Source organism: Melanotaenia boesemani, chromosome 9, assembly GCF_017639745.1.
Source record: "Melanotaenia boesemani isolate fMelBoe1 chromosome 9, fMelBoe1.pri, whole genome shotgun sequence".
NCBI classification, from domain to species: Eukaryota; Metazoa; Chordata; class Actinopteri; order Atheriniformes; family Melanotaeniidae; genus Melanotaenia; species Melanotaenia boesemani.
This window is the reverse complement of record NC_055690.1, coordinates 12976361-13239746: the sequence shown is the minus strand read 5'-3', so window position 1 is coordinate 13239746 and position 263386 is coordinate 12976361. Positions and strand designations below refer to the sequence as shown.

At 37.9% G+C, this 263386-nt stretch overlaps 11 protein-coding genes across 19 annotated transcripts; 8 read left to right on the top strand and 3 right to left on the bottom strand.

The window, feature by feature from the left end:
• Positions 1-16577: 16577 nt before the first annotated feature.
• LOC121645406 (protocadherin-16-like) lies at positions 16578-92222 on the bottom strand. Its single transcript, XM_041993831.1, has 21 exons — positions 91877-92222; positions 85195-87015; positions 34431-34619; positions 33476-33707; positions 33098-33334; positions 31856-32884; positions 30865-31052; positions 30671-30767; positions 30016-30173; positions 27900-28746; positions 25260-25499; positions 24622-24747; positions 24310-24519; positions 23315-24181; positions 23103-23216; positions 22818-23029; positions 22343-22494; positions 21875-22005; positions 21291-21577; positions 21058-21199; positions 16578-20642 (listed from the first exon to the last, which is right to left on the bottom strand). The coding sequence occupies exons 2-21, from the start codon at positions 86992-86994 to the stop codon at positions 18058-18060; spliced, it is 9843 nt and encodes a 3280-aa protein (XP_041849765.1). The 5' UTR covers positions 86995-87015; positions 91877-92222; the 3' UTR covers positions 16578-18057.
• Positions 92223-114761: 22539 nt separating this feature from the next.
• urb1 (URB1 ribosome biogenesis homolog) lies at positions 114762-127596 on the top strand. Its single transcript, XM_041994744.1, has 39 exons — positions 114762-115001; positions 115125-115264; positions 115347-115498; positions 115583-115709; positions 115807-115903; positions 115980-116065; positions 116143-116268; positions 116366-116496; positions 116578-116773; positions 116849-116986; positions 117101-117274; positions 117355-117487; positions 117587-117709; positions 117800-117912; positions 118026-118148; positions 118549-118665; positions 118769-118907; positions 118995-119153; positions 119345-119544; positions 119643-119861; positions 119939-120124; positions 120237-121074; positions 121194-121398; positions 121486-121672; positions 121747-121805; positions 121917-122104; positions 122217-122327; positions 122402-122465; positions 122582-122750; positions 123031-123133; positions 123224-123384; positions 123477-123588; positions 123780-123886; positions 124116-124259; positions 124419-124528; positions 124635-124838; positions 124959-125200; positions 125692-126270; positions 126959-127596. The coding sequence occupies exons 1-39, from the start codon at positions 114875-114877 to the stop codon at positions 127147-127149; spliced, it is 6780 nt and encodes a 2259-aa protein (XP_041850678.1). The 5' UTR covers positions 114762-114874; the 3' UTR covers positions 127150-127596.
• Positions 127597-129012: 1416 nt separating this feature from the next.
• Positions 129013-155980, top strand: LOC121646009 (SR-related and CTD-associated factor 4-like). 3 transcript variants are annotated; one of them, XM_041994856.1, is made up of 18 exons: positions 129013-129258; positions 130367-130450; positions 133464-133508; positions 133627-133788; positions 133871-133988; positions 134139-134272; positions 134352-134501; positions 134596-134669; positions 135228-135321; positions 135673-135756; positions 135977-136056; positions 138642-138823; positions 139962-140062; positions 140158-140271; positions 140363-140519; positions 140612-140703; positions 154573-154705; positions 154960-155980. In XM_041994856.1, the coding sequence occupies exons 1-18, from the start codon at positions 129229-129231 to the stop codon at positions 155391-155393; spliced, it is 2268 nt and encodes a 755-aa protein (XP_041850790.1). In that variant the 5' UTR covers positions 129013-129228; the 3' UTR covers positions 155394-155980. The 3 variants fall into 3 exon arrangements, with proteins under 3 accessions (XP_041850790.1, XP_041850789.1, XP_041850791.1); XM_041994855.1 differs by having other exon boundaries at positions 154957-155980; XM_041994857.1 differs by lacking the exons at positions 154573-154705; positions 154960-155980 and adding an exon at positions 141061-142907 and having other exon boundaries at positions 140612-140901.
• A 553-nt stretch (positions 155981-156533) lies between these two features.
• On the top strand, positions 156534-203071 carry LOC121646424 (T-lymphoma invasion and metastasis-inducing protein 1-like). 3 transcript variants are annotated; one of them, XM_041995373.1, is made up of 28 exons: positions 156534-156807; positions 166755-166799; positions 176914-177000; positions 177107-178025; positions 178990-179446; positions 179792-179964; positions 180886-181110; positions 182261-182446; positions 183640-183786; positions 183921-183995; positions 184380-184550; positions 184796-184900; positions 185373-185454; positions 185653-185739; positions 186354-186566; positions 186958-187058; positions 196081-196266; positions 197285-197353; positions 197595-197720; positions 197821-197929; positions 198574-198753; positions 198878-198996; positions 199083-199191; positions 199478-199536; positions 199686-199791; positions 199913-200000; positions 200102-200274; positions 201385-203071. In XM_041995373.1, the coding sequence occupies exons 4-28, from the start codon at positions 177117-177119 to the stop codon at positions 201930-201932; spliced, it is 4803 nt and encodes a 1600-aa protein (XP_041851307.1). In that variant the 5' UTR covers positions 156534-156807; positions 166755-166799; positions 176914-177000; positions 177107-177116; the 3' UTR covers positions 201933-203071. The 3 variants fall into 3 exon arrangements, with proteins under 3 accessions (XP_041851307.1, XP_041851306.1, XP_041851308.1); XM_041995372.1 differs by lacking the exon at positions 166755-166799; XM_041995374.1 differs by lacking the exons at positions 156534-156807; positions 166755-166799; positions 176914-177000; ... (11 more) ...; positions 186354-186566; positions 186958-187058 and adding an exon at positions 189251-189615.
• Positions 203072-207903: 4832 nt separating this feature from the next.
• On the top strand, positions 207904-209325 carry cldn8.2 (claudin 8.2). The gene has a single exon (XM_041994001.1). The coding sequence runs from the start codon at positions 207988-207990 to the stop codon at positions 208855-208857; it is 870 nt and encodes a 289-aa protein (XP_041849935.1). The 5' UTR covers positions 207904-207987; the 3' UTR covers positions 208858-209325.
• Positions 209326-209730: 405 nt separating this feature from the next.
• On the top strand, positions 209731-212241 carry cldn8.1 (claudin 8.1). The gene has a single exon (XM_041994974.1). The coding sequence runs from the start codon at positions 210088-210090 to the stop codon at positions 210850-210852; it is 765 nt and encodes a 254-aa protein (XP_041850908.1). The 5' UTR covers positions 209731-210087; the 3' UTR covers positions 210853-212241.
• Positions 212242-212982: 741 nt separating this feature from the next.
• On the top strand, positions 212983-215038 carry LOC121646173 (claudin-8-like). 2 transcript variants are annotated; one of them, XM_041995051.1, is made up of 2 exons: positions 212983-213037; positions 213157-215038. In XM_041995051.1, exon 2 carries the CDS (start codon positions 213176-213178, stop codon positions 214262-214264), a length of 1089 nt encoding a protein of 362 aa, XP_041850985.1. In that variant the 5' UTR covers positions 212983-213037; positions 213157-213175; the 3' UTR covers positions 214265-215038. The 2 variants fall into 2 exon arrangements, with proteins under 2 accessions (XP_041850985.1, XP_041850984.1); XM_041995050.1 differs by having other exon boundaries at positions 213004-213077.
• A 1476-nt stretch (positions 215039-216514) lies between these two features.
• On the top strand, positions 216515-241036 carry LOC121646505 (glutamate receptor ionotropic, kainate 1). Its single transcript, XM_041995530.1, has 15 exons — positions 216515-216923; positions 223770-223937; positions 224019-224276; positions 229733-229914; positions 230480-230533; positions 230996-231169; positions 231642-231785; positions 234938-235045; positions 235989-236102; positions 236206-236409; positions 236495-236718; positions 236980-237098; positions 239053-239270; positions 239695-239920; positions 240001-241036. Exons 1-15 carry the CDS (start codon positions 216839-216841, stop codon positions 240288-240290), a joined length of 2568 nt encoding a protein of 855 aa, XP_041851464.1. The 5' UTR covers positions 216515-216838; the 3' UTR covers positions 240291-241036.
• A 5530-nt stretch (positions 241037-246566) lies between these two features.
• On the bottom strand, positions 246567-253180 carry LOC121646201 (transcription regulator protein BACH1-like). Its single transcript, XM_041995090.1, has 5 exons — positions 253072-253180; positions 251589-251846; positions 250193-251356; positions 249903-250109; positions 246567-247828 (listed from the first exon to the last, which is right to left on the bottom strand). Exons 2-5 carry the CDS (start codon positions 251826-251828, stop codon positions 247460-247462), a joined length of 1980 nt encoding a protein of 659 aa, XP_041851024.1. The 5' UTR covers positions 251829-251846; positions 253072-253180; the 3' UTR covers positions 246567-247459.
• A 120-nt stretch (positions 253181-253300) lies between these two features.
• usp16 (ubiquitin specific peptidase 16) lies at positions 253301-258735 on the bottom strand. 4 transcript variants are annotated; one of them, XM_041994909.1, is made up of 18 exons: positions 258509-258735; positions 258273-258336; positions 257966-258159; positions 257777-257880; positions 257564-257676; positions 257254-257486; positions 257078-257173; positions 256866-256996; positions 256675-256762; positions 255897-255978; positions 255678-255769; positions 255543-255596; positions 255290-255454; positions 254521-255184; positions 254300-254394; positions 254044-254130; positions 253813-253957; positions 253301-253743 (listed from the first exon to the last, which is right to left on the bottom strand). In XM_041994909.1, exons 2-18 carry the CDS (start codon positions 258331-258333, stop codon positions 253604-253606), a joined length of 2544 nt encoding a protein of 847 aa, XP_041850843.1. In that variant the 5' UTR covers positions 258334-258336; positions 258509-258735; the 3' UTR covers positions 253301-253603. The 4 variants fall into 4 exon arrangements, with proteins under 4 accessions (XP_041850843.1, XP_041850841.1, XP_041850844.1 ...); XM_041994907.1 differs by having other exon boundaries at positions 258273-258339; positions 258512-258735; XM_041994910.1 differs by having other exon boundaries at positions 253301-253725; positions 258273-258339; positions 258512-258735.
• A 107-nt stretch (positions 258736-258842) lies between these two features.
• Positions 258843-262747, top strand: rwdd2b (RWD domain containing 2B). Its single transcript, XM_041994911.1, has 4 exons — positions 258843-259315; positions 259401-259468; positions 260682-261050; positions 261162-262747. The coding sequence occupies exons 1-4, from the start codon at positions 259103-259105 to the stop codon at positions 261412-261414; spliced, it is 903 nt and encodes a 300-aa protein (XP_041850845.1). The 5' UTR covers positions 258843-259102; the 3' UTR covers positions 261415-262747.
• The last annotated feature ends 639 nt before the right edge of the window (positions 262748-263386 follow it).

Below are 263386 nucleotides of genomic sequence, written 5' to 3'. Positions count from 1 at the left end.
TCTTATTTCCACCCTAATCAGGAAATTAACATGCCAAAGTAGCATTATGTAGGTTTGCTACCATATGATGCATGACAAATAGTGCAAGCACCCTGCTTTGTTCAGCTGCCATGAAACTACTGAGGGGAGGAGTGCACTTCTACGGAAACCGACAGCGGTCGTACTCTCATGTTTTGTTTTTAACACTGTTTTCTCGAGATAACAGTTAAAAAAAGAATAATATTCAAGCATGTCCCCTCTCGGCTTCCGTACGTGTCATTGGTCATTTTGTTACAACATAATTTTAAACTTGGAAATGTTGGGTTTTGATATTCAAGGTCACTTTAACCTTGTTGGTAACAAGCAATCTCCTCACACAACAAAACTAATCTAGATTCATACATTCTACAAACTACATTCCTACATTGCCCCACATGTAGTCATGAAACAGGATATTGTGTCCCCATACTTGTGTGAGTCATTAATAAGTTCCAAAAAAGTTATAACAAATTTTAAAAAGGCATTCAATCAAGTATTTTACTTCAGTTTTCATTAGTGTGGTAACAATCTCACCTTGATATGAAACATTAAAATAAACAACATAATTTTCTCCAGGCAGTTTTTCTACTGGCCAACTTAATGTATTCACTTGGTCAAAGTTGAAGAGATGTGAACTCAGACCAGAGCCAGCCTCACAGAACAGAAAACACATGTTTAAATTCATACTTTCTTCTGCTTCACTTTACATGCATTTTATGGAATTGTATTTGTATGACAATGGCATACATAAACCTAAATAGATGATTAATTCATTAATGTCATATTGTTGCTGTCAGGCAAAAACCTCCTATGTCCAAAATTCATGATTTTTGTTTTCCTTCATAAATCAGTACTATTGGTCACCCTTTATATATATATTTATACTTTTGCACATTAATGTCAATCAGTACTAGATTCTCACAGGAGGCAGGAATTGAAATAGAAAAAAACTGTTATTGTTGTCACAAAGCATGAAGTTTCAGTGGTTATTTACTTATTTATTTATTTGCTGAATGAATAACTGAAAGGGTATGTTTTAACTTACCATTTAAAGAATGATGACTCACCATCCTTCAGTGCAGGTTCCTACTGCTGTTGTTGTGATTTGAATTTTAAAACCAGTTGTTTTGCTTTTTGAAGTCAGTGTTAAGGAAATTATGCAGTGATAAAATACTCACATTGCACAAGATTGCTAGTTGGGAAAGTTGTAATTAAGGTTCATTAAGGCAAAGTAGAGTCACAAATTCTCTCACGATTCACTAAGTTGATGTGACAAACATCACACATTCTAACAAGTCAGTGGTTGGGGGTGTATACCATTTGTCTGACTCTTTTTGCTCTTACCATTAAAAAGAAACTGCAAGACACCAAATTCTCACGCAGGAGAATGTAAATTTAGTGTCGCCTATAAATTTAGAACAAGGCCAAATTAAATTTTAAAGGTCTCAGGCGGGGTCTCCACTGAGACTGTGCTGCTTGTCACAAAGGCAGCGTATGCTTGTGAGGGGAGCGTGAGACCTAAACCACAGTGTACCCCTCCCCCTGTCATTTTAGAGAATAGTTCATCTTGTTTTTTAATGATCATTAAGCATGCTTCCAGATGTTGGGAGGAAACTTCATCCTCACACAGTCCCCTGTGCTCTGCAGCAGAAAACAAGCGTCAGGAATGAGTTGAGAAAAACAACACAACACATTGCTGCTTGCATCAGCACTCCACTGGAATTACCAACATTGCTCAATTTTTACATGAGAGCATGTGGAAGCATTTTTTATGGTGTCTTTAATGTGCAATTTCAAACAGTCAATCAATCTCTTTTTAAACTGGTGGTTCAATCAATAGAAACAGCAATTCATCATCTTGATAGGTCTTTGGATTTAGTTAATGTCAGAATCTTTAAAAAGATGACACATTATCAAGAACAATAAATATTTGTATGCTTGCACTTTGTTGAATATTGCTCTCATAAAAAATTCATGCCAGAAAAGGGCATCAGTTACAAAGAAAGTCTGTGTCTGTGTGAACTGAACGTATGGTTCAGACGCATACATCCACTTTCTAAAGACAAGAAATTATTTTTGACTGACATATGTTTTCATATAAATTACCAGTGAGACAGAGACTCTTTGTTTCATTTTTCTTTTACACTCATCTCTTTGAAGGTGCTAATTTCAGGACAAACACACAGCTGTCAAGAGCATTTCTCTAAATATTATTTATGTAAGCTAAGTACCAAACAACTATGGAAAGTAATATCTTAAACACAAAAAAGAAAAACAAATAAAAATGCTATTGAATTATTTAGTGTGACAACTAGAATGTTTTTCAAGTCAATTTTCAGGACAAATTTTCTCACCTTCACAAGGCACTACTCTGGCATTAAGCAAAATAATCCCAAGTTCATGGCGTGAGAGCGCTGGCCCCCACGAAACACAGGCTTTACTGTGACTCTGATGTTTCCAATTAAATTCACCTGCATAATCAGAGGGACAACCAGCCACAGGCCGCAAATAAACTGAAAGGGCAATTAAAGAATTGCAAATCCCACAAGGGATTGTTGGCATTTTCAGTGAAGTGTTAAAGTAGCAGTTTGTTGTTTTCAGGAACGCCACCTTTGGTTGGAGCACAGAGGCTGTGGCAAGGATATGCACGGAAGGCCACATTTACTCTATTTAAACTGTTTACTGACTTTCTCATGCAATTTTTATGGAAGCTTCAAGTTTTGTAAGGCCATTAATTTGTCTTGTTTGCTTTTTCTTTTATTTCTACTAACAATGAATGAAGAATTATAGAAAAGGTTTGAAATTTCATTGCATGTATAAAATATATAATGCATATATGGATATACATTCCACAATATGGTTCATCTTTTTTCCCCTGAAGGACTAAGAAGGTGCTTCTGAGTAAACTTTCTGAGCAGCATTTCCTGGGTCATGCTCAGTTCCACTTATTTTGCTGTTGTAGTTCAAAATGAAGTGTTCCATTGTCCTGATAAGCAGAGATCTTCCACTTCAGACAAATGTCAGCATATTCATCATGGCTCCTTTATATAACGCAGTTACATGAAATACAGATTGAATTTAGCTTAGTAAATCCCCACTTCAGAAGAATAAAGTCAAGTGTTGTAATTCCAGAGTATGGAAAGATTGTCTCAATCTTTACACAGAAGCTTCTCCCCTACAAGGCCTGCAGGTTTCAGAGTACCTTAGTGAATGTTTCCTAGTTTTTCCTAAAGGATGTTTTATGTTCATACAGAAACATGTGAACATAGAACATCTGAGTGATACTTAACGCTTGTCTTTAGAAAGGTCAGGGGACAAATACTCTTTTACATGGATACACGCTGACAAGAGATTTATACCACTGAATAATGTCCAGAGCACCCAATAATCAAGGTGAAGGGAAAGCATAGAGCCAGATTGTGTAAGTAATGGCTCTGTTCTTTGTAAGCTGTAACAGCGAGAAAAAACACACAATACATGGATTCTTAACTATGTGATCTAAATGGAATATAAGTATCAATACTTTTCCTGCTATGACAAGTCAAAATTTCTGCTTTATGAAAGGTGTATTGTTTAGAAAACAGTTCTAATTGTTTCTGATTCACCAAAATATCTTCTCTGCTAATTGGAATGTCTGCTCCTTTTTAAAGGTTTCTACATCATTTATGAGGAACAGTACATCATGATGATTGATTAAATGATAAGTAAAACTTGAAATAGGAATCTGCCTGGTTATTTAAGAGTGACTCTAATGCAGAGAAAATGTATGCAATCCAAAAGAAAAAAAATGCAATGGGCTCATTTTCATGTGCATGAAGAGACTGTTATTCTGTTCTGTAATGTAAATGCATGTCTAACAAAACAAATAAAGCCAGTTGTTATTTATCTTTATTTATTCACTATTTATCTGAATAATTAAAAGTAACCTTTAAAACCCATGCTGATTGGCTATTTATTATGTGAAGTGTTTGATCCAAGTATACTGAATGAATGAATGAATGCACGTTTATTTCGGTCCATCAAATTAAAATAATAATAACAGTTTCAATCAAATTACTTATGTTGTCTCTTACATTGCATTTAAGACCGAAAGGGTTTAGGCTGAAGATAAACTTATTTTGCCTAACCCTGTACAATATAACCATCACAAAGTTTCTGCATTAAATTAAACTAGTAAGTATTATAATTAAGAAAAAAAAAGAAAAAAAAATATAAAGAAAAATACAAGAAAGAGGGAGAAAAAAAGCGAACACATTAGAAACACAAGAGGGGGAAAAAAAAAGAAATAACAAAAATACAAAATACAGTAGAGAATTACAAGGATGCCCCACATCATTTGGGTCAAAGCCCTTCCTAAGCACAATGAATTGACACAAAAATGAATTTCACAGAAAAGTATACAATTCAGTCAGAGCTAGGTTTAGAATAACTAGATCAGGTGCAAGCACCAAAACTTGGCCTTAATCTGAATGAAAAAATTAATAAATCACTCAAGAGAAATTGTATTATTGCAGAATAACTCACTGAAGAATGATGACATGCAGACACGGCTATGAACATGGTGGGGTGTTGTGTTTATAGATTAGCAAATATTAAGCAGATGGCATCACTTGCAGTGTCAGCAGGTAACACAGGTAAACTCTGTAGACAATGAAAACCTCAATCACCTGCACCAACATGGACTTTCGTGTTTGGTTGGTAACTCTTTAGAGCAGATGTAAAAACAAAAAAAAACATTCCACAAGCACAGCAATCAAGCCGGTTTAAAGAAGTATATATTTATACTGTAAATCTGTTTAAAAATTATCACATGTTGAGCTTCTACTAAGCCTCGGACTACTGGGCACCATTTGTGCATGCAATGCTTGCAAAATTGACCTAATAACATAATGTTCACTTTGAGGTAATTAAGTTGCAATAGTTAGATTAATTTGAACTGAATAACAGTGGAAAATATTGAAGACTTGCTTGGGTAAAATATTATCTTTCTATTAATATTAACTTATATTTAGGTGGAATCTAATGATGAACCGAAGGCAGAAACAGTACCATGGTTTAAACTAAACTTCTGACAAGATGTTGCTGATTCATTTTAGCTGATGAAGTTGTGGATATTGAGCAAATTGTGTGCAAGATTAAAATGAACTATTGTGTATTTTTCTTCTGGAAACTTGATATTTCTATGACTTAGTCTCTCTGGGTCTCAGATACATACTCGTCTGTGCTCATCATTTTAAACTTAATAGTTTTCTATAAGCAGTAAAAAGTTTTGCAATTATGAGCCATAACTTTCATGAGATGCTGAGTGTGCTCTTCTAACATCCAAGCAGATGGTGTTCATTGAATTATTTATAATAACGAGAGGAAAATCTCCTTAACATCAATGCTTTTGAAGTGAATAACGGTGAGTCATTGTTGCATAGTATTTACGATCATGGGGAATCAAAAAGATACAGATGGGAATGAATTGTAGAATTCTTTCCTCTTGGCCACACTTGTTAAGACCACACTTAGCTGATGTTATTCTAGCAGAAGCCAGAGAAGTGATGTTCAAACTACATAGATTCAATCATCTTCATCACACAATCATTTGGTGAGTTATAAAAAAAGTGTCTTCTGAGTTGGATGACCCCAAAGAAGAGATAAAGACAGGCATCCTAAGAATCAAGAGCCAGCAGGGTGTCTGCTAATAGTGTTGTATATTTTTAATGTTAAAATTTAAAGTAATAAAAAACGTTTAACAATAAGGACATGGAACATGGTGAAGAATAATACATCTACGAAGATCCTCATACTCAGTCTGTCTTGCTAGGTTTATTAAAATTATTTAACTGGTTTAATTTTTTTTTTTTTACATGTCCTGTCCAGCATCATAGCAAGCAAAATGATAATCTGGTTGCTGTATCGTGCTGAACAAATTTGCTCTGACAAGGCGAGGCCTATGGGTAAGGCTCCTCTTGATAATCTGATTAATTTATTTATTTATATACTTTGAATCACGGAATCTACGTAATCTTGCTGTACCTGACCGGAGTGGACAGAAAAAAATGGAAATTAGCAAAAAGAAGCAAAAGGAAAAGAAGAAAGAAGACAAAAAAACATCACAGACAGAAGGAAACGACCCTTCAATCTGCACCATGTTCAGACAACAAACTGTTACACCTGTACATGAACACACCAGAAAATTTCCTACAACTTTTACAAAAAAACAGAGCTGCTAGTCATTAAGAGTTTTTAAATAATAACCAAATCAAAAAGACACATCATGAAAGTAGCACAACAGCGACCAGATACTAACTCAGGAAAAAAAAAAAGAAAAAAAAAAGAAAAAGAATCCCGTGGTATATAAACCCACTGGACAACTCAGTGACTGTGTCAGAGCATGAGGAATAAGGAGTGATCAGTGATGAAGAGTGGTGAGTGAGATCGTGCAAATGTGACCACACCTCTACGGAGGTCAGAGGCAGACCAGGGCAGCCCAGAGACCCGGGCCCTCAGCAGCAGCCCCGAAGCACTGACCCAAGCTACCTGAGCAAAGGGCCCAGGGCCCCAGGAGCCCAGAGGCGGCCTCCCCACCCCCCAAAGGCAGAGGGCCAGCACCATGCCCAAGAGAACCAGGCCCCCCCAGACAACCACCCGGTGTGGGCTAGCACACACCCCAATGTTCCAGCCACACACCCCGGGAACCAGGGCCCCATCGACCCCCTGCCCCCACCCTCCACCTACTCAGTCAATTTAATAACATAGGTTAAATAACAAAGCGTTTCCCTTAATTGTTAAAACACAGTGTGTGTGTATAATATTAGCCAAGAACATACAGGTCACCATTTCTGATAGCTATCAAAATGTGTGACTTTACTGTACTTGCATCACAATGAACTCAGACCTAATAACAAGTGTTTTCAAGACTTTTCTTGTCTACCAAGATGTTCTTGCAGAAATATTTACACTATCGCCCCCCTGTGGTCACAGATTTTGATTAGTTCCAGATTTTGGTGTAACACTAGCTGTCAGAGATGAGCTAATCGGCTTTCTGTCACTAGTAGTGTCTCTCTTTTGCGTTGGTTTATCGTTCAGCTGAGAAAGGGGAAACTAGCGGTTCGTGGTTCACACTGGCACATATTGACCGTAAAGTATTGTTTTCAGACACACCAGCAAAAGGAAGCTAAATTTGTCAGTCTCATGTTAATCAGACCCATGTTACTATCACATGAAGCTAAAGAATGAAAAATGTTGATAACAGTATTTCAGTTAGATATTGCTTGTTTTTCATTTATATTACTTTTCAGTATTAATTAGGTTTACTAGTGAAACAGCTGTAAAATAGGTCAGGTTCAGATATCTTTTGAGACTGAAACAGCAAAAGGAAGCAAGGGCATGTCTTCTCTAAATCATTGGTGCTGTGCAGATGTTGGAGACACAGAGCTGATCATTTAGGAGCCATGAATGTGATGAAAGAAATTATGAACAGGGTCTGAGAGAAGCAAACCAGAGCAGGACCCTTCTCTAACAAAGTAGCTGACAGGTGGTAGAACTTCAGCTATGCAGAGGTGGGTCTAGGAAAGTTTTGATAGGGGGCTAGACGGGGCACTGACCAGGAAAAGGCTGGGACAAATTAGATATATTTTTTTGATTTTATGTAATATTGAACTGATTATCACAACTAAAAGATTTATCTAATGTAAAAAAGCAAATAAAAACTTAAGTGAGCATTAGCTTGGTCTTTCTGTTGATAAAATACATTAAAAACAGGCATATTTTGGGCATAGGTGATTAATCATGAATCATCATGATTAATTCATTTGTAAGCTGTTATTAATCTGATTAAAAATGGTATATATATATATTATATATATATGAAAAAAAAAAGATCTGCAGATTATGTAAAATGAATAAACCTTGAAGTGTGTGTGTGTGTGTGTGTGTGTGTGTGTGTGTGTGTGTGTGTGTGTGTGTGTGTGTGTGTGTGTAAATAGGTGAGTGTTGACTTTAATGTAAAAGCAGTTTGAGTAGTAAACAGCACTACAAAAGCACTGTGTACATGCTTTATTTTTTGCCTTGCGGTCGACTGCAATCATTAAACTTGAATGTATTCATTTCAGAGTGTGGACTTCAGCCTCTAGATCTAAAGAAAACTATTTCTATTAGCAGCACTGAATAACGTTTAGCCTGCAAAAAAATAGAGGGACATATCTTTGATATATATTTTACAAATAAGAAAATAAGTTGACAAAGTAAAAGTGCAGAAATGTGAGAGTACTTTTTAATTGGCCAATAAACAGCTGTTTTAGACGTTATTTGTGTTATTTAAAGCAAAGTTTAGCCCAAAATTAGCCTCCATAAATTATCCAAAACTTTCATCTTCACAATCCAAACCAGAAGAACCTCTCTCCCATTTATCCCTACAGCTGATCCAGTTAACACATCATCCAGAATCTAATTGTTTCTTCTTTCATTTCCACAAACTCTCATTAAAATTATCTTGTTAGTTTTGAGATTATTTGATAAAAATAAATAAATAAATAAAACTTATTACCCCTCCTGTAAAGCAATGAGATTTCTCTAAGGTTGGAACATGACGATGCATAGCAAATATTGTTTATGACTTAGCACCTTAAGCCTCAGGCTATTTTGAAATTTCCCTGAAAACATCCTCAGATTAACTCTATAACAGCTTCATAGTTTTCAGTAAAAATTCAGCAACAGTGGGCTCCATGGAAAAGCTAGCCTTGGGGAAATTATGAAAATCCACTTATCCTCATCACCAGGTCGGAGTAAGATTTTAAAATATGCAGCAAAAGCTTGCATTTATACTCTATCCTAATTAAAGCTGTTAACTAACAGCTTAACTTTATGAAAACAATTCAGTGATGCTAATGTTATTGAACCAGCTCTCATGAACCCTCGGGAACAATCATTGCACGTTTTTGTGTTTTGGAGGCATGGCTTCGGTGGGATGTCTGAAGAAAGGGTTTTGAATTGTGTATTTTCAAAATGTAGGCTAATTTTTCCAGGATCTCCTACCCTACCATTAACAGGTTTGGATGCGGTAAACCTGATGAACAATAAAATGTTTAGCCATGTTTTCTGGTGATGTCTAGAATACTGCAATAGTTCAAAAAAAGGAAAAGAGACTAAAGTTTTGGCAGAATGTGTTGAAGGTGCAGTGGTTTTCCAAAGTTTCTTTAAGAAACTTTAGAATCTACAGATTTGATGTGTAATACTATATTATTGTGATGGCAGTACAGTGCAGCGAATCATGACTCTGCAGCCACTATATTTTCATTAAAGCCTTTATATTTTTTGCCCATCAGACAAATTGCAGCACCTTTAGAGCTAAAATTGCATATTTATAGCTATTGTCCTTATAAGCTGAAAGTAATTGTGAAAACCCTATGTAAATTTCTTTTAACAATAACTTAACGGGACATTGTTTAACATTTTCTGTTGTTTACTGGCCAAAATCAATGTCTGCATGTATGTGTTATCATTGGTGTATTATGACCTCTGCTAAAGAGCTGACACATTCTCGTAAGTTAAGAATTTTAGATTTGTTCATACATAAGACGGGTACGCCGGTTGGGAAGCACCATGATGGTCTGCCATCTTGAAACTATAGCCACCGGCAAGGGACAAATGGCACCAACTACGCATTTTCCCTGCAAGCCAGTGTACAGTGATTGAGAGATGGGAGGAGAAGATAAATGAGAGAGGAAAGTTGAAAGAATTTGTTAAATTGTTATTAAAAAAAATGCAGGACCAAGCAAAAAAGGGGACTTAAAAGGCAGTGTGACCAGACGATATAGAAAGATCAACATCGCGCTAGCCTTCCCCAGGTGGAAGGAGCTCAAAAAGGAAAAGACTTCAACAGGGTTGCTGAAGTTGCCAGATTCGACAAGTAAGTCAATGGTGTGGCCTAAACAAGCCTAAAGCTAACTTTTTAAATTTGGTTTTGTTAGTGGGCTAACAAGAGTGATCCTGCTAAAATACACCGGCCTTGTTTGTACTGAAATGTGGGCTATGTTTATGTGGGTATAATTGTTTTTATAGTCACAGTAAACACCGGCTTTTAAGCACAGTGAAGCTGGACTAAAAGCAGTTGGGAAGGCTTTATAAGCTGGCTTTTACTGTGACAAAAAGCCAGTCCTGTGTCAAGGTCAGTTTCCCCATCAAGATATGTTCCCTGTTTGAGAACCATTCTTTCTTCTAAACACAGAGGAACAATATCTGGCAATTTGATGGGATGCAGTTTGAAATATTAAATCATAAACCTCTTCACCTGAACACTCCATGAGCTATCGGAGGACCTACTTTTACTGGTGTTGTCGAGGCTTTTTGAGAAATACCTGCTACCATTGCAATACATGTTTAAGAAAGTGAGGTGCTAGAACATGCATTATACATTAGATCGCGATACAAGATTCAATGTTAGATGGAAATAATTCTTACACAATGTCCCTTTAATTTATAAGGCACTTTAGAAACAACACAGTTGGCCAAATTGCCAATGCATTACAGTATTTTTCTGTTATTTTCAGCCTCTTTTGAGCAGAATTATATAAAAATCCTGATAGTCAGGACATTCGAAATTTAAAGAAATATTACCTCTGATACTGTGAAACACATTTAGGAGTTGATTTCTAACAGGGATTTTTTTGCATCATTGTCATCAATGTTTTGTAGTCACAACAATTGCTTCAAAGAAATGTTAGTATTTCAAACCTCTGATTTCAGTTAAATGCACATTATTTAGAGCTGTTATAAATCAATATTGTAAACATGTGTCTTTGTGCTGTTTTGACTTGTTTGCAGACTATTTTCAAATGTGTTGACCAATAAACACGTCATGCATAATTTCTTGCATTCCTATCTCATCATCTCTCTTCCCCAAATCTCAGTACAAACGAAATGGGGAAAAAAAAACAAAACAAAAAAACATGAGGAATGACTATAATTGAACTATGGTGTGTGTTGCAGCACATCCTTCTGCAGAGGATCTGCTAAACAATGCTTAATGAAAATGAATTAACATGAGAGATGAGTTTAAATGCAGTAATTTAAACATGATGAATTTAAGACAAGTTAAAGAGTTAAAAGAAATCAAAACAAAGTGAAGCTGGAAACACAAGCAGATGGCTTTGTAATGGGAAGCAGGTTGGTTTTGTTGCTAAGTGACAAAGGCTAAGATGAGGGTCCATAGTTTTGGCTGTGGTTTTACAGGAAAAACACTTCTCCTCCCTTGTCTGAGCCACCCTCTTTCCCCAGTGCTGTGGTTCTGACGCTGGTGGGGCAGGACAGAAGGCAGGCCTGGCCAAATGAGAAACAGACCCCCTTCACCCCACTATTGCCTATTTCTCCCTGTGGCTTTTTTGTTTTTTAAAGAAAAAAAAGCTATCCAAAAATAGATTTGAGGCTCGCGTGCCAATGGGTTTTGAAACCTTTTTTTTCCACTCCCTCTAGTCACGCAAGTAGCCTGGCAAGACCTTGACGAGAAAACAGGGGGAAAAAAAAAACTGAACTCATGGGAGACAAGAGGATCTAAGAAGGGAAAAAAAGTCTCTTTGTAGAGTTTGGAGTGAGGATCATGGTAAGCTGTGGATGGAGCATGCCTGGACCCTAGCCCTCAGTTAAAGAAGAAGAGACTTCCGTGCAAGCTCCAGGTATGAGGGGTTTATTGGTAATCCAAGAATGAGCAAAGACCTTGCTCTGGTCTGGCCTCGTTTTTAACTGGATGGGAGCCTAGGCTTTTCCAAAGAAGAGTCTGATCCTTACCAAAGGGGCTACAGACAAGTACCTCATGCTCAAAAGCAAAAATTCCCATTCCCCCACTTCACATTGAACTGATCCCTGCAGTTGGTATTCATATTTTTTACTTGTCACATCATATAATGCAATACGTCATCAAAATGAGATCACTAGTTAGAAAAGGAGACATTATTAAGTCTTGGATTACTACCTTTGAAAGTATGCCTATTTTGGTAGATTCATTATAGAAAATGCATTTGAACATCTGACAGTGAGAAGGAATCACAAGCTTTTCTGCAGAACCAATGTAAAAACCATTAAATCCTCCAGTCATTATAGTCATCATTCCGCCAAGGCTATTTAAGCCTGCAAAAGAGCATGGATGTTCCTTAGAAGATCTGAGTTAGGGTTTTCCTTTTTTTTTTCTTTTCTTTTTATTTTGAGTACCTGATAAGCATCATCCAAAATACACCATAAATAACTTGTGACACTTTTAGAACTGTGAAATACGTAAGAGGCACAATAGTCAATCAGTGTCACAATCCATGGTTGTAAACCATGCAAAGGCAAGTATACCTCCAGGGTATCATCTTCTGTTGGGCAGAATGTGACATAATGAAAAGCACAATCCAGGAATAATGAAATGTGAAATGTTTAAGCCTTAACCAGGTATAAATATATATTTAAACCCTATCCATGTACTTTGTGTCGTTAAAATTTAATCATGTATTTTATTCAAACATTAACCATTCATGTTTTTTTTAATGCAATCTTACTTATTTGTGAGTAGGTGGAAAGTATAAAAGTGAAATAACCACAAAAGACAGGCGCTGAACTCATAGTACTTTATACCTTCCACCATCCCCTTTTTTATCTTCACAAGCATTTTTGGCCAAGTGAGATGTGTCAATAATGCACATAACATGTAGTGAGAAAGTGGATAAAAAAAAAAAAAATTAAGGATTCATTTAAACCATTTAAACCATCAACAAGACAGCTGAAACAGACACAGGGGTGATCCAATCAGATTTTGGCTCCAAATACTTGAAAACAGGCTGTAGAATGAGTAGAGTACATTTTTTTAAAAATTGCCATTTTAAAGTCTCAGCATCAACCCTTTCAAAACAAGGCTATCCATGCCTTCGTGAGCTCCAAACATGACTACTGCAATGCTTTATACGTTGGTATCAATCAATCAATCTTGCATCTCCCATTTACAGCTTGAACGAAATTCTGCTGCTCATCTCTTAACCAGCACTAATAAGCATCAACATATCACTCCTATCCTGTTAGCTCTGCACTGGCTTCCAGTTCAGTTCAGGATACAGTATAAATTGTTGCTGTCTGTTTTTAAAGCACTAAATGGTTTCGCACCTCCTTATTTATCAGAATTGTTGAAAATCCACCAGCTCAGAAGAGCTGTACATTCTGCTGGTCAAAATCTGTTGGAGGTGCCTCGGCCCAGGTGGCTTGGTCATTTTCAATGGCAGGTCCAACATTTTGTAATACTCTTCCCCACGAGCTACGCACCCACACTGATCTGCCTATGTTCAAGGACAAACTTAAGACCTATTTATTTAAAAAAGGCCTTTAGCTTGTAGTATTTTGTTTTAATGTGTTTTATACTTTTAGTACTTTCCGTGTTATCTATTAGTTTTAATTGGTTTTGCCTTTCTGTTATATTCCTGTTATGTTCCTTTATTTTATTGTATTTGTATTTATGTTTTATGATGTTAAGCACCTTGGTCAGCTTGAGTGCTGTTGTAAGGTGCTATAGAAATAAACTCTGATTGATTAATAAAAATAAAAAGAGAAATGAAAAAGATGTCTCCATGTCAGTAAATTGAGCACGACTACATTAAAAAGAGTAATTAAAATTTTAAGTAGAATTCTGTTAGAAGCTTGATAAACATAAACAGCATTAGGTAAGAGGTGAAACTTGATGAAGGATATTCAATCAATTATAATCCAAACCAACTTTATTTATAGAGCACTTCAAAACAACATAGTTGACCAAAGTGCTGTACACAGCCTTGAACTTAGATACTAAATACAAGTTTGCCCAGCATTAATTTCTTTAAAGAATAAGCAGCACTTTTTTCTGTCAAAAATTATATTTAATCATCCTGCCCTAACTGAAAAGCCATTCTGATCAGTATTCTGAGTATTCTGATCAATTGCCTTTTATAATGCAAGATATTTTATAATCCTGTCATTTCAGACCAATAAGAATATAGTGGTTGCTAAACGCTTTCCATGTTTCAACTTAATTTAGACATCTGATCCCTTGTACTTCTGGTGACCAATTATTAAGTGTCTCATGACTAAATGTCTTATGCAACATAGCACAGTGAGCTTTTGTCTAATCATAAAGACGATTTTGCATTCATCGCGTCAAGCTCAGATATCTAAAGAAAATGCTACTTTGATGTCATAAATAAAGATGCATAGATAAAGGATTTTTTTTGAGTAAAGTATGTACACATTTTGGATAGAGTAGATGGATGGTTTGAAAGATGTGTCTAAGAAGTAATCTGTGTAAAACTGGAAAGATTACACAAATAAAAAAAACTCTCAGGTGACAATGACTGAACAACATAATGATCAGATAAGGCTGTACAAATGTGTCCTTAACAACCCTTAATGTGTGAGGGAGCCTCTTGGATTAGACAGGAAATGTCTACAAGAACCAAGAAAAAGAAGGCCAGATGTTTATATATATATATATATTAAAGTATATATAGCAATACTAAATTCTTCACAGAAATGACCAAATACTTTGATTCCACCAGAACCATAACATCCTCTTTTTGTACTGACACAACAAATAAGAATTTGCATCCGTTCAGAAGGGTTCAATACAGGTAGCAAAAGGAAATCATTCAACAATGCATGAAATGAGGTGATTAGCATATTCTTTGATGAAAGTGTGTGGCTGATCAATATGAATAATGACACTATTGTTCTCCAGCAGGTTTAAAGATTTCAAAGGATGGATGCTTTCTTTGTGCAAAAACAGCTTTAAGCTTGAACACCATGAACACATAACTTAATAAACACACTCTAGGAGAACAAAGAATGCTTGATAAAATCTTATTTGTCTGTTGAGGCATTTTTCTTATACACCTACATCTTATAATTGTATCATTGACTCTCACCCATGTGGTTAATCATGGCAAAATGAAGAGTTTGAAAAAGAGTTTATGTAGCAAACTGCAAAACAGGTTAGATCCTGTTTCTAGTTTACTTGCTGTTGGAGGTACATGTTGCATTCATGCTGCTTTATTTGCTGCCTTATTTACTTTATTTACATTAGAGTGAGTCTGAGGTTTATTTCTGGCTTATTTCTTACAAACTAAATTCAGCAGAATAATAAGCCAATAAGAGAATGGGCTGCTAAATGAACCAAATAACTTCATTTTATAGTTGTTGCATTTCAGTTCAGTTATTGCTTTTCAAGAGATGACCCTGGTGAACTTACGTAAATACTGAAAGCAATAAATGAAGTAAGTAATTGAATAAGTCTCCAAAAATCATGGGGTAAAGATTTCAATATGATTAACATGGAAGAAATGACAACTCTAAGAAGCAGAGGTTAAGGCAGTATGTCAGTAGGGGGAAAAGGACAGAATAGTAACCTCCTGTGTATTCATGTTGTGTTGAAGGGAAAATTATAGATTTCATTTGGTTTACACAAAGCCTTTAATCAAAGCCTGAGTAATGACTTAGCTTTTGCCCTCATACTCTTATGATCTAAGTTCTGTTGTGTGTATATACTGGCCACTGATCCAAGGTACTTAGTTTGGGTCACAGCATTTATCTCATAACTTAAGTCTGCTATGACGCTTACTCTTGAATGTATCATCAGTGTGCAGTGCAATTCCACTGGATCCATGTGAATGTTGAGACAAAAACACACAAATTCTCCTCTATGAGTGGGTGTGCCACAAGGTTTACGTTCCAGCTCAATGACCAGTCAGAGGCATTCATTCTAAAACATGAAGGCTTAGAAGTGCATAGGTTTTACATTGTTTTTGATCCAATCAAACTAAAGTTCCTTCTCAGCATGAAAACTGCAGAAGCTATTTGCAGTTTTAGTTGTAATGGGTTAAATGTCAGACAGCTGATTTGTTCAAAAGTCAGTATTAAGTCAAACAACTTATAATAGAGATAATGCACATCTTACAAAACACAAAAGTATTACTAAATCTTGATTATAATGATACAACTCAGTTTATTTGATTGTTTACCAACTGTCATGTCTAATCTTGAGGAATAAAATAAAAAAAGCCAATTACTTGAAACACTTAAGAGAAATAATTAAAAAGAACTGTTGAGACATCATGATAGCTGCTATTAGTAAAAGTGAAGGAATATGTGAAACCATTATTTTAAATAACATGCAATAATATTGTCAGTGTGTTACATTATATATGCCAATCAAGCTCTAAATTACACCTAATGGCTATCATTAAACCAAATATTGTTTAAAAAAGGTTCTCTTGAGATTGGGACAATACTTGGAATAAAATGGACTGTTAGAAGCCCATATGTTTTATTCATTCTTTTGACATTTGAGATAATCGTGAACTTTAAGATGGACAATTATACAAACTTAGTCCTATTTTCATGAGGCCTGACACACATATGAAACATTTGCTTCTGCACAGCATAAAGCATCAAAATAGCAGTGTTAAAAGGAGCCAATTTTTTAAACTTATAGGAATATGACATTTTCTACAAATGAAACTGTTTATATATAGTACATTTATTAAATATTCTAAGCTGACAAATGTTACAGAGGCAACAAGGTTATCAAAAGGACTTTAATCAGGCACTTTTTGCTCTGAATTAATTTTTCTGGACAAGCGCAGAGTAATACCTGTGAACATTTGGGGGATTTCTCTTCTGATTCATCTCCAGTAATGATAAACATGACATGTAAGCAGCAAGTTACATCTCAACAGTTGTTGAATACAAAACAATACAAACATTGGTGCTTTTCATGTTTATTCTTCCAGTCCCTATAAATAATCTTCCAAGTGTCTGTCTTAATGGAATTACTGTAAAATGTTGGGTAATGTTAAAGAGTCTAAAACTGCAGTGAGCAAGAATACTAGGTGGTTATTGTTGAAAACTGACACATTACTTTATTCTATAAAGACAACCAAAAACATATTTATGATTATGAACATCTTATGATGGAGGCATCGGGGTGAAAGCAGTATAACGCGAAACATTCTCTGGTGTTTAACATTCACTTTTTTTTATAACAAATATAACATTTGTTAAACCATCCATATAGTGAATGGAGAAATGTGGTCTAAAACTTCTTTAAATTTGGTCAGTAAATGTATGTGTGATAATTTAGCTTGACAGAAATGAGCTGAGCCTGCTGTACATTTCAGTATTGCAATAACACTAATCTATGACTTATGTTGTTATTGTCTTTTTATGTCACTGCACAACATTGAACAACAGTATATTTGCCACATAGCTGCTTTTTTCACAATGCAACATGAAAAACAGTAAGGCTTGTTGTGAGAAATTACAGCAAATGTGTGTGACAGACAGATCAGAGGATAACAAGGTCCATTTTTCTTCTGCACAGTTTGAAGAAATGCATGTTAAGGACTTAGACAACTTTTCAGCATTTCACATTCATTACTACCTAATGATGATAGATCAAACACTGGATTCTATTCTCTATTCTGACTGATGTTTCATTGTTAAAGATGTCTCTTCTTCTATTAATATTTACATTTTTTATACAAAATTCCCAGTTCATAAAATCTTGATGAGGAGCTTCATTTAAAACTACAAGGCTGTGAATGACCATAAAAACCACAAACATACAGTACATACAAGTATACAGTACAAGCTACAAATATAGAAATATATTGAGGTTTTTACAAACCTTTGACACTTAAATGTATTGTTTCTGTCAGAAACCACATTGAAGTATAAAAATATAGACAATGATTTTGTACGAAATATTGACATCATGTATTAATTTCCATTTCAATGTGCAAATTAACAATATAAAAAATGTTTTTGTCACACATACACAAATACACAGAGAGGCACAGTCTTTTTTGGCCTGTGAATGATGCAGTTTCTATTCAGAAAGCACCACAGCTTCAGCTGTTTAGACTTTTTAGAGTAACACTGTGTGCTTGTTCTCTTGAAAACAGAGCAGAGATTAGCACTCATTTCAAGTTGCAACCTGTGACCATACAGTAGAAAAAGTTTGGGACAGCAGTTATTCAGTTTTTATTCCACCCCATTAAGAGTTTAAATTCTTAGTTCTGCCTCCTCACTGTGCTCCAAATTGTGTTCAGTTGTGCTAATCATGGAGGCAGAGGGGCCCTGTGAGACACTGAAGGGTGTAATTGCAGGAGAACGTGCTGCCAGTGGTGAGAGAGAGGGGGAGAAACTCGGAGACATTGCGACTGAGGAGATAGACCCCTCAGCACTGATGGGAGATCTTCGTAAAGAGGCCAACTGAGGGAATGTTCTTGATACGGCAGGCTTTGGAGGTACAGTTTTGGCCCCTGGGTGAGCCACAGAGGTAATGAGTGGTGGTGGGTCAATTCTTGACTCTCCTTTTGCTTTGTGATGAAATGATCTGCGAGGATGAGAAGGTGCAGATTCATCTTTTAAACGTGCTATTTCAGTAAAAACATTAGCTAACGGTTGGAATTGGGGGCACCAGTTCAGGAGGTAGTCCCAGTTATAGCTGCCCCTCAGCTCTTCATCACTTGCCACAATAGCTGTAAGAGAGCCATCTACAGGGGGCTTTCCATCTTCAGGAAAGGTATAGTCTTTAGGATGGGAGATGCTGAGTCCCCGTCCCACACCAACATACCCACCTCCTTCATCCCTGTAGATTGGCACCTGGCCAGCTAATAAAGTACCATTCAGACTGCCCATTTTCTTCCCTTTGAACCAGTCTAAGGAGGGCTCGCAGGACACATCTGATAACTGATCAGCATCCTGCTGGATTCCAGAGTCTGGACCTCTGGCAGAGATTCGTTCCTGCATGGAGGAGGAGATACTTGACACGCGAGGATATTCATTAATCATTCTGATCTCATCATCCTCTGCTGCCTCTGCTGAGCCACGGCCACTGGAGTGGGAGGGATCCAAGGATCCTCCACGAGTGAATGGACCCCCACCGCTCCCACTCTGATCAGCTGCATATCCAGGAAGTGCCTGGTGGTAAATCATTTCATTGGCTGTTAGTTTTGTTTCATCTAGATTGTGCAGCAGGGTGCCTGACATTGGTGTGCGTTTATGTGCTTTTTGCTCCCTTTTGTGACGTCTTAACTTGACAAAAAATAGAGCCACAGCAATTACTATTAGCATGACTATAGTCCCCAGTGAAACTGCAATGACACTGATAAGTAGTGTATTCATATCTGTGGTAAGACCAAAAGATGTGTGGCTCACATCTATGGTAACTTTGGCCACTGCTGTTCGAGAGGTCTCCAGAGGGCTGTGAGCAGTCACATCCAGTGTAACCAGACGCACCTCTCTTTTAGAACGACTCACATGTCTGCTATCACTGTCCATCTTCAAGGTAATGGCTCCAGTTGATTTATTAACCTCAAAATAAGGCGAATGGTCTGATAATAAGTAAAGGACAACACCATCCACTCCTCCATCCTCATCTCTGGCTTGTACCTTGCCGATGATTTGACCTTTCTTTGCTCTCTCAGGCACTTTAAATGAGAATTCTGAGGAGGTGAAAACTGGATCATATTCATCCTCCCCTGTAACATAAACTTGCAATGTTACAGTAGCAGTATAGTTGCCAGCATCCATGGCAACAGCCTCAAAGCGGAAGAAGTTTACTTTCTCAAAGTCAAACGTAGAACGAGTCCGCACTTCACCTGATGTCTGATTGATGAGGAAGCCCTCTCTTCCCTCTTTAGATGTATCTAACATGTAGTACTTCAGCTTTCCAAAAGCCCCCCTGTCGTGGTCGATTGCATGCAGCTTGGTGACTAAGGCATTCTGGGGTTGATTTTCTCTGATGCTTACTGTTACTAGTTTAAGGGGAAAGAAAGGCTTGTTGTTATTGATGTCCTTCACCTCAATGGTGACTGGGGCCAAAGCATAATGTCCTTGACCATCAGTAGCCTGGACCACAATCATATGGAACAACTGTGTCTCGCTGTCTAAAGGTCTCTGCAGCCTCAAAGCTCCAGTCCAACGATCCACCTGAAAGAGGTGTGTCTCATCCCCTGAGCTTATGAAGTACTGCACCTCTCCATTTGGGGCAGAGTCCAAGTCTGTGGCAGATAAATGTAAGATCTCGGTCCCTGCTGCAGTGCCCTCATTCAATAGAACACTGTATTCTGTTCGGCTGAATGCTGGAGCGTTGTCATTTGCATCTGTAACACTGATAAGGAGAGGTACACTGGAGCTACGCTGAGGGATTCCCCGATCTGATACCACAACTGTCAGGTTATAACTTGGTACAGCTTCGAAGTCCAGCTTCTCCACCAGGATCAGGCTGCCAAATGTCTGGAAGCCCTGCCCCTCAATAAAGCGCACGCTGCTCTCAATCTGGAAAGCATTACCAGAGTTACCACTGGCAATTGCAAAATCAAAACCACAGTTGTCCCTAAACAGGTCTTCATCCACAGCTTCTAACGTCAGAACAGTTGATCCAGGAAGCCTGTCTTCAGGCACAGAGGCTCTGTACTCTGACTGGTGGAAGATGGGAGCATTGTCATTGACATCAGATACTTGTAACTGGACAGTGGCAACGGAAGACAAGGATGGACTACCCTGGTCATGTGCCTCAATTACCACCAAAATGGAGGGGTGATCAAAATCAAACTCTATTTTTTGCCTGATGAAGAGAGTGCCTGTGAAGAAATAAAGAACAGGATGACATAAAAACATTATTTCTATAATGAAACCATCAAATAAATTGCTGAGGTCAAATACACAGGGTGGTTAGCTATTAAATAAGCTATCAGAGGGTAAATTTGAGGTGTACTGATTAACTTGAACACACTAGACAGTTTTAGGCAAAAGCAATCTTCTTTTATAGTACATCTAATCTGACAAGCAGTCTCAAGCAAATTATCAGAGGAAAAAAACATAAAATCTAGTTTTTAATTACCCTTAATAAACAACACGTTTAAACATGATTGAATTGCACGTTGCAAATTTGCCCGAAAACCCAAATAAGCATTCAAAAAGAACCTTAAGAGATTACATCTTTTATGAAGTATAAATGTCTATAAACAGCCCACAATATGCAAATTGTAAACTTACCATTGCTTGGGTCAATGTCAAAAAAACCCTTAGATGATGACATTACTTTATAGGTAATCTTTCCATTCTCCCCTGAGTCACGGTCAGTGGCTGTCACAGTGATGACTGCACTGCCTGCTGGGAGTTGCTCTGATACAGTCACCTGATAAGAAACATAATTACATCTTTATAAAATGGAACTACAAATGTGATGACATGCTGGTGTGATAGGAGGCATTCAAAGATTATTGTACCTGATACAAGTCTTGAGAAAATATTGGGGCATTATCATTCACGTCGTCCACCAACACAGTGAGGTTGGCCTCGCTTTGATGTTTAGAGTCAGAAGAACGGACTGTCAGAGTATACCACGTCCTTTCCTCATAGTCTAGTGGGCCCGTCAAGGACACACCTCCTCCATAATGATGAATCCCAAACATGCCTTGGCTGTTAACATCCAGATGTAGTGTGTAGGAGAGTGGTGGCCCTGAGTCCACATCATTTCCTGTTACCTGAGTGATAACTGTGCCAATAAGAGTATCTATGTATGGGTGACAGTAAACAAAAGAGGGCAGAGAAGAAGAGCAGACATTTAAATTGCAGTTGATATGAAGCAGAGTATCTTAGTAATGGAAAAAAAAATCTGCTCTTCATGAAGAAATATCCTGTTCTTGAAAGCCTTGACCTGACAGACAGGAAATGAACAGAGGAACGTTGGCAATAACAAGTTTCATACAAAGGTCAGATTTTTCTCACTGAGCCCTGAGTGAGCTGCCAGGGAGAGTGATGTGAGGTTTTATGATAATATCATTGAATTAACTTCCGCTGTGTAGCTTACCCTCAGGCACCCGGATCTCCCGAGGCAAAGGAATCATGGGGCTGTTGTCATTGAGGTCGGTGATGATCACAGTCAGTGTGGCAGAGCCTGCCAGCCGTGGAGTTCCCCGGTCTGTTGCCGTAACAACAAGCCTGGTGCCACAAAATGAATTTTAGTATCTGAACTTTTTTTGAACCCAGTTGCATGTTTCATATCCACTCTTATGAAGACCAGACTCTTTGCTTCAGAATGAGAACTTGAAGATATTTTTGAGACAATAACAATAAAAGGGAAAAAAAAAACCTCTCTACTTGCCAAAGGATATTTAAAAAACCAATGAAAAAGGGAAACTGATTATAAACACTTTAAATGTAAAAACCTGTTTGACCATTAAATGCAAGGAAATATATTTAAAAGAGGAAATTGACACTATCACAGTAACAACATAAGCATGTGTAAATAACTTGATGCAGGTGATTACAGACTCACTTTGTTTGGGTCCAGATCTCTCTGTCCATTATGGCAGCAGTAGTGATGCTACCAGTCAATGGGTCTATCTTAAACAAACCACTCATGGATGATGACCTGATAGAGTAGGTCACCTGACCATTTTGACCCTGGTCCAGGTCATCTGCAGCAACCTGAAGAAATTACCACCACATTTTGGAAACAAAAACACAGACATATTTACAACAGCTGTTTTAAAGTAATTGAAACTAGTGAGCAATATTGAACTTCATAAAAAGAGTCCATAAAAAAAGTATATGGACCTCACTTTACAGTCCTCATGAATATAAACTGTATTCAAGTGGGGCACTAAGAATACATATAATTGAATAATAATTTTGCTGCGGTACTGAAAAATATCCAGGTTTTTTTTATCTAAGTGTTTTGTTTTATTTCTTACAACCTCACACCTTAAAAAAATATTCATAATAAACATGTGGATGAGAGGCTACTGCACCTGGATAATGGGAAAATCATAGCCTTGTGCTTCCCTAATGTACGCCACATAATTCTGGAGCTGGAAGCGGGGCAAGTTGTCATTTACGTCCTGCAGAATTATGTTGACAGCCATGTAGGAGCTGGAAGATGCTGTCTCAGCTTTTACCACTAGGCGGAGTTTTGGGGTCTCCTCATAGTCAATTCCTTCAGATTTCTGGACCCATATTTCACCTAATTCACAAAAAAACATCAATGAATCACTTTGCAGGATTAGAAAATATTATCTTGCAGTTTGTGCACTTACCAGTAATTGTGTTTATTCCAAAAGACTGCATTCTGTTTCCACTGAAAATGCTGTAGCTAATCCCAGTTTTAGAGCCATCAGGATACTGGGCCTGTGTCTGTGTTACCACTGTGCCTATAAGGCAAAAAATATTCAATTCAATTTATTATTTACATCATACATTCAAAATAATGTAGTGAAAAGAATAGAAAAAAATGTTATGCCAATCAAACCTTTAGAAGCGTTCTCTTGCAGACTCACATCCCTCGCTGTACGTGAGAAGCGAATGCCCCTGTAACTCTGTTCCCTAATATAAATGATAACAACACCTAGTGAAGACTGAGCTGGGTTTCCTTGGTCCATGGCCTGAACTATCAAAGTCCTCTGGCTTTGGGTCAGAGTCTGCAGCTTCTCTGTGGTCTGGATGTCTCCTGTCAGGGAATTAATTGTAAAGCTCTTCACAGGGTTGGCAAAACGGTAAAAAACTGAGCCATTAGCCCCAAAATCCTTGTCTTCTGCCCTCATGGTTGCCAGCACTTGGCGGCTAGACACTCCACTGGCAGAGATGTTTACAATAAGAGGGTCCTGAATGAAGAAGGGTGCATTATCATTCACATCCTGTATGTAGATAGTCACCTGAGCAGTGGAGTTATGTGGGTCTGCAGGGGAGTAGTCAGTGGCACACACCTCAAAGGTGTAAGAGGCTGTTCTCTCTCTGTCTAGGGGGGCTGCTGTGATAATACGGCCTGTGTTCTGGTCTATAATGAACATGCTTTGGGAGCCATGACTCAGAAAGTACATGACCCGGCTGTTGGGTCCATAGTCCAAATCTATGGCTTTCACCTCAAGAACCAGTGAGCCAATGGGAACATCTTCGGAAATGTCTGCAGTATAGCTGCTGCTCTGAAACTGTGGGCTGTGATCATTGATGTCCAGCACTGTCACCTCTACTGTGGCAGTACTGCTGAGGGGAGAGTGGCCATGGTCCTGAGCAATGACTGTTAGAGTATATCCAGCTCTCTTTTCCCGATCCAGAGGCCGTGAGGTATACAGGACACCTGTCTGCCTGTCCAGGTGAAAGTCTCCCAATGGATCTCCAGCTGCCAGGGGAGCAATAGTAAATGGCTGTTTGAGTAAGAATCATCATCACCTCCACACTATAAAAATGTGAAAGCAGCAGTTCTACTTAAGATTTAGAAAAAAATGGCAAATTAAAAGAAATTCACACCTGCAACTCTATAGTTTATCTCCCCATTGTTTCCTGCATCTGGGTCAGTAGCTCTTAGGGTGAAGAGAGGTAATGCCTCCATGTTTTCAGGCACCTCAATGCTGTAATAGACACGTCCAAAGATAGGGGCATTGTCATTAACATCAAGCACCTTGATCCTTACTGTTGCTTTAGCGTAGTGGGGTGGAAGTCCTCCATCTTTTGCATAAACTGTCAAATTACAAAAGAAAAGAGAATTGATATTATTTTGTAATACAGTACTAAAGAATGATGCTTTATCAGTGATGCTGTAAGACAATAAACGGGTAATACCTGTCACAGAATAGTAGTCCTGAGACTCTCTGTCCAATGTCTTGGTTGTTGTAATAATGCCTGTGAATGGGTTGATACTGAAACTTCCTTTTGAGATGCCACCATATGTTACATGTCCGTTGGTTCCTGCAGAGATAGACATAATTTCAGTCAAACAAAAGGTTGATTCCTATAACCTGCAAATCCAAGATAACAGAACTGAATTCTCTTTTTTGTTTGTTTGTTTGTTTAATGTAAAATTTGCTTTCTAAGTATTTGGCAGTGATAGCCCTTTCTCAGGTGTCTGGATTTCCAGATTGCGTGCTAAAAGCAAACAGTTTGGCAACCTCACCTATTTTCTTCATTAATTGCATTTGAGTAGAAAGTTTATTATCCTCCTGTTTTATGTGCTTCTGACTAACTCCAAGGGAATGCATCTTTTCTGTATGTCTATCCCCTCCCTCCTGTGTAGCCTGTGACCCCTCCTGTGTATAATGGCTGTAGGCAACTTGGATTCCTAAAACATAAAATTTCTAACCAAACTTTACTTTATCTAACAACATTTCTCTTGCAAATGACCAAATAATAAATGTTGATTAAATTATAGCCTTGTTTGTTCAAAACCTAGTATGTATTTTAAAAAATAGCAAATCGCATACCTTGGTCCAGATCAGAGGCAGACACTGTCAAAACAGTAGTTCCTGGAGGCTGATTCTCAGAGACTTGGGTTTCATACTGGCTCTCCTCAAACCAGGGCACTTCATCATTGACATCAATCACATGAATACACAGCATTTGGCTGGATGACAGCTGAGGTATTCCATGATCTTCAGCGATTATTGTGAGGTTAAAGATGTCCTGCTCCTCACGATCCAGAGGTTTAAAAATAGACAGAGAGCCTGTAAAGAGATAAATCAAAGTACAAATGCAACAAAAGATCTCTTATGTGTGTGCATGTACTATATTACAGTTCGCTTCATGGAGTCAGCTGCAAACAAAAACTACACCATGTTATCAAAGGCAGTAAAACTGTACATTCCAGGATTGTGTGTCTTCGGCTCATTTAAAAAGTAAGTGTGCAAGGTTGACGTGTGAGGGCCAAATCAAAGCTAATATCCTCCACACATACATCTTTGCCTACCTGAGTGCTACCACCAAAACTGCTGTAAGAGCCCAAATGGTCTGGCCACAGTTTACGAGATTTTCCACTGGAGAATGCCGCAGCCATCAAGAAAGAAGCAGTAAACACACACTCTAGACACGCAACAGCCAGGCTTGCCGTGCTCTGTAGGAATTAGGGGCACCCTAGCCTTTTCATTATCCTGCCCTAAGAGGGTAGAGCTTGCATTGATTCAGTTTCAATTTCATGCTTTAAAATGAGATGCAACTGTTAAAGACAGAGAGGGTCAAGGCTGCTCTGCTTTTAACTTCTTTGTGTATGTTTTTCACTTTGTGTCTTGCAAGGACTGAGATAACTTGCCCCAAAGCTTTAATCTGGTAAAAGTTAAAGGCTGGAATTTTTTCAACTAAATTCGATTCCTCTGCGATCCTTCCATATCCCCAGTCACTGATAACATATGGGTAGAAAGAAAGAACAGACAGTGGAATACTGGGAAAAGTTTTTGTTTTAGATGCTTTCAATTCCAACATCCTAATCCTGTGTAGGGTTTGCGGCGCCAATTCTTTGGACTGCAGCGTTAGGACTGGCAGATATTGTTTAGACAACAATTATTTTTGTCCTAAATTCTGAAGCTATTTATCAGCATTTGATGTGTTAATCCCAAATGCTGTTATCTTTTGCAGCGAAGCTATTCACCTTATCACTTCCCTTGCTCCAAAATTGAAATTAATGATCTCCCTTCTTAAAATGAGTGATGAAAATGACTTTCTCTCTGTGACTTTACAGATTCCTAATGATGACTTGATACTTTACTCTATTATGGATAACAGTTACACCAAAGAAATGAAAACAGTGTGCAGACTTGGTCACAGGTCTCTAGTAACTGACCCCAAAACAGGAGCCAACCAGGTGCTCAGAGGATTAACTCTGTCATTATTCTAACAAATAATCAGTGTGCATGAAAACACTTCAAGATGAATACACACTGGGCTGAGGAAGAAGTGACATGCATGACAGACCCTGAACGTTTCCATCCCTGAGGTGCTCCAGGGGGCATCCTGGTTGGGACTTGAAGGGGAAGGCGGAGCAAATGTTGACACGTGTCTCAAACACAACAACAAAGCCCACAGGACCAAATAGCCCAAAGTCAGCATTGACTAAGTGACAGAATAACGCAAGCACACAAACACATGAGCATGTGCATGCCTACACACACACACACACACACACATACAAACATGCGTAACTGATCCCGTCTCTAATGGTTCCCAGAAGCGCGAGCAGGAGGTTCTTTGGTCTTTCATGGGAATAGATCCACAATAACAGATGATGGGTTGTTGTGTGTGCACGTGTGCTTGCACATTCTCAAATGAGTGTGTTTAATATTTGGCAGGGTGCTCTGTCTGGCTTTCACCCGAGAGGAATAAGTCATGAAAGGTGGAGCAAGAGTGTTTTGTGAGTAGTAGTAAGAAGAATTTAACAGTTTGTGCCTGAAAGTAATGGTTTGGTGAATACAGTTGGCAGGCAGTGGGAGGTAAGCAAGTAATGCAAACTGAAAATGTGATTATCTTAAAATATTTTAACTCAAGTTAAATTCCTGTGAGGCAGCAGTAGTTTTGTAAAAATAATTCCCTATAATATGCTTCAAATTTACTGCACTTATATATTTTGCAGTGCTAAAAATGCAGATATCTTATGTTAATATGAGATTTATTCATTTCAAATGTAATGACTTGTGTCCCATAGGGAAAATCCTACAGACTGTATGCTAGATAGACTGCCGGTGATTAAAACATGGAAAAGTTAAAGGCTTTCCAGGTAGTAAAGTTACTGTATTTAAATTATCATGGTATTCATGTAAATAGTTCCCTCAGACGTGGGACTTAAGCACTGTCCTAAAAGACTGAGCATGAACTGTGCATAACCCCAAATTATATTTAATGATATAATATTTTAAAATGAGTTACATGAGTGAGTAGTTATGGTAAACAAAATATTGTAGTTGTGGTTATACATGCAGTAGAAAACACAAATTGCCAGGAATGATGACTGGTTTACAATAAGTAAGTCATTTATGCAACAAACATCTTTTTCTTGCCTTCCACAGTCTTATTTTGCGCTTATTTTGAAAGGCATGAAGACCAAATTACTTCCTACATTGTGACTGAGCTAGACTCACCTGTATTAGGATTCAGGTTGAATGTCCCCTCAGTGTTGCCTGACTGGATTCTGTAGGTCACTCTCCCATTTTCCCCTTGGTCTGCATCTCTGGCCATGATGAAAAGCATCACAAAGCCCACCGGCTGGTCCTCCATCACACTAACAGCTGTTGGCGATATGAACACTGGAGGATTGTCATTCTCATCGGTTATATACACCCTTGCTGTGACAGAACTCCAGCGCCTCTGACTGGCATCAAGTGCAGAATCTGTTGCCTTTACAACAAGGATCAGAGTGGAAGTGACCTCATGGTCCAGCTCACGGCCCAAAGAAAGAACACCAGTGATGGGGTTAAGGGTTAAAAGGCCAGGAGTGTTTGGCCACTGGTGGAGAATGGAATATGCCAGCTCGCTGTTGGGCCCACTGCCATCTTTATCTGTGGCTTGGAAAGTATAGACTGATGAGCCTGCCTCCATGCTCTCCGAGATGACAATGGTGATGGGGTCCTCAATAAACTCAGGGCTGTGCTCATTGCTGTCCTCTACGTCAATGTCCAAGTGGACAAGGGTGCTACTAGGAGGGACCTGAAAGAAGTCATCCACCTCAATTTTCAGATTGTACCGTGTGTCTCGTTCATAATCAAGAGGACGAGCCAGGTAGACATCACCAGTTAGACGGTCCACAACAAAGGTTCCATCTCGATCTGTGCCCCCCACTATTGTATAGGTCACCTTGCCTTCCTCTAAAGTTCCTCTGTCATGTAGTCGAACTGAGCCAACAATGGAGCCAGGACTGGTCTCTTCCACAGAGTTAAAAGATAGGAAGTGAGAGCTGGTCTTCGTGGTAGGCCGGCTAATGCTGATAACCTACAAAGAAGAAACATGTGTATTTATAAAGAGTAGATGAAAAAAATGTTTCACTTAGATGCCTCATGGTAGCTCAAGTTTACAATTTTCAATGCAAAGTGAAAGAATTTAATGGATTTTAGGCAGAGCGACAACTCTGGGAGTATATGAAACCAGTTATGAGAGGTTTTTATAGACTTAAATAACAGGGTTACTAACATTAATCACACTTAATCTGATACTCATGCTAGTGCCAGCAAAAATAATGGACGACACAAGTAATACAATCGAAAGAAAATGGTAAAATATTCTCTTTAAGCAGTGAGGCATAAATTAGAGCTTTACACTTCTTTTGATAAGCTGTTTAAGCATCTTCAAAGACTAGAACATTGTATGAAAACAGCACATGACACGCTAATTAATAAAACAGCAGCACAGCACTAAACAGGAATGAGCATGTAAGAGTTTGGTGACTATCTGGTAACATAGTAGATTGATGTGAACACTTAGTATGAATTTCTACAACTCCCTCAATTAGTCAGGAAAAAAAAAAGATTCTTGACAAGCTGTAAATTGGTTCCACATTAGATGGAAAAGGAGTTTTCCAAAAATAAATGACATAGTCACATCATATTACAGACAGATTTAAAAATCAGTCTGAAAAGATGATTATAGGAAATTACATAAATACGTTGGTGGACAAGAACAACACAGCACTGTTTAATCCGATTAACTAATAATTATGACTCTTTTTCTGTTACTGGAAAGGAGGAAAAACTGAACTTGTGCTTACTGCTGCTATTTATATGCCATTTCTATTTTCCTGGAACTTACAAATCAGTGTTCCTTCCAGTTTTCTTCCATTGTGTCCACTTCTCTTCTATATTAAATATTAACTTTAATTACCTTCTAGGTTGCGTTTTACATTCAGTAAAAGCAAAGCCCTGCTACTCTTTGTAAAAAGGGCTACTGTATTAAAAAAGTGTTGAAGTCATTGAGTATGACCTTGATCAGAGCAGTCTACAGCTGGCCCTCATCATAAGCCAGCTGGGAGTATTTGATTCAGACCTACTTTTCCATTTCAGATAGAAATTTCCCTTTTGAAAATTCACAGGGGGAAGAAAAGGGAGGGGATGGGAGGGGACCTTGTCAGAAGTGAGGCTGATATGTCGGCAGCTAGTCTGAGGGGCCTAGACACATGGATCCTCTCAGCCCAAAGACTATTCTTTGATATTAAATAGGTGTGTTATGAGGGTGTTTGCGCTGGCTGGAATCCAATGGGAGTCTGACCTGAATGGTGAGGGAGCAGGAGGCACTGCGAGGGGGCAGTCCTCTGTCAGTAGCTGTCACCGTCAGAGAGTACTCGGCTCGTTCTGAGTGGCTAAGAGGGGATGATGAACGCAGCTCACCAGTGATTGCATTCAAAGAGAAACGCTCAGCCCTAGGACCTTTGGGAGACACAAAGTCCAAGCTTTAAGTGGAGATGAAATGTGAAGGAAGGTCATACACGAACCCAAAATCCTATGCACAACACATGTGACAAATCACAACAACCATGCTGTCCTTTGCTGCATTTAAATATATTCTATTATTAGATTAGCTTGCAAATACCATTTATACAAGTCCAAAAAAGTAATGCAAAATATAGAGTAAAGCAGTAAAAGCAATTCAATGTGAAACAACTTTCTTCAGATGTGCTAACATGTACTGCTCCTTTTATTTATTATCAGGACTTTTAACTAAAAAATATAGCTGTGTAAAATTCTGCATACGTACAAAATTCATTAAGCACTACATGAAGCTCACAATAAAGTATTTAAATAGGCAAAGAAAAAACATTATTTGCATCTCTTGTCCATGTAATATTTTAAAAAGTTAATAATCAATAATAAAAGATAATAATTTTGCCCAGTTTACTTTATTTACAACTTGTGTGTAATTGTACCTGACAGAGTGTAGATTATGGTGCCATTCTCCCCTTCATCTGGGTCCTTGGCTTGCAACGTTCCCAGCATGACTCCTGCAGACTGACCCTCTGTCACCTACAGAAAAATACAAACAAAACACACACACAAAAAAAAGATGTCACTAAGGACATGAACATTTTAATTTTCCTCCTATTTGTGGTCTTGTGGTCACCTGTATGATGATGTTTTTGTCTGACTGACTGTGGCTAAAAGTAGGGGCATTGTCATTGTCATCAAGGACAGTAATGAAGACAGTCCCTGTTGCAGTACGAGGAGGTAAACCACCATCTTGTGCCACAACCACCAGCTGGTAACTTGACTGCTGTTCTCTGTCAAGAGTCATCCTTGTACTGATTTCACCTGAGGAGGAAGAGGAATGGATGAGAGGGAGTCTTGCAGAGATACTAGTCCACTGGAATAATGATGAGAGTCTCAGAAGCCAGCAGGCTTTGATCAATGACATAAGTCATAGACATGCACAGTGTGCAGATTTATGCTTTCATATGCACACACTCACACATAAATAGATGAATTTTGGAGGGTTGGCAGATGCTGTATAGATTCTCAACTCAGCCAGAAACTGATCACAAATCAGAACAGGGGTCCCCACCCACAGGCAAACAAGAGCAACAGGCCAATTAAGAGCTCAGCAAGACACTGAGTGCTGCTGTCACCATTATCTGCCTTATTTATGGCATTGAGGAAGAAGCAGCTTTTAGTCTAGTGCATCATCCTTAAGATACGAGTCAGTGAATTGACTAAATAGTGATTTCCCACATGTAGCTTTTTTTTATTTTTATGAAGACGTCTGATGGGAAATCACAGCTGGTTCTTCATATTTAAGGTATCCAGTTAATTTAAAACATAACTAATCAGTTATTTTGGTTTAGTTTCAGTTTAATCACTAAAACTATTTAATAAATATACTACGAGAGATTATTTTGAACATGTTGCATCAGGATCCTGACAGGATACTTTCTAAAAGGATACTGATGCTACATATTTCACATGGCATAAAGCACATCCAAAATTCAACATTTCTTTTACTTCAACCATAAAAATATTTGAACTGAATCATTATGCATACATGTTTTATTTCCTCTAATCTTATGTCTTGTTTTAACACTAATCTAATTCCCTACTATCCATATATAAAATTTAACCTGTGTGGGTGTTTATCTGGAAGTGGCGGTAAGGATGCAGGAAACGGTAGCTGAGGCGTCCATTGGAGCCGCTGTCTCTGTCCGTGGCCAACACGTGACCAAAGCCTGTTCCTGCAGGCAGGTTCTCTCTCACAGCCATGAAAACCCTCTCCTGTGTGAGCCGAGGAGAGTTGTCATTCTCATCAGTTACAGATATCCGCACAGTAGCGCTACCTGTCTTCTTTAACTGTCCATGGCCTACACTGGCCAGCACTGTTAGCAAATACATGTCCTTTACTTCTCTGTCCAGAGCGCTCTTTACGAACAGCCAGCCACTTTCAGAAGCAATGCCAAACCCTGCAGCATCCCCATCTGGACGCAGGTGATATGTCAGGGGTCCAAATTGACCGGAGCCTGGGATCTCTCTGTTCAGTGCCCTGACTTGCAGGAAGCGTGTATTTATTGGTGTTCCTTCTTTTAGTTCTACCCGGTAGGTGAGTGTATCAAACACAGGTCCCTGGTCATTCTCTGCCTGGACGTGGACCACAAGCATGAGTGTTGCACTTAGCTGGGGTACTCCACTATCCTTTGCAACCACCTGGAGGTCATAACGAGGGGTAGTTTCATAGCACAGGCTGCCAACCAATCGTATTTCTCCACTGCTGCGCTCTATGCTGAAGATCCTCTGGATTCCACTTGGAGAGGAAAGATCAAAGCTGAGTTGTCCATTTACTCCCGAGTCTCTGTCCTCAGCTTGGACCCGATAAACCACTGTGCCCAACTCTGTGTGCTCAGGCAGCAGTAGGGACTCTGATGAAGAGGGCAGAAAAACAGGTGGATTATCGTTGATGTCTGCAATGGTGATATGGACACGGGTCTGGCCAAAGGCCGGAGGATTGCCACTACGGGCCTGCACCTCCACATCAAGAGCTGACTGGGATTCATGATCAAGAGGCAGACTGGTCCTTAGGACTCCAGTGTCAGGATCCACAGTAAAGTAACCTGCAGGGTCACCTGAGCTGATGGTGTAGACAATGTCTGTGGAGGTGCCTGGAAACAGAGGAAAGATGACAAAACAAGGAAACGTCACATAAAGCTCAAGAGTCAGAACTCACACTTTTCAATTTTTATCAAATTTTGAATAAAATTTAAATCAGTTTCACATTTTTACTTGTAAAATGACTCTCCACCAGTCAGATCAGAAAACAGATTGTCTGCCTAATCCGGGAGGAAAAAAATAGCACTTGCCGTCATTTTTCTCACCTGTCTTACTGCTGGCCTGGACAATGCCAACAACTGTCCCCCGCAGGGCATCTTCTGGTACCGTGAAGTAGTATAGGGTGTGTTCAAATAAGGGTGGTGCCACCAACCCTGCCACCACACTTATATTCACCTTAGCATTAACTAAAGCGAACAGACCACCGCCATCTTGAACGGAGATGACCATAGGAATGATGGAGTTGGCCTTCCCATAGACTGACCGAGACAGAGAGATGACTCCTATGAAAGATGGTTGCAAAGGGCAAAAAAAGAGGCTATTTTACATCATACAACTTTATAATTGTCTATTAAATTATAATTACATATGAATGCATTGAACATGCCAGGGTGTGTGCAGGAATAGGGTATATTATTGCAAACCTGTGTCTTTGTTGAGAGTAAAGTATGGAGAGGCCCCTCCAGGTACTATTTTATATGTAAGTTTGCCATTTTCGCCTAAGTCTGGGTCATAGGCCGTCACTCTGACAACAGATGTCCCAGGGGCACTCTGTGTACTCAGACTAACAGCATAGTTGAGTGGGTAAAAAGTCGGTCTGTTATCATTAATGTCGACCAGGTCTACCTTCACATAGGCTACCGAGCTCAGTCCACCCTGCAGAGAAAACAAAAAGCTCTTCTGTTATACCTTCACAAACATTAAATCATGAACAGGAAAAAAAATCATGTGAAAGCATAATTTAGGCCTATTATTGCTGCATGTGCACAACAGTAATCGTGAAAGTAAAAACCAGCAGTAAACCAGGTTAAAATTTCTATGTGCGGCAGAGCCTCTAAAATATAGTCCCAGCAGGTTTGTGCATGAGCGCAGATTGATAGTTTCCCTTGGGAAAGAGCAATATGTCATGACCCATGCAGGGTGAGAGGGCTTGCTGCAACCCAAGTCTATTTCATAGGCTTTTCATTTGCAGAGAATACAGTGCAGGCTTTTCATTTGGACCAGGTGGCAAAAACGAGGAAGGCGGCAGTCCAGCTTGTTAAAATATTACAGCCTGACAGTTGAGGTATTTCTCCATTTGATTACTTTAACATACCTAAAGTAATTTTCTTTCATTTTAACCTTTTATTCTTTAAGCATTTTTTGGCAGCCAGTGAACAGGTTGGTTCAGTAAGTCTACCTACCATGGAGAGCTATTCAAACTTTTTTTTCTACTTTGCTGTTTCAATCAGATTTATTAATTTATTTTTTGGGGGGGGGGAAAGTTGGCTCTGTCTTTGCTTCCCTGTCAGTAGGGAAAGCATGGCGGCTGTGTTTATAGGATTACATTCTGTCTCAATGGATTCATATTAAGCATGATTTCAAAAGGTGCTGGCTTACCCCATCCATGGCAGTAACAGTAAAGTCGAAACTGTCCGGTCCTTGATCCCTGTCTAGGACAGCACTAGTGCAGATCTGGCCAGTCTCCTTGCCAATAGTGAACTGAGAGGGAACAGCACTGTTACTGCCAGAGCCAAGGGAGTAGGTAATGGAGCCAAAGGAACCATCATCAGCATCTGTCGCAGTCACCTACAGACACAAAGACATGGTATTTAATAAACTTTCCAACATTGCACTTACTAAATTCAAGAAAGTCAACGGTTTCCATAGTTGATAAGTGTCAACAAATCAAATTTATATTTAACTGAAGATGCTTGATGACACTCCACAAACTCAAACAAGAGCTCCATACCAGGTGGCTTTGAGAGCATCTTTGGACCTGTTCTTTGTTGTTTATCTGAGCCAGTACATGAGCCAAACAGGCCCTTTGGCAAAAACGGACTTGGAGGGAAAGATAGGGGTGAGCAGGACGAAGGCTGACTTCTATAGTCTCTGGGAGGGCAGCCAACAGGAAATGTTGCCTGTTTCAGGAGTTGTGTGTTTCTGACTAGGACAGTGACAGGGGTGAGAAGTTGGATACCACACACTATGCTTCAGTGCAGCATATTAGATCCAAATGTACAGTCATAAAAATAGTCTGGTTTTAATAATTCTGCACATCCACAGAGCTATAGAACCACTAGAGCTATAAATGCAGCTCACAAGCCATCAGCCAAGGGGCCGACTTAATTACTGTAGGATCTCCCAAGACGATACAAGGCAAACAGACCAATCAGATTGGGCCCCTGGGTACCAACAGTGTAATTGTTAGCAAGTGTGGGCTCTAGATGGTAGATTACAGTAGAGTTGAACCTCACAAGCTGATTAGATTTCTTCTTCCTTCCGTGTTTTATAAATGGATCTTTTTAGCAAAACACTAATTGGAAGAAATGCTCTGGTGCTCCAGCACTCAGCAGCAGGGAGACTCCTCTGCATGAGACGACACAGTCATCAGGAACATTGCCAAGAAAAATAAAGGAAGCCATGCTTATCATCAAATGTCAACTTTTTTAAAAGATGGCAATCGTATGACTGAGTTGCTGGAAATCATTCATTCGATGTGATGAGTTTGGCTGCAGTAATTTAGCCTCCATCTCTTTCCTGAGCAGATGGCAGACGGGGGACTCAGCAGAGAGCATGGCCCACACTCTTGACTGTAACTCCTCACAGAGGGTGAGTGGTGTGTGGGAGTGAGAGAGTTGTAAAGCTGGCAGACATGCAAGCCAAAGAGAAGAATAATAAACTACACAATGAAAGGAGAAACCAAGAGTAATGCAAAAAAAAGTTATTCCATTTTTAAGGTGTGGAGGCTGCAGTTTACTGTAATTTTCTCTTGTTTTGCTGGGGCTGTGTATGTCCTTGTGTGTGTGAACATGCCATGTTATTTATCACAAGCACACAGCTTTATAGTGAAATTTAAATTTGTAGTATAAGTGTCAGCTGAAGTAAAACAAGCATTTTGCCATGAGTACCTGGATCTTAAATAAAAACAAGCTGACAGATAAGTAACAAATTTAATACAAATTTCCTAAAGATCTACAGAAAAAGTATTTCTTCTTTTCTTATGACTCACCAATCCACTGCTGGCAATGAATGAGTTATTTGAGGTGACTGAATGTACTGTAGCTATCCATTTTAGCCACAGTAATCTATAAGAACTGTGTTTTTTAAGATACACCCACAAAGAGTGCATTCTCCCAGAAACCTTCAAATTTATGGTAAGAAAACTTGAAAGATGAAGAAAAAAAATATGACAAAAGCCAGATGACAGAAAGTCTGAATGTTCTTTTACTATATAATTTGCTCAGACGGATCATTCAGTTCATGTTGAATTCAAGATCCTCTTTGAATTTAAAAAGTACCAATGTAAGAGAAGCGGTGTAGCACAGTATGTGCTTTAGATATACTGAGCTTCTGTTCTGTTATGAACAGTTGAGGAGCGACTGTCGGCTGAGCCATGAAATTATGTTACAAGGGGAGGATTCAGTACTCTTGTAGACAAAGTAGTAAGGATTTTTGCAGCCATGTGTAATTTAAAAACCTGAAGATAATATGTTCCATAACATAAGTATATCATTGTATTGGGAAATATACTGCATATGAATAAACCACATAATCACATTTACATAATCTACCAGCAGAATGCCTGAAGCAATCTATGTTTAATCCTCCAAAGACTAAAACTTTAATTCTCATATGTACAGGTTAATAGCAGAATATCAGTATCATTGTGCTAGAAAGTAGAGGATTTACCTATCCAGGAAAATAGTATTTCCAGACTACCCATATGAAATGGCATTTTTAAAAATTAGCCGGGCCACAAACCATCAACCCTTAAGATGAGGACAACCTAACAAAATATGGCATCTGGCATCAAACTTTTTTTAAGTAAAAGTGCACTAAAAAGCTGAGAATGATTCATGACACAGCCAGTTTAAATCTCAGTGGATGAAAAAGGATTTTCAGAAAGTCTTGAACAAAAGGAAAAACTGAATTTAGCATGGGATACTTGATACAAAATGCTTCACTGTAGCAGTTAAGTCATGGCAAAGAGAAATCCAGCATTTATTTTAGAATGTTGATAACAAACAGGTAGATTTCTTTCCTTTCCCTTTCAGATATTCTGTGTTTAACATTCATTCTTTTTTCATTAAGACTTGAGCTCGCAGCACCACTCACTACTTATCCAGCATGACGTGAATATGAGGCTGCTCTATTTTGGTAACTCAGTGATTTTTCTTTTTTTTTTTTTTTTTTTTTTTTTAACCTGTCTTGTCCAGCATCGTTGCAAACAGAATGATTGTCTGGCTGCTGTCTGGTGCTGGGCAATTTTACTCTATCAAGCAGGGATTTATACTACATGTATAAAGTCCCTCTTGATGAAAAACTTTATTAAATCAGACTCTTAATGCTGGACTCGACCGGAGGGGACAGAGAGAGAGAGAGAGAAAAGAAAGTAGAGAGAAGAGGGAGGGGAGAGAGAGGGACAGAAAGGGTGTGGGGAGTGCGGGTGGGGACTTGAAACATCATACAGAAGACCATGTAATCCATACTACTTACAACATATATAGCTACGATCATCCTAGCCAGTAGGTCATTACACAACTAGTTGATAATAGTAACAATAATAATAATAAGAGTAAGAGTAATAATAATAATAAGAACAGAAATAATTAAAAAAAGAAACAAAATATGATAATAGATATAAGTGAAACTGCTGTATTCAAGAACACGCGCAGAGAAACCTGTGTGGATGTGTTGGAGAACTCGGCCACACGGCGACGCAAAGACTGTGTGGAGACGTTCAGGAAGGAGTGACCATGCAGAGTGATCATGCAGATGCCACCTCACTTGAACAGACTCAGTGATTTTTCACTATATCCTCTGAAGTGTATGTGTATTCCACAAACTCTATTTTCACAAGATTAAAAATTCAAAAGAAAGAATAACCTCAGATCACCTGCAGCAACCAGAAGTATTCTCCCCGCACTTAATGAGTGTGTGAGAAGCATGATGGAAGCTGTGTTTTCAGTAGAGATAAGGCAACATTAGTAAGGGTCCTTCGTAAAACAAGTGATTGAAATCCAAAGATAACTGGGGCACTCTGTGGTTCTGCCATCAGATTGCAGGAGCCTTCCAGAGTACACTTTTTAGCTGACTGTCCAATAAAGAGGAGCAGATCTACAGTAGAGAACATGCTGTTGTATGTTTATGTATAATATATCCAAATGGAACAATGATCCCACAGCTTTTGGATGCTCTGAGTGTTCCGGCCCATCTAATGTCTTAACTCTGTGGTCTGAGAAAGAGCCAACTCTCGAAAAGAACAAGTCCAGAATTTGGTTTCTATTTCATATATATAAATTTCCCAAAACCCAAGTTGGGATCACTGCACATGAATGACCTCTGCTGCTTTCAAGTGTTGTACTTAAATTTCCGTAGAGAACCACATACATGCTAGCATGACCTTATTTGCCCAAGCTTCTGCTCCTTTTTTCCACCTTTATTGTGCAGCCATGCAAAAAAGTCCCACTGTGGAGAGAACTAGCAGAAAAAAAAACAGTGAGCAAATGAATGATGCAAAGTTGAAACCACTGAGGCCAACAAGGGGTGAAATGAAGGGGGATGTAGTTTTTAATCATGCTCACCGTATTTTAGAGTGCCCAGTCAAACAAATCCATCTCATGTAGTCTTCATTGAAACCAGCCAATCAGGACTGTGGCACTGCCAATCCAAACAGGCTACAAATGACTGAGCGTGCATGTAAATGTTTGCCAACTGAGTAATTATCACACAGATTTATCAAACTCTGCGTGCACACATCCTATGAGTGCACCTTAGATGCGTAAGCAAAGACGTAAATGCACAAACACTGATGATAAAGTGCTTGCTTGTTGCAGTCTTCAGATGTCTGTGGAACAAAAGATTAAAACCACACTAATTCTGTGGTCTGGGATGTCCAAATCAAAAAATCTTCTGTATTTTCTTTGCGAAGACACCAAGCACTGATGAGTATGCAGCTGAAGCTGCTGTGATTCTGGCTCAAAGAAATCAAAGTGCAACTCTGTGGCATGAAGAGATTTTTATAAAATATTGAATGACATTAAGCTGACATTTGTGACTGCGCTTGTGTTACTTGGAGAGTGTTGCTACTCATAGTTGGGCAGAAAGTTGATGTAGGTTTCATACAGTGGTTACGCAAGAAAAGGCATAGTGGGTGTGAAACAGGAACAAGTTTTCATCCTATACAAGAGTTATTCTAGTTGCTATATACTGTAGAATGGGTAGCTTAGATGAAAAAGATGCTACAACCTGATCAGAGATTTAGACTTTTCACAAAAAGAATAAACTTTCCAGCCATGATGCTATAAAAACAACATCATGGCACAGCTTCTGCATGCACGATCGGAAGCAAAAGATTGATGAGATGACACACAGATCATTAAAAGACAGAGGCAAAGAGGAAAGCGTAGGCTCAAAGAAATCAAACGAGTGGGTGAGCTCTAGAAATCTGGACTGAGCGACGCTTTGAGCTTTCACAGCTGGTATGAAGCCGTGCTTACTGCTCTCTCTATTGTTCTGGCATCACTTCAGAGGAAAGCAGAGATGGGGGAAAACAAGGTGGAGACCTCCTCCATCCCTCTTTCACTACTTGTTAAAGTAGTAGAGGTCAGAGACTTTTTGACTTGTCCACCACCACACAAAAGACCAGACAGAGACCACACTGGCCCAGTGGAAGGAAAAAGCCCACACATTGTTGACAAATCTATCAAAATACAAAACATTTGCCGAACAGACAGTATCATCTGGATTCAGACCAACCATATGTGGAAGATTTAGGTGGTTACTAAGGAGACAAAAACACAGCATAGTTACAACATGAGTAAAGTTTAGGAAACAGTGACGTTGAAGATTATCAGCATTTGCCCTGTGATGTCTGCTTGCTTTGTGCAAACATGATGTGTGTACTGACTGTGTTTGTTTAAGTAAAACCGTAGAGAACAAAACATAAAATATGTTAAAGTATCATCCCAGCTGTCTTCTTGTGTTCCATAGCTATCACGCATACCATGTGTATAAAGAGCAGGTCAACATAATATGAGAAAGCCAGGGCAGAAACCCCAAGGCTCCACTCCAAAACTGAAATATTATGCTTTGCTCAGTGGTATCCTGTACTGTACTGCTGAACATCACAGGAATAAAAGTTTTTTTTTTGGTTTGAGGTAGTAGCTGGCCTTATGTATTCCTCTAGCCTCGGTTATGTTGAGAACATCTTAAAAACAACAGTTCACAGGAAGGCCAGAGGTAATCAAAAACACCAGGGTTTACCCCTGGGGATCATTAATATCCACAGCAAATTTAATAGAGCCAAGAGACAGCCAAAAGTCTCTAAGACACCTTATCATTTGCACGTGTTGTAAAAGACAAAATGTTGACCTAAAACAAAGTGCAGAGGGCCACACATGGGGTACACCACCACACATACACTTCCCTGCTTTAAGGAAATAATCCTTTAGGTCAGAATAAAATCTTTTAGCGAGGTCAGACAAGTAAACACTCAATACAGTTTAACCAGAACTATATTTTGCATTTGGTAAATCATCTTTTTCATAATTTCTGTTGTAAGGAATCTTGCAGTACCACATATTCTTTATAACATCTGTAAAGTTTTATTCACACAGCAATTAAAATGAAAAAAAAACTCCCTTGGTATCATTGCTTGACTTGAACATAGACAATCTATTCCAGATTTGTCAAGTGTTTTGTCTGCCCAGATGTGCATTAAGACACATCTGCTGATTTGGGATATCCTGGTGAAACATAGTATAACTGTCAAGGTCAGTAACCATCTTAATCATGCAGATTTCTCAGAAAAAGAAAGAAAAAACATGTTATGTGCTACTTGCCAAATCATATCATCCATAACTATCTTTCAGTGAGGAAACTGGTTCCAACAGTCACTGAAGGGATAATGATTCGACCAGACGAGAAGCGTTTGAAAAAATATTTCCAAGCTTGAAATTTTTTAAGTAAGAAATTTCAGTCTTGGAAATATTGACTGCCCATTCAAACGCTATACAAAGCAGCATTTACTTATGAGTCCAGTTCATACAGACCTGGCTCCATGAAACTGTATTCTGTCAGCTGTTTTAGTGCAACAAAACTACTTTCTGACACGAGAAGACAAATAAGTATTGATTTCTAAATCAACCAAGGTTTTATGAACTGTAGCTGTTTATCTTTATCAGTGTAAAGCAGTGACATAAATATGGAGAACAAGGCTTAAAGCCAACACTGTATATTGTTAGGTCCACAAATCTGGTAGAGAAACAGAAGGGAGGTCATATAGTAGACAGGGATTAGAGACACTCAGAGCGAGAGTATAAGACTTTTGTCTCTTTGCTCTCATACATCACTCACTGTAAATACAAGACCGCTGGAAAAAAATGATCTAAGACATCATGAGTGTTTTTGCATTTCTGCTTGAGGCAGGATTCAGGTCAGTGTGTCAGTCCATTTTAGGATAGAATTTAAGTGCTCCAGGCAAATTATTTTCAATTAAAACTCAAAGGACAAGAAAGAGAAACACAGCACAATGTAAATACATGTACCACTGTTGATCAGTAATGATCAATAATGTGAAGAATTTCACCTGATAGATGGTTTAAGTTTTTAACTCAAGTCTAAATGGTCTTTCTAAACTCTTGGTTTTTACTCAGTTAGTGAAAACATAATAAAAAAAAAACATATTTTTAGTCATTGTTGTATTGATCCATGAATGCATCCTTTTCTTTAAGTCTTTTAACAACCTTAAATCAGACAACAAAAGCTGGTAAAGATAGGTTTAAGTTGGATACCCATGATCTTTGAACCAATCAAGAAACATTATTTATTTCTAGCTGATGCAACCACAATGGCAAAAGGATTACTGAGCAAAAACTTAGACACAACCTGAAACTTTACTCTGTAAAAACAGAAACCTTATTTTAACTTTGTCCAAACATGGACAGACATCCTCATTAAGAAGTATACATGGTGTACTTCAGACTATTATCAGCAACAAGTCCAAAAGCCAGGCTCTGTGATGTATGAAGCTTTCTAAGCGTCCTTGGAGAAGCTCATTTACACTTCTGTGATGGCCGAATTACTGCAGAAAAGTTTAATGATTGTTTTAGCAACATCCGCCGCCTTCAAGGTGACATCTTTTCTGTGGTCATTCATGCATTTTTTTTAGCAAAGCAAAATCACAATCTTCACACATTACAAAGGCATCTCTGTAAAAGAAGAGGCTATGGATGTACCTACACCTGTAAGTGTCGGTCTCTCATCTGGATCTTGAATCTAAGCAGTTAAGCATCTAACAGGATTCTAAAAAAAAGGCTAAATGAGCAGAGAGGAGAGATATTATTCATCTTAAGGAAAAAAAAGCCAGAGCTAACAGATCTGAATTAAGCAGGAATGTGAGTACACCATGAAAACAATGTTAAAATGTTTTTCAGTCCTCTCTGGTGAGTTTAGACAGTACCTGATATTAGCCACAAAAGAAAGAAAGAAAGAAAGAAAGAAAGAAAGAAAGAAAGAAAGAAAGAAAGAAAGAAAGAAAGAAAGAAAGAAAGAAAGAAAGAAAGAAAGAAAGAAAGAAAGAAAGAAAGAAAGAAAGAATACTGGGGGGAGGGGGTTGTTGAAAAAACACATTTTTATGTTACACTGAAAACCACATGTGTGCAAAGGTTTGCAGAGAATTCTGGGAAAGGTCTTCATGCCAAAAATGTTGCTGATCTAGTTTTAGGCTCACAGCTGAAGCACTGCTGACAAACTCCTTGCACACAATATCAGGGATATTTCTCGTACAAAGTTTTACACTGGCAAGAAAAATAAACATGACAAAAACTCTGCTGGATGTGTTAAGTTTGCTGCTGGTGAGGCATTAACCCCTGACCACCTGCAACGGCCGACGCTCCTGCTCAAGACATTAGGCTATTTGTTTTCTAAAAGTCAAATGGGAGAAACAAATCTGCCACTATGTTTTAAAGTAAGCTAAACACTGGGTAGCTGATGGGAAAAAAGAAAGATGTTTTTTAGATTGATAATTGCACAGAAAAAAAATACAAGATGTTAAATGTGCCTTTTATGCTGCCATGTACCATACTTCTGTATGTTTGCTGACACCTTCATATGTTATAGATTTATTTTTTCTTGTATTATATTTTGACCAACTAAATGCAAAGTCTAAATGAATAAAAAAAAAACTATTGACTTTAAATGTCTTCTTCTACAGAAAACCTGACATGGCATGGTAATTGTGTCTAAATGATGGCTCACTGCAAACTTTTTAAGTAACCTCTTATAATCTCGAGATCCAATCCTGGGAGAAGAACTGATGATAGAAGGTTGCAGTGCATATTCACTCACAAGACTGTAGGAAGCTGACTTTGAATTAGACACCCATGAGGCAGACCAGTCAGGACCTTACTTGGCTCTGTTACAGTCACTCATCCCTTTCACTGGATCCAATAGCAGTGCTAAGCCTTGATCTGGTGAGGCAGACCAGGCAGTGAAACATAGCATCTGGGTAGGTGGGAGGAGAGCTAATATGAACCATGCACAGCAAGGGGGTGCAGGAGTACTGATGTGGGTTAGGCAAGTGCTACAGCTGCCTGCAGTGGGTGGGAGAATGCCCACTGAGCCTGGCATGCACAAACAAAGTGCAGATGCAGTTGCACAGCCAGACTGAACCTGGATGCCATATATCCATGAGCCTTTTTGATGACATGGCTGGAGATTATTCATTGCTGGAGCATTCTCTCTTCAGAGCCAGGCAGCCTCATTCCAGTGATCGAACTGTCTTTGGATAAAAATGTGATCACGACCAGTTACAAAGGAAAAAGTATTCCTCTAAAGAGATGGTAAACACAAGGTTTTGCTTGCCAGTAGAGTCAGTACAAGGAAAAACTGGACAACCACATCTTAATTCTATCTTTCAATGTCCAACATACAGTAAATGAGTGCATATGTTCCCCGTTGATCAGTAACATACATCAGATTATAAGTGTTAGTGCACACTGGCAGCTGATACTTCCAATGTACTCATATAATTTAAAGCAGACTTAAATTTTCCCAAACTCTCCTTTTCAACAGAATCACATTCAGAGCTCACTATGTGACAGATGTGGACACTGATAAACACATGTAGGAAAAATACAGAAGCACCATTCATTTTGTGTACTTTTACAGTACTTTCCCAAAGACTGTGCTGATGTCAGCAGTTATAAGTAAAACTGGGACAGATTGATTGAGTTTCCAAACACAGCAGATGGAGTCTTGACTGAGGACTGGCGCAGGGTCAAATCTTTCAATGCTCAGCATTTCTTTCTGGAGATATTAGTACCTGCAGTTCATTAGCAGGACCACTACACCCCAAACCTTTACTTCTGTGTTTTGGGTCTACTAATGCCCGTACCTGCTCTGATAAGCTGTTAGTTTTCCATGGCTCATTGTCCCTCCCTCTTCGTTAAACTCACATGAACTTGGATGTCAACTGATCTTCAGTGAAGCTTGCACAAACTGCCTTAAGCACAGTTCTATTGTCCTCATATATTCGTCACCATTCTCACTTTCACAATCAGTAAAGGCTGCACATAACTGAGGTTGTGGTCCTTGCTTGTGAACTGTATATTACCAACAAAACTCTGATGAAATGCGAATACCCCATCTCTGATTTCATTGCTTACAATTTTTTGTGCTAGTTTCTCTCTTCTCCTTGTACAGTGCCATGAACTTCCTTTGTGTATGAAATATTTTATATAAATAAACTTGCCAGGTCTTCAGAGGCCAGGAAATGAGAAAAACATTGCACACAAGGCAGCTACCAAAAACACTGCCATTTTTAGGCGTTTGATTTTTAAGTAACGATTTTGTTTGCACAAAGTTTGAAAGATATGTTTACTTGAAGTCATAGTGGCATGGTTATTTCTTGCACCAAAACAATAATTACAACAGACAGTTTGGGAGGCAGAGATAGACTTCTCCATAACACCACATGTATTTGCTTGTGTTTTGAGTCTAGACATGTTGAGTCTCACAAATAAATTATAAACCAGAATATCTGTTACAAACAGTGCTTCTGAACTTTTTATGCTTTAACACCCAATGCCTATCTTGCTGCTATGGAGCTTTAAACAAACTGTTTTTATGGCCTCATTAATGGTAAAGCCAAATGTAAAAAATAAATAAATAAAAATAAAAAAACGTGGCAAATACAGTGTTTCCTAATATAGTAATTCTTGGCTCCACTATACAGAAGACTATCCTCAGTAGCAAGCAGTGACAGTTCCACAAAATGATGAAGATGATGGAGTTCTTTGAGGCAGTTTCAGATAAGTAGTCATCCACATGGCTCCATCACTCCATTTATTGTTTACTGAGTGATGAAACAATCCATCCATCAACCGTCATCCTAATGATGGCTTGATTATTTATCAGTGATCGAAAGAATATTATTCTAAGCAGCTAGGTTTAGCAGGAAATGAAAAGAAACTTATGGCTAGTTGCTCCAGGCAGATATTTCAACTCACTTTAATCATCATTTTAGCTGTCATTGCCATAACAAATATAATATTTAGCTACCAAAAGGAAAATGTTTTCGGTCATTTTGATTAGTCATTTTTTCCATATAAATTTGCAAAGCTTTCAAATAATGTATTTGAATATGAATTCTATCTATCTATCTATCTATCTATCTATCTATCTATCTATCTATCTATCTATCTATCTATCTATCTATCTATCTATCTATCTATCTATCTATCTATCTATCTAAAGACATAAACCTTGTGCATGTGATGCAGTTATGACTATTTGATGAAATGCAATGACAATATGTTTGAAAGAACTCTGAAAACCATGAGTTTGGACATAAAATGATATATTAACAGCACATTTTCTGTCACGATTTCACGTTCTACTATTCAGTTTTAACTGGTTCAGTTCTCTGCTATGTAAAGCAGACACACAATGGGACACATTTCATCTACATTACATGTAATAAACTAACCGTAAACATTTCTTTCTTCTATTTTTCTAAGTTTTCAACAGAGAAAACAAAACTGCATGCCCTGAAGAGTTTTCTGGCATACTGATTAATTTAATCCTCCATGTAAACATTCGAGCATGTTGATTTAAGCCTTCTGATTAAAAAAAAAATAAAAGTGAATAAAACCCAGCTCTGACTGGTAAGAATCTCACAGCCACTGCTTTACAAACGCTACTCTTAGTGACATAATCAGTCCTGAGGGAAGAGAACTGGATCATTCTCCAAACTCTGCAGAGCAAAAAAGAAGGGTGGGAAGTGGAAAAGGGGGGGGGCAATAGGGTCATGAAGGCCTACTGGAACCATATAAACACACTTTGTCACTGACTGATAAACACTGCAAACAAACGGAGACCGCTGAGGCTTGGTTCTGGCGTGAGCGCTGTTTCTTCAGCAAACTGTGTTTAACTGTAAGCCCAGTGCTGAAAGTCATCCCCAGTTCAGATGTGGGTCAGACACATAAAGACAAAATGCTGAGGCAATGGAGATGGTCCAGAAAGACAGTCTGTGTAGATTTCTTTCCTTTGTTTCACCGAGTCACATGACTGCAGTGGACAGAGAATAATGTCCAGATAACCAGATGAGTCCAAACAAACACACACACGCAAGTGTATGTACAATAAGTTCCCAGTTTCCAGTCAACTATAAACAGCAGTTGTTAAACTGGTGGCCTCTCATCATTACAAATTCTATTATAATTTTAATCTTGCCAAAAAAGTGATATTTTCCATGTTTATACTAGCAGATTTTATTCAGAACTCATACGTTCCTCCTAAACTCGTATACTTTCTATATTGTTAAGTCTTTTTCTTACTTTGCATGCTCAATATAATTTCTACATAATACTTGTAACTTTAACATCTGATTCACAAGCATTATATATATATATATATATATATCTTTAGTCTGCAAAGCTATAGGCAGGCTTCATTTCCTCTCGAAGATATTTATTTAGCTTTCAGCAAAATATTTAGGTGATAGAGTGATTATATTTTCTCTTGTATACATGCCCAGTCCCCTCCTTCATGTGATTAATTTCAAACAATCCCATCTGAGTATACATAAGGTAGTCAGTGAGCACTTTAGTTGTTTCTCAGAGGAGAAGGGACTTCCACAGTAAACATGTCCTCCACAAGATTACACTCATGCAAGCTCTTAAAATGAACACACACAAGTCTGAATGAAGCATTTTTCATCGATTTGAAAGATAAAAACCTGTTTGGGTTATAGAGAGCAAAACTCTGGCAAGGACTTACCCTCGCTTTATAAAGTATACTCAAGCACACCTCAAATGCACCTCAGACACTACCAAAGAGCACTTCACAAGCCAAAATCTGCTCAGTGATTACATTTCCTGCTTTCTGCTTTGCAATGAGACTTACATAGGACAGGGTTGTTATCATCAAGTGTCTGGAGATATGCTTCAGTATTAATAACTTTTCCAGCTGTGCAGGGGAATGTCTTCCATGTGCAGTCGGTAGAGAGAGAAGCTATGAAGAACTACGTCGGTAACATTCAAGTTGAGTAAAGAAAATTCTGAGATTTACATGAACTAAATGTTATAAGTGTTATAAGTACAAAGAGATGTGGTTTTCCTGATATGCTTAGATGGTTAAACCATTTATTATTGATTTTTTTTAGCTCAGGATTTTTAGGGAAGGCCCATGATGAACTTGAACACGATAAAAAGACTTATAACAGTGTTTCAGCCTCAGACTAGCAACAAGCCAGCTTATTGTTTTACTTCGATCACTGAAATGCATTTAGCATTAGCATTGTCCAGCTCCAAATATCAAATATTTGCTTGGTGTAGAGTCAACTTAATATTCCCATATTGCAGTTATTAAGGACTGTATAAGCATATTGGAGTTACACACTTGGGAATAATTTTGTGAAGAGCACCTGCTTAAAAGAACCAAAGGTTGAAAAATAAAGTTTCAAGTATATGCTTACTGGATTAATTTGTGCTGAGATAATAGAAAGCTCAGGGCTTTCTGCAACATGTGCTTCAGTATTCACCTACTACTTTTACAGGAGAAGAAGTTTTGCACACTGGTGTGCACAACTGCCCCAACATACACTTGCTAAATTGTCACCAACTAAAACATACCCACCACGACAATGTGGGGAAGTTGCACATTTCAACAATGTTCATAACTTAGTCCACAGCTGAATGACTGACTGACTGACACAGTGATGGTAATTTTTACTAGCTTTAGTGTGTCTTAGTTTACTTCAGTTTAACAGAAATTTGCTCTGTATTGCAGTTCACTGGAGCTGATCTGAGTTTAGTCTTCAGCAGACATGCCTCATAATGTCCTAGAGCAGAGAACTCTCATTTCTTTATACCTTTGAGATCTATTTCTTTTAATCATTTATGAGTAGCTGGATGGTAAATAACACATTTGTCTGAATTTAGAAATAAAAAAATGCCATGCTTTTAAGTTTGCCGACATACCATGTTGTTGCTGGAAGCATCACAAGTTTGTTGAATTACAGTACATATCTGGAATTAGTTTTCTCTAAAAATTGGAAAATGAAATTAAGAGGGGAATGAGGTGACCTTCTAATGTGATCACTGCGTCTCATTAAAATGGGAAGCCAAGACCAGCCAGTCAATAAAGAATAGCTTGAGAAACTAAAGTGAGTAAAAACAGGGTGATGTGGGTGCAAAGAGCAAGACATTATCAAGGCTCCCAACAGCAAACATCTGCCATTTTGTTTTACTAAGTCTCCCCAAAATCATTGAGAATATAAAAAAAGAGTCATATTGAAATACTCCTACAATGTTACAGGTCACTTTGACCCATTTCCACTTTTAAACTGTTTGAAATAGTGATGACTCTTTCCCTTCCTCCCTGAAATTCTTTGATTTGCTTCAATGGGTTAGGTGTAAAATGTGGACACAGTGGTGTAGGATGACATGCCTACAGTGGTTATGTACAGTACCAGTTAAAAGTTAGGATGCATTTTTCCCCATTGCGACTTTTAATGTATTGAACCATTATGTATGCAGGTAAATTTGACACCTATACTATCATAAACTTACAGATTAACACAGACACATCTACAAAAATGCACCCATGAGGTCATTGATTTTTATTCCATTTGCTGGTTTGGCTTGTCATGATAAGAGTAAGCTTTCCCACATTTTACAGCACAAAAAAAAAAAAAAAACATAAAACTTGCAAGGCTTTGGTGGTCAGGGCATCATCAAAGGGAGTGGATGACCTTACACCTGGTAATTTGTTTACTAAATGGACCCGTTTTCTCCACTGATTTGTAGCGTGCATGCCACAGAAAATAAGTTTATTAAAGAAAAATTTCAACAAATGTGTTTTTACATGTTTTTTTCCTCTCTGTTATCCTTTGTTTTGCTGGTGTTACTTACATCCCAGCAAGTTTGATAGAGAAAGACTGGGGCTGCCTCGTCGTGTAGTCCTATCAGATCTCGGGTGTCAACTCCAAAATCTGTGAGAAAATGCATCTGTGGGTGCGATTAAGGTGTTAAATGTGCATCTCAGAGTGTATTGGTGGGGTCCTGAGTGTGGACATTAGAGGGTCTGCCCAAGGCCATCTGTGGAAAAATTTAAACTCACCTACTTTCTGTGACCTTGTAGAATTGAATCACATAGTGCACATCCTGAAGACATTTTTTTGAAGATAACCTCTACTGCACATAAACAGAAATTTGTCCTTTAATCAGATTTTAAGTATCTGCTATAAAAAGAACTGCTATGGGCCTGTAGTACTGCAACTATCCATGTGCATCTAATTGGCCTGTTATGAAGAAAGGGGTACAAAGCGTACCAAATCTAATCCAATGAAGTGGAAAGTTCTGACAAACATGCAAGTTCCTGGGTTACAGGTCGGCCAAACATCCATTCTGACCTTCGGCCTGGCAACCATCTATTCTGTCTTTCATGTGTTGGCCAGCCACCCGCCACTCAATGACGATGACTTGAGGCAGACAAGTGAATTATGGTGCAGGAAAAAGGAAGGGTAATGTAAATCACAGATAAATTGGCATCTAAAATCTCCCTGGAGCCTTTTGTATTCGTCCATGATCCAAAGACATTTGTTTTTACTTTGTAATTAAAGACTCAACTGATGTCCTGAGGTATGGTATTATAGGCCATCTCAGACTAGCAAGTGGCCTTCAAAAAAGCCACAAATAGTAACCCACTTATTAAACAAGAAACTCAAGCAAAAAACTACACTCCATTTAATGGTTTAATATGTTTTGCTGTGGTCCTGCAGCATTTCTACTCTGTCATTTAGATGTTGGGAGTCCAAGCTTCATTAGCTATGTTGAAATCTCATTTCCAGGCATCATTGGCATTTCATTTAATCTCAGTTTGTGGGTAGCAGCTTTATGAGTGATGAAAATGATAAAACGAATCAAACAAACTGCTGAAGTGACCTTAACACAGCAGAGAAACATCGTCATTGTAACAGAATGCATACATTATCCATACTGAGGAGGTGAATGGGTCATCTGTCTTCTTACCTGCAGACAGATTCAGCAAGTTCAATGTCAACATGTGTTGTTTATTTGGTTATGGTATACATTGCTCCAGCACAACATTCTTAGTAGCTCTATGCTTAATATCAAACCTTTCTTGTGTGAACACAGTTAATGAGCAGCCAACACTCTTAATTTCTTTCAAGCTGGAAGGCAAAAAGTTTCTGTCTGTTAATGTCAATATCTCTGTTAGGCCTCTCTTATTTAAATCACAAAGACCTGACATTTTTTCCAACTTCACTAATGCTCATCCACTCAGCTTTAGACATAAGGATATTTTTGTCTAAATGATAAATTCATGTAAATATTGAAGCATGCCAGTTACTGCCCCTAAGCTGATATCATAGTCAAATGTCTAATGACAAACAGTCCAACTATTGTAATTCGAAAAATAAAAATACGAAAGAATACAACTACAATTTGTAACAATAGCTGTCTTAGTGCCAGCAGGGGCGCTTGAGAGGTTTGTGTGTTTTCAGCCCCATAATGCTGTATTAATAATTTTTTTTACCTGAAGTACTGGATCTGCTTTAGAGGTACTTAGTAATGTATACAATGCAAAGCATGAAAAATCAATAAATAACAATAATAATAAATAAACCATTGTATTACCCCCTATAAACAGGAAAATATTTCCACTGTTGCACATATGTGCAAAATTAAAATAAATGAATTCTAATTATATGAGCGTATTTCATGCTTCATTGATGTGCTGCTAAACATTTGTTGAATAACCCAATTAAATGAGGCCCAACCAATGTCAGCAGTTCAGTATGTGAAAGAGAAACTAATTATTCTGTATTAGTTCTAGTGTCTAAAACAGGCCATTGTTCAGTTGACATTATTTACTGTGATGCATATACGTCTTTCAAACCTGCCCATAACAGTTAAACTAATGAGCCCATTAGAGCTGTATTACACAGAAAGTGAATGGGGTAATGTGTTGCATCCTGCTGGGAGACCTTGTGTCCTAACCCCTCTGACTCTGTAATGCAGTTTGACTCTAGACCCCTTGACAATGGCAGAAATAAATCAGGGTTTGAATTCTGAGGAAAGATTTATCCGAGGACTGGAATGTGTCTTATGGTCAGGAGACTGGCCAGCCAAACAGACACAACAACATCTTAAAAGGTCACAGTCTCTCTTCCTTTTCCATGCAACAGGAAAAAAATGAAGATCTTTAGGATGCTACTGTAAAGCCAGTTTTCCTGAAATGATTGCAGAAAAGAAAAAGGAAAAGATAAAAGGAGAATCATACAGTTAAGTCATATAGCAAGTGGTATGTTTTTTTATGCAAAACAAGAAAGAGGTGAAACAGTCCAACTTTTTTTGAATGGAATCAAAGTTTGCTGATTTTTAATGAAACTGTGTAAAATCTCACATTACTTTTTTTCCAGCCACAAATCAGATATTTATTAGGCAGATGTGGGTTTAAATAAAGGGAACATGTCTGTTCTATAAAATGTTTCTTTTGTTTTGTTGTATTTAAACAACTTGAAAATATTTTCCATATCAGTTGGTTTCTTTTTGGTTTCTTTGCAACACACAAAGGAATGAACTTTAATCAAACATGTTTCTCCAAACAGGTACATGTATTTTAAGCATAGAAATACAAGGAAAGTGATGAAACAAAGAGGAAGGGCACAGGCCCTGACCAGATCAAAGAGAGGTTTACTGAGAGGGGCTACTACGCAAGTAGCAGTCCTGTAGCAAGAGCGGTAAATTGCTAGAAAAACACATGCCCCTACATTTCTAATGTCTCTCTAAAACAGGAGAAGAACCAAGACTAACTCAGTGAGGCTGCTGCAGGGTCACTGGTTTGGTGGATAGAGGATGAGATAGTCCGATTGGCAGAGCAGCGTTAAGCCAAGCTGACAAAAGAGTTGAAACATTATTCAAATAAACAACCCAAATAAACAGCAAAGATATTAAGAGAGTTTAAAAAATGTTAAGAGAGTTGTTTATTTAATTGTGACACAAAAAAGATGGTTATTCAGTCATAACTCAAGTATTCTCTTTCATGTGGCATTTCTTATCTCCAGCACTAAATAGTGCACTTAAAGCTGAAATGAGCAGGGCCAACTATGACAGAGGAGCAGAGCTGGTTCAGAGAAGATTAATAGAGAATTTGACCCATCAAAGCCCAGCCATGGCCAGAAAGATGTACAAGGAAAACAGAGAGAGCGCATGGCATCCTTATGTGTATGTCGATTAGTTCTGCGACGTCAAACAATGTCACTAAAACAATGCTTGGGATCATATCCTGAAGAGCAGAGTCAAATGTCAGCTGGGCCTCTACCCTGAGAGGCCTCCATAAAGTTTCAGGGGAGGCTTATACGTGGAAATATTATTAGTTATTAAAACATAACTTAAATGCCAATTGTGTAATCAGTTTAGCCTAATTATTTAACAAACAGCAACATTGGTTTCCTTGGTTCAATGTCTAAGTGTATATGGGATTAAACCAACACATCAATGATCCTATAGGCAGGAATTTAGTAAAAGCAACAAGCAGAGGCGAGTGTGGGGATTTTTTTCCAAACGTCATTTCAGAAAAAGTTTAAAGTCTTACGTGCAAAGAATAAGCAAAATATTAGAAATTTGATATTATTCTACTTTGTCCACTTATGGGCCTAAAATCTCCTCAACATTTAATTCACTAACAATGGTTAAGATGATGTTATTATATAAAAAAATTCTCAGAGATGTAGCCTGAGATCAGTTTTTAAAGCTGAATTGGATTCAAATGTTCGGTCCTGTAGCACTGATTTGTATGTAAAATCTTTGAGAGACAAAAACTTTTGTATTGAAAAGCTACTTACATCTGCCAGTCATACTTGCCTGAATATGTGAAAGAGAGCATTGTACAATGGGGCCAGGAGCAAATTTAGTACCCTCTTGCAAAGAAAGGAAACTGGGAAAGGTTGTGAGGAAAAAAAGTGGGAGAAAAGTAAAGCAAAGTCTGAAAAAACCCCACTTGAACCCCCTGTTCCTAGTTTCCTCTTAAGCTGACCAGGGTCCATTCAGCAACAACTATGCAGTGTTTTTCTTCCCTTTAACAGATTACATCAGCACACTGGAGTCCATTCCCGTTAACTACAAACGGTTGCAGTATCTCACAAAACAGTGGCTGCTGAGAGGGGCCATGGCTTTCATAGATCAGCATGATGCCATGGACACACAAGTGTACATAAAAAATTGCAGAGGTCTTTGCAAAGACCCTCTAAATGCTGCATTTACTACATGTACTACAGTGCACTGCAAATTCTCAGCAGTGAACTTGTTGAATCCATTAATCCAGTAAGACCACATACAAACCTTGCAAACACTTCAATAAATGCCTAAATGTGGGGTAATTAGAGATTAGTTGTGGCTTCCATAAAGAAACCCATATCCATGTGGGCTGTTTCAGAGTTAATGGAAAGCGAGAGAGAGAGAGAGAGAGAGAAGTGGCACAAAGAAAACACATTGTAATCCAAAAAGCCAATGGGATATGGAGGACTGTGGATTATTGGCAAGTCATGGGATCTCTCCTATTTTGCCTCACCAGTATAACTTAAGCTTATTTAACAGGTTTAAGATTCAGATGTCACATGATAGATTCTTTGGAGGGGAAACAAGCTCAGTGTGTAGTGATAGGTTAAGCTGATCAAGCACCACTCAGATTACATCTAATTTTAGAGGTCAACAGCTCAGAAAAATAATCTATAAAACAGAGAATACCAGGCACATGGACAAATTTTCAATGGTTTTCCATTACAGATTTCCATCAAGTCAAAAATCTACATTATGACATAATAGAGTCATACTACACAGAAATAGAAGACACTATGCGAAACTCTGCTGTTCTGTTTTTGCCTAACAGGCAGATTTTCCCCTTTTACAGCACAACAGAATGTGCAGAAAAGAAGTGTTCAGAAAAATGTAATGACAAGACTGAAAAATGCAAGCAGCATATATGTTTTTCTCTAAAGCTTATTCTGAAGTAAGACAATGTAAATGAGAACCCAAAAATTAGTAATCAATAATTAATGCAGAAGGATAACCGCATCTGTTTAAACTATATGCACATGATAATTCAACATGCCAACAAGCTGTTTAAGTCCTCATGGATGATCATTACTGCCTTTTCTGTTAGCCCTATTAAGCAGTTTTGTGGGGAAACAGCAATTTCTTTGCCAAACACTTGCTTTGGAGATCAAAGGCTTAGTTTTAGAGATATTTTCCTTTTTGTTCTGCACACTGTGTGGCCTTTACTTGAAGGTTTAAAACACAATACTGCTGAAAACACACAATTATCAGCTGGCATAAAGCTTTTTTGGCTGACCAGAGAATGGCTTCTTGTAAGCTTTTCATTATTTGGTATTCCACTGCTTTTGGAGATTTCTTTTCAATTTAAAAAATAAAAGATTACTTGTAGACATTTCATGAACCATTTAATGTCAGAAAGAATCTACTTTCTCCTCACGGTACAGCCTGGTACCCGGTGTGCCCAGCAAGAACAACTTTTGATTGAAATTAATGATGAAGTTGACATTTTTTTAAAAAAGACACTGCCAAGCTATTTAAACCTACTTTTCCCAGTTTTAAATACATTCACAGATTTATACCTTTCTTTCAACTTCTTTCATCATTTATGGTCTTTTAGATCACCATCACTGCAGAGACAATGACCGGGCGACTTGAGGGGTGGCTATAAGCTTTGCCAGACTTGACCTCAGCCAAGAACTTTGTGTTAATGAGGTGCTTTTTGAAATGTGATGATGTCACACACCGGCTGTGAAAACATGTTCAGCAGCCTTTCCATTGGTCCTAATGAGAATATTAGCTATGCACATGGGGCAGTGAGAAAATGATCTGAATGTAGAGGCAGTGTGGATCCGAGGGTGTGGCTGCAATTAATACATTACATCACATTATATGAATATGTTATTTAGCTTATTGACATGCCAATGAACTCAACAAAAAGAAATAATTTATTGGGTGAGTGCTTAAGTAAACCTTAAGTAAACCTTAAGTGTAGAGTAACTTTGAGTATCCCTGTATTATTCAGTGACAGAAATCCAGGAAGAAGGTGGAGGTGGCAAAGTGGTGCTGTGGGTAATGGGTCCATTCTCACAATATTAAGATATACATGACACATGAAAACTCCAAATGCCACCCACAAGATAATGTAGATTTCAAACAAAGAATTACATACTAAAAAAAATGATAATTGAATAAACGTATGTAATAGAAACAGCCAACGAAACAATCTAACAGGACACAACTCCAAAGTTTTAGGAGGAAGATACTCTTAACTAAACAAATTCAGCCCTAATATGGAGGTATAATGAGTTTGCACAGAGAGTGATGCAAAAATATGTCCTTGAAAATCTTTTATCTTGCAGGACATTCAGATCTTATAATATATCCGGAGACAAAAAAGGGATGAAAGAAAAGGCTCTTTGAAGTAGCTAAGAATGTGTAGGTGTACCCTTTGTGAAAGTCTTTTAGCCGTCCATGATGTAACAAAGGATCACAAGACATTATCTCAAAATGTATGCTGAATTAAAAGTAAATATATGTTGCTGGATGTCTTGTTTTATTGATTAAATATTTGTTTCTTTGTCTCATTTCTACTTGTGTCTCCTCCTCACCTTCTCTAAAAGGATGGGCAAGGAAGCAAGAATAGAAACCAAAGATGCACCAACTGAACGAAGTAAAAAAAAAAAAAGACAAATGTAAGAAATGGCAATAGTGAGTCAATAACTCAGCTGACGACAAATGATCTAATGGGCTGGAGGTATGACATCACACACACACACACAAAGAAAAAATATCTGTATATTAATTGGTTTTTGTGAGCTCAGTATAACTGATGACCTTTATAATGTGGATTGCTCTAACCCCTGTCACATAATCCCTTAAAAGGTTGCTAAATGTTGTGTAATAATAATATGATAATACTATATATCTTACTACTATATATAGTATCTTCTAAGTACAGTCTAATTTGAGCATATATTAGACACACAGTAGTTACATTTATTTATTCTAAGGTTTTATAAATCACACATCTGCATAAGAATAATGTCAGTGATCACAGGTAGAAAGTTTACATTTAAAAGCAATAATTTGCTCTGCTATTTAGAATCCAGTGAACGGGACACATTGACTGTGGCGACTGTTTACTTTGATCTGCTAACTTCATAGTATGTAGCCTTGAAAGCTGCTCAGATGTAATTACTTTTTTGCAGCAAAGCTGTACATGTCTGTGATTTAATGCTGTAAAAAAAACAGAGTCAATTTACATTTATACATGCAACTCCAACAAAAACAAATCTGGACTTTGGAATTTTACATAAAATGTTCAAGTTAACACAGTCAATCTAAAAATGAATCTAAATCTAGATTCAGATTAAGCTGTATCTTATTTTCTTCATGTTTGTTATATATTTAACACATTAACCTGAGCTTAAAAAATCTCCTCTTAATTTGTCTGAACTTTCTAGGCTAGATCATTGTTGTAATTTTTTAAATACTGTGTTTTACGAGACATATATACAAAACTGACTGAGTGAGCTAATTCCCACTTTCTTAACATATGTCACCCTTAAGGCAGGAAAGCCTGTCTGAGATTTAGCTATAAAACATGTTACTTTGACATGGAAGGACTTTAAGTGGACCTCAGAGAGTGAACACATGCGCCACTAAAAACACAACACCTGCAAACTATTGGTTGCCTCTTATAGCCTACCAGAAATGTCTCTGCAATGCGCTTTGTGTTTGCTTTTAGGGGATGGGGGGGTAGGGGGTGTATGTTAATGTTTCAGCTCATTTTTGTTTGAAAGTGTGATTTTCACACACAGAGTCACACTTGTCAGCTTCACACCTAGGTTATAGTTATTCAAAACACTGCAAAAACATGTCTGTGTTCTTGTCTAATATGGATTAGAAAGGAACAGATTACTCAGTATGATATAGGGATAGGTTAATAGCTACCATACTGTGTTGAACATCTAAGACTGCGAAGCACCTCCACATTCTGGATCCACTTATTTCTAACATGTTTTCTGTTCGAAATCTGTGAAATGATAAATGCTCTTCTTCTAACTGACATTTTTATGATGTACATTTTAAACAGTAGGTCATAGCTACGCTGTGGATGCTTATCCACCACCGAATGCACTCCAATTTTAAAATGACCACCAGGGGAATAAAGCCTATTCACTATGCTCATCTTGACAAGGTTGGACACAGGCTGTAGATTTCCTCTGGTAAAATCCATTTTCACACCATGTCTGGACATCACACTAGACAAGGGTTGAGGTTAAACCATTAAGGATGATTATCCAGTGTCACAGAACAGAGCAAACTGCTCATCAGAGCACTTTGATGCATATATAAAGTGACAGATTATATAAATGATTTTCCTTTGAGAAAAAAAAAAAACATTTTCATAATGTATGTCATTTCCAGAAACTTAAATTCTCAGACTAGAAAAGTATAAAACAAACAAAAAGCATCACTGCAACCTGTAGGCAGATGGAAATGTACCGCTCAACCCACATTCAAGCTGCTTATCATATTACTTCAGATGCCACACCCACTACCCCTTAACCCTAAACAGCTGAACTGGATGTATGTGGTGTTAGATATGGGAAAAGTTGGATCCAGCCATGAGTTGCAGGCAGACATACAGGACTTGGAAAAACCTTTTTTGTGAGAATTGGACATAAATGCACAGTTTCACTACTGACTATATAAAATGTACACAACATTGTATTTTTTATGCAAAATACAATGAATGCAATATAAGACTGCTGCTTTCCCATGATCCATTTAAAACCACCAGGCTTATAACACTATGCTCCAGATCCTTTTGATATTTGAGATCAGGACTTTTCTACAAGTTACAAACAACCAGGCTAATCAAAAACTATACTGAACACCACTCCTCTATAATAATTTGTATTAAAGTCAGATATAGAAGACAAAGTAATAGAAGCTAATGAGTCTTTTGACATAATGTTTGAATCTTCACCGTCTTGCAACTTGTTTTCAGTCAGTGTTACATACTCATACTTAGAACCTCTTGATGCCAGATTCCACCACATTGTGTCCTTGCAGCATGGATTTTTAACATGCAGACATTTTGTGAAAAAGCAGAAAATTTTGGCAAAGCTGTCTTCAATAAAATGTTGTCAGCTAAAGATGCACATGGATACCTGATGAGATGCAGCTGTAAAGCAGTTCATTTTAAATGAAAAAATACTAGCATAAAAGGGCCTTCACTGCAATGAAAACTGATGTAAAGGGCTTCTGACCAAACTAATAAATATGGAATAAGTCCTGCAGCATCCTCTTTTCTGCAATAGTTACTTGTGATTTTCTTCAGTAAGCTGGAATCAGTGTTCACTCTAATGCCTTTATCAATGAAAAATTTAATTCTTTGCACCCACACATCTATACATACATATAAAAATGTTTTTCATCTATCTATTGGTGTCATGTCTTGACTTTGTCACAGTTAAAAAGCATTTGTTTTAAACCTTACCCCAACCTTAACTTTAATATCATTTCCAACCCCAGCTTAAAAGGCATGTTTTGACCCTTAAAGAGCCTTTAAAGCTTGTGAGGTCAAGCATTTTTGTTCCCACAAAGAAGTTGGACCCCATGAGGATAACTGGATCCCACTTTATTTGATATATAAATGCAGGAAAACAAGTTCACAACCAGTCACCAGCATTTGAGAGACAAAAACAAATGTAAACTGATTAGACCAGTCTGCCAGTATCTCAATGCAACTTCTTATCTCACTAAATACTCAGTGGCTAAGTAAAAGCTAAATGCTCCCCCGCTCATCATTTTGATAAAAATGTGTGAAACACCTTGGTGTGCTTTGTGTTTACAGACTTTAGAATATATACTTACTCTTGTGAAACAAAACATCTAACAGGACAACTGCTATATGAAAGGAAGGCAATGGAGGAATCAAGTACTCAGGCATGGGGTCAGGCAGCTGTTGTAAAGTTGCCTTAAGTTCAATTTTTACTATGTTGTCTAGTCAAATAATAACCATTACATTTGTCATTAATTACTTTTGAGTAAAAATGTGAAAAAGGGTAAAATGCTGGAGAGTTCAGAGCTGCCAGCGGGAATCCATGAATATTTGGATTTACAATGAACTTTGTTAGCCACTCAGAGGCAATCACTTACTCACTGTGACCGAGACTGTTAATGAGCCTCTGGCTATAGTCTGTGTCTTATGTTGTTATTAGATGATTTAAGACATCATCTGTAATTTGATAAAGCATGAAAACTTCCTCTTTCTTCTCAGTGGTTCTTGCCTTGTGTTATTCTTTATCCCCCACAAGTACTCATGGTTTCAAATTTCTCCTCCTCTCAAAGACCTGGATATCTGGGAGCTTTTGGCTCCATCTGGAACACTTCACTTCTCGGGGCTCTAAAATAAAGATTTTGTTTAGTCTTAATTCAGTGAACGTGTCATCTCAGTTGGATTTCTGTAGTGCGTTCATGATTAGGACTTGAATAACATTAAATATTGCTGTAGGTACCAATTTAAACAATACAAAAGGGGGAAGTAATACATTAGAGTCTCTTCATAATTTCATTTTGCCCAATGTTTTGGCTTTTAAGTGGCTTTATTTTAAACTAGTGTGGTGTCCCAGATTACTTATAGCTGGACCTCTCTCTTTACAGAGATGAACAACAGCTCAAAGACAAATTATCTACTTTCTCTACAGCACTATGACCAAGGGTTCTGGCCAGCTTTTCCGTACAAGTGCATGTTCTCAGGTCTTTGACTGCTAGAGCAAAACATTTCACAAAAGGTTTGTGTGTAGGTGGAGTGTGGTGTGGGTTGAGCATATAATTAAAACAAAATAGCTTTGTAAAATTATTCAAGACCCAGTGGAGTGATGATTTGCGATTTTTCAGGAGAAAATACCATGTATGTGAATATTCAACATGACTACTAATCAGCTTTTTCTTTTTTCACAAAATACCTTTTTTGATAACTTATTACAAAGCTTTCACCATTTTTACATTTCTTTTGGGTTGACTGTTTCAGTAAAACCATCATTTGGTTGGCAAGTGAGCATGTATGCAGTCTTGTTATTGTAACAGCTTAGCTGGCAGTCACAGAATGGTCTGTTTTGACTGATCCCGCTGAGATAATAAGAAGAAGTCTTTGATTTGAAGTAATTCCAGGTAATAGTTTCCAGAAAGCCATTCAGCACTGAGGAATGCAAAGTAATCTGCAGAACCTCTCAGAAGACCCTGTAGGGTCATCACTCTCATAACAACAGCCCACATTTACATCCTCTACTATAGAAGGTTAAAGGGACAGGGATAAAAGGAGATTGGAAAGACAGAGGCTTGCTCACCATGGCTACTGTTCATTTGTACAATGAATGTGTGTGAGAGGTCCAAAATCTGCAGGTATAAGTTTTTGTCTGGCTTAATGGAACTGAAGGCTTAATTACTGGATAGCATTTTTGCCATAGACTTCAATAGAGACTATGAAAACTGAACAATAATGTTCCACTTCTGTTTGGCCAAGACAAAAACAACCACTTTTATGACCAAGTGGTATTTAGAATTCCATTTCTTTTTCATAATGCGTTTTGGCCGGCGTCTCAAATTTCACTGTGACAATTGAAAGACAACTGTTTAGCTGCCAAGACTGTTCTGTATTGATCTGAGCCAACAAATTAAGAATGCCTGGCATACTTTGTGAAATCCTGTTAAGGATATTGTTGATGGACTAGGACTTTGTGACTGTGCAGACAATGGCCTCACTCTCTTCTCATGGGTCATTTTCATTAATTAGGCAAAGTGGCGCTCAAAAGTTAATCCAATCACACAGTTGTCTTTTCACACGATTTGACGCTTGACTTCTGGGGGGTTCTGGTGGACTTGCTTTTTGAGAGCACAAGCAACACAACAACGTGCACTGCTAAATAGAAGCATAATTGAGGACAGAGGATGGACAGGAGGTAGCAACTTGAAATAAACTATCAGTACATATACCAGCCAAAACAAAGCTTAGCCACATAATTCCATCCAATACGTCCAGATTTTTATTTAATATTTAATTGTGCAAACAGAAACAAAAGAAATACCTCCTTTCATGAGTTTATGTTTTATTAGACAGTGCTGTCAGCAAAGACTAAATGGATTAACAGTTATTGTCTGTTATACTTTAAAGAATTCAAAGGTCGAATCAGTTTTATTGCAGCTCATTGACCTCCTTCTCATCTTTTGTCTCTGGTGTAGTCATTTGGACATCCAGGGATCCCTTTAGGTCAGTGAATCTGTTTGCCATCTTTTCTGTTCAGCCACTTCCTCTGAAGAAAACAAATGTTTTATGTATGGCCGCGCTGGAAGTCACCATGTGGACCCCAAACGCTCTTCCAGCTGAAAATTTTACAACCTATTTTGAAAAATACCAACATATATGAACAGCATTTCATGTCTTACAACATAATTCAACACTGGAATTGATGGTGGAAATATGAGAAGTGGATGAGGGAAGGTGGTTTCTCATATGTTCTTTCAGGATTTTGAGTAATTTGGTGGAACAATGTTATGTTTTGTTGTCATTTTTTGCTGTGTAGATATTAATATTGTCCAGTGTTCCTTACTATATAAGGGAAATTGAAATTTTCCTGTCTATGACCTGCAAATGAAAAAACTAATACCTTTTGCCTTTTTTGAGTCAAAAATAAAAACAATTCAACGTTATGATTATCATTCAGTGCATCTAACAGTCTCTTGATCTTTTAGCAGTTCTTCTTTTGAAGCACATGTTTTAATTCTCTGCATGATGTTATGTGCCAAAAGACCATAGTCTGCTTACAGCTTGACATATTTCTTCAGACAAAGAGTTTCAGGCCTCCTTGGGCTAATGGATCTAACAGATCACACCAAGAGCAGAAAAAAAGATAAAAGTTGAAGTAAGGAAAGCAGCAGAGGTAGAAGACTTGGGGAGAGACAACTCAGTGTTGTATTTCTTCTAGTTCCCATTTGGAAAACCCTGATTTGATTGAGAATCCTGGCGCACAGCTTAAAGAAGCATGTCTTTTATTTATGGGTTCTAGCTCTGGAGAGCTGCTTAGCCTGCTGTTGACCATCCTTTGACCCCTAACCTTTGGCCTTAACTACTCTGATGATCTGCTTCTAGGCCAAAAGAGACCCATGTCTGACCCACATCTTTGCTATTCAAAATATTTCACGCCTTCCTCTTTTTGACATGCATCATGTGTAAACATGTATTTTCCAACTACCTCAATTTAATTCTGTTACACTACAGCATTTTCTCATTTAATACTAAGCATCCACTCCCATAAAAAGGGACAAACAACAATGATTTAAATGGTCAAAATTTGATTTTGAAGAACTTTGGTTGGACAGCCACAATGATGGAAGGTGTTTTAAATCAGTGCAGGATTAAGCAGACTTCCATAGACTGTGAAAATGAAGCAAGATCCATCATCTAGCAGTATTACTTTTACAACTGTCACCTTCACATTAGTGCAGCTGACAGGCAATATGTGGGTACTGATAGAATTTGTGCTTAAGCTAAGAAACTGGGCATGTGTGCAAGTGTGTGCTGCTGCTGTCCATATTCCTGGTTGCTAAAGCCCCATTTCATAATGGCCAAAAGAAAGAAAACATCTGGCTTTTATCTTGCCTTTTTCTGTGGCTTTTTTTTTATGGATGGGACATTTATTCCTGTGAAAAATGACTGCAGTAGAAACAGAAATATCTACATTCTATTTATGGAAAGTTCCACGCAGGTACTGCACAGTCCTCAGCTGAGACAGCTGCCAAAAGAAATTTATATAACCAAACTTAGTTAGCCGTTGGAGGTGTGCAGGTCTGCCCACAAAAGTATCTAATTTTCCTCCTTTGAAAATTGAAACACACACACAGACACACATGTACACAAACTATTAGATTTCATGGGTAATGTGAGGAGGGACCACTGCCTGACAACCCAGAAAATCTCATTGATTAAAGTAAAATCTAAATCTCACGTGAATGTTGGATGTTCTTAATCAGAGAACAAATGAGGTAGACTTTTTTTTTTCAATTAAGCATTGCTTTGTCTCTGGTTAAGGTAAAATATATTTGTTGTTTTTTATTTTTTATGTTTTCCACACCACAAAGTCTGTAACTGCTAATCAACTTAAGAAAGGTAAATGCACTTTGGGACAAAAATGGGGAAACACCTTGTGGTTGTCATACGAGAAACTGCACAAAGCAGAACTGAAATCAATTACAAAATGATTCCACAAAAATTATGTGCTGGAGATAAATTGCTCACAGTAAAAGCACCACCCTTTAGTTAAACTATTCCAACAGCCTGCCTGGTGCATCCTGCAGATAACGATAACACATGCAAACTTCACTGGAGCTCACTGTGTTAAAGGGGTTTAGCGAGACTAACAGGCAAAGCACAGAGAATTTGTAATTATAAAATGTAAAATATGTCCATTTTATCCTTGTGCAATGATGCAGTAAAAAAAAAAAAGATAAAGAAATAGACTATTATGCAGCAAAAAGAGGGAAATGGATGAAGGTTAAATGTGAAGATCTTTTTGTTTTGGCTACTGGAACTTAAGGGCAATCTTGGAAAAATATTTTTCTTCAGTCTAGCCAGATCTCAATACACTGCTGGACTAACTCACTGTGACATCTATTTCTAACACAAAGAAAGTGAAAAGGCCCACCCTCAAAATGCAATCGTTAAGTCCACTTTCTTTCTCAGACAAACTCATACAAGAAATTTAAAGAGCAAGAGAGCAAGCCCACTGTTCACGATGCCACTGGGGACTCTGCAGGAACACAGAGGTGAGGGGGGCTGCAGACCCTGCCTTCTCTGTTATGTCCCATGAGGGGTCCTGTGCTACTTCCATTTCACAAACAACCTAAGGACTGTTGTGCAGGATGCGGAAAGTGGAGGAGCCAGCTTACAAAACAGAGAAACAGACATAAGTCCAAATCTGGCAAGAGGCCAGGTTTATATCTTAGCGAGTGAACTCTGACAGGAGGGAAGGGAGGCAAGCTATCTTAGCAAGCTCAGATAGCTTAAAATGGAGATATCATGTTAAACTTTGGTTCAGCAGTTTTCCAGTAATGATGAACAGTTGCAAAACTGTGTCTTCTGGGTTTCAGTTTGAATATAATTTTAATTTCTTAATAAAGTTTCAGACAAACAAAGGTGGGAAGTGTTTTGGTATACTGCAATTTAACTACAAAACACAACAGGCATTTTCAAGAAATAAAGAATTCATGATTACTTGTTGTTAATAGAAATGTAATGCACAAAAAATTGTATTAACTTAAATATGTTCCCGTCTCTTTGTAGTTATGTTTGCTTAACAAAAGAATAGACGATGCAGTTACACTGAAAATAAGAGCAGCTGCACTCTTAAGTGCTTAAACTTTTGTAGAGCTTTAATAAAACAGGTAATGCTCTGAATTTAGCCTCAAATAGGTCAAGAGATATAAGGAGGTTATGCGATATCCAATCAGGGCAGAGCCATAACACTCATGCTTCCAGAGAAAGATGAGAAGCAGCTGCTTACTCCTGACTACTCACTGATGGGCCTTAACTTTGTCCTGGTAAATCCAATCACAGGAAATCAAAATAAAATGAGGAAAAAAACCACATAGCTCAATAAAACTATAATCATTAAGAGATTTGGACTTATAAGTTTAGCAGTCACTTTTAGCTAAAGAGTAAATGACATCGACATACTTCTCTCAAATAATTACCGCTTGCCATTATCTGACATTTCTTTATGTTTCTACTGACACATGGCTAAAGGTTTCTTAGCAAATATAACCCCAATTTAAAAAAAAGTTAAGACACTGAAAATAAGCAAATCTCCCACATAAGCCTTCTACTCACAACAGAACATTGAAAACTTTGGGGCAGAGAAAGTTAGCTGTGAGAAAATGTCCATTTAGCAGTGAATATTTATCTACAAACTTTAGCAACAAACACTATACAGCTCTTCTAGTTCCAGCCATAGACTGTAAATAAAAGATGGGCGGAGCCTCCATGACGTCACCTGTAGGTTTCTGAACAGAAGTCTATGGGGATTGACTCTGTTTTGGAGCCAGCCCCTAGCGGGATGAGGGGTTAACTGCAATTTTTTGCACTTCCACATAGACTTCACATTTCTCCGCTGAAGGTTGGTTCCAGCAGAGTCCGTGTCTGCTTCACCGCTGCTAAGTAAAGTGAAGGAAGTCAAGCCTAAAGCTAGTTGCAGCTTCTCCCAGGAGTAGTCACCTCTCCTTCACCTCCTGACCTCGGTGTGGAGGAGGAAAGTTCAGCAGCTGCTTCTGTCTGAGTTTTCACCAACAGTGGAGGCAAGATACCAGAGCAGCACAGTTACTAAACCCTCACAGAAATGTTGCCTCAGTAGCAAAAAGACCAGATGGAAAGAAGATGAAAATAACTGGTTTTGTTGTTGCTGAGCTCCAGTGTGGTGTTTAGCTCACTCAGCATAGCAGGCGCCATATAAAGCAACCAACTAAGTTTGATCCCAACATCTGCCTGACCCACGTTCTCATCTAAGTGCTGTACAATAAAAAACACTAGAACAATGTTAAAAATATGTAAAAAAAAAAGTAAATAAAAACATGTTTATGGAACACACACAAATACAAATAACATCTCAAACATGTTTCAAAATTTCCATTTGAATATGAGAGTCATAGTGACGTGATGACTTGTTGACTAATCGATTTTGAAAACCTTGATTAGTTGACTTAAAAAAAATCACCTAAAATACCCTTCCCTAGTTTATTCAGGTTTTAGTGAAGCAGAGCTCCTCAATTTGGTCCTATGATGGCTGCAGTCCTGCAGGTTTTCAATGTATCCCTGCTCCAACACACCTGACTCAAATTAATGAGTCATTGTGCACAACTTCATAGAAAGCTGAATCCATTTAATTTGAATCAGGTGTGTTGGAGCAGTGACAAATTGAAAACCTGCAGGACTGCAGCCCTTGTAGGAGCAAATTTAGTAGCCATGTTGTAGAGCAACATGTGTTCCTAACCGGTTCATTTTTTTTTGTTCAGGGAAAGCCTTGCATATTTTAGTAAGATAATACAAAGCTACATGCGTTGTCTATTACAACAGCATGGCTTCATAGTGGAAGAGGCCAGGAGGTGCTGGACTGGCTGACCTGTTGTCCAGACACTTCATCAACTTCAAACTTTTGGTGGATCATGAAACACAAAAACAAAGACCTAACATGGTTAAAAAGCTAGAATCCTACATCAGACCATAATGGGACAACATTCCTTTCCCCAAAGTCCAGCATCCGGTATCCTCAGGTCCCAGATGTTTATGAACTGTTGTTAAAAGAAGAGGGGTTACTAAACACTGGTAAACATTTTAAATATAGTCACAACTGTTTAGAAATTTTGGTTACACAATGATAGTACAATTCAGAATCCACTGCAATAATAGTGTAATTTCAGTAAATTAGGTATTTAAAACTCTGAGAAATCTTTATGATTTTGAAGGATAAAGATCGTCCATCCTTCCTTTTCCTAAACCTGGTTAGGATGAGCCAGGTCACATGCAGCAATGGTTAATAGCCAATGGGTAGACTGAAACTTGATTTAAACTAAGTTTTCTAGAATAAGAACTTAAGAAAATGAATTAAATAAAATAACTAGTTCTTCAAAGACTTTTAAATAAATAAATATTGCTTAACATCTGTCTTTTAAAAGTACACTTTAAATATATAATCCTCATTCCTCCACAGAAGACATTCAGTAGTAAAACTGGCTTTTTTTTTGCTGTTCATTAGTTGATCTTCTTTCTCTCTCTGTCTCTCCCATCTTCCTTCTATCTATCTATCCCTTTATCCTTTTCTAAGAGTGAGTTCATCTCACCTCATGCCACAAGTGAATGGAGCAAGATGCTTCCTCTTTTTATTTTTTTTGTATGGCTCATTTTAACTGGCTTTCTGTAGACACCTCTCATTTCCTTTTCTCCATCTAGTAAAAGCACACATCCTGCATCCGACAATCCCATGATCATGAAGCCCTCCATTCACCTTTGTGAGGGGATGCGTTGCAGCTTGCCCAATGCTTGGGGCAGAAGTGAGGAGACCACGTGCTCCAAGGCTGCTTTTCATCTCTTCAGACAGACAGTTAATATTACCTTTTATCCCAGGTCTTAGGCTTTAAAATTGAGCAAATATGAGTTGTTTTAAGTGTGGTAGATAGCTGATGGCTGTCCTGTCCTTCTATGACCTGCTGTGCCGTTATCATCTGTCCACAGGCTCAAGATGGTTTGAATTGAAAAGCATGGAGCTGGTTAGCCAGTAGAGGTAAATATCGCTCCAGTGATGATTTTGGGTGGAATTCATAGAAATGAACATTCGGTCTGTCTACTTTCTTGAAGGGATACATGTGGTGCTTATAATCTGGCAACAATCACTTACATTGCATGCACAAAGCACCCCTTTTCTCTGTTTGCATTGGAGTTTATGCAATCTGGTGCTCATTTTCCACATCAAACCCAAAGTGCGGTGACTGTCTCATGAAACATAAAAGAAGAACCAATTAAAACCAGTCTGCTGTATATGTATGAAATAAGCACATTTAACTGTAATCTTGCTGTTGTCTTAGGAATAATGAACAGGCACAAGTTTAAAAAGAGAAAACATGCTTCAGAGAACTCTCAGTTAATGCTGGTGCTAAAACAAATAGAGAGAATTTTGAACCGATTTCCTTATTTTCTTGTCCTCCCAAAAGCAATTATGCACAAATGAAGTTTAAACAGGTATTTTCCATTTTAAAAGTACATTATGCCTTTGTGCGTTTACACTCCCTTTCACATTTCATGGCATGACAGTGGCTGATAGATTGGGCTTTTGGTGACTGAAAGCTCACCAGAAGATTGCTACCAGATGAAAAGGCCACAGAGAGCAGACTGGGCGGTTTTGGATGAAGCTATAACTCTTCACTCGCTGAGTTGTGTTATCAATGACTATACTAAATAAAGAACACCAGTATGACAAAGGTTTAAATAACACTTGGCTCCAAACAGTCTCATGATGAGAATTTTTTTTAACATCCATCCATCCATCCATCCATCCAAGACACAACTAATATAACCCAGATGTCATTTTTTGAATTAAATGGAAAAACCTCCTAATCTGCCTAATATGTAAAATTTAAAACAGTTAAGACAATATTTTTCCAATGAATATCCTCCAGCTGAGAGAGCATGTTGAGATGTCTAGTTTCCTTCTCTTCTTTGTCTGTCAATATTTCTCAGATAACAGCACAGATTTCCTGATCAGAATTGGTTGTTTTCACATGCAGCAAAAAGTCTATTTTACTTACTGTAAAATGAAAATCCAAGGTAGAAACCTGGTATGAAAACTGACAGTTCCTTGCCCATAGAAAACTGAGCCCACTTTCATATTGTATAGATCAGAACTCTGGATTTTCTTTAGATTTTTTTCACTGAAAGTATAATTAATAATATACTGTTATAAATTATAAATCTTCCCATTGCAATGGAGGGCAGAAAGCGGCCACTAGGTCACTGACATCCTGCCAGGTTAAAGTCTTTTACTTCAGACTCCCACCTTGCCTAAACGGGGACAAAGAGCAGCATTCATACTGCCTGAACAGTTCCAACGTCAGTCTTTTGAATCAGTAGCAACCATCTTCTGTTCTGAGTTGCCAACTTTTGTTAAAAAAAAACAAAATCAACCAAGGAGCTATTTAAAAAAAGAAATGGTATGCCAACCTCAACAAAAAAGAGACTACAGCTTAACTGTGAAAACAACTCATGTTAAAGTTGTTTCAGAAAAGCAGTGTTGGTAGAAGTCATACTTCTGTGATCCAGAAAATTTAAAAGAAGCTTTTCAAAGACATAAATTAAAAATAATAAATTAAAATAAATCTACTAACAATTATAACAACATTGTGATTTTTATGTAATTTCACTTTACTGTGTTTTGAAGCCATGTTGGTTTCGTGTATGTAAATCAGAGAAGCCTTATTGGTTATATGATGAGTCCACCATAACCTTCAACTGTGGATATTTGTCTGTATTTATTCCTCAGACTAAACAGATCATGTGCTTTCACCACATACTAAGACTTAATGTGAACACCAGCCTCCACATTGTTACTGTGGTGCCACAATGACATGTACTGTAAAACAGTTTATTTCACATATTATTATTATGATATTTCAAATTTTTATTTCACATATTTTTACAATTTGAGTTGGAACTTTGCCTAAACATGAAACTTAGCTCAATTTAGGGTCAGGTTTTGGTTTAACAATAAAACAGTGTGAACAATTTAAGGAAATTAACATAAATAAATCTAAATAATAATAATAATAATAATAAAACTAATAATGAAAAATAAAGTTGAATAATGTTCCCACCTGTGACTTGTACTTAGTAAAACACTGTTCAGTTAATTGTGTTTCCATTAAACTTTAATTAAAAGATTATCTTTTGCATAAATTTGTAGTGAAATGTTTCAGTCTTTAAAACCTTTGGTGTAATTGACCAAATAAATGGAAATATAAGTTATCACCTGAAGGGTTTAGACACAGCATTCTGTTTTGGCTGATTTACCGTGGGTTGCCATTTGCAGGTAAGTGCTGATCGATCCATTATTTATGGTAAAACATATAATCAGATCTGATCAGATTACATTTCCTGGATTGCAGATTTAAGCTACTTTTCCAGTTTAGTAAATCTGACCACTGAATTTGAGTCTGCCATGTGAAGGTCTCGCGTTTTACCATCTTTACTTGCAAATGTGCATTTATTTAACTTGTAGCGTCACTGCCAGTCACCCTGTTTTGTTGTTAGGTTATGACAACATGTTTAGCAAAAGACTGGAGTCCTGAATTATCACCTGGCTGAGACTTTGCCAGTTTTCCTGCTCTGAGGCACGAGGGGCCACCCTGTCACACAGAAATGGCAGCAGTGCTTTGTTGCCTTTCACAGTCTGAGATGCCTGGCCCCCCCACGACCAGACTGAAAGAGAGAGGCGGCTTAACGCTGGAGTCTTGGCAGTCAGAAGGATCTGTGGTATGGCCCCTCCTTTTCACTGGGCTGGGATAAGGCAGGGAGTGTGGCGCCTCTGAGGTTAGTGGGCTGCCTCATCGAGACACCATCTCCATCATGAGCCTATTTTTATTCCATTTTCTTGCTTTCTCTTTTTATCCCTTTCCCTGTTCAGACAATTCTTGCTCTTTTTTCAGCCATCTCATTTAGCCTTTTCTGTCTATCTCTTTCCCACTGCCTTCTTATTCTACAGTGGTGAGTTGAATGTCAATGTGTATGCCTTATGACAGAAACAAAAAAAATAAAAAATACAAAAATAAACTACATGGCTTGGTTTTTGGTTTGGATCCTCAAGTTCACTTGCCTTTTTCTTTTCTGTCTTGCAGAAGCTTGCCAAGATAGTTAAGAGTTCTCTGTCACTGGTTTGGCAGTATCACTGCACTGTGTGCTGTAAGCCTTCTGCACCGACGGAGGCAATGTAAACCAAAAAAAACATCCAGTGTCTTGTGTTTCCATTCAATTCTAATTCAACAGATGACCTCTTGCATAAATTTGCAGTGAGATGCATAATTAACATGCAGGAAAAGCAAGCCAGGGAAAAGACTGAGCAGTTTTTGTTGGGATCATAATACCCGTAATGTTGAGATTGTACTTTTGATGGAAAAGATTTCTGCATTTAACCAACTAATCCAACACATTGAGTCAATTCACATACAATGTGGTTATGCCAGTGAGTTAGCAGGGGGTCCCACAACTTTAAGGAAAGGAGTTTACCATCATAAAGCAGCTGTCCCACATCAACAGTCCCTGCAGACACAGGCAGTGCTGTGTTTGTGCCATAAGCCACTCTATACAAACACATTGTGGCAACTCCTCTGGCATTTTTAACAGCCTGGCAACAGCAAGATCACAAAGTGTCTAGACCAGTCTTCTCAAGAGACCCTCACTTCACATTAGCACTTGGAGCTAAAAGCAACATTGCAAAAAGGATACTGATGTGCTTGTACATAATCCCTTAATTAGGACTGTTACGAGGCATCTAAGTTGGAACAAGTAGCAACTACAGTCAGTTTTGTAAGTAGTGGGAGAGTGGAAATGGGGTCCCATCAAAACCCCAAATACCACTTTAGGTCTTAAGCTATCAGTATTTCTTTGCTACTTCAGGCAGCGAGATAGCTAAAGAAATTGACAGATTTATTTAGAATGAATCTGTTTTCCATCTCTTGCCTAAAAAAACCATGGTTAAATGAACTCTGCATTAAAAAAGTTGTTTTTTTTCCCCACAAAGTATTCTGTCTCCTGTCTTGGCTGAGTTGAATTCATTTGAATAACTTACTTTGCAGAATAGCATGAATCTGGGGAAATGGTCGATCCATCAATCTAGTCTGACACCAAGCTTTAGAAAAACAGTTTCCTCTCCGTTCTTTGTTTTTTTTTTTATATCTAGTTAGTAAAAAGAAAAGAAAAGTAAAAAGAAAACAGCAAATAAAGGTGGTGAGTTACATAATAAGGTCTTCTTTGGTGAGCCTGAAAGAAATTCAAAAGCTTTGAATTAGTTTGTGCTGTATGAGCGAGCAGTTTCCTCTCAGTCATCCACAGAGGACACCACAGCTCTCATTTCCACTGGTTTCCTTCAATAGCCATATCTGAGGTTTCACAGGCTTAAGCAGAGATATGAAACCAACAGGCTGTCCAGTGTGAAGACAGCTATGTGTTCATATCACGCTGTTCTTTCCAGTCAGAGCACTCTGACGTCACACCATCAACCCATTTCTCTATACCACCCAAGCCTCAGGAAGACTACACCAAATGCTTCACTCTCCCCCTGTGAGCACAATAACAAGTACTCCTGGGACTGCATTAATGAGGCTTATTACACCCAATAAACCTGTAATGAACTTCCCAGAAGGCACAGAACTAAACGCTGCGTCAGAAAACAAAGGTCATAATATTTTATCTGCCCATATTTAAATTAAACACAGTTGTAGTGAACTCACTTAAAGGAAAATACTAGACCACATCAATATTGTTTATAATAAATCAGCACAGGTTTTAAAATGTAATTTCACACACTTGTTTTCTAAATGGAAGAGCTGCTCTTTCATATGACAGGAGGCTCTCAATAGAATAACAAAGTGGTGAAAATGGTTTACAAAGAGCTGTAACAACAAGCCTGTACTCGATAACACAAATGGATAAAACATCCACCCGGAATATATTTTACCTAAAATAGATCATTACCAAGGATGGTGCAACATTGTGGTTTAAGATGTGAGATAACATCAATATATATGTGTATAACATATATGAGACTTTCTTGTGACATTATTGCGTTATTTGATTTTTTTTTTTTTTTTATTTAAATATTTCTCTTTTCTAACTCGGGCACTAAAATTACTTCACTGATGCTCCTTTTTAAATAGTCTCGCACCTACACGTAATGTAATTATGAATACAGCTAAACAACATCTGCAGATTACAGAGTTCAGACTTTGGGCCACTCTGCATTACTGTTAAAGAATGTAATAAAATGTAATACATTTTACTTGTTAAGCATTTGTTTGTTATAATATCATTAGGCCAATTTTATTACTTTAATTCCATCACAAAGACATAGATATAGAGAAGAATTGGGTCAGTTAAGTCAGATTGCTTTCAGCTCCCAGTGGTACCTGTATAATACCGCTGTATAAACCTGTTTTGGCTGAAGCTTTGCCTCTTGTATATCCAGCCAAAAACATTTTCAGCTTATGTGCTTTGGCCTCATTTTGAGGCACCCTTCTCCTTTGGTCTTGGCCAATTCCTGCAGCTTTGTTCCACCTTCACAAACTGGTTGACACAGTGTTGCACATTTTGTCTCTCTCCTCCCCTTAAAACATCATTTTGTAATCTCCAATGTGTAAATGCATTGCTAAAATGCATCTGTAATTTCAGCTAATCTGTGAGAATTTTTTATTACAACCAAGTGTTTTAGCCACTAGATGGAAAAAATTTACATATTCGTGATAAGTTTGAACTTCCTGTCAAGCTCAGTGTGGAGGTCTGAAACTGCTAAACACAAAACCAAATGTGACATAAAGTGGTCTGGTGTAGTTTAATTTTGAATAATTATGGTGATTATATTGGCACGTATACACCAATTATTCCTATGATAGTTTTCCTTGAGAGTTTATATTGTGGCCTGTGTATACTTTATCTGTGCTGAGATAAAACATTTGTTTCTTTCTTTGCAAGATAAAGGCTGAATGATAGCAACAGTCTGGTAACTTCTGGCAACATAAGTAGAGTGTAGGTGTGGGATAAGTCTGTCTCTGATGAAAAGTGTGTTTTAAACTGATAGATCTTTTTTCCCTAAGAAGAAAAACAGGGCAAATTGAATCTAATCATTCTGGCACTTCATTAAGACACCCTCAATCTATTATCAGAACCCAGGAGAGCTGGAGGGAACAAAGTGAATGAAAGTCCCTTTAGTGGGCTTGAGGAGAAGAAAGTGTCCTTCATGACAGATTCAGGGGCCCAGTCACTGACGACATATGGGGTCATGGTTTTAGAGGGGGAACATGCTGAATAAACATTTAAGCCTCTGCCACTCTCATGACATCCCCTCTTAATGAAAACCTCAGTTGATATACATTATAATTCTATGTGATACCTCAGTTTATACCATGTGTTTATAGACCAGAATAAATGTCGTCTCTCTAGCCAAGGGATCATGATGTCTCTATTTCCAAACAAACATCCCACAGACTCTGCTACATCTTCTCCAGACCTCTAGGATGTGTTGATAGTGTCATGTGAAAGCTGAGACAGCAAGCCAGTCAAAAATGAAACAGGGATGAACTTGGGGGGGGGGGAGCAGCTTAACTAGAAGCAGGCCACTAAATTAAAAAAACAAAATATAAATGAAAGTCAAAGAACTGTTTTTTTGTAAAAGCTGGGCATTCCAAGTTTCATGAGTTCACCCCTCTTTAATTCATTTACTGACTAACCAAGCACATAAATACTCCAATGCAATTACAACTGAGAACCACTCACTTTGGCATGATGACTTACCCAAGGAATCGACTTCTTATTTAGGCCACTTTCTACTCTCCCTTGTTTCTCAGTATTGCCATGGTAACAAGCCACCACCACAGCTTTATATACACCACTTTTGCACTCACACTGCATGAGGTAAATAGCCTCCTTTTTCCTCACAGCATCACATTTGTTTTTCACTCTTCTTCCTATCGTGTTCCTCATATATTTCGATCTTTTTCCACTTATTTATCATTTTGTTTATGACTTTTCTGCTTTACAATCGTGTCCTATTAACGATTGTCAGAGCAAAAACATTATGTGTAATAGACACCAGTCATTTGGGAAATTTTCAAAAATGATAAATTTAATTGAGCGTTTTGGAAAATGTTCAAATATTATATTATTTCAAAGCTTTACACCATGAACATTTAAACACAAAAATAATTTTAAACTAGTCTGGCTTAAAAAGTGACCCCATATAAGAGATTTTTCTCCTGCAGGAAAAAACTAAAACCAAAAGAACTTTCTGCAGTGTGTGTCAGAGCTTGGACAAGTCCCTTAACAGCAGTAGAGCCCTTCCCCCAGCTCTTCAGCAAAAACATTCACTATACTTCCATGTGTATGTGTGTCAGTGTAATGAATAAAGAGCGGAAGCAGGGCATAGGGTGACTTCACACTTAAACAGCCTGTTTACAAGTAATTTACAAAGCTGCAAGAGGGGTTGGGGGGGGGGGGGACTCAGAGGAGTTTCCCCAAATAAAGCCCCTCATTCAGAAATTCATAAAAAGAGTAAAACAAGACTGCAGAGAACTTCAAACAGCTTTACTAAATGAACAGTTGCGTCTTTAAAGCAAAATTAAGCCTCCTGCTTAGGAGGATGTATTTCCATGCAGTTTATTTCAAATATAAAAAAAATGAACACATACCAAAGCCTATTAAAACTGCAGAATTAGTATGCTTGAGGTTTAAAACACACACGCACAGAAGGGAAGACTCATAAATAAAAATGGTGCGGCAACAGTGATGACTGGAGTGGTGACAGAGGAAGAGCATTCCTTGAAGCTGGCTTAGATTTAAAGCCAAAAAAGACCAATCCTCCTCTCATTTTCTCTTTGCACTGTCATGATACTTGGTGAATGATTGCTTTTAAAATGTCTTGGTCAAAGCATTTTAGGAACACATTAAACTTCTAGAACTTACCCTTAAAACACTCACAAATAAATAATAATAAGACTTAAAGTTTTGTGCTTTGGGCATAGTTAGAATGCTTAAAATCATATTTCCTGTCATTTGGGCTCACTGGTGTGTGACAGCTTACAGCTAACATACTGAATTTAAGAGATGCACTGACAGCAATGTTAAAAATCCAACATGTGTTGTGGTATTTGAAACATAACCGTGAAGGGTGAATTTCTGAGGATACTTCTTATACTGCAGTACATTAATTAAGAGACTATCAAATGTCTTAGCACAGATTTTGTTTTCTTTCTCACATTTAAAACCTTTAACAGCTGCCTTATGTCACCTTTAAATATCAGTCAATAGTTTCCTATGGGTTCAAAAAGGTTTTAATGACAGCTTTTGTTATTATAGTGTCTTGTATAGCTGGCTTATCTGTCAGGAGACTGCAATCATTACAACCTTTGGGCAGCAGGATTAGTACTGATGCGTGACAGCTGCTTTTTCATTGGGCTGTGAAAATGTGAATTAAAGTGTGACTCATGTAAATCACTCCTCCTTTGATAACTAGGAAAATCTGAGGAACCCTGCTTAGTGGCCAGCAGGAGATTGCTGTGGTTGTTGTGGAAAGCTACAATTGAGGCAGAAGATGGGAATCGACAATTCGGTCTGAGGCTATTTCAGCATGCAATCATGTCACATTCAACTTTCGAGTTAACTCCAAGCATCAAACGAGAAGTTTTCAAATCAAAGTCATAAACATCAGTAGCACCTGGTCTTAAGTCAGATTACATTTGAGTATCAGCAGTCTCTAATGAAAGGTATATTACAATATTCTGGGTTACATGACAGAATTATACTGGGGATTTAGGCTTTTGTAGTAACAATAGGATCTGATAAAAACATATCATTGTATAATGTAGATTTAAATGAAGAATATTTTTCATCCCAGATGTCTAGATGCTTTCAAATCATCCATTAACTAACTGAAATCATCAACAACTTGTCTTTCAGTTGTTCTGGCTACCGGCTGTCTGCACTGAGATCCCTATTGAGCTTACTTTGATGTAGAAGTCACTACAGACAAAACATATTTCTTGTAAAAAATGTTTCATTCATCCACTGAGAGTGATCAGATTCACTTAAAAAGCCTGGAAGAGAGCCTCTGTAGTGTGTTGAGGTCAATTACTGTTAAACACAAATATGTCAGGTCACATTTCAAGGTGCTGCCTCACGGTGAGGGCAGATGCTGGCGATGAGAGGCTGCATGTCTAGCCTTCAGCCTGTACTGGAATGGAGAGGTGGTGCAGAACAGCCAAGTGTATCATTTTAGTTTGACCTTGGCAAGCCAAAATCCTGTCCACCCGATCAGTTTCTTGGCTCCTGAGTGTTGAAGCTTTAAATTCCACAAAAGCATATGTGAAGCAGGTTTGGAGGAAATGATGGCACTGATTAAAGAATTTCTTCCACTTTAAACCTTGTCTACACCATCACATGCACATAAACACATCTAATCCCTGGCTTCTGTTCACCTGCCGTGATATCACAAAATCCTGAGTCTTGCACAACTAGCTCTGCTTGATTACAGCCGAGAATCCCACTGGTCCATATTCTCCAACAGCACCAGGGCATACACAACCACCTAAACAAAGATTTGCACAATGGCTAAAAAAGTGACACAGTACCTTCAAAATAAATTCTATAGCCCCAGACCAAATTAGCTTTATTGATGAGGTGCTTAACCTTGTTATAATTAGTTCATCTGCTAAATCTTTAAATCGCATCCTTGCACTCAGTGGAAGTCACAATGAAGCCAATCAGTTGTATTCTTATTACATTTAATCTATGGGATGAATACCTTACCATAGATGAAAAAAACAGAGAATAATCCCTTCTTTATAAAACAAGCAGCAGAAGATTTGTACATATGCAAACAACGGTGTGAGGGTGGACCACCACGGAGCATCACTGAACACAGCCGGTAAGCCCAGGATGCATTTCTGTCTGAAACCAAGACAGACAAGGCTGGTGAACCATAGAGTAAAAGTGGAGCATCTCTTCCCACAAACCTCTTTTTTTGTGTGGCACATCATTCTCCCTTTTTTCCTCTGGCTTACAAAGTTTAAAAAACCCTGATAAGATTGTAGAACCAGCTTAAGTACAAGGGTGAGACTTTTCTGTTTCTCATTCATCTAATTTGGTCTTTATGGCCATGAGTATCTCAAGCACACTTTTTCCACACTTCTTTTTAATAGGCACAAAAAAAGAATTGTGAGTATCTTAAATGCAGTTAAATGGCCAAACAATTATTTAAACCCACAAACTTAAAAAAAAATCAAAGAATTAGAAGACACAATGCTTGATCACAGTCGAATCAAATAAAAAAATAAGGACTGTAAGCAATAAGCAGTAATTTTGGTGCACAGAGGAATTGTCCTGTACTATCAGAGAATGCAGGTCCCACATTTTTTTATACACACTAACAACTTGAATGTCTATCACTAATTTCTCTACATTCTATTTCTCACTTAGGGAGCCAAATTATTGACCAATTCTAATGTTCAGCAATCCTCAAAGCCTCATTAAACATGGCTGTAAACCAAAAGATTTTCTGAGAGCAAATACATGTGTTGTAACTCAATGCACCACTCCTTCATTGAGTTTGCAAGGCTCAGTAACATTCTTCTCAGTTGCTATTTCAACTGGCAGTTAGTGCAGCAGAAAGGCCTGAGCAAAAGTGGGTTGAGGTTGCTGGCATGCAAAAGCGATGCATTCTTTGTAACAGTTTTGGAGCTCTGGACATGGAGACATTTGCTCAGTGGTTACGATATTTTAAGGCTGTGCAAATATATGCATGCTCTTCTAGGAAGAGGTACTTTTGTCATAAGTGTAAAAATTGAACTGTACCAATGCAAAATGTGTCCATCATCATCATCATGTCAAAATTGATTAACTTCTTTTTGTTTGGATTCTAGTTTCATGGTTACTGATTTTTGTTACCTGGCAAGCTGTCACTCAGCATCTGTTTTCCAGTCTGGTGCTTTCTGATGGACAGCAGGGGCCTGGATGGATGATTTAGCTCAGATTTGCTTTGGAACAGAGAGAATATCATGAACAGATGATGCTTCCTGATGCCCAGCTTGTTCTGTAGTGCCAACTGCCTTGCACATGTGCAGGGGTACCAGTGGGGGTGAGAACAGAAGGCCTGGCAGCCATCACCACAGCCAGTCTCAAGGTCTACCACCCCCCTCCCCATTAATTTGTCTCAAAGGAGCAGGCAAAGTGAATAAATGCCTCTATTTACAAAGGTCAAACAAAGATACTCCTCTTGTGCTTGAATTCAATATTGTAACAAAGCAACTGAAAAGACACATGCACCTGCAGTCTGACTTCACTACGCTGGCAATGTAGACCCTCTCTTTTTTGAATCATCAAACTAGATAAGCCTGGGCCTCATCAGACTGAGACCTAAAAGGCAGTCTGCTCAAATCACTCAGGGGAGGACCAAGCATCCCCAGGCAGGCAGATGTGCTGCTATCACCTGCTCTGATCCACATGTCACCACACTACAGGGAAACAGGGGAAGTGAAGAGGTGTAACAGGATTACAAAGGGAACACAGCAATGTGGGAAAAGGAAGTGGGAAGAGATAAGATGTCTGGTCAAGCAGAGAGACCAAAGACAAACAGACTACGAGACAGGATACCCCAGTGTCAGAGGATACATGTTAGAAGAGGGCTTAACAGCTGGATCTAGCTGTAGAGTCCAAACTTTGTCATTGTTGCCAGAGGCTAAGACCCTCTGTGGACTCTAAAATAATTTTTCTCTGTCTGTCTCTGGCCTTTCACTTTACACTCACAATGTTTCACAGAAACTTGGAATCAATACAAGTAGGTCTGTTTCACCTGCAGCAGGCAGTCTGGGCGACAGACTGTACTGATGAAATTTTCTTCCCCATGAGAGATATATATATAAACCCATCTACCTTCCCTGCCAGATGTGTGCAGGAAACCCCTGCAGCTGACTTTTATTCTTTGCAACTTTACAGGCAGCACTGCATGGATCTACATCACAGCTCTGAAGTCTTGTAAGAACTGCTGGCTGACTGATGGGTAAAAGCAACCAACAAATTCTGACTGCATGATGCTCACTTACTCTGGTTGCATTACACAGCAATAACTTTAAATATTTGAAAGCAGAAAATGGCTTTTGAAATGGCCAAGCACTCACACACTAAAAAGTAAAGATAATACTTATATAACTGATTGGTTAATCATTTTGTTGTCAGTGAATGCTCATGTAATTACAAGGTATGGAAAAACAGAGCTTTTGCAGCATTATTTTGTATTTTAAACAACCATAATCATAAGCAAAGGTTTAATAAATAGTGCAGAAAAGGTTGTCAAGGTTACACTTTTAGTCTATAATCCTAATTCCAGTAAAAATGCAGTGTTTCTTTCATTTTGTTTAACAGTTTGGTGTTAAAACAACTACATATTTGGTTTTACACTAATGAATGGTATTTCCTTCGAGCTTCTGTATTGAGCCATTTGACTCTGACCATTTTTACCACAACCTTCTTCTTTTTCTGTGCTGCAGGAGAGAAAGAGGCAGTGGATTTGCTGATGGATGTCTGAGCACAATAAAATGCGTTCAGCTGACTCAAGCGCAGCAACTTTGACCTGAACACCCACATTCTATCCAGATGTACATCAGTGTTTATGTTCACTTCATTGCCCCTGCTAGACCCAGAAGTAAGTGTTCAAGGAAGTATTACATTCACAAACACATTAAGTAGCACATCCAGTTTCCTGCAATTTTACCATTCCCTGAAAATAGTGTTATACCGCAGAGCCACAATGAAGCTTGGTTGTTGGGAGGAGGAAAAGGAAACAGAAGAAAGACCAAATGCAGAGTCAGCTTGCCTCAAACTAAACCAGTCTCACAGTGAAACAAGCCTGTCTAGTATTAAAACAGACAAGTGAACATTTCATTTGACGTGCATGATCCACAGAAAAATGCCTGGTGAGAATTGATTACATGGTTTGTGTACCAAAATAACAGTCTCAAATTGCCAATTTCCTTCATCCATAATTAGTATCTTATTTTCAGAAAGCAAGAGCCTAATTTGGAAAAGGTTTATTTGAGATACCAAAGTGTGTATATAGAACAGTCAGGTTTTGTTTTCAGCTATCACATCAGTGTGTTCTGAATGGCTGTTCTGCAGAACTTTAGTTTGGGTAAAAAAACTAAAAGTTATAATGAGCAGTTTTGATGTGCCATCCTGAGAAGCTCCAGGAAAGAAAGGGTTGTTATTCATGAGTCAGGGAAGAGAAGCTCTTCATGTGCGGGGTTTTTTAAAACTAAAAATAATAGTAAAAAATTAAAAAAGGAGGTAATTGTTATAATAAATAAAGAGGGGGATTATTTCAATTCTAAATCCCACAGGCCATTCATCAGCCTAATCATGTTTTTTTAATCAGATGACTTATCAAGTCTATTTCAGTTTTATCATAGCATATCAAAGAAGGCACACACACAAAGGAGTAAAAGGCAGAGACTGAGTGGTAGATATTAAAGTGTAATTAAATAATGCAGACTATTCAAATTTTATGGAGGAAGCTTCAACAAAAGCTGCTTCTGCAATAAAACAGTGAATACCTGGATCCTGACTATAATGCATCAAGAGTAATGAATGTTTCTAAATGAAAGTAAGTCTTCTTTTATATTTCCTAAACTAGCACAGGGTTGGGAAAAGCATGGCTTAAGGCACTGGAATCTGTATAAAAACCTGCCTGGTGGACACCAGTGGGTGGTCACTAAAGAACAAAAAAGGCCGCAAAAACTATGAGGGGCTACTGTGAAAGAAACGCATTCTTTCAATCGCTTATACTTTCTCTCCAGGGCAATTATGAGTAGTCGTTTTCCTCAATAGACTGACTGCTTTAATGTTGGCAGGAATGGAGAAGTGAGTCGGAGTGCTACTTTACTGAGGTACCTCTTTCAACTAGGCTGCCTTTAAAAGCATTCAGTGTGAAATAATGAATATGTTCGAGTGTTACTGTATGACCACTAAAAAGGACTTTGTAGCTGTACCGGTCTCATCAAAAAAACTAGCAGGATCATAGTTTTTGCTGCACACAAGGAGTCTAAGTAAAAGAACAACCCTACAGAAATAATACCAATGCTGTTTTAAAAGAAAGAGATGTTCAGGGACAAGCCAGGACATGAAAGAATAAACCGAAGGCGACAGTCTGAGTCACATTTTAAAGAAAGAAAAATGGCTAAATCTTTGCTTCTTTTATCGCAGCAATCAGTGTTTGTCTCATGTTGCTTAAGGGGGTTGCAGCAACGACAAGAAGTCCATTCTGTCATGAACATTGGGGTCGTAGGGCTTAAAAATGAAGTCTAGCTTATCCTCACACCTCACTAATGAAAAATGAAGGGAAATCAGATAAAATGTTGGAGCGGTTCAGGCCAATGGACAGAAAAGGAAGCCCCCCTGCTCGTTTCACCTCCGCCACTCCTGCAAGCACTTGTCAGGGTTCATTTCCCCCACAGCTGCCAAGAGACCCCCTCTCGCTTTTCTACTGGAGCCAGAGCACCCCCATAACAGACAGAGGAACAATTCTTAGCAGAGACCCTCCAAATTAACCTAAAACCGCAATGATATGTGTAAGTTATTCCCCAGTGCATGATTCCCACAAACCAACTGAAAAGCTTCATTACTTCATGAGTAAAATAACACATAGTAGAATAAATGGCAAACTCTCAAAGCCAAGCCAACCATGCTTTGCTTTACTCCATTTAGAAATATTAAAGCTGGCTCATGTGCTTCATTATCCCTCACAACATTTTGCACTGGTCTTTTCCCTCCCATTACAGGATTTAAAAGCCCCTGGACTTAACAAACCTCATAAAAATGACCACAAAGTATTTTTCATCTTATTAATTTCCTATTATTTGGAAAAGTCTTTACACATTAAATGTGGCCAAACACTAAATGTAATAGCTCCTACATGTATGCATATATAGTATAAAACTGATATCTATACTGAACAGTAAGCATAAAACATCATTTGCAACAGCAATTTGGTTTCCTTATGGCATCAGGTCTGCGCTGTAACATACAGATAAGTTGTAAAATTTGACACAGTTGGAAAACTATTAATGGTGAATCAAATTAATAGTACCTCAAGAAAAACATTCCACTACGCAACTCGGGTTTTGTAAAATTTTGTTTCATATTTCATCTCCTCCCTCAAGGATGACCTATTTTCTTTGCAAGAGATCCTACATATTAAATTACAAGACTGACTGCTGTTAATGGGCTTATTTCATTATCCTTATTTTTAGTTATCCCCCTCACCCCCTCACGTCTAATTTTAAGTAATCTTAAAACCAACTGATGTTTAGCAGAAAGTGACTAAATATCACCGGAACAGAACTGTGGAGCCAGACATCACTGGAATAATCATGAACTGCTGCGCTGGTGACCCCGCAGAGTAAAATAAATAGTGAAACTTCAAACTTCTGAATTAATGATCACACTACTCATACTGTAATGGTTTTTTTGGACAGCGCTCTGTATTGAAATGGGGGCATAGTGAATTTTATCTACAAAGAAAAAGGACAGTCATCAGATGTCTTGCGGTGATGTTTGGATGTAGAGCTGGCACCCTGAGTAAGAGCAGTCTGTTCTCACATGGCTCGCCAAACACATGTCTGCAGCATCCAGGCAGGCCAAAGAGAAGTCAGAGAGCAGTGGCTTTTAAGAACTCCTCACTTCCTCCATACTTGGACCCTTAAGGGCCACAGATCAAGCATGTACTACCAGGTTAATTTTCCAACTTACATAATCAGTTTCAGGATCCTTCATTCATCATTCCATTCAAGGACCACTTTTGTGGTCCTTGTTATCAACAATTAGTGGACCTCTTACAAGAAGCCTTCCCAACATGTATAAGTATATTTAAGCCAGGTTTCGCACTACAATCTGCATGTTTTTTTTTTTTCACTCCTCTCTCCTCTACAGCCCTCCTTGAGCTAAGATATCATCTGCTGGGCACCTTATTTGGATAGATGCCGTATCCAGCTCCTTGAACCATGCAATACTACCACAGACACTTGCAAAATAGATTTTATATGAACCTCTATACTTGTAAAAATAAGCAAAAGCCTGCTGAAATAAGAAATTCTTTGCGCTGCTTAACACCGGATTAGCTTCTTTTCCCTTTCTAAGTGCTGTCTTTTTGATCGGTTTACTAAAACTTGAGAAAAAGATGTTTTAAAGAAACAAGACAGCTTTAAAATAGAGCACAGTAATTTGCCTGAACTTTAATTTATCTTGTCAACTGTGACTATTTTTCTCACACTAAACAAGCCTAATTAAAGTGCCTTTTAAGAGTGAAGTGACATATATTTCTTGACATAAAGCCCTGAATTTGTCTCTGCCTGTAAACATGTGAAAAACCTTTTGTGACTGGGTTGACAGAGTACTTTAAACTGCCTCTGCTACCCTGGAAACTTTTCAAGAGGTGAAGGAGAGGAGAGCCAAAGTAGAGATCATCTTGGCCTAAAATTGCAGGTAAATGCTCACTTAGGCCATCCAATTTCAACAGCTTCACCATTAAAAATATAACTTGTCTTAAAGGAATAACAGGACTTAATTAAAAAAAAAAAAAAAAAAAAAAAAAAAAACAGAAAAAGTTTTCTACTATTTATCTAATGAATTTACATTTATTTTGCCTTTCACATTTCCCTTGAGATTAAGTGCTAAATCTTATAAAAGCATGCTTTTTTACTGCAAGAGTGTTGACAGAAATCCATCAATACACTTTTTTTATATGAATCTCCAAGACTAGAAGCACTCAGAGAGTACATAGATGTAACATCTTATTTAAAATCCTTGACCCTGGAAACATACCCTTAGACATCAAGATGAAGCAAATGACTATAACAGTCTTGAGGAAATTCACATTTTCTCTAATGGCAGCAATTTGGGTTTGCCGCAGTCTGGTGTATTTAACATCTACCTTGATATCTTCTTGTCTTTTTTTTTGCCAAAGTTTCTGGGCATTATCACTATCTATGAAGTTATAAAACTATCCTTATCTACCAATAGTAAAGAATAATTTAAAAAAATTCCTGGATCCAACAGTGATCCGGATCACCCCCAAAATGTAATTACTTATTTTTTTTCTCCATTTCTGAAAATTCCTGAAAATTTTTTTGAGTTATGTTACTAACAAACAGACAGACCGACTGACCAACCAACGTCATCAAAAAACATAACCTCCGCCTTGGCGGTGATAAAAATGTCCTACCTCAAGAATGCATGTCTCTGGAGCTGTGTTTTCCTTGATGGACACATTGTAGAAGTTTCTTGCAAAAATAGGTTCATTGTCATTTATATCCTGAAGTACAATGTTTACCACTGCAGTGGAAGAAAGGGGTGGTTTCCCTCCATCTGTGGCCACCACAGTTATACTGGGACTCGGGTTCTTTTCATAATCCAGCTGGGATAAGGTGGTGATAATCCCTGTAACAGAGTCTATACTGAACCAGCTATAGTAAAGACTTTGGTCTTGCAGGATGCTGTAGCTAATGTCCCCATTAGGCCCTTGGTCTTTGTCTCTAGCAGTTACTTGCAACACAAAGCTGCCTGGAAAAACCACTTCAGGTATGACTTGTCTGTAGACAGTCTGGTCAAATAGTGGAGGGTTGTCATTGATATCAGTCACTTGGATGATAAAGGAAGATTCAGCCATGAGGGGAGGCGTGCCAGAGTCTGTCGCCATCACCCTCAGCTCATAAGAATCTCTCTCCTCACGGTCCAGAATCTGATCCACACAGACAAGATAGATGATGCTATCTTTAGTGGTCAAGGCAAATTTTCCATCCCCTCCCTCTAGGGAGACGTTGACGTTGGCATATTCCCCATAGTCTGGATCTGTGACTGAGATCCGGGCAACATATTGGCCTGGTTGTACCCCTTCAGAGATTCTGGGAGACCCATCCTCACTAAGAAAGATGATGGTCATTGTGGGCTGGTTGTCATTGTAATCTCTGACATGGATGGTGACAAAGGCATTGGTCACTTCTGGCTGGGTTGCATTGTCTTGTGCTTGGACCACCAGTTCATGGACTCTCCTCATTTCAAAATCCAGTGGCTTGTTTAGTGTGATGAGGCCAGAGCGAGAGTCTATGACAAAGTAGCGGTCTGGGTCACTTTGTCTCCTATTGATTTCATATAGCACCATCCCATTGTCTCCCTCATCAGCATCTGTGGCAAACACCTGCAGGATGTTGCTTCCTGGTTGGAGGTTCTCAGATATTATGGCATGGTAGCGGCTCTGGTTGAAAACTGGAGCGTTGTCATTAATATCTTGCACTGTAATATCTAATGTCATCTGATCAGTCCTTTTAGGGGATCCACCATCAAAGGCCTCCAAAGATAAGGTATAGGCTGATCTTTTTTCTCGGTCTAAAATGGTATTGACCACCAAGTCCAAAAAGAGAACCTCATTACTTCCCCTCCTGGTCTCCAAGGTAAATGCCTGGCCAACATTCCCATCCTTGATAAGGTAACCCTGTGTTGTAAGCTGGCCTTTATCATTATCAACAGCTGGCTCAAGAGGAAACCTAGTGCCGATTACTGTTTGCTCAGGAATTTTAAACGTAGCCCTTTGTCTGGAGAACTTCGGAGCATGGTCATTTATATCATTAACCTTGATAGTCACTTCCACTGTCACACCTGTCATGGTTACTGCAATGAAGTTATATCTGTCCCTCAACTCTCTGTCCAAAACTTTGGCAGTTTTAATTATACCTGTGCTTTCATCTATATCCAAATCACTGCCCACACCGGTGCCCTCGTGGTCTGAAATGAAGAATAAGGAGGCTGTGACTCCAGTGGGAAGTCCTGCGCTTATGTCACCCACAATCGTGCCCGCTGGTTGTTCCTCATCTAGTTGCAGCTCAAGAGTCCCAAGGACAGGAGGTGAATGGACTGTTATAAGCTCCAAGGCCACATACAATATTAGCACTATCCTTCTGCTCCACCAACACTCACGGTGCAAAGGATCCATTATAGACTTCTCAATACCCTTGGCAGCGGTCTTCATTTTCACTCCTTCGTTTTAAACCTGGAGACACACAAAGAGGAAAACCTGAGTAATATGAAAACCTCACAACAGCAGGAACTAAAGAAATATTTATGGAATATTTTTATAGTATAGTTTCAGTTTAAGAAAAATAGATATACGTCTCAAACACCTTCCCTTATGTTTTATTGGCTCTGTTCCTTACCACACCACTTACAATAGGCCCGGCACATAACATTTTCCAATAACTCAACACCTTGTTCCCTTTATGTACAAGAAAGCTGTCCTTTAGTAAGGAAACATCAAAACCCCAGGCCACCTCAGACTGGGAGTCTGTGACTGCTGCTATTCAGGTCTAATTAAAAAGGTCCAAGAATCACTTTTGCCTGGATACCCTTTGTGTTCGCTATAGCAACACTCTCTCAAGTCAGACTGGGAGGCAAGGTCTTGGATTTAAAATTTAGCTCTTATGGAGCAAGCAGTTTTAAATTTCTCCTCTGAGAACATTTAAATTATTTCACTCTCATAAAGCAAACATATCTAGCCATCTTTTGAGAATGAAATGTTTGTGTGTGAAATCAAAAGGGAAAAAAAGAAAATCATAAAATCTTGATAATTGAAAGTAGAATGTCTTGCATAAATAGTAGGCAGACTTTGGCATTAAACACCCCTACAGACGTTCTGTAACAGAGATGGAGCACTGTGGAAACTGTTCAACAAGACTGTCACCATCTGCAGAATAATCCAAAACCACCAAGTGTCTGGCACACATAAAATAATTGTGTCGTTTTCATTAAATAAAAGAGACCTGCTTCCAATTGTGTGCGATGCCACCTAAATTTGTGTTAAACTGGTTGTTTCTGAAGTCAGTTTTAAGGAAGAATTAACAGAAGCCCAGTAAACAGTATTAAAATTTGAAGAACTGAACGTCTTCAGGAATCTCAGCAAGGCTCCCCCCAGTGGTTTAACTGACACCAACATGGAAACGTTCACAAAACATCTGTGTGAGCTTGTGTTTGTGTATGTGTGTGTGTGTGTGTGTGCACTCACTTAATGCCTCCCATGTGTCCCTGAATGCAGTGTGGTGATCTGTCTTAGCCACGGTAGAAGCAGTGTGTTTGAGTGACAGAGTAGTAGGCTACAGCAGAATTGAAGGGCTCCACAAAGTCTACCTCTTTCCCTTTTTCTGGCTCTGCAGCATTGTAATTGAGGTCTTCTGGAAGTTGGCCATATGCACACAAGAATTCAGGGCTAATTTCAGTCTGCCGCGATTCAGAGCCCACAACACGGAAGATGCTAGCTTTAATGTTATAAATTGGTTTGAATTTAACATAGGGTGAGTAGTGAGAAACCTACGAGTAATATTTGTTTTGATGGAAGAAACAGAACTGTTAGGATGTTTACTGATCCAAAATATTGCATTAAATTTTAACTCGTTGCCAATTTGCTGCATTCATTTTGAATTCATATTGCTTTCAAAGAGACTATTATAACTGCAAATGACAGGACCTTAAAAGGCAAGCACTAGAAATTCACCATTACATTCCATATCTTGAGTTGTTTTCTGAGTGCTGTTCTTGGCAAAATATATAAGCACATCCATGACGGCCTGAAAATCCTGACAGCTCTTGAACTTTAAAGTCTCAGTATTGATTTACTTTACTGCAACACTGGGGATGAACTTTAACAAAGCATACGCCAAAGCACAAAAGATGGTTTTTCAAGGCCTAAATCTTTGACCAAATGCCACAACTAAAAAAATGTATTTTCTTGGGGAACTTCAGTGGAGGACCTCTGCAGAGTAGTGCAGCCTAATGGATATAGCAGACGCAGCTGGGTAAGCTAATTGCACAATACCAGGTTAAGAAGAACATATGATTTAAGATTTAAGAACATGAGATTCTCTGTGAGGCAAAATAAGAACAATTCCTGCAATTTAAAGCCAACAAGCACACCATAGACACTAAATATTTTATTCCTGAAACTTATGATAATTTATTCATGCACATGATTTAAGGGACAGAAATTTGGAAAAAAGAAATGCACTGGGAAAGCTGATAATGGTTGAAAAGTGTTTTGTTTAGCTAATTTCCCTCTAGTCTGGATACAGATGCTTTTCTTGCATCACTGCAGTAGATCATCCTGAGTGTTTCCAAGTAGTGGTTAAACATAGCTAATGGGTTTAGTTATGGTGATGTAACTACTGGAGCATTAACACCGATGCACCTTCTACCTTGACACCAAAAAATTCCATTTTCAAATGTTCTATAGCATCATTATGATTATTTTCATTTGGATGATACTGTTGGCAATAACTTATGTACTGACCCAGTTTCTTATAAATATTTTGAATCAAATCAAACAACCAAATCCAAGTGTTTGCAGGAGACAACTGAAGACTCTGTTTAAATCCAGTGGATATCATACTGAGTACTTTGCTAATTAAACTAAATTCAAACTGTATTGGCTACACTTTTTTAAACTAAAGTGTTGTCTGGAACATGTTTGTGAAATGGGAAAGATATAATTCTGAAAACATATTAGCTTATTTGTACTTCTTAGTTTTCTTAGAAGTCACTGGCTTGCCAAACCCCACAAAAAAAAAAAAAAAAAAAAAAAAAAAAACATACAAGAATACTAACCCTCTCATGAAGGCATTGATAGACTTTGTAAATGTGATAGCGAGCTATCAATTCATCATTTCATCTGAGTGTAGAGTCTTGATTTGACTACAGTATCTGAGCCACACAGATAAAACTCAATTATTGCTGAAAAACTATCTTAATTAATCAAAAACAAAACCATGATCCTTTAAAGCAAAAGTGCAGCTGCACAACTTTAATTAACACAAGCATATCATTCACAACCAACAGGCCAAAAGAGACAACTACAGGACAAACTTTATAAAAATGAGCATGTCATGATTCCAGTTAACTCAAAGAAAACGTCTGTGGTTTCGAGACCATGCCAGCCTGCCTGAGGTTCAATGGAGCCATAATGGAAACCACAGACAGAACTGCAGATTGCCTGGACATGAGGATGACAGGCTTAGCACAAAGCAACCAAAAATGCTCTCAACCTTTGCCAGACTAAGTGCTGTGTTTCTGTGCCTTGCATTAGTCTTTGAAACTTTGGTCCCTGGGCATGCAAAAAAAAGACCAGGAAAAGCCATCACAGGCCTTAGATACATATTCACTTCCTGGTCATAACAAACACTGACTTGAAAGAGCTCACAAGCTACATTTTCCTGGTGAACGCTTTAGCCTAGGGCTCTGAAGTTTCGTGACAAGCAGGATCATCTCTTTCCCATACACAGCAAAAACAGCATGGGTTGGCTCAGATGTTTGTGTAAGAAGTTCTGGATAAAAAAAGAAAAAGAAAACACCTCATATCTTTGAAGATGACACCATCTGGCATTGCACTGGCAGCACTGATTATTGCATCACTAAAAACCTATGTACATCAAGTTACAGTAGCAGTGGTGCAAATAGTAATAACAAAGGGAAGTTGTAGCTGTGTTCTCACTTCAGAAAAGAGCACGACTGATTGCGATTTTCACAATTTAACAAAGTCACACACGTAGCTTTCAGCTGCAATGTTGATGATATATTTCAAAAGTCGAAAAATGGATAAAATCAACTCCAGAAATAGCAGCCGATTGCTAGAACACAACAAAAGCCAATCTTTAAGTGCACTTGACATATGCTGCTTATGATGACACTGCAATGAGCTGAAACCAACCACAGTCAGTCTGGTTAGAAGGAGCAAAAACTTTCTAGGTGGTGTTGGGGTAGCTTTTCTTATAAAAATGGAATGCTGGCTTCATCAGCACCATATGCACACATGTTTCACTGCACCAAGGTTTTGTGACATGATTCTTGTATTTTTACAAAAGATTCATTTAAACTAATATTTAAAATAATATTAATTAAAGTTATAGGCTGGAGCTGCAGCAATGAAAACTGTCACCAAATTAAAAAAAAAAAAAGAAGTAGTTTACTCCCAAAACTTAGCAGTCATGTATATCTTGGTGGAAAAAAAGGCAACATCATTTTTTAAAGGAGGGGGAAAAAACTGGAATAAAGGCTACTGTTATAATCTGCTAAGGTATTCCTTCCCAAACTGGTGGTAACAAAAAGAAAGGAGGAAGCAGTCGGTTTGTGGCTTAAGTTTAAAAAGGAAACGCTTAGATTTACGTAGCTTCCCCACAGCAACCATCACACTCACAACGTGCGACGTGATGAAACCCAGTGGAGATTTAATTTATTTATTGATAGGGGTAGAGAAACACCTGGTCACGGTCAGTGAACACAAGTCTGCAATCGCAATAACTGTCATATGGGAAAGCATTTAGTAAACTTGAAAAGCAGCAGCTGCAGCAGCTTTGGGAGGACAATACAATAACCCCATAACTGTTCTTGGAGGAATGCCTCTGTCTCGTGGGAGGACTTTAATCGGAAGCGACAAAACAAGCAGTTTAATTATTCTGGCTGCATCTCAAAAGCTCGTGCAGAACAAAATAAATTCCAGGAATACTATAGAATATCCGAAACTGGCATTGGCAGGTATAGTGCATGAAAAAAGAGACTAATTAAAAAAGCAATTTAATGCTTATATTCGCTTGGACCGATGTATGAAATTTACTTTCAATCGGGTTTTTTAAATTAACTCAAACTTTTTAAGGTAACGAGAGGGACTTGCAAGTGTACCGATACATCGAGATCTGCAAAAAGTTGCCACTGTGAGACATTTATGTTTCACATCCCTCCACTAAAAGCATCCACTGCAGCTGGTTGATGGGAGGCTGTGAACAGTGGTTGAGGATAAACTGCACTGATGGTTGATTTCACCAAATCTGACAACTGTTGGAGTGATTTTTATCTTTGTTGTGATGGATACTCACATTCATCTGTCTTTGACGTTTATCAGATGACTGGTCGAGTTATAAGGTATCCTTCTCAGCACCGCGTTATGAAGAAGTACAAAGGAAAAGTTACATCCATCTCAGGAAAAAATCGCGTCTTCTCTGATCGAGTCGGGAGATGTTGTCTGTAACGAAATTCCTTCTAAGTTCTTTCTTATTAAACGAGAAAACAAAATGAAAATGCAAACTTGTGGTAAACTTTCTCCTTCTCGTGTACGATATGAACTTATCGAGACCCACTGCTGACTGGTCGCAGGCACACTGCTGCAGCGCGCTAACTGAAACCAAACGGTGCTGGGGCCGTGCAGTGGACGTCCGTCTCCAAAATCTGATTTATTCAACACGTGACGGGGTGCAACCTCCTGCTCCGCTCCTCTATGCTGCTGCTGTGATTACCTCAAAAAGCCACACTGACTGCAGGAAGAGGCAGGCAGTCCAGGTTACTGCTGAACTTTGGTGCCCTCATCCTATCCAAAAGGGAACTGTAAATCAGCTACTTGCAATGTTTTTCCACATTGATGCTTTTATCGTTGGAATAGTGGAAAAATCAAACATGCCATGTGTCTGTAAATCATAATGTAGCTTCAGCGTGGACAGTACTTATACTCTTTTAAAAAACAATATGATCCCTGACCATTTAAGCACAGTCTAAACCGGATTTGAAAGAGAAACCACTTCAAAACAATTATCAGACGTGTCCCATAAAAATATAATGGGAAATATTCAGACTTTCAAGCTTTAAAATGATAGAAACAAGGGTCAGTTTAAATCTACTTGTAATATCCATAACTTAATGAAAACATAGATTCTAGAAGAGAAGTATCCATCATACACTCTTTGTTAGTCTTAAAAAAAAGCCTTCAACTTTTCCATGTATCTTGTAAAGAGTAGAGCTAGCAACATCTGTCAAAGCCAAAGAGGAACCTCACTTTTATCTGTCATCGTGCTGAAGTCATAACCCTGCTTTGCTGTCTTGTCAATCACTGAATGCTCTGAAAGTTATTGAACGCCTATCACTTTTTACTTAGAGATGATAAATAGAAGTGCAACAAGCACCCCGCTGTCAGCGTCTTACTGAGAAACATCCAACAGAAATGGGATAAATGCATGCAGCTTAATAATTTATGTCATCTTCACTAAGTCTTTGCAAAACAAAGTCATCTGATTTATGATTTTATATAGCAAAAACAATGAGGAGTTAAGAGCTCTGAAATAGTGGCAACAGGCAGTTTGGATAAGGCTTGGATAATATCTTTGCCCCCATAGTCCAACATTTTTGCATCTAAACCTTTTTTTTTCTCTAGGCAGTCTAGTTATGCCTCCCCTGTCTGGTTAGGTGAACAGCTCTATCTCCTGGAAATGGTTCTGGTTGTGGCAACTTCTCATTATAACTGGGACAGTAAAGGGAGGGAAACCATACACATGCAGGCACAAATCAATATATTCAGATAGCCTGCAGGTTTGCTTCCACTGGGATAATCATCTAGTTACCTGCACTAGTTGCCCCAGCTGCTCAACATAACATGATGTTTGGTTGAATATGTTCTTTTTGCATAGGAACTGATTTACCATGTAAACTTTAATAAAAGAAAACACAATGGTAAATAGAAACATAAAAAATGTGATGCATGCATAAACAAGTCAATGAATAGTTAATAAATGCACATGTATTATGATAGCAGTAGAAAAAAACAGCAGTAAAGAAAAAATGTTGCTTTTCCTCTCTTATATAATGTAGCTCTGTTTCATATTATCAGCTCATGTAATAGCAGACACCACTATCTGTCTGTGTTTTATTAAGGAAAGCAAATTCCTTTCCTTATCAAGATTAACTTTGGTTGCAAATATCCTTTCTTTTTTCAGTTTGTGCAAATACTTGTTTAAAAATAACAAACACTGTCTGTTGACAAGATAATGTATTGTCAAATATCCTGTTAACATACTGATAAGACAAAATTTTCACTTGTCAGAGTTGTCTCTAACTTTGAAGCATGGTGAAAGATGAAAAGATGTACTGAAATTAAAATGTCAAACTGATGCATTATTTATGGTTTACAGGCAACAATAGACTGATTAGATATAATTCAGTGGATGACGAGATTCTCCTGCTTGTTTTGCATCAGTGCTTCAGTTTCTTACTAAAGTACAGCTTTGATTTAAGCAAATGCTTATCTAATAATGCAATATCTTGAATTTAAAAGTTAATCTGCATCATTTTACCCAGGCTCACTTCACATTTGTAATGAATTTTTCATGCCTTTTTTCCATGCATAAACTTGCCAAAGATATATGTATAATGCAATGAGTTCAGCGTAGATCCTAGCTAAACTTTAGACCATTTTTTGGACTGCTCCTGTTAGTCATAGCAGAGTGTGTATAAAACCAAGGTGCAGTAATAATAGATAAATTTGCAATTCTACTTTGAGGTTAGGTGCTGTCCACAGCACAAGGTTATAATCATAGCCTATTTTGGTGACATTTGACCATGACTTAAATGGAAAACCACATTGCTTGGCTTTTTAGACCTTGCTTGAAACCCATTGAAGAAATAATAAACAGATCAAATGTATTCAAAATTAAAGGTATATGCATATGATAGCCCACTATTTCAAAGGAATTAACATCAGTCAGATCAAGAAGAAGTTGAAGAAGGTGTAAAAGAAGAACCTCCTTTAATTTTGAAGCACTTTTTAAAATTTGTTGAAAATTGAGCACAATCTTTGAACATACTCTTCTTCCTGCTTTTTGTCATTTCTAACTAATTTAACAAAAATGTTTTATTAGTGAAACACCAGTTTCAAGTTTTAAATTAATTGTTTCACAATGATAATTAGTTGATTCTTTCATGAGTATAGCTCACTTTGTTTTTTAAAAGTAAATTAATTTATTCCCAGAAGTCAGTGAGGATACTAGTTTCATATTGCTGCACTTTGGGAGTCCCATTCTAGTTTAGAACATGATGGGGTGTATAGTGATCTCTGAGCAGAACTGAGTATGCTTTGAGGAATTGGGCACTTATTTGAGCAAGTGGTCTAACATAGACATTCACTGAGACAAAACACTAACCAGGAGCATGAGCACGAGCACATCATTCCCCTCAGATTGCTTTGCATTAGCGGGAAATATGACCTTTGGTTTGTTTAACATTACCTTTAAAAGATGCAGTTGGGACAAGTTCATAAGGTATTTTAAACACTGTATAAATCAAATTAAGAAACCTGAGATCATCGCACTGCATATTTGTGCACTGTGAACATTCACAGTATACACTGTATTGATTTAGTCTACATAGACTTACAATGTATGACCATTTCAAAAAGGTCTTGGACATTGATTACACAGATGGTTTTCATTTAGTTAAGGAAAGCTCTTGGAGTATCCAGCTCTTTGTCATCTTCAAATTAATCGTGATTTGAAAAATATGATTGCCCCAATAAATCATTCATATTAAGAAAACCTTCCAAATTTCTTGGGATACCCAAGATAGTGGCTCTGAGGCTCACTGGCCCCCAGCCTCCCTCCGTCTACCTAGTGTGCAGGCTTAGGGTGCTGGTCTTGGGGTGAAACCCTCAGTGCATTGTGAGGAGCTTATTGTTGCTCCGTACCAGTATACAAAGTCACTGTTATGGTCTAACAAACAGGATAATACAGAACAGAATGGGAACAGGGCATCTCCTTGGTAAATATCTTACTTGATGGTGACTTATGCAATCAACTTTAAATTAACTTCCAGTCTCCATCTTCCACAGTGAGTTGTTGATAAAGGTTTTCAGTGTCCTGTTGATGTTGTAGAGATCCAAGCATTCCAGTATCCTATGCTATAGATCTGTCAATCAGTAGCTGGTGTTTAGCTCATATGATGTTGCTCTCAATCCCCTTCAAAGCCCTGCTCATGTGCCACATTACTCATTTTATCTGCTATGAGGCCTGCCAGGTGCTAGAAAACACATGTTCATGTGTTCAAAACACAGCTCATGACATAATTACTGATGTATGAAAAGAAACCTCAGCAGACGTTCAGAAATCAAAAGGACAATTCTATTATATTGTTATGCAGTGTCATGCCATAAACCACAATTCACTCAATGAAAACAAAATGTGCTACAGCACTATATATATACTATACTATATATGTATATATATATATATATATATATATATATATATATATATATATATATATATATATATATATATATATATATATATATATATTTATTTATTTATATAACTGCTCTTTTCCAAGCTGAAACAGGACAAAGAGGGAAGCGAAACTATAGTATAGAAACAGAATAGTACATTTAAAGAAATGGTTTCCAAAGCCTTGTGTTAATTTCTTGTGTGGAATCTAATTCCAGAGGTAAAGTCTAATTCTGACAGGATCCTTCCCTTCCTTGAGAGTTTGTGCTCATGGATTTTAGAGCTTTAATGAGTTCTGCAAAAGGCAAAGGTGTGAATAATTTGGTATGGTTTGGTATGTCATGACTGATAGGAACTAGTCACCAGAATTGCATATGTATGTATTTGTTAGTTGTTTACAATTATTTGGTCACAATAAAAGCTGAAGTTAACTAGAATAAATCTACAGTATTAAGTTTCTGACACCAGCCTCCAGACAGGTTAAATAATGCATAGGATTGTGGAGAAAAATCAATGAAACTGGTATTTTTTCCTCAAGCAATACAAAAAAGCTCTGTTTTTTAAACAGATAAGTCAAACTGAATTCTCCCTAAAAGATCCACTAGTTTTAAGAATAATTTAGCATGTCAGCATGTCAACAAGGAGATCTTTCTTGCTGGATGTGATTTACCATCAAGTGCCTATAATATTATTTTTCTTTAGATTTATTGCTTCCATATACTGGTCAGGATCACATCTACTTATGGCCTTTGTCAAGTTAACAACAGTCTGGGTATAACAAAGACACCTACTTTAGCAATGACTGCTCAATAATTAATACACTATCAATCACACTGTCAGCACGCTGTTTTCCTGCTGGACGAAATTCCTGAGACATTGTAGGGATCCTACCTAATTCTGATGGAGATCACTTTTATTCTCCAGGAATGCATTGTGTTGTGGAGGAAAGGAATGCACAGCATTGAGAGCGATGCTCTGGAATTCCCAAAACAATTAAATTGCTCAAGCAAACGTTTCTTTGAAGGAAGAAAAAACTTAAGAAGAAAAAGGTTCTAATCCCATTACTCCACACTTCACTGTCACTTGGGAACGCTTTGAATTTGTCGTCTGTTATTTAGAAACACGTAGAAATAAGCCTGAAGTGAGAAGACGCTGTTGGCACAGATCAGATGGGTGAAGGGCTACCTCGTCTCACCATGGTAACCTCAGTGAACTTTGTTACAACTGCATATCCATGGTGGTTACATCACACATCTCAATCAATAATACTAAAAAAAGGGTGTTCACTGAGAGCATCATGGAAAGACATGATAAACTGAAATAATTCCTGACCATGGAAACTATTTTTCCATTCACTGAGTTTGTTGTTATGATCATTTTCTTTGGCAGATGTGAAACTTTTGTTTGATTCCACAGGAAGCATGATAGACACACACCCTCCTATAAACAGTTAATGATCTCCCTTCAGTGGGAACAAGTCAACTCACTTCACAGTTTATCAAGGCTTTGTTATAAAATATGAAAAGTAAATTAAAACATGTTAAAAGATGTCCAAAGTTCTGCTTAAACTAATAGAAAAATGAAAAAGTCAGCTGATTTAAACCAGGCTGTTGTGATGAAACTCATCTAAAAGCAACATCAAGATGTGTTTGTGTTATTATACATTTGTATATTTTGTACTATGGTTGAAGTTTCAGAAAGACATGTGCAAATAAATGTTTTTTTTAGTTGCATATTTTTTAGGTAAGACTTGGGTAAGGCTGTTAACTAAACCAGCATGGTGTCCAGGAGTCACATAATCCATATAGTTATGCTCCTAAGAAATTGCATAACAATAAGCACAGATAAATGGATGGAAATTGTTAACATTTCCTCATGGAGATATAAACCCAAAAGAGTGTTTTTAAGGAAAATGTGAATTTAAGATTACTCACTTTTATGAATGCAAGTCTGACCTTGGTTGCTTCATTTTTTTTATTAAACAAGTGTCTATATTCAGCCATTTACCATTTAGAGTAGGGTTGTTTTCTATGAAAATATTAAAAACCTAGCATACACAGACCTAATGTAAAGTGTGCAGTTTGAGAAGTATTTAAATGAGACAGTCATATATGCATTTATACAAACTCACATCATTTGTCCTGTAGAGTACTGTTCTTTTTGCAACATTGCCAGCACCAGATAGACACCATGTTATAAGTTGCTATGGTTACATGTACGCACATCATGACATTTTGAATTTTCTGGTTGCCTTTAGGCTGTAATATTGTTAAGCTAGGGCTAGAAAAGAATCACAGCTTGAGCTAAAATACCTGCTTTTTATGTCACCACCATGGACACCATTTTATTCTTCATGAAGAGTTGCTCTCATGACCACTAGAGGTCACATATTCTTTAATTGTAATTATAGCCCATATCTACCTGGATGCACATGCACCACAAGGACACATTTAGAGAAGAATTCAATCATGTGTAGCTCATGACATAATTACTAATGTATGAAAAGAAACCTCAGCAGACGTTCAGAAATCAAAAGGAGTATTCTACTATATTGTTATGCAGTGTCATGCAGTAAACTACAATTCACTGAATGAAAACAAAATGTGCTACAGTGCTATGTATATATATATATATATATATATATATATATATACATAAATATATTCATATGGACAGTAACAGTAATGCTCTCGCTCTTCTTCTTCTCATCTTGTCTAGAAAGTTTTGGTCTGCAACAATACATTAATTTTCCAACTCAGTGTAAACCTCATATGCTCCCTTACACTGACCATAGACTCATTACTTTCAATGTCAACCTCCTTCTGTCCAGAATCATTCTCCCCCAGACCATCTCATTCCGTAGTGTTAAGGACATCAACATGTCTGAAATCATCAATTTTCCCAGTCCACATGCCAACTGCTCACCTGATGACCTGGTTTCCCACTATAACAACAGTCTTCATATTCTTCTGGATACTCATGCTCCACTGAAAACCAGATCCGTGTCTTTCACCCGCTCTGCATCGTGGTTCACTCCTGCCCTCCGTCGGCTCAAATCCCAAGGACGAGAACTGGAACTACTCTATAACAAAACTGGACTCACTATACACAAAGAAATGTACAATAATCATGTAATGCTATACAAGGACAATCTCTCCTTAACTAAATCCGCATACTACTCTGGTGTCATTCAGTCCAATCAACATAACTTCAAAACTCTCTTTTCTCTCCTCACCAATATTACAAAGCCGCCTCTTTTCCCCACCACATGCAATCCACTGACTTCTGTAACTTACTCATGTCTTCCTTTGTCTCCAAAATCTCTGACATTCAACAACACCTGACCCCGTGGAGAGCTGCAGTGTCTGGAGTGGACGTCACCCCCCCATACATCACCCATAACCACATTCTCCAGTTTTATTCTCCCCTCCATCCAAGCCATCTCTGAATTTATCCTCAAATCCAAACCCTCTACCTGTCAGCTTGATCCAATCCCTACAGCTCTTGTTAAAACCTGCCTCTCCTCACTTGCTCCCCTCATCACCATCATCATTCACTCCTCCCTAATCTCTGGAACGTCCATCTTGCACTCAAAACCGCTACAGTCACACCTATCTTTCAATAAATTTCACAAATTTCAATAACCTTCGTCCAATTTCTAATTTACTCTTCATTTCCAAAATCCTCAAAAAGTCTGTTACTTCTCAATTTCATAACCATCTTATTACTAACAATATTTATGAGCAGTTTCAATCCGGTTTCTGTCCTCTTCACAGTACTGAAACAGCACTCCTCAAAATCTCCAACGACCTTCTCATAGCTTCAGACTCAGGTTTACTTTCCCTGTCTCTGCTGGTGTGCCCCAGGGCTCAGTCCTGGGGCCCCTGCTTTTCATTATCTACATTCTTCCACTTGGTTACATCTTTTGCAGACACAGTATCAATTTTCATTGCTACGTGGATGACACCCAGCTCTACCTCTCGACCAAACCCTCCTCTTCACTTCCACCAACCTCCCTTTCCACCTGTCTACAAGAAATTCATTCTTGGTTTTCATCCAACTTCCTCAAACTCAACAGTTCTAAAACAGAAGTCCTCCTGGTAGGCATGCCCCACACTCTCTCCAAATCTAACAGTTTTCCCATTTCCATAAACAACTCAACTGTCCTTCCCTCCCCTCAGGTAAAGAGTCTGGGTGTCGTCCTTGACAGCACTCTTTCCTTTCACTCCCACATTAACAGTATCACCCGGTCTGCATATTTTCACTTGAGAAACATTTCTCGTCTCCGTCCCTCTCTCACCCCCCCACACCCCTGCCATCCTCGTCCACACTCTTGATAACTCCCGGATTGACTATTGCAACTCTTTCCTCTTTGGTCTCCCCAATAAATCCCTCCAGAAACTGCAGCTCTTTCAAAACTCTGCTGCACGCATCATTACACGGATCCCTACTACTCACCATATCACCCCCATCTTACAACAACTTCACTGGCTCCCCATAAAACAAAGAATTAACTTCAAAATTCTACTCATTACATTCAAAGCACTCCACAATCTGGCCCCACCATATATATCTGATCTCCTGCTCCGGTCCATTCACGTCTCCTCCTCTCTCCAGTTTCTTGTCCCCCCTGCCCATCTCATCACTATGGGGAGCCGAGCATTCAGTAGCTCTGCTCCCCATCTCTTGAACTCTCTTCCCCCTGACATCCGTACCATAGACTCTCTTCCTCTCTTCAAATCACAACTCAAAACACATTTGTTCAGACAGTCCTATGCCATCTAGTCACTCTCCATCTTTATATTGACCTCCGTTCCATTTTGTTTTGTACCTATTGTTTTTAACTGTTTTAATATTTGTTTTGTACTTATTGGTTTTTTTTAACTATTTTAATGTTCTTTTGTACAGTGTCCTTGGGTGTTTTGAAAGGCGCTTATGCGCTTATATATATATATATATATATATATATATATATATATATATATATATATATATATATATATATTAAGAAACATACATAAGAGCATTTCAGTCTCTTGCAGAAGTTTGTTTTAGTGGCTTACATTTTTCTTTTCTTCATCCAATAGCTATTCAGAGCTTTTGGATCAGCTAAGGTTTTTCTTCATTTACTCATTTACTCTACTTTCCTCCCATGGCCTAAAATGAGCATGCTAAGTTAATCAGTGATTTTTAATTCATCAAAGGTGTGTTTGTGTATGGTTGTCTGTTTCTCTATGTTATAGTGCTCTGATGTACTATTTCCAGGATTTACTTTGCCTCCTGCCAAATATCAGCTGGGACAGGCTCCAGCTGCCTCTGGGATGGGCTACCACTAGTAGTAATAGTAGCAGTTGTAGTAATTTATTATTTAAAAAACACAGGAAGCAATTTTAAATAATTATTTAATACAGGGAACAAACTGTAGATTCAAACACTGTATAAATACATTGCTACTAGAATATGAGATTTGTATAGTAAAATAACTACAACAGTTATAAGTTGTAAATGAATAACTCTAATAAAATTCAAACGTAATATATAGCTAGTAAACATGTACTATTCACTGCATACAAGATTGCTGCCAGTAAATTACTGTTCAGTGAAAATTTATATAAATTATCTGGCCGTTTCCAGGAGCTTTGTTGTTTATGAATAGATAAGACAAGACAAAGATCCACCAGATAGAAAGCAACAGTAACAACTGTGCAACCACAACAGAAAACTAGATAACCAGTTGCTAAACCTGTAAAACATACAAAATGAAAGTGTTCAGTGATGTGTGTGGTATATGCTAATGTGACTGTGCTCATCCAAGGGTCAGAGGGTGACCGGGGGGGGACCCAAGGCATGGTTGACCGGGAGCTACCACAAAGCATAAAATTCCAGATAGCCCACCACAGAGATGACCACGCACTTGGCCAGAAGAGGAAGTTCCCACCCAGAGCCACATGGCCATGGAGCACAGGCACCAGAGGGCTAGGGGTGACAACCACGCAGGGACAAGCAGCATACAGTGTCTAGGGCCCCAATAAGTGATGAGATTTACATAAAGGAATTTAAACTTGCACTGTCAAACTCTCTAGTGATTAATATAACTACTTGATAAAGACTACCAAGCAAGTTATTCTTTGGGGGCCTCAAATTCTAAGGTGTGTTTATCTTTCAAATTATTAAGGCTTGTATTTTTCACTTGCCAGTTGTAGCTGAACATAGGAATCTTACCCTGAATTTATGCAGTGAAAACCTCAACATCAAAGGTTAGCAACAAACAGCTGTGACCATGCATGTCCATCTTCTGAAAGACTGGTGGCCGATCAGTAATAAAGTATGATTTTAAATCATTCAGCTGAAAATCATTATATCATACGACAGAACCTGTTGTTTAAAAGGGTCTTGCTTAGGAAAATATAAAAAATGTTTATAAAGTTTAAAAGTTTATAAACTATGCTAAATTGCTGAGTCAAATCTATGGCAAATTCAGGAAGATTAATGAAGTACAAAGGTGATGGGGAGTAAATTTAATATATGAAGGACCCAAGGGATAATCCTCCATCAGTAGATCATGTTGTAGTATTAGTCATGCACAGATGTTCAAGAAGAAAGTTGTTATATTGTCAAAACCATATGTGCTTTGGTTTGCAGTGTAATCAGTAGCGCTCTAAAAATCAGCTGCTGAGCCCACAGTCAAGGCTGCACATCAGAAATTCAGAAAATATACCAGTATAACCATTTTAATGGTGGCAGAAATCATTTTAAAACCACATATGAAAAATAATCACATCCTGTTTTTGCCCTTTGATGATTTGGTGAGGTTAAGAACTGAAATCCCTTCCCTGAAGCACAGGGAGTCAGTCTTTTATATTTTTTTTTTATCCAGCTCATCAGTGCAGGAACTTACAGCCAAATAATCAACCAATGGTAACGCTGTCACAGCACATAAAGTAATTGTATGATCATTGCAGTGTAAAAGAAGCTCAAGATGCAAAATAGTAGGCAGTCAATGGTTGCTCCATATTGAGGTCATGGTTCAGTTTTCCAGTAGAAAATCAGCATCCAAGGCTGATTTGCTTACATTCAACTTAATGCTCATACACACATAGCTGAAGAACCTCCAAGACAGAAAGAAGACTTTCAACAACTTCAGTGAGTTGCTTAATTTAGGACAAGTTTCCAATAAAAACATTTTAAAATTAATAGATAGCTTTGGTCCAGACATTGTTTCTTCTCCATTGAGTTGTCAAAAAAAACTTAGGTGGCATTTCATCATATGTTCATTATAATATTTATATTAAAATTAAAAAGCAGAACTCAAAAGGTACATTTTTAAAGTCTGCCCTCTTATATCTCTCAATAACAAGAGATTGATTCGTAAATAAAACAATTTGTTCTCAAAGAAAAACACAGAGATTCATCAGCTGTTACAACACATATAATGATTAATGTACCTGCTAATACATCCTGTTGGTTCATTTCTGGACTGAAAATGTCAGAGATCATGACGGCCATTCAACTGCACTGAAAGCTAACATTTACCAAAGTTCTGTTACATTTTGGGTACATATAAGTTTTTTCCCACATATAACGGATCATGACAAAGTGAAAAAAAAAAAAAAAACTGAAGCTAAAACAAAAAAACTTCAAATGGGTTCAATGCAGATTAACAGCCAGTAAAAACAGAAAACTCCTTTTGATGTAAAGAAGAAATTGCTCATTTGAATTGGGAATGAGGAGGTCACAGGGAGTGTAGCTCACTGAACTTTGCTTCTGATGTCGTGGACGTTGAGCCTAGGCTGAAGATGTTGTTTTAGTGGTGTGCAGAGAGAAAAAGAGACAGCAGAGGGAAAGAATAACAGGTGTAATATCCACCAAATTGTTTTTTAATCACCCCAGGGAGTGTGCAGGAACGGAAGACTCTCTCTAGAACCTTTCAGGTCTGGTATGAACATCATATCCACTGCATTAATATGTCAACTCTGCAAACACTCCGTGGGTGTCTTCTTGTCTATGAGTAAGTTTTACATGTCCACGGTGGACTCTAAAACATCCTGCACAAGATATGACACAGATTTAAAAAAAGCAGCCAAATCATCATTGTTTCTGTGATCGACTTGCTTGATTAGTTGACACATTAATATATTATTTATTTATTTTTCACATAAAAAGATACCTTTTCTCAGGAACTTTCATGCATTTAATCCCAGTCAACTGAACTGCCTCCCAGTTCAGCAGCCTCTCACCTAGTAGCCGTGATTGTCAGATTATGGGACATTACTGGGTGTCATGTGATGAACATGCTGTTTCAACAGTCACCAAATTTAGGCGACTTTTTTTCAAGAACTGCAAAATATGGGTGCTTATTGTGTGAAGTGTACAAAATATTTCTGGAGTATACTTTTTTTTATATCATCAGATAGGCCACACTAAGTGATATTTAGTGGCTCATTTAGAAAACACTACTCTACTTACACTTTGTTTCCATAAGCATTCTGCATTCAGCACTGTTTTCAATCAGCTTGCTGAATAGCGACAACCCACAAGCCAGTGGCACGTCCCAAGGCACCAAACCCAATCTTGGTGCAGTACAAACAGTCTAAATTTAATAGAACTTCAGAAAGTATCCTCCATCTCCCTGTGGTGAATGACTCTGAGGAACAAAAACATCTGTACCTTACGTGAGATGATCTCCACATCTGGTCTGATTGTTTCAGGGGTGTGGGTATTCGCCAACAGCTGCAACCAACCACCCCCAGATGTTTCTGATAGGCAGAGTGTCTAGCTGTTTGTTAAGCAGGAGGTGATCTTTGATCCTTTAACAGCGTTGGCTGTACTGTTATGGTGAGGTGGGCTTGAAATGCTCTCAGAGGCACACAACGGAAGTACAGCAACCTCACAGAAGGGCCTGTGGTTCACTGTGGTGAAAACAGGCATGGTAAAGTGGCTTCAGCTGTGGAAAAGAGCTCTATGGAAACCACCCAGCATTTCTGTCCAGACCTAGTAGTGCTACTGGGATCATAATAAAAGAAATCAACACAAGAACACTATAACCATGTGATATATGGTGGAAGAGAAAAATAGAGGAAATATTTTAAGCTTTAGGTAAATTAAACATATCTGAAATATTGTGATAAAACTAAAAAAGTATCTAAATTTTTCAACTCAGTCTCAAAATACTTATTCTTATCGGTGCTAAGTGCTGTAGCACATTGTGGCATGGAAAAAAACAGTGGCATAAATAACCTCCTCTTTTTCCTTTGACAGCAAAAAGTGGAAGGAGTTTACCCCGACACACTCACACATGGTGAAAATCTCTTTGAACTGCTGAACAGCCTACCCTGACATCCCAGAGCTATAAAGACTTAACCATCCCTGTCAGTATTGTGACAGGCTTTGTACACCCACCATTTTGGTTCATACAGATGGTATTTTTGGAAATTGTGCAAGACTAGACCAGAACTTCGAAAATAAAATCAACATTAATGGTCTAGATAGCTGTGCTACCACCGCTTCCTCTCTTATCTAAAAAAAAAACAAAACAGGGTCTGACACTAGCTGCATTGCCATTCAACTGTCAGAAACAAAACAAAACTTTTAGGAAGAGGACTCAAACAAAATCTGTGGTCAGGGCTATATGTGTGAGAAAAACAGACTTCTTCAGGAACCTAGAAGCTCACTGGTTACTTGAATATTCATGTATGTTGAATGTTGTTATGTTAGATTTAGATTTGGAACCGCCAAAACACTATTTACAACCATAGAAGAATAACTAACAACATAAAGATATAAATAGTTTACTGTGCATGAGAAATTGACTAACAAGGGGGAAACTTGTGCATTGAAAACTGATACGAGGGGTTCTTGACCAAGCAGCATAATGTGATTAACTGGGAATGAGAATTTCTTGGTTTTTCAATAGCATCAAATATAATATGTTGAAAATGCTTTTTTGAGTTGAGTTACAAGGTACGTAAAAACATTTATAATTATATTTGAAGAAAGAAAAGCCTGGACTATGAATGAAGCATCTTAGGCAGTTTAGGAGCAGCCTCATTTGTGGAAGAGAGTAACTAATGCAACCACAGTAAAGACAGTTAAAATACAATAGCTAATTTTTATTTCTCACTTCTTTGCTGTGACAAAACATCTGTCTGGCCACCATTGATGTTTCCGCTACTGTCATTAGATAAGATAAGATTAGCCTTTATTGTCATTATACCCAGTACAATGAGATTTAAAAAGCAGTGCAAATATTTTATGTGCAAATGGCAGTGCAGTTTGATTTAGTGCAAGTTTGTGTTCAGAATGGTGACAGCTTTGGGAAAAAAAACTGTCCCTGAGTCTATTTCTTCTGGCCTTGATGGACCTAAAGCACCTGCCAGACGGCACCAGGTTGAAGAGACGGAAGCCAGGGTGGGTGGTGTCCTTTAAGATGTTTCTGGCTCTGCTGAGCAGCGGGAATTGTAGATGGTAGTCAGGGAGGTAGTCAACTTCATAATGTGACAACACCTAATGCCCCCTGATGCTTGCCACCTAATGATGTCGAAAGTTGCCACTGTTGACCAGAATACCAATACCATATGAAAAGGAAGGAAGGGTCAGTGGATGACCTTAAAATCCTTAATTTCCAAGTGAGAGCTCACTGGTTCAAGTGCCAACCTGCACAGTCTTTTCCAGAGTTCGTGCACTTTTCTAGGCAGTTCCTCACTGGTTTTATATTGCTTCCAGCCACACCGTCACAGACTACAAAGTTAATTACTTATTGGCTGCATCGCTCATCACTTCCAAACAGGTCTGGTGATGGTGTACAAAAGAACTGCACACCAATTGTCATCACACATTTTTTAAGCCTGATTGGTCAAACTATTTTGTGTCGATTATGTGTGAATTATTATGTGTCGACAAATGTTGCTATTTCATCATTTCTGTTGAGTATTAGTGAGAATAACTCTGGAGAGGGCCACTGGAATACTGCATAGCTTTTATTTTACACAAAAGCCATACAAAAGAAAAGCAATAATATTACCTCTATAGCACATGACCAACAAGAAAGAGTGATGAGCAAAAAAGAGCAGCAAAGAATATTTTGTCAGCATGAGTTGTCTGCTCGTGGTTTTAAAAAAGGTACTTGCATAAAGAATATACATTTCAAAGAGTAATTTTTATGATGTTTTTTTCTATGTTTTTTGTTTTTTGTTGACTGTTTGATGTAGTTAAGTTTTTCTTTAATGCTTTATGCACATAATGTTTTTGAGACTTTTTGCATCACTTCATGGTAAAAACTTAGCTCAAAACCCTGTGGTGTACAATCTGATACTTATCTTCGCACTTTAAAGAGTTAACATGGCTTTACTTGCCTAAACCTTGATTTAAGATGCATTTTTGTTAGTTTTGTCATACCCTCCAGACTGTTTTATACTAGATATTTATTTGCTAGTGGTTAAAAAAAGAAGCTGTCAATTACTATTAGACTAGCTGCATCAGAGCACTTAACTTAATAAAAAAATATTTGATTATGTCAGTACTTCAGTTAGGTCAGGGTTTGGGAAATAACTTCTGGTGTTTCCTTTTGGGAAAAAAACACATGGGTGTTTAAAAAGGACAATATTTGTTTGAATTAAAATTGGTTGACAGTGGATTAGTAGGAACTGCACAATTAAGCTGTTAAAGCTGAAGAATACAAAAACAATAAAAACCAATTTAAATTGTTTTAAAATAATCAGGCACTATATCCCAGACCAGGCAGCCCTCCTTTACATGCATGCTATGATATTCTCACATATATCATATTGCATGACAGCATGGGGCCAGGCCCCTCCCTCAGCCATAAAGTGCATTGGGTCATTGTACAATCAAGCAATAAAACTTATGGACAGAAAGCAAATCCGCTACCACCACTGCAAAATTCTAGAAAAGTATAAATTGCTAAGCTTTTCAAGTTTTAGTCACTTGTGCTTTCTTAAACTAATATTCAAATGTATCAATAATTTAGCACCAGAGTTCTTATGAAAGTGCAAAGCTGTGGAATACATTACCAACTGAACTTAAGACAATATCTGAGTTTAAAACCTTCAGCGCTAGGCTTAAATTTTGGCTTAAAACAAACCAAAACTGTACCCACTTGTAAATAGTACTGTATGTGTGTGTAAAAGAATTATAGATTTTGTATTGTGTGTTTAGGTTAGATTTATATAGATTTTGTAAGACATACATGTATTTTAATGTATTTTAATGTATTGTAATGTAGTGTAGAAAAGCCCAACCAGGGACAAGAGTTGAGAACTAGCTTTGGCTAAAAACTCTGCAAGGCATCAGCTACAATATTTTGTGACTATGTACAAATGCAATGTCCCTGTCAAATAACTCAAATAAATAAATAAAATACCCTCAGAGTGAGTTTTTAATGTAACATCATTTAGCGGATATTTAACCCTTTTATTCCAAAATTCCCATTTAAGTGGTTTTCAGTGATTTCTACTCCAAATGTGTTTTACAGTATGCACAGCACTGAGCTATAATTAAATTACCATCCCAAGTAACATTCCAGACAACAGCAGACTTTGCAAGCTCAACTTAACAAAAGATGTCTGATAATCATGCCCTGCTCTTAGTGAGTGTGGAGGCTTCACTAAACTATGCAACAGACAACAAATTGTACCATCTTCCAGTAATTCCCATAAAGATGACTGTTTGGCTGGACCGTATCTGATCAACTGAGCCTTTGGATTAACTCTAGAGCTGCTGTTAAAATCAGTTTTCCCTGCAAAGTTTGCACATTACTCCTAAGCTCTCAAATCATGCAAAGGTGACCCCTGTTGGCCATTTGATTAAATAACATCTTGAGTTAAAAATTTGTGGTAAGAGAGAGAGACAGGGAGAGAGAGAGCGAGAGAAAGAAAGAGAGAAAAAAATACTGTTCCTTTTTTTCTTTCTCTCTTTGTTCTATTAGTTTAATTGAAGTTCACCTTAACCAAAAGCAAATTGTTGTTTTCCTGGCATAAACCAAAAGAAGACATGTCTTTTGGAAAATCATGTGTTAGTATAATGCCTGTTTTACATAGATGTCAGATTTTCTGAGTGAGCTTAGAATTAATTTACCAGTGGGTCTGTTTAAGCTTTAGTCTATATATCAGTTTAACAAAAACTCAATATACTTTAAAAAAAAATACTGTAAACATGTTTTTACAAACATAGGAACTTGGACTTGAAATGTTTTATCGAACACAAGTTGACCCTCATTATTCGGATACCAACAATTAGGTCTGGTCAGACAAAATGTGCAGAAATCTATTAAAAGAATAACTTAGAACAAGTTATAATTTGGTTGAAAACCACATACCCTTCAAATAGGCAGCAAAACAAAACCACAACTTTGTCTACCTGGTTTCAATAAAGTGTGTGTTTCCCTAGCATTTTATGCTGACACTAAGAGAAGATTAAAACATGGTATGTTGGAGACTGATATGTATAAAAATAGCAAAAACAGCAATGAGAATATTTCTCCAAACTGAAGTGTACGAGTTACTGACAGAACAAAAATGTGAGACATTCCCATCAAAGACTTTTTAATCTTTGATACACTATGAACATTTATAACATTATTATGAATTTATAGAAATAAATTGATGTAATTTTCAGCCATAATACATAAAATAACACATAACATCCCTTAGGCACAATCTGCTTTTTTCTTTAAAGGGAGCTTCAAAAAGCCTTTCTAGAGATTATATATTAATTAGTTATTATAACTGATGAATATGAAAAATTAAACATCTATACAGTCAGTCATGTACATAATAGTTTGCTGTGCATACTGTTGTGCATACTCTCAGTTACTATTCAAGACTGTGAACCAAAATAGTTTTACATGACCATTTCAACAGTTTATGCATTAAAGCTTTTATAGAAGAGCTAATATAAGTAAGCAAAGACACATTTTTTAAAGTGAATAATATCCTTAAAGATAACAGGTTGCAGAGGATACCATCATTTCTTCATTGTTTAGGGTTTTGGGTTGAAATTATGAATTTGACTCTTAGCTTATTCTTATTAAACCTTTTTGATCACTTTGAATAACATTACCTTCTAGATGGTTCAGCAGACTTATAGCGTACCACAGGCTCAGTCCAGCTTATTCATCTAGACATGATAACCATACCAACAGATCCAATCAGCCTTGTAAGTCTCAAGCCTTTCTTGCTTAAATTAAATTGTGGACGGCCCACAATTTAATGTGAACCTTACCATTATAATTATTACATAACATCATGGTTCTGTGTATCATGGGTCCCCCTCCTGTGGGCTCACCACCTGCAGAAGGGGCCATAGGGGTCGGGTGCAGTGTGAGCTGGGCAGCGGCTGAAGGTGAGGACCCTGGTGGTCTGATCCTCGGATGCAGAAGCTAGCTCTAGGGACATGGAAGGTCACCTCTCTGGTGGGGAAGGAGCCTGAGCTGGTGCCCAAGGTTGAGCAGTTCTGACTCGATATAGTTGGACTCACCTCGATGCACAGCTTGGGCTCTGTAACCACTGTCCTCGAGAGGGGCTGGACTCTCTTCAATTCTAGAGTTGCTCCCAGTGAGAATCGTCGAGCTAGGGTGGACATACTCATTGCCCCCCAACTTGGCGCCTGAATGTTGGGGTTTACTCCGGTGAACAAGAGGGTAGCCTCCCTCCGCCTTTAGGTGTCTTGACTGTTGTTTGTGCTTATGCACCACACAACAGTTCTGAGTATCCACCCTTTTTGGAGTCCTTGGAGGGGGTGTTGGAAAGCACTCCTTCCGGGCACTCCCTCGTTCTGCTGCGGGACTTCAATGGTCATGTAGGTAATGACAGTGAGACCTGGAGGGGTGTGATTGGGAGGAACATCCCCCCTAATCTGAATCCGATAGTGCTTTGTTGTTGGACTTCTGTGCTCATTATGGATTGTCTGAACACCATGTTAAGGCATAACAGTGTCCACATGTGCACTTGGCACCAGGACACTCTAGGCCCCAGTTCGATGATCGACTTTGTAGTCGTATCATTGGACTTGCAGCTACATGTCTTGGACACTCGGGTGAAGAAAGGGGAGGAGCTGTCAACTGATCACCTGCTGGTGATTTGGCTCAGATGGTGGGGGAGGATGCTGGTAAGGCCAGGCATACTCAAACATATTGTGAGGGTCTGCTGGGAACATTCGGCGGAGTGCCCTGTCAGAAAGAGTTTCAACTCCCATCTCCGGCAGAGCTTAAACAATGTTGCAGTTAAGGTGGGGGACATTGAGTTTGAGTGGGCTGTGTCTCTATTGTTGAAGATGCCATCTAGAGCTGTGGCTGTAAGGTCATCGGTGCCTGTTGTGGCGGTAATCCCTTTCTTTTTCTGACAGAAATGTGGTTAACAGAAGACACAAGTGCTACAGTTCTTAATGAAACAACACCCCCTCATTTTAGTAAATGTCGAAACGAAAGGAAAGGGGGAGGAGAAGCTGCCTTATTTAAAGATTAATTTCAGTGTAAAGAGATTTCATTTGCTGATTTTACTTCTTTTGAATATCTTAGTTTTATTTTAAGGGGTGTTCCTAAAATCCTATTTCTAATCATCTACAGACGTCCAGGACACTGTGTAAATTTTATTGATAAATTTTCTAAATTATTGTCGGTTATCTGTACTGATTTTAACCATTTCTCTTAACTGGGGATTTTAACATTCACATAGATAACATGACGGATGGTAATGTCAAGGAATTTTCTTCCATATTGGACATGTTTGGTTTGTGGCAACATGTAAAAGAACCGACCCACATTCAAGGTCACATTCTGGACCTGGTTATTTCAAATGGTGTTGATATTTCTTCTGTTGCGGTCACTGACTTGGCCTTGTCTGACCATTTTAGTATTTTGTTTGATTTACTGATTACTCAGAATGTCCAACCAACCTGCTCCTCGGTTAGGAAGAGGTACATTAATGAAAGAACAAGTGCTAAGTTTGTGGAGGCCATAGCTATGTTACCAACAACCAGTGCAGAGTCAGTTGATGGACTCCTGGATCATTTCAGTCTGAAAGTCTTGAATGTAATGGATGCTGTTGCACCGATAAGAATCAAGAGCACTTTGAGCAAACAGAAAACACCATGGACAAACACCACTGTGGTTACCAGCCTAAAAAGAGAATGCAGAAAAACTGAGCGGAAATGGCGTAAAAATAAACTTTAAATTCACTATGAGCTGTACAAACAAAGCCTGCATAACTATAACAATGAGCTGTGCTCGGCCAGAGAGCTGCATTTATCTGAAATGATTAACAGGAATGTCAACAATTCTCGCACTCTGTTTACTATGATTGAAAAACTTACAAATCCTCCTATACAGATAAGACCAGAGCTCCTTTCCACTGAGAAATGCAACTAATTTGCCAACTTTTTTAGCCAAAAAATGAAAACAATTAGGCAAAATATTAATTCCACACAGTCACACAAGAAAAGTAGTCTGTGTCTAAAACCAGGAAATAATTCTGATGTTATGTCGCAATTTAAAATGGTTGATTTAAAAATCCTACAAGAAACAGTTTGGCATTTGAAATCAACAACATCCACTCTGGACATGATACCATCCGACTTTTTAAAAACAGTTTTTACCTCAGTAGAAAGTGATCTCCTACTGATAGTTAACAGCTCACTGGCATCAGGCATTTTTCCCAAGTTACTAAAGATAGCTGCTATTAAGCCACTCCTAAAGAAAAGGACTCTAGACGCCTCTATAATGAACAACTATAGACCTGTCTCTAACCTCTCTTTTGTTTCCAAGATTATTGAGAAAGTTGTATTTCACCAGATTAATGACTTTTTAAATGAAAGTGGAAATCTTGATAAATTTCAGTCCGGCTTCCAACCTCATCACAGCACTGAAACAGCTCTGGTCAAAGTGTTAAATGACATTAGGTTGAATACTGATTCTGGTCAAGTATCAGTCCTGGTTCTGTTGGATCTCAGTGCTGCGTTTGATACTGTAGATCACAGAATCCTGTTGCACAGGCTGGAAAACTGGGTTGGACTTTCTGGAGTGGTCCTTAACTGGTTCAGGTCCTATTTAGAAGGCCGGAGTTATTTTGTTACGATTGGCAGCTATGAATCTGAGCGAGTGGCCATGACTTGTGGAGTCCCCCAGGGGTCAGTCCTTGGACCTCTTCTGTTCAACTTGTATATGCTCCCTTTGGGTCAAATATTGCAGAACTATAGCATTAATTCTCAAAGTTATGCAGATGATACCCAACTTTATGTGTCTCTGTCACCAGATGACTGCAGTCCAATAGACTTATTGTATCAGTGTCTGGAGCAAATAAACACCTGGATGAAGGAGAATTTTCTAAAATTAAATGAAGACAAAACAGAGATTATTCTGTTTGGTAGCAAAGAGAAGAGGGCTCTTAAAATCACTGACCAAGCTCGTAACCTTGGAGTGTTGATAGACTCAGATCTGACTTTCAGCAGCCACATCAAAGCTGTCACTAAGACAGCTTTTTACCAGTTCAGAATCATCAACAGAATTAAAAGTTTAGTCTCCCAGAAAAACCAAGAAAAACTCATCCATGCATTCATTTCCAGTAGGCTGGATTACTGTAATGGTCTTTTAACAGGACTTCCTAAAAAGAGCATTAAACATCTGCAGCTCATCCAAAACGCTGCTGCTAGAGTTTTAACCAGGACTAAGAGATCTGAACACATCACACCAGTTTTGAAATCTTTACACTGGCTTCCAGTCAGTCACAGAATAGATTTTAAAACCCTTCCGATCATTTACAAATCCCAGAACGGTTTAGGCCCAGAATACATCTGTGATATGTTCAGAGAATATAAACCTAGCAGAGCTCTTAGAGCCAAAGACTCTGGTCAACTAGTCCAGACCAGAGTCCAGACTAAACATGGAGAAGCAGCATTTAGCTGTTATGCTGCAAACAAATGGAACAAACTGCCAGTGGAGATTAAACTTTCACCAAATGTAGACATGTTTAAATCCAGGTTAAAAACATTTCTTTTCTTATGCTGCTATGCATGAAATCTGCACGGTAACTTTTTTTTAAAACTTATGTTGCTTTTAATTATTTTAATGTAATTTATTATTTTATTGTGATTATGTGTTGATGCCTTTTACTATTTCTAAATATCTGTAATGCCTTTGTTTTATGTAAAGCACTTTGAATTGTCCTGTACATGAAATGTGCTATACAAATAAACTGCCTTGCCTTGGCTTAACAATTCCTAGATCACAATTTCTCACCAAGAGAAGTGAGGGTTTTCCATTAGGTCACCAACTGAAAGTGTTTGCCATCTGAACTTTGTCACACTATTTCTTTAACGCCCTTCAAATCCTTCCTGGAAAAAAGAAAAAAAAGAAAAAAAAAAAAAGAAAAGAAAAATCCATTTTGAGAAATGGTAATGTCGGATACTTATTGAACATTCTTGTTGTATTTTGAAGAGTATCCATTTGATCTAACTCACCTCCCGTCTTGTGCCATTCAAATACTCCTTCTTGTTTACTGTTTGCCCATTAAATTATATTTGTTACTGTAACTTACATAGATCCACAATTCTTTAAGTTGTTATATTAATTCTTTATTTTATATAATGTCTATATTAGAAAATTACAGCTTTTATGCAGCGACAATGCAGCAGTTTGCTTTGTGAGGAGAAAAAACAATGCGGAACTATACTTTCGGCAGCAAATGTTTCCTTACGGATGACTAGTCTAAGGGAAGATTTTCTGTTTATACTACAACGTGCGTCAGGCTGACGGCATTTCTTAAAACAGAGTTGTGAAATATGACAAACTTGAACAGTTAGACATTAATAGCTATTTTTGTCTAAACAATGGGTAAAAAGCGCAGCAGCGAAGTCTCGGCGGAGACAGGAGTTCCGGTGAAAAAAGAAAAAGCTCCGGAGTTCAATGGAACTGAATTTAAAGCCATGCTGAAAGGTCCCACCACAGCCATGAAGGGTAAGTATGTTTCTAAGTTTGAGAGGTGAAAAGAGGTTAATACAAATAATTGTAAAAAAAAAAGAATGTTATGTATTTTATTGTCCATAATCTTTTGTCCGGTCTTTTGATTTATGACTGCAGGACTGGAGAAATTCATATCGGTTGCGAAGAAGCTGCCACGCTCTGACCTGTATGATGTGGTTGAGGGTTATGTTAAAATCTCAGTGGAGTGTGCAGAAATATTAAAACTGCTAGAAGGAGCAAAGCACACAGAGAACGAAGTAAGCTGAAGTGCACGCGTACGTGAAACTGACTTTCTGCAGAATAATCTGTGTAATGAAACCTTTTCTTTTTTTTCCCCAGATGATGCTGATTTTTGAGAGCTTGCAAATAATACTTCTAAGGACAGCCAGTGACCTCTCCCACTTCAGTATGGTTGGCAATACAATAGTGAAAAAGATATCTTCTAACTACATGAAGCTTTTGCAAGGGTCTTTCAATTCAGCAAATCACAGGTAGATCGAATTACATCAATGCATTGTCAGCTCGCCACATTTTTTCTGTCCATAGCCATAAGTTGTGTTAACTGTTGTAAACAGGTTTGTCCAGCAGTGCCTCAGTCTGCTATCTGCCATGGTGTCTCAGGGTGCAGAAGCTGCGAGAGAGGTCTTCAGTCAGCTAAACATTAAAGCTCTGTCTGGGCTGGCAAAAAGAAAGGATAAAAGGGTGCGCCACCGTTTTCGTATTTTCAATATACACTGCGTGTCATAATTTATCAAATACTGTAAATATATGGAGTCCTTAATTTTTTTCCTTTGTTCAGGGTAAACCTGATGTCCGCCTGGCTTTTATTCAGTTTGTGCTGTCCTTTTTGGTCTCTGGTTCTGGTGCAACTATTGGACAAATATTAGAGGTTAAAGGTAAGAATTACACACGAGTTAAAATTCACACAGAGTAACTTCAGTGTGTGGATAACTTTTTTATTTTATGGACTAGAGCTGCTGCCACACATCTTGAATACGGGTGTGAAGGAGGACAGGATTTCCACAGTCAATCTGATTTTGTCCACATTAAAGACTAGAGTAAGAGCTTTGCAATTTATGAATTTAAATAAAAAATTATTTTGCATTTGCTTAAATATTTATGTTTTCTTCGACAGATCGTGCTTAACAAAGCCATTAGTAAAACCCAGAAAGTCCGCTTTTTCACTGCTGCTGTATTGGCCAACATTGCATCTCTGTACAAGTGGAATGGGATTGTAGATGCACGCATTGATGATAAGATAGTAAGTTACTGACTTGTTCTCATGCACAGAAATGCTGTCATCCAAATTTGCTTTATAAGTTGTGCATCTCATTTCTATTTAATCGTGCCTTCACAAGACAGAGGAGTTTTCAGATTCTGCTGGATTATCAGTCGTCCGGGAACTTGTTCACAGCTTTCTTCTTGACCTGTGTTGCTCCCGGAAGCATGGAATCAGCTTTCATGATGCCAGCTTTGGTACAGCTAGCAGGTAAGTAATTCATGTTTCAAGTTTGCTTTTTACTTCTCTCAAGACTCCCTATGCTGACTGAATATTTTACTTTGTCTGTAGAGCTGGGAATCTTGTGTTGCTTCAGTTCTTGGTTGGGCTGAAACAAGCGAATGAGGATGAGTTGGTGGCAGACCTGCTGGTGAATGTACTAAAAGCCAGCCCTGACATTTTGTCCAGATACTTCAAGGAAACTCAGTATTCTTATACCCCACGCCTCAGAAGTGCCTGGCAAGACAATGTCAAGTTACTTAAAAAGGTAATTATTGATTGTATAGTTGTCTGTTTGCAAAGATGTGTGGTTTTAAAAGTGATCTGTATATTTCCATTTAAGATCTACGAGGCTCAGCCAGAGATTTCCACAATCTTTCAGACTCGTGAAGTGATCCCTTTGTCTCGTCTGCTCAACATGATTATGGTGACATCTCTACCCCCAGTCTGTAACAAGACTTTCTTCACACAGGGCCTCAGTGTAAGTGACTTAACTTTGTGTTGTAAATTATTTTAGTCAACATTTTTCTTTTCTTTTTTTTTTTTATTTTGTTTTTAAAGGAAAATGTTGAATATGTCTTTATTTGAATGACAGCTTTCCAACCCTGCAGTCCAGCTTACAACTGTATCCATGATGAATTTCATCTTGAAACGAGCCAAAAAGAATATGGAATATCTTTTGGACAAGACTGTGTGGTACAAGTCAGATGTATACACTGTTGACATGATGGAGGAATTGGTACAGCAATACAGGGAGTCACTCAGCAAGGTATGCTCATGCTAACTCATGCTAACAATAGCGATGCACTTTCAGATGCTGTAATTAATATTTTCACTTGTCTGTTTCAGATTTTGCCCGACATGACAGGCATAGTTTCAAGATGGCAGTCACTCAGCAAGAAGGAGAAAGTTGATGGTGATGATAACGAGGCTAAAAGTGGGGGCAATGCTGAACTGACAGATGATAAAAATCAGCTGTCTGGTAATAATCTCAAGCGCATATATTTTATTTGCTCTTATAAATCTTTTAAAACAAAATGGATCAATGTCACTTGACTGGCTCGTGTACTTTGTTTCGCAGTTACTGAGACAGCTGAGGTCATTCTGCTGAAGGCTTTGATTCTTCAGGTCATGTGTCTTTACCAGAAAGTGGTGCCACATCTGGTTGTTCAGTGCAAGTTTGACTTCAGCAAACTCCTGAAAGGTAATTTGTTGATATGATATGGCATTGATTAATGATGTAATTGTTTAAAAAAAATTACATTTACAGCTTAATAATTTCCATCCTATTTAGGGATTGTGTCAGAGAAAGGAATAAGAGATGAAGTTCCTCCAGTGCTGCAGTATCAGATACTGCAGTTGGCGTTGGATCTACCCGCAAAAAAATTTTCTTGGTTCCGCATACAGGTGAACAAGTTTTGTTCTGCCATTACTGTCTTTTTAATGAGGATTTGTTTATAACATACAACTTTGTAATTTGTGTGGTGTCTGATTTGTTCTACAATCTTTTTCTTAAACAGGATGCTGCAGACACAGAATCATCATCCAGAGAGAAGTCAGTACTTCACCTGCTTCTCAAGATGTTTGTTAACAGCTGCAACAGCAGCCACCTGAAATCCTCAACACAGAAGCTGGTTGTAAAGGTAAGAAAGATTTTCTGTTTTGCACTGTGCTGTGAGCATCCACTTAATGTAAGTTACACGTCATTTAGATTCTTTAGATAACACAAAATCTTCTCTCCAAGCAAGAATTAGATTAGGCTTGGAGCTTTGTTTTGGTTTATTTTCCCATATTTGCACCATATTGATCAAGTTGGGTTATAAAACTATAAATATGATATAGCATTGAATCTAGGGCAAAGAATAATTTAAAAACAGTATATTTGTTTGAAGTCCGTCAACTGTGTCAGTCCTCAGAAAAAAAAGTTTCCATAATGATCACAGGAACCTGAAGTGATAAAGACATGAAATGCTGGAGTGAAAGCTTTATGTTGCTGTTTTCAGGACAAATAACCACTCTTCTTTTTTCCTGAAATATGTTCAGGTGCTTAAGGACACTGGGGTATTTGAGCACAATTTGACTGAACTTGAGATCTGGCTTTACCAGCTCAGCAAGCTAGAACCAAACCAACAAGACTCTGTTATCCAGTTCTTGGAAAGGGCAAGTCTTTGGTTCTGATATATATCTGTTGCACCATTGGCTAGAAAAAATAAAACATTTTGAAACTGTAAGTTATAGTTGACATGCCTGCCTCTTATTCTAGGTGTTGGTTAAATTGGTTTGCAGTTCCTACGAATACACAGATAAAGTTGCCAGCCTCGTCCAGGAGGCAGCTAATCTGCAAACCAATCTGAGTAGCCAGGAGGGCGACGCAACCAGCATCCCAGTTTCACACATTGATGGTGAAGATTAAAATATAAAACCAAACTTCAAATATGTCTTTAAATCTTCGTCTTTTGAAATCTGACCCAGATGTGAATATCTTTCAGATGTCTTGGACATGCTGGATGTCATCATGGAGGGTAATGATGGTGAGATGGAGGAGTTTGGGCCATCTCTGAGTGAAGACCTCATTACCCAAACATTTCCCTTCAGTGCTTTGGTTCCTGCTGCTCTGGAGGCTCGAAACAAACTGTCCGCAGACAAAGGTAAAATAAACAGTACACTTACTGTCCAGCATCACCAATTTTTGGAGTTGAAAGTCTTTCTCTGACTTTCCTTCGAATATAGATTTTTCTATACGCTTTAAAAGAGATTTGAATCATATTAATAGTTTATTTAAAAAGTAAAGGGTGTGTATGTTGTGATTTTGGTGAACATCTGCCTTTTCATCCCGTAGGGGTGGTATGTGAATACTTGTCTGCAGTGTTCTCAGATGTGCTGCACTGTCAGAGAGAGCCGTTCCCGCTCTGTGTGGCTCTGCAGCAGTACGATAAAGAGCTTGTATCCTCTGGACTCCCGGCTTGTAATCATCCATCTATTATGCGCTTTCATCATTATTACTCCAGATGGCTACCACAGCAGTGCCGTGAGGAACTGGTCAGTTTTTTTTGGTGCCATAAAGAAGTGTCACAAACATGTTATTTTTAAATTCAGACAATTTACAGTCATTTGTTTTATTCCCCTTTTTTTTGCAGTTCAAGTCTTCTGAACACCCTTCAGGTGGGTTGTCACCCCCTACTTCATTCTCTGCACTAATGCAAGCTGCTTATGTCCAAGAGCCAAGCTCTTTACTTAAGGACAGCTTCAAGAAAAATGCAAAAGAAGCTCTAGCTTCCACAGCACTGGACGAATTTCCAGTTGCAATCAAGCAGATTTTACTTTACATCAAATCAACAGTGGAAAACTTCAGCACGGTAAGTGCGCCAAACAAGTTTATTCAGTAAATTGTTAAGCATGAAGTATACACAATTCATCTTAATATGTTGCACAGTTTTCCAAAGATGTTGGAGCTGCTCTTCTGGAGACCTTAATGGAAATGCTCCAAGATATAGTGACTAAAGTGCTAGGCTTTGATGAGACTAAAAACTCTGAGCCAGAACCAGAACAAGCTCAAGAAGAATCTGATCTCTTTTCGGACCTCAACCAGTCACAGACAGTGGAAACCAAAAGGGAGCAGGTTTGAGAATTTTTTTTTTCTTCTACTGTGATTTTATTTGACAGTTTTTTTCTATCTATTTTAATTCTTCTATTTTATGTCTGGATTCTGATATGAAGCCTTCTGTATTTAGATCCTCGTTTCAGCTTTAGCCTCCATCTTCAGGCATCCATGTTTAGAGCAGTGGTTTCTGGCTCTGGAGCTATCTGCATTACCTCCTCACTCTCTGAACCCTGTTCGACTAAAACATCTGTGTGCTCAGCTGACTGAAAACATTGTGACCCTATTGAAGATCAGTGCTCCCACTCTTTGTGAACTGGGTCACCTGGAGCTTCTCTGTAGCTACATGGGGTCCCTAGAAAGAGCTGCTCTTAAGGAATTAATGGAAAGGGGTTCTCAACCTCCAAAGACACATTCCAGAACTTTTCAGGCACTCTTGTCTTTGCACAATTACATGGATTCCAGTAGTCTGAGATTAGTGCTTTCCAGGTTGCTAGTTCTTCCACATGAAAGTCTCATCTGTCCCAGCAGCACAGGGAAGCAGTCTGAGCTCAGCAGTTATGGCCATGTAGTCCTGCAAATTCTCACACAGTGTAAAACTACATCTTACCAGAACCATGGCACATTTTTGACACAATCACACCTCCACGGCCTGGGCACCCTTGTCCTGTCCTGCTCCAGCCCTGAGCTAGAGGCTTTCCTGCTCCAGACCCTGGCCAGTGAGCCAGGCTCTGCCAAACTTATCCAGACTGATGTGCTGTTGCACTGCCTACAAAAACCTCTCCCAGATGCTCTGGCGGTCAGCTCTTTGCTGCTGCAGAACTGCTCCTCTCACCGTCTCTGCTTTGAGATGTGGTGCCTAGAGCCTGCGAACATGGACAAGCTATTAAAAGAGTCAGAAGCCTTCCTCCCGCTGATTAATACGTATTTACAGGAAGCAACTAAAGAGGATCCAGCCCGACCCAAAGATGGTGTGTGCTTTAAGTAATTCTCTATTATGTCAAAGTATATGAATTTATGTCTGTCTTTGTCTTTTCTCATTGCCACGTCTGTATTAATTTGGATATTTTTGAAATGTTGTTTTTCTTAGTTCAAAAAAACGTATTAAAAGTCTTGATGGACGCACTGCTTGGCAAATTATCCGTGTGTATTTTGGGAAACCTGAGAACGGACTCTGGAGCCCTGCTGGTAGAGACTGTTTCAAAGCTGCTAAAGCTCTCTGCAGACATCATAGACATCTGGGATTTTATCAACAATCTTCCCAATGCTCTTCAAAATGTGGACAGTTTTGAAAGGTAAAACATAGAGTATGGCCGTAAGAAAATAGTTTATTACTTTCAGAAGTTTTAACTAAATGTTTTGGTTATTTAATTTTTTTTTAGATGGCAACTGGTAGATGTTATTAAAGAGAAACTTGCTGACTACCCAGAGGAACAAGAAGTATGGAGGAGGTCTGTCACTGGTGCAGCCCTGAAGTGTCTCATAGCCTCATACTGTCAATCAAAAGACCAGACTGCTTCCCCATCAGACCAGGAGCACAGCATGTTAAAAAGACTGCAGCAACTCCTTGTGAGTTTGTTTTCCTCATACATTGTGCATTTATGAGTCTTATTTTTGCATTTCATGATGTTTTTTTTTAACAGACATCAGCTGAAGAAGTGAACGCAACTGAGTGGAACAGTTTTGTCAAAAATGGACTAAAGTATGGATATCTATCTAAAGCTATTCTTTTTATTATTTAGTAGTCTAACACTATATTTACTATATTCATATTTCATTTATTTATGACCTAAAATATCCTTAAACACTCCAGGTATCGTTATCAAGATCACCATTTCCTGCACACACTGAGCAGCCTGGTGGAGCTGGTATATGGGAGTAAAGAAGTACAGAAGGATCTGATACCTTTATCCACACTACACATGATGGTCACCAGCCATTCTCAGTTCCTGCCCTCCATGCTGGACTCCAATGATGAGCCCAGCAGGGGTCGAACCAAAGGTCCATTTCATGAAACAGAGCATTGCAAAGTTGAGGCCATCCCTCTTTTTTTTTCTTTTCTCTTTTTTATTCTTTATTGATAACAAACACACTTATTTTGCTGTGATTTCAGAGGCGCTAGTATCACTTCTTTTTTGTCTGGTGAAAAAGTGCCCAGCAGTTTGTAATGTCAATCATTTTGTCGTGCTTTTGGGAGCATATGGAGCTACACTATCAACATCAGGTAAACAGATCCTCCAGGGATAAATCAGAATGCGCTTTTTTATTTTTCATTTAACAGAATATTTTGTTTTATAGATCAGAAACTGCTACTGCTTCTCCAGGAATATGAACGAAACCAAGTCAGTCTGCTTAAATATCAGTAAGTTATATTTACTTTTTTTATGCTGAGCCTGTAAAAAAGTATTGCTTGTTTCAAACAGTCGCTCATGTTTTTTTTTTTTTTTTTTTTTTTTCTTCTCTCTATCTAATATACAGGTCGTTTATGTGGGGCCCTGCTGCTGTGGAGCATCACAAGACCAGGAAAAGCCTGGGTGCATCTCTCTGGAAGCAGACGAGCTCAGACGACGTGTTGGCTCTGCTTAACGTAGACAGGATGCTCCAAACTGTTTCCAAGTTTCCACAGCAACGCTGCATCATCCCGCAGGTTGAGTTTGAATCGCAATTATTTTTCTAGTTTTAAAGTTACTCTAAAGAATTAGACCAATGAATATCAAGGCATATGTTCACAACCCCACCCCCATTCCTCCCTAAACTCTTCAAAATTGGTGTGTAAATTTTCAAGAGCAGTTGTGATTTTTTTTTTTTTCTTTTTTTGTATGTAATGTTAAATATAAAGTGCTCTCAGATATAGAACATCTTTTGGGAAAATGTGCTTCTTTATTTAATGAAGGGGATTTTAATACACTATTTTGCCCAACTTTTAGGATAGACAGGAGCTGCTGTACAGTAACAATGCAGTGAAGGACCTTGGGAATTTGTATGATCCCTGCTTTCTTTTGCCTTTATTCAGCGTCATACTGAAGCCAGGTAGGATGTTTGACTGCTTGTTATCACCCAGTAAAATAAGCTAGTCATCAGTGCCTTTAACTGTTACATTTTTCTTCATCTGTGTGACAGAGTGTGTTATTGACTGCCACAAGTTTGTATCCAGCCACGCTCTTGGAGTAACTGTAACGGCTCTAAGTAGCTACGACCCAAAATTGAGGGCGGCAGCGTACCACGTCCTTACCTGTTTTTACCAACACCTGGAGGCTGCTCGGTTCAGAGAGAAAAGACAGGTAAATTGTTTGTGAGGTTTTCTGTAAGCATTCAAATATTGTGTTCAGAAATCGCCTCCTGAAACCTTGTTGCTTTTTTTCTTGTCAAACAGCTGCTATACTTGATGGACATGGTCAAGAATGGAATTCCACAGCAGAATCAAAGACTACCGTTTGTTATGACCACTTACATCTCTAAAGTAGCCCAGCAAATGCTTAAACCTGGTGTGTAATTATAGACTTTTTCCTGACTTGTCCTTCATACTGAAGGTTTTGGTCAATATTTGTGTTAGACTGAGTCAAACAAATCAGGAACTCCCTTTTTGTGTGCTTTATTCCTTGTACTTTAGTACAATATTGTGTTAATGTATCTTTCAGTGTAACTGACCTTTACCTTGTCCTACTTGTATTTCTAGAGGACCACATGTACGTGGTGTTGAACAGGTTTCTGTTATCCCACCAGAGTTTGGACTTCAGAAGAGTCCCTGAATTCTTCAAGCTATTTTTTAGCTTTGACTTGGAGGTAAATTCTAACATGAAACTGTTGAGCACATTGTTTGTGTTTTGTAGTGTGCAAGTTATTTATAACATCAGGCAGATGTTAGTTAAAATAAATAATAAAATCACTGCTTAAGTAATCCTTTCTTGTGCCAACAAAGTGTAACCTTTTATCTGTTTGCTCAGGTCAGGCATTTTTAGACTGATATCTGTTTCTGTGATCTGTGGAAGTGTGACTTTTACTTGTCTTGCAGCACAAAGTGGAACGTGAGTGGATCCTGGATGTGCTTGAGGAAGGGATAAGTGATGGACACTGTTACGAACTGTGCAACCAGCAACGCATCTTTCAGATCCTTTTAGGCTTCAGTAGCAGCCCACTGTGTGATGAACACTTCGAGGTACACACAGCTGTAAACACAGTTCTTCAGCTCATTATTAGTCATGAGTCAAGAGTGACACCAGAGATGAATTAGTTAAATGTGAAGTAGCAAAAAAAAAAAAAAATCAAGACAAGCATTTAAACCTAAAAACATTTTTTCTGAAAACTTTTCACGCAGGCACAAATCATCAGGGTGTTGTGCCACGCTGCCCGTGTGACAAAAGCGACTTGTAGGCTCACGAAGAGCTGTGGGCTCCTGAGTTGGCTAATACAAGTAGTTGAAAAAAAGTAAGGCGTACATTTTTTGCTGTTAACTTGGTTGTTATTATAAGCATAAAAGCATAAAATAATCTGCTTGGTCTGTTTCATATTTGCTACATCATGTCCTCTTCAGGAAACTAAACCAGCAGCTGCTCTGTGCCATCATTGAGCTCCTCCACATGCTGTGGTTTACTATCCTTGCGCAGAAAGAGAAGAAGTTTGATGAAGCTAACATGTCATCTACTGAGGAGAAGCCTCGGGGCTTAGTGAAATGTCTCCCACTCCCACTCATTAATGAATTCCTGTGTGTGACATCAGCTATTAGCAGACACCTCAGGTAAAGCAGCATAACCTCCAGATACTGAGTTTTTCTAGTGATGCTTCAGGCTGATTAAAACTGAGAAGTCAGAGTCTTTTGGTCAAGGATGCTTGTGTTTGTTTGCTGTTCCCCTTCCAGGTTGGGTGTGAAGGCCACTCAGCTCAGCTTGTTTGTGCAAACTCTTTGCTCTGTACTGATGCATCGTGGGACAGCTGTCAATGTAAACAAACAAGCTGACCGACTCACCCTCCATCAGCAGCCCCTCTCCTGCACTGAAACCCTCACTCCGCTTCGCTGCTGGGCCTCCTTGTCCAGCAGCACTGCCCTCATTACCCAAATACAAGCTTTGTCTGAAAAGCACAAAGTGAGGGAATTAATGGGTGAGTTCCTTCAAATGCTTTCTTTCTTTCCAAGTCATGGACAGAAAAGTTTAAACTCTCATAACTCTAGTCATAGTCTTCTAGTAAACCTTTGATGTGAGTTTTGAGTGGGTTAGCTTATAAGCCATTCATTACAAAAGAAAATGCACATTTCATAATTACACATTGTGGGGCCCGTTTTGTTTTAGCTTACCTAACCTAACCTCTGTTGCATTGTAGCTCTGCTGATTATACAAGACATTTTGGCTTTTAAAAATATATATGGAACCAAAAAAGCTGAAACTTATTTGGTATTTGGCTGTCATAGTCTACCCCAAAGCCAAACTTGCCATTAAATTTAAGCATAAGTGTTTTATTGCATGATGTGACTGTACATCTTATCGTTTTTATTTCTGTTAGCTTCTATAAATCTGAAATTTACAACTTAGTTACATAAAAACAGCATCATCCAATTTAAATAGAATAAAAAATGTTTTTATCTTCCTCTTCAGGGACGGGGAAGGATAAGGTCAGAGCTAAGAGCTACATTTCCTACACCCGCATTCGAGAAGAGAACCTGGCAAAGGACAACGAGACAGAGAGAGAAGAAGAAAGTCTCCTGGCAGAGTGTAAATCTTACCTCGGCAGGATCTTTGCTCACTGGGAACCTGCGTTTCACCTCTCAGAACCCCAGTCAGCTCTGCCAAGAGACAAACTGGATTCCAGTCAGTTGGCCAGTGATACTGCACACCTGCTTACAAAGTGGTCCCTGAGGTGGCTGGTGGAGGATTTGTATGATGAAAATAGGGTAAAAGAGTTTTTGCAGTGGTTTGAAAAAGCAGTGATAAAACACAAGGAAATCGTAAATGCTGTGATGCTCGACCTTGCCTTGAAAGCAGACCTCCTTCGGCTCTACCATCACACCTGCGAAGCTCAGTGTCACTCCAGCATTTCAGCAAGAACAGAAAGCATCCAGCTTTTTACCAACATAATGATCCACTTGCTGGAGACACAAGGCCACCTTCCAGAACTTCATGGGGTTGTGGTCTCTGCCTGCATGTCGGACACCACTCATGATCCATCTAGACAAGGTAGGACCCTGATTGCTTAATCACAAACTCTGTATCTGCAACTGTGAATACTAAACATATCTTTTCATGTAACTATACGACTTTTTCACTTTTTCACTTCAATTACTGAAAGATTTCTATTTTCTCTTAATTTGCCACCATAATGTAAAGAGACTGAAACTAAACTTAAATGTAAAAAATATTTTTGATTTGGATACCATCACAGCTACAGATCTGAAAGAAGATTCATTTATCTGTATTTGCTGGAAGTAAAATTAAAAAAAGTCCAGGTCAGCAGTTATTACTTAGCTCTGCAATATTGATTTTAGTTTCTGTTAGATATCAAATATGAAGGAGGTGGTGTTTGTACAAGAAAATAAACAAAAAAAAGACAATGCATGAAGTCAGATTGATTAATTCTGTTACTAGACATTATTGAAGAGCAAAGCACTCCAATTGTTTACAGAACACATAATATTGGCAGTAATCACAAAGAAGAAGCATCTGAAAGGCTCTCAAGCACGTGTGAGCTTACTTGATACGGATAAAAAGAAATATTTTAGTATAATGTAATAAATGCTGATTCAAACAAAGGAAAACAAAAAAGTATTGACACATTTATCTAAGATTATATGAAGCCACACAATGGCACTCAGTTATAAAAAAATTGTGATGCATGTGAATTAAACTCTTCTTCTCTTCTTTCCAGAAGCAGGACTGTCTCTGTTGTCACTGTACATCCATGAGTTGTGGAGCGGAGCAGCATCACCACAACTGTTCCTGTCTCATGTCACTTTGGTGATTAGAGCCAAGCACAAAAGAAAGAAAACCTCCAAATCACTGAAGAATCAAACAGCCGTTGAAGTCATCTGTAACAAAATCATCACAATGAAGAGTTAAAATGGATGATGGATACAATATCAGACCTCACATACTCTTTTTTTACTTTTGTTTTTTACTTAGTTTAAAGCAATTTAACACCATGTATGTAAAAAAAAATCCTGTTAATTACAAGCCTGTTTGTTAAAGTGCACATGTGAGCCCTGTAAAACCAAAAATGGGATTCTCTGGTTAAATAAAAAGAACGGGGAAAATGTACAGCTGTGTTTTCAATGAGTCACAATAATAAGCTCATTCTGGGGGTTTGATGCTCTCACACACTACAGTTTAAAGCACAAGTTAATGGTATCATTACCATTAAACAAATGTTACATAACCATGCACTTTGTAGGTGAAATGGTAGGGAAGATTAATCATTTGCTAAAACTATTTTTTAACCAACCTAGAAATCTTACTTAAAACATTGTTTCCCTCATTACATTTAATTTTTAATTTTTGTCATCTTAGTTATCACATTAATTCAAGACTGCTAACCTTCAGTTGGCCTCTGATCAAGCACACGATGCTCTGTGGTTTCGCTTCATTTTGAATCTGTGTTTCCTGCAAAAAGAATAGCACAATATATATATATATATATATATATATATATATATATATATGTATATATCCTCCCTGATTACATGTCAGTGTCCTTGGGCAAGACCCTTAACCCTAGGTTGCCTCCCGATGTGCCTATTGGGGTATGTGTGTGTGTAATGGTTGAATGTGACAAGTAGTGTAAAGCGCTTTGAGTGGCTTCGGTGTAATTCAGACTATGCATGTTTTTGTTACAGAACCCACTATCCCCTTTCTCCTCTACAAGGTAATTAAGCTTTGACAGAAGATGTATTACACTTACTTTGTCAAGGTCCCACTGTGGGACATTAGATTCAAGCTGAGAAACAGAAGTCCCACAAATGCAGCTAAAGTTATCCAAAGTATTATGACAATCGAATCTGAAATAGGGAGAAGGTTATCTTTATGCAACATAAAAGAACAACTGTAAAAATCCCATGAAATATAAAAACTTACATTTATTGTATTTCAGTTTGCTCTCATCCACAATCACGGGATCAAGATAATCATAATAGTACTCCCATTCATATGAAATAGCTGTAGAGTCCTCGGTGACAGTCATCGTCTGATTACTGGACAAAGGTATTGCTGTCCTGTTCCTAAAAGCGGTCATTTGAGACAAAATCTCAAAAAAAAAAAAAACAATTAAACAGAGGTTCAATTCTCAGCTACATCTGAATTTGTGTTGTCCTCCAGTTGTCAGCTCTGCGGAGTGTATCGTATATGAGAGAATGAGTGCAGCATAGAGATTTGGCCACAGGATGGGGCAATAGAACCAGTCAGTGAGAGCGAAGAAGGGTTGAGAAAATGGTTAAGCTGACAGACCACTGACATAAAACAAAACAAAAAAACAAAACAAAAAGAAACACATAATTTCACACTGCATCTAAGGAGTCAGTCAAATAATTAATTTCACATCACGTTTGACTATTTATAGCAGATATTATTTCTAAACAGAACTTAGTAACTATTTTCTTAAAATCAAAAACACTCCACAACACTAGAGGGCAGGGAAGAGAAAACCACGCAAAGTGACGTGCGATGTTCAGTTACACAGAAATGGCTAGTTTGCCTGCATTACCTACCCACTGACTTTAATTAGTGGAATTTGTTTGCATTTATACCTATTTAAAATAGCAACTCCACAGCATAAAAAGAAGCTCCGTTAAATCACTAGTCATGAGCCCATATAAGCGGCTAATCCATTAAAAGATGGTGGCAAGTGTGCGAATTTTACGTTTATCTCTACAGCAAAATACGTTTGCGGCCATTTCCAATAGTCACGAAGGCAACATCAGTTCGTTACGTCACATGCTAAAACGACGTACACAGGGTGGAACCGCGCGAGGCTAATAGTAGTAATTCTTAGCTTAGCAAAGTCCTGGCTAACTCTTCGTCGGTCATCGTCCGAATAAAAACAGAGCCATTAGACGTGACTTGTTGTAATGTTAACTTCACATAATTACTTTTGGTTACAGTGACAAAATATACACGCTAGTTAGTTTTCATCATTAACAAACCGCGATGGATGCAGTGAACGCGTTCAATATGGAGGTAAAGTTTAGCAGTGTCGTTCGAATTACAGAAGCTAAGTCCTTTAGCTAGCTTAATGCTAACTAATGTCGTTTCTTTTAGTTTAGTTGACCTGTACGATTCATTGCTGTACTTATTTTAGTTTTGAACACTAGAATGGACTGTTATGGGGAAAATGGTTGTTCCGCTTAGCGTACACCACTAAAAGAGAAATAATTATTGATTGTGTTAGCAAAGTCGCTTAAATGGTTGTTGTTATGTTTGGACATAAGTAACACGCGGCCGTTCTTATCGGTGCACATGTGGTTTGTTAACCCACTGCATCTCAATTAGATCAAATATCCTGGGGAAAAAAGGCTATTTAATATATATTAACCTCAATACTTTAACTAGGTAACGTTAGCGTTGGCTATTTGTGCAAACTTATATTTTAATTTTGAATCAGGTGTGTTGAGTAGACACATCTAAAACATGTCTCAGTGGACCTAGATTGAGAAACACTGATACATGTTAATGTGGCAATCATCAAATCCAGTCCTCGAGGGCTGGTATCCTGCAGGTATATGTCTTTGCTTCAAACACGCCTGATTAAAATGATTAGACCATTAACAGACTTGTGCAGAACTGTTGGGGATCCATTTTTTAAATCAGGTGTTGGAGTAGAGAATCATCCAATACGTGCAGGACACCAGATTTGATGATCCCCGTGCTAAAGGTTTCTGCTCAACCTTCAGCTCAGGGTTACTCAATCCCGTCCTATAACAGTTGCAATCCAGCAGATTTTCAGCACACCAAAGTCAAATTAAATGCATCTAACAGCCTATCAGATTCAGCAAATGGCTCATTAATTGTAGCCAGGTGTGTTGGAGCAGGGATGCGTGGAAACCTTTTTTTAAATAAAAGATTTTAAACAGCAGTATTTAAACACCAGACAGAGTAGCTGATGTTTTTGCTGCCACTAATGGGATCCCAATAAATTAAGTTAAATGCTGTCTCTAAATTATCTGTTGGTCTTGTAGTACAGAAGATTGCCAAATGTTTTTTCCTCTTGCTACACATACTTTATCATGTAGCTCTTTTTTTTTCAGATGAACTGATATGTTAACTTCTTTGCCCTTAAACCCTCCAGTTGTTCTCCATGATTGACATGAAGCCTCCAATATCCCGTGCTAAAATGATGTCTGTAACCAAATCTGCCATCAAAGCTATCAAGGTAAATCATTTTATTTTTATACTAAACAACCTTGAAGACTATTATTTTGACTTCAGAACGACTTTTATTTTGACTTCAGAACAACTTTTATATTAAGTACTGGTAGGAGGATGCATATATTCTGCTTAGTGATATGGCGGGCCGTGCGGTGGTGTGGTGGTTAACACCACAGCCTCACAGCAAGAACGTCGCTGGTTCGAATCTCTGTGTGGAGTTCTAAGTATGCGTGGGTTCCCTCCGGGTACTCTGGCTTCCCTCCACCGTCCAAAGACATGCATGTTAGGTTAATTGATTACTCTAAATTCTCCCTAGGAGTGTGTGCGAGGGTGAATGATTGTTTGTCCCCTATGTGTTGGCCCTGCGATGGACTGGTGATCTGTCCATGGTGTACCCTGCCTCTCACCTGTTAATTCTAGGATAGGCTCCAGCTTACCCGCGACCCATAATGGACTAAGTGGTACAGAGAATGAATGATTGATATAGTAATGAAAACAAACATTGATTTTTGGGTTTAGTTACCCATACACAATCAAAAATTTGTCATGTAAACATAGCTAATCCGTTGTCCTATACAATGTTTTTGTTAGAGGTTAGTTAAGAATTATTGAACCTTTTGACAATCAAAATGTTGAAAAGTTAAATTGAAACCCCTTCTTTCAAAATAGTAGGTACTGCGCATGTGAATAGTGTTAGGATTGTATTAAATCTGGCCATCATGTTAATACAACTGATCAGATTACTTTATCTAGTGTCCATTTAATCATTTTAGCTGGAATCTCTGATCCAATTGATTTCAGTCTGATAAAGTATTTGTTCAAGTAAACTTTGCTATTGTTAGTTTACTCACTCACCCACCTCATGATCAGTGCAGCAAGCATAACCAAGCCTTGTCACTTTTTGGTCCAGTTTTGTTGTTTTTTTTTATTATTATTATTGTTAATGTAATTATAACCGTTTCTTGATTGAGACAGTGTCTGATGAGGCATCACAGAAAGATTTGACCAGACGTATCTCTCGGGTCCTGTGTTGGGTCTTTGCTGGATTGTTTTTTGTTTTTTTTTTCCACCTTCTTAAGGCCATCACTTTCAGATTATTTTAATCTGCTGTATGTAGTTATTTTTTTAAAGGGACATTATGTAAGAATTTTTGTCATCTAACTTTGGAATCATATATCGCATTCTAAAGTGTGATGCATTTTAGCGCCTCAATTTCTCAAACACATATTGTAACAACGGAAGCTGCCACGTCTTAAAAAAACCTCCACAGCACTGATGAAAGTGTCATCTGATAGTTCATACACTGTTCACTCTGTTATACACAAAATATTAGCTTCTGAAGTTGAAAGTTAACTTTATTCACCACCACCATATTCACAACAACGCAGTTTGCCTACTTCTGTTTACGTTACAATACTAGCATCCGGACTTCCGCTCCCTTCACAGTAACAATATACATATGTGACCACCATGAAACAAATACAGAAGTATGTGTTAACCAGTAACACAATTACTGTTTTTCAACGGTTTTCAACACACTCAGGTGAACAATTTCCCTCTGGATCATAAATCGTCAGAGGGGAAACATCTGGTGGACGTAAATTTACTGTCAGATATTGTTCCCCTGAGTTTAGCTGAAAGAATGGTTGTCACAGGGGGAACGGATCTTGATGGGGAAACTGGCTTTGACACAGCACTGGCTTTTTGTCACAGTAAAAGCCAGCTTATAAAGCCTTCCCACTGGCTTTTAGTCCGGCTTTACTGTGACTGAAAGCTGACGTTTGCTGTAACTATGAAAGCAACTGAAACCTTGTAAACATACACTTTGATACCAATGAGGCTGGTGTATTTTAGCAGAAACTACTGTTATGCTGCTCATGGTAACGAGCAACACTAACAAAACCAAATGAAAAAAATTAGCTGTAGGCAAATTTAGGGCAGTACCGTTGACTTATTTGTTTAGGAGAAAGCTGACAACTTCAACATTCTTTTAAAAATCTTTCTCCGTCTTGAGCTTCTTCTACCTGGGGAAGGCTAGCCCGATGTTTTTCCTTTTTGTATTTGTCCTTTCTGTATTGTCTGGTCATGCTGCCTTTTAGGTCAGCTTTTTCACTTTCTTGGCGATGGTGAAAACAGCTCCTGTGCTGCTGCTGCATAAGCATGGTCCTGCATTTTTGTGAATGACAATTTAACAGATTTTCCAACTTGCCAGGGTAGTAAGCCTCTCTCATTTATCTTCTCCTCCTGTTTCTCAATCACTGTGTGCTAGCTTGCAGGGAAAACGCAAAGTTCATGCTATTTGTTCCTTGTCGGCGGCTGTAGTTTCAAAATGGCAGACAATCATGGCACTTCCGTAACACCTTATCCGTCATATATATGAACAAATCTATAATTCCTCACTTAAAAGAATGTGTCAGATTATTAGTAAAGGTCATAATACACCAATGATAAGACATTTATACATACAGACATTGATTTTGGCCAGTAAACAACAGAAAATGTTACACAATGTCCCTTTAAGGCTGCAACTTCTGTTTATTGACCTGAAGTTATCCAGTTTGTTTTAAAAACAGCATGTTTTGAGAGCTTTGATTTTTGTATGTTTGTAAGTCAAACTAACAGGTTTACATGCTTTCTGAAAGTCCAGTTTAGTTAGTTCGTGTAAACTTGGTCACTGGTTTATACCTAGCTTTAAAAAATATATATTAGGTGCAAAAACTGAAATGAATCTGAGGGAAAAGGCGTCCAGTTTTTTGGGAGAACTTTGACCTTCAGAAAGCTAAGAAAACTATTGTTCAGGACTACAAAATAAATAAATAAATAAAATACAGGAAAGTTTGGCTATTTGTAAAAAAAACAAAACAAAAAAAACAAAAACAAACGTGGTGTAGTTAAAGACTTTTGAACAGTTTTGTATTTCTGATACAATCACTACCTTTCATGTTTCTGTTATATCCTGCCTGCTCAAAGTAGTAACTGGGCTTTAGTGACTGATGTTCATTTTTCTCTCTAATCAGCTTTACAAACATGTTGTCCAGATTGTTGAGAAGTTCATCAAGAAGGTACGTGTCATGGACTGTGTCACAATTCAGTTATTTTTTATTATCAGAGTGCATTTAACAGATGCAAGCTGTCAGATAAGAGAAATAAATTGTATTTTTGTTGTTTTTGCTGTTTCAGTGCAAGCCAGAATTAAAAGTCCCCGGTTTATATGTGGTTGATTCCATTGTTCGACAGTCGCGCCATCAGTTTGGTGTTGACAAAGATGTATTTGGACCAAGATTCCTAAAAAATTTCACAGATACCTTCCAAAACCTTTACCGTTGTCCAGAGGATGACAAGGTATTTTGTGCTTTAGGTATTTATAATTAGTTTGAATGGGGAAAAAAAGGTTCTTAATGGATTAAATTTTTATTCTTATCAGAGTAAAATAGTACGCGTCCTCAACCTCTGGCAGAAGAACGGTGTGTTTGACATGGACATCATTCAGCCTTTGATGGATATGGCTAATGGTGTCATTGCTGCTCCTCCTGCCCTGGAAGGTAATGAAAATAATATAGTTCTGTGTGCCATGTTTTAGAACAGTATTTTATTATTATTTAAAGTATTATTTAGTATTATTTAAGCATAAAGTTAAACAATGTTGTCTACTTTCTTGATTTTCTGCAAACCTGTTTTTCTTGTCTTAACAGTTCATGCTGATTCCAAACAAGAGACACAGCCTTCTGCAAGTAATTCCTCAATTGTGGCAGGTGTGCCGCAGCTACCCACTTCTGATGCCTTAGCTGCTGTGGCACAGCTGTTTCAGTCCCCACATGGTCAGGAGGTAAACACTAAATTTCTTTGTGTTCCATCAGTTATTGTAAAACAATTATTTGTTAGATGACACTCTGTCCCTCCACCAGCTGCAGAAGATGCTCCAGAACTTTCAGCAAGCAGATAAGATACTGACAGCCTCCACAGTTGCAAATAACATACAAACCCCACCTCAGATGCCGGTGGCCCAGCTCAACCCATATAGTACACAAACTGACAAGAAAAGCTCTTTAGCAGAGGTATTAACATGGCTCAGTAGTGCAAAAGCTCAAAATAATTTTATTTGATATGCTTTTTTATTTATTGAACTGTGTACTACATATATTTCCTCAGAAACTTCTCGATCGGTTTGACTATGATGATGAACCTGATGATATGCCAGTTTCAGAAAGCAACATTCATCCACAGTGAGTTTGAGTAACACACACACACCCGAATGCTCCACAGATTTTAATTTGATGTTTTTGGTCCTATGGCTTTCTGCTGACTTAGGGGTAGGTTAAGATAGGGTTTTGGCATAAAATGAGCACAATGCAACTCCCAATAATGCAGTTATCTCTCCCAGGTGACACAAAGAAGAGTGTTGATCACTCCATAGAATTAAGATGTCCTTGTGGACTATACTGCTAAGTGCAGAGGTCCCCAGAGCAAACAGTAAAGCATTACCAGACAGTCTGCAAAAATAGTTTTAAGCTCAGGGGATTTGGACCATAGAAAGAAGTTTTATTTTAAACATAGGTCTACACAAAGCAGATGAGCATGCCAGTATCTGTCTTATTGTGATGTAACTGCATTGACAGCACTATGGTTTATCAGGTATTTAACAGGTAAAACAATTTTTTTCTCCTTGCTCCTTTTGTTGTTTTATAAAATGGCTGTTTATTGAGTCCATTCTTTTAGTCATCATCATCTTAATGTGTTATTTTCTATGTGTTGTAATACACAGTGTGCATTTGTCATGACAGGGGTATTCCTGAAAATGTGCTAAACCAGTTTCATGGTCCGATGCTAAACACAGGTCATCATCGTGATATCATTGGTCTTACTGGGGATATAAAGGTATTCATCTATAAAACACAATCACTCTTTTTTCCCCCTTAAATACAGCAGCTCTATTATTGTGTCCAAAGATTTTTTTTTAGACATAAATGTTCATGAAACGAAAAATACTTTACTAATCCCTGGGGAAAATTTTCTAGATTTTAATCTTTTTTTTAATATTTAGTACTTGGACATTGGACAAATCGAAAATCCTTTATTAATGTATTCTAGAAAATTTTTAAGAAAATTCTGTTTTAGTATTTGTTAGGAGTTGTGGAGTTGTAATCTTAATTTAAAATTTACCATGATCAGTATTACTATGATGCCCATTTACTTTTTTCTGTTTTTTTGCTTTTTGTCAAACCTCAGCAAAGTGATGGATTGAGCCAGAGTGAACATAATTTCTTACCAGATGGATATCAGTCTACTAATGAAGCTTACTCTTTGTCTCAGGTAAGCATTTTATTGCAAAATCATAGTATCTTTCTTTTCCTCATTCCATAGAAGGAAGTCATTGCCATGGTTAATGTAAATAGTGGGAAATTTTATTCTGACTGAAAGTTTGTCAAACTCTTAAAAATCTATTTAATATAATAATAATAATAATAACAATAATAATAATCTTTAAAAAAAATAGCAGCTGTAAATGGTCCTTTCATCACTTATCTAATAGGGAAATTCAAGAGAAGACCCATCCATGAGACGAGAGAGTAGACATGGAGGTTATGGCAGAAGATCCAGATCTGACTCCAGGTAACTGTTGTGCTGATCACAGATACTTCTGCTGTATTGTAATCTGTTATCTGTTTTATTGTGTGTGCATCAGTGCTCGTGCTAGTGCTTAAAATGTTAAGGAGGAAGTCCTACTAGTGGAAAAACCTGGTCTAGATCCTTGTACAGCTTGCTGGGAATGGGGCTGCCCAGCCCACACTAACGGGAACTGCCAAGTTAACCCCTGTGCATACACATGCTGAAAGTATATAACAAGAGTACACGTGGGAGAGCATGAAGTGCACAATTCCAGGCAGTTGTTTATAATTTCAGCATGAGCTGAAGTGGAGCCTCAAGTAGGCTAAAGCGAACTATAAACGTAAAGAGTAAGCTGCAGCACAACAGCACTATGGAGTTGTGGGAGGGCATGAGGACCATCATTGCTTATAGGAATAAGGACAATAAGTGATGTTGATAAGGCCAGTGAGGTCAACCTGTTTTGATTCTTTGCTTGTGTTCTTACTCCCAGATGCAAGTCACTTTGTAGAAAAGCATCTGCTAAATGACTGTAGAATAGGATGATGGTGAGCAGTACGGGGGTCCCACAGGGGCCTGTTCTTGCTCTTTTCCTATTCACCCCATACACTGCTGATTTTAATCACAATACAGCATCATGCCACATCCAGAAGTAGTCTGAAGACAGCAATTATGGCATGTATTAGGGGTGAATAGGAGAAGGAGTATAGGGACTTGGTGCTGGTTTTCAGTGACTGGTGTGCTGCCAACTGCCTCTGTCTGAATGTATCAAGGTGACGGACCTATCGTAGGTCTAAACTACCCCTCCGGGCTGTTGGCATCAAAGGTGAGGACTTTGAAGTGCTGCAGACCTGCAAATACCTGGGTGTGCATATGAACAAGCTGGAGTGATCCCCGCACATGGAGGTCTGCCTATCGGAAGGTGGCGTTCGTTTCTTCGGAGGCTGAGGTCGACGTATGCAGTAAAATGCGTCAAATGTTTTATCACTCGGTGGTGTAGAGTGCCATTTTCTTTTTTGTTGTATGCTGTTGAGGCAGTATCTAAGGACAAAAGCTATGGACAAAAGGAGACTGGGTAAGCTCATCAAAAAGACTGGCTCTGTTCTGAGCACCAAAATCTTGGACACCATGGAGAAGGTTGTGGAGAGGTGCAAAGGGGCTAAAATTCAGGCCATAGACAAAGAAGCAACAGAGAAGGAGGCTCATCTCGCTGCGTTGCTGGACGGAATGGTTTAGGTCTTTTGTCCCCACAGCCTTTAGACTTTTTAACGACCTCCAGTAACATCTGGTTATAGTCATTTTATTTATTTATCGCTATTATACAGTCACAATAGTGGGTTCTGTCTTTTTTTATGATTTTACTTTTTGTTGCATTTTGAATGTTGACTTTTTTTGTTGATGGATGTAAAGATGAGCTACAGGAAGTTGCTGGTTGGTTGGTTGTTTCACTTTTCAGAGCCAACTGTATTGTCATAATGTTACAGTTTATTTAGGAGTGATGTGTTTATCTGCTATTTAGGGCTGCATGATTAATAATTTTTAAAACAAGATGTTGCGATTAGTAAATTGCAAAGAGCACGATTCATTTCCGTGTTACATTGCGGCTGATCCAGGTTTCAAAGTTGCAGCATTTAGTTTTACAAATGTACTCGTTTCACATGTAATTCCGGTCGTCTTTCTTGTGGGATAGAAAGTCCTCTTTGTGAGGGTTAAAAAAAAAATTCTGCTCTGTCTGAGCCCCAAATGTATTGACACCAGATTTGCATCGTGTTTTATTCCCCACACTCACTTAATATTGTCCACTCTCTCAGCCAGTGAGAGGGAGGGGAGAGGAGGCAGAAAAGACAGAGTAACTTGGTGCTTGTGGTTGAAACCACATGTTGTTCGAAATGCGTTTTCTGGTGGTTTGAGTGTGTGCACCAGCGTATGCACACACAGTTCTCTGTGTATGTGGCGTCAGGATGAAACTCCACTGTGTCCACTACTGAAATCATGTAGAGAGAAATGAGGTGCTGTGGTATAAATGAGATCAGACAGTTTAGTTTTTACTACACTGACAACGTATAAACCTGTTCTAGAGGAAATGTAACCTTCAGTCTTCAGTATTATGAACATATGTTGCATCTTGTAGTTGGTAAGTGAAGCCGTTCATATCTAAACACTGTGTCCTTGTTAAAATATAAAGCAGTTAGTATGTCATGTGATAATCCTCCACTTCACATAGAAAATATATTTCTACATGAACACTGAACAAGCTGGAATTCAAAAGATTAAATCGCAAACCAAATTGCAATCGCAATTTTGGTCAGAAAATTCACAAGTAGATTTTTTTTTTCTACACATCGTTAAGACTTACTCCTGACTTACACAATGCCTCCTGTAGGGTAAAATTGCACATGTGACAACAGCAGACTCTAAGGACTGCTGATGTTGTCATTTCTTGCTCATCTCATGGCTAACAGGATTGTGGATCTCTGGCGAATGGCAATATTTGTTGAATTAGAATAGAACAATACTTTATGAATCCCGAAATGGAAAATAATTTAATTCATTGACATAATGTTGAGGTGTTTTAATCCTTTGTATTTCAGATCTCCTAGAAGAAGAAGATCACGATCTTCATCTCACTCAAGAAGATCAAGATATCGACGCTCTGACTCCAGAGAGCGACGCAGGAGATCTCGTTCTAGATCCCTGGATAGGAGTGAAAGAGAGAAGGACCGAGAACGTAGACAGAGGGGTCTTCCCACCATAAAGAGCCAGTCACTTAGTGGTATGTGTTATGACTAGAACAGTGCTGGACTCAACACTGCATGCCCCCCTTGTTTTTTTTTGCTGTATTGTCAGATATGAGCATCCCTATTGAAGGAAACAACACTGATAAACTATGCATGCCATGCATGTCCTGTATAGGTATAATTGTAGTTACCACACAAAATGTGTTTTTTAATTAACCAAGTGTGGTCATTTTAACAATGTGCTTGTCCAAATTCCCAGAAAGCCAAAAGTCAGATCTACGGATGACTTAACGTTTATAACCAGACAGGATCACAACATACGTCTGCACTCTGCTTCTCTCTGCTCCTGCAGATGCATGTTACTATGTTTTAGTGTTTTGCTGCCAGTAAGAGGCAGCAATCACAAATACATCAAACAATCTCGGCTGTTAGTTTGGGATGACTCTTTAGCATAGCTCTACTATAAAATACAAAGTGTAAATATCTACTTCTTGACAGAATGAAACTGCAGTGTTTCCCCTACATTTGTTGGTGCCATGCCATCAAAATGCTGAGAACAATCACAATCATCAAATTGGCTTTCTTCTACTTTGAACCTGTTTGTGTGTGTAGTGTGTATATATATGCATGTCTGTTATTAGTAAACCTCCTTGGTTGTAATCGTAACATAAATCTACCATGTTTTACATAAAATGTAATTACCTCCACCAAGGCAGAGGTCATTTATTTGGTAACGTTGGTTTGTTTGTCTGCCTGTCCGTCTGTTAGCAACTCAAAGTTATGGTTGGATTTTAATTAAAGTTTTGGGAAATCTCAACAAATGGAACAAGGAACAAATTATTAGATTTTAACGGGTGATCCAGGAATTTTTTAAAGGATTCTTTACTATGAGGGGTTAGGGATAATTTTGTCTTTAGAGCTTCTAGCGCAAAGTTAATGTCAACAATCATTGGCAAAAAAATTAAAATTGCTTAGCGAAGATCTGCTTTCTCTAAATGCTCCTAGTTTGTATTTGTCAAAGCTGAGGCATCAAATTTACTTTTATCACTACTATAGTATTACACTGTAATAGTTGGCAGTTAATATGAATATCAGCATGTTTGTTTTGAAGATAGGAATGCATAGAGATAAAAAATAATTATACACCTTAATATAATTTTCTTTTGCTTTTAGTTTGCAGTACTACACTTTGGGTAGGACAGCTAGACAAGAAAACTCAGCAGTCTGATGTGATGTCCCTTATAGAAGAGTTTGGCCAGATTGAGTCTGTCAATGTAAGTTTTTTTTGTTTTTATTTATATCAAAGATGCTTTTTAACTTCTGTGATTGGAGATAACTCCCCCTTTTAACTTTTGCTCTCTGTGCACAGATGATTCCTCCCAGGGGTTGTGCCTACATTGTTATGGTTCACAGACAAGATGCCTATACAGCCTTGAACAAACTCAGCAGAGGGTCTTACAAAGTCAATCAGAAACCTGTTAAGGTATGCACCATTTCCAGTGACACCTTGGCAAGTTATATAAACTGTGCTTAAATACTTACACCTAATTACACCTAATGTCATTCTTTCCAAGATTGCTTGGGCTTTGAACAAAGGTATAAAATCAGCACACAAAAAGTTCTGGGATGTGGAGCAGGGAGTTACTTATATCCCGTGGAGCAAAGTCAAAGTTGAAGAGTTGGAGAGCTACCGAGAGGGGGGCGTGTTGGATGCAGAGACACTAAATCCAGGTAAGCCCACATAGTTTCTTTTAGCATAAGCTTAATTAACTTATTTCAAGCTATAAGATTTTCCTTACTTCTCTATCTTTTCTTTGGTCTAGATTGGAATGTTGTTAAGGACCTAAACAACAGGACAGCTGTAAATGGAGCATTGGAAAGGGTACCAGATAGGACTGTCACTACTCTTGTTCAGGTAATGCTGATGCAATTCTTAAACACTTTTTCCTTGATACTGCAAGTGTTTTTATTTGGTTGGTTTGATCGTCTTGAGGAGAGATTGTTCCACAATCTTTCTAATAAAGGCTGTGAAGAAAATAAATTGTTGTTGCCTATGAGTGGTGGAGCCTATCTGAATGAACTTTCAAAAGTCAAGTCAACACAAATTAAAATTAAAAGAAATTGGTAGAAAACAAACGTAATAAAAATGCCATATTTCTAAAGGTTGCTTGCATTAGAAAACTTTGGTCAGACTTTGCCTGCATGGAAAGAACTTTGTTCTAATGGCCTTAATGTTCATTAGAATTGTGTTCTGTAACAAAAACAACAGTGAAATTGCTCTTAACATGTGTGCCGATTCCATATTTAATTACATTTTTAATGGCCATATAAGAAAGCATACGTTACAATTCCTCAGATTCAAAAAATATTCATCATTCATCAACAAAAAATTTACACCACAGAAATGCTGTTATATTGGTTACAACATCCTCTTTGTCTTTTTTATTCTTTTTAAAAGAAAAAGCAGCTCAGCATGTCATTGTCCTATATTCCCATTAAATCAATTGCTTAGTTGGCTCATACAAATAATTCAGTTACATTTCCTTAGGATAATGAACTATTTAAAAACAAACAATAAAAAAGCTATGTTGGTTGTCGTATTAGGTTTTAAGTAGTTCACAATGCCAATTGTTAATTTTACTAAAATGCATTTCAAAACTTTTCTAAATGAGCCACAGCCTTCTATGTATTTGTCAGTTACATTAGTTAAGTGCAACAGACCACAGATGAGATGTTGCATTAAAAATCTGCATATTTGGTGGACTGACTCACTCTGTCCTATGCATTAGTTTTTAATCATGGCCTCATCTGTCTATAGCTTTGGATGTGGCATGTCGGCCATGTGTAACTTTGGTTTAAAATGTAAACAAGGCAAAATAAAGTGTATATTATTTAATTTATTTATTTCCAGTATGTTAATGTACATTCACTGTTATTGTTTGGAGCACTTGAGAAGCTAGTTGCCTCTCGTCTGTAATAAAATGAACCGTGAAAGTGGCACAAGATGGTGGCAATGTGGCACACGTTACTGCTACCCTGCCTGCTTTCTTAAATAATTCCATGACATTGGCTTGGGTCTTGTTGTACAGTGTGGACATCGTTATCTTGGATAATTGTCAATGAAATATCTGGATTAGTGAGTGAAGGTTGCAATAGTTTTTAGTTTTCTTAGCCCTTTCTTAGTTGTAATAAATGTTTGACATTACTTAAAGTTCCTGCGGTTTGCAAGCAAGTCCAGCCAGGTGTCCTTCATCTTTGCCTGCCTGTAAACATTTGATTGCTTATGTTTGTCAAGTTTCCAAAATATTTTAGCTTTTCTGTCAGAATGCTTCCATATAGTGGCTGCTAAAGCATGATTTCTCACTCAGCCATGTTGCACACACCATAATCTATTTGGGTACTTCTGCTTTTTGAAGTTCTCCATCTACATTTAGAGTTTCAATTTTTGACGGGAATTAATTTAGAATCATCTGTGTCTTCAGAAGACTCATCTCAGAGATTTGATTAGTTCCTCTGTTAGTCTTATACTATAATAGTTTATTGTAGAAAATGAATAGAAATATGGTAAAATCATTAATCATAGTTACTTGAGTGACTATCTGACCTGTTGAAAACAAAAACGTCATTATTTCTAGAACTGACTGCTAATGAAGAACTATCAAAGTTCTTATGTTGGTTGTAATATGTATAGAACTACCAAATTTCACATCTGGCCCATTCTTTCACTTAAAAAAAATCTAATGATGACAATGTTCTTGGATTAACTTACAGTTAATGGCAAGTGTGGTTATGTAGCCTGGATTTGGTGGTGAAAACTGAGTGGGATTCTTGTGCATATTTCTGGAAGATGTTTGTGTTTTTATTCCTTTTCAAGAAGACCTACCCCCACTTAACACACATCAGATCAATATATTTGTTATGTACAATAAGCAATGACATTTGATCTGCCTTTTGATCATTGTCACAATTCAGATAGGCTCCTCAGCTGATAGGCCTTGAATTCAGTAGTGTTTATTCTTCTATTTCTTCTTTCTTTCCTGCAAACTATTTGCATCTCCACTCAGTTACCTTGTACTGTCATTTAATTTATACAAATAAAGTGGGATTAAAAAACTTTTAATTACTGTGGTATGTGTGCAGGAAAACATTTCTGTTATCCTTTCTGTGTTCAGTAACTAAACTCTATCCAAAATGTGTGGAGCATGTGTGTTGGCAATGTATATTTGGTCAAATGAGGTTACATAATTATTTCTCAACCACGTAACCACGATTGAATGGTCAAAATATTTAAATGGTTAAAGATTAAGTTCCAGTAAGTGGTAAATATTAAGAATGTATAATCAAATAGTGTGCTTGCAATAAATGAAATAACTGCAACAAGTAGTATTAAAATGTCAATCTGGATCAGCAGAAATTTTATTCATCCACAATGGCCTTGGTCAGTAAAGTAGCCTGAAATAAATGGGCTGTCTGCAGTGTTCGATACATAGCAGGACCCTAACTGAGCACTTAACATGGAACAAAAGTTGCGCTCATCTTTTGGTCGAGTGTATGTTGCTGTTGGCTGCTGGTGGGACTTAAAGGTCCAGTTTGGAAGAGGACTGTCAAAGTGGGAGACAAGGTAAGCCAACAGTGGTGTCAGTCAGGCCAACCAAATCATTTTATTACTTTTTTTTTTTTTTTTCCCTTCAATTTTGTTTGTTTCTAATAAGCAGCATTTTTTAAACAATGAATCCCACCCACCCATCCACACACACACACTGCAGTATGTAAAGCAAGTTTTAACTTGTTTTAATTTCTACTGGACATGGGAATGTAGGGAAAAGCGCTCTCTCCATGCTTAAGACTGCCCAAGCGCTCTTGTTACAGCTTTGTTAGGCAGGTATGTGTGAAGAAACCTTGGGTACCCATTTGTGTGCCTAATTTCAAAAGTCTTGTTTTTGCTAATTTTACCTGAATTGACCGTCTAAGCGCCAAAGTCGCAAAATTGCGACAAGCACCAGGCCATGTCCACTTTCAACCGCTAGATGGCAAACATGAATTGGCTGTCGACGATCGGCCACCAGATCACCCCAAAGCCAAAAAGCCTAAGTGAAACATATATATATATATATATATACTGTGTCATAGTTAATAGTGAAAGTTATAAAAATGTAATACGGCCGTCAACCTATGGTTCCACAATATGAAATTAGATGAGTAATTTTACTGCCATCATAAACTTTAGTTCATAATTTTTTTTTTCTCATTTACAGTATACCTTTAAAACTTCAGTGCATAAATGGTTAAACACTTCATGCTTCAGCTTGATATACTTGTGTCATGACCAGTCATCTGAAGAAAAGGACACAGGCTTATTGACAGAAATAGGCCCAACCTTTTTGTGTACACAGCTCTTAATCTCAATCTTACAAGTTTTTTATTTATTTTTTATTGTTTAATCCATTTGGGAATTACCTGTGGTGTTTAAATATTTTAATATATGTTTCTGGTGTATTCTCTGCTGTCCAAAGCTCCCCCCTAGCAACTTTTGTTATGTAACAGATGGAGTATGACAAGTTCAAGTAGAGTTAAATGATTTTTGGTGTTATGCAGTTAAGTTCCATATAGGCTCAACACACTAGGCCTCTCACTGTAGAATAAAACCCCAACAGATTAATGGTAAACTGTTAAAAAACTGATTTAACTTCTTGAAATACACGTGGAGCAACAACACCCAACACCTCCCTTGCTCTGAAACTGCATGCTACATAAGACAGCAGTTTAGGGAGCAAAAATATGCATTGGCTCTAAAAATTCAGCTCAAGAAGCAAAACCTGGAACCTGCAGGGCGGGCTTGAAGCTTTGGTACTGCACTCAATGCTTTTGTTGTTTGTCCCAAATAAGGTAAAAATGAGCAGATTTTCTTTGAATGATATATCCTTTAAGAGAGGATTCATAGAATTTTTTCTGCACACTGGAGGAGCAAGAAAAAAAAATAAATAGAAACTGCTGCTTGTGTGGAGGCATGTCAGGTGAGTAGGTGGTCCTTCAATGTAATTCAAGACACATTTGCATTAACACTGTTGAATTGTGGGCTTGTGTCCCAGACCTCCAAATGTGGTAGTTTGCTCTTCATGTCCTTAATCTATCAAGGGGGCATTTACATCTGACTTAAAGCTGTTCAGCTAGAAAATATCCCAATACCACCAGTAAGCTGCCCTATTAAAATACAGCACGTTTCAGATTTCAAGTATGAATGTGAACCATTTTTAATGTTTTATTCATCATTAACCTGTATATAACAGAGCTTTTACAGAAAACTCTAGTGTTGTGGCCTGGCTCTGTGGCTCTGCTTGCAGTAAACTTTGAATCAAAGTGCTTCCTTTTTATTTTTCCTCTGTATAAAAACCTTCTACCAACAATATTGTATGTATATTTTAGGATGTGCAGCTGTCTGCTTACTAAAGTGAGCCTTAACCTCTTGAGAATAGGTCATTTAATTGCATTAGCTCATTTTATCAGTACATGCATAATATTCTTCTCTTTTGAAAACATGGCCGTTTTTGGTTCAGGTAGGGGCATCAAACAGTACTGTTAAGATAATTTAATGGCTTGGCAATATTTCACTGTCGGCCATCAAGAGCAGCAGCAGCAGAGGGATGGAAAAAAGGGGTTAAGCAAAAAAGAATGACATGAAAAGATAATCAAGGCTGAACATTTACAGTTTATGAGCTAAAATAGCTTCTGAACACAGGGCTAAACTTGAATGTTCAGGCCATGCTGAACAGAGTGGTGTGACTGGCCTTTAGCCAACAAAACTAACCAAGTGCAGCATCTTTATTTTCAATACAAAGCTTCTTCTCTGGGATATCTCTTCAACACTTACACAACACGACATGAGTCTGTTTTAGCCCTGAGAAATTTGTCAGCCTAGCATTTGTTTTAAAAAAAAAATTATCTTATAAAGTGTGCTAAACTTTGTGTTTCCCAATTGACATAACATATCAAAAATAATTGTTGGTATACTTTTAAGAGATGACAGTGTGATGTCATACTTTAGCTTTACAAAATAAATAAAAATGCCAAAGCTTGAGTTGAGTTAATGAAGAGGCTGTCTCAGTTAGTCTGCAAGTTGTTAAACTTGGCGAAAGGAAACATCCGGAAAGAAGTTTAATTTTAATGAGGAAACTTTTAAGTCTAAACACTCAGCTGAAAAGTATGGATGAGTGCTCAGCTGGTGGTCTCAGTAATGGAGGATTTCAACTTTGGCTGAATAAACAGAATTAATACTCCAAGGTATTTGCAAGTTTGCCCAAAACAAGCGCAGAAGCCTTCCTTATACACAGCTGCGTATTGGCTCACATGTTTCATGCGGGTGTTTTTATTTACTTTCACATGTCATTTTATCAGCCTTTACAAGTACACAAGCTTTGTGCATACATGTGTATATCCTTCAGAGCACTCACTTTTAAAAATGTTTGTCATTTTTAAATGCAGCTTTTAGAGCTTGTGTTTGCAGTGTCCTAATTACGTAGGAATCCAAATGACTTCTTACATGATGCTTCAGGTATGTCACAGAAAGTCTCCTGCACATCTATCAGCTTTTGCATTGTTCGGTATGTTGAAATTTTTACTTTAAACGTATGTAACAAAAATGTATTAATAGACTAGATTCTTTTAACTTTTAAAACAAAGAAAAATGCAACACAGGCAGGAATAGAATCGATGGCCCGTGGTCAGGCCTGCTTGCGCTGGCTTTTGCAAGGACTTTGGCCGCTGTAAGCGCTGTCAGGTGCCGTATGGAGACGTCCCACATGGCAAGGTGTTGGCCTGGTTTTCAAACTCACTAGATCTCAGACAGATTAAGGGTTGCACTGGAAAGGGCTCAATCCTCAGGAGTCCCACCTGGCAATCCACAAGGAACCAAAAAGCTCCAATACCAGTACAAGGCACCCAGTCAAGAGATTCTGCATTCATGACTAAGTGTGCCAGAACAGTACATTTTTGATGAAATACCTGTCTAAAGACACACTGTCCGCTCTGATTAGATCAGTATATTCAAAACATTACAGAAAACTGAAGATGTATCTACACTACTACTTATTATGAATAAAGTGTTACCTTACATGCTGTAAATCATGTAATAGGAGTTAAACATATTTTTAAGAAATGCAATATTTGATCTTTTTTGAAATGCATAGCATTTATAGTAAAAATACTTTTTAATGAAGCTTCTAAATTGATTAGTAATAACATTTGTGGTGCAGTACAAAACAGGTTGTTGTGGAAATGTAAAATTTCACCAAACATTTTGCAGTTAAAATAAAAAAAAAAAAGGAAAAACTGCATTTCAAAAATATCTTCAATGTGTTTTTGTTTTGTTTTTTTCTTAAAGCATCTTGTAGCAGGAATCAGTCCAAGCACTGAATGTGTTAATACAACTCTAAAATTTTTGGAGGTGTTCTTCTCTCAGCCGTTTTTAATAAGGTGATCTTCCATGGAAAGAGGGGAATTCTTCCGTAAACTAAAGCAAAACAACAATGATCTAGATCCATGGACATCAGACCCACATGAGGCCTCATAAAGGTGAGTTGGGAAAATTCAAAACATTGTTGGATATTCAGACCCTTAATCTGGCATGATAGTTTGGTGGAAAGGTAATGAAAGGCTCTTTCATAAAAAAAAGGTATCTTTGTCATTTTCATGTCACAGTCTTAAACCAGTTTTAAAGTCCAGGATATTGTAGTTCTCATATCTAAGATCTGTTTGGCTGCTTGTCTCATGGAGTTTCCATGAAGTATTAACTTGCAAGAAAGATGTTTATCCTTTATCCAGTTTCCCTCTGAAGGAATGAAATGCAGGCTATTTGTGAGGGCTTTTTTTTTTTTATAAGAGAAATAGGTTTAATCTTTTTCCTGTTTTGCCCCCTTTGTTTTTGAATATCGCTGTGATATAATATTTTAATCTCAACAAGCTTATTTTTTGCAGGAGGAAAGAGAGGGAAAAAAATACATATGCTACAAAGATACATATTTTTGTCCCATCAGGTTTCAGCTGTTGCTCTTCAGTTTCACCCCTTCTCTAAGATTTATTCTCTTCATGCTGTGAAGACACTAAATTTGGTGAACATGAAGTTTTGAAACTATAGTACACAAACCAGTGGGCGGCATGGCTGTTAACATCTACATTGTCTATAAATTGTAAAAGTAAGCAGAACTACAACATCAACATATTGTTGTAGAGCTAAATACAAATGACACCCACACCTCTGTTGGAGGGTTCTGTATAACAGAATACTGCAGTTTCTGTTCTGTTCAATGTCAAGTGAGTCTATCAGATCCCTAAGATGAGTGGATAATACAAGGAGCAAACTTTCCTGTTGTCATATTTTTGGTTAGTTCATGACCCTCTGATATAATGGAAATTACACTGTACTGAGTTTACACATTTCCTCAAAGATTTTAATAAGAATAAGCAAACTATACTAAGAACAGCTAGAACTATTTTATTATTTGTTCATCGGGGATATGACATATTCTGACTTATTGTTTATTATTAGGACCTGTAGCATATCCGTAGACTATTGTACCACATTTTTGCTGGTTGCTAACAATGTTTCTGCTGGTTTCTTCAGTATGTCGACAAATTCATGTTTATGCCTGTCCTTGGGCCATTGATTTGATTTTACAACAGTGGTGCCCCATCCCACTACTGTAGAGGGTGCCAAACGGCAAACAACTGCCAAACTCAAGTGGGGCTTAAACATCATGATGCCACTGCAACAAAGAAGGATGTAGCTGTGGTTGAAATATTTTATTAAAAACCAAAAAACATGTCAGTCTTTAAATTTGTAAGGGCAAAACGACAACAGCCATAAGCCACATATTGCTTTGATTGCTGTAGTAAACTCCTAACACATGGAATGGATAAGATCAAGTAGAACTCAATTCTGCTCTTAAGTCGTACACCAGATTAAATTTGAAGATGAAAGGACTGAAAGTCTGAGGTGCTCAGGGTGATAGAAGTACATTGCTTCATTACTCATGACTGCACACTCATCCCTCAAGTCACACAAACTGATGTGTGAACATATTTACACATGAGGCCAAAGGGCTACTTTAATGGAAAGGGAAACTGAATTACCTGAAAATTAAGAGGTTTGGTGCCCTTTAAAGGTAATAATAGAAATGACATTGATGCAGATTGAAATCTTATACAACTACAAGATTTGGCAATTTCATTGGAGAGACTTAATTGTTGGTATGAAAACCACCACTGTATTTGAAATTGCATACTGTACTTGTACTTGCTGTTTGGGTAATACTGTATACTTATCATGCAGCATGTTACTTGTGTAATTGGGGTGCTTCCATTTAAGGCCCCTCCCAGCGGTGTGGAAACAACACGCATGGTCCGTGTAGACAGACAGACCTTGGCAAAGTTAGCAAAGCTCTTCAGACTGTAATCATGCAACATGTTATTTGTGTAATTGGGGTGCTTCTGTTTAAGGCCTTTAATATATATATATATATATATATATATATATATATATATATATATATATATATATATATATATATATATATATATATATATATATATATATATATATATATATATATATATATATATATATATTAATCTCAATTAACAAAGACTCAATCATGCACTGCTAGAGTAATTTGGACCAAAACAAATGCAACCTCAATCAAAAGTAAAACCTAACACTGAGCTGAGCTCCTCAAAAGATCCGTTTATCATGTTAAATACAATACAATAAGTCTTAAAATCTGCTCTTACCTCCTCCTTTGTAAGTCTTTAACTGAAAAAGATGATGAACCAGATCTTTGTTTGCTTCAGTAGACAATGCACATAGAATAGAATAGTCACTTTTTTGTCATTCACAATTACTGGTCAGTGCATATTGAGAAAGAAATTTAATTGCATTCACTCACTTCGGACTGGAACAACATAATATAAATGAATGTATAAAAATACAAAACATGCATACATGATCTGGCAGCATAACAAGAAGGAAATAGGCGCACAGGGGAGGAACGTTTCACTCTGGTAAGACCATTATTATGGTTGGCTCATAACGGATAGTTGTTTACACCTGTTGTAAGGTTTGAAATCAAACCTTTGTGTTGGGATCTTTTCTGTAAATTAAATGTCTGCTCTGACACTTCCATAACAATCCCAATCAGATGGTGCATTCAGCTTTTTCAGAGCACGTTGTGCCTGCCTGCCGTATACAACATCAAAGTACAGTACCGGTCAAAAGTCTGGACACATCCTCTTTCAAAGCTGATGTTTAGATGTGTCTAAATGTTTGACTGGTTCTGCATATTAATAGAAATATCCCAGCTGAGAGGTTGGAGATTTAATTTAAACATCATCAAAATGTTATAACATGAAAATTGGTTAATATAGTTAGATTAATTGATTGATCAAACAATCAATCTCTTATTAAAACAGATTACACCAGATGTGATTTCAGAGCCTTCTGGTAACATCCGTCTTACTGTGGGTGTTAATCCTTTTTTTTTTACATCAGCTACACAGTTGTAACCTTCCAAACTGATAGAACAAATGCATGGCCTTCAAACCTGTTGGGATGCTCACGTTACTGCCTCTTTGGTTTACTTCTCTGCGGTGGTTGTTCCTAGAACCACCATTATTCCATACATACAAACTCACAGGATTCACAGATATGAGCTATCACATCACAGCTTACATGCCTACATAGTTATGAATAATATTAATGTCACTCAAAGCAATTTTCATATAAGTATAATAGCATTTTTTTTATTTTGTTCAAACATTTTCGACCTTTTAAAAGGTAAAGTATAAAAAACATAGTGTGGTGTGGAAAAAATGATTAATCTTTGTCCCGTCTTAACATGCATTATGTACAGGGTTAGAAGGGTTAGGTGAATTCATGCATCATTATTAGTAAATAAACATATCAGATTAGATTACACTTAACTCCTTTATTTTAAAATTGATATGCAATGCTTATATGTGTGTGTATAAGAGACATGGTAGTTCAATTAACCACGGGGGGGGGGGGCGTGCTATAACTGTCCCTTATTCCATGTCCCAATTTGCATATCACATAGTTTTTCTTAAGCCATCTTCTTGCATTTCAGTAAGCAGCAGAGGAAAAGCAGACAAGAGGTGAGAAGAGGTATTTATCAAGCTTAGAGATCTTTGCTTTAAATATGTTATGACTCAGGATACAGATGCATAATCTGAATGCCTTGTTGTACCCATTGGTTGTATTTATTATTCGTGCCAGATTAACATAAAATAATGTTCGAGGTGTCCTTGGGCAAGACACCGAACCCCAAATTGCTCCTGATGGTTGGTGGTTAGCGCCTTGCATGGCAGCTTCCCCCATCAGTGCGTGAATGTGTGTGTGAATGGGTGAATGTGATGTATGCTTTGGGTATCATTCCAGGTACAGTTAAGAGCTATATAAATACAGACCATTTGCCTATTCTCTACATTTACAGAATTAAGACATCCCTCAGAATATTTTTCTACAATCAATTTCCAAATCATAGGCAAGAAGAGAAGAGACACTACACAAATTAGACAAATCAGATTATGTCCAGATCACAATGCCTTGTAAATTTAGTCAAACAATTGTAAACAATTATTTTAATGTTTTTAATCTTTTAATAAATTCATATTCCCTCCATTCCTCACAGTGGTTTGGTCCACTTGCCTTTTTCCATCAGGGGCTACCGGCAGCTCAGTGTTTCATCTCTGTGCGCTATAGTGATGGGATGTTCGGCTCTTTTCAGAGAACTGGCTCTTTTGGCTCAGCTCCCAAAGAAGAGTTGACTCTTTTCGCTTCCGAACGGCTCTTAATTTACCGTCTTTTTTAGCCCTATAATTTACGTTGACATCTCAAAAATGAATGAATTGTGTTTTGAAAACCCTTTTGTGTTCAGCATTTTTACGTATATTTGCATCCTTTTCTGTATTTATTCTGATACAAAACCACTTTTGTAATATTTTGTAATATTTCAACAAAAATCTTATTTTGCACAAATGAACAAAAAACAGCAAACAAATCAACAAAACAGAACAAGACCTAAACTCAAGAAAGCAGCGTTAATGTCCTCAGTGCAGGTTGGCATTCAGAAAAATAAGATGCCTCATCTTGGATGGGCTGATCCAGTTTATCCTCTCTGTGAGGTGGGTTTGATGACACGAGTACTCACTCTTGTACTCTCCTCATGGCTGTCTGCTGCTATCTCACTCGCATTGTAGCGCTTGTCTACACCTTGCACCAAGCACGCAGCAAAAGGAAAAAAAACTGGGAGCCGGCTCCCATCCAGTGAGAGCTGGCTCTTCTGATTCACTACCAAGCATCGGCTCTCAGAGCCCGCTCCTTCGCACATTGCACATCACTAGTGCGCTAGTATAACATGAGGAAGGAAACCACAGCAATGTGTAAAAGCTAGTAAGTCATTTATCACACCACAAACACAAGGTTGTAACATAAAAAGTGACACTTTTCCTGCTTTGTCCAAAAATCGAGACGCCAGTTGACCGATGTACTAGCAGGATGTTACGGTACCGTAGTGCACCATATGTCAGCACAAAGCTGTACTTCTCAGTGTTCTGAATCCAGTTGAATTACATTGATAGCGTAAATGGTTGAAGAGTTACAGGATTTCAAAGAACATAAGGTAATGTTGCTAGAGGGATATCCAGATTTTGGAATGTACACATATTTTTATGTTCAAGTATTTTTAGTTTGTATCATATTTATTCATTCATTTATTTAGCGAGCAGTTATCACCATGACTTAGATGTTCAGATTGACATACCTCATTTATCAAGTCAAAGATTGTTCTTGAAAAAAATGTTGTTGCTATAAGGAAAATAAACATTGGAGAATCTTTAGTGTCCAAGACTACAGTAAAGTCAGGACATTGTGATAAAGATGTCTATAAGAAAGGAATGAAATGCTTATAATGTTTCATAATGGTTTCATCAGGCAAAGTCAAGTCAGCTTGTCAGTTTCTCACAGATTAGACAGATGGATAAGTTAGGATACAGTAGATAAATTAATAAATATATGTTTAAAACATTTATAGGCCTACAGTTACAAGGTATTTAAACAGATAAGGGAGGTGTATTTTAAGTTGCGTCGTGGGATAGTTGTAATATCTTTTATTTTTGTTTGTTGACACCACAACAAATGTATATTTTTGAAGAGGAGTTTGATGTTATTGGATTATTCTAGAAGGTATTTCCTTCATAGTTATGGTTCAGTTTCTTGTAAAGCTACTTTGATGGACTACTGTGGAAATTAGAGCAGAGCACAAAGAAATTCCATTAGATGTGGTCATACAGGTGTATCATTATTATTTATTATTAACCTCTAGTTATACAGGCAATCCCACTGAGACGCGCAGTCTAATTTACAAGAGACCTGTTTACATAACCTGACATGCATGTCTTCGTCTGGCTCCTTTTACCTAATACATTGTTTATTTATACACAGTGGCAGTTTATCAGTGATCATCATAGAGTTACCGTGTTTATGTTTTTATAGTTAGTAGTTTATCAGTGCATACAGTAGCTACACTATTAACGTGTATGTCATGGTAAGTAGCAGTGTGGTGTTTGTTTCGACACTTTTTTATCTCATAGTTTTTATTACTGTTGTGCACATCTTTGAACACTTACTTACTCAGTGCTAGACCCCTACCTTCTCTCAGCGTGAATTCGTTTCTCACTCTAATTATAAAAATAGATCTGAAAAGAATTTAAATTATCATTTTATTTGTTCATTTATATTTTACTTATTTGTGGCAGTGTTGTGTGTGTGACTGTGTTTTCCTAAATGTTTGGGATGAGAATCTGACAACATGCCATCCTCTGATGACCTTGTGTCTGTAAATGGTAGTAAACTTCAAATTTCATATATTTATTTAAACATTTATTTTGTAGTATTTTGTATGGTATTATATTATTATTTAAAACAATGTTACAGAAAATATGTGGAGCCATGGCCTTAAAATGAAAATGAACATTTCCCCAATTTTCCATTGTTTGTCTTGATAATAAGAAAAATTATGACAAAATGTATCATATAAAGACAGTTTGCCAAACATCAAACTTTGCAGTTACGTTTATTTGTTAGTTGTTGGTGTGTAAACCTTCCTGTTCAATCTGTAGACATCGTATCCCTTACAGTTTTTCTGTTTTATTTTGTGGAATCAGATAATTTATTTAGCTTTGAAGTAGTGAATTATCATTTCTATCTCTTGTGGACTACCATAAAAGAGAGAGAGAATAAAGTACTTTATTAATCCTGTGAGGGAAATATTTCTGTTACAGCAGCAGCCATCAAGAACAGATATGTAAAAAATAAATGTAAACATATAGAGAAAATAGAAAATAAACTCTATCCACAATATATACAAGCAAATCCCAGAAACACACAAATAAAATAAAATAGCTGTACACACAGACTATACAATTATGATTTTCGATTGTTGGGTATGTATGGGTAAACGCAGAGATGATGATCACCTCTCACACATGGAGGAATCATTGTGAAAGACAAGAAGGAATGATTCTCTAAACCTCTCTTTATGACAGCGGAAGCAACACCTAAGAGATTTTGTTGTTTTCTCCCTCACAGCGAACTACATCATGATATGGAATCAGTGGGCTGCCATACTTCTGCTTTACTTTGCTTCATCAAGACTTTCTTGCTGGTTGCTAACTTTCATTTTGATTGAAATGCCATCCTTGTTCACATGTCTTCCAGGTGCCAACAATCCCTCAGGCTGAGTCCATTGGAAGTCCACCTGCATTTCCTGGACCTATCATGCTTTCTCCAACATCCATGCCTCCAGGAGGATCCCCTTACATACCCAAAGAATTTGACAGTCTGGCAGCAGGTAACTTTTGCAGAATCAAACACTCCACTGAGCATAATTTATTATCATTAAAGCAGACAGTCATATAGCTGTCATACTGGTTTACAAAAATTATGTAACAACTTTGGGAATTTTCCTGGCTTGATAATGTTTCCTTCAATATTTGTCGTCATTCATTCTCTCTCTCTCCCTCTCTCTCTCTCTCTCTCTCTCTTTTAAATACTTAATCCGTACAGAGACTCAATAAAACCTCTTAATATCTTCTTTTACAGCAGGAAGAATTAAACTTCTAGAGGAGTCCACAGAGAGTTCTGCAGGAAGCAACGACCCATCCTCCGATGCTGGAACTGGTAACCAGCTGGGCTCTCCAGTAGCATCAGTGATGAACCTGCAAAACCCTGCAATGATGCAGGGACCCCCCAGGCCGGGTATGCCACCTCTGCACCCTCTTCCCGGCATGCCAGGCTCACACCTACCCCCCTTCCTGTCACCTCCAAATATGCAGCATATGCCCCCACAAATGATGCCAGGAGGACCAATGTTTCCATCAAACAGATATAGGATGCCTCTGCCCTTTCCTCCTCAGGGTGCTCCTTTCCAGCGATATCCATCCATGGGGCCTGAGAGTATGAATGAGGGGGATGGGAGGCATTTCAGAAATGGTAGGCCCGGATTTGGATGCCCACCCTTTCAGAGAGGGCGATGGTAGAGAACCTGGGAGGTTGAGGAACCACTGTGACAGATGTTAATAAAAACAATGAACTTGGTTCAACAAGAACCGTTTTGTGCGACTGGTGGTGGTCTGTCTTCTGTTGAGATCTGTTAAACCACCGTAACCCTTTTCTCTGTGGCACACACTGAAAAACAAAACACTGTTTTGGATTTGGTCCTTTCTCTTGTACATTCCACAGAGGAAACCCTTATTCTTGTAAATATTGTATGTGAATGTAGATGTTTATCTTTTTGTATATTTAAATTTGGGTAGTTTATGCCTGATTCAAATATCTTCTTAGGTGCAGTTCTAAACAAAGGCAGGATGTATTTTTAAACTTATTCCTTTATCAGAGGTTTGGTTTATTGAAGGAAGAATCTTAAAAAAATCTGTCATACACTTTTTGGTATTTTGTTTTTAGAATCACATTAATGCTTAACTGTTGATTTCATTTGAAAAAAGATTTCATGTCCTGCCAGTAGAGGGTAGAGTGAACCCTGTTTCTATAACCACTCTGTTTTACACTAAGGTCTCACCATGAATGCTCATGTGCAGTGAATATTAAACATCCACCATTTGTTCAAGTGGTTTATGGTTCTGAATTTTTTAAATATCTCCATTACCACCGTTGAGTTGACAAGCAGTTCTGCATGAGAGATTCCATGTAGTTTCACAGCATCAGTGTCAAACACCATATAGTGGAACATTGTTATCAAATTAAAGTTGTATTTTTTATTTTTAACTTAGCTGTTAAAAATAGTGTTTTTACAGGTTTTGTGAATCTGAACAACTATAGCTGTTCTTTGCTGAGGTCGTTTTTAGAGTGGATGGGGGTTTAATTTAAGTATTTAAGTAGGTCTTAGTATGTCTTATTGTACTTTTTTGCTCATAACGCAGTTAAGAGCTGTTATGAATAGACACTGAACCAAAAAGCATTTTAATAACGAATTAGGATTTATAAAAAGTTGGTACCCGCAGTTCTTTATCATTTTATTTTATACTCCCTTAACAAATAAGTAAAAGAAAATACACACACACACACACACACATATGTATATGTATATGTATATGTATATATATATATATATATATATATATATATATATATATATATAGACTTTAGGACTTTAGTTAGAGTCACAGTGAGTGAACGTCGACCCGTGTAGTACCACATCTGATTGGCTCTGAGAATGAATAAGTGGCATTCTCATGATCCACTTGCACACCGTCTCCATGGGCCGTGGGCTCCGCCCCTCCCAGCGGTGTGGAAACAACACGCATGGTCCGTGTAGACAGACAGACCTTGGCGAAGCTGCAGGATTTCAGGCTCAGATGGGCAACACTTGTGCGTGAAAATGGATATTTCAATGACCGGGGAAGAGCTAGCACATCTCCGCGGAGGTGAAAACAGGTATGTATGTGAGGGGACTGGGAAGCATGCTTGTCCTTATCATGAGAAGGAAAAATAAGCTCGATGACCGATCATGCCTCTGCGTGGTCCTAGCGCCGTGTGCACGCATGAGCGCGCTACTCAATCATACAAGTTTACCAGAGGTGACACGCTGGCGCACTGAAGCGGACAGTGCGGTCCAGTGGACAAGATGCGTCTTTTTTTTTACGTGGTGCGCTGTATTTGGTGTCCAGTAACCCAGTCATTGTCGGTTGTTTTGTGGCTAAAACCAGTCATGTGGCTGGATGACGGGAGACTAATCAGGATTAAAGCATATATGTTCAAAAATATGCATTTATATTCTAATACATGAACGCATCATATACAAAATTTGTCTAAAAACAACCACGCAGAGTGCTATCAGAATATCTTTGAAACGTGGTTGATTTTGTATGTTGGCAAACGAAAAGCCTTGCGTGGTCTTAGTGGGGTAAATTGTAGCATGAAGCAATTTAACTGGACTTGTTCCACCTCTCTTGTTTTACTGCATGCTACTGACTAATCAGACTAGGTAGAGGTGACTCAACTGAAAGGCGATGGCTCATTCGTGCAGCTGCTTTACTCCGATGACCTTATGGTGTCACGTTTGTTGCAGCGTCTCTGCCACAGCCTGCCACTGAATGTTTTCTTCTCGTCTTTTCTCTGCGCATAATAAATATATTAATATTGCGAGTACAGGGTAAAGAGGATGCAAGGTTGTATCATGTTCAGATTTCATGCTGCATGTGGTTTAGCAAGTTATGTATAACAAGACATGGGTAGGGACAGTTTGTCTATAACTATGCTATGAGAATATGACAGATGCATGTTTGTTGTCATTGTGTATTCTGTAGTTTATTTGGGCAATACTTTTTCTGGGGAAAAAAATCTGACCCTTGGGAGGATGTGATGCAGTTTTTTAGATTGTGTTTATAGTGAACCAGTATTTGCCTGACTCACAAACAACTTGTAATAGCTGCATCAAACAAGGTGAAACAAGAGAAAAAAAGCATGTAATTACAAAGGTTCAGAAATACAGAAAAATATTATGGACTGAAATTACAAATAATAAAAAATAAAAATAAATAAATGCAGTGATATTATGTAAAAATGTAAAAAATGTTCGGCACCACTTACATTTCTTGCTTCTGGGTTTCAGTCCATCAATGGTACAAGCTAAGATACACATTATCAGCTGCTACCAGACAGTTGACATGTGCACTGAATATATGTCTCAGGAAGGCCATCACATTTGCCACTATTCAGTCAAAATGATGTGACTCTAGCTAGTATCAGGACTTCACATGGTTGCATGTTTTTTATTGACTGTTTGCTGATAATACAGTTATTAAGTAGCATTTTTAAGGAATTTTGTATTTTTATATTACAACAAATTCCTTTTGTGTTTTCAATCAGCTCTATCATTTGATTACATTGCCTGCTAACTAACTTTTTAACTTTTCCATCATCAGCCACTAATTATTATAACATCCTGGAGATTTCGAAAGGTTTAATATTTTCAAGTTTGGTTTGTTATACTTTGTAGCTTTGTAAATGATATAAAAGCTCAGAAGGACGGAGGTTAACAAGCATGTTGTGTTGGGGATCATAACACAGAAAGGCCTCTGTGTTTAGTGACGTGTCCTCTAGGTGGTAACCTGAACCTCTGAGTGACATGCCTGCACAAAGACCCAACCCTCTCTCTGTCTGCCTCCAGTTACGTGGCTCAGTTTTGCTCCTCTCTGGCTTGTGTCCGTCCTCTTTAACTCTGCATCTCCGAGATCTTGAGTGTCATCAACTGTCTGCTGATGAAAGAATGTCTGCACATTCATATGATAATTTTTTTGGCTTTTTGTACAATCTGTGACTTTGTTCTTCATGCATGTACAGAAATGTACTACCAAAAACAGTTGTTTTGTTGAGATGTGCATAATCTAACCTTTATAACTGCTCTTTGTGAATTATTCATTTCCATCCCACTTGCACATAACTCAGTCTTTCATTTGCAAAGTAAATACTGAACATTATGGTGCTACGCTTAGCGTCATGGGAATAACATACAACATATCTAGTGTGACAACACTGCCACAGTCCATTCATTAGAATCCAAACTTACTGCTACCATCTAGGTATCACTAATAATTCAGTTGTAACTGGTACCCTGGTTTAAATTATGCTAAAGCAGTTGCATCCCATTTTTAGCTTATCAAGTCAATGTTTAAAAGTCAGCTCAACATAAAATGATGCAAGTATGAAAATATTGATTTAAGAACAAGCACAGCCATAAAATATATTAATATCTCTGTGCCAAGTGGTATATATTAGTTGTTACAAAGCCTCAGTTCTATGCACATATTTCTCTTGATATGGCAGGACTGTGTTAGCAGCTACTATTCTCTCTGTCAGGTTTTAAAAATAAAAAAAATCAGCCTTAAATGCACAGTGCTGGTAAAGTTGATTAGATATTTAAAGAAATGTAAACAAACAAACAAACAAAAAAAGAAGCTCAAAATAATTTTTTATTTAAGTTTTAAATGTATAATTCCATGATTTATGTTCACACAAATCATATAATAATGACGTCTTCTGACCGAATTTGTGTGAAGTGCAGTCATCACTGGCAGGTTGCCAGTTTGATCTTTTTTCTGATCTTTTCAGTTTGAATTTTCTCTTTTCTGCCTAAAGCAACAGATTCCTTTCCATTCCACAGACTTCTTGCTGCAGTCATATGTGCAACGTGGGTTAATCCAAGGATTATGTGTCTCTCAATGAACACCAAGCTTTCCATTTCATTAATGTTACAACCATTTTATATGGATTTTCCGGCATGAATTACCCATTCCTTGTTCCTCCTGACAGGACATCTGTCTCCATTAGTGAAGGCCACTGACGTGATTCTTGATTCGTTGTTCCTCCACCATCTTTGAACAGTTGGATAAAGGAACCACATTGTTCTCCACAATCAGCTGAATTGTACACATCAGGGTGTGCAGTATTGTTTTGTTCTGAATTATATGCTGCTAACCGTGGTGATTCAGTACATCTTTGAACCCTACTTCTCAGTGTCTCATCCATTTTTATACAGCTTTCTGTATTTTTCACTTTTTTTAGTGATTGAAGAACACTGGATGTTGCCACATATTCCAGTATCAGACCACGTGATGAATTCACCATATGCTGACAGTCAGCAAAATCGGATAGATTGCTTGCCAAGATTTGTTTCTTGCTGCTTTCCAGAGAGTTAGCCTCCAGCAGTACTGCACATTAAGATGACTCTGATGCACTCTGTTTAATGTCAGAAAACCTGGTTGCATTTCACCAGCCTTGGAAAGGAAAGACCAAACCCAAGGTACTGTCTCCCTTCAAGTTTAAGGCTGTACTTTTGTAGATTTGCTTTCAAGCACAATGAAGACATGGGCATTCTGATGCCTTATTTCAAAGTCTTCATGAATAACAAAATGCTATGGGTTGCACCTTTTTAAGTGCTTGCGAGTGTCTATTTTGGGATGCTAAGGGCACACTGGTGCTGTTTGGTCTGCTTCAAACAAACATTGGTCTGCTTCCACGGTCTGTTTGAACAATGTATATGTCTATTTGGTCTCTTGTGCAGGAGGTCTTGGTTTGTTTGCAACTGAATCCTGTGGTTTGCTTACAGTATGAATGCAAACGAACCATCCTGTGAACCAAATGGAGGAAGTGACACAGCATAACACAGCGCAACATGTTAGCTATCTCGCTGCCTCTCCTTCGGCTCATACTGGAAAGTTTCTGGTAAAAACTGTATTAGGTTTGAACATCGAGGTGAAAACAAAAACCTCAAGCCTGACAAAACTTATTATTGTTCCATTGTTTATTTGAAGTGAACAAGCTGTTTTGAGTCCTGGCCAATCAACAAGCCAAGTGGTCAGTGGTTATTTCAGGAAACCCCTGACCCCTAACAAGCAGTAACTGTATGGCATTGATCAGGTGGTTTAATCTGCTTGAGTAAAGTGCAGAATGAAAGCAAAACAAACCAAATGAAGGTGTGAACATTTTCAGAATTCCCTGCCTATTGGACCTGAGTCTACCAGACTGTCCTGGTATGAATGCATCCTATGTTACTACCAGGCCAAAAACTCCTATTAACAACAATTTATTTAGTGTCTGCCTAAGTTTAAAGGTAGTTTTTTGTAGCACTGTTGTACTTCTGTGTTTTTTGTACATCACATCAGAGAAGTAAACCCCACCTGCTGGTCGTCCATCCCGCCTATCTCTGGACCTGATCTCTAGGGAGCTGCTCAGTTGCTCAGTAAATGGTCACAGTAATTAAATTCTCTGTTGTCTGCTTTACTGGAGAGCATGTATCCCTTCATAAACTGCCACCTTCAAAAGAAATACATGCTGTCTGGATTAACTTTATATTTCAGGGTAATGCTCCAGAAAAAGTCAGCAAAGGGTCTGGTGAGACTGTTAGTCTGTGGACTAACTTCAGACCAGGAGAATGTATTTATGTGAGAAATTATTCACATATTTATATATTGTCTCTGTGTAAAACCTGAACTCAGTAGCTAACGTTGATGCTTGTAATCTTTTCTTTTAATCTCTGAAAGGTTCATTACTTTTTCTTCACTTCTTTGTTACTTGGTGATTTGTTGTTAAACAGTTGAGTCCATGAATCAGAAAACCTGTAGCTGAGGAGACTGTTTGATGGTCCAGTATAAATTTAGCAGTAGCTCTCTGTCTGTTTCTGTCGGCTCATAACTTAATATTCAGCCATCAGTACTGTCGGTGGTGGACAGCATTTAACTAAAACTGTTTTATTGACTGAACATAAACATAAATCATCCAGTAATTTTACAACAGGGTATTATAGACAGTAGTAATAACAGCTGAAGTATAAACATATACCTAAATACTTGTTTGTGTTAATCACAGATCATTCAGCATAATTAAATATATTCTACCCTAAAATCAACCAATTTATCAGTAAAAAGGCTTTGTGGTCAGATCATGTTTTTTTTTTTTTTTACAAATACAATCTCCATGTTTATGTTTCAGACTACCGGGATGTGGTGGGACCTCATGTATGAACATTGCATATGCATCACAATGCTCCACATGGCGTGAGCCACGCTAATGTCGGGATGTACAAAAGACAACTTTGCATGGATCTGTGAGCATTGCCATGCAAATTTTTGACCTGCCATCACAAACTACCAAGCACCGAAACTCGTCTTTATTCACTAAAATATGGTTTTCTAAACTTTCTGAAGTCAAAAGGGACTTGGAAAAAAAGATGCATTTAGGCTCTGATGATTTACACCTCATCAGCAAAACTAAACCACATGTGACCAAATTGCTCCACCAATATTATGCATTTATAAAATTCCACAACCTAAATGTAGTCTGATCAGTTTTCTCTGTATGTGTCATGTAAAGTGTCAGTCCGTCGGCTGCAACGGAGGTGCTGGCCTCGTCCGTGTCCCCCTCCTGACCCACAGTTGTGGATGGTGGGTCCGTGATGCTGCTCCCAGTTTCCACTTTTTCTAAAATGTGTTTGCAGGATGTCAGAAAGTTTCTCAGATGATTGAGGCTCAATAATCTCTGAATCTCCACTGGTGGCTGCAACACTGAAGGGCACCATTTTTTTGTTTTATGTGACAACTAGAAGCAAACAGAAAATTAGCAAACATCCGCCTAACGTCTCACCAGTGTTCTGTTGAAGACTTAATCTTCAAACTTCAGGACCTTCTTCTTGCTCAGGGACTTATAACTCTGGTTCAGACACGTTCCTGTCTTTTTTTTCTCTCTCTCTCTCTTCTTTTCCCCACTGTTTTGACATCCTCAGCTGTTACCTTGTATGTTCAAAACTGTGTCAATCACCTGTGCAATTCCCACCTTCAGGAAGATGGAGTGTAATGGGTAGAGAAAGCAGCTGCTCACCTCCTCCTGAAAAAGACTGCTTTCTAGAGCCCCACTGTCAGAGAGAAGCCGCTATACTCAAACTAAGATCTAATTTGACCAAAGCATAGCTTCAACATTTCATTGAGACATCAGAAATATTTTTCAGATTGGGAATAAAGAGCATAATATGTCACCTGAAAGTACTGACTCCATCTTCAGAGCCTCCTTTGAAGATTGTATAGCCTTGAATGAGGGATTTCTGACAATATTATTTGGTTTGCAGTGGGTAAAATTTTCCAAAGAGAATATCCTAGTGTGTGTTTGTATGAGAACACCAGTAGACAGTATTAAATGGCCCTCTTGTATTTTCTTTCTGCAGCAGTCATAGGGTTTGAAAAGACATGAAAACCAGTATTTAAAGATCTCATTTAAACTCCTTTCCATTTATTTTTGTACAGCAAACAAGAACGTAAGACCAGCTGTCAAAATGCACATTATCATGGTCACCAACTCACATGGCTGATCGAGTCTCGTGCTTTTGTATGAATAATAGACACTAAGTGCACAAAACTGCTGAGGCTGTGAGTCACTTGGGGAGACTGGAGTTAGGCTAACTTTACCACATCATCAATCATAAACAAGAACTTCTCAGGAACCTTTTAAATTTATTTTGGTTGACTCAGGGTGGAAACTGTTACAGGGTAGAAATTGTACCTCTTTTTTTTTTTACCTCTCATTCAATGCATTAATTTTGATATATTCAAGTCACAAGCTGTCCTGCCATCAAGGTTAAACTGCCCTGAATGTGGTAGAAATGAAAGCTTGTCAGATGTTAATGTAGCAGCTGTGTCATATTTGAAACAAGGATGAAATTACTGGTAATGTTTATCAAATGGTCTGACACAGTATTGAGAGTTTTGAAGACCGCATCCATGTCACTTTTACAGCCAGTTTAAGGATGAGTGTTGTAAGGTTTATTTCTGACAAGTAATCCAGATGTGTTATTAAAGGATAAGTTGTATTGAAAGGCATAACCTTAAACATGTTGTTATTAATACCTAAACTTAACTAACCATGTTCTGGGAACTAGCCCAAAATATCATTACTCCAACCTAACGGCCTGTTAAGTACAGACCTCTGCATTTTATTATTCTCAAAGCATCCTTTAATAATGAATACTGGAGAGCCACCTATGCTGCTTAGTTTCAGTCCTGACCAGTAGATCCCAGCTTTTTTCTGTGCAGTCTAAATGATTTTCCTCTCAGTTTTGCTGTCTTTGATGTAGACTCTTGAGAGGCAACTCTCTGCTGGAGCTCTCTAGATCCTCCGCTAATGATCTATACCCAGGCTGAGGCTTCTCCTTTCATGTCTTTTGCAACACTTGCTTTTTTTCTCTTTAGATATCAGCTGTACATACTGATCTTCATTACAATGGATTATTTTTTTCCTCTGAGAGACATAGGTGGGGGAGGTGTTGGTGTAATTTGAGGAGAAATTCAAGAAAAAAAAACTTGACCCTTCGTTGTGATGAATGTTCCTTTTAGTGTTGCCAGTTTGGCTGCTTCACCAGATGCAACACATGACAGGTGCTTGTTTAAATGCAAAATCAGTTTTGATTTGATGCATGACCTTTTTGTATGTGCAGGCCAGTATCTTTGTTGTAGTTAGTTCTGAGAAAAAAAAATGAAGGCAAATGCTGCTGATACTACATCATGAGGTAGGGTTGTGGATAATACTCATCCCATGTAAGGGATTCATTTGTTTCAGACATGAAAGCATCTAGGCCTTGTAGTTCAAAATTGTTGCCAATAGACAACTGTTTAGCAGTTTTATTATAGTCGTTTCATTGCACTATTTTTTTTTTTATTATGCAGCGCATTGTTCACAACAGACTTTACATATTAATCCTTGCCAGGAAAAGTCATGCTACTGATTCTATCCTGCAGAGCTGCATTCTGTTAGCCTGCCTTGACTTCATGGACTGAAAAGAGCTTTGTTTATGATCAGTGGTGTTTTTGTTGACTGTATAGCCTAATGAAGAATTTAATATTGTTGTTTCATCTTCTGGACTTGCAACCTGTCGAGGGTGTACCCTGCCTCTCGCCTGCTAATTGCTGGAATAGGCTCCAGCTTCCCCACAATCCTGAATTGGACTAAGCGGTATAGAAAATGGATGGATGTTTCATTATCTTGAATCATATGTAATCCTGTAGTGTGGGCCATTCACAACAGTGTGCAGCCAATTATTAACTGACCTTTATTGAAGCTCTTCTAGAAAGCAGCATTGCAGCTGTTTAGACATGTTAAGCCCCTGTGGCTTGAGAAGGGGTTGAATGCTGACGACTTTTCCCACGTCTCGTGGTTTTATCCTTGCTACAAAGGAACAGAAATTTATGTGACTGATCTCCATGCAGTAACCCAAAATGTCATGTAAAGAAAACTAATCTTCTCCCTTTTTCAGGTGTCAAATTGTCTTTTAACTGGGGCTGCCTCTGTTGAGGAGAGGCTACCTAACAGTGCCCCTGCTGCTTCATGCTTTTAACAGGATTGTGCAATCTCTGCACTAGAATGCATCTACATATTATAGCTATTTGCTGTCACTTGGGGGCAATTTTAGAAACATGTTAAACAGTCTTGTGCTGCCCTTGCTTGTATAGAGAATGAACACAAGATATCACTGGGGGTTTGCCGGCCATACTGGGAGACCCCGGCTTATCTACGCTTTCAGGCTTCTCACTAGTAAACTATGTAAAAACGTGTCTAAAAACACAATAGTATGAATCATCCTTACTGCGATAAGCTCACAAGAGAAGCAAAGAGTCGTCAAAGAGACGATGCATAAATAGAACTGATTAATTACTTTGATCATTATAGATGCCTAACTCTGAAGTTCATATTTAGATGTTTCGGTCTCAGACATTAGTGACCTAACCTGACATGAATTTAAATAGTTAACTAATCTTCATCTGCACATGGGGTGTCATACAGCTCAGTAACATTTAATTTCAAATCCTGTATGCAGTGATCCTTACTTCTACAAACACAAAGCCCAAGTTCTTTATATCCAAATCACAGTTAGCCTAAACCACATCACCTGGAAAAGTTTTTGCAGACGTCCACTGTTCTCTGTGTTCTGTGATGTGTTTATCACTGCACTGCTTCCAAACCAGGAAACAAAGAATTAAAATCTGTTGGTTTATTTCCTATTTGTGCATTCGTCAGCCAAGTGCACAAAATGAAAATATTAAACCAAGTGTTAAAATAACAAAGATTCATAAGTACAACTATTGTTAGTATTAAAAAAAAAAATGATATATTTCTTTGTTATGTGTTATTCTTTAATGTGTCATTGTCTTTGTTAGAAAATCAGCTGTCATCACTCCAGGCTTGAGCTAACTTTCAATCTTCAACATTCGACCAACAAGTAGCATCAAACATAATGATTTGGGAGGGTTGCATTGGCAAATGCAAGAGATTGTTCACTTTGTAAACACAGATGGAAATTTCTGTGGCAGCATCAGCTCATTGTCTAGCAAAGTTAAGATACATGTAAAATTATTTGAGTTAAGAGTGACTTCAAGCAGAAAAATTGTGGAAAAAAAATTATTTTAACAAGTTTAGAGGTTTTTCACTGTGTCCATCATGAGTTTGCTAAATGTCTCTGACTCTTTTTTTCTCCCCTGATTATGCCTGAAGTTGATTGGCAGTAATTATGGTTGGTTGTGACACCAGGACAGAATCAGCAGTCTGAAGTGTTGCTGTGGATCTGCGGAGCTGCAGTCTCACCTGCCAAATAGCTCCAGTAGTATCGAGTAGCTTGTCAATGTGTTTGGACATCCATTTCAATCAGCTCCCAAACTGAGTGTAGATAGCACTGGGCTTAAAAGCCTTGTGCCAATAATGAGAAAGCAGTTTTTGTTTAGCTGAGCTGCAAGCCGTCTACATTTCTGAAATGTCTGTGGTGACAGCAGACATGGAGTCAGCATTAGCCCAAATTTCAGGGTGAGTGATAGATGCATTTATTGCTCTTCTGTTTTGTTTTGTAGGGGGGAGGGAGATGAAGAGGTGTGACTGAGGAGCATGCAGTAGAGGTATATGTTTAGCTTACTTCTTATTCACTTATAAGTTAGCAATAAGAATATAGAAGAAGTCACTGTAAGGACTTGGTTGTATGTTACAGTGGGCTGATTAAATACATGCAACCATTTTTTGACTTTTTTTACACTCTATCACATACTTTTAAAGGACAGATCCTTTTAAATGAAAAAAGTAGTTTCATTAATTAAAAAAGAAAATTGGCACACAGTGAGTTGAGTGTGTAAAATGAGTATTTTTGAAAGTTTGTGCATATTAGCTGAGTGAAATCAAACTGATATGAATGCAGGTAATGCACCTCCGGACTTTGTTTAAATATCAGTGTCACAGCCTCTGAAAAGTAAAATTAATTTGAGATTAAGCCAGTTTGACCACTGAGCTAAATGGTTCTATTTTGCCAATAATCGTTGGAAAGTCTAGACAATTTATCCCTCCATTATTTGGATTATTTTCAGTCAGACCAAGCTTAGAGCTTTCTCTCTCCTTCCTGGTTGTATACCCTCAACTTGCTCAGGGCAAATTTTTTCTGTTCAGTGTGTGTGCAAATCTGTTTCTGAAGCACATGATGCTGGCTGTAGTCTAACAAACATTTCTGTAGAACTTCACCATTACATACCACCCTTTCTCTTTCTCCCCTGTGTCCTTTGTGGTTCCATTTACTCAAAATAATCCAGCACCACAGCCACTGCTGGTGTAATAGACACACCACATCACAAGTTATGTAGTGTATGTCTCATTTCTTCCAGTGGATTGTCACTGAATATTTTAATTAATTATACACTGCAACACAGTGACTGCATCCTTTTTAAGCCAGCAGCCTTTAAGGCAAAGATAAGTCCTATTTTCTACAATTCAGTTTTCACAAATCATGCTTTTAAAACCACAAAGACATTAAACCAAGAGTACTTTTTGCTCCAGACAAAAGTGAAATGTTTACTGATCCATACTGAGAACTAAAGGCCTGACTCTGACAGTATTTCTTTTTTCCAGCAATGAAAAGCCTGCAACATTTAGTGTAAATATCATGCCTCTCATAAGGGAATGGAGCCACAATTACAGAGGAGGGAAAGAACACGAATTCCTACTGGCAATAGGTTTGTAGTTAAGGGGGATGGAATTATAGAATAAAGGAGTGGGCAAGGAGGGAGGGAGTAAAGAGTGTGAAACAGTCAGCTGGAGTGTGTGTGTGTGAGTAGGGGGTGTTTAGAAGCAGACACTCCCCCTTTCTTCTCTTCCTCAGTTTTTCAACTCATCCTTGCATATAGTAGTCATTCTGCAGTGGACTTGCAGGAGTATCAGTAATCCCTTCAAGTGGGTCTTGAAATAGACCTCCTCATTGATATGTGGGGTTTGTTATCGCTCCCATGTGAAGAAAAACAGAATTAAAGCTTCCTGGCTGGAAAAAAAAGGTAAGTCAGTGGGCTTGCTTCTGTTTGTCTTGCCTCTTTGCAACACTGTTTAGGAGATAAAAGGGACAAATGGCTCTTCTACTGAAAACCTCCCACTTTCCAAAAGGGGTGTTAAACATCAGTGTTCACACAAAGAGTCGAAGTGTGGTCTCTAAGTAAGGTTTATATTTCAGAACCAAAGCTCATGTTATGCTTGAAGGATTTATGTTAACATTGGATTCAATATTCTCAGAAGTTTCTTCTGCTTTTCCATTTTCTCCTTTTTTCATTCAGTGTGTTGCTGCCATATCCTGAGGTCTTTACAGCCTGTGTTTATGGTGGGGGGGTTTCTACCTGTAGCACCACCATGTAGGGCAAACCTTCACCTACAACTGGTGTCTGCAAGCCATTGAATTGCCCACCATTCATTGCCAGACACAAACAATACTGCTTGTGTCTGTGTCGTTGTAATGACAAAGCAGTGCTGGTGGTGGCGGTTTTGTGATGCTGAGCAAGAGAAATGATGAATTGCAAATGTGCGAGATGGTCAAAGTCAAGAAGTATTCCCAAAACGCATCCTGCAGAGGGGGTAATAGACGACTTCATGATCTCTGAGTTCATTTAAAATCAGAGCATTGTGTTTGAAAACCCGCTGTGACTTGCATGTGGGGAGAGGGGCGAGAAATGGTCATCTGGTGTCTTAGTTATGGTAATGTATCGATCGTTCAAGGCTCAGCAGGACAGGAGGTCAGACTCTGGCTCACAGGCTTGTAAATCTCAACAATGTCCCTATTATGACTGGAGGAGAGCAAACGTTAAACAACACAAGCAGGTTCTTTTTAAAAGCTAAGTATAAAACTAATATGCAGAGGAGCCTTTTTTTATTTAAGTTGGTCTCAAAGAAAAGGTGTTCAAGAGAGGAAAATGAGTGCTCATATTGGTTTAACAGTCTTATGTCATAAGCTTTAAAGTACAGTGTGCTGTGGAACAAAGGCTGTTTTGTAGATCTACAATCCACAAGTACTTGTCTAGATCATGTGGTCTTTCAGATACTAAACTTTACTTATAAACTTGAGAATATAAAGCAGAATTCAGCACAGTGACAAATGCAGCTGCACAATGATGTTTTTTTTTCCAAGTCATTCCTTTATGAATACACAACTCAAACCACTGGGAATTATTAGTGGCTTCTGTTGTAGGAAACGTTATTTCTGGTTCATGCAAATTTGTTTCCACCGAAGTACTCTGCCCTCCCTTCTAGAGTATAAAGTTACACAAAACTGAGCAGCAAGATATTTGGTTTCCTGATAGTTAGACCGATATCTTTATCATCGGTATCTTGTCTGCTATATTTAATTGTTTTTTAAAGCTGTAATGACAATAAGGCATGTGTCAAATATTTTCACAGAATTATACGGATTTTATAGTAAAAACCCAATATAAACCTAATTTCATATTGATGTTTTTATTACCTCCACCAAGGTGGAGGTCATGTAATTAGCAGTGTTGGTCTGTCTGTTAGCAGCATAACTCAAAAAGTAATGGACAGAATTTTGATTAACTTTTCAGGAAATCTCAGAAATGAAATAAGAAACAAGTGGTTAGATTTTGGGGGTGATCTGGATCACTGCCTGGATTCAGGAAGTTTTTAAAGGATTCATTTTGCCATTAGAGCTTCTAACTCATACTAAAGGCCGCAATCAGTGGCAAAAAAGTGACAATGGCTTGGCAGAGGTCTATGCTATGAGTTCTTCTAGTTATTTAGATACTATCAGTGGATGTGCCAGTAAACAGGGACTTAAGGACAAAATGCAATATATTGTTTTTCATGGTGTTTCATGGTTGTTTTTCATGCCTTATTAGACTGCCTGTTAATTGCAAGCTTGAATAAACTTGTGTATCCTGCTGAGCTTTGTGGAAGTACAGGATATAAACTGCAAAAAGATTGAACCTAACCTGCAGTAAATACGCTTTTTAGATATATTTAACTTGTTACTAAGTTTTTAGCTAGGTGAAGGCCTTTGCATATAACTGAAATGTGGTCAGTAAAGAGGTTTGCAATGGAAACTGTAAACAGGATTGGTGGGAGGAAATGAGATAATTTTTTACCTTGCTGTGTGTTGTCACGTGCGTCAGGATTAAACTTGGTTCCGCACTAGAGCACACTGCAATGCAACAAAGAGCAGAGAGCTCCGAGGTGTTATGGATAAAGTGGCACTCAGGGATGCCCTCATATAGTTCATATTAATGGTAAAGATAAAGTCTCCTCGTTTAATGTAAATATTTGACATGTAACTCTGATTTAAAGCTAATGATGGAACATGACAGCCAGACTCATCCAGACTCATGTTTTCAGCACCTATTTCCCAAAAAAAGTGAAACATGTATACCCTGCTCATTAATGTTGGAATCAAAATGATGGAAATTTGTCTTGACGTTGACCCAAATGTGATTTTGAGTGGAGTGTGTGCTTTCAATTCGGTATAAAAAGAAACAAACTCAAACTGAAGGCATGCTTGGTTTTCTCACTTACTGACCTGGAAGGAAATGTTCGCCTGTGTGGAAAAGCTTTAGTGAATCACACACGAGATCTATTGGTAAATATTGTCCCAACATTACGATTACCACTACTTTCACAGGGTGTCTGTGCTGATATGCAAATCTGATACACATAAAGTATTTTGATTAAGCTTTTTGTTTTTTTAGATATCTTGTGTCAGTTAGGAGTACATGAGTACCCTTTGAGACAAATTTCTCACATCAGATCCTGTTTTTGGTCCCCACATAATACTGTTGATTATCAGATTATAATCATGAAACTATTCAGCACTTTTGTTTCCCTTGCAAAGGGAAAATTGTTGGGTGTTTGAAGTCACATTGCGGAAGAGCAAATTAAGTCTGGAATGTGAAACGTGTATAGACAGAGAGGTTTTGATGCTCCATGTAGCCAAGAGAGACCTTTACACTGTGAGTGACGGTAACTGTTTTCTATTATGATGACTTTTATAATCACAAAACATATTCTTCCCAAATGTATGCCTTCTTCGTAACCCAAGTATAAGATATGAGTGTGATCCCATTGTTTCTCTCTTGCAGCAAATATTTCCTTGGCAACACAAAAGCTTAAGTCATACTCCTACTCCTATAAATTTTACAGAAACTACCAAAGCAGAAAGTAACAAGATAAGTTAGACTTGGAAAATATTCTTTATACAGTCACTACATCAAATAAGCCATATCCATGCTGTGCAAGAGAACCAGATTTACCAGATTTTGTCCTGCAAACTCCAATGATAAAAGTGCAGATAATGTCAGACTGTGCCCATGTATGAAAAAAAAACAAAAAAAAACTCAAGTCAACTTTATTTATAAAGTGCTTTAAAACAACCACCGTTAAAACAAAGTGCAGTCCATAAATGGACAAAGCAACACAGAAAAAAAGCACAGAAAACCTATTTTAGTAGGTTTAGAGATGTATCATATTGATAAGGATTAATTTGTAGGAAAATTTGAAACTTTAAAAGGCTGTAGTCTGTGACACTTTAGTTGTATATAGTTGCCATGGGAACCCCTTGGATGTAAGAACAAATCTTTAATTTTTCTTAGCAAAATCCATCTGCTCACATTTTTTTAAAGAATATTTCCACCCAGCCTTTTTCCAAGCCGGTTGAGTCACAGTAGTTTATGAAGTCTGATACAAAAAGAAAAATCAGTAGTAATGACTAGTAACAGTAGTAGTATTAGTAAATAGAAAATTAAATATATTTCTTTTGCAAATAGAATGAATGGGGATGTTGTAGACTTGCTTGTAAATTTGTGTAGTGAAAGGCAGACAACAAGAATGTTGTTTCGATAAAATATTAAATGTACTTGGACATTATGAAAATCATATATCCCCTCGATCACACAGCTGAATTCACATTAATCCCGACTCCCACAACCTGTATCCACACTTGTAAGTGTTGAAAGCAGCCTTGTGGTTTATGTGCATTCAGCTTGCAGCTGTTTAAGAACATCAAATAAAGAACAGAAGAGCTGAAAGCAGGACCTGCTGATAGCTTGCAAGTTGTGAACAGGCAAATTTACTGGAATTCACAAAGGGTCTTTAGCTGTCAGCCAGTGTTGAAAAATCAGGAAAACTTAAAAGAATAGGCTGCTTTGTAAACGAGATTGATATTTTCGGGGCTTCTATTTGTTAATTTTATATATTTCTTAGTATAATGAAAACATCTAAATCTGTGTCATTATTTAGTGCAGTATTAGGATAGAGGCATGGCCAAGCTGTTCTAAAAGGCGAATAACGTATTTGTTGCTCCAAGTGAACCTGCAGCATCTGTTGCAAAAAAACCAAACATACATACTTCAACACTTGGAAAAGAAGTGACCTCTGCACACAGTGATGCCCTAGAATAAACACTGAGAGGGACGAAGGTGTCGCTAGGCTAAACAACACCAGCTGCAGCTCAACAGGTTTCAACAAGAATCTAGTTTTCTTTTATTGTGCACCAAGTTCAATGATGAATGGATTTAGTTGCAAAGTTGGGAGTTTATGTTTAGTATTCTTGGATAAAACTGTGCTCAGACCTGTGTTTTGTAAGTTTAAATAATGATGTCAAAACTCTGACATTTAAAGTAAATGAACACATCAGAGTAAGTATTGTAAGTAAGTATGCAACACATGACATGATCTTAGTAATAAGTATTGGGGTAATGACAGACTAACTCTTTCATGCAAGAGGCTAAACCCCAAAGGACAGAAAGAAGAAAATGAAATTTTAATAGAACCCCACTTAGCCCATTGTACATCACTCACAAGTAAAAAATACATAGCCTATACAACAGTTTGCCCCCTAATAAAAATTTTAAGTTATTATTTGATAGCAGTATACCCTCACTAGTGGCTGCTGTCTTTCCAGGGTTTACACCAGCTGAACTCAACCATTAAGCTGCTTGATTATGTGCTTGGATCCGTCTAGAAGCTGTCCTCTGTATAAACAATACCCCTTAACACACAGCCACCTGAGCCCCTCATGATGGGTCAGGCGGGTTACACATAGCTGCAGCAGTTGCTAATGCATTCTGAAGCACATTCTTAACTATACAGCAAATTAAAATGGCATAATGGTTTATCTTATCTGTTTTTCTAGTTGCTTTTTGCTTATTTTTTATGTGTAAAGATGCTTGATCAAGTTTCCCAGCTCTACAAATACATTTTGAGAAAAGCTTAAAAAAATATTGTTTGTATGAGCCAAATGCTGACTATCTCGTTGCTTTTTGATGCATTCTGCTTGGCACAAAACTGTTCTAAAACAAGCTGAGCAGCTTTCATTAACCCTGCAAGCCAAGCCCCCTTTTCCAAATAAGTCTTTAAGGGTTACATTCTTATCAGAAAATATATTCTTTTGGCAGAGTAGCCAGGTTTTCTTTTAAGAAATTAAACAACAAGTTAAACAACTTTGTCTGATCATTAACACTCCACATAAATGTTCACTGTTATGGATGATTGTCATTGAAATGGAATCCATACAAATGTGGAAACAGCCATTTCTGATGCTAATTTCCTCCTGTCCTCAGATAGTCCTAAGCACAGAGTGCTCATGAGAACAGAAAATGAGTCATTAGAATGAGAGCTGCTGCATGGTACATAACGTCCTCTTACACACAATATGACTATCAGCTGAAAAATATGAGTCTTGAGTGCATTCTTTCAATGGCAAACCCTCTCCCTTCCTCCATACAACTACCTGTGTTATTATCTCTAGAGCCAGGAGTCTTCAGATTACAGGGTTTTGTGTTGAAGCTTGTAACTAGTCAGCTTGATGCATTCTTTCTTTTCATCTGTGTTGGTTTAAATGGTAGGAATGCGTTTCAACAGTTCAAACAACATATAGGCCCAGTTTGTGCCTGTTTACGTTTAGTCTCATTTTAACATGTTTTAGAAATAATGATATTGCTTGTGTTTTTGTATTATAATGTTCAACATTAATTTCACGAGTTAGAGAATGTCAAAGTGACCCTTTCACACCATTGGTAGGCCATATTTAGGCTGTGGGGCAGACATTTTCATCATTTCCACTGGAAAAGGCAGGTGGGGGTTGGACAGTTTTTGTTTCCTGTTGCAGCAGGCCAAGGAATTTATTAAGTGCTTTTAAGTGTTCAATAACAAAAGGGCCTCAAATCTAGCTGTCACAAAGTTCAGTAATGACAAAATCTCACCCTTCTGCATGTGACATGGGAAACATAATTCGGAATCTGTGACCCATATATTGCAATAGATATTAGTTTTATAAGCATAAATCAGACTTTTTTTTAATAAAAATGAAAGAAAATGTAGGTGATTTTGAAATATTATGTTTTACAACATTTCGCAGTTACTGTAATACATTCTGGATGGTAACTACCAAATAAAAGTAGTAATAAAAAAAGATTTTATGTTTGTCACTCACCTGGAGTTTTTACAGTTTCCCAAAAGCTGTGTCTCCTTGTGGTAAATCTCTGTTCTTTAAAGCTGTTTTTTTTCTTGTTTTGAGACTCAAAACATACTTTATCTTCCTGAACTGTTTGTAGATATAACCTTTTATGATTATTTAACTTACAACCTGTTCCAGAGAAAATGTACAAGTACTGCTGTAACAACCCATTTGACAATAAGAGGTGATTCATTCATGAGTCCCTGTCATGCCTCTAAATTTATTATGCATTTAATTATTTATGAAGAACAGCTGATACAGTGCAGAGGCAGGGAGAGCTACTTGTGTGTTAGCAGGTATGTCTACAACCATTATGATGCCGTAGAAATCTTATTCTCGTGTGAACATTGTGAGGTTGTTGATCAATGATGACCAGTAGTTTGTTCAGCTGTGGGATTGTGTGAGAAGGATTTCATGTTGTGGTCCTTTAGCCCCAGAGAGAATATTCAGAAAGTCTGTCAATTGTGAGTTGCTTTGGACAATTTCGTGCTCGTTTCCTGTTGTAAATTAGTGAAGTAAAATGGTTGAAAATCCCATTTTATTTCTCACAATTTTCCTTCGTTTCACTTTAAAATGCAAGTAAATATAAAACAATCATCCTATAATTTTTAAAATAGCTGTTTTTAACTTTGTGAGTAGAGAAGGCCGCTCAAGGAGAGCGAAATTTGATGTTCAGAATACTTCTCCTCATGTATTAATCAAGCAATAATAATGAATTCTGTGCAGCAGGAGCATTGCAGCTTTAGAGAGCAGTGTATTGGAAAATTTACAGCATTTTAACTTTGTATCTGAAAGGCAATAAGATGTTGTAAGTTAAATTTGGTTTTAGGTTTCAGGTCCATGGTTTTTTTTTCTGGATCATCGGATGACCACACAGTTCATTTAGTTGAGGGATGAACTAAGTAAATTACCCTGTAAAATCTAAATATACTGCACAGTGAGTTATATTGTTCACTAATGAGTTTTTTGTACTTTCAGATATGGTTTCTAACCCTAAAACCCTTTCTTGCTTCTTCAGCTTCTCGTCATTGTTTGAAACTTGATTAAACCTTAATGAAATATTGATGTATGACCACTTGAACAACAAATTACACATGTTAGAGCTCCCCTATAAATAACACAACTTTGACCTACTAAAACTGACCAGAACTTAAATACATTTTCTTTTTCTCCATGGACATCTGCAGAGCAATTAAACTTTAACCACCAGACAAATGAAAGTGAAGGGTATTCTAGGGAAAGGGTAACTCAGATGTGCAATGTTTGTGCCATTTGTTGTGTCTTTTGAGCAGTGTGGTCCTTCACAGTTAGATCCTATTTTGTTGTCCTTCCCTTCTCGAACTGGATTAAGGAGTGGGTGATAAACCACTGGGCTATATGAAAAATAAATGGTATTCATTTGCAACATCAAACATTGTTCACTGCAGTGATGGTATGTGGTGGTGAGAGGACAGAATGAAGAGGGAAATTAGAGCAACAAGGTAGAAAAACAGGGTCAGTTCCAGTTTATATAACACCCCCATTACTGTAAGCTTGAGTGCATGCAGCAGCAGAGGGTTGGGCTCACACTCATATGCGTCAGCAACACACATAAAAACATCAACCCCCCAATGGGTCTGTCCTAAAATGAGGGGAACACACATCAGGAGAAACAACCACATCCTGGTGATTCTAAACTCCCATCTGTTGATGGTCTCAGGGCAATGGGACAGGACCTAATTTAGAACAAGCTGTCCAGCCTAAAGGCAGGTAGATGGAGTCTGAATGTGCATTATGGTGAAAACCTCTGCCCCCTCCTCCTGCTCACAGCCCCCTGTACTGCAGGAGGTAGTCCCTGAGAACAAACGACAATAACACAACATGAGGGTTCACTTTAGCTCTGAATAACTCATGTTCACTCAGCCTGTCACTATACTCATATTCTCATTACATTCCCTCTGCTTCACATCTCCCTGTGCATTTTGAAAGAGGCTGAGTGGATTACTTCCTCTGTCTGTCTAGGGGTAACATCTAAATTTAGTGAGAAACAGTTTTTTTTAAGCATAGCAAGAAATGCAAGCAATTACGCAGGATCTACTATCCAGATTTCTATATTTCATGTCCTTATCCCTTTTTTTTTTACTACCATCAAGTAACCATGTAACTTCTTATGTTCAAATTTCTGCCTTTCAAATTTGGTTTCTTAAACACAAACTTGGTCATAGAATGAACATTTTAGAAAAATTATATTAATGTGGATGTATTTCTTCCAGAGCTTTGTGGATTGGCCCAGCAGCTAAAGCTCAAACAGTCTAAAGATCCAGTAACAAAATGCCAGAAAAATCCTTAGGACCCTCCAGGTACTCCAACATTTAGATATTTGTATTTTCTGCATGTCTGTTAAAGAGCACATTATGATCATGAACTTCTGAAATGTGTTTAAACTGTGTGTTATCTTCCATTCAGGCTCTGAATCATGGGAAATGTTGAGAGCCAGAACGGGGACCATGCCCTCTACAGTAATGGACGTGGCTATTTGTCACGTAAGCACATGTCCCGGTCACTTCGCATCTCCAACAAACAGTCCAGACGCTCTCGCCACGCTTCATCAGGAAAAATAGAGCACAGGAACTCTGAGACGAGCACACGCTCGAGTAGCACCCCAAGCATCCCACAGTCTCTGGCTGACAATGGCTTGGAACCGTTCAATGAGACAAATATCCTCCCAGACTTTGGAAGTCCCATTTGGGTAGATCGAGTGGCCATGAGTCTACGGCCTGTCTCCTTTCACAATGATCTGGCTAATCCTTCTGTGCACATGAATACGATGCACATAACCCTACCTGGTCCCACAGCAGAGGAGGTGCAGGATGAAGACTTGTATACAACAGAGGTGAAATACCTCCAGAAGACCAGAGATTGCTCCAAAGAGACAGTCAGCTTCAAAAAGAGGTCCAAATCTGCAGACATGTGGCGAGATGACAGCCTAGAGTTCTCCCTGTCTGATGTCAGTCAAGATCACTTGACCAGCACTGAGGAGATCATAGACATGGCCAATGAAAGAGACTTTACCGACTGTGAAGGCCACCTGCAGCCCAGCCCCACAGACTCCGCTGACAGGGCAAACTCTCTGGATGAGCTGTACAGTAACACGAGTCCAACCCGAAAACAGCCCCATGGTCGCTATGCCAAGTGGCATGACACCAACAGATCTATCAGAGAGAGTGAGGATGATAAGATGCTCTCCCCTTCAGAGGAGGATGGGAACACTTATGGTGCATACACCCTTCCCTGCCGGCGTTCCCATTGCCTGTCCGAAGGCCTGAGCAACCACCAAGCCTCAATATGTACTAGTATGCAGGGCAGGAGGGCGCAGACTATACAGGTAAGATGATCTGTAGTATTGTAATAGATAAACTCCAATTTCAGACAACTAATTTAATTAGGATAAGGCATGAAAGAAAACAGAGTAAAAGTCTGTGTTGGATATTGTATTTGTGTCTGTTATAGACCATCTTAGATAAGTTAACTGTCAGGGAACTGAAGTGTGAAAGCTTTGTAATAGTTTTTTTGTGCTCTTGTATAGAAGATGAGAAGTCGTGCAGAATTTTAATGTAGTAAAGAGGCATCACCAGTAGGAAAACTCATGTCATTATTATTTATTTAGTGTTGAAATATCCTCTGCTGTTTTCATCTCAGATATTAAGCTACTAAAACTGATAAAATGTAAAAAGAAAGCTGCAATATGTCATTCCCTGATGAAACTGTTGTTTTTCTCGAGAGAGGAGACTGAAGTGATGAAAAGGGGGTGAGCACAGCTTAAAGTCACTCCCCGTTAGAAATGCCCCAGGCTTTTGTTATGATAATGAGGAAAGGCCTGGGGAAAAGAGTAACAGTAAAACGTGTGTGGAGGGCCTGTCACAACGGGGCACCGTCAACCATGGTGAATGGAACTCTGGAGCGCATGATTTGGTCATGTGACCAGATGGAGATACCAAGCTTAGTGTAACCCCCTTCATCTCCCAGGAGCTTTTGGCCATGTGGGGAGGAGAGGGCAGACCCTGCAGTGCCACAGGGAGGGCAGGCTGTACTCATACAACAGCAGAAGCTTTGCTGTGAGTCATTAATTTTAAGCAGAATCTCCGGATTTAGCAACTCACCGACTCTTTTCAGGCCTCAAAAGTCTATTTTTTGCAACTTGTTTGCTTTACAAAAATGGCTCCTGCATCTTCAGAGATTTTTCAGCTGTCAGCCAGTGTAGTTATTGCTTGACCACCTGTTCTCTTAGTGATGAAGAAATCCTGGTTGCCATGCCATCTCACCTGTCTTGTGCCTCTGCCACAATTCAGGATGTTACAGCTGGGGAGAGCAGCGAGTATGAGGACAGTGGAATCGATGGGGTGATGGTGGAAGCAGAGCACCAGCCTCGCCGCTACAAGACCATGTCAGCCTCCTTCTCCATATGTTCAGTGCACAGCAGAAACATGTTTGCTGGCAGTGACAGTGGCAGCAGTGGTGGCGGCGGGGCCAGCGAATGTGTACAGGGTGTGTACGAAAACTTTCGCCAGGAACTAGAAATGAGCTCCTGCCAGACGGAGAGCTTGGAAGAAGCAGGCTCCGCCCTGAGTGATGAGCAAAGCACTATGAGCTCCGCCTACCAGTCGGATCTGTTACTTAGCGTTGTCCAGGGGATGGTACGCAAAGCTGGTAAACTTGCTGTCAAGAACTTCCTCGTACATAAGAAAAACAAGAAAGTGGAGTCTGCCACGAGACGCAAGTGGAAGAGTTACTGGGTTTCCCTGAAAGGTGTGTTCTGTTCTCAGTGTGGTTATAACATTGCACTTCATTACTTTTCAGTAATATTATTAAATAATGAAATATAAATTTATTAAGCTTCATGCATTTTTAGCATTTTCTTTCTTTCTTTTCATCACAAATGCATGCACACATGCATATAAAATCCTGTCACTTGATTGCTAGAAATGAAAATCCATCAGCGATGTTGCACTTCTTAATCTTGGCCACTGGAGAGCAGAATTAAATAGCTTCTGAGAATCTGGCTTAAAAAAAAGCATCATTGTTTTTCTTTCCTTCTGACTGAGTCCAACAAGTGTCTGCCCTTTAAAATAATAGGTTGTTTTGGTTTTCCAGGGTGCACTCTCTTTTTTTATGAGACGGATGGCCGTTCAGGAATTGACAACAACAGTATTCCCAAGCATGCCATATGGGCAGAGAACAGCATTGTCCAAGCTGTGCCAGAGCATCCAAAAAAGGACTTTGTGTTCTGCCTCAGCAATTCCTTAGGCGATGCATTTCTTTTCCAGGTAAGAAAATGTTCCATGAGGCAACTTCAGCATAATCATAATATCTTTCATTTATCTGTTCATTGACCTTAACGACCACAATCACTTTTACCAGGAAGCCTCCCATGTTTTCTGTCGTTAGTCATAAGCCAGTTTAAGTTAAAAAAAAAACAAAACTCCACATTTGCACCAGATGGCTAATTCCAAACACTAACATGTTTAAAGCCAAATATTTCTGACAACACAAACTATAATCCTAAAAACATATTAGAGAAAACTAACACAGTTGCTGTAGCCAGAGGCTTACAGCATTATTGCCCCAACGTTAAGTCACAAGTAATTTAAGTCTGATTTTAATTATTTGTTTGTTGTAGCTATGAATGTTGCTTAAATCAATTTTTCATGTAAGAAGAAAAAATAAGCCTTAGTTGGATCTGTCCAGATGCAGCTGTAGAAGTAATATCGGAAGTAAATAATCAACTGATATAAGAACTTGCTAATCTTATTTGGTCAGCAAGTACAAGGCTTGCAGCCTCTAATTTAAAAAAAGCAGATCTTTCTGTTTTAAATCTTCTTCTCATATGTAGATGCTCTTCTAAGTTGAAAGATTGCAGTAGCTGTTAGGTCCTACAAGGAGAGGTGGCACTTTTTTTCCAAGATGGGTCAGACAGCTATTGTCTTACACATTAATCTTGTTTAGGTGGGCATCAAAAATTATGACAATGCGGTCTGGTAAGAACTGAGCTTAACCCTGAAAACCCAAAGTTTAATCTTAAATCACATTACCTGATTTTTTAATTATGCTTCATAGCACAGTTATTTTTTATACCAATAAGTTTGTTTTCTCCTATGGACATTACCTTGACCTACAGTAAACCTACTAATGTTGAATCCCATGGATCTACTATGCAGTTTGAACTTTTTCTTTTTGTCCCCATGTAGACCTGCAGCCAGACAGAGCTAGAAAACTGGATCACAGCTATCCACTCAGCGTGCGCGACTGCTGTTGCCCGCCACCATCACAGAGAGGACACAGTTCGGCTGCTTCGTGCTGAGATCAAAAAGCTGGAGCAGAAGATCGACATGGATGAGAAAATGAAGAAGATGGGAGACATGCAACTATCTGCTGTGACTGACACCAAGAAGAGGAAAACAATCCTGGATCAAGTAGGTTTCATTCCTCTTTATAATCAGTCCTATCATAGTTAGGCAGGCAGTTGCACTAGATTTTTATGCACTATAATTACTTCAAAAATCTAAAACTGCGGTCAGTTTTTACCCTAACCCTTTACATTTTCTGATTTTATTTCAAGCTTTTAGAAAAATGTGTTATTTTGAGAATTTAAACATTTAATAGCACAAAATAAAAAACTAAATAAAAATGTAATATATGAAAAATGGGTCAGCCACCCTCCCTTAATTATGGGGATAAAAATAAGAGTCATTTTTCATTGTATTGCAAAATATTTAGTGTCTAATTCAAGATGGAAACTTCCTTAAAAATATCTCACATTGTTATGTGGTTTATTTTTATATTGCTTTTTATTTAATTATATATTCAAGTTATGTTTTGTTTACTTAATATCAAGCAAAGTGGTTTAAATACAAGAAAACAGGACTGAAGTGGGGACCATCTTGAGATGATTGAGTAAAAGATTACAACGTTCTGTTCCTTAGAGGCTGCTGAGGCTACACATTTATCAGCCACCATATTGACACCCCTACCCCCTTTTCCCTATTTTTTTGCATGGTCTGCAGTTGGCACTGGTTAATGGCCCTCCATTCTCTTAATTAATTGCAAATCTCATATTGTCTTTAATAGGTTTGTTTACAGAGAGGGGAGATCAAATGGCCTTTGTTCGGTCAGTTAGGTAGTGCCTGGTTGGAGCTGTTCTGTTTGGCAGTGTCAGGTTTCAAATTGTGCAGAACTGAATGGATATAAAACTGCTCCTTAGAAAGCTGAAACGCTCCCAGCCTCGATCTGCCAGTGGAATGTGCAGTATTGTTTCTTCGTCTCTGGGTGACTTGGCAGTAAAACAGAGCCTTCCACCATGGTGATGGCCACCTCTTCTAAACACCAGTTCAGGACCGTGACTGAGATGGGATGGCCCAGTGAATATTTACAATGTCCTGCTCTACTGCCCCAATAAACATCAACCATTAGGCAAAGAAAGGGCAGGTTGGCACCACTGAGAAAAACTGCTAACAGAGCTTTTGGGGAAGAGAAGAGATGCTCCGTCTTGATCTGAAGTAAAAAATACAAGAGTCTTGATTAACAATTAAGTGGATGTGTTGTCGTGTCTCTCTTGCCCGGCAGATCTTCTTGTGGGAGCAGAACCTGGAGCAGTTTCACATGGATCTGTTTCGCTTCAGGTGCTACCTGGCTAGCCTGCAAGGAGGAGAGCTGCCCAACCCCAAACGCCTCCTGGCCTTTGCTTCTCGCCCCACCAAGCTGGCAATGGGTCGACTGGGTATATTCTCAGTCTCTTCTTTCCATGCACTGGTAGATATCCTCTGATTTCTTCTTCATGCTTATTGACTGCCCACATCTAATTTCTTAAAGGACAGTTGTGATGTACTTCTATAAAATATCAAAACTTTGCATGCGTGTAGATTTTTTGTATTTAGCTGATGCCCTTACAGATTTAACGGGTTAGACCTAGAGCGACTGATGACTAGCTAAAGTATAGTTTAGGAACATCAATTGTAGCTGTTGGAGAAAACAAACCTGTTACCTCTCCCTTGCAAGATCATCTCTTAATATTGTACTGCTCTTATGTCTATCTAAATTCTTGCACTATAAATGAAAAAAAAAAATTGTGCCTCTTTCATAAAACACTTTGGCATGAGTGCTACTGGTGACTCTCCAGGCAGGGAAATTGATGTCCAAAAAACTAAAATGCTTTGTGTGAATCCATGTTTTTCTTCAGTGATTGCTATTTTGGAGCCTGTGTTTCACACAGGGGCACCTTTGTAGGTTTTAGTTACATTTTGGCCTCCTACTACTGCACCAAGGTTATGCTCTCCACGTATAAAAGCAACTGTAGCAGGGAAAAACGTGTTTGATTTTTAGACATCATTGAGGTACTTCTACCTCACCACCAACGCAGTGCAGTTGAGCAGGTGGGTGTAAAAGCTGAAAAATTGTTTGGGATCTCAGACAAGAGAAGATTACTAATAGCTGCCCTGCAGTTTCAAACCTCTAATTTGTTCATCCCACATTCATCAATACCTGTATCAACACCATGCCCTCTGTGGTTTTGAAACACTGGACAAAAGATGGAGAGTCCTCAGGTTAGTTTAAGAGAATCCTTGGTCCTACAGGCACAGAGTAGTTTCAGTGTTTTTCTGTACTGCTTTATACTTTTGCCACTAGCCCAGAAAGGTCATGTACAGGAGTGACAATTTTTTTTTTTATATATATATTTTTTCATTGCAAAGCCCATATGACCTTTACTCCTTTTTAAATTTTTTTTGGCTAATATCTGTTTGAAGGACATTCTTAGAGCTACAGCGTTGTGAAAACATCCCTCCTTTGCTTGTGTTTGGGGCTACTGTTGTTAAGCTGTATTTATAATATGATAAATGTTTGCCACAAAGTTTTCTAACATGTAGCGTGACTTGAGAACAGACTGATGGCTGTGTTTTTCTCATCTGATTTCTCATGTCTCTGACTGTGTGCTTATGTTTTTGCAGGTGGCTGCTCGCACCGAGACCGGAGTGCGACGGCGAACACAGGCCATGTCCCGTTCCTGCAGCAAACGCAAGAGCAGGTTCTCTTCCCTCTGGGGTCTGGACACTACCTCAAAGAAGAAGACAAAAGCCCACCCTACAGTCAGTCAGGTCTGGGTGATTCTTTATTTCCATATATATGTTTTTACATTTCTGCACATCAGTACAGTTGACTTGGGCGCATACAGTCTTTCACTTTTGTGCTTGTAGTATCACTACTTGACCTTTTTATTTTACCTCTGCAGGTCTTTGCTAATGGTGAAGAGCCAGAGAAAAAGCTTGCTGATGGCATATATGTTGATCCTGTTAAGGAAAACACAGTAAGAAGGAATCATTCTTTCTCTGTAAGCATGAGTTACACTGTTGGTAAAAAGGCACTTACTCAACTCAAAATTTTTGACCAACATTGATATCAATTAAATATTAGACAGGTATCTATCTTGATAACAACCATGACAACTTCTCAGACTGCTTACAAGATTAAATAATCTTTCTTACCTGAACTGTTACTATCATAACCTAAAATCTATACAAATACTTCATGGGTGCACTGACAGTAGCAATTTAGATTAAAAGTAAGTAGGTAAGGAAAGTTCACTTTAAGGAATATTTTAAACGTACTGGAGGTGGAATCTAATTAAACCAAATCATTATGTAAATTTGCAGCAGTAGTGTTTACATACTTTTGATGTCTGTGTTACAAGAAAAGCGAGGAAGGCACTGTGAAAAGCTTCCCAAGAGTTAACACTGAGAGTGACATCTGGGTCCCTGACCACCTCACTCCCTCCTGGGTTTGCCTGCCAAATGATCAGCCTGTGTTAACCATCATCCAGCCGGAGGAGTCTGCACTGTGTGTTCTTGAATCCATCTGCAAGGTAACAGAACCAAACCTTCAATTACAGGACCTGAACTGTTTATTTAAAGAGTTTTTTTTTTTTTTTTTTTTTTTTTTGCATGACAGATGTGCCGTCTATATGTATCTCCATCTCTAGGATGCATGCAGGGTATAGTTTACTCATCTTAACAACATTCAACTAGAGAAATGTCAGTTTCCAAATAGAAAATAAATCCTGTTTTTGTTATACAACATCATTTTTTCTTTTTTGTTCCAATCACGCAGACTCACGAGCTTGATCCAACCAAACACTACTTAAGACTGAAATTCCTTATCGACAATCAAGTGCAATTCTACATTCCTAAACCAGAGGAGGATATATGTGACTTGGTATGTGACTGCCTGTATCAACATGATGTTATCCTTTTTATCCCACCAACCATCTTTAACTTACAAAGGTCAATAAATGGATTTCAATGCTATTAATTTCATTAGTGTGTTAAGTATCACACGGAATAATGGTACAACCACAAGAGAATCTATTATTTTGAATTATAGATATTTTTCCTGCCTTTGATTCCACACATTTCTCCAGATTATCAGCTTTCTAGGAAGACTATGCACTAAAACACATTTATGGAAACCCTTTTGAGAACTGTCTGAAACCACTATCTGTATTTACGTCATGTAATTATGACACAATACACAGCATTGTTCATACTGACAGCTAGAGCTGCTTTGTCAGAGAACACAGAAAATGAATGCTCTCTTTTCCTGCTGTCAGTAACCCACACACCACACTGTGACTAAAGTCGGCAAGCATTTCATGATTTATATAATATCTTCTTTTTGTTCTTCACAGCTTTACAAAGAAATTGAGCTCTGCTCCAAAATAACAAAAGTAATCCAGTTTGACAGAGATGAATCTTGTATGATTGGTTACGGTAAGAACTATTTTTGTTCTCAGTTATGAAACTAAAGAAAATTTCATGTTTGGTGTTTTTCTTTTTAAACAGAATATATTGCTTTTCTTTGACCTACACATGACCTGTTATTCAGAGCATCTAAACACTGATTATGTTAGTTACCCTTCTCTGTGTCTAAGCTCCTCTCACCTCTCTTGTCTTTTCTCTCTTCCTCAGGTTTCTCTATTTCCGTGGTGGAGGAAGACGGAGTACAGCAGCTCTACATCACTGATGTAAAGGCAGGGGGATTAGCCTTTGCCAAAGGTTTATTAAACTACATTTTTTTATTAAAAGAGCTACTTTTAAAAAACTATTAGTCTAACATAACATGAAAAGACGGGTTGCATTAGCAGTTTCTCGGCATCCACTGAAGTAGATAGACTTTTTAAAAATGCATTAACACATGCCTTTTAATTGGTTTAGAGTATGGGGTATTTCTGAAGGATGTTGACATCTATAATCATAACCACACTACCTCTCAATGGTTTTGATGGAGGTTGATGTTGGATATAACACTTAACTACAGCTGCTTCACAATGGAAGCCCTGCATTAGTTATCCCACATGGTTGCCTGATGTAAAAATGCAGAGCTGGTTATTTTGCAGGGCTCTATATATGTGTGCAGCAAACACTTAAATACCCACACTGCATCAGTGTGTAATGTCATGTAATGTGGAAAAGTGGGTCATGCTTATTGGTTTAAAAAGCTGAGAAAAAAAACTGCACTAATTTCCAAAGTTGAATTTTTTACTCTTAATTGTGTTGCTTTGTTGTTTTGATGTGGAAATTCATTTGTTTTTAATATTGGAAAACACGTTAAAGTAATGCATGAATCCTTTGAATATATTTTTAATCTGATGTGTGTTCCCATTTTGCAGGTCTAAATGCAGGGGATGAAATCCTTCAGCTTAATGGGAAAAACTCTCACAGTCTCAATTTCTCCGACATGAAGGCAGCGTTCTCTCAAGCCTCGCTTGCTTTGACAGTCAACACCCTGCCTTCCGTGGATCGCCGTCAGCTATGCTACTTGCCGCCGCGTCGCTCAGATTCAGCAGAAGATCTCTACACTGACATCTTCTCCCAGAGTCAAGGTGAAAATCACCATGAAATGCAGACTGTTGTGCAGTTCTGGGACAAACTTATATCCCCTCTTGGCATATTCTGGGTCTAATTAGTAAAGATTACTAAAAAGTAAAATTCCCAAAAATAATCAGCCATGTTCTGCAGATAGTGTGTTCTTGTTTTCCAGCTTCCAAAAAAAAGCAACCACCAGTATCCTTAGTGACAACAGTTTGCTTTATGCTAACACAGTGAGGGTCCTAATTAAGGAGGAGAGGAGGCTCTTAATGTTTTGTTGGAGTCAAACTTTGTGGATTAATTTAATGCTATCTGAAATATTAATAAAATGACAGTGCAAAGAAAGCTCAAACTGAAGAAATACCACCCAAGACACTCAAAGTTAACCTTTATGCTTTGATGCAGAGGAAATCCTGGATGATGGGGTGGGTCTGTTGCTTGAGAGCTCTGGAGACAGCCTGGATGATGATTCTGAGATCTTCTGTGAGTTTGATGAGTGCAAAAAGGTAAGAGCACAGAAAACATGTGACAGCACATCTTGCATCTATGTTTTTTTTGTTGTTGTTTTTGTCCTTTACAGCATCCCTCTCAGCTTTGTGTTGTTATGACAAAAAGCACTCATGAACATTTTGTTTCAGCACAGTTTGAGTCACCATCTGTTACTGGCTCATTTCATCTTGTTTGAAAAAGCAGCACAGTTTCCTTCCATATTTACTTTAGTGTGTTGCTTCTTAATATGAAGCTTGTTCCTTAATAACACACAGCTGTAACACAATGCAGTCACTTTTGACATAATTAAAATAATAGAAATTTTATTTAAAAAATGTTGAATAGGTTTGTATTTTGCATTTAGAGACCAAAGGCAAAGCAAATCATTCCCTCTGAATGTAACAGCTAATTGATAGGTCATCTTTGATTAAGCTTGGTTTTATTATTATTATGTGTTTTTTATGTTATTACAATAAACTGTTTTCATTTTATTTCTGTAACAGACTTTAAAAGGGTAGCTTGGCTCTCTTAAGACAACATTTTATTATTGTAATTTCTCATTGGCTGTCGGTGGAAGAACTTTAAAGATGAGTGTTGCATCCTCAGCCCTTCCACTTTTCCTCTAAACTCTGGACCCGTTACATCGCTGTCACGCCGTCTGTCCACGCGCTCTTTAACTTTTCTATTTATTAGAGAACAATTTTAGAGATTAGACAGTCCTTATTTAAATTTATCTGGTCTTTTTTGTTGTTAAGTAGTCTTTTTTATTGACCCCCTTTTTTCTGTTAAGGCTAATTGTTTGAAAATATATCATTCTGGTTTATTATTGTTTCTTTAGCATCTCTCTGGAATTAAAAGTAATAAATCTGTATTAACATGACATTAAAAGCTGCAAAGCTCAGAGACATGACAAGTTATAGTTTAGCCTGCTGTGTGACTGCACCACCAGATCACTAATGGAAACAATCCAGATATTTGTGGATACGTATCCTCATGTGTGTATAGCATGACTTCCTGTTACCACAGATGCTTTTGAATTTGGTGTAAACATGAGTGAGAGATTAGTGGTTATTGATTAATTCAATCTGACCTTTAGAAAATTATCGTCCTATCTTTCGTTATGAAACACTGACAGAAACTTTTTCATTGCATCTGAGCCTTTTTATTATATGACCTCCTTTCCTCCATTTCTGGAACTTTTTACTTGTTCTGGGGAGTATCAAAGTGTATTGTTATAGTGTAGACTTAAGTATTAATTATTAACACTCAAAATCGGATATGAGGAGGCAGTGACATTGATTTCTGCATGAGTGATACTCACAGTTGGCACAATGCAGCTCAAAAACTGAATTTCTTTGAATTTAAACAGAATCCTCTAGAAGATTCTGTCCCTTTCGCAGAGTTGCTGTTTCTTCTAGCAAGTTGACAAACACTTTGACCACCACTTAAATTGATCCGGGTCTGGGATTATACAAAATGTCAATGTCCTCAGCAATCTGCACGCTGCCGTGACTGACTGAGGAGCAAAGCTCTAATCCACAGGTCTGCTACATACTTAGCATAAACAGAAGAAATGTAACCAGGCACATGACAGTTATTTATTCCAGGATTGTGTATCTGGGATAATTGCAGTTCAAGGCCAGACAGGTCACAATTACAACCACTCGTCAGAATCAATAAACCTTGGAAGCTGATTTCCTCATCACACACTGCTGTTTCCATCAGAAAAAGGCACAGCAGACTTTTATCTTTTGATTTATTTAGCTTTAGCTTTGCCACTGTGAATTTGGCAAATAATGTTCTCCAAACAACATTATGGTTTGTTATAATATTCCTTGTTTCAGAATGGAATTTATCATAAAAATCATCATAACTATAGTGATATGTTTTTCTTACAAACTAATTACAGAAGCCAAAACCTAATATATTGTTACTAATAATTAAATGCATTTCCCATTCTCTCTTTTCTTCCTGCACCTTGCTCTGTAGCTATCTCCTTTGTAGTTCCCCTCTTCTTGAAACCTGCATTTATATTCTATTGCTGTGCTGCTTACCCAGCCAATCCTGCTTCACTGCAACCTTGAGGAGGAGGCTCTTTCCCTCCTGCTGCTTTGCTCTCAGTCCAGTCAGGGGGATTATCAAAACTCATTTACAATGATGCCAGAATTGGCCAGATATTCACACTCACTCTGTGTGCCTGAATATACCCAGTCCGTAGAGAAGAGAGAAAGGCAGAGAGAGAAAACAGCAGAATATTAGAGATAGAGAAACATCAGACTGTGAGGGCGCAAAGGAAGAGGAGTTGGAAGGCTGTAAGTGCTGGTGGGCGGAGAGGAGGAGGCTGAGCAGCTTCACTCAGCCTTCATCACAAGCACTACAGCACATTCTTTTATAAAGCAGGGTTGACAAAAGGTCTGAAAATGTGTTGGAGAAGGACAGTGTAGAGTCTTTTTTTTTTCTTTTATTGGCACTTTAACTCAAGCTGGTTGTTCACTGCACTGGGCTATGTCCGTCCTGAAGTGGAACAAGCCCAGAAAGCGCTCCTCAGACTCCATCTATGATATGCTTCATCTGGTGAGATTCCTTCCACGTATCTCTCTTCTTTACCTGGGATGCATTTGCTGGTGCTGCTGCTGTGCTGGCTGTTAGTTAGGGTGTGAGGGTGGGTGGGTTTCTATATAGCATTCGTTTCACGTCCCTTCTTGACTGCTAAACACAGGAAGCTGTGAGTCATCGTTGTGTCGCAGAGATGCCCCATAATCACTGGAGTGCTCCACAAGATAATAAGGAAATAAAAAGCTGCATGCGAGAGCTTAATCTCCACAGACCTGACCCAAACAGATTGGCCTTACAGGACTTTGACAAACTACCCGGAGTGTTGTTGCAGTGATTGACTGTTGGGGAGTTTTCTCTTTTGCCATGTCAAGCTGTGATCGCAGGTTTCTTTTAGATTCAGAGGGCAAACGTATAATCTTCTCTCTACTTTATCACTGTTTTCATGCTTTCAAACTGAATTTAAGCTATTTTTTATAAGCTCTGGGATATTATTGACTCTGGCATCTTGCAGTTTTCCCCATGACAGCCTCTGTAATTTACAGGATTTTCATGATGTGATGCTGAAATCTTTGTTCCTTCCTACTTTGTTCTTCCTCATCTCTCTGTCATGACTGTCCATGCACTCAGAGCTGTTACGGTGTTAATTAGTCAAGACTGTGAGGAGTATGACTAGACTGTGACCGTCTTTCTTATCTCAGTACAACTTAATGCCCAAACAGTCTGGAAATAAGTGGATTTATTTATATATGTTAATTTTTCACATTGTTTTTGTAATATCGTCTTGCACATATATCATGTCTTCACATTCATAAAGTATTGCAGCAATTAATATAGACCTGTTGTAAGGACTTACCTTAAATATTCTATTTATATAAGTCTGACAATTGTGATGGGGTTGTGATCAACTGAAATAATTTTAATATATGTTCAAAGGTGTATTATGTAAGAATCTGAACATGAAAACAGCTGCAAGCAACTGTTGGCAGCTATATTGAGATACTGGTGAGTGATAGCTTCCTCGCTCAAGAAAGAAAACCACACTCCCTGTGTGTATTCAGACCTGAGCCTCTCTGCTCTGTACTATTGCTGCCAGATTGACCATAAATGCATGACACTGCATTTACATTCTGCTGTCACTAACCCAGACTTTTGCTGACATATTATCAGTTTGATGAGGGGATGTGCAGATCTGAAACGGGGCTGTCACAGTTGCTACATCAACTGCCCTCAGTTGTTCATGGTGACCAAAATAGTTTAACAGGTTGGTTTTAATTGTCTCCATTCATATGTACAAAAGACTACCTGAAACTAAAACATATGTTTTCACAACCTTAGTCATTTCAAAACATAAAACAGATTGTAAAGAACTGAAAATGAGCAACTGGTGTATTTTTTCATTATGTAGGATATCATTTTTCTGGAAACAAATAAAAATAACATTTTTACAGATCAAGTTACGTGTTAACAAAGGAGCCTTAATAACTCTCATGAACTTGGAAGTTCATGGATAAGTTTAGCCTTTTGAGGAGACAAGAATTGCCTCCCAAAGTTGCTATTTAGAGGTACATTGCACCCCACCCTCGTAGAGCTGCCTTTTGGGATGCTTCATAGGTTCTCAGTAGGGTTGACGTCAGGTGATGCTGGTAGCTACACCATGAGTTTTTCTTCCTTTGTACCCATAATACCCAGAAAGATTCACTGGTGTATTCTGCAGCATGGCATGACGCGGTATCTTGCATGAAAATTATTTTACTGTGGGAGACATGGTTCTTCCTTTTATAAAATGGCAGACAATGGTCAGTTAAGAACTGTATTTTGCAGAGGTAATTTTGACACCCTAAAGTAGCATTTCTCATTGGAGCGTTCAGAGATCATCAAGGGGCCACTGGGAGCATTAAAGAGGGGGGTGCTGACTTTTCTTGGGGGGTGTTGGCAATCCATTGTTTGATTTCCATTATTGACACTAAATATAGACCAATTAGAGTTAGGAGAAATGAGGGCTACTTCCCAAATTCACCCTAAAAAACACCAATGATGATCCAAAAGGAAGAGAACTTCATTGAACGTACAGATACATCAAAGGCACATAATCATTGCAATTGTTTGTTGAGACCAACAAAATAAAACACACAAAAGAAAAGAAAAGAAAAGAAATCATAAATAGGGGAGAGAAAAAGAAAAAAGAAAAGTTTACAGGCTAGCTCATTCTCCATTATCGTTGAAGACCTCATAAATAAACTTAAATCAGTTCTTCAATAAATGAAATTTGGTTTACATGTTAAAAAAAACAAAAAAAACAACAACAACAAAAAAACAAACAAACAAACAAAAACCTACATTTGTGAATAAAATATTTTCCCAAAATTGCAAAACAGATGATCCAAATCTTTAGTATCCCCGTCACAAAATGTACAACCATTAACATCTCCCTTGAATTTCAGTTTAATATATTCATTAGTTAAATAAACCCCATTAAGAACCTTAAACTTTAATTCTTTAACTTTTGGAGGCCAACGGTAGGATATATATATTTTTTCTTATTTTAGTAACATGCTCCAAATTAAAATCTCTGAGAATATAATGTCTTCTCGTTTGACCGGGGAAGAGTTCTTTCATTAATATACTTCTCAGAAATTTGTAAGAGAACCCAAAGTTCTGTAGTTCGAGTATTAAAAAAAAGAGAGAGAGAGAGAGAGAGAGAGAGAGATTACATTTCTTCTTTGTATAACTAACCTGGGCCTTCGTAAGTCACTTCTAATTATCAGTCAAAGGAGTAGACAGCAGCGTTTTTTCCACCTGAGATATAAGCTTTGACCCCAAAACAGAAAAGGTGAGACAGACTTTATGTTTTTTTTTTTTAAGTTGTGGTTTGAATTGTGTTTCGTTTGGGTGGCAATGCTCGGTAGTCTTTTAGCAGAGTTACTCATTTTGGTATGCTACATGCTATGATTGATGCTTTTAGTGTCCAGTGGGGATGGAGAGATTCACAGATTTGATCCTAGGCAGTCGTTTGCGATGCGACAGCAGCTGTAGCTTCAGTGTGCATCGGGTACAGCTGCCTGCTGGCTAAATGCGCAATGTATCTTTCTTAGCGTGTCCGCATTTGTAAAACCAATTGTTACATCGATTATTACATAGTTTATCTTCTCTACGCGCGTATTTTCGAGGTGCCTTGAACGCATATTCGCTATGTGGCGTTGTTAGGAACCAGGTGACGCAGCCGCAGTTAGTAAGCTGCTAACATGGAGGTAAGCGAGACAGCAGGTGAAGAGGAGATATTCGGCGTATCAAAGTTTTATAAGTGTTCTGTAAAACATTGCAAAATTTAAGACAGAGAACAATATAACTAAAAAGGCCCCAGTAAAGGAATGTTTGTGAATGTTGCATGACCTCCACCATCGCGGAGGTCATGCAACAGTGGATCATGTAACTGGATCAATTCAACATTCACATTTTCATCATGAATCACAAGGCATGTGTAAAAGTTTGACTGGTCATATACCTTTGCAGTTTGGATACAATATCCTGGTTTTATTGGTGGAGAGACATGTTTGCGGATGTCTTTTGACCTGTGATATTCAGCCAACCTTTGCATAAACCTCACAGCGGTGACTGTGACAACTGTCTGCAGTGATGAATTGCAGAGCACTGCGGTGAACGGCACCCAAGGCTTCTGCTGGCAGTGAATGCAGCATCCAGCTCATCTCCAAAATCAAAACAGTAACATTTTTGTTCTAAAGTGGAGTATAATATTGTATCCTCAGTTATGAATAAAAAAAGTCATTACGAATAATTTCCAGTCGTTAATTTAAATTCAATTTATAAAATACAGAGAACATTAAAAAAGACCAGGAATGTTAATGTTATAATTATTGAGGATATTGAAGTCAGATGTATTATTTTATAGACTAAAAGGTGGGTTAACAAAGCCCTGGTCATTGCAGGAAATTAGCTGGGGCAGACAAACCAAACTTTGGCAGATATTATATAAAAGTAGTTTTGCCATAAGAAAAAAAATAACTCAAATTCTTAAAACTGACCATTTATTAATCACCTTTAATCAACATATCAACATTATTCATAAAACTCTGGACTTTACTTAAAGATAATTTCAGCTTTATATTAAAGCCGGATTTTCATAGCGATGCAGACGTGCTTTTTTCCTACGTTTGTTACATCTAACACCAGAGCTGGTCAAAAGTCATTTTCTAAATGATGCCTATATGACTATTGACTGTACTTCTGTACTGTAAATCACCCATTCTGAATACATGAAATGCACTTTTATCCAAAGCTAGATGCATATAAGAAACTGCATTCAGTCTTCAGTTGCCTGCATTAAAAAACAAACAAAAAAATCTATGCACAATTATATAAATTCATTTTAATGCAGTAGTAGTGCAGGTATAATCCTACAAAGCGAGTGCACAAGTGAAAGTATGTATAGGTCAGGCATGATAAGTGTTTGAGGTGCTGGGAAAGGAGAGATGGATCTTCAAAAGTTAATTATAGTAGAGATGGATGCCCCTGCTCTGATAGTATTTAATATTTTGTTCCACCGTCATGCGACCACAGAGTAGAACACAGACTGCCTAGTGCGTAGGGATGGCAGCACCAGACGATAGTTTCAGGAAGAAAGTAGAGCTTGAGAGAGAGCGGAAGTCTGTTTGACTGAATTCATACAGAAGTCATTTTCGAGGCAAGCCGCAGCAGCTGTAAATCAGGGATTTTGAATTCAAGTCTTTGAGAGCCTCTGAAAGTAATGGATCCATCCGCTTGTTGTCAAGTTTTGTACAATGACCCCTTAATTTGAATCAGGTGTGTTGAAGCAGGGAAACATCTAAACCCTGCAGGACAGCAGCCCTGGAGGACTGGAGTTTGAGATCCCTGCTGTCAGTGTTCTTGGTTCATACTAGTGTGGTTATGCTGCCAGCAGGTCCAAGTCTTGCTTGCTGGAGGACATTATTACCATCCAAAAAAACCACGTCATTGTGAGTTTACGGATAATAAAATATAGCTTGGAGATAATTCTTAAGATTGTCAATGTTTTCACCTGTGTGTAAATGGAAACACCAGACAGTTTCATTAGGTGTTGCAGTAGTAACATGTCTGAGGCAAAAGAACCGTAGATAAATTTTGTCTTCACCCAGATTTCCTTTTGTAGATGCTAGCCAAATAGTTTAAATTCTATCACTGTTGCATGTCCCCTGATTTAACCAGTGAATATGTTGTCAAAATGGACCAATTTTGCACTTTAGATGCTTCAGATTAAGCAGAAAATATACTTTGAAGTTACATTATGGTGCATTTGTGACATTACATTTACAGTCATTATAACATTTCCTAGTTGATCTGGGAGCTGCCTGATCATTTTGGGAAATGTGTCAAGAGGGACAAATGGTTGTCGCACCTCGCATGTGAATGTCTGCTGAATTAGATAACAATGCTGATAATTACTGCCATTTTCAAAGCTGTAAGAGCTGTTGCTGTGGTTGAATAACACACTGTTCTTGCTGTATTTTGCATGGACTTTACATTCTCAATTTCTTCATCATGATCAAGTAAATGATGTAAAAGAACAGCAGAGGCTGTTTCTGCTGTCTGCTCATTGGTGAATCTTCTAAGTGAACTATGCACAAGAAAGTTGTGTTGATGGATTTGTAGACTGACAGTTCTTAGATCTTAATTAAGATTATTTTTATCTGTGAATTATAACATTCTACCCTCTGCAGCTGTGTGGCGCCTATATCATTATTTCCCAGGGGAACTTGTAGGTGTGACAGGATAAATTGCTTTTGCCACATCCATAAAACTCCACATATTATGAGCAGGAGACACCTCAGCCCTGTTATGCGCTCTGTGGCATCTACCACTAACTGCATTTGTTGTATGAGCGTAACTGCTCTGCTCTGTGTCTTTCCATAACAAGACTTAATAATTTTTTGAGCCTAAAAACCATTTTGTTTCATCTCTTTTTGGCTGTTGAAGCTGTAGCACGTTGCAGGCAGAGTAACTGTGTTTGTTCAGCCATTAGGCTCTTTGTTGAGTGGGGTCTATTTTTGTCCAAAATAATAGTCTAATGTACATCAGGGCTGGTCACCACAGCAACCCATACTCTTTGTGGACAGACATTGTTGTGTCTATATTTTGATTCTGTGAAAGCGCCCAGTCATTACAACACTGATCCAGCAGTAGGAAGAAAGCCTCGGGGAAAACAGGGAAGTCGGTGGAAGAGAGGGAGTCTGAAAGTCATAGTTACGAAAGACTGAAAATAGACCAAATTAGTGCAAATGATTTTTTTAGCACTGCCTCTCTCCCTCTTTCGAGGCTCACTCTCTGTATAGTCATGAATCAGTGCACATTAGTAGGTAGAAGGTGGTGATTGCACGACAACATTTAAGGTGCTGATTGATTGTGTGTGCATATTTCTTCAGGTTGGGGTTATATTTGAATATTTTTAACCGTTTTCCTATTCATTTGCAGAGTACGGAGCAGGTTGCTGCTTTCTGCCGCAGTCTCCATGATATGAATCCCTTGGAGTGTGTGTCCTCTTCACCGAGCCCGGACTCACCCTTTCCACCTACCACAACTCCCCGACAGCTGTCCGATGCTGACAAGCTCCGCAAAGTCATCTGTGAACTTGTGGAGACGGAACGCACCTATGTCAAAGTAAGTGGCAGTCATCTTACCTGTAAGGAGCAGATGGTGTTTGCGGGGGCATATGCTCCCACATCCATCGATCTGAGTTTCAGCCTGTCGTAGGTTGTGCTTGCCCTGCGTATTACCTGTTCTGTATAATAACCAAGCCATATTTATCTCTTTGTCCTTGGAGATATGAGAGGGACACAGCTGTGCCCTTGCATGGATATTTTCAAATCGTTTCCTACCCAGTATGAATGTGGCTCAGTGGAATAACTGGGTTAGAGATGGTATATAATGGGATAATGTCAAGACTGTCAAAAGCATTATACCTCATTTCAGGGGGGCACAATTGTACTCTTTTACAGCCTTCAAAAGGATGGTTTTATATTTGCTGAATTTGTTTAAATTAACTAGTCAGACATTGTGGGTGAACAATGCTTCTTTGTGTGCAGAAATGGGACTTTCACTTCCTATTACAAGCGACAAGCAAAATACTGCTAACCAAAAAGGCTTGCCTGATGGTTTTATGATTTGTGTGCTTGTTTGGCATACTGAACAAATTATGCAACCTAAGTATAAACACATTTATTTACCTTTGTAAGTTTTAGCCTGATATTGTTGTTCATTAAGCAGTTCAATGTTTATTTACCTTCTGCTGTGATTTTGGAGAAATAAAACTTTAAATCATGTTGCTAACTTATGTAACATAATTATTTTCTGCTAGTTTGAGCGCAGGAGATTTTAGGCTTTTTAAAATCTTGAACTACATCTGATTGCCAGGCAGTTGTTGGTGTGATTAAAGCGCTTTAGATTTAGCCTAATTGCATGGAGAGTTTCGTGTATAAGCTTCTTAGAGTTCATTTTAGAACTATTGCCAACCACTGATCTGACAGGAAGCATGTACAGGGGCATATAGCAGCTCCTCTGGATGGACTATTTCTGACTTTCCCACTATGTCTGACTTGTTTAGATGCAACAAGTTTGCAACTCAACATAATGGCATAGGGTAAACTGGAATCTAACTTATTTTTGCTTTGTCTTGCAGGATCTTAATTGCCTCATTGGGAGATACTTAACACCACTGCAGAAAGAGATTTTCCTCACTCAAGATGAGGTATGTAAGATGTTAGAATGTAAAATGTTTTAGCCGTAGCTTGGCTTTTAAATGCCGACTCTGGTTAAATGTTCTAATAAAAGTTAGTTACATAATCCTGTGAAGAGTAGTTGTGTAGGACAAGAGGGAGGGATAATGAGGAGCGAGATGGAGCAGTTGGCAAAATAAAGAGATGTTTTACATGCTGTTCCAATATTACATTTAAAGTTTGCATATTCTGACTGTTTGACCTTCCCTACAGCTGGATGTTTTGTTCGGCAACTTGCCAGAAATGGTGGAGTTCCAGGTTGAGTTCCTCAAGACCCTGGAAGATGGGACCAGACTGGTACCGGATCTGGAGAAGTTGGAGCGAGTGGATCAGTTCAAGGTAAATTTTTTCTAGTTTTTTTTTTTTTTTTTAAAGCATACCTAAAACTTGAGCCACAAAAAGCACTTCACAGACCCATTAACTTCTTTTTTCACCACAGAAAATCCTCTTTTCCCTGGGAGGCTCTTTCCTGTACTATGCAGATCGATTTAAAATCTACAGCGCTTTCTGTGCCAGCCACACCAAAGTCCCGAAGGTTCTTGTAAAGGGTGAGTAAATGTGCTCTTGCACTGACATTCCTCATTGGCTCAAAGGAGGGGATGTATTTATTCAAAAACCATCTGCCATATATTGTAAGTCTTCATAAATCTACCCTGCAGAGCTGCCATGTGCACTGTTATCCATCTGACCCCTGCCTACTTTCAAGCTGCAGGCTGTCAGGGTTAAAAGCCCGGCAAGATTGTATGATATGATGAGGAGTGTTGAACGGACTGTTCTGTAGCTTGCACACCCACTGCCTTTAAAACTTAATGGATGGCTTTGTTTGTCGCATTTATTTTCAATGAGTCAACTATTGTCTGCCATGCAATTTTGTGAGATGATATTAGGATAAAGCTGTTTTTTTAAAAGTGGTAAACAGATTTTTTCAAATTACTTGTGATTTCCTGTACTTTTTTGATAAAACAACCTTTGTACAAAATGTGAAAACACTTAAGTCCCTCTGGCATGTGTTAGAGTAATCTGAAATGAAAGACAAAATGAAGTGCACATCAATTAAGTTTAATTAAATCAAGTTTTCTCATGTTTATACCAGTGCAAGTTTTATTACTGTGAATTACGAGCATAAAATTAAATAATCAGAGTAAAGCACTCAAGAATATAAAATTGTTATAAATATTCTTTATCATTGCAGCCAAAACTGACCCTGATTTTAAGGCTTTCCTTGATGAGCGGAACCCAAAGCAGCAGCACTCTTCAACCCTTGAATCGTACCTCATCAAGCCCATACAGAGGGTGCTAAAGTATCCCCTCCTGCTGAGGGAACTGTACTCCCTCACAGACCCAGACAGCGAGGAACACTACCATCTGGATGGTAATGCTCAGTTATATGATAGACTCAGAAGCTGAAATAATTCTACCAGAAGAGAACTTAAGTGAAGGCATCCACAGTCGCATCCGTTCCAATTTTAACCATGTTGTTTTCTACTTGGCTTTAGTTGCTATGAAAGCCATGAACAAAGTTGCCAGCCACATCAATGAGATGCAAAAGATTCATGAAGAATTTGGAGCAGTGTTTGACCAGCTTATCACTGAGCAGAGCAGTGTAAAGAAAGAGGTAGGGTTGGACAAGTATGACTTGGCTTTGTTCTTTTAAGTGAAGTGTCCCTGTGGGATAAATGTTGATATGTTTATAATTGCCAGGTTGCTGATCTATCAATGGGTGACCTGCTGCTCCATAACACTGTGACCTGGCTCAATCCACCTGCATCTTTAGGAAAGTGGAAGAAAGAACCACAAATGGCTACGTTTGGTACGTGTGTGGTATGAGCCAGTATCTATGTCCCATAAGTAACTTTTTTTTTTAATAGTAATTGTTAACATTATACTGTTATATTACTGATTACTGTCATACAGTTAAAAATTTATTATGTTTTGAATAATCAGGAATAAGATGAAGAGAATATAAAGGACTATTATTACTTTTAAGTGTATTATAGATGCACTGCTGTTGTTGTGGGTGATTTAGATGTGTTGATTTGATAAGTCATGTGCAGTCTTGTGTGGTAACTGATTTTTTTTCTCCTAATGTGCTTTAGTGTTCAAAACAGCAGTGGTTTTTGTATGTAAAGAAGGGTCCAAGCAGAAGAAAAAAATGGTAGGTTTTTAAACAAGGGTTACACAAACTAATCTGTTAGCAGTGTACTAAATCCTGCATTTTATTTTATTTTATCTGCATCTGTCAAAGAAACATTAATTGCTCAGTTTTATGGAAGATGGTAAGATCATATTTTTGATTGATTTAAGGGGGGCTCCCATCGAGTCTCCATGTCTTCAGAAGAAAAAGACCCCTTTCGATTCCGTCACATGATCCCAACAGATGCCCTTCAAGTCAGATCATTGGCCAACGCAGGTAGACTACACAATTAATACAGTACTTTACTGAAATAGGGATTATTCTAAATCTTGAAATAATGAATCCAGAAAAACTTACCAGATTGCTCTATTAATGACATAACATTATTATCCCACAGATGGCGAGAACTCTGCTATCTGTGAAATTGTTCACACAAAATCAGAGTCAGAGGGAAGGCCAGAGAGGACATTTCAACTGTGCAGTAGGTGAGGATCTCTCCAGACTTCATACTCAAGCTTTCATGCAGCCGATAATGTCTTGCCTGCTTTTATCACAAACTGATGGCATGCCCTTCTATCACCCTCAGCTCTCCAGAGAGCAGAAAAGACTTTCTGAAGACTGTCCATTCCATTTTGAGGGAAAAGCACCGCCGGCAGCTCCTTAAAACAGAGAGTTTACCCCTCAGCCAGCAGTATGTGCCATTTGGAGGAAAACGACTCTGTGCCCTGAAGGGAGCCCGTCCAGCCATAAATAGAGCCGGTAAATGCCTGTCTGTGGCTGCTCTCACCCTACAGCTCCAAGTGTCCCAGTTCCTACAGAACTGACACAGATGCAATCTTTGGTTGAATCCAGGTTTTTCATTTATCTTTTCAGCCAAACAAATTTGATTAATGTTTTGCAAGACAACAGTATCTAAAAAAATCTGCAGCTATATATAAAGGAAATATAACGTTTGTTGACTCTGAAATTAATTAGGATTATTTTTCTAATTTTCAACTTGGATTAATACTTATTCATTCTCTTGACTGTTAGGATAACTTGATATTAGGGCTGGGCGATATGGCCTAAAACTGATGTCCCGATTATTTTTGGCTTTATACCGATACACGATATACATCCCAGTGTTTTAAGATCTCCTCTAAAACACTGTAAATATTAAATTAAAGATTATTATGCATAAAAAGACACCAGTAGGATTTAAGTAAACTCAGTGAAATTTATTTTTATTGTGATTTTTTACTTTCAAACTTTTTTTATTTTGAACAAGAAACCTGCACTTACACACTGAAATAAACATTTCCCCAACCATTATATTAGAGGGGAGCCCCAACTCTCACCAGCCCTAGAAGATCAAGTTAATTTTATTTTTTATGATTAATTACTCACTCATTATCTGATGTTTTTCCTTCAGTTATTTTATATTAAAATATTCTTATTTTATTATTTAGGTTTTTTTTATTTCTGCACCAGATCACAACAGAAGTAATCTAAGATCCCATTTTCCTCTAGAACAGGTTTATATTTTTCCCTTGTATTATAAAAACTAAACGGCCTGGTTTAATTTATTTTATTCTCATGTTGACATGTAATTATGTCACGTCATGTCTGTACATGCCGTGCTCCGTGCACACACAGGTGAGCTCCACTCACACCATAGAGATATGACGTTCATGAACGACTCTTAAATGAATGATGGGAACCGATTCACAGCTGTGAGTCGTTCATTTGTGAGCCATTCTTTTTTTTGACACTGCCATTCATCAAATCAAATCAAACTTTATTTATAAAGCACTTTTCATTCCATAGGCAACATAACGTTCTTTACATGATGTGATGATTTGATGATGTGTTTTTGTTCTTTTTTTACAGCATCTGCTCCAACCAGGACACTTGGTAGAAGGAAGTTAGTGCGCAACCGTTTCACCATAGACACAGATATTGTTTTTGATGGAGACCCTGAACAGCAGGACCTTGCATCACCACAGGAGCCCGAGCCAAAAAGGTTGCAGCAGAAGGAGGAAACAGATCAGCAGAAGCAGCCTGAATTAACAGCTGACACAGACCGCTGGGTGGAGGAGCAGTTCGACCTGGAGGAATACGAAGACCAGGAGGAGGTGAAGGAGACGGACATCCTCAGTGACGACGATGACGAGTTTTGCCAGACACCCAGAGCTCCATCCAGCGAGGCTGATCTGGAGGGCCCCATGATGGCTTTGTCCTTAGAGGGTGCAGAAACAGAGGAAAGTGAAAGCCTTAAATCTCCGACTGTTAGTGAGACACCTGATGATGTGAAGCTATCTGACATGGAGAAAGAGAGCTCCATATCAGACAACATGGAGGATCAGAATCAAACGGAGAAGGGTGAGGTCTGGGTACGAAGGGAGCTAACTGATTCACCCCCAGACTGTGCCACGTAAAAGCTAATGGGGACATGCTTGTCTTTAAATTGGCTGCACAAATGTCACTCATCACAAACAATGCATGAGCATTGATGTATATTGCACAGCTCGTAGAAGAAACCGTATATCCTTTACCTTACTTATGCTGAATGCTTTTTTTGTACAAGTGAGATCATTTTTTCAGTGGAGCAATAAAGGAATCCAGAATGGGGGGAGCTTCGTCCCAAACCAGATGCTGTTTCATACAGTAAATGTCAAGTGTTAGCTTTGAGAGATGAACTAACGGGACAATCATGGAGTCTAATCACTTGCTTTGATTGGCATGGTTTGCACATTAGGGCGGCATTCTACAATCCTGCCTGCTGTTGCCAAATTTGGTTGTTGTGAGAACATTATTAATATTGGTTTAGTCTGTGTGACTCAGAGATATTATCCTAGTTAAGGGCTGTATATTATTTGTCCTGAAAGACATAGAGTAATAAATTGCAAACAGCAGTCTTGTCGTGCATAGTTTACTGTACTTGTATATTTTCTCATGAATACACACTGACTTGTATAATTATTTTGTGTAGTGTTTTACAGATTAAAATGAATTTTAGTCAGGAAAATATTTTATTTCTGTTGTGACATTTAATAAAAAAAATTATGTAATAGCCCTCAAGCCACATACACGAAGGGATTTTAGTTTATTTAACATTATCCTGTTTTACTTGAAATTTGTATTTGCTGTTTCATGATTTTTCTTGACTGTGAAACTATTTTTTATTTTAACCTATTTGCTTTTCAGTATTGCCACTCATACACACTCACTGATACTGCACACGCGGTATTGTAGATATATACACTTCAGCTTCTTTAGAAGGTCGTGTGTGCTCAGAAAGACTGTTTACTAGTAATTAATTACAGTTACAAAGCAATGCTTTATTTATTCATATGTAAAATAATTTGTTAGCATCAAACAAGTAACCTTTTTTCCACAAAGAAAGTCCAAATTTGCTCATGCAATCAAGGTCAAATACTTGCAGTATGCCTGAACACTGAAAGAAGTCATACTGGTAAACAACTCATTGTGCTACTAAGACTGCATTTTTATTACTGTGTATATATGAAATGTATTGATATCGTAATAAATACACTTGTTTCCTACTTATAATAAAACTGCCCTTCTGTTCTGATTTATTTGTAAGCATAAATATCCAGCATTGAGTATTTGTGGGATGTGGCCGACTGTGTTACAGATGGTAACGAAGTTAATCTCTATGGTGAAGAAATGTATTTAGTTAATGTGTCATTTTTATTAATGACCAGCCAAATTTCCTCTGTTGAAAATAAGGTAAGAAATACCTGAGACATGTTTAGATAATGAAGAATTTTTAAATGAACACTGATGCCTCCTAACAGCTAATTCCACGTCTTGCATCCTGCCTCTTCCCTGAGCTCTTTTCAGCCAGTAGAAGCCAGTCTGTTGACTCTTATCACTTTCTGTCTTTTCCTTGCTTCCTACGATAATGTCCTTGGCTTCTTTTAAATTAGTTACCTGTGGTGCACATCCAAAGTGGTCACTATGTTGACAAGCAGCTGGTGGCATGTGACAGGGAGTTGTACAGCAAAATGCAGCTGACATGATGGAAAAAAAGTTGTGAAGTGCATTATTTTAGCCTCAGGATGCTGCAGAGCAACAGCGATCCAGGAATGTACATAATTATTGCCAGTGTGCCATCAAAATGACACAGTATCATGGTTTTCTAAGGTCCAAAAGTAATGTAATATTCCTTTAAGGTGCACAAACAAAAACTTTTTTTTCAAAGCCCTGCACTAAATTAGGCCACCTTGTTTTGGACTATAATTGTCTATTCTTTCCCTCTTTAGAAATGACTGTTTTGCAGCTCCTGTGTCTCTCATCACCTGTGTCTTTGGCAAGGATCTGGTTGTGATTTTCTCCTTTAGCAAGGCTCTCATCTCTCAAATGTCATCCTAAATTTTGAGAGATGAAATTCAGGTGCACCTGTTGTAAACACTCAACAGTAATTTGACAAGTGGAAGCATGAAAGGTCAAAAATGTCAATTTTCATCTTCTTTAAATGGAAATAATGTACAGTTTAAAAACACTGATTTAAAAGCCCATAGATTATATTTATTATCTTACAGTTTTCTCAGAGTTATTTGTGTAATTTTCTTTGTGCATACCTCGCACAAATTGTAAAGTGAAGACATGAGTCAGTCTTCTTTTTAGAAAGACAGTAGGAAACTGTCTTTATTATCTCTAACCAAGTCTTCTGCTGCTTGTAACAGTTTTTAAGCTGATGTGTGGAAGTGTGGCTGCACATGCCCTAGACAGTATAATCAGTGCTTCTCTCAGTCTTATCTTTACTTTGTCTATTGTATTCCTGATCCCTCTTAAACCTGTCACTCCCACCACAAAAGCTCTTGTTCCCCTTCAGATAAAAGGGGAGAGATCACTGGAGACTGGATGGTTAATGTAATGCAGAACAACACTAGACAGCTCCGAATGGCCAAGGGTTGTGATGCTTTTCCTGCTGTTTGCTTGACATTACAGGTACAGAAACATGCCCTACCAGAGATAAACTTCATCTATCAAATAATTCTCTTTAACCAGATAAATTCAGAATTTTATATTTAAAAATCAACATAGAATTACAAATATGCCAGGACAAAAAATAAAATGAGAACTGAATTCAACCAAACAACATGCAGGTCTTCCCCCAGGCACAGCAGTGTGTAGTCATATTTGTATACAGTAGGTGGCGCACGTTTTGTTTCTTCCTGCACTACATTAATAACTCACACTTCACTGTGTAGTCTATAATCGAATCCAGCTCAAGTCAAAATTCACAGTTAACAGCAAAATAAATTATCTCACAGCACAGAGTTGATGTATTTGAATATCCCACTACAAGTTCACTGTGATCACAAACAGTGTATTATAGTCTGTTTACCTTTAAAGTAGCTGAGAATGTGACGATAGTATCAGTCATCAAACCTGTTCAACTGGCTTTCCAGTTTCTGTTCCTGTTTTATGACCTCACCTGAGGCCTCTTTCTCTCTCTCTCTCTCTCTCTCTATTTTATGAAAGCACTTTGTCTTTCCTACTTCCCAGAAACAAGGTGTGTTACCTTTTTTAGACTAAATAAAGTTTGAAAAGAGGAGCGGTCATTTCGACAGTTGTGAAATTCCCCATTATTATAAAACCTTTCCTAAATATCTGCAGTCACTCCATTTACCTTAGTCTTCTTTAAAGGGTTTTTGGTCTTCATTAAAGGAAGTTAAATTAGCTATTTTCATGAGAATAGTAAAGGCTTGTGTATGGTTTCTCAGAATTAAGATACCAGACGTGCTGTCTCATCGTTGCTCTAACTAGTCCCACTGAAAGGCCTGAAAAGTCACCAGTCATGGGTGGTGATGTCAGAACATTTTATTCAGAATGGTACAGAGATGGATACATGTACACCCCCCCATTGGTTGTGAAAACTTATGGGGTGGAGAAACTACAGTATCTTTCACACAATTAAGGAAGTCAAAGCCCACTTAATGTTTCAGAAAAATCTATAATCTAAAAGAAAATACAACACAAAATGGGCACAACATTTTGCACTGTTCTAGCATACCTACATTTATTATAGAAACGGGGCATAATGGTCAGTGTGTACCAGTTCATGAGAAAATGAGACCAAATAATCACTGAGGTGTTGATGCTGGGAAACAGGATCATGTCAACATTAAGTTGCAGTCTTCATGTCGGCTTGTACTCAAAACGATGAATTTGTGCTAATTGACCAAGTTATAACCACCTTGTTCCTGGAATATAATTACAAAGAAGAGAAGATGTGACATTTTTTTCTTGTCTTATTAACTGTAATTTCCCTCTGGGATAAATGAAGTAATTTTCATTTTAATTTTATTTTATTGTCTGCTCATTTTAAAACACTTAAAAATTAACAACTATATCATTTAACATGTGACACTACTTGGTACATTTAATGGGGTAGGCTGGTCAGAGTGAAAAAGTACACTAACAATATCACATAAATGTTAAATTCACCAAAAGTGAACTATGAAGATTTTAATTTAGTTGGTTATTCATACTCTTGTGATTCATGAGTGTAAATGCCATGCAGTTGTATTATACTTCTTTGGTTTTCAGAGATAAATAAAAGACAAAATCTGTGTAGTTTTCTGAACTTGTCCTGGCCTTAGGGAGGGTTTGTATTTGCTTTCCTTTTTGACCACACTCATTCCTAATAGCTGGGTGGGTCACACTGTTATCAAGCGCTTCTATAATCCAACGTCGCTGGACCCTGAGAAACGTGAGCTTGGGCACGCCTCTGGCATTCTGCTGCTCACCGGAATCATTCTCCTGTTCAGACACAGTAAGTGTAGATCACAGGACAAACAGCCAGACAATGACAGATATCTTATGAAGGAAAAGGCTGTTCAGAAACTGGATAGCGTCTACCTGGCAAGGAAGCTATCCAGCTCTCATAAGTATCAAGTATATGTGTAAATAACTGTACTATATTGTGATGGAAAGAATGTACACAATCTATGCTCATCTTACATGCACATTTATATCATTATATCTGCTTTAATGACTCCTACAATGACTTATGAGCCACCAAGACTGTCTAAGATCATCTAAAAGCTTCAGGGATCAAGTGGTAAGTCCAAGTGGAAGGTCTAAGAAAAGACTTGGGATAAAGTTGCACACAAACTTAGATTTTTCCACTATATTTGCATCACCATGCCTTTTATTATGTTTTTTTTTTTTTATATAAAACTGTTCAGCTCAGCTGCTCTTTATTTCTTATTTTACTACTTCAAGTATTCACATGAATCAAATAAACATGCAGTTTGTTAGAGTCTGATATCTGTGCATAACCGACCTGCTATGTTATGTGTTACTATATTAGATAATTGCAGAAAGGGCTGACAGTGTGTAACTTCTCCCTGTGATTTAAGCCTGCAAGTGCATGTAGGAAAAATAAATGTCAGAGCTTAACCATGTGCATCACTTACCTTAAATGTTCAAGTTGTAACACAGTTGAAAATTAAATATGATCTCATTTGTTTGTGAAATTACATTTATTTTCATATTTCTGTGCTTCACCACATTGAATTTAAGCATTTAATCGCCTGAGCCAACAACTCAAAACACAGATCAGTTCAATTGTTGCACTGTAGCTTGTGTGAAGAGTGAAATGTAGTTGGGTGTTTTTCATGTGTCAGAGATAAATAATTCACCCATCAATGACACGGTGAGAACTGCTGGCAGTGGATATGTCTGTGCTGTAATGAAACCAACCCTCCTCAAGTTTCTGTGTTCAAAGTCTCTTCACCAGATCAATTTACCTTTATAGGTGTGGGCAGTTTTACATCCGTGATCGTCTTAGCAGCTTTCGGCTTGCTAAACAACAGATTCTTTACCTACACCAATTTGAAACATTGCAGCCTACAAGAGTGTATCTTCATAAATTACTGTGTATTGTTTTTAGTTTTAAACAGTAATGTGCATCCAGTGCTGTTTAAAAACTTATCATTGCATGAAGAGATGCAATATATTTAGTTTTTTAATTTTTCACAGCCAATAATGACACTGAGATGTCATGTTTAGTATTTTAATATTTTTAATAAAACACTTTTCCATTCCTGTGTACTGTCTAAATTACGTTGTTTTTTTTGTTTGTTTTTTTTTTTTTTTTTTTATTCTAATTGGTACTCTGAATATTTCTGTTTATATTTGAAAGAAGTGTGTTTTAATAAGCTATGACTCTATTTAGTAAATGAGTTTTAGTGATTAAATTCTAAATAAAAAAACCAAACATTCAATTGTTAGCAGTGGAAGTTGTATTGTTATTTAAAACTAGTCACACTGTTTGGTCTCTCCCAATTTATCTGATGGCAAAGAAGTAGTTTAACCAGAAAGGTTGCATTGCATCGTTGGTGTTTTTTTTGTGGGTGTATAAGTTCCTTGACTTGTCTTTCCCCTCAGATTTGTTTCCGGACCTTGTAAGAGTGCAGCCAAGGAGTGCATCTTTGGCTCTTAGTACCAGCCACAATGGCCTCTTACACTGCCTACAGTGGCTACACCAAGCCACCTATGTCTTACCCAGGATCTTTCTACGACGAGAAGCAAGCCCAGGCCTATGCAGATTACCAAGACTCTGTATACCAGGAAAAACTAAAAACTGAGAAACGCAAACGCCGGAATACCATTTGTTGTGAGGTTGTGGCCCTCATCATCGGCTTCATCGGATTTATTGGAGTGTCAGCTGTGACAGGCTTGCCTATGTGGAAGGTAACAGCCTTCATTCAGGAGAACATCATTGTGATGGAGACCCGCTGGGAAGGTTTGTGGATGAACTGCTTCAGACAGGCCAACATTAGGATGCAGTGCAAGGTGTATGATTCCTTGCTGTTTCTGCCTCCGGATCTCCAGGCTGCCAGGGGTCTAATGTGCAGCTCTGTGGCTGTGACCGCGTTTGCTCTCATCGTTACAGCAGTGGGAATGAAATGTACCAAAGTGGTGGACCATCGTGCTCGCACCAAGCATATTGTTCTTGTGTCTGGCGGTTGTCTCTTTCTCTTGGGCTGTGTCACTACCCTGATCCCTGTGTCCTGGACTGGCCATGTTATCATCACAGATTTCTACAACCCCCTGCTGATCGATGCCCAGCGCAGGGAGCTTGGAGAAGCTCTGTATATCGGCTGGGTGACCTCTGGTTTGCTTTTTGCTGCTGGAGTGATCCTGCTGTGTCGTCATGCTCCCCGCACTCAGGAACCAGATGAGAGGATTATATACAACCCTGGGGGAAGTATTTACCAACCAGCATACCAACCATACACGTACCAGCCTGAGTATACCTACCAACCTCCTTACTCTGCCCCTCCACCACGATCTGTGGTATACACACCAAGTCAATACTAGACATTTTGGGACTTATCTGACAAACTTGCTAAGATTTGCCGCAAAAATGAGACTTGAGTGATTTAAAACCAACAGGCCATACATGGAAATGGGCTGGTATTTTCATTATTTTTCAAAGTAGGCAAAGTAATGCAGAGAATGGCATTCATCATGGACTTTATTGTGTTTTAATGCTGACGAACTATGCTAAATTGTCATAGATTTAGTTTCTGTGTGCTTTATTAACACTCATATATTTAATCTTTGATAAAAACATGTTTGTGTTAACCTCTCTGCCTTTAAAGGCTCTGCTGGTATGTTGTCTGTATACAAATCATGCACCAAGTCATTTTTAGATATCACCACATGATTTATCTTTATTTTGAGATTTCATTGTAAATATAAATTCTTTTTCAAAATGCAACACAGCATTTTACAATAATCACAGTTTCAAATAAAGAAGTAATGTTGACAAATGTTGTTTTGCTTTTGCTTTTTTTATTTTTTATTTTATTGACCAAAGCCTGAAACCACATCGATTCTTCTCATGAGTGTGCCAGTGAAGAGTTTTTATGCTGTCTTTATTGTCAGTGGAAATGCAGCTCAACTGGTAAAACAAGAATGCTTTCACAGGTCCACCCACAATGCAAATCTCCAGAGAGACTTCATTTCAGCCAAGCCAGAGCTACAACTGCCAGTATTTTCCTGAGCTCAGACCAACACAAGAGAGCCAGTCAATGAATCCTGTAGTGACACATAGCAACTTAAGTATTATCTCTTCCATTAATAAACACACAAAACAATGACATATAAAAGTTTTTTAAATGGTAATACATTAACATATTATTTAATTCACACAAGTAGGAACTTATCAAGCTTTAAAAATGTCCTGGCTTTATAAACACAATATATTCATTCTTAAATTAAAAAAAAAAAAAGAAGTGAGATCTGAGAATGTAAATCAATACCTCTTAATAAACAAACTAGCAGCTTACAGAAGCTCCTGCGTTTAGTGTGCAAAGAAAAACATGCCCAGAGGACTCGGTTCCCTAGCAACAGGTTTAAATTCCCATCCCCACCCATTCTTTTGTACAATCCATGGGGAAGAGAACTTACAGGTGAGCGTCAACCTGCTCCTCCTCCATCTGGATACAAATTCACTCCATAGAGGAAATCTTCTCTATGCTAGAGCCACATAGTGCCTGCATGCTACCGTATCTATGAGCTTGGAGATTTTAAAAGGACAACAGGATGGCCAACTCAGCGCTGGAAATAGTGGGTCTTTTATTGACACTGATTGGGCTGATTGGAGCAGCTGCAAGCACCGGGATGCCCATGTGGCGGGTCACAGCCTTCATTGGGGAGAACATTATTGTGTTTGAGAATCGCTATGAGGGTTTGTGGATGAACTGCTTTCGGCAAGCCAACATCAGGATGCAATGTAAGGTGTATGACTCCCTCCTGGCCCTGTCCCCTGACCTACAAGCAGCAAGGGGGCTTATGTGCTCTGCTGTGGCCCTGGCTGGACTTGGAATACTGATCAGCTTGGTTGGAATGCAGTGCACATCATGTATTGTAAACAACGACCGAGCTAAGAAACTAGTCCTCATCATTGCAGGAAGCATGATCTTAATGGCTTGCATTTGCGTCCTTGTCCCTGTATCCTGGACAGGCCATGTTATCATCACGGACTTCTACAACCCGTTGCTGATCAACGCCCAGCGCCGGGAACTCGGAGAGGCTCTTTACATTGGCTGGGTTGCCTCTGCTTTCTTGTTTGCTGGAGGATGCATGCTTGTTTGTTGTAATGTACAGTCTGAAGACAAAGGATCAGAGAGATACATATACTCCAGAAACTCAGACTACAGAGCCTATACTCCACAGCCTCTACAGCCTCAACAGCTGGTGCTTCTCCCTCAGCCACAACCTCAGCCAGTTTTGTCAAGACACCCATCAACTAACTACAGTTACCACTCCAGATACCCCTCAGTACACAGCGGGATCGCTTATCTCTGAGTACTTTCAGCAATGATGATCCATAATGCTTGATGTACATATATATATATATATATATATATATACCTACTTTTCTTTGTGTGTTGATTTGGTCCTGTAATCTTTACATTTCAAGTGAAAATGAATTTTAGTGAATATATTTGATGTGAAAGCAAATTAAACCTGGATAATTTCTAAATCACTTTTATGCACTATTTGAAGAGTCCACACATATTATCCTCTCTGTCTCAATCTGTAATTATAAAAATGGTTTGTACATGTTATTCAGATTGAATACTTATCTTTTGTACAATCAAAAACTTTGTAGATATAAATACTGTATATATCAATAATGTCATAATGGACTACTGAGTAATGTGACACAAACTATTTGTGTTTACAGTTATATGACTGATTAGGTAGCTCTATAGGCAGTTTATTCTCAAGAGTTGTATCTAAAATCTGTGCTCAAATATGTTGCTAAGAATCATACATATTTAATGTATGAGTATGTGTAATGTTGTATGCTAAGGTTGTCTGCTTACAGGCTTCTTCACTGGTACATTTTTATCTATAGTTATTATTGGACTACTCCCTCCATACCTCTGCTTTTACCTTGCGTTTAAATACAACTGAATGCACAATTGGCCACCCCAGGTCTGTATGTCTGCCTCAGTGCCCAGAACTTGTACTAAATTTTGGAAGATGGAATTCATGTACTCTGCTCGCTTTACTTGGAAATGAATTAAAAACAATCAAGCTTCAGACCCTCGTTAGTCTCCCTCAGTTTAAAACTTTTGTCACAGACATGTTGATGACAGATATTGGCCTTTGCAGGTACTTTGCTGCATGATATGCTGTGACATGGTGAATTTTCTTTGTTTTAGTGTGTTTTTTAATATTGTTAAGTATTTTTTAATGTATTGCACTGTGTAAACCCCCACCACCCACCCCGTTTATGTTACTGCTGCCTTGTTGGCCAGGCCATGCTTGTAAAAGAGATAATCGGATGTCAAGCATCTGCCTGGTAAAATAAAGGTTAAATAAAATAAAATAAGGCCAGAACAACCTTTCACAGGAAACAACTTCTCATACATCTTTATATTTTCTTACTGGTTTTAGTTGGTACACAAAAGTAAAGCTAAACCTGGACATTTGAATTTGAATTTGTTGGATTTACTCAGATGTGTTTGTTTTTAAAGTCTTTAAACATTTTTTTTCAGGAAACACGTGTCTTTGTTGATGTTTGACATCATGTCTTGGAACGCTTTTCTGGGAACCAAAGAAAAAGAAGAAGAATAAATATGAGTTGCAGATTTAAGACTGCTTGCTAAGGGTGTGGACTCAGAGGCAACTTTTAGTCAGAGGGATTAGTGTTCAGGAAGGAGGCAGCGATAAGCTGCCAGCATGTCCCAGTAGTCCAAATTTGCAAGTTACTTTGAATAAAAAAGCAAAGAACTTTAGACTAAAACTAGTTTACTTTTGTTTGTTTATTTCTACCATTCATGAGTGAAGTAAGTAAGTAAAGGGTTAAGGTTAGGGTTATTTTTATAAAGCACCTTTCCAGATAAAAATCACAAAATGTTTCACAACAAAACACAAAACAGCACAGGAGATATAAAAACTAATAAAACTAAGCAAAAGCAAGTTTAATAAGATGCATTAAAACTTGTCTCTGTTTATCTGTTAGACCTAGTTAATATCCTCAGAACCAAACAATTACAAAATGTTTATAGAACATTTAAACAGAAAAAATATATAATAATAATACCAATGAAAAGAGCTACCAACTCAAATTTTTATCTGGCTCTCAGCAATAGGGAAATGAATTTGGTCTGTGCACTCTGAACTCCTAATTTTATCACCTCTAAGCTAATCTCTGCCTCCATGTGGCCAATAGAAGAATTGCATGGGCTGTATTACATTCATATTTGCATCTTTGTACAACATATGAGTACAGAAAATAAAAATATGGTCATTTAAAAAAATCTTCTAGAGAGTGAGAGTTTTTTTTAAATCTGGCATTGCCTTGTTTTGTGTCTTCCACGCTGGAAAAACTGTCAGTGATGTACCAGCATTGTCTGAGAAACCATAAACACAAAATAAGCAGATATCCTGTTTACCTCCATGTCTATGAGCCAACCAGGTGACCGCAAAGCATCTTTCCCATAACAAACTGCCTCTTACAGCAACCACACTGTATCAGGTGAGCTCTTTGCTGCATTGGACATATTTCTTATTCAAATGTAAGTTTTATATCTTTGTTTCAGAATAATTATTTGTTACTATGGACGTTATATAGTCTTAATTTGTACTAATCCACAGGACTCTTGGATACTGAACAATGATACAAGGTGTTTCTGAGATAGCTGCAATGTGTGTTGGCCTGGTTGGGCTGATCGGTGCAGCAGCCACTACTGGGATGCCCATGTGGAAGGTGACAGCTTTCATTGGAGAAAACATCATTGTGATGGAGACCCGCTGGGAGGGCTTATGGATGAACTGCTACAGACAGGCAAACATCAGGATGCAGTGTAAAGTCTACGACTCCCTTTTGTATCTGCCCCCAGAGCTGCAGGCTGCCAGGGGTCTTATGTGCTGTTCTGTGGCCTTGTCAGGGCTGGGGCTCTTGGTGGCTCTTACAGGAATGAGATGCATTTCCTGTTTCAGTGATAATAAATGGGCCAAAACCATTATCCTCATGACTGCAGGTGCTATGCAGTTCTTGGCATGCATATGTGTCTTTATCCCTGTCTCATGGACAGGTCATGTCATCATTAGGGATTTTTATAATCCTTTGCTGATTGATGCCCAAAGGAGGGAGCTAGGGGAGGCTCTCTATATCGGTTGGGTGACTGGTGCATTCCTTTTTGCTTCAGCTTTGTTGTTTGTCTGCCGCCGTATGCCCTCAGACAAAGGCTCGTTTGATGTGTACCACCCTGTTAACTCACTCAGATACCAGGCAGCTCAAAAACCAAATCTGATGAGGTATCATCCCATCTCAAGTGTTTCCAGCATTTCTTCTGATGCACATCAGAATTTTCTTCGGTACAATGGTTCTGTAATGCAAGAAGCTGCCATGCCACTGCAAAATGTCCCTCAGCTAATGCCAAATAATGGATCCATGAGACACCCATCTGTTGTTTATAACCCCAGTCTTCCTGAAAATGCATCCTTGTACCATCAAGGTAGTCTGGCTCCCCATTCTTCCTTGCAAAATTCCTTCCAAGACGGCAACTTGTATGCTCCAGGTAACTCCTTGTACATGAGCAGAAATATCACTCCCTATACAGCATCTTATATTGGCAACCCCACTGTGTCCTACCAGTCCAGCTTTCATCCCGTTCCACAAGGTCCTGTTTTCATCACATATAAAGAATCAAGGATTCATCCAGAGACTGATAGTGGGAACAGGACTGGAGTATACATATAGAAATATACCAGTGAGATTTTGGAGATAATCACACATCACAAACACAAAGATATTCACTGTCACCTTAAGCTGATTGTAAATGATAATCATTATTCCTGCTGTTATATTGTTGACTATACCAAATTGTCCACCTTTTTTCTGTTCTTAATATATTTTCTAGAACTTTTATTGTGCAAAACATGCAGAATGTGATTAAGTTAAACATAACTGCTGTAGTATAAACAAGGCTGAGAATGCCTTGTTTTCACGAAACCCTGGAGGGGGAATGTATTCATTTGGTACACCATAGCATCATGTTTTTTAATCTTTATAAGCATACTTTCAATACATTGTTATATTTTGTTCAGGTTATTTTGTCTATTAATATCAAGATATCTTGAAACTATTATCATATTAATTTACAATGTTTTAATAATTTATTAAATTTGTATGATCAATATTAAATCATTATTCTACATTGTTACGTTATTTGTTATTATCTGTATCAACAATTATCATGAAAAGGAATTTGGAAGTTACAGCTGCTTTATAGATTTTTTATGTATTTTGTAGGATCAAAAGCTTTAAGAAGCAAATTTAGATTTGTCTTCTTTTCTGAGTGGAATCAGTTTGTTAAGATAAAGTAGACTAAGACTGAATAAATGGAAACTGTTAATTGTAATAGGCTAGAAATATTTCTTGGAATTTTGCTCATATTTTTTAATGACCTATACTTATTGATAGGAAATGTATGTATGTATGTATACAGGTTAATACTATCTGAAATAAAGCATATCTAAAATATAAAGAGAAGAAAGGATACTTCTTGTCATAATATAACTGAATGGGAAATAATCAATTAATAAGTAATTTTCTGTGTAATTGTACATCAGTGTGAACTGGTAATATATTATCTATTCTAGTTATTGTATTATAATGAATGATTTACAAAGGCAAACATGATGGCAGCTCAAACCTGAAAATACAGTCACCATGGATGCCTGAACCAGTTCCTGACATGCACATTTCTCACCACTAGATGACATCAGAGAACAGGAGGAGGGCCATCATATACCGGAACACAACTTCTACTTTCATACAGTAATATCAGATTAAAAAAGACAAACAAACCCCTTTCCACAAGTTTTTATTTATTTATTTAAAAAAATACAGAGATAGCTTAAAATATAAAAAATACATAAACGCTATTCTTTAAAAAAATGAATGGAAAACACTGAAACATTTTTAACCTTTAAATTATAAAGACAAATAATGAACACAGCACTATTTTCAGTCTGGGATTTTTTGATAGATCAGCTGAGGAGAATAAATTGCCCAAACCCCACTGGACCCCCGTTAATGCCAATAAAAAGTATTCTTAATGTTACAAGTGTAAATGGAACAAATCATTCAATATCAGTCTCTACTTGAACTAACCTCTGGGGAATCAAATCACAGTAATATTACAAGAAATCCACCCAAGAGATGCTTCTCTCCTGCTTGGAACTATGAGGTTTAGAAAATCAGTCAGTTTCTGATTGGTGAACAGCTGTGACAACTTCCATCCCAAACTGCTCTGTTTCAAGGAATAAAGTAAATTTAGGTTAATGTAACATGAACACATTTTATTTAACTACACTGTCAGATAAACGGGTTGAGATAGTTAATCTTCATGGGAGCGTCGAGACTAGTTTGTAGACTTAATCTGCGTTTCCATCAGCACTGGAGCAAAGATTTAATCATTCCTCGGTGTACCAAAGCAAAGACGTTGTTGAGGTCGAGTGTTGCCAGATTTGAAGTTAATCTTCAGGACGTATCCATTTTTGCGGATCAACGGCTTGGCTTTGCCCTCAATTGAGCGCTTGTATGGGAGGGGTTGTTCAATTGCGTCAAGTCAGACAAAGGTACAGCTGATATTACCGGAAACAAGCAAAGTTGATTCCAAAATAAAAGCTTTCATTTGATGTAAATTTTTACTCGACTTTGTCCATGGCTTAAAGGCGATATATAAGCCAGTTGGATATAGAAATTGGCTTTATGCTTAAAAATGATGAACCAAAAAAATTGGATGGGTAGCATGTGTGTCATTTTTGGAAAGTACATAAATAATACCTGAAATACAATTAAGCTTCCTTTAACACGCTGGTTTGTCTGCATCGTTGCGACCTGATTTCAAATTTAACTTTATTCTGAAAGATGTTAACACAGGAAATCATCTCTCCTTGCAGAATTTACAGAAGCTCGGTCCTCCTCCTCAGTTGCAGCCTACAATTCAAGTATCCACCGGGAAAACATGATAAGAAGGATGTCTGGAGACTGAATATGGGAAACAAAACATTATTAGCACACAAAGGATCTTAGAATGGGAAAACTGGATGTCTTTTGATCATTGGCAGCTGCAAGTGAAGTGCGTGTTTTGTGATTTTTTTTTTAGTTTTGTTTTTCATCACAATGTGTGAAGCATGGATCTGGTTAGGATGCCAGTTTATTTTCGATACAGAAACGAGGATTGGCAAGTTATCAGCATGAATTAGTGAGGGCGAAAACAAAAAAAAAATTTATGTCAATGTTAAACTGGACTCAGGAGGACCGACCATGGTAAAAAGGAAGGGACTGTTGTTTTCACTTCTGTACTTCATGGCAGAGTTTTGGTTCACTTCGCAGCAAGTCCTAAGAATTGGTGAGAACCCAGATTTATTTATTTATTTATTTTTATCTAGCCTATAATTTCTATTCTCTTTAACAGCTCACTCTATGAGCATATGTTACAATGAGATAATGCATTGAATTTCAATTTAAAAAAGTTTATGACTTTTTGTGGTATCAACTTAATGTATATATATTTGAAGGTATGCACAGATATCCATTCCTAAGCTAGTTGCTATGAACAAATGTAACTCTTGGGACTTGCTTTCAAAAGTGCTTACAGTTGCTATAAAGAGTCAACAAAGTGTGTAACTCATTATTATTCTATGGACCGACTTCATTATTACTATCTTTGTCCAGAATCCTATTAAGATTAAATTATTATTATTATTATTATTATTATAATCAAACTGGTGATAATTCTCTTTGCTCAGCCAGTATCGGAGTCTCCCTCTCATTTCCTGCCTTTTCTTCCTTATTGGCAGCAGAAACCATAGATAAGAACATTGGACAGTTTCAGTAAAACTTGGTGATATTTGACTTCCTTTTGGCTTCTGAGTCTGACAAAGTCAAGACTTTTAGACTTAAGGCTCACTGATGGCCAATGACATCTGCAAATGTAAATTACACAGTTCTTGCTCCAAATTTTACCGCTTTGATCTCTGATGTAATGTTGTAACAATGAGCCAGTGGTTGCAAGTGAATTAATGTTCTACAGCTCTTTGTTCCTCTCCCATTACTTATGTGTTCCTCCCACGGGTTAGAAGATTGCATCACAAAAATGGCTATTTTGAATTTAGGCCTCAGGACTCTGCCTAATGCCCAAGGCGTATCGGTATTTTTTTAAAAATTTACTTCTAAAGTTTGAAATAATTTTTTACAAATGTGGTGTTACATAACTTTAAAGGCTAATAGGCCAGTGCCACTTCCCCCTTTCAGCAGATTATATCTGAGCTCTATATTGTTGATCTCTCTAAATCATCTATCACTCTCAAATGTCACCTAATCTTTGTCATTCTCTGTATGACCCCCACTCACATCATAATCTCTTCCATATGGTGTGTGGCTTGGCCCAATTAACATTTCTCTGTCTTGGCAAGTGTTGGTATCAGATTGTGACTAGCTTTCACCCCTTCTACTAGGGTTGGTAATAATGGTAAATCTTCTCCCCCAAGCCTTAAACAACTTACACTAATCTTCTTTATGCAGAAAGTCTCTTCCCCAAATATGGTACTTAGGCAGCGATCAAATCTCTTCACTGGGGAGAGCACAGAGGCAACAGCTTGCCGCTTCTGCTCTATTTTCCTCCTTTTTAAAGCCCTATTTCCACTGGTTCGTATTCCTTATACAGATGGTAACTGATTTGTCCATTATTTTGACCCATCTGATGATCAATGTGCAACTTGCTCCTGCTTATTGAAATGTATTTGATAGTGACTCATGTCTTTATTAGTGAAGGCATCTTATCTGTATAGCACAATTCTAGGCTATTAAGTGTTTTTTACATGAAATGGTTTTGTAAACCAGCTAATTTTTAGTCACTTTTAATATTTTGGTGGTGGGTTGCAAGCATTTATCGTGTAAACAGAGAAACCTCAGTGCTCCACATCAAACGAGCATAGTACTGTTTAGGACCTCCTCATTCATTCACAGTCTGGCAAGGGCCCAGGTTGGGGTAGTGCTGGTGGTGCTGCTGGGGTGGGAGGTTTCGTTGGGTACTGGCCCAGGAAGAGGAGAAAAGAGAAAGACAACACTACGTTATTGTTCTGCTGCTTTAAAAAACTAGCCTATATGTGATAATTTTGAGAAACAGAATGAAAAAAATGCATTAAAATCATGATCTCAAGATTCACTTCTTAAGGTTAACCTTTGAGCCTCTGAATTACAAAACCCTGTCCAGCTGCCTCGGTCTGAACCTTGGTATTTTTCTTTTGAACGAAGGAACATAAGTCTATAAAAAGCACAGCCTAAAGGTCTTTTTTTTTTTACATTTTCCTGCAGCAGGAGAGCAATCTTTTGTTTTAGTGACCGGCCACAGTGCATCATCCACCAGTACTTTTGGCATGGAAGCTCAGCAATCCTGAAAATGATATTTGAAATTAATTAATGATAGCTATATCAAGAATTCCCCATTAGCTATTTCTTAATTATATTAATTATGCCAGTGTGATACAAAACAGAAAACTGAAGATAAAATAGTAAGGGGAAAGAAAGAAGTTTTGCTTCTCATTTTGAGGACTCGCATTTAAACGGTTTCATTTACAAATTTTCAATAGCTGTGCTCTAATAAAAAGCAAGTAATTTTCAGCTTTCAATGATGAAGTTTTAACTGAATCTGAACAGATTCAACTTAAAATGATAAAACATAAATCATCCTTGGCAGCTCTGACCTTTTTCTGTCTTTGTGTATTTTCCTTGCCGCAGTCTGCAGAGGGGCTGAACTGAAGAGTAATCTGTAAATGCATATTTATTCTTCTGCTCTTGGCTCCTACATGAGGCAGAAAATTATCTTCACAATAAATGTAGTACAGGGACATATAGCAATTAAACAAATATGTTGAAGGACTTGATCCAGCATCTCATTTACAACACGATACTGTGATTTTTTAAACAAACATGCCTAAATTTAACCTTGTCATTGAGCTGCTTTTTGTGAGTTTCTCCTAAATTGAGTCATGGCTCATTACATCCTCCTATTCTGCATGTCTGCAGTTAATAGATTATGAAAAAAACAACAGTATTATAGAATAATCATAGCATGTTATTTACATTATCTCATGTTTGATATGTAATGGAGTAAAAGAATGAATGCTTGCCAATGTTTTTTTTATGCATTGATGTTGTTGTGGCTTTACCATTTAAGTATGTTTGGGTGTGATGGATGGGTAAAGGTGTTTCTACATAAGAATGTATTGCACTGAACCTCATTGGAAAAAGCTTGTTGATTTCCAGCAATTTTAGACAATTTGCAGACTGTTTGCACAAAGTAAAAACTTCTCTCCCGAAGGCAGAAGCAATCATAAAATACCACCGTAGATAATGTTTACTCAATCTCATTGGACCGCAGTTGTTAAAGCCTTGGGCAGAGACAAGCTTAATTATTTTTCTGGTGATATTCACATAGTGTTTTGTGAAGTTTTGTTATTGAAAAGAACTGCCTGGGTTTTCAACCACATATGTAAGATCATTGTTTTTCAAAAAGGGAGTACTGTTGCTTTACTCCACTCACAAGGATGGTTCATCAAGGTCAAAAGGAAAAATAATACCAGTGACCAAAGCAGAGCAAATACTCAGCTGAAAAGTCAGCTAATGGATCAGCTGGTAGTGAGTACATCCATCTTAGGTGTCTTTTAATTGTGTAATATTCTAAAGAGATTAGCCGGTTTAAACAGTAGGAATATTTTCCAGTGGTGATTTCTTGGCCCAACACGCTTCATCGTGAGGACGTTCAGCTGTCCCTCTCAATCCTCCCAGCTGCTCTCAGGAAATCAAGAAACTCATTACACTTTACACACAATTGCAAGAGCTTGTTTCAAGTGGAAATGAAGGGAAAAATAATGAGTTTTTCCTTCTCAAGGTCTTTCTATCAAGCTTTAAAGAGGAAGTGAATGACACTAAATTATATTATATTAATCTTTAGCTGAGAATAGACGTTGTGCTGGAAGAGATCATATTAAATATACAAGCTCCTAAAGTTTATTGTTCTTTTGATCATTAAAAACAATTTCTATTATTATTTCAATATACAACTTTTTACAGTTTATTTAACCAGAAGAAATTTGCATAGATAGAAAGGCATTTATTTAGAGGTCAAAAACAATAAATGTAAATTAAAGAAATAATAAAAGTAACACATATTTTTGCCTCTTGGACATGGAGTGTAATCTATTTTCACACTCTTCTTGTATGAAAAAAAATTCTGATTAGAAATACTGTGTCGTTGCCACTAAGATTGTTTTGTTTCCAGACCTTTAATAAAGCGTCAGCCTTGGCACTCAAAAACAAACAAATTGGACCAGATGGTCCAAAACAGACTTATTTTCCATTTTATTTCAAAACACCCTTTAAGATGGTCTATTTGTCTTCATCAGATTTAAAGCAAGATAAGCAAGTAATCAAATGTTTCCTAAGAATTTTATATTTCAGTGGACAGAATGAAGGACTTTAACAGGCCCCAGCAGCTGCTCACTGAGTCTTGGTAACCATAATTAGGACTGGCACTTTCAAGCATGCTTTTATTGACCAGGCAGTCCAGACAAGGCTCTCTCAGTTTGGGGGTTGAGGCTATGCTACACTAAAGAAAAAGGTCATTCACAATCGAGGTCTCAAGGGGAGCTTTTTAAAGGACCTCTCTTTCAAATCAATTACAATTTCACAGGCAATTCTTCAAAGGCTGTTTGAGAATGTAATGACCTATTGCCATCTGTACCATCAGTGTTGAAGTAAGGTCATTTGCAAACTCTCGCAACATTTAAATGCCATGTTTATGAATTATATTTGTGGTCAATATAATCATTTATGAACAATTTTTAAAATGTCAGCTCTTCAAATGTTTCATTCCTTTATTTTGTTTGCGTGAAAGAACTTATAAATGACATGTGCTGAGATGGTAAACTGTCTATGCTTGTAGATGGGAAGTCACAATTTAACATTTAGCCCTGGCGGTATCATTACAAAAAAGAAAAGAAAAAAAAAAGTCACAAACGTTTTAAATGAGTTATATTTGTCAAGCTAACTAACAAGTGGGAGCTTTCTCTCACACAGGTCAGTGGTGACAATCCAGCATTTTTCTAGCCTTAATCCTAATGTTTTTTTTTTTTTTATATGCTTTATGTGAGAGATTGGATGTAGGACTCAGGCAAGGCAGGGGTTATATCTGTCCATATTGCCAGCTGTGGCACACCAGCAATCTTTCTGGGGCAGCAGGCTGGATTAAGATTTGGATGGTGTCCAGCATGATTTTCCCAACTCTGAAACAACCCCTTCCTCTCTGCAGTCCTGGCACACACAGCTATTGTAGCTCAAGGGTGGATGAATGGAGAAATATATCTTGAATTTTAAAGTTAAAAGTGGTGGTCTCACCTCAGTTTGAACGCATCACAGTGTTTATGGTCAGACTTTAAAAAGGCATCACACCAATTCAGTGTTACACATTTAATTAAAACTCTGTGTATGATTGTCATTAAGTAAAGTAAAGTAAAGTAAAGTAACTCTTATTCATTTGGGTGACTAGATGGTCCAGTTTTAACTATTTTCTTCGAATTAAAAGCAATGAGTCTCAAATGATTATAGTGGAACTTAACTTATATAGTGTATGCACCTTTGGTTTATTACGTTGCAGAAGCTTGCAGAGGGGGCTGACATGCACAGAAAAGGAACAAAACACTTGATTTTTCACATTGTATGAGACTTGTAAGAAGCTAATATGTCAGTTCATCCCATCAGAGCAGCTAACTACTGTCTAACACTTTGCACTCTACAGTGGCTCTAAAATATTTTAGGAGTTTTTGAAACAACATGTGCTTTTAATTTATTTTATTTTATTTTATTTTATTTTATTTTATTTTATTTTTATTTTATTTTATTTTATTTTATTTTATTTTATTTTATTTTATTTTATTTTATTTTAAGACTAATTTGAAATTGATTAAGCTAAAGAGCCTGTTTCTCAGCCATTTTGTGTTTTCTCGTCCTCAGAAATGATTTTCCGTCACTGTAAAATAACATTTTAGAATTGCTAGACAAAACGGTTTATATGTTTATCTGGGGCAATGAAAAATCAGTAGCAAATTTCTCAAAAACTTGAACAAATTAAAAAATGTCTGACCGATTATCAAGTTAATTAAATGTAAAGAAAAAACAACAACAACAAAAAAAAAACCAAAAAACAGAGCATTGAAGGCAGTCAGTGAAAAATGTTGAATCTGAGATATTACACAGTTTGTTGTTGTTAGTCCAGTACACCATCATTTAGCTTCCGAGGACATTTTTCTTTCAATTCAGTAAATTGTGAGGGCACAGTGAAGGAGATCTTCACTAAGAGTTATAACTTGTTCTGCTTGGGTTTTTTGTTTGGGTTGCCCTGCTGCTTTGATTTCCACACACTGTATTTTACACTTGATGCAGTGCTTGAGCAAGACAGAATAAGTCATGCATATCCCATTACAAATATTCTTTGATCATGTCAAGGAAAAGAATACCATCTCAGTATATGAAATCACAAAGGCTAGCACAAGATGTAGTCAAACCACCACATTTTCTCTGAGCAGTCATTGGAAAGTCAGAAGAGAGTCTCAAAATAGCTTAAAATCAAAGTTTTAATACTAAAGTGGAACCTGAAAAAACAAATAACAAAATAAATAAATAAATTAAATAAAGATGACAATTAATCAGAAAAAAAGAAAAGAAAAAATTAGTCAGTAAAAATTTATCGAGTCAAATATTTCTTTTTGATTTTTTAAGTCAGCCTTCCACACTTCACACATCCGTTCCACAATAAGTTTTATTTAATTAAAGATGAGTTTTTATTGAAAAAGCCTGTAATGAAATAAATATTTGTTAGGCAGTTGGGAAAATTCAGGTCATGGGAACAGGCTCAAGTCAAAGGACAAAGTCAAAGTTTTTGCTGAATGAGACTAAATCCTGTCATCTCATCCAAGTCCCTTGCTCTTTGGCAAAGTACACTGGAAATTGGGCCACATTATGCAACTGTGAGAATTAAATTGTGATAATCTTTAAACTTTGGAGGAAAAAAAAAAACAAAAAAAAAAAAAACAAATTCACTATACTACATGTGAACGTAGCCACTGGTTAAAATAATATATTAATTAATTTCTCTGCTTTTCTCCCTGTGTGACCATTGTTTCTTCTCTTCTTGCAGGGGGCATCTTTGAGACACTTGAAAATGAGCCCATTAGTGTTGAAGAACTGGCCTTTAAATTTGCTGTAACCAACATAAATAGGAACCGGACCTTGATGCCAAACACCACACTGACCTATGACATTCAGAGAATAAATTTATTTGACAGTTTTGAGGCCTCAAGAAGAGGTAAATTTATATTCATATTATTCTTTAAACCTTTTAAAATTTATTATAAGACTGATGGATTGTCTGTTTCCTTTATTCCAGCCTGTGACCAGTTGGGACTGGGAGTCGGAGCAGTTTTTGGGCCCTCCCACAGCTCATCAGTCAGTGCCGTTCAATCTATATGTAATGCCCTGGAAGTCCCTCACATTCAAACACGATGGAAACACCCTTCAGTGGACAACAAAGACAGTTTCTACATTAACCTTCATCCTGAATATGCCTCAATAAGCAGAGCTGTGCTGGACATAGTGCAGTACTATAAGTGGAAAGCAGTCACTGTAGTCTATGAGGATGCAACTGGTGAGTCAAAAACAGTTTAAAAGAAACGCAGCATGTGTGTTAAATATAAATTATTTTTACATTATGGCTAATCTCTGGCAGTTCACCACATTGTCCATTATGGGATTTGAACAGTGTGAATTTCAATAAGTTGGGTTAAGCAACGCAGCTGATACAGTTTCTCAACCTATATTTTATACTCCACGGTACTGTCTGATCAACTCACTGTTGAGAGTCCTCAGTTTAATTTAGCTGCCTCTCCAATGTATCAGTCTCTTGCTCCCTGAAAAACTGATATAGGGGCAACTGCATTCAAATGTAGTGGGCAGGGAACAGGAACTACAGTTTAAATAAAGGCAGTTGTGGGCATGGCAGCTCTGCTTTCATATTAAGTTTACTGATGCTGTCTTTGAAGGTTCTTATTCATCCAGGTCATGATATCCAATGTTGAGTCAAATCAACTGGACTGGGGCTACTGGTGCTAGTGCTATTGCATACTGGTGCTATTTAGATAGAATTTCACCAGTTTTAAAATCACTGCATTGGCTCCCTGTGCGTTTCAGGATTGATTTTAAGGTTCTTTTAGTAGTTTATAAATGTTGTAATGGTCTTGGGCCATCTTATTTATCAGACCTTCTTTTAAGACATGAACCCTTGCTGACCCTAAGGTCCTCTGGTACTGGCCTAGTTGTTCCAAGGGTGAGGACCAAGACATACGGCGAGGCCTCTTTTCATTGTTACGGCCCTCGTTTGTGGAACAGTCTGCCGGAGGGCCTCAGGGCTGCAGAGAACGTTGATGTTTTTAAAAAGAGGCTTAAGACCTACCTTTTTAGCTTAGCTTTTAACAAAATTTTATTTGATATTAATTTATTTTACATAATTTTATTTCACGTTATTTTATTTTCATTTTACTCAACTGTACTACTTATTTATTTATTCATTTACCCTTTTTAATTTATTCATTCTTAGCTGTTCTTATTGTTTCTTAAGGTTGTTTAATTTTAATTGTCGCTCCAGTGTTTTCCTCGTGGGGATCCTCCGCTCCGGGGGTTTTGCCTGCTCAGTCTGGGGGCTGCTGCCGCGGTGACTGCACCTATCGGTGTGGCTGGGGCCCTGCACTGCAGCCCTTTGCCTGTTGTGTGGGCCCCGGTCTGTGCTGGTGGGGTGGTTGCCGCTGTTGGACATGGGTAGACTGGCCCCTGGTGTGGATGGATCCCCATGACACTGATATTGTTTCCTCACAGCAGCATCAGGCCGGATGCTTATCACTTTTAGTATTTTATAATAACATTCAGTTTGAAACAGAAATAAGAGAATCATGTTTGTATAGAATGGGGAGGGGGGGCTGCTTGGTGTGTGTGTGTGTGTGCGCGTGTGTGTGCGTGCGGCTGTGTAAAATATTTTGGTGAGTTTCTATTATTATGTATTTCCACTTTGTTTTGTTTTTAATGTGCATAAATGTTTTTAATCATGTAAAGCACTTTGTGTTGCCTGTGGCATGAAAGGTGCTTTATAAATAAAGTTTGATTTGATTCGATTTGATTTAATGACTTCAAACTAAACACTAAAGACATTACCTAAATCTAGGTAAAGTGTCTGACTCTACGTAAATTACCAAAAAACAAAGCCTTATTTTACCTGCACATCCTCAATTGTATCCCTGTGACCTCAACTAAAGATAGCGCAAATCTAAAATAGATGCTTTTCTTTGAAATCTTTGTTATGTATTTTATTGAAACTAACTTGCGGTGGCGTGGCTCAGCAAGGTAGAGCGGTCGTCTTGTAACCCAAGGGTTGCCGGTTCGATCCTCGGCCAAGTCGAGTTCATGTCGAGGTGTCCTTGGGCAAGACACCGAACCCCTAATTGCTCCTGATGGGTCGTGGTCAAGCACCTTGCATGGCAGCTTCTGCCATCAGTGTGTGAATGTGTGTGTGAATGGGTGAATGTGATGTATAATGTAAAGTGCTTTGGATATCATCCCAGGTACGGTGAAGCGCTATATAAATACAGGCCATTTACCATTTCACTTGACATAACAATGTTACATAACAAGAGGGCAGTGGACATAATTTTGATTTAAATTAATGGTGATTAACAAAAAGTTTTGAGCTCTGGACCAGGGGGTCTTTCTGTGTGTTTGGATTTTTTTCCCTGTGTATGCATGGGCTTCTCTCTCTGGGTACTCTGGCTTCCTCTTACCATCAAAAGTCATGCATGCTAGGTTAAGTGGTGTTTTCTAAATTCTTCCCAATGCAGGGATGGCTGCAGCCTATCTAGGGGTAGTGGTTATTTCCCTTTGTGAGGTCGCAAAGAGAAAGATCTCAGACTCACCCATTTGAACACACATTCGCTAAAAACTGGAGCAAGCAAGTGAGAGAGGAAACAGAATTTTCTTATTTTTGGGCATCATACACAGGCTATGAAGACACATATGACCGTTAGAAAACCTTTAGAAAGAGAATTTTGCATAATATGGGACCTTTAATAAGTAAATTCATATTAATTTAATTTAACTGGTAAATGAGTTAAATTAGTTAGCTGTTTTGGCATTTGATGCTTAAGTACTGTCATTATGCATCAAATTCACCACTGCCCTCTGGTGGGCCGGCTGAGGAATTTCAAAATGTAAATCAGTCAGTAGCTATTACAGTTTCTCTGCAAAATAAAAGCAATATTTCTAAAACTCTGATAAAGTATGATTGCGATTTGCAGGTGTTTCCATTGAATAGCGCATTATACCTATACCTTGTGCATTAGCCGTAATTCTCGTAAAATCTCGTCCTGCGAGACTCCACTTTGAGGAGGATGGAGATTTCTAATTCCTTTCCTTGTTGTTTGCTATCAAGGATGGCAGTTGTATTTTTTTATTTAATTATTTATATATAGATTTCCGTCTCGTCCTCTGTCCATACATACCATGCCATCTTTACTTGAAAAAAACTGGTCACGTGACTACCTACATCCTGTCTGGTGATGTGTAAACGTGGAAATTAAATTACACTTTTGTGACATACTTCTATATCAACATGTCTGAAAAACCTCATGAAAGTGTAAAAACGTTTTAGCGATATTTGAGATGTTTTTCGAAATGTTGGTGTTTCCATTAGTTTTTTATTGCAATATTTAGGTTTTACGCAATTCAAGTATAACTACACCCTCGACTTTTTGTGTAACTCAACACACTGCCAAATTAAAAAAAAAAAATCTAGAAACTGTAAGGGTTGGGGTGGGAGGTGTGGGATGATCAGGGAGTGGATAGTCAGTGGGTCAGGAGACACAGGCAGAAATGAATGAATGACAGACAGCAGCTCAGTGGCCACTAGATAGATGGAAAACGAGATTCATAAAGCACCTACGCCACAGAGTGGTATTTGAGGTGGAGGACTTTTCCTCTCAGCTACACAAGAACAAGGTGGTCCTGAACCGTATCAGTCTGAGCCATTAGCGCTGTTACGCTGACCTGTCAGCAGCTCCTGCAGACTCTGGAAAGCTGTGGAGACTCGTGTTACTTTTACTCCACTCAAAAGCACAAATCTGCCCCAGGGCAGGAATATTTAATCAGAAACTCTGTGAAAGAGCAGAAGTCTGAAACTAGCAAATCTACACCATATAAATTCAGAATCGTTCATATGCGTTGGTGGGCATGGTTTTCTCGCCTGCAAGGCAAGGACCTGTCTATCTGCATCTGGAGGGAGGGGCTGTGAGGTTTTTAAATTTTTCTTGTGATGTAGAAAAACACTAAGTATGGTGTTTCATCACAAAAAGCTAAACTTGGTTTTACCCTGTAGGGGGCGTTATGAGCCATTTTTGACCCACAAAATCTAGTTTTTTTAAAAAATTTAAAAATGACTAATTTTATAAATAGTATATGTGGTTTCTATTCACACTTAAGTAATACTATGTTATTTACAGCTCTAAAAAATACATTATATGGTGCACTACCATTTAACTGAAAACGAGAAGATGTAAAAAAGAAATTTTGTCATTTTAGAATTTTCCTCAGGTGTTTAGCATTGGATAATAAAACAACGATGATATGGTTGCTCTTGGTTTCACAAATAATTTCACATTAAATTGTATAAAGGTATTTTGCTTTGATAATTGCAATTTTTGGTTTTGGAATCTTTACTTACCTGTTGTGGTCACTCTGTACAATCACAAAACGAAATTAGCCAAAATACTACTAAAACAGAAACAGAAAAGTATTTCTACCTTGAAAATAAAGTAAATAAATGAAAGTAATAAAAATAAAAAAAAAAAACACTACAGATGCATAGCGCTGCCACCCTAATTAACAAAATTGGAACAATATCACATTAAAACATGACTTTATTGAAAAGACGTGAAACATAAAATACTGAATGCAGTTGCAACAGAATTATTGGAATAAAATACATTTATGGAGATTATTCTGGTCAAGCAGAAACATTTCAGTTCGTTTGTCAATGGTTAATTGTTCTGTGGGACAGTTATGATCAACATGGTACATCACCTGCCTTCTTGATGGGAGACAGTGGTTGCATGTGTCTGGGTGTATGTGTCTCTTTTGGTTAACATGTTTACCAGTGGTTACGTCTATGGCATAGCTGTCTTCTGAAAACCAAACTTAAAATTATATAGGCTATATGCACAGCTGGGAATGGGAGAATTAAGTTTAAGTTTAAATCTGGTTTAAGTGCAACATCTATGGGGAGTTGACGGTGCCACTTGTCCTCCAAGCGTCACCGTTGTCCAATCTCTCCTTGTCTCAGCTTAGTAGGAAGTACAATTTAACCCTATTTGGTGAGTGAGATATTTCTCTGATTTACTGTGTCCACAATTTCCTAATTAAAAGACGAAAACAATTTATATTCCATGTTTTCACCACAAAATGTATCATTTTATAATGTGATTAGTTTGATGTTAAAGGGACAATTTTACATTGTCAGACTGTCTCAAAGATTTAAAGTGAGTCTGCACGACACTTCATTAACCAGTTGGTACCAGATGTCCAGTGGGCAGAACATGACAAATATATATATTATATATATATTATATATATATATTTTACTCAGTCTCCCTTCCAAGTATATATTATACACCACTGGAAAGCTATGATTCTTAAGATTTGAATGATACATACATTCTAGGCTACAATCATAACTATAGATTCAGTAAAGACTTATTTCTGACCAGTCGCAATTGGAACTTATCTTTGAAGCCATATTGTACCCCAGTAGCAGATGATACTGCAACAGAAATGGGCCTGTTGCATCAGCAATGGTCCAGTAACAGTAGTCAAGTAAAATAGTTGTTCCACAACATGTCTTTTATCCATAACAAAAAGTTTTAGGTGAAAATTATAAGGGCTGAAATTGCATATCTATGTACAACTGAATGAGGTGTAGTCAAAATATATAGATCGTGAACTACTAAATTGTGATGAAATGCTTTCAGAAGTAATTATAATAATACTGTTGTGCTGTTTAAATTCAAGGACTGATCCGTTTGCAAGAGTTGATCAAAGCTCCATCAAGATACAGCATTAAAATCAAGATCCGGCAGCTTCCGTCAGGAAGCAAAGATGCCCGTCCTCTTCTGAAAGAGATGAAGAAAGGGAAGGAGTTCTACGTCATCTTTGACTGCTCTTACCAAACATCAGCTGACGTTCTCAAGCAGGTGAATAATGCAAACAGTTAGCTTGTAGCTACATTGTGCACATTCTGTCTCTTTAAACTTTCATTTATAATTTCCTACCTGAAACACAGGGTTGTGTCAGAAAACCCCATTTGGATTATTCAGTGTAGAGCAGTCTCTGAGCTGCGTTATTTAAAACTTCCTGTGTTACTTTTGGTTTAATATTCACTACAAGCAAGATTAGTCAAATTCTATCCCCTTTAGAAATCCTATGTTCATCTCCAAATCCAGACAGCCTATTTCTGAGCCATACATACACATTTATAACCAAATACAGTACTGAAGATTCATCGGAGACAAAGTGCTAACACAAGCAAATAGTGACATATTTTCACTTTAATGCTTGTTAATGCAAAACATATAAATAATCCAATTTGAGCTTATTCAGAAAAAGATGTGGTTTAAGATACAGACGGTTGGTCTTAGTGGAAGAGAGGATAAATTAGAGTGGAAGAGAGGATGAGTTGGTTTGGCTGAATTAAAATAAAGTAAAAAAAGTACAGTTCAGGTGAAAACTGAATAATTTTATTTTTTTTATTCTGTTTAGATCTTGTCCATGGGAATGATGACTGAATACTATCATTACTTCTTCACGACGCTGGTAAGAAAATCATTTTTTCAAAAAAAGTCTCCACCATGAAGACATGTCTGAAAACAAAAAGTATACACACTGGAACTATGACTCATGATAGTTCTTGTTGAAGTGGTTTGAAAAACTTGATGGAAAAATATATGTAGGTAATTTGCTACTTAATTACACATTTTTCATTGCCATAATTAAGCTAAAATTTTATCCCACACAATTTTAGACACGTGTTCACCTTGAGATTACGTTAAGCAATGATTTTGTAGATGAATACAAACATCTGTGATTTGTTTTTAAATAAGACTGTTGGATGTTTTGAGTGCCCTTGACATAATTGCATGGTAGTACATTGTATGTCATTCCGCTATTTAATCAAGCATCCCTTTGCCCTTACTGCGTGAATCAGGTCTACATTGAGATCTTATAAGCAGAAATGTATTTTCTTTGCACTGATAGTCTTGTGGTTGATTTTTCCAGGACTTGTTTGCCCTTGACCTGGAGCCATACCGCTACAGTGGGGTCAACATGACAGGGTTTAGGTTGCTCAATGTGGACAGTCCTAAAGTGGCCTCAGTGTTAGAGAGGTGGGCCATGGAACGACTGCAGGCTCCCTCCAAAGTTGAGACTGGAATGATGGAGGGGATGATGACAGTGAGTTTGATTTCACTAGTTTAAGGTCTCACTTGGAAATGAAAGGTCTGTGTACAGGGACACACATGAGAACAAATCAATATTATATAAATTTAGATAGTCAAATATCACACATTGCAACTTTGTCTCAGGGGGCTTTACAATGTAGACTGCACATGAAACCTTTGGGCCTTCAACCATTGATTTAAATAGAGAAAACTTTTATGTTAACAGTAAAGAAATTTTTAAAACAAAATCAATGGATTTTGTTGTTGTCAGCATACAGCAATTTATGAAGGAGCTCTTTAATCTGTTGAACACCAAATAGTTGTTAACTGTGAGTTGGGCTGCAAAACTTGAGCCGTCCGTTTGGTCAGATTTGAGAATCCATGTTATGCTGCACATATACATGCAAGAGTCCTGATGTAAGAAGCGCATAACATGTTTATTGTGATCCCTGTAATTGATTATGATAGCTGTGTCTGTCTTGCAGACTGAAGCAGCTCTGATGTACGATGCTGTTTACATGGTGGCTGCTGCCTCACAACGCACCTCCCAGATCACTGTCAGCTCCCTTCAGTGCCACCGGCACAAACCCTGGCGTTTTGGATCACGCTTTATGAACATGCTCAAAGACGTGAGTTACATTCTGAAGTTATAAGACCTGGCACTCTTCCTCCCTCCATCTATCCATCCATCCATCCATCCATCCATCCATCCATCCATCCATCCATCCATCCATCCATCCATCCATCCATCCATTTGTTTTGCCTGCTTCCTCTTTGTCACTGCAAGAGCAGAAACAATAGTTTTAGGACATCAGGCTTTTCTCAGGAGATGGATTCATTTCATCACACTAAAGGGTACTTATCCTGAAGTAAAATTCTTCTACTGTTGAAAATAAAAAAAGCCTGCATGAATTACTAATCTAACAGAAGATGAAATAAAAAGCAATCAATCAATGCCAACAAACTGTTTACCAAATATCCCGTCTATCCTGTGTTTAAATGTCTCAGCTTAATTGTAGAAACAGATTTTCTCATCTCTGCTAGCAAGTATAAGTTTGGATTTAATAGGTTGTCCTCGTTTATTGCCGTATCTAATTAGAAGTTTATTTGACAAATTAGCTTCTCAGTTGCAAAAAAATAACAAAATATTGAGATGCTGCAAAACCAAAGATCCCACAAGACAATGTGTAAACAAATTAACTTTTACCTATACAGACTGCAGATATAGTCTGTAATTAGGTTTCTTAGTAGTATATTACAATAAACACACTAGTTTTAAATGGGATTTTCTTGTCCAGCAATGACTAAAATGATTATTTTTCAATAAGATATTTACTCAGCTACTATTTGGTCCAAACATTCAACTAGAGCACAGTTAGGAGGGCGCTGATGGACGATGGCTGCTACACACTGGACACATTAAAACCACCTGTTTAGTGTTGTTTTTTTGCTGCAAGAGCAGTTCTGATCCTCTGATTCAAACACATGTTTTCTGGTTCTGTTGTGTATCAGGTAGCAAGTAGACTCTTGTAGAAAGTGTGAAATGGGCCTCCATAGATCTGCCTTATTTTCTGAGCACCTACTCTTGGTGCTTTGTTTAAATAAAATGTGGGAAATTTTGATTTGTTGCCATAAAGTGTGGTCTGGTTTAATCCCTTAACTGCCTGCTGTACCTTTTGTGGAAACTTTTTAGTGACTGTAATGCATCTTATTAAAAAAAAAAAACAACAAAAAACTGGAAGTAAGGATGCTTGAATCATCTCTACCACTTTGTTTGGGTATATGATACCAAAAGTAATTGTTCATTACATCAGGGTTGTAAGTGACTATTTCACTGTCATCCAATTGTTAAAAACATTGATTATTATTATTATTGTCCCAAGGAAATGAAAACTAAGTAAAGAAATACATTGCTATTGCTTTTTTCTTAGTGTAACATTAAAGGATTGAAGAACAGAATTATGGTAATTTGTTAACAAGTAGGTTTGGTAGTCCTGCTCATCAGTGTATATCTGTATATACTGAAGAGTCTGTTTAGGTCGAGAAGGTGCAAGTGCTTGAGCAGGGTGTGATTAGTGTTTGAAGAATTGCTGCAAAAAAAGAGGTGGATGAAAGTAGTCTAAACAATTGGAAAACAATTGGAAAATAGTGTGCAATGAATAACAGAGATTTTTTTTTTTTTTCATCTCTATTGTACAATAGATTGCACATGTTTTTGATGAGCCCTGTCCCTGATTTAGTTACATAAAATTTGGACTTTGCTACGGTGGGGGTGAGAAGGCAAACTGACAAATCTTCCTGCAGGTATCAGTTCTGTGTCACATATTTAACATGGAAAATGTTTTAGAAAGATTTCTTAGTTCTAGAAAATTAGATGCAACTTAGTTTTACAAAAAAAGTGGTGATGTCTCAGTGGTGTGTTAAAATCCGACTTGTATCTTTGCTATCATCGGGATTCTACTTTTGAGAAGATCTATGTCATCATTGCATGTACAGTAATGATTCAAACACATGGTCAAGACAGAGACTTTTTTGATTGGTGAGGATTTAGAACAAGAATTAATGCCGATAATAAATCTGGACCTCATGGTCTAGTAGATTTCATAGATGTGTGCAATAAGTCTGTCTAAAGCGGACTAATCAGAGAACAACTGCATCCAATGAGACCCTGTGACCTCCTGTTGACACTAAAAATGAATTAGACAGTGATGTGATGTGATGAATGATGCTGCATGTGATGTGAACAGGTTTAACCTTGAATCTTTTCTTTTTATTTTGGTTTCAGGTCAGATAATGTTCGGTTAAATTCTTTCCTAATCTTTTTTTTTTTTTACTGGTTGTACATATTATTTCAGCATACATTCATTCAGGTTTTCCAACTGAAAAGGCTTATTTTCTCCCTGCTTGATATAAATTTCTCTCTTATAAACAGGCAAAACACAAAGACTCAATGTCGTTTGTCATCTCTTTGCACTTGTTTGCCATTTCTTTATGTATTTTAACCAAAGAATTGAAGAATAATATATTTATATTTGTGTATTTTGTAGTGTTACATACACAGTGCTTTATTAAATTAAAACAGCTTCCCAGTTTATCGAACAGATCAGTAAGTTTCTGTATGATTTGGCATTTGCAACGTTTCCTGTTTTGTGTCAGATCATCATTTAATTTATTTTTGAAATACTTTAAAGAACTGCGACTTTTAAGAAATATTTCAGACGTAAACAAGTCACAATCTTTACACATGTGGCCATATACTATTATCATAAATAAACTACTATTTACATGCAGAATAAATAATGACATACCCTGGCCTGGATATTTAAAGATTTGAAATACGGATACTGGTAGAAATTCCACTTTCACATGAAGAAACAGACCTCTGAGCTTCCTTTGTCAGAGTAGAATTGAGCTTACATTTCCTCTGTAATAAAGATTTAACTTGACTGTTATTCAACTGAGCTCATTTCATTATAAACTGATTTCAAATATCTCTGGTCCACCAGCTGCCCTCCAGTCAGACTGTCTGCCTGCTCCATTCACATCAGTGTGACAGACTCAGAGACATTTCATATTTCCATTGAGGATCCAGACTATACAAACATTTCTATTAAACTTCATTTAGTTAATTTTGGTTAAAAAAAAAAGAATTTATCAGTTACTAATCTTCTAGGCAGTGTTTTCATTTTTTCTAGGCCTATTGATGCTTGATTCTGTTTTCATGACATGAAATAAAAACAGGAATTTGTTGTTTATGTTTTCTATTCTGTCTTTGCCACAGGCACAATGGAACGGTTTGACGGGACTAATAATTATAAACAAGACAGACGGGCTGCGGAAAGACTTTGATTTAGATATCATCAGCCTAAAGGAGGATGGCCTGGAGAAGGTGAACTATCTGACCTGTGTATACTGTCAGTAGAGGCTATTAGACTTGACATGTAAGCAGAGCTGAACAGAGAGCTGTGTATAGACTAACAAGGCAGTTTCTACTTACAATAAAATTTCTACAATAAAAGTGGCAGAAAGATGCACTTTTTTCCTTAAATAACATACAATATAATTCATGGAAAAATACAGGAATCTTGACAGCTGGTGTCCAAATAAGGAACTCTGTGAACATGATGATGTGAATAGTTATAGTTTTCATTTAAAGCTCAGAGGTTTGGGGATGCTCCTTTAATCAGACTGACAATGCTCTGCATTTTGACAAGTCATTAGGGAGCCTGTTCTTTGTTAATGCTGTCATCACAATGAAGGAATCAAAACAAGTTTAATGCAACTGGAAGTAAAAACTAAAAATAAAATTGCCTTTACCAGAGAAGGTATTTTCTACATTTGCCTTAAAGCCATAAATTACCATCATTGCTGCAATTACATTTAAGGCCAGGACTCTGTGATTAAAATGCTTTCTCTTTATTGTTTTGCAAGTCAATGACGGGCAACCGCCTGAATAAAGTGTGGAAAAAGGTCTGTACTTTAGCTGCCCCAGCAGACTAAAGGAATATTGTTATTTACTACTTTACCTGATGCTCCCTGTGATGTCTCCCCCTTTAATAAAAATAAGGTTCAGCTGTTGGTGGGAAGAAATGTTCAACATTTCTGTGCTGGTTGTTTCATTTCAAGCTTTTATAAAATTTAATGTTCTTTATCCCTTCCATACTTTTTTTTTTTAATCCTTTCGTGACAGTCACATCTCTGTTCGCTCTTCTGTTGTAATTTCTTTCCAACTAGCTGTTTCTATTCCCTTTTTAGTATTATTATCCCTGATCATATGAGGGTACCTCAGGCAACAGATCAGTGTGGTTATCTGGATATTTTATCCTTTACAGATTGGTGTCTGGAATTCCCAGATGGGTCTTAACTTAACAGAAACCAACAAAGACTCTTCCACAAATATCACAGACTCAATGGCCAATAGGACTCTTATTGTAACTACAATTCTGGTATGAACAGAAATTAATCATAACCAACACACATTTAATCTGATGTTTTTTATGTTTTTATATTAATAAAGCAAGCTAATGTATGTTCTGTGTCTTTTACCAGGAAAATCCTTATGTCATGTACAAAAAATCTGATAAACCACTATATGGGAATGACCGCTTTGAGGGTTACTGTCTTGACTTGCTCAAAGAGCTTTCCAACATTTTGGGCTTCTCCTATGAGGTAAAGCTGGTGTCAGATGGCAAATATGGAGCTCAGAATGACAAGGGGGAGTGGAATGGCATGGTGCGAGAGCTCATTGATCATGTGAGTACTGGTCAGTCTTATTGCTAGAGAGAAGAGAAAAAAGTAGTTTGCTACATAACCTAAATGAGGTCTTATTCTGTCCCAGGTGGCTGACCTCGCTGTGGCCCCTCTAACTATCACATATGTGAGAGAGAAAGTGATAGATTTCTCCAAGCCCTTCATGACCCTGGGTATCAGCATCCTGTACCACAAACCAAATGGCACCAATCCAGGAGTGTTCTCCTTCCTCAACCCACTCTCTCCAGATATCTGGATGTATGTGTTGCTGGCATGCCTAGGTGTCAGCTGTGTACTGTTTGTCATTGCCAGGTAAGCTTCTGTAGAAATGGGAGGCAAATTAAATGATTCATTTTGGCTTAGCAATATTAAATGTTTTCACTCTTTAAGGCTTACTGACTTGGCGTCTTAGCTGCAAAAGACTAAAATAGGATGCATGACTAATAGCTAAGGAGTGGACTTCGTTATGTTTGCATTTATGCCATGAGGAAATATTAGAGAAAGAGCCAAAAAGCATTATTAATGAATATGTGTCAGCTGTTTCTGCAGATCTATTGTATTTATTGCCATTAGGTTCACTCCGTATGAGTGGTACAACCCTCACCCCTGCAATCCAGACTCAGATGTGGTTGAAAACAACTTCACCCTAATCAACAGTGTCTGGTTTGGAGTAGGAGCACTTATGCAGCAAGGTATATTTTATGCTGTTTTTAATGTGCAGCGTGTTTATGCAGCCCTTTGAAAAAGCACTGTTAACCATTGCATAATGTCCAAGTTTATTCATCAACATCTCGCTCCAAATGTTTCTTATAATCCTTCTCCATTACCTCCCCTTCTGCCTCCTTCCATCTCTCTTTCTGCATTTACTCTCCCCCCTATCACTGCCATCACTGAATTAATAAGGAAATCAAAATCATCCACCTGTCGACTAGACCCCATCCCAACCTTCCTAGTAAAAGCATCTGCTTCCTCACTGGCGCCGCTCATTACTTGCATCATACACTCCTCCCTCACCACTGGTCTGGTCCCCCCATTGTTAAAAACTGCTGCCATCACCCCAATACTTAAAAAACCCGGCTTGGACCCTAACAACCTTAATAACTTTCGTCCCATCTCCAATCTGCCGTTTATTTCAAAACTACTGGAAAAAATAGTTTCCTCACAACTCCGAGCCCATCTATCCATTAACAATCTATATGAAGAATTTCAATCTGGTTTCCGTCCACTCCACAGCACTGAAACAGCATTACTAAAAGTCACCAATGATCTCCTTCTAGCAGCTGACTCTGGTTTATTATCCATTCTTATCCTTCTCGATCTGAGTGCGGCCTTCGATACTATTTCCCACTCCATCCTTCTGACTAGACTCTCCTCTATTGGCATTACCCACACCCCTCTTAACTGGTTCAAATCATACCTTTCTGGCCGCACTCAGTTCGTACAGCTGAAATCATCCCATTCCCAGTCACTCCCAGTCACCACAGGTGTGCCCCAGGGCTCAGTCCTGGGGCCCCTGTTGTTCATCATCTACCTCCTCCCCCTCGGTTATATTTTTAGAAAACACCACATACATTTCCATTGTTATGCGGATGACACCCAGCTCTATCTCTCCACAAAGCCAAACTCCACTCTCCCACCTACCTCACTCACAGATTGTCTTCATGACATTAAGTCCTGGTTCACTTCAAACTTTCTCAAATTAAACAGTAGTAAAACCGAAATGTTACTAGTTGGCACCAAATCCACCCTCTCTAAATCTGATAGTTTCTGCATTCCCATTGATGACTCTTCCATCTCTCCCTCCCCTCAGGTAAAGAGTCTGGGTGTCATCCTCGACAGCACTCTTTCTTTCACATCACACATTAATAACATAACACGGTCCACATACTTCCATCTCCGCAATATCAACCGCCTACGCCCTTCTCTCACCCCTCACACCACCGCCATACTTGTACACAGCCTGGTCACATCACGCTTGGATTACTGCAACTCCCTTCTGTTTGGTCTTCCCCAGAAATCAATTCATAAACTTCAGCTGGTACAGAATGCAGCAGCCAGAATCATCACTAGAACCCCATCCATCCATCATATCACCCCCATCTTACAGCAGCTCCACTGGCTCCCCATCACCCATCGCATTCACTATAAAATTTTGCTGTTAACCTTTAAGGCCATACACAACCTCGCCCCTCCATATTTCTCTGATCTCCTCCGTGTTGTCAAACCGGTCCGTTCCCTCAGATCCTCCTCTGCAATTCACCTCATCTTCACCCCCTCTCGCCTTGTCACCATGGGGAGTAGAGCTTTCAGCTGCTCTGCTCCTCATCTGTGGAACTCACTCCCCCCTGACCTCCGCAACTCTGATTCTATTCATCTGTTCAAATCCAAATTGAAAACACATCTGTTTAAACTGGCTTACTCATTATAATATGTACATTGTTGCAATCACTGTTTTATGTTTTTCTTGTATTTTATTTGGATTTATTCATTGTTGTGTTTTTATTGTACGGTGACCTTGAGTGTGAGAAAGGCGCCTTTATAAATAAAATGTATTATTATATTATTATTAAGTGTGCTTGTAAAATAAACAAGATGTTCATGTTTTATATGTGTGATTTAGAATGGATAATTCACTTTCTTTTACAGGGTCTGAACTGATGCCTAAGGCCCTCTCCACCAGGATAGTTGGTGGAATATGGTGGTTCTTTACGCTGATCATAATCTCCTCATACACTGCCAATTTGGCTGCCTTCCTCACTGTGGAGAGAATGGACTCACCAATTGACTCTGCAGATGACTTAGCCAAGCAAACCAAAATAGAGTATGGTGCTGTAAGAGATGGCTCTACCATGACCTTTTTTAAGGTAACCCTCTTTACACAACAGGGAATGTGAAAATGAAAGGGGGGAGGGGCAGACGGACGAGTGTGGTGGGGGGTGCAAACAAGGCCACCACTCATAGCTGTGAAGGAAAGTGAGTTAGATTAAAACAGAGTGGGGTTAAAGGTTTCTGCTTCAGAAATTTCCACATACATCAAGTTAATATTAGCCTGTGGGTAATTTATTGGCCTCTCTAAAGGGTCTTGTGGACTTTATTTATATGCACAGTGAAATTTCAGTGAATTTGTGCAGATTTGTGCAGCTTGCTGCTTTCATCCCATCCTCTGCCATGCATGAGCTTCATGTTAACAGCAGATATTTAATTTTTCTAAGAAATGCTTTTAAAATATTGTTTGTTCTGTTAACTGGTTATTGTAATCTCCTATAAACTCTGATTCTGTTTCAACAGAAATCAAAGATCTCAACCTATGAGAAAATGTGGGCATTTATGAGCAGCAGGAAAAACACAGCCTTGGTGAAAAACAACCGGGAGGGGATTCAGAGAGTCCTCACCACAGATTATGCTCTTCTCATGGAGTCTACCAGCATCGAGTACATCAGCCAGCGCAACTGCAACCTCACACAGATTGGAGGCTTAATAGATTCAAAGGGCTATGGTGTAGGAACTCCAATTGGTAAGCCAGATGGCTAATAGATAACCAACAATCTGTACAACTCAAGCATTTTGTCACCATAATCGTGGTGTTTCTTGTAGGTTCCCCTTACAGAGACAAGGTCACCATTGCCATCTTGCAACTTCAGGAGGAAGGGAAGCTACACATGATGAAGGAGAAATGGTGGAGAGGGAATGGCTGCCCAGAAGAAGACAGCAAAGAGGCCAGTGCCCTGGGTGTTGAGAACATTGGTGGAATCTTCATTGTGTTGGCAGCTGGACTTGTTCTGTCAGTCTTTGTAGCTATTGGAGAATTTATTTACAAATCCAAAAAGAATTTGGACATCGAGGAGGTGAGCGTTGGCCAGTGCGAATGGCACAACAAATATTAACACATTAGGCCACTCAAAGACTTTTATGCACCTAGCCAGACATTTGTGTTATCGTTGTCTTCACTGGACTACAGTCATCAGAGGGCAAATAAAAAAATTAAGTCTGAATGTGTTAAACTGCATTGTTACAATCAAAACATGTTTTTAATGCGGAGTTTTGTGTTTCTAGTAGTGTTTATGTAGAACACACAAAGTTGTTAGTCATGATTGAAAGAATACGTTAGAATCTCTGTTGGATAACTGATGGTTGATCCCTCATGACTTAATGATAAATGACCATCTGGGCCTTGTTGGGGTTTTTTATTTGTAAAAGCATTGTAACATTGTTATGAGAGAAATGTTACTATCATGACATGGTATGGTGGGCAAATGGTCTGTGGTATAATTTTGGACTTTATTGCCATATTCATTTTAATAACTACAGCAGGTTTGTACTTCTAATATTACACTTCATAGAAACTGATTGACAGGTGTTTCCAAATTGTTTATGAATGAGTGTTCCCTCAATATATTATTCATGGAGTTTTGCTTTTTTTTCTTCTGTTTTTGTTTTAAATTTATAAAGATACATGTATAAGTTTTGTCATGTTGGAACTGTTTCAGAATGACTAAAGTTACGTGAAAAAATGACGTCTTTTCACCTGTGCTCTTTGGTTGTTTTGGTTTTGATCTTTCCTAGTTGTGTTCTCAGCTAGTTCCTTTACTGAATAGAGATGCTGTTAATATTAAAAAATGCAGGAGTTTCATCAGATCTGATTTTAATTTCTTTTACTTACAATTGATCAACTGTTTTGGGGGAATAAGTTTAAAGAGATGCTGCATCGAAGAGGAGGGGCTATGTCCTTGTAACCTCAGATTTTCTTTTTGTTGTTTGCGTTATGGACAACCTTGTTTACTACATATATTATTTTTATATGTGTGTAGCTTTAATTGTAATTTATTTAAAACTAACAAACTATTTTACATGTGCAAAAGTAACTCCTTCTATCTCTGCATCACATTTCTCTTTACCTGCTTTCAGTTCTGATCAAACCTGAACTCGCCTTGTGCATTCTTAGTCTTTTAATATCACCATAAGGTAGAAAATAACCAGCTGATGTAAAATAGATTACAAAATGGGATGGAATGGAATTCTTCTTCCCACAATCAAACAGGTAAAACTGAGCTTTTCTTGTTTTGCTTCTATATTTGTATAATTTATATCACATTTAGGACGATGTCAGGCTTGAAATCATAATGATTATGGCAAAAGACTGTTGAATCAATCATTACCTCAATGTTAAATACCTCTACCATTTTTTACCCAATGTAACAGCATGAAATAATAAGCTGCCAATAATTACTTACAATATCAGATAGCTGATAAAATAATCACTGAGCGAGAATATTCTCTTACAGTACCCACTTCCTAACGAGTCACCTGCAAGTGCAGATAACTGCAGTTCCGATAAATTAAAAAGAAAAAAAAATTCTTTGTACTGACAGAGATACGGAGAGGGGGCTTTTTATATTTAAAGTTAAGGTTGAACTGTTCATTTGGCAACTATATGGAAATGTTGTCCATCAATCACAACAAAGGAGACATATGAGACATTTTTATTTGAATGTTTGCTAGATTTAGTAAGGTACTTAGCTTTTGAGTTATCTCCTGTGCGTTGTCGAAATGATACAACAGAATATCTTTTATAATTCCCAGCACAGAATTGTCTGGGTTCATGAAAATGTATAACAGCATCTAACATTTAGCTGAAAACCTTCACTGAAAAAAAAAACACCTAAAATTACTCAATGTTGACACAGTAACTACTTGATTTTTTTCCCACTGCTGTCACACAACAGAAATGTAATGATCTTTCTCACTTGCCAATAAAGGGAAAAATCTATGTCAAACAGAGAGCAGGATGTTACTCTGCAACTTATTTGTGGAAAAGAAATCTTCCCTCATCGGATACTGAGTGGAAGTTTTACTCACTGCTATTCTGTAACAAATTCTTTGCTACTTTAAACAAAATGTTTTAATTGTTCATATAACTCTACTGTTGACCTGTCAGCATAACTGACTCAAATAAATTTCTGAAGTACTGATCACTTGTAAATTATGTTGAATTAAATCTGATACTTAAACAATTCATGATTTTATACAAACTCACTTGAGTTTTAGATTTTTGCCCCAAAACAAAAGAAAATGTTCCAAATAGCATTAATTGAACACAAGTGGATCAACAGTTGAATATACTGTATAATAATGTTATAACTATTAATTCTAGATAGATGAGATGTTTGCTCTCTTAATTTCATACAGTAGACTGATACATATTTTTTCTAATATAATACACATAGGCAAAATGCATGAATAATCTATGCCACAAGACTATATTTGATGTATGATTACTTTCTTTAAACTTTGTGGATTATTTTTTTCTGTTAAGATGAGAAGAAATAATACTCACTGCTGAATCTAAATCTCCATGTTTCTACATTAATTAAAAAGCAATGAAATTGCAGGCAACGTTTTTGTTTTTTCCAGTCAGCATTTAACACTGATAAATTCAAACAATTTGACCATGACTTGTAAAATAATCCTACTCCCATACAGTGTGACTTCTCTGAAAGATTTTGTCCTGAGACACTTTTCTCTGTTCATCTAGTGTTTAAATGCAGTACAGAAAGGATTGTTGAGACAAGAAACAAGCGAGTGTAATCTGTCACTGTTCAACCGGCTGTTAATCCGACTGTTTCAGATCAGGGTTCTAGTGAGCTGGGGTCGGCACGTCCCCTATTTTCTCTCATTTCTCTTGGAGATTACAGTATTATGGTCCTCATTTATATAATCCTGTCAATGGGATACAACCTCCTTCTCGGTACTACCCCAAAACGAAGTTCACACTTACTTCAGCGTGTAATCTGTTGGGAGGCAGTAGCTCAGCAGCTTAAGACTTTGGAGAGAGGTCATGGACCTTGTGCTGAGATTGATTATGAGTATTGTGTCATTCTCTCGGCTTTTGACTTATGCTAAAGAAACGTTAGTGTTATACAGATCTCCGGTCCACTCCTTAATTCTGTACTCTTGTGTAGGGTGCTCCTGTGCCACTATTAACACTTGTATTTTAATAGGACTCTTTTTTCAGTTGATAGAAAGAAATACAAGAGCTAATAGATCTATCAGCTACAACCTGTGGTTTACTATGATAAAGACTGATGTTATCATACCAAAGATTTTAGTTTATATTGTTCTGATGCTTGATAACAGTTGTGTGGACTGTATGAATTGTGTATTATTCTTTGTCCCTAATTGAAAATAAATACAGCACCATAATCCTGCTATTAATCTTTATAAATTAGGTGACTATTTAAACAAAATAATATTGGCATCTGTGTTAGAAAAAATAAAAAACCTAAAAAGAAAGAAAAGGAAAACATTACTGCAGGAAAAGTCCAGTTCATATGTGGTGCAATTTTAATATTGACATTTTTTTCTCAGTTTTAAAAGCAAACTTACTTCTAATCATGTTTTTCCTTCACCTTCAGCTTCCTAATCCCTGCTACCTTATTAAGGTTGACTCTGTCTGCCTGAAAGAAATGATTACAATCATTAGATAAGAGACATTCTTAGTTGCTTGAATAATTTATTCTGTCAAAAACCAGTAAGCAAACAAACGTGTGAATGTTCATTACAAAAATCATGTAAAGGAACCTTCCACCACCACCACCACCATCAAAAAAAGAGGGACCTTTTTTTTCATATTTTTGGGAAAAGGGAAAATTTATAGACACACAAGATACATCAAGACAGATCCAGCGAGCTTTGCATTAATCTCACGTTATGTCTGTTTAAGGTTTTGGTATTCTGATGAATTCCAGGATTGGGCTTTAACTGCTTTCATTTTGTTTGCTGGTCTTTAATCTTCTATCCCTGCGTTCTTAATCAGAACTCAGAGCAGGTTTTTAATCTTGCATGAATGAGGCCGCGGATTACGGGCATCTGACCTTGCCATGCTGCACAGCTGCTTCCGCCTCAAATCAAGTCTCTCGTTCTGTCTCGCTTGCAAAAGAAGATAATCTTACTTTTCCACTACAATGCTCTAAGATCCAAACTGTGTATAAAAGACAAACACTGGGTGCAAAGACCCATTTTTTAAATGCTTTGTAGTGCTTGGCTTTGAGGGTAATGTTTTTTCTAACACCGACTTGAAGATTTCTTTCTTTTTTTTATGTCAAAGCCGCACAGGCAGAGCTAATGTTTCTGATTTTTAGGTGCTGTTTAGAGTCACAGCTTTGTGAGTCATGTGGTTCAATCTACTTCTGAAAGACAGGTACCAAATTCTGTTAGTCACTTTATAATCCCTAGTAAATACTTTAACCTTAATTGTGTGTAAACATAAAACTGTTGCTTCTTCTTTCAATTTTCTCTTCTCGAGTTCCATCATAGCTTCTTCATAGGGTAGAAAATAAGAATTCATATGAGAGGAAAAGCATTTTGACCATATTGCTACATGTGCCATGTGACCACCTTGAATTTTTACATTTAATTCTAGTTTGTGTCTGATGTAAGAGTTTACAGATTGCTTCAGGAAGTCTAAGCATTTAAAACGAAGACCCAGGTTGATCTATGGTTTCTTTTGGCAGTTCAAGAATAGATACCAAGGTTTGCAGACAGTAAACAGCCAACAATGTTATGGATTTCTACTTTGATGCCAAAGACAGCTCCTTGAATGGAAACTGTAGATATGATGTGGTCTTGGTTTTTGAACATGCATTAAATTTTGCATTTAAATTTAATTTTTTGTTTAGAATTCATAATGATATAGTGAAATGTGTGGCTAATACGATAGTAAGCATCCTATTTCACTGACAGTCTTATGAGAGGAGAATTGTCTTCGCAAAGCAGAAATTAAGTCCAGTTGCAGTTATTTCTATTATTACCTGAATGACTGAGAATCTACACAACGATAGCAAGCATTACATTCAATGGCATTTATCCACATTTCTGTGCCAATGAAAACAACTGACAAAGACATTATGTTTGTTTATTCTTCCATCGGGATATCATGGGAATACCTTGATATGTAGTTTTAGATGTCAGAGATCAAAGATGAACTTCATTGTGAAATCATGATGCTCTGCACACATATACCTTTTGTAATCATTATTCAATGCTAAACTTAGAAACAGGTGACACTGTTGTGTATATCAATAGTAAGTTGACTTGTTAGCAGAGGGATACTCTGCTCTGTCAACTTGTAATTTCAGTTCTAGCTAAATATTCTTGCCATGTCTTATACAGTAATCAGATTACTTGAACAGACCTCAGTGTTAAAAGAGTATTTCTGCATAAGAACTCGGTAGGTGTGATGCAAGAGTGATATTAGGAAACAGTCCAAACATGGTGTTCCTGTAGTTATTCAAAGTCAACTGTTTTTTTTTATTTCAAGAATATATTTCATGATCTTTACCATGAAATAAAGCTAACTGCCAGTTAAACTGACACCTGCTGGTGCTAAGAGTATTCACAGTCAAATACCATTTTGGTCTGTTCATGCTAAAAATACACACACACACACAAATCCCACAAACTGTTAACATAGCATAATCATTTATCTTTAGCTTAACCCCTTACGATGCAGACGTACCGGTCATGTGAGCAAGCCCCTCCGTCATGAATGCCCACAATATACACATCAAATGAAAGTTCAAAGTCTCGTCTTTCCGATGATATAAACCATTTTGACACGCAACATCCACAGCACTAACACTAAAGCCTTTTTTTTTTTTTTTTTTTTACAGAAAAGCAGAAAGTTTAAATGTTGACTTTCCTTACCTTTGAGGGCTCTCTATAGGTCAAACATCAATATTTCCCATCAAGATTGGTCTCATTCTCTCCATACAGGTTAGGCGAGGAAAAAAAACAACTTTTTTCTGTGTGTTCTAAAGTGTATAACTTTTTTTCAGTAATACTTACAGTGATTCTGATTGCTGTGGGTGAAACTAGAGAGTGTTGCCTTTACAAAGAGCCCAAACCTGTACATGCAATCCAGAGGGTTCAATAACAGCAGTAATTCTAATTTGGAGACGTCATATTACAGCCGTTTTTGCCAAAATGACCCCGCTTGATAGGGGGTTAAACAAAATGTTGAGATGCATTTCATTCTGTTGCATGGGTCTATGCAGCTAGTTAAACTGAAGAGCTGGGGTTGTAGAGCTGTACTTCCATCTATTGGCCAAAGTCTAAAACTGTTAATAAATATAGGCATGAAGAGATGAGTCTAAATGAAATACTGAATGGTAAATTTTTTTTATTTAAATTAGTTTTTAATGAAAGCAATTTATTTAAAAAAAAAAATCAACATGCAGACAGACAAGATGATGCCATTAATATTAGCTCTGGGTTAATGTGCAACAGTGCTTGAGACAGTAATACTCGAACATGACCTATCTTTTAGAATGCAGTATAAGGCACATTTAGTATCCAACAGTTTATGTTATCCTGTAACATTTTTATACTCTGTAGAACCGTTTTTCAATTTTTAAGGGAAGCAGATAGTTAATCATCCAACTATACATGTGCATTCAAATAAACTTAAAATGTCACATTAGCTGAGAAATTACAAACTTATAGAGTACTGCGTGGGTTTTCTGTTAGTTCTGTGCAATAGTAGTCAAAGAAAAGTAAAATGGTCGAATAATTCTGATTAAGCAAAGATGATAACAATACGCTAATGAAAAATACAGAAAACATTCTGTGTGTATGTTTGGAGATGAGTTGGATTGGTGTACAGTGAAGATTATAAATACAGTTAGATTTTTAGCTTCCCTGAGAAAAACTAATTTAACATTTGGAAACAACCTAAATTGAGTGAATGGAAACTTTTAAAAACTACCTGAAAATTACCTGCACCTTCAAATAGATGAATACTGGATTCTGTTTACTTTAGTGAAATACAGATTAACGTAATAAGGAAAAAAAATAATTATCAAAGCCTGAAGGGAAATTATAATTCTAAAAAATTATAAACACATCAAAATATATTTGTGTGTCAATTTAAGATACCACTTTCAGGCTGAAAATTATTAAGTGAGATACACAGGAAAGCAAGTCTGTCCAAAAAGAGGATTACAGTATAAAAGAAAGGTTGTAGTCCTGAAATAATAACAGTGAAATTGGAGCCATATTATAAAGTGTTGGTCATGTCCAAACAGGCAGTGAGCAAAGATGCAGGGACAGAGTGTCCTGCGTCCTCTGTGCAGGCCTGAAGTGCAGCAGTCTGACCTGACCCTGGGAGTGGCCTACTTTGACTGCACTCTGAAGAAGAACTTAATATTTCAATGGTGGTCTGTGACTCCTCGTTTTGTTCCTCAAGGCTGGGGGAGGAGAAAGGAATGTCGGGTGTAGAGAGCTTGGCGAAAAGTTGCAAGTGATCCTGATCAGAGCCGGTCTCGATGCTGACGCTCTTACAAAGCCCACGCAGGCTCTGCTGCATCTCTCCAAGGTTTAGCTGTAGCTCTGTTTGCTCCTGTAGCAAACGCTCTTTCTCAATTTTCTGTGGGTAGAGGAACAACAAACGCACTTAATCGCTGCATAAGCCTCCTTTTACACTTAACTTGATGCCTTCTTTCCATTACATGATGTTGCATGGCTCAGCTGTGTTTTTCCTTCATTCTAGGTAGTAATTTAAACCTGATTTTTATTTAGTGCTCCCTTAGCCGATGATCCTATAACCTGGAGTTAATACAAAATGATAACTTGAAAACACTGCAGACCACTGATTGGTCCAAAAGAATCCTCAATTCACCTCACCTGTGCACACTTCATTGTTATTTAAAAAATAAAAGACAGTGTATGGGTAGATTGTAAACCATAATGCAGATTTATGTGCACAGGTATTATATACATCAGGGATCACCAACTCCGGACCTCTTGAGCCAGTGTCCTGCAGGTTTTCAATATCTCCATACTGCAGCACACCTGACTCAAATAATGGGTCGTTAAGAGGCTGGTGTAGACCTTGACAATTGACTATTTAATTTGAACCAGGTGTGTTGCAGCAGGGATGCAGTGAAAACCTGCAGGACACTGGCTCAAGAGGTCCGGAGTTGGTGATCCCTGATATACATGAACATCAATTTAATCTATGTGCAGGTTTATATGATGCCAGTATGGATTTATACATTTTCTTTTTCTTCATTGACTGCAGGTGTCCTCTGCAGCATACAGTTGTTATTCTCACTCTTTTACTCTTTTTCTCACATGATTTTGGACAACAACCTATTTGCACATTTACCCAGGAGGTCTGTGATGAAGAAAAACTACCTGCAGTGGAAAACAATGTGTAGAAGACTACTTCCAACCAAGATGTACAATGCAATTAGAAAGAAAAAAATAAAAGTAAAAAGTACATTTACCTTTGCGGGTCTCTCTACAGCTATGATTGGACAAATGTAGACAAAAAAACTCTATTGTTTTTCTTTTTCTTTGTCCCTGCATCTTTTCATATATACCATTTAGGTCAGGGGTGTCCAAGTCCAGTCCCCAAGATCTACTATCCTACACCTTTTAGATGCAACCCTTCCCCAACACACCTGAATCAAATGAATGGCTCGTTACCAGGCAGCTGCAGAGCTGAATGACATGTGGATGAGGGAATTAAGCCATTTGATACAGGCGTATTGGAGAAGGGTTGCATCTAAAAGTTTGAGGATAGTAGAGCTTGAGGACTGAACTTGGGAACCCCTGATATAGGTCATATTTCATTTGCAAATAATAAATTGTCTAACTTTTTCTCACTATTTCCTATATTTCTGAATCAATAAATTCAGAAAAATAGCAGATTAATTAAAATAAGCAAAATACATGTAATGGTTGGAATCCACTGTCACTAAATATAACAATTAAATATTTGTTACCATTCATAGTTAAAATAATTTCAAGCCATTTAAAGAGATACTCTGGAATGGCGGCATCTGTGAATGCAAATATCTGGCAACATTTACTTCAGAATTTTTACTGAGATTTCCCCCCTTTGTCCCCTAGTGTAATGTCTGGAAGATCAATGAGTGGGATAATGTACAAAGAAAACAGCTGATTTTTGTGTATGAATGAGCACAGTGGTAAAAGGAGACTTTCAGTCTCCTTTTCTGCTGACCTGCATCCTGCTCCCCACCTACTAATCCCTTCTGAGGAGATATTCAGGCACATGCAGCGTTGACATCAACACAACAAGAAGCCTCATAATGAAATCACAGTGATTTCCACAATTCAATTTCTTTATCAAGTCCTGCCAGCAGAGAGTTTCTGCATGTGTGAAAAGCAGCTGCAAATGGACCAAACTGCCCTCTAATTCTTCTGAAAATCTCAAGTGTTACCTTAAGAGTCACAAGGGGGAGTTTTCACTGCAAAACCTAAACTGTGAAATAGTTTTTGTACAGTTTTGCATTGGTACTTTTGCTCAAGTAGAACATCTTCCAGTCCTTACGTGACTGTCTGACCTGCTCGAGTGACACTTTTTTCAATGCGCTGTGACCCCCACTTGGGGTCATAAAAGGTCCTGTAAGTACTTGCAGATAAAGAAACGTATTTATATGGTATATTCTATGAACATATAAAAATCAACTTACTAATTTTTTTATTTCACATTCCAGCTGATGTATGCCATCTAGCTTCCTCTTTCGGCAGCGTTGTGCAGCCACGCGGTTTTTACTTCGGCGACGGACGTCATGGACAAACTCAAGCTGATCTTGAGTCAGCCGATGGTCCCTCAGAAGCTGCTGGAACGCACTCCTGCTCAATTTTGAGATATGCGCCACTGGAAATGGGAGCTGAATCTGTAGAAAGAGTTTTAGAAATTGTGTTTTAATTTCATTAAACAATGTACTCAGATCAAAAGCAGGTTGTGTATAAAAATGACCTCTGCAGCTCTTGTGTTGTTGGCCTCAGTATCTCCATCTGTGTCCATTTCTGATTCATCCCCTGAGTTGAGAGAGGAGGATACGTAGGGACTCTTCTCTGCTTGGGACATGCTGTCAGTCTGTGTACCTGGATCATCACCTGTCCCAAGGTCCCTGAGAAAGGGACAGTCTCCTACACTGGAACTCAGGTCCAACTGCCTAAGCCAGTGGAAGTCTGATGCTTTTGACAAATTGTTTTGGCTCACTGGATCAAGGGACTGTGGTTGAGCCTGAGAGGGGCATAGGTCAGGCCAAAACCCCTTTGCAAGATGTTCAGCGACCTCCCTCTCCACACGACTACGGTCTTCATATCCCTCTTTGTTGGTTAAGACAGATAAGGTTGGGACAGAGACATCATCTGCCATCTGCTGCTCAAGTCCATCCTCACTCTGCTCTAAAACTGTAGTACAATTTTCAACCTCTGATGTCTTCAGTGGACATGAACCTACACTGCAGTTAGTTTCAGCACTAAAAGTCTCAACAGTCTGTTCATTATCTCTGGCAGCTACCTCAATAATTTCTGGAGGATTTACATTTCCTGGTGTTGACAGCTCACATCGTAAGCTACAGCCTGCCAAACTCAACTCACTTTGATTACATACATCTCCCATCTGTAATATGTCTCTTTCACAAAATTCAGGGGGATGATCTGCTTTGTCAGAGCCTGGGCATGGCAGAGACAATAACGGGCACACGCCATTTGCTGCTAACTCTAGAGATAAGGGAGCCATTTGTGGCCCACAGTTCTCCAAACAGAAGTGTTCCTCCCCACTGTTTGTCTTACCCTGTCTGCTCTGCGGGCACTGTGATGACAAGTCTATTTGCTCATCACCTCCTAAAGTCCCTGTGCAGTGTGACTCAACTGATTCTACCTGTCTACTGACCGCACTGGAGCCAAAACTGGCACTGCGCTCCCAGTTCTGACAACAGGATCTATGTCTGACCTGTGAGATTTTTTCACTTTCAGAAAACTTGGGGATGAGAAAATCAAAGCAAGCTGATTCCAAGTTGTGAAATCCCAAAAATGCAGCACTGGTGTGAATAGCATGAATGTTTTCTTTGGTGAAAAGCAGCTTTGACGTGTAGGCAAACTGAAGCAAAGGTTCAAACCCTTCCACAGTCACCTGTGGAGAAAGGAAATGCAGCAAATTGAGACGTAGTTAAAGTAACTTAGCCTCAAATTGATCCAATAAAGCTTTGCCATCTCAAAAATAGGTAGAGAATATGAATTAAAGTCTTAACACTTAATTTTTAAATTAGAACAACTGCAATAAGGATGTGTTAGCAACACTGTAATTAATACATTCAGGACAGAAAAACAAGCGCAACAATTTAATTAAACACTGGGACACAAACCTCTTCAGGTAGAGTGATGATGGGATTATTTCTGGCAACACTGGTAACTCTACTGTAAAAGTATTCGCTGCATGAGGCCAGGACAGAACAATGGGCCCGAAAACTCCTGTTTTCCACCATCACCGTCACATCGCATAAGATGTCCTGCTGCCTCTGCTCATTCAAACACTGGAGAACATGAGTGCTATGCACTGCAGACTGAAAGGTGAACACTGACATACGAGGAGCTTGGGGCATCATGGCTGTTAAAAGCTCAACCTGTTTGACAAGGGGAGCAGGATAAAGTCAAAACAGCACTGGAGTCACGTCATATTGCTTGTTAAACCAGAGCAGCAGTTTAATGCTTTAACAGTTAGTTTATTGCCATTTAATGGTCTACACTTACAAGTCATTTAAAAGTTGCAAAAATAATTTAATGCAAAAAAGACAAAAAAACCAACCAACCAAACAAACAAACAAACAAAACAAACAAACAAACAAAAAAAAACAAAAAACAAAACTGCTTCTTGCAATCCGATTGCTTCTTTAATTCTATAAATATATCCACATTTCGCTCTGTGAACCATAAAACTGACTGATAGCGAACGTGTGATTTTATTGCTAAACATCTGTTGCAGCGCCCCTGGATTATGTTTTTAACACAAGGTGCAATGCAACGCCATTCAACCAGCCCACAGGGACATTTCTATACAGTATGGTTGAGGAACACGGAAAATCTTTCATCGTAGCGCTGCCATGTGTACTCTTCTTGACAATATAAAATAATCTACTAAGGAGTTAAATTCCTGATTATTTAACATTAAAAACATTTTAGACAATATTACGACAGACTGAATTAGCTTTATATCAGACAGTTGGGCAACCCACTGTAATGAAGTAAACTTAAAACTTAGGCAATAATTTTTCTTATTTATGTTTCTTAAAACTGGATTAATACTTGGTCAGAAAATAACTACATGACTATAGTAAGTTTATGTACTGTCAGTAGTTGTAAGAGTCTGATCTGTGGACAACATACGTTTTCTATTGTTGTAGCTTAATAAAGGAAAATGGACCGTGTTTGCAAAATAGATATTTTGTAAACCCTTGAGTGGAATAAAACATACCGACAAAAAAATGAATGAGCTAATTTAACAAACTAGACAATTCTTGACGACTACATACAGTCTATGCTACAGACATCAAGTAGAACGCTGAAATGCTGACTCATGATAAGCCAAGTTACTCAACACGGCCTGGTGACGAAACGCAACGAAAATATCCACAGATTGGACTAAGACGTTATACAACTTTTGATTAATACGCTTATTAAGATGTTAAAACTGTCGTAAATGTTAATCAGAGAGGCTTTACGCTAGGCCAGACCGTTAGCTGTAATTACACTGACAAGAAAACAAATATTCTTATTAGCCTAGATATTTCTCTTGAAAATGGTCTTTACTTAAAAAAAAAGTTTATTCATAAAGGAGAAGTGTTCACTGACCTGCCATGTTAGCTGAATGAAACTGACATTTATAAATTTTGGGTAAAGCTTCTGGCCGTACGGAGCTGGACTTTCCTTTTGTCATGTGACGTTAACACAAGGAAAAAGCTAACAGCACTCACTGCGCATGCCCAGTAAATCAGCAGGCTTGTATGAAGGAAGAATTTATTATTTTTTTATTTTTATTTATTACATGGAAATGATTTCTTTGGGGGGGAAAAAAAAAAAAAAAAAAAAAAAAAAAAAACACGATAGCCGTATAATTCACAAATGTACACATTTTTGCTTCCACATGTCATTTATATTTTTTACTCCAGCTGCTACAATAACTATTTTGAGTACAATTTCACAGCAATTTTGCATGAGTCTGAGAATTCATACAGGTGTTGGAACCTTAAGTGACACCATTATGACCTATGTAAAATCAATACAATTTCATCCTGTCCCTCACTGAGATCCCTTGTGCACTGGAGGTGAAGCGGCAGGCTGGTTGATTGATATATTATTTCCTGAGTATTTAGTCACAGTTCAATCAGAGGATTCTTTCATAGAAGAGGAGGTAGGCTTGGCAGCTCATGACTTTGCTCTCACTCACAGGTTGAAAACTTGTATCGCTGATATGGAACCAAGATCCTCTGGGAGGATCTGCATCTCCTGAAAGAAAATGATCGGCTGATGGAGATAAATTGGTTTTAGGAATAAGTTATTGTTCTAGTGATTGTCATGTCCAAATACACCTACCTTCTATGAGTCCTTTAGATGAGGCTTTAGGACACTCGGGTCGAACTTTTACATACGCTGTGTAATGACCAGACCTCATTGTCCCACTGTGCTCTACGATGCCATACAAACTGTATAAAATCTTAGCATCTCCCTCTGGAAGATTCTGTGTGCGGAAAAAACATAAAAATACTTGTGAGCACTTAGATGAGATTTTTAAAAGGCCTGTAAGCCTAAGCTTTTTCTACTAACCTTGCATTTGGCTGCACAATATGGAGCAATATCCAGAATCAGGGGAAAGTGGACATGTCTATTAACTTTACAAATACTGTATCCACTCTACCAGGAAAGAAGAAAAACAAAAATCAACAATTCAACTATTTTGTCATTTATAAAAGAAAGCTCAAACAATGTTTTCATGCTCTTTTGACATAGTTGTTGCATAGCCTTGTGAACTTGGACAGCTTTGTTGATAGTCAACAAAAATATGGTAAAAATAACGCATTACTTGCTGAAATCTTTTTAAATGAAGGGTAAGGACAGCTGGTGGAGAGGAGATCAGCATCTGCTTCAAGGCATCAGTGTAAATATTCTTCTTGGATCCTAAACAGAACACAAATAAAGAAAATAAATGTCACTGGTCCTAAATTGTACAATATAATCAATTTATGAATATTAAGACATGTTTTAGATAGGCCAAATATTATTTTTGAGAGTAACTTTACATGCCTCCAGCTTTGTCTTCCTTCAGCTGTCGTTTGGTGCAAGTGACACAAAGCAAGCTGTTGTTCTGCATCAGTGTTTCCACCTCTGTGAACTGAAAAAGACATGATTGTACTGAACTTTCCTGTTTCTCTGGGGTCGTCCTGGTAGCAAGTGTGTGGAAGGCCAGCTCTGGGTCTTGGTTTATCACTGTATATTCTTTAGCCTCTAGCAAGTCATCTTCGCTCTCTGTGCCTTGTTCCACAGAATCAGATTCCTCAATGAAAGCATCATCCAGGGTCACTTTCTCCATTTTATCCACCAGCAGTGTGTCCTCCTCTCCTTCCTGATCCATGTTGGACATTTCATCATATAAGCTGTCCTGCGAGTGCTGCTCTGCTGACAAGACAGTGAAACGGTTGCTGACTGATGATGTAGCTAATGAGTCACAGTCAGTCTCTAAATCTCCGTCCTCCTCTTTTTCCAGCTCAATGCTCTGATCCTGTTCAGACAGATTGACTAGTGTAGGATTTTCTTCACTGAGCGAGTCTTTTTCATATGGCTTTATGTTAGCGTTTTCCCCATCCATTGCATCTGCAGTAGCATCTGTTTGTTGGGTCTCTGCGGGGCTTGGAGATGTCAAACTGTCCAAAGTAACTTTGCCCTCAAGCTTATGCTGCCTTTTTTGATGCTGTAGGTTAAGACAAGGGACCACTTTAGACTATTTAATTTAATTATTCATCAGAAAAATCTAAGCAAAAGACAAAAACTCTTTTATATTAATTTTCTAAAATACCTTTGCCTGTTTCTTTGCTTGTTTCTTTGCCTTTTTCTGCTGGTATTTGCTGCCGGCTCCGGTAGGAATGTCATCATTTCCATTGTTCAAAGCAGGACTGCTTCTGCCTTCATGGCTCGATTCACTGGTCTTTTGAACTTTCTTTTGATTTTTCTTTCTGTATGCCTGTGTGAGGTTGTCACAAGAGGGCCCAGGCATGTTAATATGAAAAAGAATGGTCAGAAAAAGAAAGAAATAAAACATATTCCTTTACCTCCTCAGAAACAGGAAGGGAAAGATCCAAAAACATCTCCATTACAATAGACACCTGTAAGAGTGAGGTTATGACAGCTGTTAGAGCAACACTCAAAGTCAGTTTCTTTTCTGTGTTTGGAGCTACGTTACATACCGTTTTGCACTGCTGACACATTATAGTGCTGGTCATTTCCCCACCAAAAACTTGGTCAACAAAGTTTTTTGGAAGTCCATTTTTCTCATAATCTAAAAGACAGAACATGTTTTAGAGGACTGTGTTTCTTAAATACATGAACCACCTGCATTCCATAAGCTATGATATATGATAATACATTCTAGCTTATAAGACATAGACAAATAATTAGTGACTTACCTTTTGCTAATGTTTTCAGATGTTCTCCATCTGTGCATTTACTTGATTGTTTCAATGTGTTCATTATCCCTGTATTTACCCTCTGTAGAAACAAACAAACCTTAACTGCAATGGAAATTAAACTGATAAACAGTAATCATCATGAAAATGAGACTTACATCACAGTGACAAACCCTCAACATCAGCCTCTTAGCACATCATGCACTGATCATGCTCTTTAAAACCTCTATGCCATAACAATATACTAATGCTTTTAAACAGCAGATTCTCCAGGCTCATTAAATAAGAGGAAAATGTCTATTAACACCTCTTTGCACCTCATATACAACCTGTGACCCACATGTGACAAAATTTTAACTTTGAATTTTAGCTAATAAGCAGGAAATATTTAATAGTGCACAATAATCTGCTGCTGTGTAATACGCAGCCATATAAACAGCCACTGCTAATAGCAAAACTAATAGAAAAAGAACAAAGGCTACCCTTTGGTGTAGTATTCTCTGACATGCCACCTTCCCAAGGGCTGCGTGAGATTAAATTAGTTCTTTACAATGTACAATGTTTATATATATATATGTTTATATATATATCTATCTCTCTCTCTCTCTCTCTCTCTCTCTCTCTCTCTCTCTCTCTCTATATATATATATATATATATATATATATATATACATACATAAAAATAAATAAAAATATATATATATATATACATACATAAAAATAAATAAAAATATATATATATATATATGAACAATTTTTTGATAAACTATATGCTCACTTTCAGCTCCTCAGCTCGCATCCCATCCAGCAGGTAGCGCAGCAGTTCCTGGCTATCTTGCTGCTGAAATCCTTTGAACCTGGAAGCCCTGCAGGGATCAGAAGCAATAATGAACTACCTCTGATCCACAAATACTAGGAGATACATATTAAACACATTTTAGTCCCAACTTGAACACTAGTTGCACTCACTTTTTACAGACTTGTGTGAACAATTCTCTTGGTGTTACCACACCCTTCTTGGTTTCCTGGATTTCACTGAGTAGCTGACACATTGCAAAAGTCAGGGATCCAGGCTGATCTAATTCCACAACTATAGGCTCCTGTAATCATTACAAATTCAAGTCTTTAAGTAGTAAAAAACATTCAATGGGTCAGAAATAAACATAAGTATGACAACATACCAGTTTCAAAGAGGAATCAGGTTTAATGTCAAGACTTTGCTTTTCTTCTGTCACTTTGTTGAGAGTCTCTCTTAAGAGCTGTGTTTGTGAAAGATTCTGCAAAAGGACTGTGATTAATACAGAGTTTCATTTTTCTGCTTATATCAAAACTGGTATGCTATAAGACACAACCTTACCTGAATGACTGCATTAAAGAAACAGGTGTTTCCTAGGTTGCTCAGTCCTTTTACTGGAACACCATAGTTTTCTTCAGTTTTGTTTTGGTTTTGTGATTTCCCATCACTGTCTTTCTTGATGTTCTTCCTTTGAGGACTCCTGTTTTTCTTGTTTTCCTTGTTCTCACTTTCTGCTATGCATACAGTTTCTGATTTCTGTACAGTTTCTGATACATCCACTTCCTCCTTCCCTTCTACATAGGCAAACACGGTGAACATAGTAAAGAGAAGAATATTATCACAATGCATTAGTCTTCTAACTGGTACCTACTTTTCTGTGGTATCTTTATGGGGTCTGCAGTAATTTGCTTTTTCAGGTTAGTGACCAGTTGTGCCAAATGTCCTGTTGTTGAGTACTGGACTTCATCATCACACATATAACACCTGAAAAGTTTGCACCATAAAAAAAAAAACAATTAAAAAAAGTGAGTTCTCCTCATTTCTATAACAGTATATGGGTTTTACAACAGAGCAACATACTCACCACACACTCCAGTTGTCCAAACTGACCACAAGACAATGTGGATCTGAGCGAGGAGTTTCATAATGTTTAACGGCATGCTTGTTTTCAGAATTCCTTCCACATCCCTTGGAGAAAAGGGGTACATGTTCATTTAAAAAGCAACTAAATGCACAGTCAAAATAAGAAAGACAAAGGTTAGAATATACTCACTCTATGGCCACATTTCAAGCACATCCACAAGGCTTCTGTTTCCTTTTCTTCTGTATCTTGAGGCAAGGATGAGTTGATATTTTCTTTATTTTCCTCTTGCTTACAGTCCTGACAACTCATCCAATCAGAAATACCCACAAGTTTCTTTAGAAGAGTTTGGTCCGCTCCTCTTTTAATATGTCTGCAGGATGGAACTATAAATATAATATTTAAAAATACAACTCTTATCAGGCTTTAAATGATATGATGCAAAATATGAATTAAGACAATCATGAATGCATTTCTTTGATTTTTTGCATTTATTTACCTGTCAGGTCAATGTCATCATCCTCTCTCGAGCTCTTGACCTTCCCCCTCTTCTTTCCCATTTTTACCTAAGCACAATAACAGATCAAAAACAAAGAGGCAGAGCAGCCACCCAAAATAACGCAAGCTTTAGCCAATAGTTACATCACATTTTAATACTACAAACACTGTTCAATTTCAATACATTCTCTAGAGAGAGAGAGAGAAAAAAAAACAGAACTAATAATAGTAACTACATACCCAATGAAAATAACTTACTGTCTCAAACGGACGCTACAACATTCACGGTTTTCAGTTTCGTTTACTTTGAGTAGATGAACTCTCCAATCCAGACATAACTAATTTAGTTTATTTATTAGAACTAAAAAATACAAGCTTAAAGCTAAAGAAAAATAAATTCATACATTTACACAGTTGAAAAAAAAATCTGTTCGATGATGTGCCACAACAACCAGCGGATGACACATGCCAACCACAGAGGAACCAACTGAGATGGTGCAACAGTTTCTGCTGCTCGTCTTTTTCCTGCGTGTACCGTTCAGAAGAGTCCGAGTAGAAACAAACCTCGTTAGTCTGGGTTGGTATGGTTAGTGCTGTTGTTCATATGGTAAACTAGGCCATGTACCCATATTTCGGTGCACAGTTTATTTATATGTATGTCACAATTTTTGTCAGACTTAATGATGCTTTCTTGATTAATCAAAAACTATTCTAAATATTTGATAGTATGACGTTGATCGCATACGGGGGAAAACACTGACAGTTCCTGAGTAGTAAGTGTTGCTTTATGGACACTAGAAAGGGTCGACGCTTTAGTTTGGCTTCACAGAAATGTCATATTTGGAGTGTGCCGAGTCTCAGCTTGCAGAGATAGAGCTTCTAACCAGCATGTTTCCCACTGTGGAGGAACTGGAGTTCACTGACCAGCTGGCACTTGCTGAGCTCAGGGACTACGTAGATGGCTCTACCTCAGCAGACAACTCTCCTTCTTCCAGACCACAGTTCCTCATCAAACAGAAGCTTGACCCTATAAGCATAGAGGAGGTAACTAGTCATTGTGATGTTACTGTGACTGGAATTGTTTTAAGTGGATTTTTATTTATATATTTAACTTTGGTGTCCCACTCAGACGGAGGTCATCCTGTCCTGTGCCTATCCATCTGATTATCCTAATGTGCTACCAGAAATAACAGTACGGTAAGCTCTTATCCATTACATGCAGTAATTTCCTCCACACAGCAATGCTGCTTGAAGGCCACTTAATTTTACTTTTTCATTCGTGTCTTGTGCAAGATTTCTCTAAATTTGCCCTAAAGCATTCTCTAAATTGTTTAACTGCATTATGATGAAATTCACAAGTTCACACACAAGGTTAAATATACAATATTTTAAAAACTATTTGCTATCTAAATATACAATAGTGTTGTGTCTAATCAAGGTACAAAGTCACCGTCCTCTATTCTCATGTGTTGTGTCAGCTAAAGAGAAGAGATAAGATCCAGCTATGTTATATTGCTTTTATGAGCAGCCTGAAAGATACTCATTTCACTATATATATATATATATATATATATATATATATATATATAAATTGTAAAGAGCTAATTCAATCCCACGCAGCCCTTGGGAAGGTGGCATGTCATCAGAGAATGCTACACCAGAGGGTAGCCTTTGTTCTTTTTCTTTTAGTTTTGCTATTATTCTGCTTACTTACATACGTAAGTTCAGTCTCAAACATCACAGACCTTCTGAGCATTGTATTTAGATATTAATAATAGAGTAGAATAACTGGGGTGACTTTGTTAGCGAATGAACGAAACATATTAGAAAACAGTAAAGCTCTGGCTCCAAAGGACTTCCATTTAAAGAAGAAAAAAAAAAAAAATCACCATCTTGCATGATACACCAAATCATTAAATTTCACTCACCTCACATTATGAGGTCATTGGCAAACATCATCCATCACTTACGCAGTCTATGAGGGAACTGGGGTAGGTGATTCATTCACCAGTGAGCTCAACTTGTTTACAAATTGTTTTGATTCATGGCTGTTATTTTATTGTTTGATGTAGGAGTAGCATTATATTTTCCGCATACAGTTTTCTGTGTTAGATACTGTATTTTAATTCCTAATAGTTTGCATTTTATGAGGTAAATTTGCACTGATTAATTATCTTTTACCCGCAAAAATATTACCTGTTACTAACTTTCTGTAGTTTTTTTTATGTATAGCTTAATAGATTTTAATCATAAATGTGGCATTTATGGAGTATATAACACAAAATACTAAATAATTTAACTATGACAAGGAAGTTTCTTCTTGCTGCCCATAAAAAGTTATTTTTCCATTTCCTTGTGGCTTTTAATGTTTTCTTAAGCCTCCTCACAACATGTTTTACTTGTGCTCTAGATGTTCTGGTCTTAGTAGAGCTCAGCAGACGCAGCTACAGGCACATCTCAATAAATACCTCATGGAAAACTGCCAAGGGGAAGTATGCGTTCTCGCTGCTGTGGACTGGGTAAAAGACAACCTGCAGTCTTTCATTAATGAGAGCTTATTAGCAGCACCTGCTCCCAAGAAAGAGTCGTCTTCTTCACAGTCACAGGAAGTGTTCAGCCGACTGTGGATCTACAGCCACCACATCTACAACAAGTCAAAGAGGAAGAATATCTTAGAGTGGTCCAAGGAGTTGGGCCTATCAGGGTTCAGCATGCCTGGGAAGCCTGGTGTTGTCTGTGTGGAAGGTCCTCAGTCTGCCTGCGAGGAGTTTTGGTCCAGGTACCTTCAGTATTACTTATTCAGTTAATATCACAGTCAAAAGCCAACTGAATGAATGTTTTCTTATATTTAATGTCTGACATTACTTTTTAAAACCTTTTTCCTTTTCAGAGTGAAGGTTTTGACATGGAAAAAGATCATGATCCGGCATAGAGAAGATATTACCATTGAACGTCAACGTGAGGACAGCAAGAGTGTTGAGGGTATAGATTCCCTGCGCAAATTCACAGGCTTTGAGGAGGCATTGTTTGACCCCCATGGGAACAGAGGGAATCACATGGACCTTGGGCAGCTCTACCAGTTCTTAAATGAGAAAGGCTGTTGTGATGTGTTTCAGATTTATTTTGGCATTGAAGGAAGGTAGCAGTCAGATGTCACAACAAATGTCACTTTTCCTGAAAACAATGACTTGGTGTCACATGCAAGCACTCAGATGGATGAAGACATGTTTACCTGATGAAGTGAAATGAGTTCAAAACCCTTCGTTGAATGATGCTCAATTTACTATTCTATGACTTCACTGCTTTAATTACCAGTATTTTTTTTTTATCAAATTGAGAAACTGTTTGTCAACTAATAGATGTATTTTCATAAAAAGCATTTACATGTTAACTGAGTTTCTCTCAAGGACATTATTCTATTTTATTTTAAATATTGCATGTGTTGAAGATCACACCTTGTCCTCAGATGTTTATTAACACCAGGCTGATAGGATTTTAAAGTCCCACATTGTTATAATAATTGGACATGATCATTTTTTCTTTTTAATCTATTGATTGTGTTTCTCCGAATTATAGATAAGGGAACCTTGGAATGCCTCTTGTATTTTTTTATGTTGATAATAGATAGATGATAGCTAGTTTGGCTAACTCCATATCACTGTAATTTACACTTGGACAGTTACAATTATTTTTCTTTTTTCTTTTCAATGAACATGAATCTAAAATTTTAGCACCCAAAGACTGATACTGAAATTTAGGTTATAAAAGTTGAAACAATTTGATGTTGATTTTATTCTTTAGGGCCACGTTAAATTAACTGCATTCATGAATATGTTTGAGGTGATTTTCTAAGTGCGATAATACTATAATACAGTTGTATCTATATGGTATATTTTAATGTTTATGAAAATGTATAATTTCTTAAAAGTTTGTAAGATGTGGAAATCCTGCAGAAAATGTTCTCCTTGAATGAGTCTGAACCCTGACTCAGCATCTCAGTTTACTGTTACTAAATATACTAAAAATCTATTCTTTTTAGCACTTCCTTCTTAAAATGACTAATACTAGAGCTATCCCAGAAGGTCTGGTGAAGTTAAATGCAGTTCAACAGAGTTTGATTAAAACAAATTACAAGGATGTTTACACTGAACGCAGCAAACTGAATCAGCCTGCAAACTGAATCAGCCTGCAAAATGAATCAGCCTGCAAACTATCTCGAGCTTTAGTGGCCAGCAGATGGCAGCATTGGATCTTTTAAATCTGCAAACATGGCGATGTGTGTTTATTTACTGGTGAGAGTAATGATTTGGTTAGATATAATTTCAGTTAGGAGGGAGAAATATCAAAGTTATGATTATAAAAACATCAGCTTTATATTTCTTTACATGTGTACATAGACTATTTCATTTTTAAAATGTGTTGGGAATTATCTGTTTCCTCGGTTCACAGCAGTTATTAAAGCTTATTTTAATCTGTGCTGGGAGATGATCCTGGGCCTGGTGACTTGTCCTGTTCTGCTTCTGCTGACTTTAAGGTATTCTCACTTCACTATCATAATTATTAGACTGATACCAGTCAGAGGTCTAAAGACCTTTAACAAAGACTTCTGACTTGTGTCTTCAGTCTCATAACTCCTTTGTCTGTTTATTGTTTGAGTACTGACTTAAATGCGCACCCATAGCTCTTGTGCCTGAGACCTTAATACTCTAAATGGTATGTGACCTGTTCTAACCCTTCATTCATCTGTTCTGGTCTGATAACTACAGTGTTTTCAGAAAGATGTCTTGAGCCTGAATCATTGCTGTTAAAACTAAACAATGCAGCAACTTAAACTGGCTTCATTTTATTATGCTTCCATCTAACTTCTCAGTGTGTGGGCAGAGTAATTACTTCCACAGTCATGTACATCATATCATTACAGCTTTGATAAAGCAATGGTCCACCGGGCATGGCTAACTTGCCTTTGTAAAGAACTCATTCAGACGTTTCTTTTCTCCACCCTTAATCTGTTTCATTCCTTGCAAAGATGAGTTTCAGGATTTTGTCTTGGATTTTTTTCTGGTGATTTTCTTCAGTTGTTGATTTGGGTAACAAAGATGGACAAATCAACAGTGG

What these genes read in the sequence shown, in the direction of transcription:
- LOC121646424 (XM_041995372.1), top strand. Translation starts at nt 177,117, where the DNA reads ATGGGAAATGTTGAGAGCCAGAACGGGGACCATGCCCTCTACAGTAAT. An exon ending in TTACTGGGTTTCCCTGAAAG is followed by an intron (nt 179,447 to 179,791) that starts GTGTGTTCTGTT and finishes TTGGTTTTCCAG; the next exon opens with GGTGCACTCTCTTTTTTTAT. An exon ending in ATCCTGTTAAGGAAAACACA is followed by an intron (nt 183,996 to 184,379) that starts GTAAGAAGGAAT and finishes CTGTGTTACAAG; the next exon opens with AAAAGCGAGGAAGGCACTGT.
- LOC121645406 (XM_041993831.1), bottom strand. Translation starts at nt 86,994, where the DNA reads ATGAAGACCGCTGCCAAGGGTATTGAGAAGTCTATAATGGATCCTTTG. An exon ending in CCAGATAAACACCCACACAG is followed by an intron (nt 31,053 to 31,855) that starts GTTAAATTTTAT and finishes CTTCCTCCTCAG; the next exon opens with GTGAAATCAGTACAAGGATG. An exon ending in GATAAACTATAGAGTTGCAG is followed by an intron (nt 24,182 to 24,309) that starts GTGTGAATTTCT and finishes CTCCCCTGGCAG; the next exon opens with CTGGAGATCCATTGGGAGAC.
- LOC121646009 (XM_041994855.1), top strand. Translation starts at nt 129,229, where the DNA reads ATGGATGCAGTGAACGCGTTCAATATGGAG. An exon ending in CTGCCATCAAAGCTATCAAG is followed by an intron (nt 130,451 to 133,463) that starts GTAAATCATTTT and finishes CTCTCTAATCAG; the next exon opens with CTTTACAAACATGTTGTCCA. An exon ending in TGCAGAGACACTAAATCCAG is followed by an intron (nt 140,520 to 140,611) that starts GTAAGCCCACAT and finishes TCTTTGGTCTAG; the next exon opens with ATTGGAATGTTGTTAAGGAC.
- usp16 (XM_041994909.1), bottom strand. Translation starts at nt 258,333, where the DNA reads ATGGGAAAGAAGAGGGGGAAGGTCAAGAGCTCGAGAGAGGATGATGAC. An exon ending in ATTGTGCAGCCAAATGCAAG is followed by an intron (nt 253,958 to 254,043) that starts GTTAGTAGAAAA and finishes TTCCGCACACAG; the next exon opens with AATCTTCCAGAGGGAGATGC. An exon ending in ATCTAAAGGACTCATAGAAG is followed by an intron (nt 253,744 to 253,812) that starts GTAGGTGTATTT and finishes TATCTCCATCAG; the next exon opens with CCGATCATTTTCTTTCAGGA.
- cldn8.2 (XM_041994001.1), top strand. Translation starts at nt 207,988, where the DNA reads ATGGCCTCTTACACTGCCTACAGTGGCTACACCAAGCCACCTATGTCT.
- cldn8.1 (XM_041994974.1), top strand. Translation starts at nt 210,088, where the DNA reads ATGGCCAACTCAGCGCTGGAAATAGTGGGTCTTTTATTGACACTGATT.
- LOC121646201 (XM_041995090.1), bottom strand. Translation starts at nt 251,828, where the DNA reads ATGATGCCCCAAGCTCCTCGTATGTCAGTGTTCACCTTTCAGTCTGCA. An exon ending in TCATCACTCTACCTGAAGAG is followed by an intron (nt 251,357 to 251,588) that starts GTTTGTGTCCCA and finishes CTTTCTCCACAG; the next exon opens with GTGACTGTGGAAGGGTTTGA. An exon ending in AATGTGAAATAAAAAAATTA is followed by an intron (nt 247,829 to 249,902) that starts GTAAGTTGATTT and finishes CTCTACCCACAG; the next exon opens with AAAATTGAGAAAGAGCGTTT.
- urb1 (XM_041994744.1), top strand. Translation starts at nt 114,875, where the DNA reads ATGGGTAAAAAGCGCAGCAGCGAAGTCTCGGCGGAGACAGGAGTTCCG. An exon ending in ACAGGGAGTCACTCAGCAAG is followed by an intron (nt 117,275 to 117,354) that starts GTATGCTCATGC and finishes TGTCTGTTTCAG; the next exon opens with ATTTTGCCCGACATGACAGG. An exon ending in TTTTTAGCTTTGACTTGGAG is followed by an intron (nt 123,887 to 124,115) that starts GTAAATTCTAAC and finishes CTTGTCTTGCAG; the next exon opens with CACAAAGTGGAACGTGAGTG.
- LOC121646173 (XM_041995051.1), top strand. Translation starts at nt 213,176, where the DNA reads ATGATACAAGGTGTTTCTGAGATAGCTGCAATGTGTGTTGGCCTGGTT.
- rwdd2b (XM_041994911.1), top strand. Translation starts at nt 259,103, where the DNA reads ATGTCATATTTGGAGTGTGCCGAGTCTCAGCTTGCAGAGATAGAGCTT. An exon ending in CTACCAGAAATAACAGTACG is followed by an intron (nt 259,469 to 260,681) that starts GTAAGCTCTTAT and finishes CTTGTGCTCTAG; the next exon opens with ATGTTCTGGTCTTAGTAGAG. An exon ending in TGCGAGGAGTTTTGGTCCAG is followed by an intron (nt 261,051 to 261,161) that starts GTACCTTCAGTA and finishes TTTCCTTTTCAG; the next exon opens with AGTGAAGGTTTTGACATGGA.
- LOC121646505 (XM_041995530.1), top strand. Translation starts at nt 216,839, where the DNA reads ATGGTAAAAAGGAAGGGACTGTTGTTTTCACTTCTGTACTTCATGGCA. An exon ending in TTATTGTAACTACAATTCTG is followed by an intron (nt 236,103 to 236,205) that starts GTATGAACAGAA and finishes GTCTTTTACCAG; the next exon opens with GAAAATCCTTATGTCATGTA. An exon ending in GTACTGTTTGTCATTGCCAG is followed by an intron (nt 236,719 to 236,979) that starts GTAAGCTTCTGT and finishes TATTGCCATTAG; the next exon opens with GTTCACTCCGTATGAGTGGT.